This window comes from Podarcis raffonei, chromosome 2 (assembly GCF_027172205.1).
Source record: "Podarcis raffonei isolate rPodRaf1 chromosome 2, rPodRaf1.pri, whole genome shotgun sequence".
Taxonomy (NCBI): Eukaryota; Metazoa; Chordata; class Lepidosauria; order Squamata; family Lacertidae; genus Podarcis; species Podarcis raffonei.
In genome coordinates this window covers 80,730,674-81,014,512 of record NC_070603.1, presented here as the reverse complement: position 1 = coordinate 81,014,512, position 283,839 = coordinate 80,730,674, and the positions used below count along the sequence as shown (strand labels likewise).

The window sequence follows — 283,839 nt, the reverse complement described above, 5'->3', positions numbered from 1 at the left end:
TGTTTTCTTCTTCTGTTGTTCCTTAGCATGAGGCAGGAAGCATGGAGGAGAATATACCACTTTCACTTCATTTGAAAATGAAAGAGCAGATTGTGCTAGCATAGGGCTGGAGCTGTTCCTGGCTGATCCAGCTGTGGGGCATGGGCAGCAGTTCATTTCTAGATAAAGAGTACAATGGCTGCTGATGCGCTGCCAAAAAAGGGGGTAATGTATAATAAAAAGAGGGCAAAAGAGGACGCTGATTTGCATATTATTTGCATGTGTTCGTGCAAATTTAGAAATCATTACTATGGGTCGCACCCAGTCGCAATAAGGTGGTTGCAGAATGACTTCCAGTCGTGCAACAGAACTTCCCTTCCTTCTCCTCCTCTGTGTCCTCCTCAAATCCATAAAGAAGGTTTAGGTGAAGTGCTGGAGCGGATGGGGAGAGGTAAGAGAAGGTTGAGTGGAATAACTTCATTGGCTACACCCCTAAAGTGTAAACAGAAAAACAATGCAGTGGGAGAGACTGAGGCCTATGCTAAGGGGCAACTTCAAGGCACATGCTCTCTTTTCTTAGGGTTCTTTATCTTTAAACCAGATTTGGACCAGGCAGCCCTTCATACAGAAGGTTCCTTGAAACAGAGGGTGGGCCTCTGTGAAGTAGACAGATGGTTACCCTAATGAAGTGGCATTGGCTCTCATAAGTCTGACCCCAAAATACCACCACAAGTCCTGATAGGTGTGAGATGTCTCCTTAATTTCTTATGCAGTGGAACCTCGGTTTTCAAACGTAATCCATTCCAGAAGATTGTTCAACTTCCGAAACGTTTGAAAACTGAAGCACAAAGGCAGTCAGCAAATTCATTTGAGAAAATTGAAAAACACGCAGCGGACTTCCCAGGCACGCTCGAAAACGGAAGCATTTACTTCCAGGTTTTCGCTGTTCGGGTTCTGAAACGTTTGTCAACAGAGACGTTCGAGAACTGAGGTTCCACTGTACACGAGGAAGTGTACTCTTGTACTTACTTACAGCCATTTGATGAATACATAACACTTACCTCACATGTTCCAGGGCTGAGCACAAATGAAGCCCAGTGTGTGGGCTGCCAGCCTGCCATGAACAGAAGGGCATGTGGGAACCAGCAGAAGACCAGCCCTCCTATGCAACCGTATTGCAGCATTTGGAAGGAAGGAAATGCATTTTCAGTTCCTTCCAAAAATGTCACCTGGCATTCATATTATCAGAGAAGAAATGAACTAGAAATGTGAAGAAATCGGAAACAGCACCACAGGCCTTCCAGATAAGGCAAACTTCCATCTACTATTTCATCATAGTTTGTTCATTATTGCTGTGAATCTAGTATTGCTGGAGGCAGGAGGAAGTCTGCAGCAACAATAATAAAACAGGCAATATATAGAAGCAATAGCACTGAACCAGGCTTGTTACTCCATTTAAAAGTAATTGAGTAGGGATTATATAGCCATATGCCTGGCTCCCAAGGGAAGTCTGCAAAGAAATCTCTGTGGACAAACTAGGAAGTTTCAAAGGTTCCAGGACAATGAATCTATACAATGTTGTGTAAAGGGACTTTTGGGTGACAGCGCCTTTGTGATATCATGGAATTTTCATGGTGGGGGGGCGGAATTGGCTTTGTGAGGCCAGCAGAGTTAGAATGTTATTGACATTCCATTTCTGTGAGTTGAAGTGAAAGGTTAGAAGAAACAATTTCATGGCTGAGTTTTTGTCAACAGTATTTCTTAGAGTGGTGAATGGCACTTTTTAGCGGGAAGAAATTCCAATGGAAATCCTTGTTATTACATATTTTACATGTCTGTTTATTTGTATATATTTTTAAAATTTACATATGGATGTTTTATGATGGCCTATACTTGTAATGTCTAATAAAGGTTTGGTGAAGGGGGGAGGAAAGAAAGAATTTCACAGTGGCTTATGGGCAGGAGGGGTTTTGCAAACAACTATCAAAGAAACTGAGGATTTTAAACCTCTGATTTGCCATGCCTCCAGCACAGGAGGAAAATTTATGCCAGATATGTCCTTGAAACAATATAATCAGAAAAAAGTCTCAGGAACAGGAGGGACTGGGAGTTGTAGACAGATAAGGAGGGTGGCCATCTTTTTTCTGTTCCTATCTTCATGCCTTCAGCCTACACCAATGAGGGTGCTCCCACACCATTAAGAAATGCATAAAAGGGAATGTGCTCCAGCTGTAGCTTTTTGTGTCGTTTTAAGACTCTGAAGAGAAAAGTCACTTAGCTGATAAATCCCTGACATCTATGCAGCTCTTAGAGGGACAGAGGTCCTCTGAACGTCTGGACCTGGAAACCCAAAGAAGTCAGGGAGGTCCAACAAGTAGATGAAGGAAGATTTCTCAAAACAAATATGAAGTAACCTCATCCAGTTGAAGTTATAGTAGAGTGACTCAACCCTGTGCATCTACAGGCCCTGTGTGGACCCATAGAGAGCTGCTGCCAGTGTGACTAGCCCAAGGTCACCCAGCAGCTGCATGTGGAGGAGCGGGGAAGCGAACCCGGTTCACCAGATTACGAGTCCACCGCTCTTAACCACTACACCACAGGAGGGCGAGGAGTTAGGAAAGGCTAAGATCTTCAAATTTTGGTATTTGATACTGAATACTGAAAATATTACCACAGCAAAGCATATTAATTGTTCTTTACCATCACACAACATGGCTTAAAAAAAAATCCAGAGTATTGAAAAATGTCACTGCTTAATATTAAAATTCACGATGTGATTTCTCTCCATCCAGTACAGTATATGTCGCTAAACAGATTGGTTTCCTTGAACAGATTTGTTTGGAAATATTTGACAGTTTTTCAGTCTGTAGATTATTTGAGATCAGTTTGTTCAAGACTGAGAGGCTTCACGTTTTTGCTCGATATATACTGGAATCGATTGGGTTTGTGTCACGTGGCCTGTCTGTTTCCTACGTGCATTCCCATGGCTCTACATAAACTGGGTTCTTCTATTTTGAGTTCTTCATGGATTTAAGTTGAGTAAAATGGGAAGAGCAAAAGGCCACCATCATAACTGATCAATAATCATTCTCAGTAATATAGCAAGCTCTCACTCAGCAATATTCATGCCAGGAAAAATACAGTTTTCACCAAGATAAGGACTGAAGCTCAATGGCATAGCATATATAGCAGCCTCGGTTCAAACCCTGGCATCTCCACATTCTACTTTACAGAGGACAGCTCTCTATTTGAAGGTGCTCTATTTGGCTGTGCAGTCCAAGTCTGGTTTAAAGACAGGAACCATCAAAAGGGAGAACAGGAGCCTTGAGGCTGCCTAGCAAGCATTGGCAGCTCCTGAATAGCAGGCTGAGGCAGGCACACACATCGCCTGGCATCTTCCCCACTATAGTGAGATACAGTTCTATTTCCATTACTGGAAATTCTTTCTAAATTTGCATCCATACATATAAATTAACATATGCAAATTTTATACTGGTTGATGTCCCCTGTTCTCTTTTCTGCCATGTGGATCTTGCTCTTTTGCCAATTCGTTACTTGCTGCCCTGCAGTAATGCTTGAACTATATAATCTTCATTGGCTTCCATTCCATTTCTAGGCCCAGTTCAAAGAGCTGATTTTGACTTTGAAAGCCATTCAAAAATGGCTTGGGGCCACAGGATCTGAAGCCACAGCCTCTTACCAGTATGTACCTGTCATGGGCTGGCTGCATGCAAAAGAATGGTGGGAGGCACAAGCTGAGGACCCCCCCCCAAGGGAACACCCAGGGGAAGAAGGCTCAGAGTCAGGAGACTGGTGATGGGATGACGATGGGTGGTCAGAGGGAGCAGACTGGGAGGAGGAGGTGGCAGAAGCTGAAGGGGCAATAGGGTTTAGTGGGCAGGAAGTGGCAGTGGCAGAGAGCAGTCCAGAATCAGAGGCAGAAGTGGAGGCTGGAGAGGAGGAGAGGCTCTGAGAGGCAGAGACCAGACAGGCTCCCCCCGGTCTCCCAGAACATGAAGAGGAATGAAGAGGGTGGAGCAAAGAGAGACAAGATGAAGGAGCCTCATGTTGCTGGGGAAGGACCCAGGAGAGGAGTCTTAGGGAGCAGTGGGAAGGTGGGGACCTTCAGTCCTCACAACTGCCTCTTTGGGGCAAAACTCTGGAAAGAGTTGCTGTGATCACTAGGCCTGGATGTTTGGTTTCTGTGAATGAAGAGTTAACTTCACTTGACACCGGGTGTTTTATTGCTGACCTACTCTTGACTCCAGCTCCTGATAGTACCTGTCTATGCTCCAAAGTTATCAATGGCTCCCCTATTTGAGGGCCCCTTCCAGCTGAGTTATGGTAGGTGGCAACAACAAAGTTTTCTCAATGGAGGTACCATGACTGTGGAATGTCCTCCTCAGAGAGGCCCACTTGGAACCAAGGTTTTTTTGGGGGGGGGTTGGCACCAAGCAAAATCCATTTTGTTCTCTCAGCCTTTAAAAATCTGCTGCTTTTAAATTTCCTGCTTTAAATTCTCTATTTTTGTAGGGTTTGTTGTGGTTTTATTCCCTGGCGTTTTAAGGCTGCTTTTGCTGTTTTAGTGATGTGTGGTGATTTTAAGCCCTTTTCTGTCACATTGTTTAATAGTTTTTTATATGTGTTCCAGTGGCTTTTCGTGTATATATTTGCAAATGACACTCTAGACAAGAAACTTGGATTAGAATGAACTAAGGTCACACTGACTGGCTCTGTAACAATTTTGACTGTAATGACAGGGCAACAAAATACAATTAGGATTGAAATTATTCTGAGCAATTTATGTAATATGTATTCAAAATCACTCACAACAAGACTCTGAGAACTGTATTAATTTCTAACAGTGGCAGTGTGGTAGCACTCAGCCAATGTGTAAAGTGTGAATTAATACAACAAATGACATGTCCTATCATGTTCTATTATAAGTCTTCCCCGTAAAACATTCCTCCTCCTTTCTCCATAAATCAGGTCCCTCTAGACAAGAAAATTATTAAGACATTGAACAGTAATAGCTCCAGTAATAGCTTTTATCTAGGAAAGCTGCCCACCTTTCCATCCCTATTAGATGAACAAATGTACCGTTGGCCTGTTCCAATCTCTGCTGGTGTTAAAATTTTATATTTGGTGAATGACAAATGCATCAGAGCCAACTACCATATTTCCTTTCCCAGTAGCATCCATACTCTAAGAACCATTAGTATTGTATAAAATGCTGAATAATACCTCTCTACTTGGATAAAGTCCTATTTTATTGGATGCTTAAACATCAGGTACAGCCGTTCTACAGTGGGAAAAGTAATGGGATGAATTCAACGTTGTGTTTAAACAAATCTTCTGCCAATGCGAGTATTTCTGCTTGCCCAACAGAACAATTTCCCTTCTCTTCCATTCTAGGAATTCTCCCAACTGATTTGGGAGGGATGTGCAAGAGGGAAAGTAGGGGAAAGTCCTGTTGCACTAGTGGGAGCCCTTGAGAACTACTTAGTTGAATCCAGCCCAATTTGTCCTATTCTTGGGTCGAACATGTGCTGTGATGCACATACAGAGCTCTTGCATATGTAGACTTCTTGAGTAGAAAGGCAAGGTCTGTACGTGCAAATATGCAAGCTATCTTCACTTTGGAAAATTGTGGAAGAACGCTTGGGGAGAGGGTTTCATACATGTATCTGAGACACCACCCTTTGCAGCAGATTAATGGATTAATGCAAAAGTATTTATTTCACTGGACAAATGGATCAGATTAAGTAAATGGAACTAGCCACTACTATTCGTATCAAGGCATTACTGTCTAGTTCTGTCAAACTTGAGATGAGGTGGTAGATCAGATGGGTGAATCTGTTGATTCGGTTTTTCTCGGAGACCTGCATTGCAAAATTTGGGGGAAGTGCAAATGTCAAAAGGATGGCTGTGGTTCAGTTCCTGTACTGCTTCAGAAAGTGTGGATTAGGTAGGTTGCCTTTAAATACGAACTGAATGCAATTTCTCCTCCATCCCTCTCTCTGTCTGGACTGTACCAATTCAAGCTGTATAGGGGACTCGAATGACTGGACTCCATACAAAAATATTCATTGCACACAGAAACCTGGATATCGCACATAATGTATTGTATGGCCCTGAGTAAGAAAAATAAAAACATCTTTTAAAAGTTGTTATAATCCAAATATCAACTTGTGTGGTTCTCTGCCACAGAGCAAAATCTTCCACAGTTGCCCTGTACATTAATTTTAAATTAATGCAAATTGTATATTATTACACTCTTATATTAATACAAAGAATCCAGTTTATAGAGAACTGGAAACAGTGTTAAATTTGGAAAAGGAAAATCTTAACCATAATCAGTCCTTGTGCAATAGTGTTATCCATAATATTTACATATTTATTACTTTAAATGGTCAAGAACTCAGCTATGGAATTCAAAATAGAGTCTGGAAGTGAATACTGGAGAGGAACCTATGCAATTCTCATTCAGTCTTCCTGGTTTTCAGTTCTTTGGGACCTCCTAGATTCAACCTCAAGACCCATATTTCATGATTCACGGCATGAATGCAACTATGCACACCCCTCAATTCAGTGCCTACATTTCACAAATATACATGAGATAATAAAAGGTGAAGAGACCACTGTTTGATTTCTCCCTCTGCCCTTTTGCATATTCAAAGCATTGTCAAAATACATGGCGTATGCTTTTGCATTTCTTTTAAGCATTTGAGAACTGCCTTTTGAAAAGCAATCATGAATACTCTTATCATAGATATATCCGGGCTCAGAGGGGAAGCGGCTGCACACTGAATATGCAGTTGGCCTTTGCGAAATTTGATCACACAGCTACCTCCAGGGGACTCTTCATATAAAATGTTCCGTGCAACAAGGCAGATGTTGGGAAAGTGGGTAGCAAACTAGTGGTGTCCGTCATCTAGAGCAACCATTTGGCCAGGCTGCAAGAGGGAGGGGGAGAGAGAGAGAGAGAGAGATTGGAGTGCAGGGCATTTTCATTGACTTTGATGAAAGACCATGAACTTTTGACTTGCCTCCATCCCCGCCCCCCCCCGCCCATTTCTGCTGTTCACTGCGAGAACCAGTGCTTGAGCTTGCTTATTTCCTACTCCCTCCCATTCCCCCTTTCCTTTTGTGCTGTCTTATCTCAGATTGTGACCTTGAAGGCAGGGACTTATTATTCTCATAACCAAGCTTAGCTTTTTCAGCTGAAAAGTGGCACAAAAAATGCCAACAACCTCAGAAAGAAGGGCTATTGAATGTGGGCAGGGGAACCCGTATCCACTGCTACTTATATCACATTGGGATTGCCATCCGAAATAGAAATAGCCTTGTCTAAAAGAGCACAGGATCAGAGGAGTTTATTGGAGAATGTCATTGTCTTGGATAACATGTGTTTTGGTACCTGTAGCTCATATCTATACACAGCAGAAGGCAGTGCTTTGCTAAACAGCATTGCTGTATCTAGCAATTTTAGGCAGTGGAAAATAAAGTGCTTTGTATATTCTGGACCCTGATTCTTCTGCACAAATATAATCCCTGTAATTTTGCTCTAATGGCATGATTCAATCCCGCATAAATATATAGTAACTGCCTCTTCTTGCAGCTTCCCTGCTAATTAGGCCCTGTTACCAAGTAGTTCAAAGGTAAATTACCTAGAACGCTTTGATTCTTAATAGCTTTATTAGAGTCCAAACTCCTGAAACAGCTACATTGTTACTTTGTCTTCCTCTGAAAAAACAAGGGGAATAGAGAGATTCACCTAAATATCTTCAAATGTCAAATTCATACAATGTCTCCACATATTAGATTTCCGGGACCAGCCTGGCACTGGGATAGGGGGGCTTATCAAATATCGAACATTGGTGAGGCCTCATCATCAAGCCTACCTGGTGGCAGTGAAGGCAGCAAAGAAGCCATACTTTACTGCCACTGTTGCATCCTCACTGTACTGTCCAGCAGAGCTTTTCTGGGTAGTGTGGGGCCTCTTAAAAGCTGGCCCCAAAAAGATGGCAGAACCGATGGTAGCTCACTGTGGGTTGCTTGCACAGCATTTGACAACAAAATCGCTTGCATCCGTCTTGCCTCCACTACATAGGTGCCAGCTCCCTGGGGCACTGGGTGCCCAAGCACCCACAAAATTCCTCATGAAGGACCCAGGCACCCACAAATTTCAGTGCCAGGGCCATGCATGCTGCATGGCACCCACAGTCACGGAGCCAAGCCGGCACTCCTGCTTCACTGCTACAGCAGATGAATCTCAAGGAGTGTCCAGAGCACTGTCTAGTCCTGTTGTGTTGGATGAGTTTCAATAGGTAAGACTCGAGGATGTGGACCAGGTTCTTGGGTCTGTCAGGCAACCACTTGTGCCCTGGGCCCTTGCCCTTCTTGGCTGATAAAAACTACTGGGAAAGGGACAGCTGGCTAGGCCAGGGGGTGATTGATGCCTTCTTGGGGCCCCAGGTGGGAAACACTGATCTAGAGCGATTTCAATCAGACTTCAGGCCTGGTCATGGTAACAAAACTGCCTTGGTTCGTGGCTTTTTGGGATCGAGATAGTGGGGGTGTAATCCACTCCTTCTCTTTGACCTTTCTGTAGCTTTTGCTCCTGATAACCACTGAATCATCTTGTAGTGATTCTGTGATGGAGAGGGAACTATTTTATTGTGGTTCAGCTCCATTTCCAGAACTGCTTTCAAAGAACAGCATGAAGGGGGACGGACAAGATGGATCCTTGCAGGACACCACAGGACAACTCCCATGGCTCCAAGTATATAGCCCTCCACCTCTTTCTATTTAGCATTTATATGAAGCTGTTGAGGGAGGTCATCAGGAGATTTGGCATGGAGTGTCACCAATATGTGAATGGCACCCAATTCTCTCTGTTGCCTGAATTAGAAGTGTTCAGGTGCTAGGTTGGTACTTGGAGGGTGTAATGATTGATGTGTGCCAACAAATTTAGTCCCTTTTTCTGATCTCTCTGTATTGGATCATCTTCATGTTTTAAAAATGTACATATTGTTTCTCTTTAACAACTCTCAAAAGCAAAGAGAATAATATATGGAGATAAATGAACCTTATATGCATAAACAATCAAGGAAAAAACACTGTAACACTGTCCATCTATCCAACATATTGTTTCCTTTACACACTAGGTATATACCTCACCAAGCTTCTAGTGTTTTCATTTTTTAAGTGGAAGCAATGCAGTTAGCTAGAGAATTACCGATGAAGGAAACTAGCCATGTATTTATGCATGTGGATATTAATATTTAAAACTCTCTTAACATCTAAGGCCGCAATCCAAAACATGCTTACTTAGAAATATGTCCCAGTCCATTGAATTTTTATTTTAATGAGGAGTTGAGGACTTATTTCAAAGAAAATATGTTTTAGGCACAAGTGTACACAACAATAGAGGAAAAACACAATTGTCCTTGAGAAACTTTAGCTGGGCCTTAATATAACTGCTGTGTTTGGAGTGAGGCAGGGATGCCACATAATATCTTAGTGTTATGAAGTCTCTTTGCAAGGACTGTCCTTTTGCACAGCACCTAACAGATGGCGATGACAGCATTTGTATGCCACCCTTCAGTAAAAGTTGCCTGGGGTGGTAAACAATTGACAGTAACATTCCAAATACTGTATGCTGTCAGACAATAAAACCACAATATCATAACCATTACTTCATTCCAGAAATTAACAGTGAATGAGTAAACTAAAGCATACAAGAAGTGAGCTTAGCACTGCATACAGATAACTCACCTACTCATAGAGCAAATGACTTCGGCAAATTCTGAGCAACATCAGTCATCCAAAACTGACTGAAGAGCAAAGAGAGTCATGCTAACCCACAAGAGCAATTCAAAAATACACATTGCGCAATACCTTTATTTGGCCAAGCAAAATGTTGCAGAATTGTGTGTACATTTTTAACTACTCCAGAACTCTTCATCGGACTAGATAAGAAGAAGAAGAAGAAGAAGAAGAAGAAGAAGAAGAAGAAGAAGAAGAAGAAGAATAGTAGTAGTTTGGATTTGATATCCCGCTTTATCACTCCCCTTAAGGAGTCTCAAAGCGGCTAACATTCTCCTTTCCCTTCCTCCCCCACAACAAACACTCTGTGAGGTGAGTGAGGCTGAGAGACTTGAAAGAAGTATGACTAGCCCAAGGTCACCCAGCAGCTGCATGTGGAGGAGCGGAGAGGCGAACCCGGTTCCCCAGATTACAAGACTACCACTCTTAACCACTACACCACACTGGCTCTCAGTGATAAGAAATAAAAAGGCATGGGGGGGGGGAGAGAAGTGTATATAGATATATTGAGAGATGTGGGTGGGAACCATTTAAGCTGATGGCCATGATTTCCATAATTTAACTGGATATTGCATGAAATACCGTGCTTCCTTTTTCTCATTCAATGCATTGTTTTATTAAGCTCAGTTGTATTTCTTCCCCTTTACTTGCCTTAAAAAAAAACAACACCCAAATTTTGTAACTTTCCTTCATACTGAGCATGTTATTAGCCCTTTTCCAGCTCTGCAGTATCATCTCTGGAGGTATCCAATGTATGCTTAGACAAACACAGATTCCACGGTGGGTCTTATGTGACTTATTGCCAGGGAAGGCTGCACAGGATTTCAGTTTCACTTCTAGATAAGATTGTGTAGCATTAAGGGTCTGATGCAGGCACCCCCAACCTGCAGCCCTCCAGATGTCATGGGAGCCTACAACTCCCATGATCCCTAGCTAACAGGACCAGTGATCAGGGATGATGGGAATTGTAGTCCAAAACATCTGGAGGGCCGAAGGTTGGGGATGCCTGGTCTAATGTAACTCACCAGCTATTAGGTTTTCAAAGTAGTTTGGCAAAGGCACTAGGCAGTTATAATCACTACTACAGGGGTGTGGGTGGGCCATTGAGGTTCACTGTTTCTTTGAATTGTGGTTGTACTCAGTGCATAGCTGTCAACTTTCCCCTTTTTTAAAGGGAAATTCCCTTATTCCGAATAGGATTCCTCTCAAGAAAAGGGAAAAGTTGATAGCTATGACTCAGTGCAAGGCAGTTATAATTCCTCCATTACAACCATTATTTATATTAACTGGCTGTGTTTTCCTCCTCCCAAAGAGCCAGCAGCCCTAATCTGTGGTGATGCCCAATGCAAGAGCAAGTTGAGAACATTGGAACTGAGGTTCTTCTGGCAGATGGCATAACATCTGGGGCTGGAATGAAATCATAATAGCTGCCAAAATCTTAACCAGGTGTTCCTTCACAAACACTTCACTTCAGTCATGCAAATCCCCTGAATAACATACCATCTCCTTCAATAGGGGGATGGGGATTGGCTATCAAGCCAGAATAAGTTCCCCACTTCCTCCCTACACTTCCATAAATCACCAACTTCAAAGAATCTTTACATCCACTCACATTCCTAGTACCGACTCTCCAGCACCCTATGGATGCTAGAAGAGAGTGTTCATTTCTGTAGCAACAATTTCTCACACTGTACTGTTAGAGCAGTAGGATTCAATCTTTTTAGACCCAGGACCCACTTTTAATCCAAACATGCATTTGAGGACTCATTTATTAATCTTTTTTTCCTGTCCTTTCACTGATAAACTGAAGATTTATGCTTCTTTTTGTGAGAATTGTTGAAGACCGTAAACCAACACTGCACTCACATCTTGAACTCACATGGAGGAGCTAACCCATGAATTGTTCTTGCTTCTTCATAGACAGCCAGCTGGATTCTGCCTTTCACCTAAGATTAGAAAACAGGGACATACAGTTTGGAACATCTCTTGTAGGTCTGAATGAGATGAGATGACATTTCTGATGTTGGCAAACCTCCACTTACTTTGAGTGTACTTTGGAAACAGTGTGGGGAATGTCAACTGTATTTCTAATCCTAGTCCAAACAATGATCTTCTGATGTATAAGAAAGATAAATATACCGGTGTTTGAAATAAGATTATGGTAGTCTCATGTACTTAAGAGTCTCCTCTGCAGTGCATGATCTATAATGGCAATAGGAAGAGTATCAGTAGAGCTGAGGCAAAAGGCAAAAGGATTTTAATCAGAATAAAAAGGCATCCCCTCCTTTTGGTAGACTTTGTGAGAAGGCCTGAAATGCGTATTTACTTAAGCAGGAAGAAGTGCCCTGGATAGGCTTTATTTATCCTCAGTTAGGGCATCACATTCCTAACTGGCTAGGATCAACCCAGGAGTCATTGCCTTCATTCTAAATCAACTTCATTTCAGTCACTCTCAGTGATGTCAGCATGCAGCCACAACCTGTTTGCTATCTGCTATTGTAATCTTCATCATTTCAATACAGGGTCATTTATTTGTTAGGATCACTCCATAAAAGAGAAAGAAACCCAACCTAAGGAAGTTTAGGCAACTTCAGGTAGGGGGGATAATCGTACCTAAAAAAGGAGAGGGAGGGAGGAAGAGATGGACACTCAGTAATTAAGGGGTTTGGGGGTGAGAATATTTTGGACCTCCAGAAAGCTTTATTTCACTATCAAAATGGGTGAATTTTCACAATAAACTAGTACTGATTATTTGCTACAGCCATTCTTGAGAAAACACACAGGTTCCGGATTGGTCAGAAGTAAAGAGAAACATGACATTCTTTAATTTGGCAAAGCCAGGGATTAATTTTGGGTGGCGCACTAGGTAAAAAGAGTCAAACTGAAGTTAAATTGTGCAGTATAACCTCGCTGGAGGGGAATGCAGCCCTCAAAATGCAATGTCCAATCTTCAGGTAGTAGATGATCATCTTCTGGTGCTTGATTCCAACCTGAACAGCTTATGATATCTGCTAAATTAAAAAAGCAAAACGCCTACACCTTAAAATTTTAATTGTTAGTGCTATGCCCACTAATTTCTTAAAAGTATTCTTCCCTTGAAGAGGCTTTGGCATTTCTACCTCTTTCGAGGGCACTTTAGAATTTCAGTGGGTGTGGACTGGAGCTTACCTTGTTGTTGTGAGTTGTGTGGATGTTCTTCCTTCCATTAGACATTTTCCCAGTGCTGTACAGTCTCCCCAATCACTTGTGTTTCCTGATCACAAAACAGTGCCTTAGGAGAAATTACCTCATGATATTTTAATTCAAGCATGGAAACCCAGAGATGCCAGCTACCAAGCACCTGAAATCAGTGCAGTCACTGATTTTGTTTTTAAGAGAAGTTCTTCCTTTTACCTTTAAAAAAATTCTACACTGATTTCTTTAAATGGAAAAATGATTGGTGGAATGTAAGAAAGGACACTCACAAGCACTAATTGGTCTCTTTGAAAGTAAAAGGAAAAAGGTTTCCACTAAAACCTTGCATCTTGCTCATGAGAATTTCACTTAATTTCATTTCCTCTTTGCTAATTTTCTCATAAATTGATAAAGGATGGCCAGGAAAAAATGCAAGAAACATTTTCACTAAATCTTGCTTACTACAAAACAAGCAACAAACCAAAACAACCAATGACTTGGGCTGCATACACACCAAACATTTAAAGCACATGGCTTTCCCGAAAGACTCTTTTGAAATGTCATTTGCTAAGTGTGTTGAAATTATAGCTCTACAGTTCTCAAGATTCTTTGGGGAAGTCATGTGCTTTAAATATCCTTTAAATGTGCTTTGAATGTATGATGTGTATGCAGCCCTAAACAAAGATCTCAGATCTTTAAGTCCTTGCAAGAATCTATATTCCTTTCATGGGTTTTAAATCCTACAATATTGTGACTAAGCTATTATCACTCGAAAGTGGTTGAGTTACGTGCATTTGCAGGAAGCGTTGATCTCTTTTTACATACAAATGAAAATTAGCCATATTTCTATTCTGCTAGGTTCTGCAAAACTCAATAACCTGCACGTGGTTTTTTGTTAGCATCTAAAGATCACCGCACCCAACCGGCTCAGATCTGATGGCTCATCTAAATTGATGGCTCATCTAAATAGAAATGGGGGGAAAGCAGCATGCCATTTTTAGAAGCTATAGCACTGATGCATTGGATCCTAGCAGCTGTGCATAGCAGATACACTGTGAAATGTACATGTAATACTATACAACTGTCCAAAGAGTCCAAGGCCCCATAGGAACTCCAGCACTGGGACTCAGGTGCTTTACTTTCTATGCTACAATGGTAGCTAGCCAGAGGAGGGAGCTGCAAGCTTGCTCTCTGCTTTTCTTCTGTGCCAGCAAGACAGATGGTCAGAGAGTGATGCTGTAACTGCACATTCAGCAGCAGTCAGGTGACCAAAAGGACCAATAGGGTTCCACTTAGGCCTATAAAGCTGCTAATTCTAGACTACCTCCTAATAAGGCCCCACTGAAATGAATGGCCAAATCTACATTGGTAATAAATAGGTTAGAAACATGTAATAAATTCATTTTATCCTTTCTTATGTTTACTTATAGTAACGCGTAATCTACTGTGGTTCTAGCTATCCCATGTTCTCTTTTTATATATTACTCGTTCATTTTCCAAATGTTTAATCTGTCTGCGATTTCCTTATTTTTTTAACATTATTGTCCAGTTGGCAATTGCCATCTGCTCCCAATAATCTCCTGACTCTTTCTTATACAGTGGTACCTCTGGTTACGAACTAAATTCGTTCCGGAGGTCCGTTCTTAACCTGAAACTGTTCTTAACCTGAAGTACCACTTTAGCTAATGGGGCCGCTTGCTGCTGCCGCACTGCTGGAGCACGATTTCTGTTCTCATCCTGAGGTAAAGTTCTTAACCCGAGGTACTACTTCCAGGTTAATGGAGTCTGTAACCCGAAGTGTTTGTAACCCGAGGTACCACTGTAGTTATCCTCCCAAGCCTTTTCAAACCTAAATCTTAATACCATTAACATATACAACATTTGGATATGAATATGCTTTAGTATCCTAGTATCTATCTATCTATCTATCTATCTATCTATCTATCTATCTATCACATATTGTCAGGAGCCCAAGTCAGGAGTAGGTCAGAAATCTAAAAACAGTGTCAGTGAAGTTAACTCTTTATTCAAAGAAACCAAACAGCTCAGGCCAAGTGATCACAGCAATTCTTCCCAGCAGGTCTACCCAATGAGGCATTTGCGAGGACTGAAGTTCCCCACTTTCAGCCTGCCTCTTCTCTGTCTCCTGGCCCCCTTCCTCTACTGCCCTTGCTTCTGGACTGCTCTGCCACCACCTCTTCCTGCTCACTAAACCTGTTGCCTCTTTAGCTTCTGCCTCCTCCCCCTCTTAGTCTGCTCCCTCTTCTCTCTCTGACCATGTACTGTACCACCAATCCCCTGGCTCTGTGCATTCTTCTGACAGGGATTTCCTTGGGGGTTCCCTCACTGGTGCCTTCCACTACTCCTCTGCATCTGGTCAGTCCACGACACATGTATATACCACATTATTCTCCAAACAGCTCAAGGTGGTATTCACGGTTCTCCGGACACCGTTCAATTCCTGCAAGAACCCTGTGAGGTAGGTTAGGCTGAGAGGCTAGCAGCTGGCCCAAGGCCACCCAATGAACTTCATGGGCAAGTGGGGATTTGAACCTTGGTTTCCCAACTCCTAGTATGACACTCCCAGCATGAGCACTATGCTGGTGGACAACCAAAGAGGTTTAAAGACGCTCTGAAAGCAAATCTAAAAAAAAATGCACAGATAATTGGGAAACACTGCCTGCGAGCGCTCCAGTTGGAGAACAGTATCTTCCAAAGGCATCATGGACTTTGAAGAAGCACAAACTCAGGACAAAAGGGAGAAACGAGCTAAAAGGAAGGCATGTTTGGCAAATCCTCACTGTGATCAACTTCCATGCGGAAACCTATGTCCCCACTGTGGAAGGACGTGTGGATCCAGAATTGGCCTCCACAGTCACTTAAGGACACACCGTTAAGACCATATTCATGGAAGACAATCTTACTTGGCTACAAGCAATTGCCAAAGAAGAAGACTATGCCACACTAGCTCTCCTCTAATCATTCATGTTATTAGAAAGTCATAACAATGTTTCATGGGTGAACCTCAGCCCAAATATTTCATTTATAACTGAAATCACCATTTTCCTATTACTTCTAGCCTTCTTCCCCAGATACTATAAATATATAGTGCTTCTCTTGAGTGCTTCAGTCACTTCACGTTCTCCAGTCTGGGCTACACATGCAGCTGGAAAGGCCAGGGATTGCTGAGGCCATAAAAGGGTCTGTACCACACAGCAGGTAAGGGATCTCCATTTTGAGTGACCTGTGGAGAAGCAACCAGCTTCCTGCAAATGGAAAGTAGGTGCATTAGTGCAAAAGCAAATTCATACTTTAGCTGGCTGTGATGGTTTTCTGTTTCCCACTTGAGGGAAGGCAAACCAAGCCTATGCTGTTGGAGCCGCTCCAGATCTAGGGGCTGCGCGCGTCCACGCAAAGGGCACCCCCCGTTTTAAGTGGGGAGCGGTCATTCCCAGTTTACTATTTTTTGAGGGGGGAGGAGAGAGACTATTCAAAAAAGGATTGCAAAATAAATATTCTCTATAGCCAGGCCTTGGGCTGATTGAACATTCTATGGCCTTCTAAATCTGTTTGTGGGAGGGTGTGTTATCGGTTTGGTTTAGTTTTGTTTCATTATGTATTTTGTGTTCTCATTTTGTATTTTTTTATGTTGTGAACCACCCTGTGTTTTTCCAGTGGTGGGCTGTATACAAAATTTAATAAATAAATAAATAAACAGACTGAATGACTGTTATCCCCAATCTCCTGATAATTTTTTAAAAAAAGGTCATGTAAGCATTTGGGCCTCCCTTAGGATCTTTCCACACCTCACCTCGGGAGGCCCACCACACACTGCTACGCTAAAAACTCAAAAGCATTGTTCCATACCCACAGACCTTTAGTGCATACACTTGCACACCACAGTGTGTGGGTGTGTGACACTCAAGCTGCGATACTATTGTCAGTTCAGTCCACTAAGCTTGCTCAGTTAAAAATAACTTTGCCTAGTGTAAAAATAACTATAATAAAACTCTGATTCCCTTTCAAGTCCAAAGCTGTGCTAAAGTCAATCTGACGTGCTTTGTTTCTTTGGTTGTTTCCTTGAGGTTAAGGTTGTGCCAATGTGAATTTCTTGTATGATCGTCCTGTTATTTTCTTATAAAGGTTTTTTTCCGATTTCTCTGCTGCATATATTGCTGTTTCATTCTTTTTTGTAATTTTGGGCCATTCATTCTCTCCTTACTCGCTCGCTCCCCCCGCACCAGCCGCCTTGCCTGATTTCCACAAGTTTCATTCTACTGCACATTGTTGCTTAGCAACGTCTTCTTCTCTTCTGTACTTTACCAAGGAGGAGCAGATCAAAGACACCCACAGTTCTGACTTAGTTTGTAAATGAATGTAAAGAGAGACCCTCCACATCTCTGCGATGGTGGCAGAAAGGGATGGTGGGAAGAGGGAATGAAAATTTTGGCCAAATGCACAGGAAATGTGAGGACAGAGAAGAGCTGTAGGATTTCAAAAGAAAACTTTCGTTATTGGAATTTTGCATCTCTTCAAATCTCTCCAGAAGCAGCTGGTGATGGTCAGGCAAATGGTAGTTGCTGTTTGGTTTCTACATCCATGGCTCAAACAATTACCTACCAATATTTTAACAGTCTACTAAGGGTGTTTGCAATGCTCTGCGGCTTCGACATAAATGTGAATTGAAGTTGGTTTCCTTTACTGAAGACGTGAGTTTGGAACTGTTTATTAAATTATCATGGCCTTCTTTCACACAGATGAGGCAGCCAAACCTTTCCTGGTTGTACCACGTCTGATAGCAGGAAGGGGATTGCATAACTGAAAGTTCTTCCATATATAAGAACCAATCGCTGTGCATAGAAAAGTAGGTTAGGAAGACCCACCAAGGCTAGAATTGTATGTGCAGTGTCTATATAAACTACTATCTACTTAGCATCCTTGTTTATCATCTGCAATTTTTCAAATTACTCTGGGTGGTACCCACCAAAGCAGTTCCAGTAGTGCAAGAACATTTGTCTGTGTGACACAATTTACCCTCCCTCTCCTCTCCTGCATTCACCCTAAACTGGTCTGGGTTTACTCCCATCCCTCTAGAGCAGATCTAGGGAGGCACGAGGCAGGGGGGCAAATCTCTGCACTAGCAAAGGGACTTCATTGGACACTGTTGTGGGTTAAACACATTAGCAAATGCAGAGAGGAAACATAGGCCCACATTCAACCAACATGGCCAATGAGTGAAAGCCCACACAAGGACTTCCACTACCTCAATGAAGCTTTCCCCTTTGTGCCCCTAACACCCCCCACATTACCTTCTGAGGTTGTGAGAACAGTGCACGGGGTGAGGAGAAGGGGGATTTTTTTCCCCTGGCTGGCAAGCTGAAATGTTTGCACTGGTGGAACAATTGCCATAGTGCTACGTTGAGTTCCTCCCACAGCCTTCTGCTTTGCATGCAGAATGTTTCAGGTCCAATCCCTGTCGTAGACAGCTAAAAATGATCAAAAAGCAAGTGATGGAAAATAACTCTGAATCCCACAGTACTGACTTTTGTTAGCTGGTCCCTAGGCCTCAATGATAACAAATTCTGAAGTGGGTTTTTACAAGTCCTGTACGTATACTGCACATGGTGGCTATCGACACACATGTACACAAAAGGCAGTATGCCAGAGTATACATGAGTGTGTGTGAATTGTGTAATTCTTTGCAAGTACTTCACTGTTCCCTCATCTGTCCTGTGTGAAAGCTTTGTTAACTGGGCCTTTCCTAGGTCTGAAATTGTATGGGTGCATTTTGTTAACTGGGCCTTTCCTAGGTCTGAAATTGTATGGGTGAAATTGTATGGGACGCGGGTGGCGCTGTGGGTAAAAGCCTCAGCGCCTAGGGCTTGCCAATCGAAAGGTCGGCGGTTCGAATCCCCGCGGTGGGGTGCGCTCCCGTCGTTCGGTCCCAGCGCCTGCCAACCTAGCAGTTCGAAAGCACTCCCAGGTGCAAGTAGATAAATAGGGACCGCTTACTAGCGGGAAGGTAAACGGCGTTTCCGTGTGCGGCTCTGGCTCACCAGATGCAGCTTGTCACGCTGGCCACGTGACCCGGAAGTGTCTCCGGACAGCGCTGGCCCCTGGCCTCTTGAGTGAGATGGGCGCACAACCCTAGAGTCTGGCAAGACTGGCCCGTACGGGCAGGGGTACCTTTACCTTTACCTTATACCACCAATGCTTTTTTTTCTGGGAAGATCCAAGCGTACGCATACCCCTAAACATTTTGTGAATCTAACAGGAGCAGAAACTAAAAATATATATTACATTTTTAGTTTTTTCTCTAGCGCGGTGAATCGTCAGTTCCGTTGCCACACCCGACAGCAACCTCATTTCCCGTCATGGTGTTTCCTGAGTCTCAGACGGAATGAGAGTACCCCTAAACATTTTTTTTAAAGAATAAAAGCACTGCACACCACTATGAGTTCTTTAGTGACTCCAGAAGATACACCAAAAAATAAAAAGGTTGCTGGGGATGTGGAGAGAGAGATAATAGTACCGTGGTATCTTGGGTTAAGAACTTACGGTAATTCGTTCTGGAGGTCCATTCTTAACCTGAAACTGTTCTTAACCTGAGGTACCACTTTAGCTAATGGGGCCTCCCACTGCCTCCGCCGCACGATTTCTGTTCTCATCCTGAAGCAAACTTCTTAACCCGAGGTAATATTTCTGGGTTAGCAGCGTCTGTAACCTGAAGCATCTGTAACCCAAGGTACCACTGTATTTAAGAGAGTCTAAGGCAGGGGAAACCAGTAGAGCCATAGCTAGGTGATCTTGCGCCCTGGCAGAACCGTCCAGATTGCGCCCCCTAGCGACAGACAAATTAGCTCTTCTTTCCGCCTCTCCTCCTACCCCCCCTTCCACCCATTCAATTCACCCTCTTTTTAAAATGATTTCTTATGAGGCAATAATCGATATATATATTTATGGATAAATTTTAACTGATTTTGCGCCACCGCCCCCCCCCCCCGCGCCTGTGCCCCTAGCGGGGGCCCACCTCACCACCCCCTAGCTACGGCCCTGGTCCTATAGCCTGGTCCTGGGAGGGGAGCATTTGCAAATCAAAGAAACTGAGGTGGGCACCACATACATATTGCTGCTCTGCCAAACCCCCCTCCCCCCCGGTATAACCCCCCTGAATTCAACCCCAACCACATTCTTTGGCTAAACAAGGCTTCTTTCAAGGTAGTCCCAGCCTGCATTGCCAAGGATGACAGGAACTCTAGTCCAGCAACATATGGAGGGTATTGCGTTTGCTATCCCTGTGCTCGGAGTTATGTGAGAATAAATATTTCCTTATCTTGAAAGATGTAGTTGACCGCTAGTCATTCTATGACCTGCTTTCTTGGCTTTTGCAAAGTGACCTGGTGATTACATACATGTGAAAACGCTCAAGCCAAAGTGTCCATCCATGCATATTTTTCCTCAAATATGTAAGCAGGACCCCAGAGCAGCCAGAATCTTGCTTGTCCTGCATTTCAGAATTATAAATGTGGAAAATCTCTCCTGACATGCTATGAGACACCTGTCTTTTTCTGTACTACCCCAGTAGAGCTCTTGAGAGAATTCAAGACAGAGTAAAGGCAGCATCAAACAATTTCTCTTCTCTAACTTTAAGCTATGATTGGCAATAGTAAGACTTTGTTTTCAATAATTTGTCGCCCTAGAATCGATGAATGTATGTGGCATCCATCCTAACCATTTAATTTCAAACTGGCATCCTCCATTCACTTACTTTGAAAAATCGAGAAAATCAGTTTGTAATATTGTCAGCTTGTTCCATTTCAGTGTTGTCCTCTCTATTTTTAATTGCTGAATAGCTCTTTCTTTTTTGCAATGAAGGGGTGGGGGTCAAGGAAACCCATAATTAAAACACCCCTATAAGGGCAAATCACCCATTATGTCTCAGCCACAATTAAGAGAAGACAAGAAGATGCAAGAGGAAATGTCTAAATAACACTGAAGGAGATCTTAGCTGAATAGGATGGACTTCTTCAGGAAACCATATAAAAGTGTCATCAAAATTCTTTTACTTTCCAGTTGTTTTCAACATGGAGTTCCAGAAAGTGCTTTCAGTTTTTCATTAGTGTGTATGCTGTGTCATTGATTCAAATATGTTAACTTTGACTTTACCCTTACCAGCTTGATATAAAGCCATACTAATTATTTTCCTCATGTGCCATTGCAAACATGCATTACAAAATGACTATTTAATATATATCTAAATCTGCAGGAAGAGGAAACATTTTGTATACACTCCTGCTACTTTTCTTGGGGCAATTTTTATTTCCTTAGCAATGAAATATTTATCCTGGGGCATCTGGAGACAGATGTGAAGTATACAGGAATAAGAAGACAGTACGTTGATATTGCAGTGATAAACTGTGTGCAGCCGCAATGCCGGCTAGCATCCGAAGCTAAATCTAGGCCATGTGGCTGAAAGTTATCAACCATGATATTGGAAGCAGTTACAGGAGAGGATGATAGTTCTGACTTTGGCATCCATCACTGACTGCGCTGAAATGCCATTATTCACCAGGGAACGAGCCTTCTCTCTTTTTCAGGCCTAAAGTGGGTTTTATCCATGAACATGGCTGTCATTACTTTTATTATTTATAAAGTGCCATTGGCAGGGTTTTGTTGTTTCTTAAAGGCAGCTACTCAGCAAAGTTTAAAATATAAAACTAGATAAGGAAGAGAGGCAAAAAATTGAAAGTGTAACAGGAAGAAGATAAAAGTTACATGTTTGGATAGCTCAAATCCCAGGGCTGTGAGTTCAAATCCTATGTCGGGCAAAAGATTCCTGCATTGTGGGGGATTGGACTGGATGACTCTTGCGGTCCTTTCCAGTTTTATGATTCCATGAAAGTCAGTGAACGGATGTGGGTCTGTGGACATGAGATCACTGTGGTGTACCAGTTAAGGTGCTGAGCTGGAACCCAGGAGGCCAGGGTTCAAACTGCTACTCATTTATGAAGGTCACCATTTACTTATTTTGTAAAATTAATACACAGCTTGATACAAACCAACCAACCAACCAACCAACCAACAAACAAAGCCATTTGCAAAAATATAAAATAGTAAAATCAAGGGGGGAAATAGAACCATACTTTAAAACATATAGAAGGCCGAGGGCCTTCTGGCGGTTTCCTCATTGCGAGAAGTGAGATTACGGGGAACCAGACAGAGGGCCTTCTCAGTAGTGGCGCCCACCCTGTGGAACACCCTCCTTTCAGATGTGAAGGAAATAAGCAGCTATCCTATCTTTAAAAGACATCTGAAGGCAGCCCTGTTCAGGGAAGTTTTTAATATTTAATGCTGTACTGTTTATAACATTTGATTGGGAGCCGCCCAGAGTGGCTGGGGAAACTCAGCCAGATGGGTGGGGTATAAATAATAAATTATTATTATTATATTATATAAAAGCTAAAATGCTAAAACAGATTAAAATTACTGTGGTTTCCTTAGCGTCTGGGTCTGAGTGTGTTTAGCAGGTGCCAAAAAGAGCACAGTGAAGTCCTTCTCCATCTCAATAGGCAAGAAGTGTAGGGGCCACCACACAAAAGATCAAGTACTTATTAATGAGGAACGGGTATAACATGGCACCTGTAACAGCGCCTATTCCACTGACTAAAGCGGTTGAGCAGGCGTATGTGTCTCATAGCTTAGCCAACTCAGGGAGTTGTTGTGAGGATCAAATGTGGAAGCTGGAGAGCCATGTGACCACCTTCAGCTCCTTGGAGGAAACATATGATAAAATTTTGTCATCTGCTATATAATTTGGAATGTTGTTAGTTCGTTACATTTTCTTAAGATATTGCAACCAAATATTGCATGATGGTTCCTGTGATCAAGGAGCAGGGTATTTTTTAGTGGGGAGGTGTGTGGGTCTATGTTTGCAAACAGATAGACACCATGTGAACCATATGGCAGACTTAAACCTTCAAAGCAGCACTGATTTTTACCAAATATTGCATGATGGTTCCTGAGATCAAGAAGCAGGTTTTTGTCTGTGTTTGGATATGATTGGGAGCCATGTTGAATCAAGGTGACAGAATACACATTGTAAAATTGCAGTGATTTAAAAAACTAGTTTCAAAATTGCACTTTTGGGAGTTTCTGAGTACAGCCATGGAACATTGCTTACAATAGTGCTGTTAATACATAAATAAGTAATATGGTCTTAGGAGACCACTTAATATATTTTTCTGCCTGTTTTTAATTCTATTTTTATTGGTTCTTTCATTTCTGATGTTGCATTTTTTGTATTACAATTTGAATAGAATAAAGTAAAGGTAAAAGCTATTGAAAAGCAGCAAATCTGTGAAATGATTAAAAGTGGCAAAGCCTAAGTATCCTGTTTGTGACATGACAGCCATAAGGGGGAATCTGCAAATGTGAAGGAACAACAGGCAATTTATAGGCAGCAAGATTTTGAAAGTGAAGGTCGCAGGTTTACAAAATGGAACAAAGACCACGAGAAAGCCTTGAAGGTAATGGTGAGGAAAACAATGCAATATATATAGGGATATGTAACTATTAAACTTAGTCAGGAAATGCTTGATAAACTGTTTAATTAGCAAGGAAAGGAAAGTTGACCACTGTGCAGTAAAAAGGGTGTAAAAGTTCTGCGAGACAAAGGTAGACAGGCAAATGTTGCAGAAATCAAGACAACAGAAGACGTTTGTACTACAGAACGCTCTGATGGTAAAACTGCACATACAGACACATGAGCATAGCCAGGATTTGGGGGGGGGGGGCAGGCCTTTTGTGGGGGGGGGCAGAACCTCAATTAGCTAAGTATTTTTATGGATTTTTATTTTATTTAGGGTGGGTTGTTGCCCTCCCTGCCCCCCTCCTTGGCTACGCCCATGTACAGACAGGAAGGAATTTTTAAAGTTAGGGAGCAAGAAACAGCATGGAGAAAATTGTTTCCTACAAGGGGCAAGAGTCATTACTTTTTTTCCTCGTGTGTCAACATTGGGGTGGGGATTTGGTCACCACATAACTGAAGGCAAATTTTAGTAAGTAGAAAGATATATGTTAATGTCTTGCTTAAAAAGCAAGGTATTTAATTCCCAGTTGAAGGGGAGCAGCAACAATATACCCTCCAACATTCCTCAGATGAAAATAGGGAAATTTCTCACTCCCCCGACTGACCCTCTTCACCACCACCCATTTTTGGTTCCCCTGCCCACAGAGCATTTCCTATTGGACGAAGGGCAAATGCCATGAATACTGCACCAATGGGACACAGCACACACACCCTCCATCCTGAGAAAACTGCTTAAGCCTGATTTTATTTGATTTCATTTCATTCTTTGGTAGTTTTACGAAAAGCAAAGCAAACACCAATAAATACATTTTAGGAAGGAGCAAGATTAGGCACAGATGCACAAAGCATTTTAAAAAATCATCATCATCAAACCTTTATTGGCATCACATACAAACATTCAGAATAAATAAGCCAGTGTGATCTCATCGCCATTTCAACAGCACAGTCATTTGCCAAAGGGAAGAAGAGGCGAGCAATCTATTTCATCTCTCTGGGTCTCCAGCAAGGGCAGGATCCTGTAGTGTACTTTGGCATCAAAATCAAATAGAGGAATTTAGTTACTGTCTTGGTGAGCTCCTGGTCTCTCACCTGTAATAAGAAGAGTATAACCTCTGTCTCTGTTTTCCATGTTGGAATACATAGATGGTCTAGGAATTGTTGGCGGAGGTCATCACACATTTTACATTTAAGGGCCTTGTGAGCTAGAGTTCCATCAGGTGGGCAACACATGGGCAGATCCTATCTCCTTCTGCCATACCCGCAAACCTACCCCAAAGGAGGTTAGAAGAATTAGAATTGAACCTAGCCAGCAAAAAAGCCCGTTCTTCTTGTGGGTTAAACAAAAATTGTAAATAATTAAGGTTAAATTTCTGGACCCAAGAGAATCGAAAATAAAGAGGGGAACATGTTTTTTCCGCAGCTGAGATTAATTCCTGGTGATCTATGTCCCACAACCTGGTTTTTAACATGGCCTTGGCGATTGGGAAAGCCACAGTGCCCTCTGAAAGCCCAAATTGGAAAACAGTTGTACCCCTGGGGAAGGGAAGGAGTCTGACAGAACTTCGCTAAGTAAAGTATCTTTGTCTGCTGAAAAACAAATTTTTAGCCAGCATAAAAAATAATCAAGACTCCTTGCGCTCTGCTTTGCTCCCTGTTTCTTCCCGTCTAGGACAGCCCTGCCCTCTTCCTACCGCTCAGAGCCAGCACATCATGTGGGACAGGGCCTCATTGGTGGCAGCCTCTCCTCCTTGCCCGCTTTCCAACAGCTGCTACAAACTGCCCAGGGGAGGAGGCTGGCAGCAGCAGCTATGGAAAGGTAACAGGATTCCCCCTCGCAGCCACTGCTCGGGACAAGCGTTGACTTATCCTCCTTCTTGAGCTCAGCGGCAGAGAAATAGGGACATTCCAGGATCAAATCAGAGGCCAGGATGGCTTTCGTAATTCCGGGACAGTCCCTGGAAAATCAGGACACTTGGGAGCGTATGCAACATGGCCAAATGGGTCTTTTGAAGGGAGATGTTCCAAATCTTAGGGGTAGGACATATGGGGAAGGGGCTTTGCATGCAGAAAGTTCCACAAATTGCAGGTGCCGTTCGGCCTCGGTCATTGTACTAGCCTGGGGCAGTGTTTTCCAACTACTACACTAGCAAGTTCTCTCTGCTGAGCTGTTCTTTCCTATCCTGTGTTCCATATTTTTGTAGCTAAGGACTTATACATGCATTTGCTTATTTCAACATCCCAATCCATTTTCCTGTTGTGCCATGTCTTTTCAGATTGTAAGACCAGGGGCTTTTATTTAGTGGGCATTCTGAGGTAAAAAATATTTATGTAAAATACTATGATTACTAGCCAGTCAACATGAACAGCGTAGTTTTATATGTTACTGTGTTTGTATAGTCATGCTATAATTGAGTTCAGGAACAATTTTGCATTGTTTTATTTTATAGCTCTAAAATACAATACTTCACCAGCAACAGAACACACTAGGCTTATCGATGTTTGGAAAAATCCCTGTAATGTTTTTAGCTACTTTTATGTTTCAAACTTCAATTACTGTAAAATTTTCCATATTTGCACAATTTAGTGGTCCTCTCTGTGTACTCGTTTAGATATGGCAGCCATTTTGTGCTATGCCACATTTTTACAGCAGCCATTTTGTAATATGCCATGTTCCCCCCAATGGCAACCATTTCATGACTGATGCCAAAGGCACATTTTCAGAATTCTGAATTTGGACCCAGAAAGGTTAGCAAACCTCTTGCATAGGCATTACTAAGCTAGATAGATCAATAGTCAGATTCAGTGTAAGGAACTTTTCCGTGTTCCATGAATCAGAAGACCCTGCCTCATGTGCTTAGTACTGCCCTAAACTTCATGGATTATAGTGGGGGGGGGATTAGACCTATGCTTTACTCACATTTTGAGAGCAATAGACCTTATTTGTACTGAACTCTGGCAACATTATACCCACATATGTACAATCACCAGTTTTTAAAGATTAAGTGATCAAGTTTTGTTTTGTTTTATAAAAAAACCCTCAAAAGTGAAAAAGAACATCGAACAACTCTTTATTATTAATGGGGTTCTCACAAATTTCATGTATGAGGGGATTGCAAAGAGGTTGTAGCTCTGTCCCTATACCAATGACAAATGTGCCAGCCATGCTCCAACAGGACTGCCAATTCAGTGGCAGTGTGCAGGGGCCCTAGTAAAGGTAAAGGTAAAGGGACCCCTGACCATTAGGTCCAGTCGTGGCCAACTCTGGGGTTGCAGCGCTCATCTCGCTTTATTGGCCAAGGGAGCCAGCGTACAGCTTCCGGGTCATGTGGCCAACATGAATAAGCTGCTTCTGGCGAACCAGAGCAGCACACGGAAACGCCGTTTACCTTCCCGCCGGAGCGGTACCTATTTATCTACTTGCACTTTGACGTGCTTTCGAACTGCTAGGTTCGCAGGAGCTGGGACCAAGCAATGGGAGCTCACCCCGTTGCCGGGATTCAAACCGCCAACCTTCTGATCGGCAAGTCCTAGACTCTGTGGTTTAACCCACAGCGCCACCCGCGTCCCACAGCGCCCTACATTCACACTGTGTGGCTCTTTCATATATGCATGTCCCACTTTTCCACACATGCTTTCAACACATGGGTTTTATGTGCATCCCTTTATCTTTGTAGTTCATGGCACATCACATATATATTTCACTCCAATTCTAATGATGCAGGTTAAAACCACCTCCAGCAGTAGAAAACTTCCTAACTAGAGAGTCAAATCAAGCTAACGACATATTGTATTGCTTCCTTTATCGAGTCAAAAGGTGCATTTATCATATTCAGCTGATAAAAGTGGTGATAAATGTACTTTATATCCAGATGAAAGATTGGTTACCAACATAGTCAGTAGTAACTTACGATTTTTCCATCTTAAAAAGAATATTGTTCACTTCAGAAAAGCTCTCATTTTTCTCCCTGTTGCAGGAACAATGCCAAGAAGAAAAATAGTAATTTCACCCATAACTCAGGGATGAGGAAACCGTGGCCAATCAAATGCTGTTGAACTGCAACTCACATCATGTTTGACTACTGGCCATGTGGGTTGATGGGGGTTGGGAGTCCTCTGGAGTCCATCTAGAGGGCCACAAGTTCCCCATCCCTATCTTTTCTCCACCGACTTTCTTCCTGAATATACTCTAGTTACCTTTGCTTTTGGAATTCTACAGTCCTCAGGTTCATGGCTGTAAAACCGTTACCCTACCCCTTTCTCCTGGAATGCCCTCCTACACCACCTGTGATTCTACCTCTATCCTCCTTTTCCAGGCTGATCATTCCCATGAAGCCCTTACTTAACCGCAGCTCCTGAAGTCTTTCTCCTCCATCACAATAAAACCAAGGCCATTGTCTCTTCATGTACAGTGGTACCTCAGGTTACATACGCTTCAGGTTACATACGCTTCAGGTTACAGACTCTGCTAACCCAGAAATAGTGCTTCAGGTTAAGAACTTTGCCTCAGGACGAGAACAGAAATCGGGCTGCGGCAGTGGGAGCCCCATTAGCTAAAGTGGTGCTTCAGGTTAAGAACAGTTTCAGGTTAAGTACAGACCTCCGGAACAAATTAAGTACTTAACCTGAGGTACCACTGTATTCATATATTGTTGCCCTCAGATACCTGTCCCTACAATCTTACTGCAGTATTAGAAGATTATACACTCCTGGGCAATGGTCTGCTTTTTTTTTATGTTGCAAATGGCAGTGTGATGCTTGCTGCTTTGTAGGAGGTGGTAGCGTGACTACTCATGGAAGAAAAACCGCCAGAACCAGATAGAATTTATCAACTACCACCCGGTCACATACTCCCTTTGGGGGCAATGTACTGGACAGTATCATAGTGATATAGTTGCAGGCATTCTTAGAGGAAATAGATTATCTAGCCTCTTTCTAATCTTGGTTGAGACTTGGGTACAGGACTGAGTCTGCCACAGTCACCCTGGTGGATGGTCTTTATCAGAAGGGGGCTGCTCCTTCTCAATCTCTCATCAGCTTTTGAGTCCATCAACTATGGCTTCCAAGAGATTGTATCAGGGACACTGTTGGGCATTGTTTCTGGTCTTGGGATAGTTCCAGATGATAGCACTGGATGAGTGTCTCTTGTCCACCCAATTTTGGAATGCCACAGGGTAGTATCATGTCTCCAATGTTATTTAGGATCTGTATGAAGCTGCTGGGAACAGTAATTAGGAGATCTGGAGTGATGTGCCATCGCTAATCAGGAATGGCCACGCAGGCCCTGGATCAGTGCCTGGTTGGAGTGATGGGCTGGCTGAGGACTAATAAACTGTGTCTTAATCTTGGCAAGATGGATGCTCTGTGGATGAGTGACTTCCAGGTCTGGGAAATAGGCAAGTTGCTTCTCCTCTATGAAGTTACTCTCTTCCAAAAGGAGCAGGTGCATAGTCTGCAAGTGCTCCTAGATCCAGCTCTAGGAGGTGCTTGCTGTACAAAAGTCCTCAGTAGCTAGGACTGCCTTTTACCAGCTTCAACTGGTATGGCAGCTACAGCCATTTCTGGATGAGTATAGCTTGATCACAGTTGTCTATGCCTAAATAACCACAAGGTTAGGTTAATGGAATTTGCTCTGTGAGGGGCTACCCTTGAGGCTGGTCCAGAAACTGCAGCTAGAGCAGCACACGGCAGCTAGGTTGTTTGTGAGGTCAAACTACTCCCATGTAACATCTTTTTTAATGGAATTTGCACTGGCTGGCAATCTGCTATCAGGCCAAGTTTAATTTTTTGGTAACAACATGAAAGACCCTACACAGGACCAGGTTACTTGAGAGACCACTCTATTCCTTGTATACCCAGGTCAAAACATTCTGCAGGACTTTCTCCTTTTAAGTCCTTAAAATATCAGAAGCCCATTCCACAGTAACTTGGGGCAGGGCTTCAGTGTGGCTGCTCTTGTTCTGTAGAACATCCCTGTTAAGATATGACAGATAAAACATGGAACAGCAAATATGTTTTTGTTTCAACATGTTTTTTTCAGATGAAAAGGTCTCGGCCTTATTTTGTATTGTTTTTAAACCCATCTTCAGGGTTTTTTTTTTGTAGTTTTAAAACTATATTATGTGTTTATTTGATGTGAAATAATAATAATAATAATAATAATAATAATAATAATAATAATAATAATAATAATTTATTCCTAGATGCCAGAAATCCCAAGTAGGAATAGTGGTGTTGCACTCAGATTCTGCTTGCAGACTTCCACTGACAACTGCTTGGACACAGTAAGAAGACGATGCTGGCCTGGATGGCCCTTTGGTCTGATCTAGCAGGACTCTTCTTAGGTACTTATCATGTATTTCTTTTGAAGAAAAGCAACTACTGTTTTGCTGTATCATCTCCAGTCTCCTTCACTTCCACACACATTTCTTCTCTATCAATTTGCTTCAACTTCTCATCATTGGCTTTTTAATATCGTCCCTCCCCTCTTGCTTTTCAATTTAAAGCTTCTTCGAGATGCATTTTTCTCCTTCAGTTAGCAACCAGATTCCTTTATATTAACCCACTGAACATGTGGTTTACAGGTGTGATATGGAGTTATTCTCTTTCAGGTTCACCTAGCTAGCTTCTTTCCAGTCTGGCCTCCATCCCCTATATTTCACTGAATTATCTTAAATGACTATTTAAAATAAGGTGAGAATCAGGGTTCCCCTGCTCACTAGAATTGATATATGAAGTGCCTATTATCTGAACAGTCAGAAAGAGGTAACAACTTCTGCTGACTTTTCCTTTTGAGCATTTAGTAAACTATAGTAATGTAGGTGACCTACCTGCTATAAATGCTGTTAACAGTATAAATAATATTAAAGTTATTTTGTTCAAAATGTCTTAGATATGGCAGCCCCCTTTATGTCACTTTTATTTCTGGTAGTGCAGAGCTAGAAACATATCAAGAGTACAATTCAGTCAATTGAAGTCCTTCCCCCAAGTTTTGTTTATTTCTGTGGGAGATATGTATACTCCAATCCTGTGCAGTTATTTGTGCTTAAGACTATTGAAACAATGGTACATAGAATCAGGCAGCCAAGCACATATTTGCAGTTGAAATCATGGTATTAAAAACCATGCTCATAAGGAGGTTTTACGTTCATGGTTTTAATCATATGGCAAGGTCTGGGCCTTGACCAATGAGTTTTAATATGTAAAAGGGCACACAGTCATTACATCTAGATAGATTCTGACTTGACCTTAGGAACCCATCAATCCCTGTTTAATAAGCGGTGAAAATTAGTATCATCGCTTGCTAAAATATGAGCCATTTCACACTTCATACAAAGCACAGAGAGTACTCCTGAACAAGGAAGTGCAGCCTCTAACTGCTCCCTGACTAATGTACCTTTATATGACACATGCATTTGTCATCCTTTAAATTTGTAGGAATACATCTAAAAAGGCAATACGTGAAATGTTCCTGTGAGAGTTGTCTGGTTCTCTTGCGTATTAGAAGGGGAGACTTGGTGGTGGGTGGTGAGAGGATAACACCCTGATCCTATGGGGCTGATACCTGTCTCCTTTTATCGACATCTGTCTGACACATCATTGTGTGGGCCCCTGAGTACCACTCAACAGCACTGCACATGCCAACAGCACTGCACATGTGGTATATAGTGCAGTCCAAGCACGCAGGAAAGGCACTGTGGCACCTTAAACGACCGGCCGTGGGTTAGCTGGTGTGTACGCCCATAAAATGCACTAAATCTTCAAGGTGGCAACCCTATCCATATTTACGGTGGGGGGGCAAGCCTCAGCGAGCAAAATGGGGGCTTCCTCTCGTGTAAATGCGCGCAGGGTTGTGTCGCAAGGTGCCAGAAGCTTCCTGTCTGTGTCTGGGGTGAACACCTCGTCCGCCTGGCTGTGGCTGCGTGTCCCCCTCGCCAGAGCCAGATTCGAACCCCTCCCCGCGGCGCCGCTTCCTCCTCCTCCCGCCGCCCTCTTTCCGCCGCGAGCCCCCTCCCCTCGCCTCCTCCCCGGCAGCCCCCGCTTCCCTCCCCTCGCAAGCCCCCCTCCCTTCATTTCCGCTTGCGAGGCCCTTCCCGGTCCAATCCTCCGCTTCGCCTTCTTCCCGCCTGCCCTGCCGTGCGCATGCCTGGGTTATGCAACAGGCCCCGGCATCCGAGCGGGTCCCAGCTGCAGGGGCGGCGGCGGCGGCGGCCGCTTGGGTAGCAGGCCGGGTCGAGGGCGGCGGGCGCCAGAAGGGAGAGGGGGGAGGCGGCCCGGCCAGCCCTCCCTTCCCGCTAGGCGGAGTGGAGAGGCCGGGAGGCGGCGCCCTGCCTTGGTCCCGCTTGCCGCCCAGCAAGGCGGGCGGGCGGTGTGAGCGGCTCCGCTTGCCCGGGCCAAGTCCCGCCTGTTCCGCGACGGCGAGTGGGTTGGCTTCCTGCGCCGTGTGCTGCTGCCCCCTTCCTCTCCTTTCCCTTCCCTTCCTCCTCCTCCTCGCCGTCCTCCCTCCCCTCCCGCGCTCTCTCTCTTTTCCCTCCCTTCCTCCCTTCCCCCGGCAGGCAGTAGGAGCCGCAGCGGCAGCAGCCCGGATCCCCTGAGCCATGGCGCTGTGAGAGCAGCACATGGCGGCCGCAGCAGCCATGAGCCCCCCACGAACCCACACAACTCCCCCCTGAAGAGCCGCCGTGCAACTGCAGCAGCAGCCAGCCAGCCAGACCAAACAGCCCGCCCCGTCTTAGTCGGATCACATTGGCCATCACTTCCCACCCCGCAACTCTTCGCTCCTGCCTCGCCCGGGCCGCTCGCTCTGCACCGCCGCCGCCTCCAGCAAGCCAAGTCCGGTCCCCGCCACCGCTGCCGCCGCCGCCATGGGAGTGCAAGGCTTCCAGGACTACATCGAGAAACACTGCCCCAGCGCCGTGGTGCCGGTGGAGCTGCAGAAGCTGGCCCGGGGCAGCCTGGTGGGTGGCGGCCGCCAGAGGCCCCCGCAGACCCCGCTGCGCCTCCTCATCGACGCCGACAACTGCCTGCACCGGCTCTACGGCGGCTTCTACACGGACTGGGTGAGCGGCGGCCAGTGGAACCACATGCTGGGCTACTTGGCGGCGCTGGCCAAGGCCTGCTTCAACGGCAACATCGAGCTCTTCGTCTTCTTCAACGGCGCCTTGGAAAAGGCCCGGCTCCACGAGTGGGTGAAGCGGCAGGGCAACGAGCGCCAGACCGCCCAGCAGATCGTCAGCCACGTCCAGAACAAGGGCACCCCGCCGCCCAAGGTCTGGTTCCTGCCGCCCGTCTGCATGGCGCACTGCATCCGCCTGGCCCTCATCCGCTTCCACATCAAGGTAAGCAGCAGCAGCAGGCGGCCCAGGAGGCCTGGGCTCGGGCGCTAGGGGCTGCTGTCCACACTGCCCCGCCGGCCCCTGCCTTTCCCCTCCTGGCCAGCGCCCCCTTGCATCTTCTCCCCTGCCCTAGTGCCCCTTTTCCTCTGCCACCTTGCGGCCCCCTCCTTTGGTTTGGCCATTTCTGCACTCTCTTGCCATCTCTCCCCCCCCCCACCGTTGGCCCACACTAATAGGGGCCCTTCCCTGGTCCCCCCCGGGGCTCCTCTGGCACCAGGGCGCCCAAGAAGCGGTGCCCAACTCTCCTTGCCATTGAAGCGCCAGGTTTTCCTCTCCTCGGTTCTTCGCAGCTCCAGTGGGGTTTTGGGGGTCTTTTTTGTGTTTGGAGGGGGGGAGGAGAGGAGGGGCAGCACTCTTAAGATGGCAGCAGGTTTTGCCCTCTTGGTTGTGGCTTGACGGAGTTCAGAGGGAGGGAATCTGTGTCTCTCCATATCTGCAAAATGTCGTCAAAAGCTGGCGGTGTCGGCGGCTTGGGCGGGGAGAGGAGGTGCGACGAGTTTCCTGGGAGCAAGCGGGCTCCCCGCTGGCCATTAATAGCCGCCCGAGCAGGGCCAAAAAGTTTCTGCCGCTTCGGCGTTGGCCGGGGGTCTCCCCCTCCCGCCAAGAGGCCTTAAGTCGCCTCCGCGCCTCCTCCTTAGCAGGGTGCCTTGAGCTGGCAAAGGGGAGGACTTCGTAAGCGCCCTGATGTCCTCAATCTCTACGGGGATTTTTCTATTTATACATACCTGTCAAGCTTTGAAAACCAGATGAGGGTGATCTGGAACATCCGAAGGCTCCCATCCACTATCATAGATGTCCTAATGAATAGCAAAGGCTAAACTGGGAGATGCAATCATAATTTCGTTTTCCCAGCGTTCCTAAGCCTGTATTCTCCACTGCTGGTCTTGTGAGCACTTTTGCCTTTATGCATCTCCCCCCCCCTCTTTCCTCCCCCCCCCATCTCAGGATCCATTTCTTTCCCCATCCCATAAAATGGGAAGAAGGGGAGGTTGGTGCTCTCACCGTGCCTTGTCTGATGGAGAATTTGAAGACGGGCAGGTAGCAAAATGAATCTGTAGCACTTGTGCTCCAGAACCACCCTAATTAATGCTTTGAAGTTTGAGCAGTTCTGCTCATCTTCAAAACTCCAGCGAGGTGTGTTCTGACTCCATGTTGTTTGGGAGGCCATTGTTCTGATCACTCGGATTTATAAAATGTCCCTTGCAAGCTAGCAGCCAGTCTTCTGGAAACAGACTCAATTCAAATCCTAGCCATTTGTTTTTGAAAAGTACAATCACTTCTGCATCTTGACTCAACTGTAAGTGAAATGTTTGAGGGGCTTTAGACACAAGTTTGCCAAGAAAATGAAAGTAAGCAACAAGTTCTTTAACATGATTTACATTTAAAGAGAACCTGCAGTTTGAACTAGCTTTAGGTTTAGCTCTTGCAAAATGACTTCTATACACAAGTTAAACATACTCTGGTTTCAAATCGTTTTAAACTTCTCTCACTGTACATGTAAACTGGCAACTGTTGAAAATGAGTAGTGCCTATAGTTTTAAGCTATACTTAATGTCAAATAATCGATGTCCATTTTATGACAGCACCTCATTTACTTTTTTCTTGTAAAGACAAATATCAAGAGGCAGTAGTATTATTTCATTATGGTTTATTTTATCTTCAGAAGAAATTAAGTAGGTAAAAGTGTATAATCCTCAGGATATTCTTATGATTGAATTTTTATGAAAAGGAAAAGTATCGAGCACATAGAAAGTAGTTGTACACTTTTTTCAGTTCCGTTGCATAGCATAGCAAATATTTTGTGACCTTCAGAGACGTGCACAGATCTAGAATCAGAGCTTAACGTTATTGTGCTTTCATGCTGCCCTTTTGGCAGATTAAACCACATCTGTAATCGGGACAAAGGATATTTCTCAGGATGGGGAGAATTTCTCTAGAAAGAGAAAAATTACTATTTTTTAAAAAAGTATGTCATAAAAGTTAAGTTTCAGTGAAGTTAACTCAGTGAAACTGGAAAAGTAACACTAGAGGCTTGGATTGGGTGATTTTCTGCTGAAAACTTAGGTTTAAGGCCTAGAAATCATCCTGCATTTTTAGAGAGGCAGTGATACTTCAGACAAAGTTGATAGTGGAAGTCCCACCCCTTGTTTCATTTTTAACTGGTAAGAAATTTTATAAGCCTGCAAGTTGACAGATCTAGTGTAATGATTGGCTTACAGGAATGACAGACATGGAAGTGTAGCACTCCTATGAACAAGTTAGATTGTTCTGTTCGTGTACGCTTGTTAAATTCATCTGTATGGAAGCAGAAAGCTGTTAAGTGCAACCGCACTTTCCTCTCTAACTTAATCGGATGTGACATGCATTTCTAATAAAGGACGAAAGGATTGAGTCTAAAAACTTGTTATCACAAGTAGTTTGTGCTGTGTTGTTGTTTTTTACAGGCCTCATAGGATGAGTTGCTTAGGTTTGAAGATATATTTATTGCAATGAATGCTGATACTGCCTTTTAAAATGGCTTGGAGTGTAAAATTCTGGTTTTACTAGTGATATCTCTTCAAGTTCTAAACTTAAGAATAATCTAGGTTGAGAATTTTATTTCTTTTTAGAGACTATTTCATATTGTTGAGCAGGAAGGGATCCTGAGGGTCATCTAGTTCAACTCTTATCAAGGTGCAACAAATCTTTGTGTTTCTTCACATATTGAAATTTCTGTTACCTTGCTTTTTAGCTTGTTTTAAATATGTGGCAGTGCAACTGTTATTGCACATTTTTAATAATACTTTAAACCAGTATGCATTTTTTTCTAATATGAAAAATAAAACTACTTTATTTTTATTCCCTAAGATTCTTGCTCAAAGAAGTGTATAGAAGTACATTTGAAGTGAAAAATATTTTATCTTTAAATATGTTTTTTAGTTTGTATAGAGTATTGTAGCAGTGACTTGTATAGCAAATCATGATTTGATTCTTACTATTTTTTATTTCCTGGTTTTGCATATATAAGGCTTTTACCGAACCTTGAATACATAAATGTTGGAGTTTTGTTCTGTGCTTAGTGATACTATATTGTTGCCCAATATGCCATTTAATACTTGTTTTGTTTTTAATGATTGGTGTTTTGAGTAAAGTCTTGAATGTCATTATGGATAAAAGGTGGGCTAGAAACATTTTAATAGATCAATTTATAGAAACTTAGGAATTCTGTCATGCTGACAGTTCATATAAAAGACAGTTCATATATAATGGTTTCTTGTAGTGCTAAGTCAAATGAAATAGGAATTCATGACACTGATGTGTTGAAATCTCAAGTGGGTATTTCTACTAGCAAATTGCATTGTCAGTGGAAAATGTAGACTATCGGGAGCGTGGGAAACAGTATTCAGAACACATGCTATTCTGTCAATACACAGCACTTTTTAGTTGGGTAGTCAGATTATGAGTGCATAATACAATACAGGTTAGAATTTAGGGGCACTAAGTAAACTGGAAGAAATACTAATAAAGAGTAATATAGTTGTCATTTTCATAGTCTAATTCTAGTGTTTACAGTAGGCATTGCAAATACAGACATCTCTTTTTCTTCTTTCTGTTACTTGTTGGGAGACCCATGTACACATAGTCTGGTTTTCCACCAAACTGTTCTTTGCTATTTTGGCATATATTGGCTGCATTTGGAAGGTTATAGTCAAGTGTGAATAGTGAAGTACAAAATTCATTTTATTTATCTAAACAATCTTCAATTGATTCTAAGCAGTATATAATAAATACCAATTCAGAAAAGGTAAAAATCAGTTAAAACTATAAAATCAGATTTTCATTTAAATTACTGCTGGAATAAAAGTCTTCAGTAAGTGCCAGAAGTTCAACCAATTGGGAGAGAAATCCATAAAATTGGGACCATAGTACCAAACACACAACTCCTGATGGATATGAGTCATGCATCCAGCCCATGGGGGACTACTAATAGTGACCTTGGTGACTTTGCTGAAATATAAGGGATTGAGGTATATAAGTCTTAAGGTATCCTGGACCCAAATTATTAAAGGCCTTGTAAATTAATGCAAGTCTTGAACCTGACCTAGTAGTGTACGGGCAGCCAGTGCAAACTTTTGATCACCACAGTTATTTGCTGGTGATAATCTGTCCTGGTCAACAGCCTAGGCACAGCATTTTGCGCCAGTTGGAGCCTCTGGACCAGGCCTATGGGTAGCCCCACATAGAGTGCATTGCAGTCATCTAGTCTTGAGGTTACCAAAGCATGAATAATTGTGCTTGTGTCATAGGCAGGGTCCACAGGTGAGTAAACTGCTTTCCTTTGAGAAAAAAGTGTGTTGCATGCAAAAATGATAGGTCCCCATTTGTGCACTTCTGTATTGTACCTGGATTGCAGTACGTGATTGGTATCAGAGATACGAAGGGCTGCCTTCATGAACCTGGCTGCCTGCTCATTGCAGGCATCATAAGTGGCCTTCTGATTTGCTAAGATGTGGGCCAGGGCCTTTTCAGTTGTGATGCTCAGGCTGTAGAACTCCCAACCCTGGATGGTCTGTCTGGTGTGCTGTTTTTTGGTATTTTGACATGCTGCCGAAGCCATTTTATTTTGCCTCCCTGTTGGTTTTCTTCAGCTTACACACTTCCTTTCACTTTTAAATCTGGCTTCTAGTTTTTATGCTATATATCTATATCCCATCCATCATAGGCACTACTCAGGGCAACCGGCAGTAAATTAAATTTGCAGGGTCCTAAAATAAAATTAAAAAAATTAAAAATATAACAGTGGCAGAAATCAGAGGTAGACCATGACCTTTACATAAGGTGTTTGGCAGGTAGAAGTCTGCCAGGTTAAAAATGTCTTTGTCAGCTGGTGATATGCAGCCAGAGAGGTCTTCTTTGGCGATCACTCATAGCTGAGTAAGATTGTCTTCCATCAATATGGTTTTAACAGTGAGTCTGTAAGTGAGTGGAGGACAATTCTGGATGCACACGTCCTTCCACAGTGGGGACATAGCGGATGGGAGTTTTATCATGGTGAGGGTTTGCCAAACGTGCCATCCTCTTGGCTTGTTTTGTCCTGAGTTCATGACACCTTTGGTAATGGCTGTTCTCCAATTTGAGCGCTCGCAAGCCAGTGTTTCCCAATTGTCGGTGTTTATACTACATTTTTAAAGATTTGCCTTGAGAGCATCTTTAAACCTCTTTTGTTGACCACCAGATTTACACTTTCCATTTTTAAGTTGGGGATAGAGTAGTTGCCTTGGAAAACGATAACCAGGCATCCAACCAGTCCAACAGAGTTGATGTTGAAGAATCATTGCTTCAGCACTGGTGATCTTTGCTTCTTTTGTGCCATCTACTGAGACTCTATTCTAGTTAGGATGCAGAGAAGGGCCCTTCCTGATCTGAGGAAGCTGGATGGTTTGGGAGGAGGTGATGCCACAAGTATTTATTAAAAAAATTATAGGCGGGTGGCACTGTGGGTTAAACCACAGAGCCTAGGACTTGCTGATCAGAAGGTCGGCGGTTTGAATCCCTGTGACGGGATGAGCACCCGTTGCTTGGTCCCTGCTCCTGCCAACCTAGTAGTTCAAAAGCATGTCAAAGTGCAAGTAGATAAATAGGTACTGCTCTGGCGGGAAGGTAAACGCCGTTTCCGTGCACTGCGCTGCTTCGCCGGAAGTGGCTTAGGCATGCTGGTCACATGACCCGGAAGCTGTACGCCGGCTCCCTCGGCCAATAAAGCGAGATGAACGCCGCAACCCCAGAGTCGGCCACGACTGGACCGAATGGTCAGGGTTCCTTTTGAGTAAAACTATTCCAGTGATAATAAAATTGAATGCAATATAACATTAAGAAAACCAGCAATAATAATATAATGAAACATTTTCCATAAGACAATTGGCCAAGGAAACTCAGGGCAGCATAGAGTGACACTTTTAGATCAGCCCATGAAAATAACTGGATCTTCAAAGCCTTTCTGAAGACCTGAAATGTAGTAGCTTTATAGAGGTAGGTCAGTTGACAGTGTCTTCTAAAGTTGTGGGGCCACCCCAGAGAAAGCCCTGTCCCTTGTACCCACCAACTTAGTGGCAGATAAACAACAAGAGCTCCTATCATTGATCTTAAGGTGCAGACAGGTTGGGATGGGTGCAGGTGGTCCTTTGAATAATTGGCCCAGTTATGCTTAAGGCAAGTGTGGGAAACCTTTGGCCCTGCATAGGTTGCTGAACTACAGCTCCCACCATACCTGGCTATTAGCCATGCTTCTGTGGCTGATGGGAGTTGTAGTTCGGCAACATCTGGAGGGCCAAAGGTTCCCCATCCTGGCTTTAAAGGTTAAAACCAGCACTTTAAATTTGACTGGGAATGGCTGTGGTAGGCAGTGCATTTGCTAAACCTTGATTTAACAAAGGCATGAGTTCCTGTAGCCAGGAATGGACAAGGTTCATGCACAAGTCTAAGCTGACCACTGCTGTCGCCTAGTCATCCAGCACTCCCAAACTCAGAACTTCAAGTGCACAACCCTGTCCAAAACAGCTTGAATCCTATTGCATAGTCTCTCTCCTTCCTGATTAGGAGCACAAATGCCTTGTCTGGAGTGCACTTAAGTTTTTTGTCCCTTGTCCAACCCATTGCTGCCTCAAGGCACTGGTTCATAATCTAGACATCTTATCAAGTCAAGTCCTGTATTTACTATTCTGATTGCTAGCACCATTAATTAATTAATTAATTAATTACATTTATTCCCTCACTTCACCAGAAGATCACAGGACCTTCAGATGTTGTTTGACAGTAAGTTGTACAGGCCCTGACCCACTGGCCATGCTGGCTGGAACTGATGGGAGTTCAAACAGCGTAGAGCTATCTCTGTTATAAAATGCTAAGCCAGACTCTGGGTTAGCTTGGATGCTTGAGCTCTGGGAGAAGAGATTGTAGATACTTTCTGCTTGTTCTACTGCGCTGCACTAAGCCATGGAATGGCTTAGTATTTTGAATAAACTTGGCCTTGTGTTTTAGCTTTCCATATTAGCTATGAGCTTTAACCAAGTTTTGTCCTGTGGTTTATAGCTCTCAGCTGGTCTCAGAAAGCTAAACCATAGGTGTGGGGTTGGACAGCATGACAAGCCATGACTTAGGAGGGAGGAGCCAAATGGTGGCTATCGCCATTTTAGGAGCCAGTGTGTTCCTACTAAACAGAAATTTGGCTTGGTAAGATGTGCAAACCAGACTTATATGACAGCAGGATCATCCACTGAGTTTGTAGTCCTGTTTTATGCTGTCCATGTACCTAAACTCAGCTGTATGTTCAGTTTCAGATTATTTATATTTATGATTCTATCAAACAAATAGCATGGTCATTTATACTCCACACTGGGAAGACATTATTTTGTTCAATAACATTGCTTCTGGGAAAATTTGGACACTTGTCAGCATGATCTTCCATAAATCCCACTTTGTTCACTTAGATTGACTTACTGATGAGTGTGTGCAATTGTAGCATTTGCATGCATGTATGAAATTCAAAATGGGAAATGTGATTTACATTTAAATATCTCTTAATCTTAATCAATCAGTCCTAGTGGTATTGCGGTAGCTATCATAATCATCCCTGAGTCATCAGGGATCCTTGTTACATTATATAATTAATTATTATTGTATCCTGCTTTATTTAGTCATTTTAGAAGATAATAACAGAACTCAGAATGGCATAAAAATTAAACCTGATTCAATAAAATCATAAAAAACAGACTGACAAAGAAACTCCAACAAAACCTTTGATTTCATTCATGGATCTTTGCTACTTGTAGTTTACCATGGAAAGATTTGAATCCTGAAAAGCTGGACATAAATAATTGTATTAAATAAATAAGTCCCCCACTAAAATCCAGCAAAGCTGTAAAGCTTGCTGAAATACATGGGCAAATAAAGTTGGAGGCTGAAATATATTTTTAAGAAGATTGGCTCCCAAACCAGCTTACAATTTTATCTTATTTTTGCATCTTGGTGATGGACTTTGATATTTCAGGGATACATGGCTGTGAATACGGCAGTCTGTCCTGGTCCTTGACAGATGATGATCTTAGTCCAAGTTCCAGGCTTTTAACCTCCTGAAGGAAAAATATATACCGTATTTTTCCGTGTATAACACTAGGTTTTCACCCTAATAAATTATGTCAAAAATTAGGGGGCGTCTTATACACGGATAGTGCCAAGGTCATTTTCTTAAATCTGAGTCCCTCAAAATAGTCTTATACATGGGAGCGTCTTATAGACGGAAAAATACAATATGCCACAGCACAGGAGGGATGGACTCTTGCTGATCTGCCAAAGCCAAGGTGAGACCTGATAAGCCTGTAAAGAGTTGAAAACAGTTCAGATGGGATGTGTGTTGTCTTTTAAATACTTTTCTGTCCCAAGGGGACAGGTGTGTTTCAGAAAGTTGTTGGCAGGGGAACATGGGTGTCTTTTATGTAGGTCTTTTGGGATGCGGGGAGCAGAACAGGGAGTCTGGCCTGTTCATTAGTTCCCTCAATTGAATACAGTGAAATCAAGAGTTGCTTTCAGCTTTCTTCTCCTTCTTGTTAGAAAGTAATGCTTGAACTGGGAAACTGCACACTTGTTTTGAATATGGGATCTTCATTGGCCCTGATTATAGTGTTTAGGAGAAGGAAGGACAGTTGTTTGGAACAGGACTAAAGTTTGACTGAGGATGGTATAGGATACCCTGTTGTTGTCAACAAGTTGGAGCTGCACATTTCCAGTGTGTGAGAACTTGTTTTTAACATGAACTGCTAATGTACATTTCAGCACTTTCATACAGTTTGGTATTAACATTTAATGTATCCTGTTCTTCCTCCCCCTTCCTCCCTCCCTTTTTGCATAGGTTGCACAGAGCATTGAAGACCACCATCAAGAAGTAATTTCATTTTGCCGAGAAAAAGGCTTCCATGGCTTGGTTGCATTTGATTCAGATTACGCATTGTGCAACATCCCTTACTATTTCAGTGCCCATGCCCTAAAACTGAGCCGTAATGGAAAAAGCCTCACGACAAGCCAATACCTGATGCATGAAGTTGCCAAGCAACTGGACCTGAATCCAAATCGGTTTCCTATTTTTGCTGCTCTTTTAGGTAGGTGGAATGACACATGGAAGTCCACATTTATCTGATCTTAAGAATGTGTTATTGGAAGGACTGTTTCTGTGCACACTTGTTTTATCATTTCTTCATCCTCTTGGTTTGTGTGTGTGGTTTTTTTTTTTTTTTAATTGTACAGCAGTGAATCAGAATCTGGTACCTTTTATCCCAATCACTTTTACATGGAAATGTGGAGGTACCTGAAGTAAGGCTGCAATCCTAAATGTGATTACTTGGAAGTAAGCCCCGTTAATATGGGACTTAGTTTTGGATAAACATTGTTTCTGAATTAGACGTGATACCAGGAAAAAATGTAGATTAGTTACCTTTTAAATACTCATTATCATATTCAGTCTCTCTAATTGCATTATCTGCAAGTGAAATTTGAATTTAGGATTGTTATTTCCCCCCAACTCTGTCAGACTTCACTAATTTCAAGTACTGCCTTGATATTTTAAAAAAGTAAACGAGACAACCATTTATGAAGAACAAGTAACATATAGTATATTTTTTAAAAGCATTGCATATTGTATATTCCAGGTAATCACATTCTACCTGATGAAGATTTGGCTTCATTTCATTGGAGTTTACTTGGTCCAGAACATCCACTAGCCTCTCTTAAGGTACAACTTTAATATAATTTCTGACATTAAAACAAATAACCTAGCATAGGAATAAAACATAATTTGGGCAACTTCTAATATTGTTGGGTATTCTAAAGTAGCACCAAAGACTTAAAAGAGGACTACTCTGAGAACTTGCTTCACTGTAAGTGAGTTCTTTAAGTTTTTCCATTCATATGGGCAATGTACACTCTGTGTTTCTTGTTTGAGTTCTCATTTTATCATACTAAACTGCACTAGCATCAGCAACGTGACTGCAGTTCTGAAAATATTTGCTCTTTTCCCCTTTCCTTTCTTTCTGATAGCTCTAAGAGAAAAAATTATTTGTATTCAGCTATACTAGATACATTTACAGTGGTACCTTGGTTCTCAAACAGCTTTGTTGTCGAACAAATTGGCTCCCGAACGCCGCAAACCCGGAATTAAGTGTTCCGGTTTGTGAACGTTTTCTGGAAGCTGAATGTTTGTCGCAGCTTCCGCTTGAGCGCAGGAAGCTCCTGCACTCAAGTGGAAGCCGCGCTTTGGTTTTCGAACCGTTTTGGGAGTCGAATGGACTCCTGGAATGGATTAAGTTTGAGAACCAAGGTTTAGTAAAAAAGTTGTACATGTGATGGTATTGCCAGTTGGACAACTTTATGAAAAACCTGAACAGAGGGCTTGGGTGCTGGTGTACGGCTTATGAAAATTCAGTATCTGAAACATCTTAAGCTTTCAGCTCTCAGAAGTGCTGTTGGTTCCTTGATGGGACATGCATACCAGAGTTTAAGAAAGGGTAAACATAGTTGATGGTTTAAACGAGATCAAACACCTCCTGGTTTTCTTGAATTCTGTCACTTTCTCTCGCCTAGAAACCTGTGCTGAAGTTACCATCATTGCAAAAAAGTGCTGCAGGAGTTTAGATAGATTTAAGGGCATAACTTTAAGTCCATCTAACTATTTGTTGCAGTTGTATAATACTTTTATGTTTGCTGAATGAGCAACAGGGGTGGAGAAGAAGCCATCATACACATAAGAACCCAGATCCTACTAGGTTGTCTTGAACATAAATTATCTTGGTGACACTGCAACTTGCTTCTAAGTAAGTTTGTTTAGGATTGCAGCCTAAGATTCAAGGCTGATTCAGCACTGGGAGTTATGGAAGTTTTTATTTATTTCTCTCCCCCCCCCTTGCTTTATTTTGAGTAATCATATATATTCAACTTTTCATGCTCATTTAAAAAAAGAAAGTCTTGTAAGGAACAAAAGCACCTTGGCCTGCTTCAACCTGCAGTATATCATAAGCCATGACATCAAACTCATCACATGTAGATTAGGCTACAAATCTGCATGCTAGTTGCTGGTCTTGCTTTCACTTTGTATTAAATGTGAGTTACTTATTTAAAAAAATAAAGCCGTTTAATCCATGTTTGTGAAGAAAAGGTGAGTAACAATCCCAAATGCACAAGGGTGATTCAGCACAAATGCTAATTGTAAGTGCCTCACTATAATCTGTGCCTCACAGATTATGCTTGTGGTGGGGCAAATTTTTCTTAAGTAGCTGTCCTGTTACACATTTTAATGGCCAAATAGCTGTGTCCCAGTGTCCACCAGCCTCTTGCATTTACTCTTCTTTCTGTCTGCCTGGACATGAGGGGGAAACAATCCAGATGTTTCAGAGCGGTGAGGTAAGCTACATGGAGCAAAGATGGGCAAAAAGAAGTCCAAACCTCAGTAGCAAACCTGATGAAGGGAAGCTTGTTTCTGACCATTAGTATGCTGATAATTTGCAGGCTGAACTATAATAATAATAATAATAATAATAATAATAATAATAATAATAATTTATTTATACCCCGCCCATCTGGCTGAGTTTCCCCAGCCACTCTGGGCAGCCCCCAATCAGTGTTAAAAACAGTACAGCGTTACATATTAAAAACTTCCCTGAACAGGGCTGCCTTAATATGTCTTCTGAATGACAGGTAATTATTTATCTCTTTGACATCTGATGGGAGGGCGTTCCACAGGGCGGGCGCCACTACCGAGAAGGCCCTCTGTCTGGTTCCCTGTAGCCTCACTTCTCGCAATGAGGGAACCGCCAGAAGGCCCTCGGCGCTGGATCTCAGTGTCCGGGCTGAACGATGGGGGTGGAGACGCTCCTTCAGGTATACAGGACCGAGGCCGTTTAGGGCTTTAAAGGTCAGCACCAACACTTTGAATCGTGCTTGGAAACGTACTGGGAGCCAATGCAGATCTCTCAGAACCGGTGTTATGTGGTCCCGGCGGCCACTCCCAGTCACCAGTCTAGCTGCCGCATTCTGGATTAATTGCAGTTTCCGGGTCACCTTCAAAGGTAGCCCCACGTAGAGCGCGTTGCAGTAGTCCAGGCGTGAGATAACTAAATGTAATAGAGGCAGCTCTGTATGTTGTTTGTGCCTCTGTCCTATTCACTACACACACAGACACACACACACACACACACAGAGCGCCAGGGTGGTGGGGAGTTCTTTTGCAACATGCGCCAGGGGAGCTGCATTTCCCCTCACACTGCCTTCCTGTGCTTGCCTCACTGCAGGGACCCAGCTTTCCCCAGGAGCTTATTGCCCCCACCATTTGTTTTAGATGTGAGTAAAAAACATGCTCCCCAGGTCATATCTACTTCATCCCTTAGGCAGCTTTTCATATCACAGTTTTACATATTGGGACCTGTGTTCCTGGATGTGATGCCTCTCGTAGTGCTCCCCAACCAAGCTGTGCAGATTTTCAGGAAGCTGCAAGGTGAAGGAGGGATCAGCAAAACATCTCTTTCCTCTCCTCTTCCAACATAAGTGAAACTTGCCCAATTACAAGTTTAGTTCCAACCCATAATGTACAAGTGCACTGTAAGCTCCTAAAATAGCATTGTTGAAGTATTTATACCACCCAAGGTACCGTGGCATACCGTGTTTTCCAGATGCCCAATAATAGGAAGAATAATACAAATAAATATTTTCAATATTTGGGGTGCCAACCGCCTCAGGCTCACACAAGCACATTCTCATTCACCCTCCACCTGTGCCCCATTATTTCACAAATGAGGCACCTGATTAAAACTAATCACACATGGATTTCACTGTTCTTTTAAAGTTCTTTGTTATTATTTTAGAGGCAGAATTTTATAAACATGGTAGCTGGGTAGCCTTGACTTGATTTCTAATATAAATTTATTAATGGGTAGTTTTACAACCATTGATTTGTATCTGCAGTGGGTACTATTTAACCTGTGTAGTTATTTCTAGAAATATCTTCTGTTGGTTTGACATTAAGGCTTATGTGCTCATTTGCTCTCTTCCTCCTTTTGAACAGGCTAAACAGGCATAACTACTTCAGCTTCTTGTAATCAAGTGTTCATTACCATCACTAGAGCTTTTTGCCATATGTAGTGGTTTGAATTAAGTCTTCTTGAAGAGATAGACCAAAATCAGAGACACTATTCAAAACAGGGTTCTACTGTTACCTTTCAGAATGCTATTGGACTGTCCCATTCATTCTGGTAGAGTTACATCAATCACAGTTCATCACAGATTTGCTCCTTTCCAATCAGAAGATCCCTGGCTAAGAGTTACATCTGACCTGAGGAGCAATGGGAAGGCAGGAGCAAACTTTAGCTTCTCAGCAGTGTTAGCTTAGAGTGAAACAAACCACAGTCATGATTTGGATGGAACACCAAGCCAGGAATTGAGATTTGTGGTTCCTGCTAGGGGAGAAGCAAAATGGGGGCCATCTGTGTGTTCTTGATAAACTAATCATTATAGTTTATGTGAATGCAGTCATGAAGTCTCAGAATGCATGAGTTCCTACTCTACAGCTCCATTCCAGTTTCTCCTGTTCTAGCGCTCATTGTTTCCCTTGCATAAGTTCTTTATCTTTATATGAACAAAAACAAATAATGGCTGTCTGTTCTGTGCTGTTAGCAAATTGCATCCCCATCCATCTGCTTTTTTAAAAAAGCCATTAAAAACCATTAGCTTTATTGTCATAGATGACACTTTTAAAACAATAAAAATATTGTCTTGTTTTGTAGTGTTGTTATTGGGTATTGGTGCCCATGTAACATGTATACTCAACTGTCACATTAGGAAGTTATATTCAATGCAAAGCAAATTTTATTATATTAACATAGATCCTCTAAAAGCAATTTAAAACACTCTAAACATACACAGTGTTAAAATATGTGGTACTTACATTAATGTAAGAATAGGAACAAACCAATAAGATTAAGAACATTTCTTTTCATGTCTTTGCAGGAGAAAAGAGAAAACTAATACTAGTTTCTGTTATTATTTTGTTCATGTTAGCCAGTAAGTAGGACAGAGGAAATGAAATGCACTCATGACCTCTCTGGTTAGTTGTTGAGTCATTTTTAAGACCTTAGATATTTTTTTAAAAAAATCCATAAATAAGGCCTCAGCTTATAAGATAACCTAATTTTTATTCATTGTCAGTTTTCTGAGGCAAGAATGGGCTGAATTATTAGCTTTCTGCCTCCTGGGAATCCCTGTGGTCCACTGGGCTCTTAAATTTACAAAGCAGTAGTGGATTTCTTAATAGTTTAGGCATAGCTAATCAATGTTAAATGTTCCCAAGTAAACACAGTTTCTTAAGAACAAAAGAAGTGCTTTTTTGAATTAAGCCCTGGCTACCTAGTTTGGCCTACTTCACAACAATCCTGGCACTTGGTCTGCTGTCTATTCGTGGACCTCTTTTCCATACCCCTACTCTAAAGTCTAGATGTATTTTAAAATCAAAATCACTTGTGGGTGGATGGAAGTAGTGCAACATTTCCCATGATTATGAACACAAGGAGGTTGGACACCTTTTTGTGCTCTCATCTGCACACATTGAGAGAGGCTACTGTTGCATCTGATTCACAGAAGACAAGGTGCTTCCTATTGGAGAGATTCCAGCATCTCCTACAGTTGCTTGATAGTAACTTAGTTTTTGTCCAGTAGGTTTTCATGTGAAGGTTGCTCAATTATGTATTCTCTTTCTTCAGCTCAACTAATCTATCCCTGTCATGATGATTTTACTTCCTGTCTTCTGTTACGTACATTGGCTCTCTCTCATCTTGCATTCAATTTAACTTTCAAATGTATGCATTATTCCACTTGTTTGTTGTGCATGTTCCTCTCTTGCTGTCTTGACTCCCCTGATAACACTGTCCCCTGTAAATTCAGTGCTACAGTATTGATTTCCCCACTGTGCTCTGTTTTTTATCTTTCTTGTTGCTCCATTGGAACTCTGCCATTCTTCCATTTTTAGTATTTAAGTGCAGTTAAAGAAGGAAGGGATGAAGAGGTATTGTTCATCCTATCATTCTTTAACTGAACTCTCACTTTCTACAGTTCCCATACATTGCCCTTCCATTATGTCTTCCTGCAGTGGGTGCTCCTGGGGGCAAGTGTGCCTACCAGTACACCCTGTGGTGCCTATGAAACGTAAATATCCCCTTAAAAAACTACAGTGTGTAAGTTTGCTATTCTTTTTCAGCTCTTGTTTGTACTGAATCAGCCTCTCCCACAGTGAACATGTTCATACCCACATTTCATTGGATGCCAGGATTGGACACCCGCTCCCCTGTACTGAACAGAGGAGAGGTGCAAAAACTGAGCAAGTGTTGTGGTGGCTCATGTAGGTGCTTTTTTATGGGGTGGGAGCAGGCGCACAGCATTTTGTGGTCCTGACTCTCCTTTTTTAGACGTAGCATCCATTTTGTGTTGAACCACACCCTCAAAGCAGCCATTTTGTGTTAGGTCACACACCCCATCTTGTCGCTGGCAACCTGTGGCACTTTCTTAAAATTCCAGATGTGCTCACTGGTCCCAAAAGATTGGTGACCCTGTCTTACTTTAGGTGTAAGCTTGAGAGTAGGATATGTAGCTTTGTTTATAAAGGTTTATATATGGTTGCTGTATGTGCAGCGTGCACATTATCCCAGCAGTGTTTTATCTTGTCATAGCTGGAAATGGCTCTAAGAGATGTTGTGTATAACACTCAGTTGACAATTTCTGTCCTGTGGATTTGTAATCCAGAAGCAAATGTAAATTATCGAGAGCACTGACACAAAGTACCTGTTGCTGGACTGTACAATTTCATACTGCAGGTGGAGGGTTGCATGTTTTCTATGTCCTGTCCCCTGATCACACATTGAGAAATCTCAGTGTGCATAACAAGCTAGTATGACAAGAGAGAACGCTTGCCTAGAGCCCTCCTTGACATAGTTCTGTATGTACAGGGAGTACTTTATATGAAGCAACATACAAAACGTGTAGCCTGTTTCCTGAAGCCTGAAATAGAACCAAGTAAAGGGGTCAACCTAGATGAGTGCTCTAATAGTCTGATTCTGCTGTAATTGATGCAGGAAAAATGTCAGATAAGGAAAATGCAAAGTGATAGGGAAGAGTTAATGTAGAATAGATGAGCCTGGAGTGAGCAAGAAAGACTCTGTACTTCCCACCCCCAAAAAAAATTCTTTGTAGGGAATTGTATAGTGTATGTGACCATCTCTTCCTGCTCTTAGTTAAATAACATTTGCTCACTCATCAGTGTAGAAGTGGAGATTCTGAAGACAATGGCATCTTTGAGGCCTTTTTGCTCATGAGTATTTTTAGTCTCGGGGCCTTTTTAGTTGTAACTATGAGGAGATAATGTCTAATTTTTAAGAATAGGGTTGTGTTGCTCATTCAGCTCTCTTTTTTAAAACGAAACAGCGTTTCAGTTTTACTAACCTATGTGAAGAATTTATCTAGGTTTCTTTTTAAAACTCATTTCTAGTGGAAAGCCTAAGGCTTTTGAAGTATAGAGTGCAGATTTTTGGCATGGAAAATGGGATTAAATATCCTTAGGCTTTATGAAAAGTGCAGTCATTTCTTGAGAAATTGCTCCAAGCTGTCAGGCTCTGGGCTTTTGGGGTTCACAATGAACTTTGCTTGTCATGATCTCATAACGTGCAATTTACATTTTCTCCCCCTCCATTGCCGTCTGATTATTAATTTTGGTTATGTACTCTTATTGAAACTTAACAGTCTGCTGCAAACTTCTGTCTACTTGATCTTATACATTAGTGCAAATTCATTTTTCTCCTTTGAAGAAAATCTGTAGCCGTTTCCATTTCTAAACACACACTATTAACTTTTTAGATGCTTCAGCTTAACATGATATCTTGAGTGTTTTGTCTTTTTATGTACTTCATGGTATCCTCATTGTGCTAGCAGAAGTGTTTGAGGTTTTTCTTCTAGTAGTTATAGAATAAAACTCTATTCACTGCCTGTCTTTTTCAGCCACTTAATCTGCTGCTGCTGCTACTTTCTTTTGTGGACTTCTCGGTTCCAGTTACTGGGTTATAAAAAAAATCTTCTCCAGGATTGCAGAATTCTCCTTTCAAACTTCCGTTTTCCAGGTGTGATGTCACTTCCTCCTCCATAATTATAGTGCTACCCAGTTAGATTTTAAAAGAAAAATGAAAAACACAATACTTACGTACCCATTTAAGTGTCTCTTGTGCCTGGTTGCCATGCTGTTAACTGCTCATGTTAAAGCATCTGTAATTTTTTGTTATAGGAGCTATAGTAATGAATTCTGATTTCCATTTCCATTAGAAATGTGTTCAGAATTGATTATGCATCCTTTAATATTTGATATGCAGTAAATCCAGAATTTCAACATATAATTCATTTAATGCTACATATGACAATTCAGTCTTGTATTAGCTACTCACCTGGTCACCGTTGGCAGCTAAGAATTCCCTCCAGGTGTGTGAGTGGGCTTCCTAAGGAGAGCTGGTGTGCTTTGTTTCTCCTTCACCAGCCCTTGTAGCTTGCAATTTTCCTTTAAAAAAACACACAAAACAGTCTGCTTTTTGCTAATAAGAGGAGCTCCTTTGTATAAGTAAAAAGCAGGCTAGTTGCTTTGGGTGGGGAGCTAAAAAATAAGTGATAACATTGTACACCAGATAATTGAAGCTATGAGGAAAAGTAGAGCCATCTTTTGAAAATTAAAATATGAAGGGGCCTCTAAAGCAGTGAGCATTTTTAAGTGGCATTTTATTAAATTTAGTTTATTTTCTCGTAGCAAAGCTCAGGGTATTCCATTCCTTCTTATCTGAGAAGAAGTTTTAACAATTCTGTTGATTTCCTTCATTAGCTCTTGCTCTGAGGGTAAAGCGTAGAAGAAAAAATGACCTGCTAGTTAATAAAAACTTGATGTCAAAGCATAGTCGCTATATTTTTAAAAGTTTCATAATAATTTTTTCACGTTTTAGTTTCGTCATCCCACTTTGGCAATATTTTTACACTAATCCTGTTTAAAATTATGGCTACCTGCGGATTTTAAAAATATTTAAATCTGTTATTAAACTTTGAAAAATGCCCTTGTGCCAGTAATTCTTTACTAGACAAAGAATAACCTCTATTTTTGAAGGCAAAAATCATACAAGTTTCAATCAGGTGAATCCTTCCCAAATGAGGTAAAATGGTTCTGTGGATAGGGCTCCAGGTGGTGGGATTCGGAAGTACACAGATAGTACCTGGGCTTTGTAGCCATTTTGTATTTTTAGTAGCCAGCAAGAATATTTAAATATGCCTCTCTGCATATGCAGAGCATCTTTCTCCTACAGAACAACTGGCCTATCACAGAATTAAGAAACAGGATTTAAAGGGCAGGTGGCATTGCCATCGCTGTCAACTGTTCCCTTTTTTTAAGGGAAATTCCCTTATTCCGAATAGGATTCCTCGCAAGAAAAGGGAAAAGTTGACAGCTATGCTCCTCACACACAGGCCCTACCACTCCCAGGAATCCAACACTCTTGAATACACTTGCCAGCATAGTATATTCAGAAAGCACAGTTCCTTTAAATTAAAATAAATATCTACTACTGTGTTGCGTCCCCACTTCTATTCACCCACACCTGTCTGCTTAAGATTCTTGCTGGATGGAGGCCATTTTCAATACTGAGGTGAGGTCCAGTGAGTGGAATCCCACGACAAAAGGAAGTTGACTCCAGGGTTTTCCTCGTTCCATCCAGCAGTTTTGTTCACAAGCTCAATACAAGCCCTTTCCAATTTCTAAAATTATCTTCTCAGTGGATTCACATCCGTGGTTCTGGACCGAATGCGGATTGTCTCTTGCTTTAGGCACACTGCCGTTTTGTTTTTTCAACTGGCTACATGTTCAAATACTTGGGGCTTTAGTTTACATTTTCTGGATGCTAGTTTTTACTCTTAAACTTTGCTCTGGGAGGGTGACGGGAACTGACTTCAAGGTTTACACAAGGGCAGTCCAATCGCTACTGTGACGATCTGGCTTTTGCTCAATGGGTAATATGGCCTGTGAGGTGAGCAAGGATGGGAAGAGATAAGGATTCTGCTGAGTTGGCAAGACCAGGTCTAATGAGGGAGAATGAAGCAAGACAAAGGCAGGGAACCCTATGGCAGATTTTATTTATTTTAAAGTAATATTTGTATATTGCTTTTCAACAATAGTGGTTCTCACTGTTTGTATAATAAAAGCATGTTTATAATCTTGTGCGCAGTAGGATATCTTACATACCAGATGCAGCCAATGATTTGGGTTTTTTTAAAACAAAAGTATTCATGCTTCCAGCATGGTGGCATCAATGAGAATGGGGTGTGGAGAACTACTGTTCTCAGTTTGGGCTTCCTTAGTCCACCAGGAGTTTCTAGAAACCGGTGGCATCAATGGCTCTCACCCATAGAACTGAGGGAAAAGGTGCTCTAACAACAACTTGAGCACCACAGGTTGCTCACTGTTGAGCTAAACTGAAGATAGTTGAGGAAATAGTTACTTGCCTGAGGACTCCCACTGATTTCTTGGCTTCTCAGCTCAATCTGTTTGAACACAAAGCTACATCATCTCTTCTAATATATATAACTAGCTATGAAGTGGGTTTTTGGGGTTTTTTTACATTCAAGCAGTATATACATTTTATTAAATAAATCAATACTGAAGGAGAAAGTTGCCAAATTTTTAAAATGTGTCAATCCTTATCCTGTTTTATAGCAAACTTTCAGCATTGGAAATGGCAGTAACTGCTTAAGTTTGGTTATAATGTACTGTAGCCTTTTCGTAAATTGCAGGCTTTGCCTAGTTCTGCATAGAAAGAACTCTGTGTGAGTGGTTTTGAAGCTCTGTCTTCTGTATGAGGCAATTTTCAGATAACCATCAAAGATGAAAATGTTGGGAACTGTAATTATTAATGGCAAATAGCATTTTCCTTAGGGTATTGGCCTCATGTTGTAGCAGTTGAACAGTTTTTATAGCTGCGCTATGCTGTTTAAAATGCAATCTTACAGTAGGCCATTTTCCACAGAGAATTCCTTTCTTGAGAGTGAATAGCGGTTGCCTTGCCACCCAGCTTTCTGAATGGGGTCTACTGTTGCCCTTGCTTTTCAGGTAATATTTTGTTCTCAAATTTCACATGTGTTCCCTACCCCCACCAAATTTCATGCCGGAGAGACTGGAATTATAGATGCTTTAAAACCAGTTTTTGTTTAGCTAATCTAACTTATTGATTTCCTACACATAAGTGCTGTCAAGTTCAGCGTTCCCAAACTGTTCAGGTTTGTCGACCTTTTTGCAAACAAAATTTATGCTGCTGTTTGTGTGAGGCTTCAAGTTAAACTTCTGAAATAAGCACTATTCAGACGTACTGATTTGCTGCTCCCCCCCGCCCCCTCCACCAAATAATTTATCATGAGGTGATATTAAAAAATCTGACTTTTTGCTCTGTAAAAACTGCAAGGCTCATCTTGTATTTTGGGAAGAAAGAATGTGCAACTTGTGCAGAGTTGACCATTGGTTCATCTTGGCCAATATAGTCTAACCTAAGAGGTGGCTAGCCTATGGCCCTTTAGGGCCTTCCATGGTTTGGCTGAAGAAGCAGTTGCTCATATGTAGGCTCCAAAGAGATCAGGGCTTCAGCGTTATCAGAAGTGCAGGTCATGTGGAAGACTACACACAGTAGCTGCTCATGCATAGGGCTGCACAATGCAGACGTTCAGATCTATGTGTTGGTGTCAGGGGTGGGCCAGTGCACCCCCACTTCCTGGTCACCATGTGATGTCTCCGTCGCACAATTCAAACGTGAAGAGGGTACTCTCTGCTTTAATGAATGGAGTCATGTACTACAAGGACTTCAGAAACTGAAAAGTGGTGGTGGTAAAGCCAGAGCCCACCCACAGCTCAAAAGTGAAGCCCTTATAGAAGAGGCAGACTATCCAGACATCTCTGTTCCTTAACCCTGTTTGAACCCAACATTTTTCTGATGCGGTGTATTGGTATGCAAGGAGGGAAAGGTTGTTGGGTAGTGAGAGGACATAAATTATAGGCTAATTAGAACTTGGATTTGTGTGACCAACCTCTTAATCTACAAATGAGACTTTTATATCACTTCCTCTTCTGTTCTGACTCTCCTGGTCTCTTGTATGTGTTTTCTTTCCAATAATCATTCTGGTTACGTATATATGGTACCTTTGAATTACATGTTTGTCTGTACATATCAGTTAACTGAAATTTAACTGAAATCAGAGCAGGGGCTCATTATGGATAATATGTTTTTCTTTGGCTTCAGGAGTGCCCTCTGGTGGTTTTAAAAGACTATGATAGCTTTTAATTTGAGGCAGTTTCCAAGAACACTACCCTGCTAAGAAAAATAGCCACTCATACGTCATCCGGAAGACAAGATGTTTGAGATCCAAATGGATACTATGGCAGCTAGAGCAGGGTTGGGGTGGAGCAGCCATTGGGATATATTTGCATAAATTAAGGTCCTAATAAAAATATTAGAAGGTTGTAAAAGTTAACCACCTAACACAGGAGTGTGGGATCTTTTTGGCCCAGCAGGAGTGATCCTTATTCTTCCCCACCCCTGTGAATCAACACACTTGTAAATCTCTGTTATCGTTATGTCAGATGATTGAGAGGTGAGTTGCCCCACCCATCTGTCCAAGTCCGTTGTGCACTGCTTTTGAAGCGCCTTACAGCCAGCTAGTTGTTGGGCACGTTGGAACCACAGCTCAAGGGACTAGGGCAGTCTGAACATAAGGCTGGCACCCCTGTTTTCTGTAGATATTGGCTGAGTGATCAAGTTTCCTATGGGGAACTCAGTCGAACAGCTGATCCAGCAGCATCGTCCCTGCTCCACACCTGATGTACACATAGCGTTGGATGTGGAGCAGGCGGGTGTGGTTTGGGGAAAATGATATTGTGGTGTGAATTTGGCTCACAGATCGAAGGCTCCCTACCTTTGATTTTACATGTGATGTGGTAGAATGGTTGCCAGTGAGGCTACAAAGTGCATGGATATCACTGTTGTAAGTGGTTTTGTGTGAAGCAAATACTACATAATTTGGGCTTTTAAAAAACCAAGCTTCTTTTGTTCAGGAACCAAAGTTCTTGAAAATTAAGAGCTTCTGCTGGGATACAGCTTCACACTAATAACTTTCCACTTGGACTAGAGCCCATGTGGTTTAGGTCTTCTGTTGCAATCAGCCCCATTTACTGCCCCATCTCTCTTGGCTGTGGTTTTTAATACCCCAAATAACCTTTCTTGTTAATACCCCAAATAACCTATATGCCTCTGAAATTGCCAGTGCATCTTGGTGCCATTCGTATTCTTTTGCTGCAGTGAATTACTATTCTAGTGTTAGGCCACAGATAACGGTACTGAGGTGTGATTGCCAACTTCAAGGTAGATCAGCCATGAAACCAGGTTTTGATGGTTTGCATGTAATTCTGGCACCAAAGTAAATCTGCCATGTGAAGCTTCTGCTGCAGGTTTTCTTACATGATACAGGCCATGTTGGTGTCGAGCGTGGATAATTCCATTGCAGGCATCTAAACAGTGAAGAAGATACTGGACAAAGCTGGATTTAATCAGGATTCTGAACTGGTTTAGAAGTGTCCCGCCTTAATTTCAGCCAGGTTTAACTTTTTTACGCATAATGGCAGGCCCTATGGGAACAGGGGGGATTGATTTCTGAGGAACAGAGTAGTAGGCCCAGGAGTTTCAGTCAAGAATATTTTCGCAAGTTCTGACATGCCTCAGTAGATCACATTCAGAGGTTTAATAACCAAAGATGTAAATGAGGCTTTTGCCTGCTGTAGTCCACAGATCCATTGGGGGAAGGGCTGTAGCTCAGTGGTAGAGCATTCAAAAAGTCCCAGCTTCAATCCCTGGCATCTACAGGTAGGGCTGGGAGAGACTTCCTCTCTGAAACTCTGCCTGGCACTGCCTGGCAGTAGAAACAATACTAAGCTAGGTGGACTGTTGACCCGATTCAGTATATGTCGGCTTCCTGTGTTCCTGTGCACAAGTTTCCTGTTGAACCTGAACTGGGAAACTATAGTTATCAATTTCAAAGCAGGCTGGGATATTCAAGCACTGTTTTGAAATTGGTTTAATATCCTGGCTTATTCCAAAGCTGTTGATCCAGATGGGGAAAACTGTGATTAAGTGGAAAACTCTAGTCAATACTGTAGTTAAAACTTCCTGTTTTGTTTGCTGGTTGCATGCATGAGCAAGAGGCATATTCCTATCTTGGCTTATTAAGCAGAGATACAATCACCCAAACCCTCCCTTTGTACCGAAAAGCAGAAAGGCAGTTGGAGCAGCATATCTTAAACCATTTTTTTTTGCTAAGCAGCCCTACTAAAGATGTTTTTGTCTGGTTCCAGGCTTCTGTTAGCTTGACCGAAAGTGAGACGTTGCCTTTTATGCTGCTTCATTTCAAAAACACTTGCTGGGCTGCTATTTGAGCATCACTGTTAAAGATTCCTAATAAAATCACTCTTGAGTGGCTGCTGCCGTGTGGTTGTATCTGTAACAATCTGTCCAAGACTGAATGCCAGACATGAAGCTGCATTATACCGGGTCAGAATGGTGATCCATCTGGACCCAGAGTTCCTGCACTGGCAACTGTTTTCCAAGGTCTTGGGTATGGCCCTGCTTCCTAAGACCCTTTAGTTGGAGCTGCTGGACATTAAACCGGGGCCTTTGACATGAAAAACATGTCCTCTGCCACTCAACTATGGTCCCTCCCCTTGGCCATATAGGGCTTCTCTTGAAATTGCTTCCATTCACATAGAGGGGCAGCCTCCTGCATTCTAATTGGCACACATCACTTGACTCCAATTCTCTCTCCTGTACTAGCTCTTCGTTTCCTGCGCCAATTCATATGCGCAAGCCCAGATGTGCAGAGCTTTTGAAATGTATTGGATTTATAATGAAGAGTATGAGTCATTTCTTACGTCATGTAACAATCTTTCTATGATTAACTCAGAACTCTTACCTCACTCTATACCATACATGTGCAGAATCCATGTGGCAGTGATGCAGAGAAAGGTATTCCTGGTGACTGCTCAACCACCTACGGAGTTTTCTTCTGCTGGAGATTTGCTAAAGCTTTCCGAAGCATTGAAATATGTTTTCAATTGGTCTAGCTTATAGTGATCAGAACTAAGCAGTTGCTGGAGTTTTAAAGGCGTACTGTATGATAAGTTAACAATTATTGTGTTACTGCTTGTTTCTCTGTCCTTGCAATAAGATGACCTACAGTTTAAATGAATTAAACCAAATTCTTTTGGCAGTCATGCTGGCTAAAACTGACTTTTCCAGACTCCTCTATGTCTTAGGATATTGGATGGAATCCAACACCGTGCTGCGGTGAATGTCCCATCAGCACAGGCATTGCTGCTTCTCAGATGGAACAGTCTCCCCTCTCCTCCCCTGTGTGCTGTTCTAGGCATTCTCCAGACCAACCCAAGCCAGTTTCAGTGGGGGAAGAGAGGAGGGAAAACCCCCATTGTGCAAGCAGAAGTCCAAGTGCAGGGCTTGCACTGATGGAGCTCGTTATGTGATTAGTGCCCATTACTTTTAGGACACTCTTTAAGCAACTAAGACCTCCACTGTTGTCATGATGGAAATGTAATGTAAACTTAACATTTTAGCTTTGTCGAGTACTAAGAGACTTAAGTTGCCACCACAAGATTAGCATATTTGTTTAGATTAAGTTCTCTGAAATCAGTAGATTTCCAGGAAAAAGCATTGATGATATTAGACCATGGAACCTCACCTTGAACTATTTGTAGGTTTGTTTTAGTAATAAGTGTAGATCCCACCCTTTTATTAAAACAACACCACCCAAAATATTTAAATAAAACACTGTAGTGAAGCACTATAATAAAGTACAAATGCTGATAATGAATTGAATGCTTTTAATTAAACAAAATTGTTGCATAGTTCAAAGAAATTTGTTTTATGGCATCTAGAGCATCTTAAATTCTTTAAAATCTTCCTTGTAATAAAAGTGTTGTTGTGTTGGGAATAACATGAATATGGCTAGTTATTTTTTAGGCTGCAATCCTATGCATATGTACTTAGGAGTAAGCTCAACTGATTAAAGTGAAGCTTGCTTATATTATTACTATTATTATTACTTTCATTATTTAATCGATTTTTATACCACCTTCCATCAAAATATCTCAGGGCTGTTCACATAGGATGCCTGCATGGAAATGAAGGAAGCTTTTTAAATGGATGCTGAAATCAATCTTTTAAAGTATATTTTTGTGGAAGTTGTGCAAATAAAAGCCAGAGACTTTACCAACTTTGAGCTAATGTATATGTTGCAGTAAGCATAAGAAGTTCAGTGGATGCCGATGTTTATTGGTAATCCTTAAAGTCTTTGGAGATCCGTAGGAAATAGTAAACTGTGAAATTTTCAAGGAGTCCAAAAACGCACTTCTCCACTCTCTCTCTGAGACAGATGCATGCCACCAATCAAAGAATCTTAAGGCAAACTGAGTGCTTTTTTCTGACAGTGACCAAATTTCATCCTCCTTTCTCTCCCATTACTGGCAAATATTTGAACAATTTCCCACAAAACTTACTCTGGACATTATCAATGAATTATTGAAACAAGAATGTCTTTGGTCAAAGACACTTGGTTGGCTTTAAAATACTTCCACTAATGTCAGAATTGTCTGAAATATTCCACTGGCTCCCTAAAATGTTAAGAACTCCTAGTAAATGTCAGAGGTTCATAGTTTGACATTTACCTTAATACAAACTTGTCCAAGGGTGCATTGATTTAAATCGGATTTCTTGTTGTGAAATTAATATATTTCCTGGGCAAGCATGCATGCTATCCGATTGCTACAATAATTAATGCGTTCGTTTGCAATTCAATATAATCCAAAATCTTTTACCACGTAGTCTGCATCAATTGCAGAATTGGAACTGCTTCAAGAAAAGCAGCTTAGTCCTCTTTGTATGTGCTCAAGGAAGCAAAGGAAGAACACTTGTCTGCAGCTGAAATTGTATGCACAGTTATTTGTAACAAAGTTTCTTTGTACAACAATACTTCCTAGTAAATAGGCGTAGGACTGAGTTGTAAGTGTCTGGAACTTTCCAGAAGCAAGGCTGGTCGGTAGTACGTATGCAAAAAAAACCCAACGTGTTTCCATGAGATCATGGAAACCATTCTGTTGGTTACAGTGCCATAATTTGAAAAGGAATACATTGCAAAGTTCGTGTAGCAAAACATTTGCACAAGGTCACCCATGTGGGCTGTTGGAATGCTGGGTAAAATGTGGACTAGCATCTCCTAGCTTCCAACACCTGTGATGGCCTGCTAAACTCTTGTTAGGCCATAGTAACAAATAATAATTAAATAGTTCATTGTGCCATTTTCTCAACTTCGGAAGTTAGACATTTGTCCCTGTAATTCTTGCTTTATTAGAAAAATAGCTTATTTAAGATGTGTTTGCTATCAGGCCACAATTCATTTTAAAGAGACAAGTAGATTTTAACATGCTTTGTATTTAGATTTCATTTTAAACCAGGTTATTTCAGGAAAGACACCACATAATTAGAATTGTAAAATCAATTTAAAATCATTTACCTTTATCCACTTTGCAAACTCCTCCCAAATTACTCTTCCCATGTTTCCATTTAATTATACATTTCTTCTTCCTACTTGTTGCCATTAGCTTGAAAACCTGGCTTCCACTTGATTATGCTCACACATCCCTTATGGAAATGCTTCAGTGGCTGCCACTTAATTACTAAAGAAATTGCTGCATATTTAGATGTAGACATCTCATTTGCTGAACAGACATGTAATAACTCTTCATATTCAGAATATTTTTGAGAACTTTCTTTCTTTTAAAAGTCTCCTCAGAAATTGGTCACTATCTGAGATATACAAGCTTTTAAATTCTGTTTGTGTTGGTAGAATTACTCGTTAACATATTTTACAGTGGAATTTTAGCTGATCTGCTTACTAGCTACAAAACTGAGCTGTGTTAGGGAGCTGCTGTGGCATTTTAACATGTGTTTGTGTTTCTAGGTACGAGCACACCAGTTAGTTTTACCACCCTGTGATGTAGTGATCAAAGCTGTAGCTGACTATGTCCGCAATATTCAGGACACTTCTGATTTGGATGCCATAGCTAAAGATGTCTTTCAACATTCACAGGTAAGGAAGGAACAAAGATCATAGGTGTAGACTCATTTTAAAATACAGTTGCACAAATAATCAACTTCTACTGTGTGTGTACTCATGTGCACATGGCTGCCTATCACTATTCTCTCTTATCATTGTCATGTCCAAGGACGTGTAACTTGGGTTTGCTTTTTTGGGTTCTGTAAATTTCCATAATACCAGGTACAGCTTTATGGCAATGTTAACACCAAAGACTTTTAGTAACACAAGCATGGCTACTAACATTTCAGTTTTGGTTGTGGTTGCATTATAGGCCTGAACCTAACAGTGGTGTTGTGACCATGCTAGCTGAATACTAATCATCGGGATGGTTAAGAGGGATGGAGGCGGGAAAACAACAGATAGGAATCTCTCTAGACTCCCTGTACTGCTTATCAGAAAATCCTGCATTTGAGATAATTAAACGCAGATTGTTAGACAACGAATTTCAAGAACTTAGTAGTAAAATCAGGAACAGCTTCTGTGCAAGTCTAGGGATGGTGCGATGTGAGGAGCCAGTGGCTACTTATCTCCCATTGGACCAACCTGAATCAACACAGGGCATACATGCTAGCAAGACTGAATGTGCCACCTTCGTCAATACTGTAGGGAGATTCCAGAAAATACCACTCGCAGAGAGACTATGCCCCTGAGGACAGAGACATATAAAATCAGTTGTGCATGTTCTTTTGCACTGCACATGCATCAGTTGTGCACTGATTTTTTGTTAGCAGGGAGTGGCATTCAGATGAATGTAAGTTAGCCTTATGTTTACTCAGGATAGGGATAAGATGGAGATAGTAGTCAGGTTTCTGCAACATACAGTGAAGATTTGTGAATGTTATACAACCTTAATTTAATAGTTAGATGTAGATTTTGCTGAGCGATTTTATTGTACTGAATCTTACTGGAATCTTGTCTATATGCCCATAAAGGTTTGAGAAATGAGAATACTAGTTCGTGTGTGTGTGTGTAATTTTAATAAAGCTTTTAATATGTCTTTTAGTCTAGAACGGATGACAAGGTTAAACGATTTAAGAGAGCAGTTGCATATTATTCAGCAACCAATAAGCCTATGCCATTTCATCCACCACACTACCTAGGTAAGTGTTGAAACTTACTTTGAGTTGAGTATGATACTGAGAATTTGGTTAAACAGTAGGAGATGACCTACACCAGGGAGGAGATGGGAGACAATAGAGAAATCGTACAACATTTATCCTATTAAATCAGTCAGATTTCATTTTGATATCCTGGATCAGTAGGTAATCTGACCCAGCTATGGTACCTAACAGGCACTCTTGGGTCTGCTCTAAGTGTTCAACTCGCTGCTGTCAGAGAATTTCTGGCCAGTTGAAATTGATGTTACTTATTGGCAGATTAGCTTGTGCACAAGCAGATGTTGGCTTCTCTGCTGTGGTTAGTCACAAGCTCTGGCTTGGACATAACATTAAGCTGTGGTTTGCTTCCCCACTGGGGGAGCAGAGTGTAAGTGCTCAAGCCAGTGTTGCACCCAGTTGTCTGCTGTGGACCTTTTTTCTGTGGTTTCATGCCTCTGACCCAGAGCTTTCCAAACTTTTCATGTTGGTAGCAGACTTTTTAGACATGGATCATTTTGTGATACAGTAATCCAGTTTTACTAGCAAACTAACCCTGGGAGGAGTTCAGGGAGCGTTTGTGTGACACACCTACACACAGCAGCCGGCACGTGTCACGATACACAGTTTGGAAAGCTCTGCTCTGACCGCTTCTTTGCCACTTACATGGCAATACTTGATGCAGATTTGGAAATGCAGCCGGTTAAAAGGGGGATTCCTGGGTGAGGTTATTGCTTGCTTTTCTCCTCCAGGATAGCATCCTATTTTGAAATATTCTTGTGTGTAAGAGAGAGTGTGCATAGGTGCCACTGTGTCTCTTTGTGCAGAAATTCCTTTGAGCAAAGTGAATTTTGCTTCAAAAACAAGATCTAAAGAGCTTATAACTAACTTTATCCTGGATAAGTTTTACATCGGATTATTATACACAAATACTGAGACTAGTCTTAACTATTTCTGAAAATGTTAGTGGTGTGCACCAACTACAATACTCAGTTTGGCCCCTGATTTGGGAAACAGCCCCCTTTATCCAAGATGTTTTATAGGGTGCCTAGTTCAGATTTGGGTTCATTCAATCTGCTTACCACCCAGAAACCTATTGGAAAGGCAAAAAAAGTCTATATAAACTTTTTCCTTTTTGATGGAAGTGAATGAAATTTGCAGGTACACTAGCCCCTCTGAGTAAAAGAGCATGCCAAATTTCAGAAAAATAAATCCACGGGCTTTTGTGCTGGATATCTTTCCACATTGATTTTGGGGTAAGAAAAACTAAAAGGGACTTGCTTTCTAGGTAAAAACATTTTCTTGGATTCCAGCTTGACCCGTCATTCCACTCTGGTTTCATGATAGGCTTAGAGATACTATTTTTGCATTCAGCAGACACACATCCTGTAGGGTTTTTTTAAATGCCTTTTTTTGATGAGGCACCGTGAAGCATTTCCAGGGATCCCCACTTCACCCTTGGTGTCTCGTACAAATCCTGCTTTACCACTGACAAGGCCTTCCTCTACGCTTTGGAATTTGTCTGAATACAGTGTACAGCCCTATTAAATAAAGAGGTAGAAGAGCACTGTGGTCATTTGTCATAACTAACTGTTCTAGTCTACACATGTAACCATATGGAAATCTAAAACTAGAACTTTTAATAAAGGTAACATTTGTTGCATTAGCGAAATAGTTTTTAAAATAGAAAATGCTTGGAACTGGGGCAAAACACCATCTGGATAAATGTCAGTTCCCCATCTGTGGGTTTTGTGTGTTCTGGAGTGATGTCACCTCACCTCAGTTTGCTGTGGAAATCACAATAATTGGGGCTTGATCACACAGAATAGTAAGTTCTGCAAGACTTGCCTTTTTACACCAAGACAATAACCTCCCTATTCTGAGATAAGCTATCTTGTCAAAATGGTACAGATTTGAGTTAGTTTTACTTTTCTATCTCCCAGTTTGATGGGTAACATATAGAAATCAGTTCTCTCTCTTCTGGATAAATCCTACATAACAAGTCTTCATTAGACTAATTGAAAGCAGATATATTAATGGCTGTAAAGTGTTGTTTGAACTTGGTTTCCTCTTACATGATGTATCTATCTTCATGTGCCTGACTCTCTTCAAGTCTTGATTTCTGACCGACAGAGAGAAATGTGTTACCAATCAAAAAGACTTCTTAATAACTCGTTGCTGAGAGAGTATCCTGGTTAAAGTGAGAAAAGACTTCAAAGATTTCATATTTGTTCTTCTGTTCTTGCGTGTTGCGCACGAACTGAGGATATTAAAAACAAACCACTTCAGAACTGGATGCAGAATTAAAATTGCTGCACTTCCTCTTCTGCGGGGATATAGAAAGTAAACAATGGACACTAAAATGGTGGGAGTGACTGTAACATAAACAGAACAGGAACAGATAGTGGAAAGAAAAAAATAAATGATCAGACTAGGAGGAAGTGAATGGGTCTCCTGAGAGAGGCAGAAAATGAAACAAAACTGACAGTCAGTGTGTGTTGAAATAGGAGAGCAAGTAACCTGTACTATAGGAAATGAGGTCAAAGCTTTAAAGAACAAAAGCCTAATATCAGGCATTTGTTCTTACATGATTACTTTTTCCTATTGAGGATTCACCTAAAATGCAACTCTGGCCAGGCTGTGCATGAGACTGAATTTGTTTTGATTTTTCCTATAATAGCCAGACCAAATCAATTTGGAATGCCGGGTATAGTGCCACCGTATGTCTCTGCTCAGATGCTTAACATTCCACAGACCCCTCTCCAAGCAAAACATGTGGCAAGTATACTCTGCTTTTTCCTCTTTCTCCCCACCAACACTCTTCAATTGTTTTCTGAGAAATGTGTGTCGCGCATATATAGAGTATGAGCAGTTTGCTCTGATTTATAAAGAAGCAGCTATAATTTATAATATACTTTCCCCCCCTTTAGGCCCAGCATATGTCTAGTCAAGGTAATACCCAAGGTCAGGGTCCATATCCCTATAGCCTCTCGGAACCAGCCATCACCTTGGATGCAGGTGGGAAAAATATTTCTGAGCAGAACAACTACAGCAACATTCCTCATGAAGGAAAACATACACCACTATATGAACGATCCTCTCCAATAAACCCAGCTCAGAGTGGGAGCCCCAATCATGTGGATTCAACATACTTTCCTGCCTCTTCTACATCATCATCTTCAGACAATGATGAAGGCAGTGGCGGCGCTGTGAAGTAAGTACATCATGTGTTTCTAGCAAGAAAGTTGCTAGTAGCGTCTTTGAATTTACTGTCACAGAGAAATGTTCCTGCACCTGCTGTTGTTTCTATATTCAGTTGATGTGATCTACTTAATTGTAATGTATTTTGTCTTTGTTTTGTTAATGCTGGTGGCACAGAAATGTTTTCAGATAAATGAGGAAAATTTAAAAAGTAAACTAATCTTGTATCAGCCAAAATGTAGAGGTTATTAAATTTTTGCTATAACAATGTTTATTAGTTGTGTGTATGATGTGCAGGGTAGGAAGTGTATAAGCTTATACCAGACAATGTTAAGTGTTGGATCCTTTAAAATGATTGATTTGTGAAATAGGTAGAGAGCAGAGGCAACAGTATTTGGCTTCCCAATTTCCCCTGGTTGGCTAAAGAGAGTGAAGACTTATTTCAGAAATTAGTTTATATCAGTTAGAAGGTTAGTAGCCCAATTTTTACTGGTATGTGCATGTGCCTATGTTAGCCATTTTTCACCTAAAAAGGGGGGGAGCTCTTTTGAATATACAGTCATACCTCGGGTTAAATATGCTTCAGGTTGAGCGTTTTCAGGTTATGCTCCGCGGCGACCCGGAAGTAACGGAACGCGTTACTTCTGGGTTTCGCTGCTCGCGCATGCGCAGACGCCCAAAATGACGTCATGCGCGGAAGCGGTGAAACGCGACCCGCAGACGTGCAGTCGTGTGTTACGTTCTACTCAGGATGCGAACAGGGCTCCGGAACGGATCCTGTTCACATTCAGAGGTACCACTGTATATAAAACTTCATTGCCTGGTCCCCTGGAGACTACTCTTACTTGCCATAGGCCATCAGGTAAGTGGCTGCTCACCTGTCAACTTTACACAACTTAGGGTGCAGGTATCACCCCTAACAATGAACTTATGCAACAATTTTATTTTTGTTCCATCCTTTTAATAAATTCCCACGGATGCTTACAAAAATCCAAGATGAAATAATATGATATAATTAAAACATACAACAAGTACACTAAAAGCAGCAGTTCTAAAAGAACAGCTGCACTTAAGCCAAATTAAAATGCCTGGGGAAACAGAAAAGCTCTTTGTGTAGCACTTGACATTAGTGTTAAGCACCAGATGAGACGTCCTGGAGAAAGTATTTTGGCACCACAGGTTTTCTTCCAGGTGGAAGCGAACCTAGAAAAGGACCTTTGCTGAAAACCTTAGCACATGGGCAGTTGCATGTGGAGAAACATGATATCCCTGGTGCCCTCGACTCAAACCATGAAGGTGTGCTAAAGGTCAAAAAACACTTTGAATTGAACGTGGAAACAAACTGCAAATACACAAGGGGGGGTTGTGTTTATCTTGATACTATTTAACAGTACCTTTGAATTATAATTCTGAAAATAAAAATAGTGTGGCATTCTTCCTCCCCCCCCCCAGTCATGTTGGTGGGAACAAATTGCGCTGGGAGAAAACAGGAACCCAGTCAGAAAATCAAGGACGTGGGGATCCAGGAGACCAAACAAAGGTAGAGTCCTTCTTAGCACTATAGTCTGTGTTGATTAGACTTTATATGCACAGTTGAATCCTGTGATTTTTCTAAAAATAAAAAAACTGCTTTTGTAAGTGACGTTTGAAAAGCTCTTGACACCTGAAGGGCAATGAGCTCTGTGCATGCATGCTGTAATGGGAATTGGGGTTGCTTATGCGTAAAACTCCAAACTGCTCCAAGCGGGTTGTATAGCTAAACCTTTCCCTAGTTTGACAGCGCCTTACAATGCGACTGTCTTAATCACTGGCAGAATCCGTCAGTGGGCGTTTCCTGAACTTCTTCCAACATAAAAATTCCTTGACAGCCAGTCTCCGCCTAGCTTCTCTGCGCGGAAGCCTTCTGCGCAGAGTAGGCGTGCCAAGCGGAGGTCCTGCGCTCTCCCCACTGATCTCACTGGAAGAGTCTCGGAGCCTTCCCTCCGAAGTACTCTCAGCCTCCCCTTTCTTCCTGGTGTCACCTTGGTTTCCTTCCCCAGCGGAAGCTCTCTCTCTCTCCTTGCTAGTTCCCTCCCCTGCATCATTGGAGCGACTTCCCTCTCCGCTAATCTCTGATGTCAGGTCCCTGACACATGCATATGACTTTTAACTTCATTTACAAGTATATTCAAATTTTACTTTCAAAAATTCTCTTAGAGATGCTTGATATTTAGTTGCAAAGCTTCCACGTTTAAAGCTAGAGGAAGATGTTCCTGTTATAGATTACTTTTTATGTATATTGCAGGCAGAAGGTTCCTCTACTGTTTCTTCAGGAAACCAGGCAGCTGAAGTTAAAGGGAACCAAGTCAATAGTGCACAAATCCCATGTCTGTTGTCAATGCCCACCAGGAACCATATGGATATTACCACTCCTCCATTACCACCTGTAGCACCAGAAGTATTAAGAGTGGCAGAGCACAGACACAAAAAGGGGTTAATGTATCCCTACATCTTTCATGTTCTAACCAAGGTAAGGTTTTCGGAGTTTTAAGTAGCACCAGAATCCTAAAAGGATTGGTGAACGCTTGCTGTTGTCCCTTGCTTTTAATTAATTAGTGCAAACATAGCTGAAGCCCTGGTGCTTCTAAAGCTTTCCTTTCCTGGGGTTTCTAAAAATGTTTAGAACTCCCCCCTCTCCCTTTGAAATGCCATACCAACCATCTGTTTGGATCAGGGGAGATGTGAAGATTCCTGTAGGCACTGGAATGCCTTCTGCTGTTGCACTCCCAAGATTCTGTAGTGTGTATATGTTTAAATTATTTAATAGTATTCCTGAATTCTTGCCCCATCAACCTATTCATGTCTGGCAACAGAGCCTGCTGGGCTTGACCCAAATGACATAAACAGGGTACTTCCACAGAAGTGGAAGAGACCCTGTTTCCCCTAACGCTGTTGAGAAAAACAGGACCATTCTTTTCTTCACAATTTACAAGTTATTCATCAGTGGGTCCTGATGTCCACAATTTTTAGGACCTTGATCTCAGTGTGCTTCTGTGGTGACTGGCTTGTACCATCATCAATAAGTCCTCCAGGCAACTGTCCTCAGGCTCAACACTGGATAAAAAATGAATCAGTTAATCAACCAATGAGATTTTAGGTCTTGAATTATTTTTATTACGAAAAACGTATTCAAGACTTTAACGCAGAGTGGTTTCTTTATATTGTGCATTTTATCATAGCTAATAGGTGCTGAGAGCTAGACTGCTACTACTAATGCTGGAATCTGCAAGAGTTTGTATGCTACTAATCATTTTGTTCATGTACAGGGTGAAATTAAAATTGCAGTTTCTATTGAAGATGAAGCAAACAAAGACCTGCCTCCTGCTGCTCTTCTTTATAGGCCAGTTCGTCAGTATGTTTACGGTGTCCTGTTCAGTTTGGCAGAAAGCAGGAAAAAAACTGAGAGGCTTGCCTTTAGAAAGAACAGACTTCCTCCAGAATGTATGTATCTGCCTTCTACTATTATTGCTGGCTGAGCTCGGACATCATACCAAACTATAGTTTGCACCAGCCATGTTTTAGAGTGTCATTTGAGCCAAACGTATAGGCATATATGTTTTAGAGATACTGGACTGCTTTCATTTTTCATCTGTTCAGCCCTCCTATGTTATCTATTTATTTTATTTAAACAGGATTTATATACCGCTTCATCATCTATAACCTCAAAGCAGTTTACATATTCCACATAGGCAACAGACGTCCACTTGCACAATGGAACTTCCCCACTTCCTCCTCTCCCTTGTCACCTGCCATGCACCCTCAAAATCTGCTCCAGAGCCTCAGGAGTAAATTCGGGTTGGGGGAGTCATTGGGGTTGAAGAGGAAGAAGTCCTGTTGTGCGAGCAGAAATCCATTCTCATAGTGTTGGATACAACCGATAGAATGCAATTAAAAGGTTCTGGAGGAGAAACAATGGCCACAGCTATGGTTTATCAGTTCAGACATCACTGTCATTGTTAGTATAACTGTAATTTCTAATTAATGGATTTCTGACTGATTAAAAAATGGATTTGTTAATTCAGATATCATCCAAAATTAGTTAAGCTTCGTATAATGTTTGAACAGTCAGCATTTCCTTATAAAGCTTTATATACCACTTTTATACTACAGTCTAAACAGCAGTTCTTTGAATTTTGCTACAAACACAAATCTTAAAACTTACTAATGCAGTTGTAAAATAGTAGCAGCAAAAGACAACATTATCTGTAGCTGAAATACAATATTTCGTTCTTCCCCGACCTTGTTGGAGGAAAATTTATATATAATTATCGTATTATGAATTCAGTTTTGAAGTGACTTCTGGGTTACTTTAAAAAGTGAGTGTGTGGAAGGATTGAACTAAGTGCATTGTTAGGTTGTATTTTGTGTAAAATAGGCCTCTATCCTGAATGTTGACACAAACAGTTAAGCAATAACCTTGATGGGACAGCACCAAACATGGGTTTTTTCTTGCAGATATGTCAAAATCTATAAAACTACTAGAAATATAAGTCTCAATCATTCTGTCTGTTGGCATCAGGCAGGCATCTTTGGATTATTCTTTTTGGTGCCTGCTTAAAACATTTTTGTTTAGGCAACCCTATCCAGACATGTAGAAGTTACATGTGCTCTGTTTTTGTTTGTTTTTTTAGCTATTATTGATTTTAATCACCTTTTGAATGTTTTAAAACATTCGTTTTTAACTTTTTATAGAGAATATTTTATTTTATATTTTTGTAAATCGCTTAGAGGTTTTTGTACAATAAAGCAGTATATACATTTTGTTAAATAAAACAAAATAGGAATTACAGAACCATCTAACTTGTGAAATGAAATCTTTTCTGAACCCAGTATTGCTGTTAACGTTTAGTATCTTGTATTCAGCATAGCTGGACAAGAAGAGCTTGAATATGTACCGTGCATAAATGTCCACCTATTGGACACAATTCACTGGAAACATGTCCTGCACAAGGTCCTCTGAAATTAATTCTTCTGATACAACTCAGACCAAATTCACACCAGAGTGGCATGGGATCTTTTGCCATTGCCTGTGCTGAGTGGGAAGGAACTATACCATTTGAGATGAAAACACTGTTCTGGAAACCTGGCAGGGGACAAGCGGGCAGAAGGGGTAAGCACCCCATCTCTTGCCCCCCACTCCTCATCTGCACGTGGTCCCTCCAATGCTGCTTTGCAGAGGGCAAACAGTGGCCTGGGTTTCCAAGTGTGAGTAGGCTACAGAATGTGTAGTTCTGGCCTTAGTCTGGCTTTCAGAAAACAGCTTTTCTGATACTCCCCAGAAGGCAGAGGTAAGAGTTCTGTCTTCTGCATTTTGATCTCAATATTGGTTTGCAGTTTTAAAGAGTGTAACAAGATGGCAGTAGTGCTTGGCATACTGTACAAGTCCTATAAAAGCATCAAGCCTGAAGGGAGAAGCAGAACCTTACAGAATGCAGAAATGATCATGCACCAATATTGTTTAACCAAGCTTCACCTTTGTTTTTGGCCTTTGCAAATCTCCATTAAGAAAATACATACAAGCAACCCCCCCCCATTTACATACGTTCAGTATGTGCACGGCTGTGCATACACTCCTTGCACCAAACCCGGAAGTGACCCGAAAACATCACAAAAAGGGGCAGAACAGGGTGTTTGCAGGTTTTTTCAATGGGGTTTCAAATATACACAATTTCACTGACACACGCGATGTCTCAACCTGTAGCCCCCACGTAAATGAGGGGGTTGTCTGAGCTGACTTGGATGCTGTAGGTTAGTTTTCTGTTCAAACAAGGGGTGATAACAGTTCGCAACAACTCCCCTCTACCTGTTGCCCCCTGTACCATATCCCATACTTTTTTCTAGTATCCCCTTTCTTCCAGAAGCAGATTTAAAGGAAGAGGACAGGAAAGCTATATTCTGTTCACAAATGGAAACTTAGAATTCAGGCCAACATACTTACAATAACTTCCAAGATCAGGTAGAATCAGAGCTGGAAGGAACCAAGTCTTGTCTCTCAATACATTTGATTCGTCCAATGGCATATCCAGCCACCAACCTACAATTTCAACTTAGGTGTTAATGCATTTCATAGAAATCCGGGAGATATAAAAATTACCAAGTGTTGTCCATGCAAATAAAACTGTATATGAGTAGCTTAAATATGCTGGCTGGATTTCAGCCTTGGTAAATGTGTACAGAAGTTGAAAGTATTTTGTTTCCTTTTTTTCATTCTGTAGTTTCACCGGTGATAATTAAGGAATGGGCTGCTTACAAAGGAAAGTCCCCGCAGACTCCTGAGTTGGTAGAAGCTCTTGCATTTAGGGAATGGACCTGTCCCAATTTGAAGAAACTGTGGCTGGGAAAGGCGGTAGAGGACAAGAATCGACGAATGAGGGCTTTCTTGGCCTGTATGAGGTCAGACACACCAGCAATGCTCAACCCATCTAATGTGCCCACTCACCTTATGGTGCTCTGTTGTGTATTACGGTGAGTACGTTGACTGGATTTTTGTGTAGGATAAACACTCATCTAGAGCCACAAGATAGCCACCTGCTTTAATCCATTTAAAGACAGAGGTTTCCTCCCATGAGCAATTCCAGTCTCATTCCTGGAACAGGTTTTTCATGGCTCCGCTCTCCCTTTTCAGCCTGCTGCACCACCTCAAAATTTGCTCCTGAGGGCTAGGTAGTCTGGAGTGGCTTGGGATATGGGGCTGGAGATCTGCAGGTAGAGGCAGCATCAGTGGTGATCATCCCTGTTGCACGAGTGCGAGAAAATCTTAGGATTCAAACCCAGGTGTCTTGCCCTTAACTTTGGCAAGTGAATGCAAACCATATGGCTTAACTAATTTAATCTAGCATTAATAATATCTCTGAGATGACGTAGTTTTACATGCTCTTCCAAGCTTAGTGTGCTTGAATTTTTTCGTATTAAATTTACTGATCTAATATACACCAGGGTTTTTATTGTTGCCACAACACTAGCTTAAGAAGCATACTGTAAAGCACTTCTTAATTTCATTGATTTCAATAGCAGAATTAAGAATTGAATGTAAATGTCTCCCAATTAAAAAAATAATGGGACTTTTAAGTGCTAACTTTTTGCAGGTTTGTGCGAAGTATTGTTATGTCATTATATAATTTCCATGTGGTTGTTTGACTTTCAATTCCTATATGCAGAAATTATAAGTAATGGTACCACAGCTTTCCAAGCAATGCTGATTCAGTGCTGTCTGTCTCTGTAGATATATGGTGCAATGGCCTGGGGTTCGGATACTTCGTCGCCAGGAACTTGATGCCTTCCTGGCTCAAGCTTTATCTCCAAAACTATATGAACCTGACCAACTACAGGAACTAAAGGTGACTTTAGAACTTTGCTTCTGTGGGGCTTTTAATCCATACTTAATACAAGCAATCCCATTTCTTTGTCAGTACTCTTAACTTAATCCATATGTGTGTGTTATGCAAGTGTGTGTGTGTGTGAGTGTGAATGAGAGAAGGGGTTCTGGTTTCAACTCCAAGTGAGCTCTAACTTGTTCATCGTGATTGTGATATCATCTATTCACTTCTTTACTTGGTATTTTATTTCCTTTGCATCTGTAGCTTTCAAACTTGTAATAAAGGGTTTCCCAAGAATATATCACTTTCCTTGATTCTCTCTTTTTTCCGTGGAACCCCTGTGTGTCAGCTATAAACCAATATACCTTGAATTATTCCATGGAACTAATTGTGCATCTTCTGTTCAGGAAATAGGAAGAATGCTGATTTATAGTCACTTTAATTAGCCGACCCTACTGGGTAACCCTAGGGTTTTGGTGCCTAACCTTGAAACAGAGGGGTTTGGACTTCTGCTAATTAAGTATACTAGTTAAGGTTCTGTCCCATCTTAAAGGAGTCATTGTTTTTGTTTGCCTTGTCTGTTGCTTCCCTTTCCTTGCCTTCTCTACTTTCCTGGTCCCCGGTCCGTCCGCCCCGTCTGCCTCCGTCACTGCCCACTGCTCCCTTGCTAGCAACTTATACTTCCTTAGAGAGCTATACCTCCCACCATGGCTCCCTAGCCCATCTCACTACCTAAAAAACAAAGGAAACAAAAGAAGAAAGCCTATTGTGGAGCGTGCATGCTCAGTGCGCACAAAATGCTGAACTCAGGGAAGAGGGCGGGAAACCAGGGAGAAGGGAAATGGAATAGAGTGGCCAGAACCCTGGACAAAAGTGTTACATTTTGTTGCAGGACCTCTTTTTCTTTTTTTTTTAAGCTAAATATACTGGTAAGAAGTGATATGCCTAAACCTTTACTGCAGGTGTTTGCTATTCTACTAACTGGATTAATAAAGATCTGCATCTCTAATTTCCATAGTACTTGCTGCTAATCAATACATTCATTTCTCATGGGGTTGCTTTGTTTTAAATATTTTCTTACGCATAACTTGTTTCGACATTCTTTTTCTCTCCCAGCCCCATGCCGCCATACAGTGAGGGTGGTCCTTTTCTAGCTTGTCTTGCCACAAGGAGAAGTGGACCAGCCAAACTGATCCCGGGACTGTGCAGAATCCAGTGCCCATGGCAAACCTAAGTCCTTTGTTTTGATATGGCTTTTTTTAAGCATTTCCAAATAGATTGCATTCCCAAATTAACTGTGGAATCTCTAGGTTTGGCCATTCATTACCCCTATTGTGAAGGAGGGGCCTGCAAGCCTTATCTCTTCCCACAAACAACCTAGGAGGGAAGGAGAAGGGGAAGAAGCAGAGTTTTCTAAATAGCCTACTTTCTTGTACTGGTTTTTCCACAGTGGTCAAGTCCTGAAAAACACTTATCTGCAATTTACTTGCATTTGTATTAAATAGTCTGCAGTGGGCACATTTTTCAGATACAGAGAAATGTTTAACTACACACAGGCAAACTATTTTAATGGGCTTTAAGCAAGTTTAATTTAACTAGCAGGTGCAAGATCATGTGGCTTTCCCTGTACCCTTCCAGTAATAAGCTCTTAGTAAGTGTGCTTGAAGCCTATAACTTTGTACGGCTGGTAGTCAACTGCGGTTTCATTTTCTGTCTTCAAAGATTGAAAATTTAGATCCTCGAGGAATTCAGCTGTCAGCATTGTTTATGAGCGGTGTTGACATGGCATTGTTTGCAAATGATGCTTGCGGGCAACCGATTCCTTGGGAGCATTGTTGTCCATGGATGTACTTTGATGGGAAGCTGTTCCAGACCAAGCTCATCAAAGGAACCCGGGAGAAAGTTCCTCTCATTGACCTCTGTGATGGTCAGGTATGTTCACTCCTCAGGTGTCTGTTATGCCTATGGAAATTTCACTAGTTTTGAGTCAAGTTAGTCAGTTGCAAATTCCTTTGGTAAAAAATAAAATAGAATGCTTACTTTAACTAAAAAAATCACATTTGGTAATTAGATTGACTTACCGTATTTTTCGCTCGATAACACGCACCTGACCATAACACGCACATAGTTTTTAGAGGAGGAAAACAAGAAAAAAAATTCTGAATGAAACAGTGGATGTATCATTTTTGTGCTTCATGCTGCGGCCACAGACATGTGATTTGACGGTGAGTTTGGGGTAGCCCAATGCAAAGATCCTGAGGATCCATGTGGATCCATGCTTTGTAACCACGTTTTTGCACCATTGCAGCCCCAGGCAACAGTGGGTGCGTGATTTTTTTGGTGCAGGCTGTAGCCATGGACATGCTATGTGATCTGATGGTGAATTTGGGGTGACCCAATGCAAAGATCCTGAGGATCCATGTGGATCCATGCTTTGTAACCACGTTTTTGCACCATTGCAGCCCCAGGCAACAGTGGGTGCGTGATTTTTTTGGTGCAGGCTGTAGCCATGGACATGCTATGTGATCTGATGGTGAATTTGGGGTGACCCAATGCAAAGATCCTGAGGATCCATGTGGATCCATGCTTTGTAACCATGTTTTTGCACCATTGCAGCCCCAGGCAACAGTGGGTGCGTGATTTTTTTGGTGCAGGCTGTAGCCATGGACATGCTATGTGATCTGATGGTGAATTTGGGGTGACCCAATGCAAAGATCCTGAGGATCCATGTGGATCCGTGCTTTGTAACCATGTTTTTGCACCATTGCAGCCCTGTTTTTGCATCAGATCATTGCTATGTTATCTGATGGTGAATTTGGGGTGACTCAATGCAAAGATCCTGAGGATCCATGTGGATCCGTGATTGGAACCACGTTTTAAGTAGGGAGGGAAGGAAAAACATAGAAGCGACAAGGAGAGGGGTGTGCAGAGAAGCAGCTGGCTAAGAATGCAGGAGAGGGGTTTTACCGGAGGGAGGAAAGGAAGGCAAAAGTCCCCCCCACACACAAGCCAACCAGCTCTCTCTCTCTCTCTCCCCCCCCCCACCTGCATGTTGCCTTCGAGTCCCAGACGCACGGAGAGGAATTAGAAGGACGCTCTGCTGCTTTCCACTCTGCTTGCCTGGAGGGGAGGGGTTTTCTCTGCTGTTTGTTCCGTTTGAGCAAACACAGTAAGGAAACAGAAGCGGGTGGGCAGTAAGACCCTGAGGCAGAGCTTCCTCCTTTCAAGGCTTCCCTTCTCCGGACGATTTGATATTTGCCTGATTTTTGCCTTCACTCGCGCTTGTCAGCTCCAGGGACCACACATTCGCTCAATAACACGCACAGACATTTCCCCTTACTTTTTAGGAGAAAAAATCTGCGTGTAATAGAGGGGAAAATACGGTAATTTGGAGGGCTATTAAGTCAAAAGGTTGGTGAGTCATACTTTATCTAACATACGTTCATGTGCGTAAATAAAAAGAGCTTGACAAATTGTATTGACCTTATCCTACTAAAGGTCCCGGGACTGTTTGAATGCAGAAAACTATGTTTATGTGTTTAAGACCTGATGTTGATTCTTGATTGATAAATGATTTTGTAGAATAGCATATTTGAATTTAGAAGGGGTCAGTCAGAATATTTAGCTTTCTAGAATAAACAGTAAGAAATATGTTGGTTTCTCAAGATACTCCTCTGTCACCACTCAGAGATCCAGACATGGGGCTGGGCTGGATCTTCTTCCTGTGAACTGTAGGAAGGAAGACGTTGACCATAACAGGGGTTGGACCAAGAGGCACCTCCATTTGTCGTGCAAATGTGTTTGTGCTGTGTGGTTTTTTATTGTAGACTGAACAAGCTGCCAAGGTTGAAAAGATGCGCCAGAGCATCCTCGAAGGCTTAAATTTCTCCCGGCAGAACCATCCACTTCCTTTTCCTCCACCGCCTGCCATGCCTTTTTATCCAGGTTCTGTATACCCTCGGCACTTTGGGCCACTTCCACCACCTCAGGGCAGAGGCAGAGGCTTTCCTGGTAAGCATGTGTCACTGTTAACATGTAGCATTTCATCCAAAATAAATTTTGACAATGTTATTAGTATAATTAGGCAGTCTTGCCTGGCGCCATCGTTCTATATCTTTAGGCATCAGGCAAAAACTTCCTCTATAACCAGACCTTTGGCCATTAACTATCTGTTTCCTTTTTAGAAGTGGGTGGGGTGTTTTAAATGTATTTCTCTTTCCCCCTTAGTTTTGATGTATCTGTTGGGTGGCAGGTTTGTTTGGTTTGTTCTAAGTCTCTTTGGGTGGCCTTGGACAAGGTAAAGCAACTAACATATTTAATAAATAATAATCACTATAATACTATTTGTATAGTGCAGTACTGTGGGATATGTTTCCTTATTTATATGGTTTAGCACATAAACATGTTTACCATCTATAACAATCATGGCATTTGTCATTGTGTGTTGAGTAACTGAAAACCTGGGGGGGGGTAACTTGTGGACCACCAGATCCTTGAGTTTTACAGGATACCAATGAGTTTTATGGTCTACCATTGCAAGCTTTAATGCAGTGGTGGTTTCTTGAGGCCCCCAGATAAAATAAAGGAAATTCAGAAGGAGGCATCACTTTTGGTCTGTCTGTTTGGAAGCGGTCATGAGGAGGGTGTGTTACCCATGGGTGGGGGGGAAGGCAACCAGAGTGAGGGTGTACTCCTCAACAATTCACATATGACCCAGAATGGTTGGAGACCCCTTGCATTGTCATACTTGATGTAAAGTTCATGCTTCTGTATGTCTGACAACTGGGAAATATCGTCTGGTCATCGTCTGACACGATGTGGAGGCAGTATAAATTCAGTAGAATATGTTGCAGTACAGTCTGTTGCATGATCACATTAGTGTTTTAAGGTTTATGTTGAACTGCCATGACCTCCTTATAAAATGACTTCTTTAAAGTGACATACAAGCCAACGGTCCAAAATGGTGGATAGGGTCTATATCTTCTGCCTGTTGAAGAATTCCTGCACAACAGGCGGTCAACTGTAAATTTAAAAATGGTTGACAAACTCTCTATGTTCACCAATTTCTGGTTGGGCGATGGGACTTCCATGTTTGCTCTTGGGTGCTAAATCGGCATATTCTCAGATGTGCAGCCCTGTGCTTTTGGAGAGAAACCGTGGTCACACCAGCAGAGGTCAAGAGCTTATTTTTCGGGAAAACTCCTGTATGTCCCCCTTCCCCCTCACGGTTTCCCCCTGTCTCTTTCCCCCTGGGTCTCACAGGAGTCTATGGCTTTGGAGGCCCCTATGGGGAAACAGTCACAACAGGCGCCTATCGAGCCTTCCGGATGGCTGCTGCAGGAGGACACTCCGGAGCCTTCTCTGGCAATGACGGCAACAGGACTAGCAAGTTTCAGGGCGGTAATTATACCGAACCCCTTTTTTTAACATTTTACGGCAGTCGCCTTCTTCACCTCACCCTGGTCTGAGATTTTTAAACAGGGACCTCCTCACTTTCTCTCTCCATCCCTTTCTCCTGTAACCAAACACAGCTATCATTTTGCTGTACAACCTACCCCCTCGGATTGCTATCACGTCGTTCACTAACGCCTATTACTCACAACTCTGTGACATGCTACAGGAGTCACATTCTCGCCTCCAAAATTAAATGCACACCTGGTGAAATGCACATATTCTTTTAAAGGTTTGTTTCCAATTTTTGGACAAACAATTTTTCAAAGGCAACATGCGCTTCAACACTGGGGTTTTTTGCTTGTTTTGAAATCAGCTGCAGGATACATACTTTGGAAAATAAAAGTAGCAGGAAACATTGCTCAGTGTTGCTGATGTTTTATTTGCAAGTAGCTCATAGGTGTTCACGTTTGAAGCTGGGCATGTACTTCTGAAGGGAACAGTGTTTTCCCCAATTTCCTCCTTAAAAAATAAAATAGTGGAATAGGAAGCCCCCCCCACCCTGCATTTTAATTACCTAAAAACAAATTCCTGCAAGCTCTCTAACATCAAAGCTTTAGCTAGTAACTGACACTTCTGGCTCTCCGAAGTCCAATGAAGCAGCTGCTGTACTATTAGAGTTGATTGTACAGTATAGAGAAGAATGTACTTCCCTGCCTTCACTAGCGCTGTAGTAATTAGTATGTTAACGCTGGAGCCTAATTTGTAACCACATTGCTTCTACCTGTTTAAACTCTTTCATTGCTATCAGCTTTATCAGTCGTATCTAGCTAACATTTATCCTATAGATTATTGGAAATGATTTGATTATGACTTGTAAATACTCACACGTGAACACTTGAATTTGAGTTGAGACGTATTCTGGAACAGAAAGGTAATGAAGGTTTTCTCACCACCCCTGAGTTTTTAAAAGATAAAACACATGTGGGGTGGTTAAAAGTGGGGATTTCTGGCATTCTCTTTGCATGCAGGTAACTCGCATCTTACTGTTTGTTTTACTTACAAGATCGCAGTTGTGCATGGTGTGCGGAAACAAACAAACAATTGGAGACTGGAATAAACCCACTCTTCCTTTATTTGTTCCCCTTCCCCACCTGCGTACAGCTGCAATCGCAGGTTTACCCAGCTTTGGGAAGGTGCCACGAGACCTCTGGGACCCAGTATCCAGTTGTGGTCTTGGTTATGCTGAGGCCATTGAACCTAACTGGATAAAATGACTGCAAAACGGTCAATAATCTCAATGGGATCTAATCTTGAACAGGGGAGTGTAGATTGTAAATGTAGTATGCATCAGATTATTGTAAATTATGATGCTGATAACGTTACCCCCAAGAAGGACCATCTAATCCATTTTAAATAAATTAAAAGAACCTTAATACAAAACTTAGAATCTTTCGTGCCTGAATGTGCCATGAAAACCCAGTCTTTGGAAGGAAAGCAGTATTTTCAGGGTAAATTGGAAGTCCATGTATTCTGTTCTCTGAATTGTAGCTGCAAATAGCAACCTCTCTTTTCATCTTTGTACAGGTGTCCAACCTATTCCTTCTCAGGGAGGGAAACTCGAAATAGCTGGCACTGTGGTTGGCCACTGGGCTGGAAGCAGACGTGGTCGTGGAGGGAGAGGGCCGTTTCCTCTGCAGGTGGTTTCTGTCGGAGGGCCCACAAGAGGGTAGGCAGAAATAAATCTTAAATTAATATTGGCTTGACTTTGGAATTTAGCAATGGCAAAAGAAGTGGCAGCTGGCTTTTATTAAAGTACAGAAAAGGGCAATTATTGTATCTTTTATTTCAGAAAGTTTGGGTGTAAAAAATGAATGTGGGTCAGACATTCTGAAAAGATCAGGAATGATTTTACCTAATGGGAAGTTAGCTATAATTATATCAGCTATATATAATAGTTAATATCTTTCATGTTGACCATTGATCTGAACCAAATCTCAACATATAATTCATTCACTATTGTTGCCTGTTTTTACTTACCGTATTTTTTGCACCATAACACTCACTTTTTTCCTCCTAGAAAGTAAGGGGAAATGTCTGTGCGTGTTATGGAGGGAATGCCTACGGGTGGCATACCTACGGATTTTCCTCCTCTAAAAACTACGTGCGTGTTATGGTCGGATGCGTGTTATAGAGCGAAAAATACGGTATATTTTTCTAAGGCAGCTGCTGCCTATAAGGTGTTGATCATTTTAGAGGAAGAGGTACTTTGGTTAAGCAGTTTATTTAAAAACGGCAATGAAGAACAAAGATGGATCAGTACAGGCTAAACTAGTATGAGATTAGTAAATGTTAACTTCCGAGCATTAAGAATTACTGAAGAGATTATATTTGAAACTTGGCAGCAGGATTAATGGGGGGGGGGCGGAATAGGTGCCGACTTCTATTCATACCAGTTTTCAGTGTTTGGTTTGCTGGTACTTTACACAGCAACTGCAAGAATGTAAGTGGAAGAAACATTTGTTTAAACAACTTTCACATTATAAAAAATAAATATTTCAAGAATCTTCTTAATGATATAGAGAACCAGCCTTCTGATTGTGAGGACCAAAAGACTGTGCTGTGGGGTTTTTTTTTTTAATGGAAACTTTCTTTTTTTCTATTAAAAATACAGAAACATATCTAAAGTTTAAATGTGTTTTTAACTTGTTTCTCACTCAATGCAGACGCCCGAGAGGAGTTATTTCCACTCCAGTGATAAGAACGTTTGGCAGAGGAGGAAGATACTATGGGAGAGCATATAAGAACCAGGGAACAATTCAGGTATTGGGAGAAATCATTTACGAAACTGAGAGTCAGAAAAGATTTTGGTAACATGAGTTTAGGTGACAATCATGTATACACCAATTTAACTATAGACATGGAAGTAGGAGGATAGACTGGATGAAAGAACCATATGACCGTAGAACTAAATTATATTGGCCTTTAATTTGACTTGTTTTTTCACTGCCTTTTCCCCTATCTTGGGGTGTGTGTGTGGAGTTTGTGAGTTGCACTCACCTCTTTCAGAAGTTAATTCTTAACATAGGGCACAATTTGCCCTAAGGAGCCCCTTCAGCGGAAGTCCTGTGCAAAGAATTTCCATTTCCCCTACTCTTCTTTCCCCGAAATTGGCTCCCAGGGTGGAGGGGGGCTTAGGAGAAGCCCCAGAGCAGGGGGAAAGATAGTTCCCCCTGCCAAGCTGATGCTGAATCCCTCCTTTATCTGCAACTCACACCTTTTGTTTTAGCTCAGTAATCAAAAGGGTAATAGGGTTTACTGCCAACATGGTCAGCTTACTTCATCATTTTCCCATTGCTTTTGTTGCACTCTGATTCCATTTGCTCAGCAGTTCTGGATGTTAAATTAAGTCTTGTAATATAATATACTGGCATTAAGCAGATGAGATTGTCAGGAGTGCATGATAAAACTAATTTTTCACATACGTATCTGTACTTAAAGGGTCACATATATAAAGCAACTCAAGATGGAGAAGGGGAATAATAGAAAGGGCAGTGTAAGTGATGTCTATGTGGATATGTACACTTACATAGACACCTTACATTGGCTCTGCAAAAGAGCTGTGGATGAACGACGTAATTGGGGGTGGGGTTTTTCCACATTTTGATGTCAGGATTGGCATGCTTTTAATCAGTGATTCAGATACCTAAACTGTTATCATATTTAATTATGGGTCATATTCAGCTGTCGTGTGCCACTGTTCACATGTCATGGCAAGCCAAGTTATAACTTACGGGGACCATTCAAGTGTGCTGGCTCTTGGGAACGAGATTGCAGCTGCTTTTCTCCCCACCAGTCCTTTTAGCTTAGCCTGGCACAGCAGCTAAGCCAAGATTCGACTTAGCATGCCATCCAAATCCAGGATTGTGGTTAAGGAGGACAGAGCTTAATCACAATTCCAGGTTTGGACGGCCTACAAAGTCAAAACTTGCTTTAGCTGCTGGCTGCCCTGAGCACAAACTGCCAAGGAGGAGAGAATCATCTGCAGCCTTCTCCTTGGGAGCCAGCAGGCCGTGATTTGGCCAGCTTTGCCAGCTTTGTCACTTGCTTCTTAAAATGAAATCTAACTTGCTGAACAGTTTCCAAGTGACTGGTCAGCACCCTCCTTAATCTAGAGTGGCTCTTCAGACCATGAAGAATAGGGCAAGAGGTCCCAGGTGTGAGTTTTTGAAATTTTATTTCTAGTTCACATTTGTAAATGCTGTGTCAGTCCAATAAAGGAAAATAAATAATCTCGCATGGCATCTACAGTAATTTCCAAAGCAATAGCCAAGTTAGTCTCTCGCAGCAAAAAGAATAAAGAGACTGACACATGTATGGTGGCCTTCAGTTTTATGGACTCAAGACCATTTCACACATCTGAAGCTTAAAAGTTTATGTCATAACAAATGTGCTAATCTTTAATAGCTATTTGTTTTACTGCAGTAAGAAACCAGAGGAGCATGGCCCAGTTTGCATATACTGCTCAGCCAAATGTGGTTTGATGTGAATGAGAGAGAGAGAGAGAGAAAGAGAGAGAGTGAAAGAGTGTATGAGATTGCAGCTGCTTTGCTCTTCCCCAGTCATTCCTTTGCTGCATGACAATAAACCGTTTAGTGCAATACAGGGTTGGGAGACTGGATCTGGCGAGTGAACCAGATCCTTACTTTGCCCTCACCCACTGGCCAACTTAGAGGTGGGGAGGCCCGCCTGTCAGTAAGTCACCTGACATCAAAAGGATGTCACGTGACCTGCTTTCCTTTGCTTGCGCTGATTGCCAATCTGTAGTCCCTTTTGCCTCGTATATCTGACATCATTGAAGGCATGTGTGCGTGGCTTGGTCAAAGCAGCCATGTGGGCCAACTGGCAAGGCCTGGCAGCTTAATTAGGTCCATAGGCCAGAGCCTCCCCATTAGCCTACCTTGACAGTTAAACCCCAGCTCTTAGCTTACCTCTTTTCAAACCTTGAGCTGTAACCAGAGTTTGACCTATACAGTAGAACCTCTACTTACGACCACCTCTACTTGGGCCTGATCCAAGTTGCGACTGCGGCAAACCTGGAAGTAAATACCAGGTTTGCCGCGATTCACACACATTCAGAAGCGGCTTCTGCCGTCTGCACATGCGCAGAAGCGCGCTGCTGCCGAATGCGCCTGCACACAACGGCGCTTCTATCAGCGACCCGGATCAACTTACGGACGGACCCCTGGAACTGATTATGTCTGTAAGTAGAGGTTCCACTGTAGTTAACAGCTTCTGGTTTGTCTGGGAGCATTTAACCATGAGGAGTGCAGATTTGGACACCATGCTTAAGGCATATCATGGCTTAACTCTGCAGAGCAGCTGTGGAGAGGACTGAAGTAGCCGCTGTCTCCTCTCCATGCTGAGCCAAGGACTCTGAAGGGCAATACTGCCCTACCTAAATTATGTACTTATAACCCACCTGTCTTCTCTTTTATTTTAAAATAGGGCAAACCTCCTTATGCTGCTTCAGCAGAAGAAGTGGCCAAAGAACTTAAGTCAAAATCAGAGGAATCCAAGTCCTCTGTTGTGTCTTCAGAAGGATCCCTGGCTGAAAATGGAGTAGTGAACGAGGAGAAACCAGCCTCCCAGATGAATGGGAGTACAGCAGACGTCAGGGCTTCCAACCAGTCTGAAAGTGCCTTGAGTAATGACTCTAAAACGTGCAATACAAATCCTCACTTAAATGCACTAAATGCAGACAGTGTTTGCCATAAAGATGATACTCTTGAGGCCACTGTCTTAAAAAAAGAAGAGTAAACTTATTTTTTATAGAGGGTGAAGGATGTTGGAAGGGTCAGGATTAGGAATATCTGGAAAGAAAGAGAGCCTACAGTTACGTACATTTTTTCCTTTCCGTAAGAGAAAAATGAGGACTTTGGAAATTTGGATCCCTCTTGGATGTCAGAGATTTAAAGAACACATTTTTAGTTTTAACCAGTTGTAGTCAAAATGCTACAATACAACAAAAATGAAAGAGAATGAAGAGCATTTGACTCCCGCACTTAAAATGAAGTATACACAAAGTTTAAACTGGTTATGACAAAAGCTCGTAGTTTTTGTTTCTTGAGATATATTAAAAAAACAACAACAAATTTTGGCAGTCTTTCAGTATATATAGCTTGAAATATAATTTTTAGTATTTGGCACCATATGTATGCCATTATATTTGATTTTGCATTACTGTGTCACAAAGCTTTCTTTAAGGCTTTGATTTCATGATTATGGGGGGGAAAGGCACAACCACAGTTCTTTCTTTTCTTAAATTTCATCACTGTTGATGTGGTTCTTTTTATGTTTAAAATGTGCAAACTATCAAAATAAAAAAAAATTATAGAATAATATTGGAGTTCTGCTGATTTTAAATATACATCATACATACTTTACAAGCAAGGTAAAATGGATTTAACTTTAAAATCATAGAAGATGCAAATGACCTTTTCAAAACAAACACAATGTGTTCTGATACTTTTTGTGACTAATACCATGCATCCGTGATCAATGAACTATGTGGTTTTGAATCAGACGTAGACCATTAGTACTACTATTTGAGCTAAACTTCTGCATGGTTCATAATTTTTAAAGTGTGTAGTTAATATTATGCATGTTATTGTCCTCTTTCTTCCATTCTTACAAGTACTGTGCCCATTTGCAAAACAAAAAAAAAAGCTAATAATCAGTAATAGTCCTATAAAAGATGTTAACTATGTTTAGTCATTGACTGATCTTGCTCTAACCTTAAAATTTTGTGATTATTGACCTCTGTTGCATTTATTCTAAAACAAAAAAATTATCTAGCCGTTTTGAATATCAACGTTACCCTGGTGTACTCATTGCTGTATGCATTATTGTTCTCTGTTGCTGTTTTATGCCTTCATATTAGCAAATATGAAATTCTGTGGAAAAACAAAAAAAAGCTTTGATCTTCAAGAAATACCCCCCTTCTGTAGCAGGAAACAAATGGCTTGTTCTTGAGAACTTTCCCATCAAGAATTTAGTATAAGCAAATATACCTGTATCATTTTGATGTTTTTGTTAGTGTTTCCAAACTTAATGTACTTCAGAATCAGAATCATTTCTTTATATTTGTTTTCATATAATTCTCCTGATGCTCTTCATCACACATTAGTGATCAGAAATGAGGTGTAATTCCCCATTCCCTGCCCGCAAGAGCTAAGTAGGTATCTTAATGTAAGTTGAAGGGAGTTCTGCCCCAACTCATGGATTGTGCAAGAATGAACTACTGTTGGGTTTGATTGGTTGTAGATGGATTGTGGTGTGGTGTATTTGAAGGCTATTGAATGCAACTTACAATGCTTAATAAAAATCTTTATTCTTTTAGTATAAAATTGCTGTACGGTGTCTTGATTTGTATGCTCTCTTGTGATCCTAAGCCCCTATAAAATTCTCTTTTTCACAGAAAAAGAAGCAATCCTCAAGCATGTTTTCAGTGCTTCCTGTTGACCCCAGAAATGTAAAGTTAATAAAATTACAATAGCACAGTGCTATTAATTTATTACAGATATTTATAAACAGCTTTGCAGTCAAAATATATCAAATCATCCAACAATAAGATAAAATGAGTGGTAAAATGCAGACTAAATTCAATAAAACCATTCCTACAATTACTTTTTCAATTGAAAATTCAGTTGGTTAAATTAAATGACTGGGTCATCTTAAGGAAAGCCTTCAAAATGTCTTCAGTAGTTGCCTAAGCTTCAAGATGCTATGTATAAAGGTAAAGGGACCCCTGACCGTTAAGTCCAGCCGCGGACGACGGGTTGCAGCGCTCATCTCGCTTTACTGGCCGAGGGAGCCAGCGTTTGTCCCCAGACAGCTTCTGGGTCATGTGGCCAGCATGACTAAGCCGCTTCTGGCGAAACCAGAGCAGCGCACGGAAACTCTGTTTACCTACTTGCACTTTGACGTGCTTTTGAACTGCTGGGTTGGCAGGAACAGGGACCGAACAACGGGAGCTCACCCCGTAGCAGGGATTTAAACTGCCGACCTTCTGATCGGCAAGCCCAAGGCTCTGGTTTAGACCACAGCGCCACCCGCATCCCATGCTATGTATGCACCTGCCTAATTTCACCTGGTAACTGATTCCAGGGGTCTGGAATTGTAGCACTAAAAGCCCTGGATTATAGTACAAATGTAAGTGCAACTCTGAGGCATGCAGTGCTTTCAGCAGTGCCCAGGTGCTGGACAAAAGGTAGCCTCTTTTGGTAACCCTTAGTTGAGGGTCTTCTTCCTCCCACCCCCAAACGATGCTTTGATTTATGACCTTGCTATTAGCAGCTATTGATTCAGGAAACAACCTGATGACTGCAGGATACAATTTCTACTGTATGTTATGGAGCTGGGGTGGGAATTCACTATAGGGTGCCATTTGAATCAGCGGCCATGCGTTTTGAGCTATGTCATCTCCCTGTTTGATCCGGCAGGAAATCTAAGGGCATGTTTACGGGAACAACAGAAATTAGCCACCAAAGAAGCTTGATTTGCATAATTCCTCATTTCTGATTGCCAAAATTGCTACCGCTTTCCAAACTTGGCTTTAAGGAAGGCTGTGATAATTTGCAAATACTATGTCTTGGTGAGACTGCCACATGAATGTGGTGGCTTCACACGGAAGGAAGCTCTTGTCTTTTTTGTTGGGATGGCTCAAATGTGCAGAGAGGTTGGGGCAGGAAAAACCGTCCAGTTATTCATAAACAGCTGCTTATTCCCAATGTGAGGTGCTAGCCTTGGGGGTGCCAGCAGTTGCATGTTAACTAATCCAAGTGCTGGCTGGTGGTGGAGTAGTCTGTTCTTCATTGTCAGAGGAGGCAGCTGTTTCTTTATCTGGGTAAATAATTGATAATAGTCTGGAATTAGGCTGCCTTTGTATATTTTCATCCATTCCTCTATGTTCTTCTAGACTATTGAGGAGAAATACAAAATTACTAGATCAGAGTGAATTGGAATCAGTACAGTGCATTTCTGGGCCATGGAAAACAGGTTTCTAGTCCTTGTGATGAGGAATAATGTTTATTAGATAAAGGGTGGAGGTGGGAAAGGATTGCTAAAGATGCTGGAGCAACCTGTACCCACTGCCTCTTCACAGTTTGCGATTCCTACTTCCTAGTTGTCTTCCTCTGCCCTGCTACTCCTGCCCTTCTCTGCTGCCCCTCAAATTGTAAAAGAAACCTAGTAGTTTGCATGCATGATTTGCCCAAAAAGTAAATAGATGGTGAGCGCATGCAAAGATGTTTAATCCACAGTATCGGCAGCAAAAATAAAATAAAGGTATTTTATCCAAATTGGGTAGGTAGATTCATTGCAGTACTAGCATGTGCTCCAGTGCAATGGGAACGACAATTCTGATTTTCATCAGCATGAACAATGTTGTTTAAACAAAGTGCATTGTTATATTTCAGAAGCATAGCACAATGTTCTGAAGAAAACGTGATGTTTTGTATGAATTGATACAGTACGGTAATTTGGAGCATTGTAAGAAATGTGGTTATGCGGTCAGGTGCATAGGGCCTGTGACGGACGCCATCTCATTACATTTCTCGTAGCTCTACAAGCTCCCTCTACTGTGTCCTTGTAGTGCTCAGCAGCTGCTATTTGAAAAGCAAGTCATTCCATCCCCTCTCTGCCTGTGCGTTTAGTAACACAGTTAAATCTGACTATAGGAGGGATTTCCAGAAGGGAGCTTTGCATCTGAATTCTGACGATTTTTACTACTATTTCTGGTTGGGCTTCGGGGTAGGGAAAGCAAGATGGCTGTATTGGCTAATGGCTCCATTGTGAATCTGGGGAAGGCACATGCCTCAAACCCAGGAATGGCACTTTCTGAAACAATCTGCTCAGCCTATATAATAATCATATAAATAAATGGGCCTGGAAGTGTAGTGCATCTGATCTGTAAGCCATAATGCTATTGAAGCCGAAGGATGTGCTCTGGTAGTGGCCGTCTAGCAGGGCTGGGAGATCAGCTCTCCCATACCCAACTGCAGCCACCTATGAAATCAAAAAAGGGGGAAAATAGGCTTTGCTATTGCTGACCTGTGTGATCCTTCAAGAGATCTTTCTTCATAAAGTCAATGCCAGGTACAGAGAAAGAGCTATAAACATAATAGATGAGAGGCTTCTAAGCTACAAAGGTCCCTCTTATAAGATTGGCTTGAAATCCATTTGTAAGATTGGCTTAACAAATCAACTTCTACTTGCCTGGGAGTCCTGATGTGCTGGGCTATGCAACCATTCCACAAAGGAACAAACTTTCTCTTGGACACTGATTTTCGCATTCCAAGATCCTACCTTGAATAGACAGCCTTTCAAGGGTTTCGGCCAAACCTCAAATGCCCTAATGGAGGGAATGAACCAAGGGCCTGCCCCACATAAGTTTTCCTGGGACAAGAGCAACATATGTCCATACATGAAAGCAAAACTCAGTTTTCATATGTGTCTGTGCATCTTTTATGTGGTGGGGGCCTTGTTGTTCTGCCATCTTTGAACCCCAGTTCACCTTGCCTGAGCAGTAACAAGCAAAACAGAGTTCCTAGCAGAGTAGAATAAGATAGTACCACAATGTCTGGGCAGAGAGGGGTAGCAGCACAGCCTTCCACAGGACCTGCTTTATAAAGGACTGGAGGAATGATTTAGGAAATAGTCCTGGCAGAAACACAAATAAAATTGCACATCTGCGTAAACACAGGCGCACTTCTCCTATGTGAAGTTTATTTAAGATCCTGCAGCATGTTTCTGCCCTGAATTTGTCTGTGCCAGTTAGCTTGCAGTCACGTTTTCCATCTGGGAAAATTGATTTGTGTCTCCATGTTCTTGATTTTACATCTGAATAAGTGGCTTCCACTCGATGGCGACGCATTTGCCTCTTCTTCAGTTTCTTCAAAGATGTTCTTTGCATGTCATGGACAAGGGTGATGAGGAAAGGAAAGAAGGTTTATCCCAGCAACATCCAATGCTGTTCGTTTAGGGTTTCGTTGATGTATGTCGGAATGTATGTCGGAATACTGCCATAAAATATATTTATAAGGTTTCTTCCTTTTTAAAAAAATCAAAAAGTTTGCCACTGACATAACCACCATTTTCTCTTTGGACTCTCTGGCACAACAGACCAGAGTTTGGGTGCCATCTTCTCCGCAGGACCAACTAGTCTGACAGGTTTTTCAAGGTAATGTTTGGCATATGATTCCTACTTCACTCCCAAAAGCACACTCTTCCATTGTCTCCTGAGACAGACGGATGCCAACCAATTCCTCTTTTTGTATGGGTTTATGTACCAGAGATAAATACTGGGGTTTTTTTCCCTGCTGGTAGCATCCAATTAGAATTGTAGGACAGTTCAAATTAGACATTATCAGCAGGGAGAAGAGATGGAACAAGTTCAAATTGGTCTCTCTTCTCTGCTGGTAGTGGCCAGTTAGAAGTGTTCCCCCACGTTTCTCATTGCCTCTTTTCTGAATCTGCTGGCCAGTCAGAATCTGGCAGAGCAGAGAGCCTGGAGGACACTAGCAGCAGCTTGCATGTAAAAGGGCTGTTCATAGTTCAAAAAATGGCATTGGTGGTGCCTGCTGGCCAAACCTTCCTGGCAGTGAATTTAATTTTGAGGGTGGCAGCCTTGGGCTTTAGGGACCTATGGGGGTTCTGAAAGGCTGAAGGAGCACTGGAGGGTCTTTAGGTGTATTCCTTTTGTTGTGAAGCACACAATTAACATTTCTCTCTTACCTGCTTGCTCTCTCTCTTTCACACACACAACTGCTTCTACATTCCCAATATTTCAGAATAAATAAAAAATAAAAAGTCATCCTGCTTTTAAAAAACCCAAAAAACACTCAAAACTGAGCATGTGTAGTTCCCCATTTTAAATTCACTTAAATCACAGTAACCATTATGAATACAGGAATAAACTGTGTTTACATCTGCTGCTCCGAAGCTAACCGCATTTACCAGGAAATGAATATAATTTTGTAGGAGACAACAATATATAAATATAATAATAGTAATAAAATGAACATAAGTAACTGTGTACACACCCATCTAGCTGCCTCTTGACTATAAGAGGTTTTTAAAACTAAGGAAAGAGAAAGGATGCCGATGCCATTTTGGTTTGCTGCTGGTCTCATCATGTCTTGGTAGTCCTTTGCAGAGAGCTTAGGGTTATGAGGTTCTGGAGCTCAGCCCAGAAGGCCCAGCCCAGCTGATGAGAGCGGCAGCAAAGCAGAGATGGTTGCTTCTAACAGTTGACAACAATGCAGCCGTTCCAATGCTGATGCGGCTCTTCAATGGGTGAGCCCCCTCCATGGGTGAGCCCAGAACAATCTCCCCCCTGCCAAAACAGGCCCAAACCCAGCTTTTTGTTCCATATATATGGTATTCTTGGCTGGCCCAAGTTCCTTCTTAGGCATGAGAGCTTTTTCTCTGTTAATTACAACTCTCCTCTCTTCCCCAAACTCCCAAGATCAGCACGAGAGAAAATGATGGCAGGCAGCCTGACTAGCCCAACAACACTCCCTATTTTTTGCCACAACTAATTCCTAGTTCGGGAGAAGCATTTCACCTTCCATTTACCGTATCGGCCTGAATATAAGCCTCACTTTTTCTCCAAATTCCGACCGTGAAAAGTTAAAGTGCGGCTTATATTCGCGACCTTATGATATGCAGCCAGGAGCGTGGGGCAAACAGCGCCAGGAGTGTGGCAAAGCAGCGCCCACCCACCCCGTGCATAGTCCCTCGTCCTCTCCCCCAGGTCAGGAAGGGAGAGAGTGAGGAAGCGGAAGGGCCACCAGCAACACAACATGGCTCCCACCCCCCACCCTCAGTATGCAGCCAGGAGCAGCGAGGAATGGAGCGGCTTATAGTCGGGTATTTTTTCTTTTTTTCTCCCCCTCTCCAATTTTAACGGTGTGGCTTAAATTTGGGTGCGGCTTATATTTGGGCCAATACAGTATAGTCCCAGCTTTGGCTGCTATGATGTGAGAGGATGAGCATTTCCTTAGCAAAGTGGCTCTCTCTAACGCCCAGCTGTCCTCTTTTGTATTCTTCTTCTGTAAGAATACAAGGACTTGGCCGTGTGACACTTAATACTGTGGTAAAGAAGCAGAGGCCTGCAAGTGGAGGCAGGATGACTTTCTCATTTCTCAGTAACTTACAAATACGCTTTAAATCTGGTGCCTTCCATTGTAACAAGCTTCAGAGGGGTAGCTGTGTTCGTCACTTGCAGCAAAAGCAACAAAATTAAGCAGATTTAGAAAGGCATAAGCCAGTGATGGGGAACCTGAGCCCCAGGGGCCAAATATGGCCACCCAGGCTACTCCAGGTAGGCCTCCACCCCAGGACACACACCCTTACGATACAATAATCTCTATTGTCATTGTCCCATACAGAACAACAAAATTGAAAAAATCTACAACAGACATTCAAAAACCAACCTCGGGTTACAGATGCTTCAGGTTACAGACTCTGCTAACCTCAGGGTAAGAACTTTGCTTCAGGATGAGAACAGAAATTCTGCTCTGGCAGCGTAGTGGGAGGCCCCATTAGCGGAAGTGATGCTTCAGGTTAAGAACAGTTTCAGGTTAAGAACAGACCTCCAAAATGAATTAAGTTCTTAACCCGAGGTATCTCTCTCTCTCTCTCTCTCTCTCTCTCTCTCTCTCTCTCTCTCTCTCTCTCTGTGTGTGTGTGTGTGTGTGTGTTTATGGAATCCCTGACTAAGGATAGCAGATTAAGCTTCTCCAGTACACTTCACACTAATGCCCCCATGCAATTAATCTGCACATCCACCTGCTGATGCTGCTAAGGGTGTTGGAGAACATTCACCAAGGCTGGGCTTTCTGTCTAAATATTGCTCTTGGATGTGCAAAGTAGGAGAGAGGCATAAGGCTCCCCTTAACAGACAGCAATCAAGCTGCAGGGGGTCTCTTCACTGCTCTGAAATGTACTTTGTTCTTTTAGCTGCTCCTCCCTCTCTAATAGTACTTAATTGTTTTGGACTGTGCTGCTAACCTTCCTGTAATGAAGTTTTCTTTCATTTCGTCAGTCATTCACTCAAATGTGCAATTGCCTCCTGTCTTATCTATGGGGTTTTAAATACAGATAACCAGGTAGCTGGTGACAAGGTGGCAGAATTCAGGCAATGAATGAATTGGTTCTTGCTGGAATAAGATGAAGTTTTTGGTTGAGGAAGTTCCAACACGTGAGAGAGAACAAATGGAACCATTTATCACTCCATAGTTTTTTGGTTAATTGGCAAAAGTAACCAAACCTCATCGTTATGCCTGTCCTACAGCCCAAGATATGGAATACTATCAAGCATGACTGATAATACCCACAGATATTTTGATTATAGCTTTACTTCTGTTGGATTCCTAGTGTCACGGAAGGCTTAAACCTGTACAGTGGTACCTCGGGTTACATACGCTTCAGGTTACAGACTCCGCTAACCCAGAAATAGTACCTTGGCTTAAGAACTTTGCTTCAGGATGAGAACAGAAATCGTGCTCTGGTGGCGCGGCAGCAGCAGGAGGCCCCATTAGCTAAAGTGGTGCTTCAGGTTAAGAACAGTTTCAGGTTAAGAACGGACCTCCGGAACGAAATAAGTACTTAACCCGAGGTGCCACTGTACTACACATGCCATTAGTAATTTAGCCCTCCTTCGCTTATACAAAAAGCCAACATGGGCCCCTCATATGGGTCAGAACCCTGGTGTCAGGGTATGTAGCAGCAGTTTTAGTACTCTCTTCCCTGCTATGGGTGCAACACAAGATACCTGCAATTTGCAAAAAGTGTCCCATTTAAATGAATAGGAACACCTTCATCATCACAATTATAAAGCAAGGGGGAGATGTCCTACCCCTGTTTTGTACACAGCTTGTGAGTTTTGTCTCACAAGCACCAGAGGAAAGTATCGGCATTCTGCCATTGTTTGTCTCCAGCATTTGGATATAGTGCCTGCTGCCGACTGATGAGCAGGCCTCACCTTGTCAGTCGACGTCTCACCTATGACAACAGTGCTCTGGAGAGACTTTAAGAAAGCGAAATTCTGTTAGGTGTAACAGAGTTGAGGTTTGCCTCTGAAGGTCCATTAAATGGATCTCAGCTCATTTTGTCTCCTTCAGTTGCACATGTTTGAAAAGATTTAAGTTATATATCCTCACTACCACCAGCAGCCTTTTAAATGTATGCCTTCCAGCGTTATTGATGTAGCCTTTGTCCCCCAAAGAGTGTTGTGTCTTTTTGTGCCTTACTCGTCTGATGCATCATGTCTTGATCTGCTCCGAAGGCTAAATTGTGTTTAAATTAATGTGGCGATATCTAATTGCTCAAGGTGTGACAGCTGAAAACGAAGTTCAAGAATGGAGGTGAAAGGACAGTTTAATGAAAAATCAAGCGAGCATGCATTTACAAGTCTGTCTTCTTCAAACCCCCCTTTGGTGATGAAACACTCTGCTATTGGGGTTGATGGGACTCAATCCTCACTTTGCCGCTTTGCTGTTGTCCAGGGATAAAGGCCTCATTGTTTTATTTTCTAAAACCTCATGGGAAGAAACATTCTTGCCGGATTACTGTGGAGACTTCACTTTCTTTCTAAATTAATTGAACACTTAGAAGCAAAGCTACTGGCCTTATCAAAGGAAAGAAATGCAATTAAAACTGAAGATGTCTCAGGGGAGAGAACCATCACTGCTCCCTATCTATTTAGTTATAGAGGTGTGTGCTGAACTATGTGGATGTAGAAATCATTGTTGTTGAAACTTACTTAAACTGATGAGCCCCACAAACTGAAGGGATAGTTCATGGAGTTTTGACAAAGAGATGTAAGTTCTAAGAATCTGGTAACAACAACAAATGAGTGGTAAGTAGAAGAGTTTGGATTTGATATCCCGCTTTATCACTACCCGAAGGAGTCTCAAAGCGGCTAACATTCTCCTTTCCCTTCCTCCCCCACAACAAACACTCTGTGAGGTGAGTGGGGCTGAGAGACTTCAAAGAAGTGTGACTAGCCCAGGGTCACCCAGCAGCTGCATGTGGAGGAGCGGAGACATGAACCCGGTTCACTAGATTACGAGTCTACCGCTTTTAACCACTACACCACACTGGCTCTCAAGTACGTAGCAGGATGTGAGCCCAGGCAGAAGGCAAGACTTAGAGAGCTGAAGAAAAGTCTGATCATTTGGCAAAGTCGCTAGTATGAAAGAAATGACAGTATGCACAATAATGCTGATTTAAGGGGGGGAAATCCATTGGGGCTGTGGGAGTTCAAGGAAAACAAGCACAATAGACTAGCTGCAATTCATTAAGTTAGGGAGCCTATTTTGTTACTTCTTTTTGTTTAAGAGGCTAGCATCCTTCACTGAAGATACCTTTAAATATTCTCTGTGAAGAAAGGAATACAGTTTCTGGCTCTTTCTAATTCAGGCTGTCTTTCAGGGCATGGTCCTCACAAGGCAGTTTACAAACAAAATGAAATTCATTGGCTGAGCTCCTTATTTGAGTATGAAATCAATCTTATCTATACTTGGTAGCAACAGTGGTATCCATTTGCCTGAGGTCAGAAAAATATCAACCCCATGTTGAGCACGTTAAGCAATTCAGGGGTGCCAACGTGAATAAAATATTGGGGGGGGGCAGGTAAGCCCCGCCCCACATAAGTGATCACAAGATGTGGCAGGCACACACCATTTGAATGACAAATGGGAAAAAGGGTAGTCCCTTCAAATATTGGGTGGGGGGAATACAAATTGGCCCCTAGGAGTTGGCGCCAATGCTAAACATTCCTCACTTATGCTCTGACCAGAAAACAGCTAGATTTGGTTTGGATTAGTTTGGAGCCTGTTCATTATGAATGACCTGAATGTCCAGTATTTTATGTGTAATTAGAATTAGTATAATTTGAATAAACTATAGGATGGATCCTAAAAAAATTTAATGCAGCTGTCAAAAGCCAGGGTAAAAAGATACATATTCAGCAAACCAGAGACATCACCTTGCCAACAAAGGTCCGTATAGTTAAAGCCATGGTTTTCCCAGTAGTGATGTATGGAAGTGAGAGTTGGACCATAAAGAAGGCTGATTGCCGAAGAATTGATGCTTTTGAATTATGGTGCTGGAGGAGACTCTTGAGAGTCCCATGGACTGCAAGAAGATCAAACCTATCCATTCTGAAGGAAATCAGCCCTAAGTGCTCACTGGAAGGACAGATCCTGAAGCTGAGACTTCAAAACTTTGGCCACCTCATGAGAAGAGAAGACTCCCTGGAAAAGACCTTGATGTTGGGAAAGATGGAGGGCACAAGGAGAAGGGGACGACAGAGGGCGAGATGGTTGAATAGTGTTCTCGAAGCTACCAGCATGAGTTTAACCAAACTACGGGAGGCAGTTGAAGACAGGAGTGCCTGGCGTGCTCTGGTCCAAGGGGTCACGAAGAGTCAGACACGACTGAACGACTAAACAACAACAAAACTATACAACAAAAGTGCCAGACACACCTCTGTAGGAAGTCAACACCATAGCTTAGGGGTTACCATAGAGAATGTTTAAATACAATAAAAGTCCATTAAAACCGCAAAACAAATAAGAGTTAAAACATAAATGCAAAGAATTAAAACAGGAGGTTCAAGACAGGAGATGAGGAGGAATGAGGGGAAACAAGGGGCTTCAAGAGCTGGCTTAATGCCAATACCAGTGAGACTTCTCATATTTGAGTAGGTTGCTGGGAAAAAGTCAAATTCCATGTTGGAGATCATTAGGAAAAAATATTTATTTTTAAGGCCAAATATCATAATGCCTTCATCACATCTATAGTGCACTTGGAATACTGTGCATAGTTCTGGTCAATGCCCCTCAGGAAAGGTACTGAAGAGATGGAAAATGTGCAGAAAAAGGCAGTAGCACACTTACCTCTATGAGCAAAAGTTTGTAATATTTAGGGCTTTTTAGCTGAGAAAAAAGGGAGTACCATGGTACCTCGGGTTACATATGCTTCAGGTTACATACACTTCAGGTTACAGAAATAGTGCTTCAGGTTAAGAACTTTGCTTCAGGATGAGAACAGAAATCGTGCTCCGGTGGCGTGGCAGCATCAGGAGGCCCCATTAGCTAAAGTGGTGCTTCAGGTTCAGAACAGTTTCAAGTTAAGAACGGACCTCTGGAACAAATTAAGTACAGTGGTGCCTCGCAAGACGAAAAGAATCCGTTCTGTGAGTCTCTTCGTCTAGCGGTTTTTTCGTCTTGCGAAGCAAGCCCATTGATGGATTAGCGGATTAGCGCTATTAGCGGCTTTTAGCGGCTTTTGGCGGCTTATCGGCTTAGCGGATAAGCGGCTTAGCGGCTTAGAAAAAGGGGGGGAGGGGAAAAAACCTGCAGGAACTCGCAAGACATTTTCGTCTTGCGAAGCAAGGCCATAGGAAATTCGTTTTGCGAAGCACCTCCAAAACGGAAAACTCTTTCATCTTGCGAGTTTTCCGTCTTGCGAGGCATTCATCTTGCGGGGCACCACTGTACTTAACCTGAGGTACCACTGTATAAAATTATGCCTAGTGTAGAGAAAGTAGTTAGGGAGATGTCTGTCTCTCACACATAACACTAGAAACTAAGGTCACTGAAGCAAAATGGTAGCAGATTTGGGATGAACAAGATGATGCACATCTTTACACAGCTCATAGTTAAACTATGGAATTCACTGCCACAGATGCTGTGATGACTACCAACCTGATCAACTTTAAAAACAGTTAGAAAAATTCATGGAGGATTAAGGTTATATTACCTCCAGTCTTCACGGGCCTCTGAATACCTGTTGTTGGAGATCATGGGGAGGTGACTCATGTCCTTCCAGTGGGCTTTGCAGAAGCATCTGGTTGGCCGCTGGGAGAACCTGTTGGACTAACATGGGCCTTTGGTCTGATCCAGCAAGCCTCTTTTCCTTTTTTTTGTGTTCTTTACTGTGAGTTAGAGGTAGTTCATTTGCTTGAGGAACTGAAGAGGACCGCCTAGCATTACCCGAAGCAGGAAGTACAGGAAGCAATGTCAAAGAGTGGCAATCAATTAGTCTGTAAGGTGTCAGAGGTCTCTTCATCTTTATAGTTGCCACTTAGTAGCGGTTCCCAAAGGGTTTATTTATGAAAGAGAGAAAAAACATTTCTTTTATACACACAATCCTTCTCTTTGTCTATTTAGCAGTCAGCATGTGCACCATAATTAATAGCAAGGTAAAATTTATCAGATAAAAAGAAGTTGCATATAAAACAATAAGTGAACCAGAGCAGCCTGGCTTTTGTAAGTACAGTTCATGTAATTGCAAGTGATTGTTAGAGAGTATGAGTGTCATTCCCAGACACAGCCAATTAATGGAGTCTATGCTTTCCTTTGTGAAACTCTTCTTGGAATCACAGTGTGAAAATCATACTTCTCAAAGGGCCAATGACAAACTGGTGATGTCGGCTTATTAATGCCGGCTGAGCGATAACATTAACATTTCGGAATCATTTGTTCCTTTATACTGGGAGTGTTTGTATTTACTACAGTAGCATGACTAAGCTAATGTTGATTCCAGAAATCACATGGAGAGATATTATGACAAAAGCTTGCATCCATCGTTGTGAAAAAATGGTCCTAGCAAACTTCCAATTCTTTATGTGTCATGTTAAATTTTCACCTCCCTTGTTTGCATTGTGAGGTGATTCTTACTCGAATATTATCGACTGAATCATTACCAGTGAACAGAGGACTTCAGATTGATTATAGTCTATTTACAGAGGAACATACGAAGCTGCCTTATATTGAGTTAGGCCATTGGTCCATCTAGCTCAGTATTGTCTATGCTGATTGGCAGAGGCTCTGCAGGATTTCAAGCAGAGGTTTCTGCCAGTCCTACCTGTAGATCATTGCTTTCCAAACTTTTTGTGTTGGTGACACACTTTTTAGTCATGCATCATTTCGCGACATGGTACTTCAGTTTTACTAGCAAACCGGAGGTTAAACTAACCCTTTTCCAGCCCCATGAGGAATGTGGGGGGCGTTTGCGTGAAACATTTACACACTCCAGCCAACACATGTGTTGTGACACACAGTTTGAAAAGCTCTGTGGTAGATGCTGGGGGTTAAATACGGGACTTTCTGTATGCAGACCAGCTGGGCTGTAAATTCTTTGCTTAATTTACTTCTAGCAGTTAAGCAAGCTTTCTGACTCACATTCTGAAGGAGAATAGTATAACTAACCATTCATACCACCTGTGGTGGGTAGCTTCATTAAAATATTGGGTCACTGTGCCATAGCTGTGGAAAAGGCAAAATTCATATTGGGGATCGTTAGGAAAGGGTCTGAAAATAAAATGCCAATATCACAATGTCATCACAATATCACAATGTCATCACAGCACAATCTATGCTGTGACTTACACTTGGAATACCGTGTACCATTCTGGTCTCCACACTTCAGAAAGGTTATTGTAGAGCTTGGAAAGGTGAAGAAAGGGGGGGGGGAATCACCATTACTTAGGAAGCAGATTTTTAATTTTTAATATAAATGGTTCTTTAAAATGCATATTGCAAACACATTCCTAAGAGAGGTCTTCCTTCCTGTATGGCAGAGAAATAAGACTGGTTCTACTACGATGGTGCCTTCTTTGGCAAATGCCTGCTTAATGTAAAGATGAAATTTGTACACTGCCCTGGAATCTTTTGGGAAAGGGTGATTGAAAATATTTTATTTTATTAAAAATATTTATTAATCACAAACTAAAGCATGTTTTCTTATTTATAATAATTATTTTTCTCATATGCAATTTTGTACAAATTTAATCAATTAATTGATAATATGATTAACCCGTCTTAAGATTTATTTAACAGATTGACAGCCCTAAATGGAACTTACTAAAGGCTTCTCCAGATAAATAAAGGTTGTTATTTTTTAAATTACAACGTCATCAAACAAATTATGCATGAAACATCTGATTTCAAACTAGCTTATACCCTTTTACAATAAACAGTTCCTTAGAAGAGTTATTTTTAAAAATGAAAACTGTTATATATATATATATAGCACATGCATGCTTTAGGATAGTGCTTGTGAATTATTTGCAACAAAAAATGTTATGCTTAAAATATTTATTAAGCCCCTGAAGCAATAGCTTCTTTGAGGCAGCAAGTTTGTTAATTTAAATAGGCCTCATCTTCTGCAAAAAGAGGAATTTGGTGTGAAAACTCTCTTTAAGAAGTGTTTCCATGTTATCGCCTACACAACTGTGTCAACAATTCCACCAGCTGGCACCATTTGGCTTTTTATTTACATTTGTCCTGGGTTAACCAAGGTCAGGGGTTCCCAAACTGTGGTCAGCAGGCTTCACTCAGGTGGTCCTAAGCAGATCTGTAAAAAATACAATTAAAATCATACATCTAGCACAGCACATTACAATTGCTACCAAAGGCAGAAGAATTAGTAAGTGGTCCACCAAGACCCTCAGCAATTTTCAAGAGGTCCATTGGGAACGAAAGTTCAGGCATCACTCATCTAGGGGATTCTGATATTAAATATTCATATTCTGAGGAATATTATTAATATTATGCGGATTCCAAGTATTAATTTCTACCATGTTTGGGGCAGGACACCTGGATCTGATATTTTGCACTGATTTAAAATAATCCCAATAGGTAGAACAGGTAAAGGACCCCTGGATGGTTAGGTCCAGTCAAAGGTGACTATGGGTTTGTGGCACTCATTTCACTTTCAGGCCAAGGAAGCCGGCGTTTGTCCACAGACAGCTTTCCGGGTTATGTGGCCAGCAGGACTAAACTGCTTCTGGCGCAACAGAACACTGTGACAGAAACCAGAGCGCACAGAAATACCATTTACCTTCCCACCACAGTGGAACCTATTTATCTGCTTGCACTGAAGTGCTTTCAAACTGCTAGGTTGGCAGGAGTTGGGACTGAGCAACGGGAGCTCACCCCATCGTGGGGATTCGAACTGCCAACCTTCTGATTGGCAAGTCCAAGAGGCTCAGTGGTTTAGACCACAGTGCCACCCGTGTTCCTATATAATCCCAATATAAGTGGTATGAAAATGACAGAAATGACATAGTTAGATAATTACTCTTTGAAGGTTAATATATGCCCCTAGTGATCTGCTTGGTTCTTCTCCAGAAGACTTATATATGGTGACATTAGGGAGAATTCTTTGAAGGTTTCAAAGAATTCTGGGTTTCAACCCCAGTCCAACTAACGCATATTGCAAGATCTGGTTCCCCCTTTTGCTGGCAGGGTTGTAAGGTACAGCCTGGAAAATGGGAAAGGAAGTGTTGTTTTCCTTTTCCTCACCTAAAACCTACTTGTCGAGGCAGAAAATTTTAAACCTCATAAGATACTAAGGTGTTAGCAGTTCAAACAATTCTCTTTCAATCCCACTCCCCTATGCCCCCCACCCAGTCCATGACATTCCACAGGTCTCAGAAGCTCACAGGTCAGGTCATTTGGGACATTTAAAAATATTTTTCTTTTTACTTTAAAAACTAATATACTTCTGCATACCAGGGGAATTCTCCTGAGTATGAAGAAACCACTATCTTATTTCTGTTTCATTTTCAAACTATTAGGTACTGGGCCACCCAGGTTTGACATCACAGGAAATTAGATTCTAATAACTATAAAATACTACTGATACATGTCAAGTGGTCACACACATCTTGTACACAATACATCGACCCATTAGATGGTTTGTAACAGAAGCGATTCAGTATATAGAATCCACCAACTGGCCAGAAGCAGAGGTTTTCCTGAGGAATAAGTAAATATGGTGTGAAACATGGAATGAGAGTTTGTCACTAAATGACACCTCTTTGTTCCAGACCCTTTCCTAGCTGGAATTTGTTTTTTTATTGTTTAGCCATTACAAAAACCTTAGAAAAACATTTATTAAAATAATATCAAGCAATGAACTACATTAAGATGCTTGTGTAAAAAAATGCTCCATAAAGGTAAAGGTAAAGGGACCCCTGACCATTAGGTCCAGTCGTGACCAACTCTGGGGTTGTGGCGCTCATCTTGCTTTATTGGCTGAGGGAGTCGGCGTACAGCTTCCGGGTCATGTGGCCAGCATGACTAAGCCACTTCTAGCGAACCAGAGCAGCGCACGGAAATGCCGTTTACCTTCCCACCGGAGTGGTACCTATTTATCTACTTGCACTTTGACATGCTTTCGAACTGCTAGGTTGGCAGGAACAGGGACTGAGCAACGGGAGCTCACCCCGTCGCAGGGATTCGAACCGCCGACCTTCTGATCGGCAAGCCCGAGGCTCTGTGGTTTAACCCACAGCAATGAACTACATTAAGATAAACTGCTTGTGTAAAAAATGCTGCATATATTTGCATAAAGTTAGAAGGAAAGCCCCATTGCACCACCCAGCCCCTCTCCCAAGTTTGCCCTCCCATCACGGGGGCAGCAGCAGGGTGTTTTGTCTTGGGTGCTTAAACGCCTTGAGTCACCCCTGTCTATTAACTTCTGTGAGTCTGCCAGCATTGGATACAACTCAAAGAAACCTGTGGCCCTGCAGAGGTTGTCAGAGTCCAGCATGACAATGGTCAGGGAAGAAAGAAGTTGTAGTCTAGCAACATCTGGTCTTTTGTTTTTGTTTTGCTTTGGTTCTTGTCTGTTTTTTGTAAGTCTTGGTGGTTTTAAATTTGGAGGTTTAAGTACATTATGTTGGTATGGGAAACTGTCGTGTGATGGGCCAATGGCCATAATAAAGATCAATACAATACAAAAAACATCTGGAGGGCCACAGGTTGTTGTTGTTGTTGTTGTTATTTGAATTTATATACCACCCGGGGGTCTCAGGGTGGTTTGCAGAATAAAATCAAGATATAAAACCACAAAATACTTAATAAAAATAAAAACAGCAACCTAATACCCCACCCCCAATAAAACACATTTTAAAAGAGCATATATGTAAATCGGATCAACCAAAGGCCTGGTTAAAAAGGGATGTTTTTGTCTGGCACCTAAAAGTGTATAATGAAGGCGCCAGGCGAACTTCCCTGGGGAGAGCATTCCACAGATGGGGAGCCACTGCAGAAAAGGCCTGTTCTCGTGTTGCCACCCTCCGGACCTCTCGAGGAAGAGGCACACAAAGAAGGGCCTCAGAAGGTGATCTCGGGGTCCGGGTAGGTTCATATGGAAAGAGGCGGTCCTTGAGGTATTGCGGTCCTGAGCTGTTTAAGGCTTTATAGATCAAAACAGGTTCCCCACTTCTGCTTTAAAGGAAATAACTCACTAAATACCTGCATTTCTGGATCTGAAGGTGGCTTGCAGAAAGGCACTCCTGCTCGCACAAGGCAACCTTCTTGAATTCTAGCAATCCCTTCTCCTGCTGCAGCCAACTCTCCCTGCCCCAATTCCTTTATTCCAATTAATACGTTTTTTGTCAGAGGACATTCTGGTATGCCCCTATTCCGATGCTTTGGACTAAAGATGTTTTAGTGCCCTCCAGATGTTTGGAACTACAGGGCTGGTGGTGGCTGCTCTCTACGGATTGGTAGCCTTGAGCAGCTCTGTTCAGCGCCTGCTCAAAACTCCAGTGATGTTGATTCCCTATCTAATTTCTACCATTTGCCTCTAGCCTTCCTCCCTAGAGCTTCAGGATCACTTTGATGCTCTCAGCTTCTGGACATTTGCCAGCCTAGTTTACAACATAGGTATGCATGGTATTGAGATTGCATTTGTTGCTTTTATCAATTATCTTCCCGCAGAAATTGATGGAGGCAACTGTACCTTATTGATCCTGTTCCATCTTCCAGCAGCATTTGTTGTCATTGATCAGGAGTTGTTGATGACATGAGACATAGTTCATATTTATGGGATCACTCTGAAGTGGTTCTACCTGTTTCATGCTTAAAGATTTTAAAAGGTTATGATAGGTATTTCCTTATTGTTGTCTCTGGGGTTTCCTTATGGCAGCTGCAGCACTTTATCTACTCAATATTATATGAATATAATACAATATTTTAGCATTATATTATAATTATATTATATTATATTATATTATATTATAATATAATATTATATAATATTATATTATATTATATTATATTATTATATTATATTATACAGTGGTACCTCAGGTTAAGTACTTAATTTGTTCCGGAGGTCCGTACTTAACCTGAAACTGTTCTTAACCTGAAGCACCACTTTAGCCAATGGGGCCTCCCGCTGCTGCTGCTGCACCGCCGGAGCACGATTTCTGTTCTCATCCTGAAGCAAAGTTCTTAACCTGAGGTACTATTTCTGGGTTAGCGGAGTCTGTAACCTGAAGCGTATGTAACTTGAAGCGTATGTAACCCGAGGTACCACTGTATTATATTTATTATATTATATTTTAGCATTTTATCTACTCAATATTATATGAATGAGTGGAATACTAGAATTCTTATTTAAATAGAGGGCAAATCCAATTTCCTAGGAATACATATACTAGGTACTTATGACATCACCTGGATTATACTAAAAAGGACATGTAAAACATATTCTAGAAAGACCTATATAGTAGGTACTTTGGGGAGCTACTGTAGTATTAAGACTGTGATATACGAACTGGTTTAAATCCTGCCCTAACCCTGCTAATTAAGTAGCTGTTGTCTCTCAGGCCTTTTCACCCAGAGATGGTAATACTAAAGTACACAAGGCCATAAAGGTTATTGAGATAATGAATGTGAAACTGGTCTGGAAGGCTAGCGCAAACCATGGTTTCCCAGTTTGGGTGGAATGGCAAATTATGGTTTGCCACAAACCATGAAATAACCCATTAAAGATGCAAGTCTATGCCCACTTACCTGAGGAAATTCCCAGTGAACAAAATAGGACTTCATTCCAATTAAACACGTAAAAGATCAGGATGTAAGCAGAATGCACAATAGAAGGTGGAGCAAGCAGAGAAGAACAGAACATTTAGCACTAAAATATGGTGTATTCATGCCATTTATTAAATTTATGTGACCACCTTTAAAAAAATAGTCTCCGGATGGCTTACAAACAAGACAATATTAATCACTGAAAGACAGAAAAAAACTTTCCCTTATAACAGAGACAGTATAACCAGTTTAAAACTCATATTAAAAGCACACTAAGCCACAGGCTTGTCATGGACCCCTTAACCTAGCCTACTGCACTCAAGTACACATGGGGACATTATCCTGTTGCCTGGATTGAAGTAAGATTCAACTTCTGGTCCAGTCTCTACATGGAAGGTGCTGGGATCTTGTCCTTTGCCTCAGGCGGCAAAATGTCTTGGGCAATTTTGAGCTTAGTTCACTTTCCAAAATGTGACAAGTCATTATTGATTGAATGACTAACATCAACAAGTGAATCACCAAATGCAGTCGTCATGGAGAGCCAGCACCACAAATGAAAAAAGCGGGGCTGAGGCATGAGGAATCAAAAAGCGATTAGGTGGCACTGTCTCTCAAGCCATTCATTCGCTAACCATTCACCAGCATTTGACTGCAGGAGGACAACAGTTGAGGCTGCTGACATTGTGACTATCGTTATCAAAATTAGTTAAACACTTGTTCAGCAGGCTGCATCCTCTTGTCACTGATTGAGATTTTTCCTGCTGTCATTCATGCTCTGATAACATCTCATGTAGATTACTTGCAATAGCAACAAAGAGTTTTGTGTCACCTTAAAGACCATCAATTTTTGTTATGCTATAAGGTTTCACAGACTACATTCCACTTTAGTTGGACGAACCACAGTTGACTTGTCCTTTCATGCCTGGATGCAGTGATATTTTTTTTGCCACAATAAATGAGCTTAATTTTTATTTTTCTGAGCTTCTACAAAAAGATGGGCAGTGCTAAAAAAATCTTGCCTCTTGACCCTAAAGATTTACCAGACATAAGATGGGAGGCTCTTGCCAAAGCTACTGCAGCTATTATTGGAAGTTATGCTTACATTGTTGAAGCCCTGGGTTGTATTTACTGTGATGAAACTAAAAAAGGTGATAATAGACAACAGGCTAAAATTTTCTTTAGAAAATGGAAGAATTTGAATTCATTTCCATGCTTCATCTTTGGACACATTTGCTAGAACAATTTCATAAAGTTAGCAAGACACTCCAAACTTCACAAATTTCATTTGAGCGCATGTGCAAATATTTACAGTTCACTGTTACAGTTTGTATCAAACACTCGGGCTAATTTTGATGAAATTTAACAGCAAGCCAAATTTACTCTACCGGATGTAGGGTACAAAACTGTCAAAAGAATACAAAGAATAAAAAAATAATAATGATGGGACAGCACCCAAAACCTTGGACGAACTTTCTGAAAGAGACAAGTTTAGGGGAAATTCATTTATCCCTGTCATGGATGCTCTTGAAGCCAACCTAGACAGAGGAGCAACAGTGTACAGGAGTATAGCTGGCAATTTTTCACTTTTGGTGAACCTGCAAGCAACCAGAGAAGAGATTCACAATGACGTTGAGATGCTGATGTATCCATAGGATGTTGACCCCTAGTCTAGTTGATGAATTCTTGCACTTCCACCTGTACGTCAAACAAGCTCACCCTGAAAAAGCAAATTTCAGCCACCTAGATATGTATCAAATAATATTCCAGGAGAATATTTGGACAGCTGTTCCAAATGTGGAAACAATTATCAGATTGCTCCTGTGTTTAATGGTTACAAACGGGTCGTGGCAAAAGATAATTTTATAGACTAAAAAGGATCAAGAATGCTGTACAGTCAACAATGTGCTAGGATTGGTCGTGTGATCTAAGCATTTCATGCATAGAAAATGATAAAACTGTGACTTACTGATTTTAATGATACAATTGATAAGTTTGCATCCAAAAGAGGTCAAAAGAAATTGCTCTGACATTCTATATAGTGTAATTCTATAACATAGCTATGATTCCCCTATGAATGTTCTGTGTGGATATCTTCATTAATTCCATACTTTTGTAACCTTATTTAAGGTTATAAATTTATAAACAATCTTTTTATCAATGCTAAAATTTCTGCAATGCTCTACTTTGATTGAGTAGAGAAAGAAGAGAACGAGGTTCTGTTTCTCGTGATCATATGCTATTAAGTTTGGGCCTCCCAGGTTCTCCTAGCCCAGGGCTTCCAATTGCTTTAAACCTGGGAGCTCTAGGTAGCAAAATGTAGTATTCTGTTACTTTCTTTTCTGGGTCTCCTGTGTATCAGTGAGTAGAACTAGGGTTGACATATTTCAAACAGTGACAATCTGGACAGAAAAGTTGTTGAACTTTTTTTAGTTTTGCCCAAAGTTGTTGAGGGTTGGTGGGTTTTTTTTGGCAAAATCACAAAAAATGCCATTTCTGAGCTATTTTTAATGGAAATTTGGCAAAAATGGCACTGCCAACATGGGCTGCCATACGTCTGGACATCTGTTGCTGACTGCACTATTCTAGATTTGTCTGGGAAATTCCAGATGTATGGCAACCCTAATAGAGCACCTTTTTACTAGCTATGGCTGGTGCAACAGCTGCAGCCATTCCTGGACGGAGGAGGTAGCTAAGCCAAAGTGGTTCAGGCATTGGTAACACTCAATCACATTATCACAAAGCAATCTGTGTAGGGCTACCCTGAAAGCTGGTCTGGAAGCTGCAGCTGGTGCAAAAGGCAGCAGCCCAGCTATTTACCAAAGCTGGTTACTGATAGCATGGCGGCATCATTGCTGAAAAACCAGCACACACTTAATATGTTAGTGTTAGTTTATACATTCCTAAGCAAGTTGGGACCAGCTTACCAGAAGGGCCTCCTTTCTCCATATGTTTCAGCCCGTTACTTGAGATCTGCTGGAGAAGGATTGCTGACTTTCCTTTAGTGGTTCTCAACCTGTGGATCCCCAGATGTTGGACTACAACTCTCATCATCCCTGAGCTCTGGCCTTGCTAGCTAGGGGTATGGGAGTTGTAGTCCCAAAACATCTGGGGACCCACAGGTTGAGAAAGGCTGCGTGAGTTTAGAACATCTGTCTGGTGGCCACAGAGAACAGGGCACTCAGCGCAATAACACCTATATTGTGGAATCCGTTGCCCTTGTATACTGGGCAGGCATCCTTTGCATCTAGTTTTAGAAACCAGCTTAAAACATGTTTTTTTCTATCATCCCCATCAATTTACTATGGTCAACAGACCAGAAATAAGACCAAAAATAAAACCATACAATGCAACATAGTTTTAAGTACAGGGCAAAATACAAAATGAGGTATAATACAAATGTCATCAGCTCAGATATATGTATAAACAAGATGACCAATGAACTAAGGAGCACTCCAAAAAATTTAATGTGTTTGCCTCCTCGATTGCTTTTGGGGCAGATATGGTGGGGTTTGTGCTCATAATGACCAGGGTGTGAAATCCATGGAACATGCTCTTTGATTTTGTAATTTTTACACTGGAGCGTGTCAGAAAATGATACCCAAACTACCAGGAAGGTTAGCTCAATGTTACAATAAAATACTTGCTGGGAGATAAAATCCCATTGGTAGTGGCCACATTTTTTATCAGTGGCTTTGAGAACAAGGAGGTCATCAACCATCAGAAGGCAAACACATTAAATCAGTCCAGAGTAAAAGCCCTTTGATATTTAACTACCTACAACATAATTCAAATTATTCGTAAAACAAGCTACTAGCTGAAAAGTATCATCATAAGAAATACCTGAGGAACAAGATGAGCAGGTTGCATATATGCAAGTCAAAAGGTCCTGAAAATAAACAGACCACACATGGTTTTTGCTTTACCAAAGCTAATGCAGAGGCAAATCCCAAATGGATAAGGAATGAGGGTTACAGCCCAATGCAACAAATAAAACTTATTTATTTACATATGCATTTATTTATGTATTTACTTATTTATTTACAAGCCACAGGGCAAATAGATATTAAAAATACTTAATACATAAAATAATACAATTGTTAAAGTACACAACAAATCGCTTAAAAAAACCCCTACTAACAGAAGCATCAGCAGTCAGGGCTTTCCTTCTTCAGGCAGGTCTCTCTTCATCTCCTTCTGTTTCATCACCTGATGAAAAAGATTTTTGTTAACTAGCCAGTTAACACAATAAAGAAATGGAACTCACTTATACAGAATACAGTAAGTTAAAAATTGTAATTGCTAACTATACTGTACCCTTTTTTCTTTATCTTTTCTCCACTGTTTTAAATACTCCCCCCCCCCACTATTTATGGGTTGTATTTAAATTTAACAAACAAATAAATAAGAAACAGGAGGCAGCTCTATGTACAAGGACCCCCCCACACACACACATGAAAAGGCCCTTTCCTGGGTCCCAAACTTTGTGCCATATACATTTATTGCAACCACTGCAATAGCTATCATTAGGCACCAAAACAATCCTACAACTTTTTTTTTTATTTACACAAGCTTACCTTGTGACCCAGTTTTATATATATATATATATATATATATTAACTTTTGATTTTATATTGACTTTATGTATACCACACTGATTTGGGGTTGCTGTTTTCTTAGCGTTATTGAAATGTAGGGATAGGTAAGTAAATAAAGCCAACCTTCAGGTTGTAATGCTCTTGAAATGCTATGAAAACTAGAATTCTAGCTGCAATATAGGCAACTAAATATGTTTTTTTACACTTTCAGTTGTAAATATGTTTTCAGGTATTTTTATAGATGTATTATGTAACCACTACATGTGCATAGTTATATGTTTGCAACTATTGTTGCATGTATATGTATGCAAAGTCACCCCTCCTTACACTTATGTAATTGCTTGTCCTTATAACTATAGTTGTGTTTACATCCAGATGAAAATACCCATATTACACTGAATAGGAATGCCTTAACAACTCTTTGTATCATGATTTGATTGCCTAACATTGGGCAGAAACCTGTTAATAGGTGTAGACAAAAATAGTCACTAAATCAGTGGTTCTCAAATCAATTCCTTAGGCTCTTGGTGGCTTTCTGCCTGTTGTAGCAATTGTAATGTAATGAGCTAGATCAAGGGTCAGCAAACTTTTGCAGCAGGGGGCCAGTCCACTGTCCCTCAGATCTTGTGGGGGGGCCGGACTATATTTTGAAGGGGGGGGGATGAATGAATTCCTATGCCCCACAAATAACCCAGAGATGCATTTTAAATAAAAGCACACATTCTACTCTTGTAAAAACACCAGGCAAGCCCCACAAATAACCTAGAGATGCATTTTTAATACAGTGGTACCTCGGGTTAAGTACTTAATTCGTTCCGGAGGTCTGTTCTTAACCTGAAACTGTTCTTAACCTGAAGCACCACTTTAGCTAATGGGGCCTCCCGCTGCCGCCGCGCTGCTGAAGCACGATTTCTGTTCTCATCCTGAGGTAAAGTTCTTAACCCGAGGTACTATTTCTGGGTTAGCGGAGTCTATAACCTGAAGCGTCTGTAACCTGAAGCGTATGTAACCCGAGGTACCACTGTAAAAGGGCACAGTCTACTCATGTAAAAACACACTGATTCCTGGACCATCCGCGGGCCGGATTTAGGAGGTGATTGGGCCCCCAGGCCTTAGTTTGCCTACCCATGAACTAGATAGTATTATTTTTATTGTATTTTTATTGCTTCTTTCGGGCTGCCATATTTCAAACAGTGAAAATCCAGAGAGAAAACTTGAGCTTTGCCTCTGACTACAGAATGACATATGGCAACCCTATCTTGACTTCTTCTTTTGTATTTTATTGTAGTACAATTTGAATTCCGTAGAATACTATAGAATTCAAATTGGAAGTGTTCTTCACAGACATGCAATGGTTTGTAGACCACTGGTGCTCCACAGGCTATAGTATGAGAACCCCTGTACTAGGGCTGCCATATTCCCAAAAGTTAAAATCCGGTTTCCCCGGACATTCCACTGATTCAGCAAAAATCCACCCAGATGCCATTTTTCTGAGCGATTCCCGGATGTGTCCAGGAAAACCCAGATGTATGGCAGCCCTACCCTGCACCAGATCACAATTTAAATTTGAAATAGGGTACATCTATTACATTCCATAATAATTAAGTTCAGTTCAATTTATTGTGTCTAGTGAATAGCCATTCTACACATGAAAATAATAACAACAAGAATATAGCTACGAATAGTAGTTGGCACTTCTATTCCCTGACCTTTACAGGATAAATATTTTCCCATTCCCCCTTTAAGTTGTATTACACAAATTTGTAAAGCCTTTGCAATAAATTTGGATGTTCAATAGGATATATACCTCTCCACATCAGACAGCAAAAAACAGGTCTTTGCAAGAGACGCTCTTCCCTTCTGCGATCTTAACAATGGATGGATGTAATTGTTTCTAAGATCATTATAAAAAGGGCATTGGAGGAGTACATGAGTTATGTCTTCTATAGACAGAGAGTTGCACGAGCAAACTCTATCCTTCTTAGGAACCCCTTTATGTCGGCCTGTCCAATCTGCTAACGCAAGGGCATTTAGTCTTGCCTGAGTAAAGGCTACTACTCTCATTTTAACATTTGGCAAATCTACCAGATATCTTGGCAGGGATGTGTAATGGTTCTAGGGGTTGCTCGTGCGTAAGCAGGTACCTATCCCCCCGGCTGGGTGCAAACACCTGGCTGGGTTGCCAAAGTGAACCTCTTTCTGTCCAGACAGCCACTCACCCGTGGCTGACTCAATCACTGGCAGAATCCGTGAGTGGGCGTTTCTTAAACTTCTTCCAGCAAAGTTCTTTGACGCCTAGTCTCCGCCTACCCACTCTGCGAGGAAGCCTTCTGCGCAGGGAGGGCGTGGGCAACGGAGGACCCCTACTCTCCCCGCTGGTCCCAGGCAAGGAGTCATGAGACCGCCTCGCCACTTCCCCCACCTGCCCCCTTTCTCCACTGGTGCTACGCTGATTCTCTTCCCCAGAAGATGGGCTGCTCCTCCCAATCCCTGGACGCTCTCTGGAATCCCTCTGGCTTTTGCTCTCCCCCTCCAGTACTGATGGCAGTTCCCTGACATCCACCCCCTCCTCAGGACCCCCCTCACCCCCGGCACGATCTTCCGATACCTCCTCCTCTCTCTCATCGACCGACGATGCGGGGAACCCCCTGAAAGAACTGTCATCATCTTCTGAGGATTCAAAACCGGCCTCCCATCCCCTCGTATCTCTTCCAGCTGGACGAGCCTCCCAGTTTGATTCTTCTCCCTCGGACACCTCCCCCTCCTCCTCCTCCTCGGAGGCAGGAAACCCCACAAAGTCCCCTTCATCACCTGTGGTTCCGAATTCTTCCTCCCAGAATCTAGCTAGCGGTTTAGGTCTATCCGGGAACAAACTATGAAACTCTTCCACGAGATACCCGTCCGTAATTGATTCCGCAGGGACCCAAGTGTTTTCCGACCTGGGTCCTCCCTCCCAGGCTACCAAGTACTCTACCTGGTGACCCCGCCACCTCAAATTGAGTATTTCTGTGTCTTCGTTACAGAGTTCCCTCTCCTCTACCCGCGGATGGGTGGTAACTCCTCCCTCCCTTCCTGGGAATTCCCGCCCCTCCCTGTACTGTGAAAGTAGGGACCTATGGAACACCGGATGTATCTTCATGCTGTCGGGCAACTTGAGGAGAGCCAGTGTGGTGTAGTGGTTAACAGCGGTAGTCTCGAAATCTGGTGAACCAGGTTCGTGTCCCCGCTCCTCCACATTCAGCTGCTGGGTGACCTTGGGCCAGTCACACTTCTCTGAAGTCTCTCAGCCCCACTCACCTCACAGGGTGTTGTTGTGGGGGAGAAAGGTAAAGGAGATTGTTAGCCGCTTTGAGACTCCTTAAAGGGAGTGAAAGGCGGGATATCAAATCCAAACTCTTCTTCTTCTTCTGAGTTTGAATGCCACTGAGTCGCCTAGGCTGCAACTTCTTGCACCCTCCCTTTAGGGGCAACCCTTGGGACGACAACCACACCCGGTCTCCCACCCGTATGGCCTCCCCCTCCCGACAGTGCCTGTCTGCCTGCCTCTTGTAAACTTCCTTAGCCCTCTCCAAGTTCAGCCTGAGTTGCTGGTGTAAGGCCTCCATTTCTTCGGCAAATTGCTCAGCCGCAGGTACACTCCATCCTTCCTCCCCCCTCCCTGGGAAGGCCCTGGGGTGACACCCGTAATTGGCCATGAAAGGGCTCATTCCCGTGGACACGTGTTCAGTGTTGTTGTACGCAAATTCAGCCAAAGCCAATTTCTCTACCCAATCGTTCTGCCTCTCGCTGACATAGCAACGTAGGTACTGCTGGAGTATACCGTTCGCTCTTTCCGCTAACCCAGAATTAGTACCTCGGGTTAAGAACTTTGCTTCAGGATGAGAACAGAAATCGTGCTCTGGCGGCGCAGCAGTGGCAGGAGGCCCCATTAGCTAAAGTGGTGCTTCAGGTTAAGAACAGTTTCAGGTTAAGTACGGACCTCCGGAACGAATTAAGTACTTAACCTGAGGTACCACTATATGCCTGGATATTGTGCAGGATTTGATATGTTGCCTAGAATGTATTGCTTGCATTAACTACCGTTATCTGTTACTATGTATTGCTTACGATTTGAACTTTAGCTATATAAAGGTAAAGGTACCCCTGACTGTTAGGTCCAGTCATGGCCGACTGGGGTCGCGGCGCTCATCTCGCTTTATTGGCCAAAGGAGCCGGCGTACAGCTTCCGGGTCATGTGACCAGCATGACTTAGCCGCTTCTGGTGAACCAGAGCAGCGCACGGAAATGCCGTTTACCTTCCCACTGGAGCGGTACCTATTTATCTACTTGCACTTTGACGTGCTTTCGAACTGCTAGGTGGGCAGGAGCAGGGACCGAGGACCGAGGACGGGAGCTCACCCCGATATAACTGCTCTTAATTTTTCGTACTGTCTGGATATTGCACTGTGTATTTACATTATATTGTTTATTATGTTCTGTGTTGTAAACAGCTGTGCGGTCTTTTGACGAAGGTGGTATGCAATTTTTTCATAGTAATAATATTATGAACTTGGCACTCCAAACCTTCCCCATGGCTGGCATGAGATAGCAGCAGGTGAACTCTCATTATGCCTTGATGGCGAGTTTCTCAAGGACATGTAGATGTCCACTCTTGGGAGTCCACAGTGATGAGGTACATCCACCTGGAAGGATCAGGATCCTGCCCAATCTTGGAATTAAGGGAGGGGGGCTGAGGACTCTCCCCTCCCATCCGCCCCTGCTGCAGAAAAATACCATAACTGTAACATAATCAAACATGTGGCTACAACAGCGAAGTGAATTAAAGCTGAAGTGCAAAATGACACGTGATTTTTAAATTTATTTTTAAAAAAACTTTTGATCCGGAAACTTGGGACTGAATCGAAGGGGGCCTCCTGAAGAAAAGAGCTGTTTACAATAGTTACAACAGATTTTTCTGAAATTTATCGCACGGGGAAAGTTCTTCAAATATTTCAGCGTAAAAGCGAAGTCGTGGAGCGCCATACACCGGAAAGACAAGAACCGGAACCGCCACTTCCTCTGTTCGACTCTCCAGCTTTATTAACTTTTTTTTTATTTTTAAAACCAAGCTCGCACTTTCGGTTGTAAATGTACGTAGCCTTAGCAGAAGGCTGGGTCTGTTCCCCCGCCCGAGTTTATTCCTCCCAGCTCCCCCCACCCCATTTAATACCTTCCTCTGTTCCAGAATCACTTGGAAAAACAGGGCTGGGGTTAGGAGCTTTCTAGTTTGAACTCGGTCCCCCAAGTTCCTTTATCCGAGTTCCTTCCAGCCTTGGGCAGCCACGGGAAGCTAAAAACATTTTTTTTTTTGGAGGGGGGGAGACCTACTGATTCCTTCACCTCACATTAGCTGTAGATGCTGCTGTCCCCTTTCCAACCCACAAATTTTGGGAGAAGGGTTGACGAAAGCCTCCAATGTGCCGATAATATTTTTTAAACTTTCTGTAATATATTTTATTTTTTTAAAAGACCCTTTCTCTCTTACTCTCCTCCCCTTTCCCCGAGCTTTCTTTCACCCCCCTTCCAAATATCGCTCACTGAATCGTTTGTAATTTTTTAAAATCTCCCTCCTTCAATCGTCTCCGCTTTGCACGCCTCCCTGTTTATTTTCCAGCTCTGAGACTGGCTCTCTTCCTCTCCCCCTACCCGCTCTTTTTTCTTTCTTTCTTCCCTTCAAAAAATAAAAAAACAACAATTTTGCACGGTGCCAAGCTTGGGAGTTTTCACATATTCGCCTCCCCTTTTCTGCAGCCTCCCTCCCCAGCCCCATCAGAGGAAATATTACAATGTTGCAAGCTGACGTAAGGACATTACAAGGAAAGGGCTACATTTCGGAGTGTTTATGAAAAGCCTCGGTACTGTACTGTCACCAGGGGGCATGCAATAGAATGCATTTCGTCCAACATTTGGAATAATGATCATTTAGCAACCACAACTACCACCACCAACACCACCAAAAAAAAAAAAATCGAGAGAGGGGGGGAAAAAGAGGGAGAGAGAGAGCTTCCAGTGCGCTTTGGAGTCCGCGCCAGACAGAGGAGCCATGCAGCCAAACTTTCGGGAACCCTTGGTTATTTTTCCTGACATTGCAAGCTCGCCCTTGAGGATCGCTTCTTGAAATCTCCGGGTTTTGTTTTGGCTTTTCTCTCGCCCCGATCCTCGGCGACCTCTCCCGCCGTCTCTAGGCCTGGCGGATCGGCTTCCCTTCGGCAACGGAGGAGAGGATCAGGAGAGGATCTACCTTAGCGGCGAGGAAGCTGCAGCGAGACGCCCTGCCTGCCTGCCTGCCCGCCCGCCTGCTCTGCCTGGGCTCTGCCTGCCTCTCTCTCTCTCTCCCTCCTCTCTCTCGCATACGCGCACGCAGAGCTCGCTTGCCTTGGGAGTCCAGTGTTGTTTTGAAGGGAGCTAACATGGCGACGGTGCCCGTCTATTGCATCTGTAGGCTGCCCTACGACGTAACCCGCTTCATGATCGAGTGCGACGCCTGCAAGGACTGGTTTCACGGCAGGTAACACAAAGCGATCGGGCCTCCCCCCCCCTGCTCTGGGGCACACAGATCCCCCTCCTCTCGCTCGGGGGCCTTTCGCCTCTTCGGCTCGCTAGGGCACGAGAGAGCGAGAGCGAGCGAGAGATGGTGGCGGGGCTCGCAGGAGCTGCTGCTGCTGCTGCTCCTCCGTGCAGTTTTCCAACAGGCCTTTTTGGAGAAGAGGAGGAGGAGCCACTCTCCCCATTTCCCTCTCTTGTATTTTTTGTGTGTATGTGTGTGCGTTGTTTTGTTTTGTAAATTGTCGAGCCCGGGCGCACACAATGGGCTCCCCCCCTCCCCACACCGGGGCTCTAGTGTCAAGGGGCTGCGGGTGGCGGCGGCGGCGGCGGCACTAGCGGGGGGGGGGGAGCTATTGTCCTTTCCTCGGGGAGGGGAGGGCTTGGCTGGCTGCTAGCTGAGGAAGGGGTTTTTTATTATTGAGGTTATTTTGTTCCTCGCTCGCCGCCAGCCCTGTGGGGGTCTTCCTGGGCGGGTGGCCGAGGCGAAGATTTACAGCTCGGTGCCCGCTCTCACTTTCTCCAGAGAAGGCATGGAGAGCGCGCGAGAGGGATATGAGGGCGGGGGGCGGACGGTGAAAGCGCTTCCACACGACGTCTGGCCAAAGGAGGAAGGGTCCCTACGGGGCGGGCGGGAGCTCCTAGGTCTATGAACCGGGCGGGGTGTGTGTGTTGGGGGGCGGGAGTCCGGCTTGTTGGCGAGCCCGCTCTCCCGCGCTGTCGGCAGCCCCGTCGCCTCGCGTCTTCCTGAGGGAAGGAGGGGCGGCCGGGGCTGGGGGTGTTTCCTCACACGCGGGCGAGAGAGGGCGAGCGGTGGCGGGGGTCCCGAGCGAGGCGGCTGAGGGAGAGAGAGAGAGAACGAGCCCGCGCTGCTGGGCTGGGCTTCCCCCGGGAGAGGAGCGGCCAGGCGGGCCAGTGTGGACTTGGGCGCAGCCAAGGAAGGGAATCCCCCGCCGCGCGGGCTGCAGAAGCCCAGAGCTGCTGGCGCCACTTTTGCTTGGGCGCGGAAAGAGCGAGCGAAACGCCAGGAGGACCCGCTCTCACCCTCGAGAGAGAGAGAGGCCGGGGGGTGGCAGGAGGAGAGACGCTTCCTCTCCTCGGCGCCCGGAGGTAGCGCCGCGCTGGGCAGGCGCCCACAGCGGCTGCCACGTCCTCCTCCTGCACTTCGGGTGCCCCTCTTCTGCCTCCCCTCACTTCTTCTTTTAAAACATTCCATTTTAAGGAGCGGGAAATGGATCTGCCTCCTTGAAACACACGCACACATCCACCCCCCACCCCCCCTGCCGCGGGCGGGATCCGCAGGAAAAGGACTGGGGTTGACTGCAGTTCTCTGGGATGGTGGTGGCAGCTTTGGCTGCGTCTCCTCAGCTACATGGAGATCGTTTCAATTCTCCCCGTCCTCAGTTGTTGTGGAATCTGAGACAATGTAACGCGCAGGTTGAACGGGGCGGGGGGGGGCTGGAAACTTCCCCGGCCACCCGCTCCTATCTCTATCCATCTATCTGATATGTCAAGGGCGAGGGTGAAGAGCCCTCCCTCGCCCCCCCTTCCGTGGTGCTTCTTGTCTGCAATTGTCACTCCACGCCGAGTCGTCCTGATTGCCTGATGGCAGAGCTGATGGTCCTGATCTTTGTGTCTCTCGGTGGAGGGTTTGTGTGGCAGGAGGCGGGAGGCAGGCGCGTCGTTCATAAATAAATAAAGAATGAAATAAATGGGAGCTGCAGGCAGGAGGGGGAAAGACTTCAGCCAGATTCCCTAGGAGGTCAGTCTTCTCTTTGGGAGGATGGCGGGTGTGTGTGTGGGGGGGAAGAGAAACAAATCTTGTGGATATTACCTGAAGAATGCCTCAGATGGAAGCAAACGCCATTGAAATGTCTTGGGCTTCCTTGCTGTGGGTATGAGCTGCCAAAATTAAGCAATGGCTTTTTGTTTTTTAAATAATTGTTCTCACGTGCTGCTGTGTCTCATGCAGATCCGCAGGACTTGAAAATGTTTAATGTTGTCTGGGTTGTTTAAGCTCCGGGTAGGAATTTCGCAGCCTGAGTATGTGAATGCTTCCGACTGGTTATTTTCCTTCTGACTTGCTGCTCTTGTGAAACTGAACTTCCCTTGCAACTTGGTTCCTGACAGCAGCAGAGAAGGTATTAAAGACAGCTTGGTCCTCTTGCTTACTCAGGTTCAAGGGCAAGGGCAATTGCCTCCCCACTGGGGAATACAGAAGTTTGCTCTAAAGTAACAGTAAGGACCAGTTAGGACAACTTTGCGATTGCTTTCTTGATGTTGCCTTTTTTTTTTAATTGGCTGTATTAATTTATCTGTCTTATGTTTTTGTCAAGCACTGTGTGCTGTGAATTGTGAAAAGGCCACTGCTGTAGAAATAAGTATATCGCTGTCAACAGAAAACTGATAAGAGGGAAGAACTTGATATGATCGACGTTGGAGCTCATTTAATAGTTAGAAAGCCGTTGTGGGGTTGTGGTTGGCATGTCTGAGATGGAGGGGGGAAACTCAAGTTCAAATCCTTTTCCATTAGCTCACTGGGACAGTCACAATCTTACTCAAAAAATGGTAACTGTTATAGAGAGAGAGGAGTATGCGTAAATGTTTACATACATGTAAATGTTTGCATAAGTTTAAGGTATAAATATGCTGTGGTTAAAGGTATGGCATTTGTTTGGTCAGGGTGATTTTTTTTGTTTTTGTCATTATTTTACTTGCCTACATTTATCCTTCCCTCCCCCCCCCACTCCTTGCACTCAAGGTAGCAACAATGAGATACAAAAATACAATGCAAACAAATGCATTTTTCCTCCTGAGAAAATCTGTTCCTTCTTATGTTTCTTCTTATGTATGGTGCATTTTCCCTGCTTTACAAAGATAAACAAATCTGGCTTATCCGTTTGGAGGCTGATTATGCAATTGCAAGATGAAAACCTTGAACGAACAGTAGGGCATCAAGGCCAGTGATTGTTACTTGGTGACAACGTGCAAGTGAGCCTTCTATCATTGATAGCAGCAGCCTTACAAAATTACTTAAGGTAATTTGTGAGGGAGGGACAGTAAAGACCTTCAAATGCTTCTTAAAAATTTGAATGTATCCAGCTATTCTGGTTTCTTACTCTATTTTAATTTTATTTATTTTCGCACTGCTCCATTTCATTTGCAATATACAGTTGTGTTGTGTTTTTGGCTCAGTTTCTTCTAGTTTTTGATAGACTTTATTAAAAGTTGTATTTTTATTGTTTTTATGTAAACTGCTGACAGATTTCATTAAGTGACATAACACGTGTGTGTGTACGGCCTGGTATGTGACTCACTTTTATATTGTTTGATGCTCTCTTCTTGCCATCCTTTTACCCATTTTTAAGGGGTAAGGACAAGAAGATTGGATACATACAGAACGTATAAGCATATGCATGATGGAGAAGACATAAGCTGCTCTTCTGCCCAATCCCATCACAAATAGAGGAATGTAGAGGAGTGTTTGCGTGAACCAGTCCCAGGTTACTTGTACAAAAAGGGGGTCTGTTCCCATCAATGTTAATGTCTACTTACTTTACTTTGCTTCCCTTATACTTGTGTGGGCCTATAATGGCATGTATTTGGATAGATAAGCAGAAAATGAATGTGCATGTCCATCCTAAACAAGTCTTGTGTGGAAGAAGACTGAGAAATGAATGACTGGGTAGGATATACAGTATAAATAAATATGAAGGAAATTGTGAGGTGGCAGATGTTTTTCCCCTTGTGTTTAACTGAAAATCATAAAGATATTAAATAAAAACAATGATTGGATGTTGTTATAGATCTCTTAACTTATCATAGGAAGCTGCCAGGATAATACTCTGAACACAGGAAGTTGTAAAACCTAATCTGAAGACAAAAAGTTGATGCAATGAAATTTTCTCCAGAGAAAATAATGATATTCTTTTCAGTAGTTCTTCATTAGTTGCTAACATCAAAATTGTGTGTGTGTAAGAAAAAAGTGACATACAATTATAACTAATCTAACTGATGAATGAAAAACTTGTTTGAAAGTATACTTGATTATAGGTTTTCAAAATGTATTCTTCACATGATCTGCAAGTGAATTCAGCGTTCTGTTTACATTAATTCTGAAAATACTGTTTGATTTGTTGCTATATGCATATATATTGTAAGCTTTGCTTGTTAATAGACTTCATAAGCTACTATCAAGGATGAAGTGTGAACATCATAGTGTCAGACAAATACAAAGGGAAAATTGTGTAGACTTTTAGGACACACAATTCACAGCCTGTGGATTTGTGATCTTAGTACTTGTAAATGAAGAGGTTCTTGTCTGTCTGAGGTCAGGAAAGGTGAAAAGCCACTTGAAAAAATCAGTAAAATTTAGAAAATTTCAAATAATCTATCATTTGGCATTTCCAATTTACCAGTTTGAACAAATTAAAATCTTCCAATTTTGATGGAACATTTCTTTACCAGGTTATGTCAGAACAGTCTACGACATTTAGTTTTATATTTTGGTTTAATACTGGTTTGCAGAGCTGAAATAAGTTTGTCAGCACCCAGCTGAACCCCCAAATAACCAATGCAGATTCTGGGTTCAAGGACCTGTCAATTTTGCAGCAGTTTAATATGACTAAGTCTGATTGAAAGCAATAGGTTTTGAAGTTACGCACATAGTCAGTTTGTTTTATTTCCATATCTCTTGCATCCTTTCAGAATGTTGTCCATATATCAAATGTTTATTCAGCAACCCTTAGCATGGTAGACTGATGTACAATAATGAAGAACATGCACTCTTCAATAGGTAATTCATTCTTGACTCAGCATGACTGATGACTAAATATTTATTGATTTTCAGAAACCTCTAAGTGCGCACATATTCTTAAAAACAAAAAGAGAGAGTATTACATTCATTAGAAAAATGTAACCTGTAGATGTGGTAGCTCCAATGCCCAGTTGGCTCTCCTTTGCCTATGAGAAATCTCCCATTCACTTTCAAGGGAGGAGGAATGCTGCATTTGCAGTAAATCTTCTTCAGTGAAAGGGCTTCCTTGTTTGCAGAAGTGCTCCAGTTTTGCATAAGGATGGATATGGGTTTCTGGATTGGGAAATAAGACAATTGTTTCCGATGTGTTAGGGCAGGTCTACACTTAAGGCAGACAATTTGTTCAGTAATGAGAGTTCCTTCTGCACAATCCACAGGCCTTGTAAGGATGTTTAAAAATGTATGTATCTCTCATTTTTAAGGGGGAAAGTGCGCTTCAAATTCTTGCGCTCAGAGAGCTAATGCTGAAAATGTGAGGGCAACAACATTAAAGGTTAAAAAAATAATTGGTAAGAAAAATGTAGTTCATTTCAACTCCACTGTGATTTTTGAGTTCACATTTAAAGACTTTTGTAGAGCGGAGTTCAGTGTTCACATTTGACTTCTTGCAACGTAACATGTTGCAAGATTGCAGCATGTTGTCCAGCTGCATTAATACCCATGTCAATGAAAATGATATGGCAATTACATTATTAGAAACAAAAAATGCAAATAAAGTACTGTATGGCCTTCTGGCTCCAAAACAATGTTTGGACCTAGTACCGGAAGAGTGAGAAACATACTTTAAAGGGGGGGGGTGTTTCTCAGAATGCACACAATCCTGCCAATGTAGTAAAGGTTGTAGTAAAGGTCCTGCCAATGTAGCTGAAAGGTTGCCTTTCCCATTGATGCATACCTGAACCTTGAGTTCTTCAGAGGCACTTCTCCAGGTGCTCTGACCAAAGGAGATGGAGCTCATGGCTATTAGGGAGAAAGACTTTTTGTGGGTGGCAGTCCAACTATGGAATATTCTCTCTAGAGAGGCCTGCCTGGCTCCTGTTTGGGTTCGTTTCAGTGCCAGGCCCTTTCACCTGGCTTTTAAAATACCTTTTTAATATTTCAATATTTTAAAATTATGTTTAAATCTAGTGCTTTTATAGCTGATTGTTATATTTTAATATTGATATTTTAAGCCACCTAGATAACACTGTCATTGAGTGTCATATAAATGTGGTATGCAAGTAATTATCATGGGCATCTTGGTGTCATTCCTACTAAGGAGCAGTTTGGAAAGCTGTATCAGTTTATTGTCTGCAGAGGTTTGATAAGGTGAGATCAGAAAAGCAAAAACTTGCATTTTCCATAAGAATCACATACACTGGAATTTAAACCCAAATTAGCACTTTTTGTTGGAAGGTTTTTAAAACTAAAAATGTATTACAGCGGTACCTCGGGTTACATACGCTTCAGGTTACAGACTCCGCTAACCCAGAAATAGTGCTTCAGGTTAAGAACTTTGCTTCAGGATGAGAACAGAAATCGTGCTCCGGCGGCGCGGCAGCAGCAGGAGGCCCCATTAGCTAAAGTGGTGCTTCAGGTTAAGAACAGTTTCAGGTTAAGAACGGACCTCTGGAACGAATTAAGTACTTAACCCAAGGTACCACTGTAGCTGACAATGAGAATCAAATTCTTTGTGAATTTCATGTGAACTTCCAGCAATTATAATATTGTATGAGCATAATATTCTTATTATAATATAATCCCAATTAATGCACAATTCCCAATAAGCCCAAAGTCTGCAAATTTAGCTGATATGCTTTTTCTTTCATGTAAATCAGAAATTAATAGTAACAATAGTGGGGTTTTCTCCTTTTTTTGCATGCTCTTAGCTTATTTTGATAAAAATGGCTGTTTAATATTCAGAACGGTGGCATAAATATGTGAAATGGATCCTCAGATGGATCTATCCCAGACAGTTGTTGGGCAGGGGACAGGTTTCTAGTCCAAGTGGGAAATTGCACCAGGTCTCATACATACCAGTTCCAGATCCAGGAAGTGAAGTCAGATCAAGCAAAGGTCAAGTTCGCCTAAGCAAGGTCAGCCAAAGAGAGGTCAAAAGTCTGAAAGGCAAAGAAGCAATCTGGGTAGCACCTCGGATAGTTCCAAGTGGATCCTAAACTGGAAGGCAGACTACTGTTGCGTCAACATTTCGCTTCAGTAGGGTGGCAACTTCCTTTGAGCTGCAAGCCCTGCTCCTCTTGAGCAGAACCTCTATTCTTAAAGAGGCCCAGTCTGTTTTACGAAGCCGTGGACTACATGGGGGTGGGTGGGATGGGGGTGGCGATTGTAGTTTTACTGTGGCCCCAGAGCTAGGGCCCTCAGAGTCTAAAGACAGTAATGTGCCCTCACCAGGTGGAGAGACACTGGGTTCATGGGCTCCTCTGCTGCTGGAACTACTGAGGAGGCATTGACATTACAGTCTGGTTCAGAAAGCACATTGTTCTCCAACACAGATAGATCCACTAAACCCATGTCCAATTCCTCTGAAGATGGGGAGTGACAAGACTGGAAATTGCATCTCACCGTTTTTCACCAAGAAGATCAGTAAAGCCCTATAGAATGTAATCAAATAACAGAAAACGGTGAAACTCACAGTAGCACAATACAGTGGTACCTCTGGTTACATACTTAATTCATTCCGGAGGTCCGTTCTTAACCTGAAACTGTTCTTAACCTGGAGCACCACTTTAGCTAATGGGGCCTGCTGTGCTGCCGCCGCACGATTTCTGTTCTCACCCTGAAGCAAAGTTCTTAACCCGAGGTACTATTTCTGGGTTAGCGGAGTCTGTAACCTGAAGCGTATGTAACCCGAGGTACCACTGTATATAGGACAGTACAAAAGCCTGGTTGCAAAAAGCAGTTATAACTACCCTCCTAAACATAAGCAATGAAGGAGTTATCTGGATTTCCAGAGGTGGGAGTTCCAGAGCCTGGGGCCCACCACAGAAAAGGCCCTTCTGAGCATTGTCATGTTGAGACAGGAGAAGGGGTTCTCTTTGGAAGATTTCGGTTCTCAGGCAAGATTATATACAGGAATGTGGTCTTTCATGTTGTATAGGTAAAAAACAGCACTTTGGAAGCAAGTTGGCCACCAATGTAGTCAGCACACAACCCCTATATTGCACTCACATAAGAAGCCTGGCTGCCGTATTGTGGACAACCAGACATTTCCAAAGGTCTTGAAAAGGCAGCCTATGGAACACATTTTTCAAGCAAGAGGGGACTTAAGGCACGGATCATGGTTGCCAGATCAGAAAATTCCAGAAAGGAATGTAGCTGACACAACATTTTTAACTGTGCAAAGACACTCCTGGCTATAGTTGAGGTCCGAAAATCCAGGGGGCAGAAAGAGCTTGTGATCCTGGATAACTGGAATGTATTTGCCCTCACCTTCCTGTAGGTATATAGCTGAACTAGGCCAGAGCCACCAGCTGAAGGACATAGCCTGGGACCCCAAAAGTGTGAGGAAGAACCTGCCTGTGAGTTGAGAACTACAGGAAGAGTCTAGTTTGACTTCTAACAGCAGCAGCAGCAGATTGGCATGCAGCCGCGATGACTAAATATTGTACAGGGCTAATATTAAAAGACTTTATTATTAGCCAAAGAGGAGTGGCAGAAAGAAAGAACATCTTTCTTTGCTCTTGTGGGAACAAGTTGCTCTGTTGCGAGAATGTCTCCAAACATTACACCTCAAAGCCGAGGGAAAAACAAGTGATCCAAAGATGTCTTAACATATGTGTAAAAACTTTAAAGAATAGGACAAGTTTGTTGTCAGGTTGGATCTAATGGTAGCAACTTGAAAAACCGTTTGAGTACTGTTGTTGTTGTTATAGTTATATTTATTACCCACTCTTCACCAGACGGTCCTAGAGAGGGTTACAGCAATAGAAAATACAGCATTAAAAAGAGTTTAAGGCACATTACCATTACAACTAGAATGGGTCCTAAAATATAGATCTATGACTGTGTTTCAAGTGTCAAAGGGCAAGGCAAAGAGATGCGTCTTCAGCATATGGTGGAAGCTATGCAATGAGGTTCCAGACAATCTCTGTGGGAAGGAAATTCCATAACCCAGTGGCTGACATGGAGAATGTTCTCTCCTAAATCCTCACCACCACCACCAACCAAAAGGGCAGTGGAACTACCTAAACGGTTTACAGGAATTAAGTTTATACTACTGTTTCCCTCTGACTATGATGCTGACTGATGAGAGGATCATAAAAGCAGAATAATATCTTCCTCCTCCAGCTGCCCTTCCAAATTTTAACCCACATTTTCTCCACGTATCTGCTCCCAATGAGAAAATATTTTCAAAAGAGGAGATAACCCCGGACTGCTGTCTGGAGCAGCCTTTGCCTACCTTCTTACAGCTTGCAGACCACTGGTCATGCTGCCTGGGGCTGATGGGAGTTACATCCCAAAATATCTGACAGCAGCAGGTTGCAGAAGGCTGCCCTAGGCTCTGTGGTCTTCATGTGGTCTTGCAATACTAGACCAGAGACTATGGGTTGTATCCAATGTGTACAAGCAAAATGCTCCTCGCAGAATTGGACTTCCCTGTCCTCTTTCTCTTTTTCAGTGTGCACCGCCCCCCCAAAAATCTGCCCAATGGAGTTCACCCTCTGGAGCCAATTTTGCAGGGTGTACAGGGAGGTGGATGGGAGAGGCGAGGAGAGTGGAAGTCTGTTGTTCAAGTGGAATAACAGCTTTGGATACAACGTTAGGACTTTAAAAGGTGCAGTTATGTCCTATCTCTCTCTCACAGCTTTATTGTGGTCCATAGACCCAAAATACACAGTACAACAACAATATAGATCAACAGTTATTAAGGTGTAAGAGCAGCCTTGCTAGCCAACAGAGAAGCTTAGTTATGTTCATACTGTTGACATGACTAGTGTAAGTATTCCCATTTTAATGAATGGTAGTCTATCTCTTATGGTTAAAAGGTGAACTGATGCAGTGGGTGGAAAGCAAAGCTCTTGTCAACTTTCATTTACTAGCCTTGGGTAATGTATCAATTCTACCAATCACAGTGGTGCCTTTATATTTAGAAATATGTATCCAGAGACCCTTCTGAGGGAAGTGTGGAGGGTGGCAATGTGAAAAAGGAGATTTTCAGTAGTGCCTCCCCATTTGTGGAATGTTCTTTCCAGGGAAATACAGTGCTGTCAGATTTCAGATGCCTCGTTAAAACATTCTTGTTTACAAAAACCTTTGGTTGTTAACTGTGATTATATGGCAGAATGATTCTGGCCTCTTTGTGGTGTTCATATTTTTTCTGGGTGGGGCAGGATTTGCCCTTTTTATAACAATTGATGAGCACTTTTTCAACTTTAATTTGCATTTGCTCTGTTGTAAGCAGTGTATATTCTGCAGAATCTGTAAGTCACTTTGAGATTTCCCTGTGTGCAGAAATGATATAAATAAAAACAATGTTTTGTCATCAAATATGTATTTAAGTATTTATTAAAACACAAACTTTTCTACATCTTTTCTTTTTTTTTACTAACAGATTAAATGCGGAAAAGGAACAGTATGAATAAATAGATGCCAAATTGGCATGGACCAGGAAGATACTGAACTGGCCATCCCAGGTGTGAAGTTTGAGGATGTCATTGTAAAACATCTGGCCTACCAGGCATGATATCATTCTAGTTAGTCTGGCTGCCACTGTGGTATCTGTGGCCAAATACGTCAATCTTGGATTGGCCTTTCTTCTCAAATATGTACTAACAAACAAAGCTCATTTGTCATTTTGATAGGAGACGCAATTATAATAGCATAATAAATAGGGAGCCATAAAGTGAGAAAGGCAGTTACTTACACCTGAAATGTAAACAAACCAAAGAGGACAGAGTTTATGTTTTGTGGCAAACTCTCAAAAGTACAATTGCAGCAAACTGCACATACAGCAAAGGGCCATGTTAATGCCATCTTATCCATTTTCTGGTTTCATTTTGATTGGCTCAATCCCAAGATCATAACTCTGCTCCTTGACAACAGTTATGATTATGGAAGTTTCCCTCTTCAGGGAAAGTTGCTCTGGACAGTGTTGTGGTTTCTTCACCTTGCACCTTTTTTTAAAAAAAAAAAAATGCAAATCAGCTTTAGTATTATAATGGTTTTATAATCCACTGTTATTGTTGTTGCAGCAGCAGTAAATTGAATATAGTATCTTGGACGAATGAGATCTCATAGGAAACATGTGCATACTGAAAGTACTGTACTTCCCTGCAGTTTGGCAGAGACTTAAAATAGCTGTTAAATGACAAGCTAATGTGATTTTAAGAACACATGTCAGACATTGCTAGTTCTTATTATGCATTCTATCAGAGTCAACATATCCAGATGCAATTGCACTTTCTGGAGAGCTGCTTCAAACAGGATGTCATTACTTGCTATGTGCAATTTTAATGTATTAGAGACTTTTTTAAATGCTGAGAGTTCTTTAACATGAGAAGATTATGAAAAAGATCACATCCTCCCACATATTCTTCTATGCATCATGGAAGAAAACAGGTAATGCAAAAAGAAAAAAGAAAAGTTGGGGCTAAATTAACTATTTATTACTGAGGTATATGATGATTTGAACCACCATTCTGGGTATATTTGCTTCGCATGCATTTTGGCAGGTGAAAGTTGCCAGGAAACATGTGTGAGAAGTGAATTTTTCCAATAATGGGCTGATCATTACTGGTGCTAAAATAAAAGCAATTTTCCAATATAACCATTTGCCCTTTAATGCCTGTGGAAAGTGCAAGTACAAACATATGATCTGTAAAGCAGCAGGTAGATCATACGGTTGCACACATGCTGTGCTGCAAGCCTGTGCACCTGTGGGGGTTTTTCCAGGGGGAGTTGCAAAGTATAATATTCCAAATAAATAAAGAGGACCTTGCATCAGAGAGCCGGCCTACTATTTCTGGTAGATTTGTTTGACTGAGCAGTGGCGAGGCCTGGGTAGACCCGGTATCCAAAAACCTCATACTCCAAGTCTACCCCTTCGTGGGTTATTGATGAGTAAACCAGCCATCTATCTACAGGCAGACCTGACATCCAAACAACGTATTTCCACTCCATGGTCTCCTCCATTCTTGCCCTGTCTTCCTTTATCTCCTTTATACGCCAGCATGGTGTAGTGGTTAAGAGCGGTGGACTCGTAATCTGGTGAACCGGGTTCGCTTTCCTGCTCCTCCACATGCAGCTGCTGGGTGACCTTGGGCTAGTCACACTTCTCTGAAGTGTCTCAGCCTCACTCACCTCACAGAATGTTTGTCATCATCATAGACTTTTATTGCGCTAGCCATAGGCCATGGCATCATTCAGAAAAATAACAAAAGGAAAAACAGCAAAAATCATAAAAATCATCAGGCACCACACATACAATATAAACCACGGTCACAACTACTAAGATTGTTTGTTACATAAAATAGAATAGCAGAAGATTCTCTAGTAAAATGTGCCAAATTAAATATCCAAATCCCCTTTTCAGAGTGTTTGTTGTGGGGGAGGAAGGGAAAAGGAGATTGTAGCCTCTTTGAGACTCCTTAGGGTAATGATAAAGTGGGATATCAAGTCCAAACTCTTCTTCTTTTCTAGCCCATTGTACTGCTGCTGCAGTTGACTTCACTGTCCCATCACCACTGCATTTCCCTTTAAAAATGCCACCACCAAGTACACACACAAATGCAGAATTAACAACAATGGACTACACTTCACAATTGCTATGCGCTCCCTTCTCACTCCCTTCAGCAATATGTGCATAGGAACACTGGGTTGCTTTGCAGGCCTGGCGTAGACCACACCCTCTCAGCCATTTCTGCCCCCCACAATTTGGGTAGAACAATGGCGGAAGCTTTCTGTCTTGGCATCAATAGAGCAATTTTTAGAATGTTGACAAACTCAGAATAAAACCACATTATTAATGCAATGTGTTAGAAAGATTGTGAGGGTGGGACCTGAACCAATAGATTCAATTGACAAGAATGGAAATTCCCACTAAACACTAGGGATAGCTTTCTGGTGGTAAAAAAACTATTCTACAGCGGATGGCCACCTGTCAGGGATTCCCTAGCTGTGATTCCTGCATTGCAGGGGGTTGGACTAGATGACTATTGGGGTCCCATATTATAAATTAGTTTTTGTACTATGTTACAAGTGCTGCTAGGAGTCGTTTCTTTTTATTTCCCAATGGATTTCTTATCAATAAAAAAATTGGTGTGGCACAATCAAGTTTTCATTCTGAAAGTGTGGCCCAGAGAGGAAAGTTTGAGAAACCACTGCTGCAACACTGCTGTGCTCTAATGAGACCCAAATCTTGCTGAGCCCAATGGGATTTACTCCCAGGTTTCCGTGCACTGCTCTGGTTCACCAGAAGAGGCTTAGTCATGCTGGCCACATGACCCGGAAGCTGTACGCCAGCTCCCTCGGCCATAAAGTGAGATGAGTGCCACAACCTCAGAGTCGGTCACGACTGGACCTGACGGTCAGGGGTCCCTTTACCTTTACCTTTAAGAGGGCATAGGATTGCAACCTGTTTCCTTTACATTGCGGGGAGGCTGTTTCAGTAATGCACAAGCACTTTACTCTAGTCTGTGTTGCCCTCTTTCCCCCACTGCCTTAGCAACCAGGAGGAGCAGGACCTCCTTGCTTGCTCGTCCACGGATATAAAATGTCTATCTCCAGTGATCAGGCACCAGTCTAATTGGACCATGGCATCAGCAGGCCTTTGATTGCAAGATTACGCTGCTCTGCAGAGCCTGGATTATCATGACGCCATCAGAAAAATAATCGCATGAAGACATCCTGAGATAATGTCAGCAGAATTCCAGGACTTGGAAGCACAGGTGTGAATGATAGTTCACATGCACCTATTTCTGCAGTTTTAAAAGTTGGAAGTATTACGTCGTGGTTAGTGTGTGTGGCTGGGGTGAGCTTTCCTCTTCATTTTTATGAATGGGAAAAAGGCATTTTGCACCACTTCTGCTGCAAAGTAGAATGATAGATGATCCCCTTTAAATACCAGTAACTGAATGCCAAATTAAGAGGGAATCAGTTACTTCCAACATTATAACTCAATAGTTTTGCAGTTATAAAGACCTTTTTGCATGTCTACTTTCAGGATGGTGGTGGTAATTCTGCCTTAATAATTCTTTTTAATTCATAGGGATTTTTAAAAAATGATTGCTGTAGTGCAGACTCTGCCTAAAAAATAACGAGAAAAAAAGATCAGTTGGAAAACAACCACGGTTTGATCCATGCTAATGGGCAATAACATTGGGATAACAAGCATATTGTAGGTGTATGGATAAAGTGAGCACATCAGAGGTGATTATGAAGTAGGTCCCATTGAGCTCAGCAGATGTGACTTCTGTTTTTTTTTTAAATGATATTTTATTCAAATTTCAAGAAAGAGTTTACAAAAATAATAAGATAATAGAGAAAGAAAACAAACAATAAAAAATACAGAGTAGAAAAAAAAGAAAATAGAAAAAACAGTAAAAAAAAAGAATCAATCTTTCATTGTCTTATTTTTCATTCACTTGTTTTCCTGACCTCCTCACACCTCCCTTTTTTGTATTCCATTTCGAATGGTTAATTCAGCAAATCCTTTCCCTCTTTGTTTTTATCTTAGTTCTTTATCTTGACATATTATAACCTTATAATTTCATCTATTTAATAAATCATTTTTACATACTCCTTTTTAACCTTGTTACTAAAACCGCTTCATTTCATTCCAGCATCATTTTAACATTCATTAATTTTGCAATGTTTCTGTAAATAGTCCCTAAATTTCTTCCAGTCTTCTTCCACCGACTCTTCTCCCTGGTCTCGGATTCTGCCAGTCATTTCCGCCAATTCCATATAGTCCATCACTTTCATCTGCCATTCTTCCAGAGTGGGTAAATCTTGTGTCTTCCAATACCTTGCAATAAGTATTCTTGCTGCTGTTGTGGCATACATAAAAAAAGTTAGCAGATGTGACTTCTGAGCAGGCATGAATAGGATTGCTCTGTTAATCGGTGTATCTGAAATAACATATTCATATTTATTTTTCATCAATTTGGTAAATGTTCACGAGTCTGCAGATGACTGAAACAGTTGAGGCAAACCACAATATTCAGGATGGACAAGCAAAACACAATCATGTGCATCTCAAGGGCATCATTCAGTTATTAATGACAGTGCATGTTCCTAGGCATTTCTGATCTCATTTTCTTCCGCGTGCTTATTACATTTTAGTGTAATGCCTTGTTAAGAAATATTTAGGGAGCTGCATGTCAGCTTGAAGGAAATGAGTGCTGCAGACATGAGCGGCAATCTTTAAGGGTAAATAGATTTAGAAGTGCACAGAGAAAGAGAAGGAAAGCTGGAGTATATTTCATAATCAGATTAATACACATTAGTACTAGTCATGGTTTTTTATACAGCAAAAGATGTAACTAATGGATGTGGTCATTTCTTAAGAACCCTCCTGATATCATATTCTGTGTGTGTTCCAGCTGCACAGGTTGGTATGGAGAAGTCTCAGGTGTTCACGCTATCTTTCCTGCTCTCTCAACAAACAGGTGAATAAAAAAAGCTCACTCTTGTGTAAGGCATGAAAACACTGTGATATTTGCTTTGCTAAAGAGGGAGCAATGAATTGCATAGGGTGCCTTAAATGTTACTGCCATGTAGTTCGTTGCTCAAGCTAATTTCAGAAAATTCATGAGGTGCTTTTTAGTTGAATAATTTAAAGCCACAGGTTGCACATTTCCAGGCAGAAACACAGCATATTTGGGTACACCATGTTTAGTCTGAAAATGGAAAAAAAATAATGGTTTAGGGGCCTCTTAGAGGCATGCTTTGAAGTCTTTGCTCCTAAGATAAGGCAGGTCAAAACACAGTAAATAAATTAAAGAGACAATATGTATTTACACTGCTGCTGAGCCTGATGATACAAGGATTAGAATGTTTGCTGTTTCTAGAAGCAGAAAAATTCTGCACAGTAAGGAAATTGGGTCTCCAATTTTGGAAATATTGTATGAGGCAACAGTGCATTGTGTGTGCCAGGTGCATGAGGGGTCTGGAGGACTGGTACATTATAGTTATGGGCCACCTGTTCAGTATTCCTGGGGGTGACTAGAAATGTGTATTAACTAAGTCAATGGCATTGTCAGGTGGTCAATTTCGTATTGTCAGTAGGCCTATGGGCAAAGATCTTTAAATGCAGGTGCATACTTCTCAGCTTATTAGCTTAATGTTTCTTAGTCATGTTCACCATCTGGTTTCTGAACAAAAAACCAACAAACAAAGCCCATGGCACTTTATAGTTCTTTAATACGCACTGCTGCTATGAATAGAAATCATTGTTTCAGTTCACTTTGCATTATTAAGAATGCTCTCTGTAACTTTCAATAGCATTCCATAATTCCATTTCTCCTTGCTATATATATATTTATTAACAATATATAGCACAAAGAGTGATAACACAGTTTAATCAAGGATGAAAACATGTACTATACCCAGGTCTTATTTATCAGTTTGCCTTCCCATCTAAAGAGGCCTCAAGGCAACGTGCATAAGATTGCAAGGCGACGTCACGCACAGCATTCAGATGCACCTTTTTCACAAACAGCATAAGGTTGTAGTTTTGTGGCAGAGCACATTACTGCATGCAAAAGGTTCCATTTTTAATTCATGGCATCTCTAGGCAGGTCTGGGAAAGATCCTGTCTGAAATGCAGAACAGCCACTAAAATAGATGGGCCAATAGTCTGAGTCAGTGTAAGTTTGGCTGCAAGAGCTAGACTGCTAGCAGAAGCCTTGTGTCGAATCTTGCAGAAAATCCAGTTCCAATGAGTCATTTGCACTTGTAGAATATCCACTGTGCAGCCACTACCACCATTACTATACCCAGTGATAGTTAACAGTAGTATGTCAATGCATGCACGCTACTGCTTGTGCAAAACTCTCTCACTTCTTGCACTAAGACTTACCTAAGATAGCATTCTATATTCCTACAGGAGTCATTACGGCTAATTAATATATTTCATCCGAGGTTCTTGGTTCACATTCATTACTATTGTTGTTGTTCTTGTTGTTATTCAGTCAATCACTTAGAAGCCTATCAATTATTACCAATAATACTATTTGTTTGACATATTTGAGCCTGCTTTTAGGGTCAAGCTCTCCAAAGGGGTTTTCCAACATATAAATTCACAATACAAATCTTTAAAAGTTTGAAACTTTGCAAAAAAATTCAATGCATTAAAAAACTAGCAGCAACAATATTGCTAATTGCAAAACCCAGTCAGCCCAGACAAACATGCCCTGCGTCTTAGAGTATGCTCTGAAGGCACCTGAGAGCAGTATCCTCCTGAAGCCAAGCCATCTGGGTCTGGTCCATGCCTGGTAGAGTGACCACCTGGGAACCACATATTCTATACCTTGGGTTCCATAATGTGCTCTCCCCGATTTGAAAAATCAAGAGGAGATCAGTCCCATTCACACCTCCTATCCATCTGGCTGGGCTGCTGGCAAATGTCCCTCTGGATAGGAGAGGAATCTCAGGGATGCCAAGAATAAGTATTCTTACCTGGCAAACCCCGCTTGAAGAGATAAAAAAGAGCCAAGGTTTCTCACGTTCTTTGAATTGAATGCTTTCAGTAAACCATTTGGGATGACATGTAGTTTTGCATGTCACCTGAAGTTACTTTGTAAGTTGCTACATTTGCCTTTAGATACTGAGTATATCCTTCCTTCCTTCCTTCCTTCCTTCCTTCCTTCCCGTTTCTCCCATTCTTCACATTACAGGAACAGATTTATTCAAGCTCTGGTTTAAGCTTTTACTTTCTATGTGTTGGCCCATTCATATTGCCTAGACTGTTCACTCATGTTTCAGATTTTCAAGGAGAGGAACTGGGAGTTGTGAATTGGACTCTGGCTGCTTGTAAGTGAGTCAGGTGTTTGGCAAAGCCCCCGCCATATTACAACGAATTCTATACATTTGGATATCTTTCCTAGATGGATTGATAGGACAGTGGCGCTGGTATGTGGGTGCCTGTTGCAGCTCACGGGATTGGTGTGAGTGTGCAATTTTTACTATGAGGAGACTGCACTTCAGCATGATAGTAAGGATCTAAGCCTAAGAAGTGTTTGAGTTAAGCAAGATAAACTAATTCTAGGGCTGTGTAGCCTATCATAGATAGAACTGAAGCTAGAAGGAACTGCTAGAGAGTGCATGCCAATTGCTGGAATTCAAATTTAGGCCTGAATGTTAATTAACCGAATGAGTCTTGCATCAGACCTTGCCATCATATGCAGCTGCCTCTTTGGGCGAGGCCACCTGTCTCACTGTGCACTATTACACAGCTTTTGTGGTGCAGTCGGATGTCTTCATCACCCATTCATGCAACCACGCCAGTTCACTCTGCTTTTAAGTTTTGTTCCGTACACCATGTAGTTTACAGAGCCCTTTAGAAGAATTGTCACTCACTTAAAAAAAAGTAAAAAATACAAGCAGTCATCTTGGCCAATTCATTTGGCAGAAAGCACCACTCCTGCAAGGGGAGAGGATGTGTTTTGGATCCAACATGTTGTGGAAGTAGCATACTGATCTCAGTGGGGTGATGGGGCCTGCCTAGTCTCTTGAGCAATTTCTTCCACTTGGTAAGCAGAACAGAACTGACAAGCTGCAGTGCGGAGCCACTGCAATAGAGAACATTTGCAGAAGATGTTTTTTGCTGCCGTATACCTTTCAGAACGGTAGCAGGTCTGTATGTGGCTACAGCACCACGAGCCCCCCCCAAGTCAATATGGTTAGGAAATGGCCACTCAAGGGAGGAATATATCTCTTCTTAAATCACACAGAGAATGCATTGTAGGATTGGAGTGTTGTTACTCTCTCCCTGCTTTCCCTTAATTCCACCCCCCCTTCCGAATGCTTTTATTGCAAAGCTGGTTCCTTTGCATTTTAAACTGGGGTGTGGGATGGTGACAAGAAGAGTTCAAAAAAAGCAGGAGGAAGGAAAACAGTATTTAGGGATCTAATAATACAGTCTTTGCTGTTTTATCATTACCCCTGGGAACAATTATTCCTTTTATTTTTAAAAATAAAAAGTGTGCCCGTTTGTGCTGTTTATATGCAAGTGCAATTTTGAATGTTCATTTCTACACCTGTGTTGTGTTAGCTAAATTAGCATTTACATGTAATATTATTTTAAAAGAGATGTTAACATGAAACATATTTAGAAATGTGCTTATAGCCTCAAATAATTACACAATTAGTCATGTCAGTGCTAGATTGACTAAAAATGTTACAAATTTGGTTAAAAATGTAAGATATTCAGGTACAGAATTTTACCATTTCTCAATGAAATGAATACTTTTATATAGGAGTAATATAAACAGCTTTCTATACAGATAAACACACCTTTTCCTGTAAATGAATGCTTGTATCTTTCAACTTTTTTGTGGAAGACATTTACCTATTGATTTAAGTTCACCTTGGTCTGTTTGCATAAAACTGTTACTGTGAATCAGTCCACGTATATACTGTGTGCCACCGACAGCTCTGAAATAGCATTATGGGTTTGTAAGCATAATGTACACAGATCCAATAATTTGGGAGGTAAGAGAGGCTGCCAAAACATGTTGTTGTTACTATTATTTTATTTATTAAGTTTGTATACTGCCCTATACCTGCTGGTCTCAGGGCAGTTCATCTTTATCATCATCATCATCATCATCATCATCATTTATTTATTTATACCCCGCCCATCTGGCTGGGTTTCCCCAGCCACTCTAGGCAGCTCCCAACAGATTATTAATAATAATACAGTCGTACAGTACCTTGATTTTCGAACGGTTCTGTTCGGCTTCTGAAAACTTTCGAAAACCAAGGTTCAGCTTCCGATTGGCTGCAGGAGCTTCCTGCACTCAGTCAGAAGCCATGGAAGCCAAGTCAGATGTTCAGGTTCCAAAGAACATTTGCAAACTGGGACACTTACTTCCGGGTTTGTGGTGGTCGGAGCCAAAACGTTTGAGTCACAAGGCGTTTGAGAACCAAGGTACGATTGTAAAAAAAAAAGCAATAAAACATCAAGCGATAAAACATCAAACATTAAAAACTTCCCTAAACAGGGCTGCACTCAGATGTCTTCTAAAAATCAGATAGTTGTTTATTTCCTTGACATCTGATGGGAGGGCGTTCCACGGGGGGGGGGGGCAATACCGAGAAGGCCCTCGCAATATAAAAACACAAAATACATAATAAAAACAAAAACAGCCCAATAACACCTTTTAAAAGGGCACTGGATGTCAAGCAGCCAAAGGCCTGGTTAAAGAGGAACATTCTTGCCTGGTGCCTAAAGGTGTATAATGAAGGTGCCAAGTGAACCTCCCTGGGGAAAGCAAAGCTCCTCAGGTGTAGATGCTCTACTGGTAATATTCCCACTGGTGAGAAGGCTTAAAATTGTGGTGTGGGATCTGTATGAGCCTAACCCACCTTGTTGCCTTGACAAAGCCCCCTAGGCAGGCCCTTAATTATACCAACCCTGGAACAGGCGCATTTAATTCCCTCCTGCTCTTCACATGGGACAAAAAGTAATTTTTTAAGAAAAGACCATCACAAATCCCCCCCTGCATTTTTGCCCTGGAAGCACCAATCCAACAAGGCTAAGGATATAGCATCAAACATGGATCTATCTCCCCAACCTCACACTCGCCCTGGTTAATAGGGGAGTGAGGATTGCTCTGCCCTGCTGATAACTAGTTGGACAACATGCAGTGATGCAATCTATGAACTGATAAGCAATGGTCTTTTTGCTGGAATTATGTGTAGTTACAGTTATTAATGTGTTTGTCTTGATTTTAGTTAATATCTAATCTCTGGTGGGAAATATAACTTTATCTCTTTTAGGCACAAAGCTTTCCCTTTTGTTCAGAAAAAGTTATGCCGTTAATTTTTCACTCTTGAGAAAATCATTATTCAGTCCAGTGGGATATTTTCCTACATTTTCCTCACAGCTTTTGAGGATCGGCAAACTAAAGCTGCATTGTTTCCAGTTGAGCAATGCATAACCAATCTCTGCTTCTGCTATTCAATTACTGAATTGTAAAGACGAATGAAAATGCTACTTTCATTTGTTATTATATGAGTCAGTCGTAGCTACTTTCTATTTAGGTCATAAGATTTTGGGCATTGTGCTTTTTCTCTTCTAATTGTAAAACGACTAGTTCTATTAATATTAATAATAATATGAGTGGTTAGTACTGAATTAGCTCACAAGACCAGGGATATGGGATCCAGTGACTTTTTGAGAGGAAACCTGTTGCTGTCTGCAGCATCAGTCCAAATGTTGGTTTCCGATCAGGAAACCTCAGCAGACAGGGAAGATGGACAGTCCTTGTGAAAAAAATTTAATGGAAAGAAAAATACACCACTCCCAGACACTGCACAAAAAACTAGGTAAGCTCAGCCCACAAATACGGGACTAAAGCACCCTGAAAATGAAGCAGAAAAACAGAAACCTCTTTTGTAAGGGAAGAAGATTTCCACAAAATTAGAGGACGGGTTTTGACACAGCACTAAGTGGAAGCTCTGAAATGGACCAACAAATTCACAGTAAGGTTGCAGTCCTGTACTTACTGTAGAAGTAAGCTCAGTTGTACTCAGACGTGTATAGGATTGCCCTGGAAGACTGCAATCAGATATTTGTCTACTTGGTTGGGAAGTCAATGTTATTTGTTATTTTCAAGTTTATGTGCGTAGGATTGCACTGCAATACAATTGATCATCTGGGTTTGACTATGTAGAAGTAGGATCCAAACGTGTTTTGAGCAATGGGTGCCTGCTTCCTCAAATGCCATGCCCCTTGATCGACTGCCTCAGCCATTACTGATGGTTATTGTAGGTGATTTTTCGTCTTCAAAATGGTGAAGCAGTTACTATTCCTATTGGCACCTTTCGCTTTATCTGCTGCACAGGTAGTGAACAGTAAAATCAGTGACAATGCAATTGGGTTGATAATAATAATAATAATAATAATAATAATAATAATAATAATAATAATGGTGGTAATCAGTCCTGGCATAGAACGTTTTTTTTTAATATGTGCAGTTGATGTTCCAGTCCTGTGTTTGAGGAAAGCAGCTGTTTGTTTTATACAAGAGCCCATCTTAATGTCTGGCCAAGAGGCAGCATTTTCCTCGGCTTCAGCTGCAGCTGTTTGCCGGCTTCCATGAGCCCATGAAATGAAGTGGCTGTGCCACTGCAGAGAGCTGCGATTAGAGCTGTGATCACACTCCAGTTTATTGCACACTCGCTTGTGTTTCCAGCATTGGGTCTTTAACGGATGCTTTCCTGAATGCTTATGTATCCTTTAAAAAAAAATATTATTAAAGATTTTTTAAAATTATAAAAAACAAAAAACAAAACAAAACAAAACAGAAAAATAGAAAGAAAAAATACATCCATCATTCTCAAATTTTCAACTTTCATTACCCTCTTTCTTTGACCTTCTCCTCCTCCCCTTTCTTGTATCCTGGTTAATAATTATCACAGCAAATCCTTTCCATAGTTCATAATATTTTGTCCTTACATTACCTTAATCTATTTTCATCTTGTCTTATAGCAACTTAAATCTTATTTTTACCAACTTCTCATAACCATATCATTAACCTAATTCTTTAAACATTTTTACTAGAACCAAGTAGTTCCATTTCAACATTTTTCTAACATTCATCAATTATTTTAAAACAGTCCTAATAATAAAAGAAAAAAAAAGTAAAACAATCCAATCTTCATCCAGCGTCCCTTCCTCCTGGTCCCGGATTTTGTCAGTCCTTTTTGTCTCATTAATCTAGCGCATTAAACTGGTATCCTTATATCCGAGGCCCTCAAGTCTCTTCCATGTCCCTTCCGCAACTCTTCTTCATATTTTCCTTTCACTCGTGGGAACTCCAGCTTAGTAATGTTTTTGACCCTTTTCAGCAGATCAGCCCCTCTGAATGCTTATGTATCCTGTACTTAATTCTACTTGTATGCTGTCTGAGGTCTTGTTCCTCAAACCAGCTTCAGTCTGGCTGGAATCCTTAAGCCATTCCTAATTTGTCTTTAGCAAAGGTGTGAACACCTTGGAGTAGGGTGAAGACATCCCTGCTTGCCAACTCTCCCTGGTGTGCACACAAACAGAAACAAATTGAAGCCATGCTAGGTATATTATTATTATTAATATTATTACTCCACTGGGAGCCAGTGTGGTGTAGTGGTTAAGAGCGGTAGACTCGTAATCTGGTGAACCGGGTTCGCTTCCCCACTCCTCCACATGCAGCTGCTGGGTGACCTTGGGCCAGTCACACTTCTCTGAAGTTTCTCAGCCTCACCTCACAGAGTGTTTGTTGTGGGAGAGGAAGGGAAAGGAGAATGTTAGCCACTTTGAGACTCCTTCGGGTAGTGATAAAGCGGGATATCAAATCCAAACTCTTCATCTGGCTGGGTTTCCCCAGCCATTCTGTGAGGCTTCCAACAGAATATTAAAAACACGATAAAACATCAAACAATAAAAACTTTCCTAAACCTTCAGATGTCTTCTAAAAGTATGATAATTGTTTATTTCCTTGACATCTGATGGGAGGGTGTTCCACAGGGTGGGCGCCACTACTAAGAAGGCCCTCTGCCTGGTAAACATTGGGGTGGGGTGGGGAGAGCTGTGAAATGTGCTCTGAGGTGGTAATGTGAACACACCCTTAAGATGAGAAGAAAGGGGCATGATTAAAAGCCCCTTAGAGGATGCTCCTGGCTTTTCCATTGGGGTGTTTTTAAAATTACTTAAATGCCAACCTGTCCCAAACACTTCTTTCTATAGGCAACACAGTATACGGCACCACTCTAAGGACACAAATACTGTATGTTGCTGTTTGTCCTATAAAAATGCCTCAGGTTGGGCTCCAGGAATCTTGGGCATTGTTAGGCTTGCTGTCGAAGGAAATTTATAAGCTGAGCGATAGTCCCCCAGTGTACTTACACTGTTGCTTGCTTGTGATCCTGCAATGCCTTTGTCCCTACCGCAAACCTTGGAATTGTGAAAGAGCTGACACATGACAGGCCACCAGAATATCTTTCAAGTGATAAGCAAAAGCTGCAGAAAGAGTCAGTAGGACATGGCCTCGAATCTTGACAATTCTGTGTTTTTCTCTGGAAAGTCCAAGTCTCACAAATAGATGTAAGAAAGAAAGAAAGAAAGAAAGAAAGAAAGAAAGAAAGAAAGTAAGTGCCAAGTCAGTGTAGGTTAATGGGTTATGGTTAATTCATTTCATTTATGAATTGCTTCCTATGAAGCATCACGAAGCAATTGCACAATACAATAATGACACATATAAAACAACTGCATGTATAAAAGCAGTTAAAATAATTGCATACGTAACAACATTTAATGTATAAAAGCACTTTCAAATCTTGATACAGTTACCATATGGATTGTAGTGTCATTGCCTTTTGTTTTTATTTCGACCTGCGTTTTTTGCCTCCTCCTCTGAATAGAAATTACAGCACAATCCTGACCGTGTCTACTCAGAAGTAAGTTTTGTTGGAGTCAGTGAGGCTTACTCCCAAGATAAGTGGGATTATACTTGCAGCCCAAATCACCTTCCCTATTTATCCAGAATTCCTGATGGCAAGTTGGTTGGTAGCTGGAGTGAGGGTTTCTGCTACACAAACTTAATGCCAAAGAAACCTGCTTAGAAAATAAGTTACAGTGGTACCTCGGGTTACAAACGCTTCAGGTTACAGACTCCGCTAACCTGGAAGTAGTACCTCAGGTTAAGAACTTTACTTCAGGATAAGAACAGAAATCGTGCAGTGGCAGCGGGAGGCCCCATTAGCTAAAGTGGTATCTCAGGTTAAGAACTGTTTCAGGTTAAGAACGGACCTCCAGAACGAATTAAGTTCTTAACCTGAGGTACCACTGTACTTGAGTTGTTTGTTTTGTTTGCCAGATAATAAGGAGCTTATTGATTGGCTGGAAACATTAAAGAATTTTTAGTTGGTTAGTCATTTGACTTTGAACTGACTAATCAATACTTAAATTGAAACACATTTGTTTTTAACCAGAAGCTCAATATAGTTGCCTTTTACAGATGTTGAAGGAAGCATAATATATCATAATTTAATAATAAAAATAAAGAAGACATTTTCTTCTGTCATCTGAAATATTTTAATTCTTATTCCTTGTTTTGGTAAGGCATTTGAACTGAGAGTTTTCTTTTCCCCCTGAAGCTAAATTAAGTGCCTCTGTCTAGAGCTCTGCCAATATAATGCATCACCACCAATTTAAAGTTTGTCCTCACTGATTAATCAACTAATGAATGAGCTGAATAATTTACTTATTAAACAATTAAAGGCTCCAGTCTTATATTCAGTAAACTGGCAATAAGTTCCATAGGGCTTCTGAGTATAAATGTGTAGGATTGCCCTGTTAAGCTTGCAGGCCTGTTTAATATATACAATCCTGTTTTAGTTTATACTGGAGTGGATCTTGAAATGTATGAACAGTTGGGTCCACCACCACCACCCCCAGCTACCTGGCTGGTTTTTCCTATTGCTGAACAAAGTAGCATAGCAAGCCACTTGCAAAAGCAGCAGAAGGGGTATTTTTAAAAGATGCATGGAGACATTAGAGGCTATGGTTTCTACATTCTGCCTGGGGCGGGCAAATGTTTGTGTGCCCTGAAGTGCTAACTGTGTGCCAGCTGAGGAAGGAGAGAAAATGTTAGCCTGATCTTCAGTGAAGCCAAGATTCCCAGGTGTCAAAAGACTTGCTATCATTATGCTGCTGGGCCACATCAGAGTTGCTCTGCCTGATTGAGGGCGCATGGTGTCACAGTGAATGAAGGGAAGCAGTGTTGTATTTTATCGCGCTGCCGTTAATGGCCAAGTTATAAAACGCAAAATCTCAAACCAACCTATCAAAAATCGCACTGACGGATTTATAATGTTCCTGATTCATGGATGCTTATAGTACAGGATGATTTTTCCAGTCTGCAGATGTGACCCAGGGCCCCCCAAAATTTGGTGACCCCTGCATTATGGCACTATGATTTGGTGACCCACGCATGATGTTGTTTGTTTGCTTCATTGTGGAAGTCCATTTTGATTGGTGGTCGAGGAAGTCCAGAAAGAAGGGAGTGATGTTGATTTGAGGAGAACTATACTCTCTTTTCGGTGTGATATGCAGTTGCAGGAATGGAGAGAAGCCTTCAGTGGAAAGGAGCTAGCTGTCCTTTGATGAGAGGGGTCTTATTCTCCCCAGTCGTTTCCCACTTCAGTCTGCTACTGAGAATTTCTTATCTATCCCTCTGGTCAGTTGTGTCACTGGTGCGCTTCATGAGAGTTTCTGGCCCCAGAGGGTATGCTGTTACTAAGAAAATGTGCAAACAGTGAAGGAGGGTTGGTTGTCCACATTAGTGGAGCTACCTTTGTGGCGGATCTGTGCTGCCTCTTGTGTGGAGTGGAGCTGTGAGCCTGTTTTGGGCTGGCAAGGCTGGCAGTGGATGCTGACTGATCAATTTCCACCAGTATTTCTCTGAAATGGAGGGGGGTGTTCTGGGGAGCCCGCAAGCAAGAGCTGCTCCCAGAGTCTGGGTCTGGGTCTTAGCTTCAGATCCAATCCTAACTTATGACTGGGAGCAGCAAGCCTAAATGAAGTGGCTGAGCCACCATGTTATCCAAAGCCCTGAAGTTTTGCACAGGCCAGGGGAGAAGGTGTGGGGTGATGGTCAGTAAACTGTGGATTTTTGCGGCTTCAGCTCTGGACTGGCACAGCAGGGAGCCCCAGACTTGGCCTTGGGCCAGGTATCCAACTCTGCTCACGCTCCTGAAATGGCTCATTTTGGGGACTTACACTGGCAGCAACTTCTGGTGGACACTGTGGGGATCTCTATGGTGGTGGAAAACAACCTATGATAGTGGATTCTCAGGCCTTAAGTGCTCTTATCAGGCACAGATGGTAACAAATGCTCTAGCAATCTCTTGCAGTGTGAACCTTCTGGCTTGGTCAGTTTTCTGCCCTTTCCTCTCATATTCTGCTTGTTGGGGAATAGCTCACGCCTCCCACTTCACCTCATGCTCCAAGCTTCAGTAGTAGACACAGAGACATTGTCTTGGAGAACCACCATCCAAGGTCTGAATTTGGTTATGGCTCCCCTTGGGTACCAGCCTGGCTCAGACAGCATCACATGTCCAGTTTACAAATAAACACAGGCCTGTTCAATGTTACAAAATTGCTTGTAAGGTGAAAATGGCATCTGTTGGATCACTGACGTGACAAATGAGATCAGTGGTTAAAGCGAATGTAAGTTTTGCTCTATGAGGACAAAGAGGAAGAATTACTGCCGGGTCAGAATCACAGCAATATGTATCCAAGAGTATGATTTTTTGCCTGTTATAAATAAAATGTTTGTCGGGTACTGTCTGGCGTGACAAGATGATTTTTTGCTGAAACATAATTTTGAAATAAATATGGGAGATTAAACAAGAGCTGTGACCTTCTAAAGCAGAAGAGAAGAATGCTGCTGCTAGTGCTGATTTTGGGATTCTGACTTTTGGCTTTGGAAAAGCTTTTTTTTTTTTGTCTTTTTTGTCTCTGGAGTACACTAGTTTTAAGCAGAGCACTTAGTAATGCCAAGAAAAATATATATATATGATAGTAAAGTAACTTTAAATTGCTCTGATTTAATATTTTGCTTTTTCGTACCATCTAATATTTAGGAAAATAACATCATCTTTGTTTCTGTGTGGAAGAAATACCACTGGCTGTGCAGCAAGCAACTTTATTCCCTACAGTAATTCTGAAAAATCTGTGCAGCCAAACACAGAAACAAACCCCTTGCTTAATATAAAATCGAAACCTTATCTACTACGTCTCATTGCAGAGAGGAACAAATAATTTTATTGTGGTAGATAGTTCTACATTACGTGACACTCCCTTTATATTTTTTTCAGATAGACTGCTTTTCAAAACTTGTTCTTTTATTTTCAATATGATTTTTAAAAATCACATTTTGCTGCCACACGCCAATGTGTTCATCATCTAAAACCATTAATAGGAGACCTCATGCTAATATCTGAGCTTTATAACACCGTGTGGTTTGGGAATATAAGTTTATCCCTTCTAAATGTTTTTTTTAAATTCCATCTATGAACCCCTTCCTATAAAATATCTTAAAGCGCTTTAATGATAAACATGCATGAAACAATTTCAAATCCAACACAGATGGAAATATTATTGGATACAGACATGGATCATACAATGTGCTAATATAATATGTCTCATCAAAGATATTTTCTAGGTTCTGCTTTGCCTAGAAGCTTGCTCATTTACAATGCAGCTGCAGTGAAATGCAGCAGAAGTCCCAGAAGCCCAGGATCTGGCCTGGGATTATACTGTCTGGGTTTTGTTTTTTGAAATATGCAGCCAATAGACATCTCTCAGTCAGGATATCACAATTTGCACTCATGGTACCAACAGAATGCTGTTTAAGGTAAATCAGAAGGCAGCAGTGATTCTCAATGTTTTTTCTGAGACCACAGGAATCTTATGCTTAGAAGCTGCTGCAAATAATTCCAATACATTTTTTGTCTGAGGTGAAAGACAAAATGGTGCCTGTCCTTTGTTCTACCCAGTGGCATAGCAAGGTCAGGTGGTACCCAGTGTGGAAAATTTCTTCTCTCCCCCCCCCCACATTGAAATTATTAAAAGAAGGAAAAATAAGATACAGTTGCAAGTGTTATTTTCTGGTTTATTTACTTAACACTGTGAGCATAAGCACTTAAAACCATTTTTTCGCCATGGGAATTTCTTATGGATGATTTTTTTTTAAAATTTTTTTATTCAAAATTAAAACAAGACATATCATCCAAAAACATATCATCCTTGTCCCCCCCATTTTTCCTCCCTCCCCCTTCCCACACAAAACCCCCGCCCCCCCGACTTCCCTCAGCTCCAGTCTTTGGTTTCTCTGAGACTGCTGTTTTCTGCATGTTACAAAGTTGTATAGATCCTCAAACTATTTAGATGATTATTATGAATAAAAAGTTTGTGAAAGTTTATTCAAAACCTGCCAAGGAGTCCAGTTCACTTTGTTGCATCTTCAGATACTTTGTAAAGGGTTCCCATTCATCCTTAAAGTCACAGTTATCCTTGTCCCGTAGCTTGTATGTCAGTTTTGCCAGCTCTGCATAGTCCGTCAATTTTTCTTGCCATGATTCTTTAGTTGGGGTTTCTTCAGTCTTCCATCCTTGTGCTACTAGAACTCTTGCGGCTGTTGTCATCCAGAAAAATGGATGCATTTTTTTACTTACCGTATTTTTCACCCCATAGGACGCACCGCTCCATAGGATGCACCTAGATTTTTTGGGGGGGGAAATAAAGAAAAAGAATTTTATTTCCCCCCCAGGCGCGGGGCTGGCGCGGGGGAAGCCCGAGCTTCCCCTGACCCCAGCCCCCAGAACAGGCTGCTGCCTGCAAGCTTTGCGAGCCCAGAGGCTTGCGGACATCTGCCCGAAGCACGGCGTGTGCTCCACAGCACGTCCCGTGCTTTGGGCTGCAGGCTGCCGCCCGCAAGCCTTGCGCGCCCGGTGGGACCTCCTGCCGGGCGCGCGAGGCTTGCGGATAGCTTCCTGGAGCCTGGAGAGCGAGAGGGGTCGGTGCGCTTCCTGGAGCCTGGAGAGCGAGAGGGGTCGGTGCTGCCTGCAAGCTTTGCGAGCCCAGCGGGACCTCCCGCCAGGCGTGCGAGGCTTGCGGACATCTGCCCGAAGCACGGCGTGTGCTCCACAGCACGCCCCGTGCTTTGGGCTGCAGGCTGCCGCCCGCAAGCCTTGCGCGCCCGGTGGGACCTCCTGCCGGGCGCGCGAGGCTTGCGGATAGCTTCCTGGAGCCTGGAGAGCGAGAGGGGTCGGTGCGCACCGACGCCTCCGCTCTCCAGGCTTCAGCGAAAGCCTGCATTTGCCCCATAGGACGCACACACATTTCCCCTTCATTTTTGGAGAGGAAAAAGTGCATCCTATAGGGCGAAAAATACGGTAATTTTGCTATTTTGCAGCTTTGGCTTAACGTACAAATACAAACAATTAGCATGCATCATAACGTTTACGTTACTTACCTAGCTCAATATTGTAGAGAAGAGGATGATCACAAGGAATCAATGAACTAAAAAATGTAACAAAAATAAATTCAGCACGGCACTTATAAGCTTCAGTAATAACGCAGAACTAACTCAACAGAATGACATGGGGTGACTGACCGGCCTTGCAGCGGATAGGATTGGTTGCTGGTTGAGTGATGACGAGTCACCGGTTGTTTATGTCTCGCTCAAGTACAAACTGCAGAGACAGATTTCGACGAATCGGTGGAAAGAAACACCCCACCCCCTTCCTTATCCACACTCTCTCCACTACACAGCGTCAAGTTCAGCCGCATTTTGTTGCATTTGTTGACTGAACTAAAAAGTTTCAGTACGTATTATGATGACTTGTTGAGGTTAATTAATTCTCAGATGAAGTTGTTAAACTCGTTTTAAATACCGTATTTTTCACTCTATAAGATGCACCTTTTCCCTCCTAAAAAGTAAGGGGAAATGTGTGTGCGTCTTATGTAGTGAGTGCAGGCTGCGCAGCTATCGCTGAAGCCAGAACAGCAAGAGGGATCGTTGCGCAGTGATCCCTCTTGCTGTTCTGGCTTCTGGGATTCAGAATATTTTTTTCCTTGTTTTCCTCCTCCAAAAACTAGGTGCGTCTTAAGGTCTGGTGCGTCTTATAGAGCGAAAAATACGGATTTATTTTTTTTTGAAAAAGTGTTGTGAGCCCCATTTTTTATTATTATTTTAAAAACACATATTTTTGCCATTTTGTCATCCCCTCAGTGATGACACCTGGGGGGGGCACACCCACCACACCTCCTTCCTATGCCACTGGTTCTACCTAGAGAAGTCAGCTGGATTGGCAGTTCAATCTTACATCAATATTAGCAATGAGTTGCTGTCTTCTACCATACCAAAGGGCAGCAAAGTAGTTAGGAGGGTGCAAGGTGTACACAACTTGGTCCCCCAACAAGAGGGCCTGACCCAGCTGTCTCAGGAGGAATAACTGGATGGCAGCCACCCTTGTCCTCCTTATAGCAGCTGCCGCCTGAGGCGGATTCTGCCTAATGATGGGGCCAGCCCTGGCTACAAGAAAGGAGGAGGAGGAGGCACAGTAGGGAAATGGCTAAGGATCAGGCCCCAGGATTCCAGTCTTGCAGCATCTGGCCAGGACCTGTTGTGACTACTCCAAGCAGGCACAAGCAATGTCCTTGGTTGTTGTGCTAAATCATGCTGAATTCTGAAGCCTGGAGTTTATAGGACACTGTTCTGTATTGTGGTAGTGGCATGGGTTGGGTAGACACCAAATGTGTTAGTGCAGCAGCTTGTGAATTGTGCCCATAGTACCTAAGGGTAGTTGTGTTCAGAATCTTCCAAATGCCAGAAATGACAGGCTCCGTACACATCATATGTTTTAAAGCACATCTAAATTACATCCACACACAAGAGAATAATGTGGTTTACCCTTCATAGAGCTATGATATACAGCACCCTTAACAAACTGCAGTTCTCAGATTTTTTGGGAAGGGGGGGGCTTTAAATGTATGTTGTGTACATAGCCGATGCTTTTCAACACATTTCTGCCTTCTGAGCATGTTCTAGCACTTTCTCTAGTCTTCTGCCATTTTTGTCTTTTCAGAACTGTCTTAATATCTGTGTAAACTCCTTCCCTCCCCCCCCCGTCAGAAATCAATTGCATTTCTCTCCAAAACACTCAGGAACTAATACAGTCCAAAAGGTGAATGTTTAAGAGTGCCTTCAAAATGGAATATTTAACTGCCACAGCTTAGAAACTTTCCTTTTTCTAATAGTACTTGTCAAAATCTATTTAAAGGTGGAAATCTGCAATTCTTTCATCTCACATTATTTCACTGTTATCTTGAATTCAAGCATAACTGTAAAGGTTTCAAGCAAATATACTGGAGACATGTCTTCCAGCCCACTAGTTTCCCCAGTTAGCTGTGTAGTTGGGGAGGAAAATTTGTGGTGAAGCTGCCACTATCATCCTATGTCCTGCCAGCTAGCTGTGGCAGGGGGCAGTTTTTCACACACTCTCCAATTTTTTGGTTTCCCCTGCTCATTGAGCTCAAATGGGTCAGCACAACTACATCATCTCTAGATCTTTTCAGTGGGTATAGATCTATGGCTTCCACCAATATGTCTCTGGAACATCCTATTTTTATTTTATTTACGGTATAATCCTACAGGTAGGTAGGCGTGTGGAATCTGATGGTCTTATCCTGAGACCTTATGGTGAAGGGCCAGTAATAAATTTAAATAATAAGAATGGTAATAACAGTAATAATATTTAAAATAATAAAAACAAATGCAGTAAAATACAATATAAGTTCACAAAAGTAGCATCTACAAAAGCCATCTGAAGCAATGAGATTGCTGAGGTTCTTGGATATATTTTATCAGTATTGTCAGTCTAAATATCTAAAAGTTAATATTTCCAGAACTAAAATTAGGGTGTGTGTGCGTGTGAGGTTTTTTTAAAACACAACTAAATGAAATTCAAATCATCAGTGAAGATAAGAGTGAGGTGGTAAATTCATTTTAGTATTTGGAATGTGTGTGTTTTTGTGGTTTTATTGCCCATTATCTGAAATGCAATAAACATAGTAACAGTGAACGAAAACAAAACAGGTTTTGGGAAGGATTCTATAATTCTTCAGCAAAAGACCAATTGATTCTACAACGAGATTTTATAGAGTAAAACAGAATCTATATTATTATATTGAACCAAGTTATGGAGTATGGATGTACAAATAATTGGATTGAAAACACACTTTTCTCCCTCAAAAGAGCTCTAGCTCTGCTCTCAAGCTAGTGGTTTTCTAAATTCTTTTGCCTCAGCTCAGCTGGGGAGTATTCCTGCTCACACGCAATGGTAAGCTGTGGTCAGAAACAAACCATGGCGTAATGCAAATAAGCAGCAGGGGTTCCAGGAATACGACCAGATTTTTCAGGGGGAGAACTACTCCCCTGATTGAACACCACTTATCCAGACCAAAAAGACACCCACAAACAGCCTCTCTGTCTTGTCTGATTTAAACTTTAATTACTGGTTCCCATCTCTTCCGTTCTTGCAGTTGGACACCTGTTTAGCACACCCACTGCTTCGCATGATGAAGTGCAAAATGCAGCAGTCCTATACAGCTTGGGACCAGGATACCTGAAAGAGTGGCCCATCCCTTATACAACTGACCACTGTGCTCTGCAGATGCCATCTTATCAAGAGGTCCTTTCTGCACAAATACAGTGGTACCTCAGGTTACATACGCTTCAGGTTACATACTCCGCTAACCCAGAAATAGTGCTTCAGGTTAAGAACTTTGCTTCAGGATGAGAACAGAAATCGTGCTTCGGCAGCGCGGCAGCAGCAGGAGGCCCCATTAGCTAAAGTGGTGCTTCAGGTTAAGAACAGTTTCAGGTTAAGTATGGACCTCCGGAACAAATTAAGTACTTAACCTGAGGTACCACTGTATAGGAATTGGGCCTTTCTGGTGCGGCACCTACGCTTTTTGCCTACCATCACGTATCAGACAGGTGCCGTCTCTGCTCTCTTTTCAGCACATATTACAGACCTTCCTCTTCCAACAAGCCTTTTAAGTAGAAGTTATGTAAACATTTATCTCTGCACATGGATATCAGTGTAAAATAGCAAGCAACTTAATTTGATGTGTGAGCAGAAAGTACTATGTTTTAAGTGGATTTGTGCACAGCAGAATAAGTGAGATGTTATATAATGATCCATTGGTAACTCTTGAATTTTTGTGCTTTTAAAATTATATTTAAATATAAAAAGGGGGAGAAGGAAGAACAGTGTAGAAGTTTTCATAAATAAAATAATTATCATTGAAGTCCCTGACACAGTTATGTTCAGAAATATTGCTGCTTTCTGTGACACCTCCCCCCTCCCCCCTCTTATTTATTTTATTATTGAAAAGGAAAAATGGAACCATAGTACAACTATTGCCCTCCCTCTGCACCTAGGTCACTTCCCATTCATTGCCTAAGGTAGTGGTAGGGAACATGGAACCTTCCAGATGGTTTTGACCAGGGGTCAGCAAATTTTTCAGCAGGGGGCCTGTCCACTGTCCCTCAGACCTTGTGGGGGGGGGTGGACTATATTTTGGGGGGGGGAAATGAACGAATTCCTATGCCCCACAAATAACCCAGAGATGCATTCATATAAAAGGACACATTCTACTCATGTAAAAACACGCTGATTCCTGGACCATCCGCAGGCCGGATTGAGAAGGCGATTGGGCCGAATCCGGCGCCCAGGCCTTAGGTTGCCTACTCATGGTTTTGACTACAACTTCCCATCATTCCTGATCAGGGCAAATGAGAGTTGGGATGCAGTTGCATGCATCTAGTGGGCAACAGTTTTCCCACCCTAGACCTAAGGAGTGCCTATTGCGTTATTGCCTTTTAAACTGATATTTCAGGATTGTCCCATAGTAGGACAAATACTTTGATGTGATCATCTGGCTGAAACCCAAAATGTAATCGTAAGAAAATAATTTGATTTTTTTAAAATGACAATTGCACACACCATCCTTGATAACCCTGGTATTGTATCTTAACGAGCATATGGTCTTTATAATCACTCATTGTTCTCTGTTTTGAAGGCCGCTGTCTCTCATTTTAGAGGTCAGTACAGGAAAGGTGATTTTTCTGAGAGAGAAGAAATGTGAATTGTTGTTGTTATATTACAATAAGGTTTTATATTAAAGGCCACAAATGAAAATAAGTCCTTCAGTGAATCAGAATAACACTGTTGTTGCATGTGGTTACAGGTGCAGCTACTTCACAGTAAACTCTGACACTTCGCTTCATGTTTTCCCCACTTCCAGCTTCTACCCATGCAATAAATGCTGAAGTGTCATTGACCCAGAAAGCTGAATTTCTCGCCGCCCCTCCCCCACGCCTTGTTGTCTGCTGAACCTTGTTCTTCTGTCAACACTCGGAAGATAACTTCAGATAATATCAGATGATCAGATGGCCATGACAGGGATCATAAAGACTGATGAGTGTAGGGGAGACCATCTATGTAAACCTCAGCAGTATTAGTGCAAAGAAGTTCCACTGAAATCAAGGGGAATTCTCCAACATAGAAGTGTAGAGGTGGAAGAGACCACGAGGGCGGCCCCCACCTGCATTGCCAGGTACCATCCAGAAACTCTATGGCTTTGGTTGCTCCCACCATTCCTCCTGACTGTTTGTCTTCCACTGGAAATCCTGGACCTAGCATGTGGCAATTGTGAGCTAAACATGAATTCTGTGCTAGGATTGTTCAGCAAGTGATTGGAACCCGAGTTTCCAGTATTGTAAAGCCTTTACACAAAGCTGTGATTTGAACATGCTTAGATTAATGCGCACATTTCTGGTTGCCAGATCTCAAAAGGGGTAGAGTAGAGCTGGAAAAGATGTGCAAAGGGGGCAGCTGAAGTGACCACACAGCAGGGATAACGCCACAATGAAGGAAATCTGGCATTTGAGGCTTTTTAGGTTAGAAAAAAAGGCATGTAAAATGGAACACAAGAGAGGTTTATGAAATAATGTGGAAAAAGTGGACGGAGCTAAGTTCATCTCCCTTTCTGATAATACTGGAATGCAAGGCCTTCTAGTGAAGCAGAACGTTGGGAGATTCAGGACAGAAAGAAGAACTTCACACAGTTTATAGTTAAGATATGGAATCTGCTTAATTCGGATGGTTTAGGGGAATAGACAAATTCATGGAGATTGTGACTTTAAACAGCTGCTGGTCATGATGGCTATATCTTACCTACAGGAGTTCTGTTGCTTCCCTTCCCCTCTGTTTTTTCTTATTAAGTACAGTATTCTATTTTTTAAAAAACACCAAAACCAAAACCTGAATGCTTAAAAAAATAATTTTATTCCATAGTTTCACTCTAAACTTATTTGTTTTCTTGATTGTGAATGTCAGAAGAAGAAAAATAACATAGCTGCAGCAAGCTAAACAGAGTTGATCAACTTGTTTGCCAAGTATAGCTGAAATTTCCAGGCCAATTGAAAGCACTGGATTTTTGGAATGCTGTCTTTATCTGACAGCCCCCATCTGCAAATAGGTGTCGCCACAAATGTTCAGCTCTGAGAACAAATTCCAGTCTGGGCTGTTTGTATCTTCTCCTATACTCTATCTGAAACGAAGAAGCAGCTGAACAATGCTAGCACTGGAAGTTTACTGGCCCACAAATACCTGATAAATTGATCTGTCAAATGTTGCACAGAAATGGTCAATGAACCATTGGCATACCTAAGCACCCTTGCATCCTGTTTGGGGGCTTTCCACACCCTACCACCAACGGGAGCTTATTGTCCACCTGGGTAGACTCAGGGCCTCCTGTGGCATCGCTCTCCCCACCCTCACCCCTAGGGGTGCTATTGTTGTTGTTTAGTCGTTTAGTCGTGTCTGACTCTTTGTGACCCCATGGACCAGAGCACGCCAGGCACTCCTGTCTTCTACTGCCTCCCGCAGTTTGGTCAAACTCATGCTGGTAGCTTCGAGAACACTACCCAACCATCTTGTCCTCTGTCGTCCCCTTCTCCTTGTGCCCTCCATCTTTCCCAACATCAGGGTCTTTTCCAGGGAGTCTTCTCTTCTCATGAGGTGGCCAAAGTATTGGAGCCTCAGCTTCAGGATCTGTCCTTCCAGTGAGCATTCAGGGCTGATTTCCTTAAGAATGGACAGGTTTGTTCTTCTTTCAGTCCATGGGACTCTCAAGAGTCTCCTCCAGCACCATAATTCAAAGGGTGCTATTATCCACTGGTAAAGGTAAAGGGACCCCTGACCGTTAGGTCCAGTCATGGATGACTCTGGGGTTGTGGCGCTCATCTTGCTTTACTGGCCAGGGAGCCGGCGTACAGCTTCCGGGTCATGTGGCCAGCATGACTAAGCCGCTTCTGGTGAACCAGAGCAGCCTTTTACCTTCCCGCCAGAGCGGTACCTATTTATCTACTTGCACTTTAATGTGCTTTCGAACTCCTAGGTTGGCAGGAGCAGGGACCAAGCAACGGGCGCTCACCCTGTCACGGGGATTCGAACTGCCGACCTTCTGATCGGCAAGCCCTAGGCTCTGCGGTTTAACCCACAGCGCCACCCGCGTCCACTGGTAGAAGCAATTGGAATAGGATTCTACATGCCACTCTACTGTTTTCAGATGTCTGCGTGTGAGCAGGACTGCTCTTTGCTGCTGTCATTGAACAATGGGGAGGAATTCTAAACCCTTGTGTTCAAGAACTATTTATAACTAACAACATTATGCAAGCCTAGCTACGTCTAAACACTATTCAAGGCTTTTATTAATGGACTTTTAGGCTACTGGCTTTAACCATGGAGATCAGAGATCTAAAATATTATTTTAGAGGAAAAAACAAACAACTCAACAACTTTGACTTCCCCAAAAAAGCTAAACAACTTTGGTCCAATGGGTAGATCACTGCCAGTCTCTTGGGAGTTGAACATGCCTGGTGTACATCATGGTGCAATTAAAGGGGCGTTCTTGATAGGCAATTTCCCCCAAGATTCTATGAAATATAAGGAAAGGAATCAAAGCACAATGTGGCTGGCTGATGAAGGAGTAAAAGACCCGACCGTGTTAAAACTAGCTGAACTTCATTCAGTTTAGCAGCTGGACTCCTGATAGCCAAAGCATATTCAGAACTTAATGCAGATGTTAATTTGTTACTAGGGATGTAATTTTTATCTTCTTTATTATGTTTATATTCCACCTTTCCTCCAAGAAGGTCAAGGTGGTAAGCATCGGTCTCCTCCTCCCCATTTCATCCTCACAATGATCCCGCACAGTAGGCTAGGCTGAGAGCGAGTGGCTGGCCAAAAGTCACCCGGTGAGCTTCATGGCTGAGTGGAGATCCAAACCCTGGTCTCCCAGGTCCCAGTCCAGCCCACTAACCACTACGCAACTGAGCCACACTTTAGGATTATAGTATGCATGGGCATCCTTCCTCTCCAGAAGGTGTCACTGAACAGAGTGTGTGTTCATTTGGTTCCTGAGAGCTAGTGTAGTGTAGTGGTTAAGAGCGGTGGACTCGTAATCTGGTGAACCGGGTTTGCTTCCCCGCTCCTCCACATGCAGCTGCTGGGTGACCTTGGGCTAGTCACACTTCTCTGAAGTCTCTCAGCCCCACTCACCTCACAGAGTGTTTGTTGTGGGGGAGGAAGGGAAAGGAGAATGTTAGCCGCTTTGAGACGAAGGTAGTGATAAAGCGGGATATCAAATCCAAACTCCTCTTCTTCTGAGTGAATGCTCTGGACTTTAAGCCCGTGTTGTAAAGTGAGGCTAATATAGCAGGATTTATTACTGTGACCCCCCCAAAAAAATATTTATGTAAATTTTGGGAAAGGATGATCCACAGCATCGTGCAAGCATTCACAAATTCTCACTCAGTGTGCACTTACTTCGATGAGGGCATGAAATAGTGAATTGTGTGCTATTTCATAAGCAGTATCAAAAGGCACAAACTTTGTGTTCATCCTCACTTGTATAGCGGTAGGCTGCTATTAACAAAAAGAATTCTTTCCTGAGCATGTCTTTACATAAGGTAGGTAGGGTTGCCAGATTATCCAGTGTGGTGTAGTGGTTAAGAGCGGTAGACTCAATCTGGTGAACTGGGTTCGCTTCCCCGCTCCTCCACATGCAGCTGCTGGGTGACCTTGGGCCAGTCACACTTCTCTGAAGTCTCTCAGCCCCACTCACCTCACAGAGTGTTTGTTGTGGGGGAGGAAGGGAAAGGAGAATGTTAGCTGCTTTGAGACTCCTTCGGGTAGTGATAAAGCGGGATATCAAATCCAAACTCTTCTTCTTAGCAGTGTGACTACTGTTTCTGCTTTTCAAAACTGGTGTGGGGCAGCAGATAGGAAGAGACCCCCGCCACCACAAGGAGGGTGGTGACCTCATTTCCTTTCCAGAGAGTGGTGAGGGAGTAGTCAAGGCAGGTGGTGACTCTGGCTCTTGTCAGCAGTGTGTAAATGCACAATATGACCCCATTCAAGTCAATTATTATCTCCTTATGCTGACCTTGCAAGCAAACATTTCATTTTGCCTCCCCGAATTCGCTCTTCGGGAATTCAGTTTCTTCTAAAACCACTACTTAGTATGTGTTTGTTTGCCTTGTCTTTTCAATAAACTCCCACTGGCCCCAGAACACCATTCACCAAAATGAACGGCACTTTGTTTCTACCTGTAATTATAGTAACAGAGAAGGAACGCTGCCACACAATGAATCTGGGAAAAATATCAGCGTGAGCCAGTCATTGTGTCAGGCATGAGACTTTGGCTCACTCATTACGCCAGCGAGTTCGTATTACGGAGAATAATTATAAATGTTTTATACTAAGCTGTACGTCTTCATTCAAATTACATCTTAATAGGAAAAGGAACATCTTGGAAGCACTGTCTTTGAATCAGATGTGCTGCCTTTGAAATAAGTGTCCTAATTAGAGCAGTCATCACTTAACATTAATTTAATGAACATTCTCGTTTGTAATGAAAAGGTTGCCAAAGAGAATGTAATGCTGTTAAAACCACAAATCTCCAAAAGAGCAGGAGCTGGGAGGGGTGGTAGTGGTGGAGGCAGAGTGGAAGGGATCAAAAAGTCCGTAATGAAAGGATAGATAGAAAAGGGAAAATACAAAATCACTTATTTTAGTTATTTAACAAAATTTATATGCAGCTTGATCGCAAGGAAACCCCTAAGTGGTTTGCAAAAAATATAAAACTTTACTATTCTAGATTAAAAAGTGTTTCAAAACAGGTATTTGAAAGCTTTGAAGAGATGATTCCAGTCAACAGTAGCTAAAAAGAGATAAAACACCTATAACTTCTACATGTCTGGATGGCTGAGCTAAACAAAAAAGTTTTAAGCATGTGCCAGAAAGAAACCAGCAGAGGCACTTGCTTGATGTCTATAGGCAAGAAGTTCCAAAGTGAAGGTTCTGCCACACTGAAAGATTGATTTCTTACAAGTGCCAAATGTGGCACCTGTATCAGTTCCGATGATCTACCGTAATTGGACGAGTGGGCATATATGAGGTAAGGCAGTCCAGCAAGTATACTGGCCCCAGGGTGTTTTCTGTACTAATAGTAACACCTTTGCCCAGGAGCAAAGCAGCAACCAGTGTGGATCTCTGAGCAGAGTTGTTTTATACATACATACATACATACATACATACACACATACACACACACATACATACATACATACATTCCTGCCTGCAACCACCCTGCAGCAATCCGCCTAACTGCAGCTTCTGGATCAAATGCAAGTACATTTCTGGGCAAACAGCAGGTCATTTTGAAACTCCTGCCCTCATGTTAGGTGCCAGATTGCTGCTAAAAATGCTTCCCTTCACTCTCCTCAACCCTTCCCCCCCCCCACAAGTAGTTGATATCACTACAGATAGTGTAGAGCTGAACAGTGTCCTTCTTTTTGGTTTCACTGATAGTCTCCTTGCTTAAATGTGTAGTTTCTGTTTTGATATTTCAAATGTTCTGTTTGTTTTATCTTTGTGAGATGCCTTGAGTGGCTTTTCTGACATAGATAAATATTTAAAAAGAAAAATCCAAGGTCTGCAGACACTACCTCTGTGGTTTCTGACAGCCTATTTTATTGCTATTCTGGAAAAGAAAGAAGAAAGAATCCTCTGGAATTCTAAAAGCTCTTATAGATAGATATTTCTGTTGCTTATTATTTCCTGAGCTATAAAAAGCTAATTACTAATTATGTGGGCGTGCCTTAGCACTGCATTTACTCATTCTGAATTCAAAGTAAGAAGATACTATAAAGAAGATGTGTGAGCTACTATATGAAATAGCTTGCTAGATAAGTTCCCAAATAAAAACACTGGAGGAATTGGATTTTCACACAGAACAGGCAGTAATGGGAATTGGTTCTTTACAGTATCTGAGCAAATTTATGAAACTATCAGTATTTCCTTTGTTTGTTTAGTATGATGAAATGAATATTATACACATGGCTGAAGTGGGATGGTATCTTGCATTTTTAAAGCTGCAATCTTGGGAGTTGTTAGTTGGCACCTGCCTGTCTTGAGAGACAATGGAGTGCACCGCCGGGGGTGAAGTCAAACCACTGCATTAGCAGTGCCAAAGCGATGTCCCCAGGACACAAGATTGGGCAGTGTGTATGGAGGCCCAGCGATGCTCTTGGCCTCGCTGGTGTGGTCCAAAGGATAGCAGAGCCCTATGTTTGGCACCACCTTGGCTGCAGGAGTTGCTGGAAGGAGGTGTACAAAGCACCATTCATCCATCTTAGGGACTCCACTCCAGATGTGGATTTACTCCTTGGTGGCCTTATCTTCTCCTGAAGATATCCTGCAAGGCAGCAGAGATTTAGGATATGAGTTTTCCTTCTTCTAGATGGCCTACCTCCCCAGGTTGATGAGCCCCATCTGCCCCTCACATGCAGAAACCACCTTCCTGATCATTGGACCCACTATTGGTCTCATCTGCTCAATCCTCTGGAGCAGGGGTTGGCAACGTGTGGCCCATGGGCTGCATTCGGCCCATGAAGACCATTTTACTGGCCCACGAGCCACCCCAAACTGAGCTGCCTACTCAGCGTGTCCCCTGTGCGCTGTGCTAATACTGGAAATCATGTCTACACATGTCCAGATGCCAAAAATCACTTCTGCACAGGCGCGATTTTTGGCGTCTGGGCATGTGCAGAAGTGATTTCCAGTGCTGCGGACATGCACAGACACAATTTCTGGCGTCGCGCTGTGCCAGCCTGGCCCACAGACTATCTCCATGGGAGTGATCCAGCCCATGGCCGGTAAACCTTGCCAACCCCTGCTCCGGAGCCTCTCTTCACTTGCAGGGCAAGTCCCTAACTCACTGAGGGGTTGAGACTCATCGGCTACCCTTACCTGCTTTAGCCAGCCAGTTGAAGCTGTTTCCTGGGGTGTGGCCGCTGTTGCATGCTGACAGCTTCTAGGAGCCTCAGGTGAGAGCTGAGTGCAGGGTGGGGACCAAAGGTGGACAAACTACTCCAAAAGAAGCACAATGTGTCATCCACCCTCCCCCAACATCCCATGCAGCCCTCTTGAATTGAATGAAACTTCCTTCTGAGCAGACGTGTAAATGTTAATTTTTTCTGGCAACGTTTGGTAATAATGTCCTCTATTTCTTAAAAAAAAACTATTACATAAATTACATAATAAGGACATATTGGCAAATTTAAATAGATAAAACTGGAAAGTTCTATATCATGTTTACATCCATGAACATATATCTTTGGATTTTTCTTTTATGAGAAACCATAGGCTAATTTTAATATGGGTTTCCTTGCAAAATGTTGAGCATTCTTTTAAAATGCACCAGCACAGTTTACCAAACAGGAATATCCAGCAGCGATAAATTCAAGAGGTGAATGAACAAAATAATATCCAGTTCAGGTTTCCATGTTACGCTTTTCACAAAACCTTTCAGATTTTTATCTAGTTGCATCGAAATGTGGCTTCATGCTTGTGACTTACAAGGGGTGATGCAAACTTTATTGCCCACATTCTAAGACTGCTGCTACATTTTCTGAGTGAAAAACCTGTCAGTCCACCTCTTATGCAATATTTTAGCCCTGTTGATGAGAGATTCATCCTTTATATGTGCACAAGAAAGCTCTGTTATGCATCTTCCTTTCTAAAACCCTTCATGAATTCAGTGCTATGAAAAATGCAAGTTTTGGCTTCCTATCAAACTAGCCAGTTTTGGAGTAACTGCCTCTCAGTTGTTACCTTTGCTTATATGCTGGACTCTTACATATCAGGCTTTCTGTGCAGGGACTATTTTCCATGCCATATGTATGTGCTGCATTTTTAAACCATGGTGCCGTGTGCTTTGACTGGTATTTATTCCTGTAGATCAGAGGTCAGCAACCTTTTTCAGCTGTGGGCCGGTCCACTGTCCCTCAGACCATATGATGTGCCGGACTATATTTTTTTTGGGGGGGAGGTAATGAATGAATTCCTATGCCCCACAAATAACCCAGAGATGCATTTTAAATAAAAGCACACATTCTACTCATGTAAAAACACCAGGCAGGCCCCACAAATAACCCAGAGATGCATATTAAATAAAAGGATACAATCTATTCATGTAGTGGAACACGGGTGGCACTGTGGGTTAAACCACAGAGCCTAGGGCTTGCTGATAATTCGAATCCCTGTGATGGGGTGAGCTCCCGTTCCTCGGTCCCTGCTCCTGCCAGCCTAGCATTTCGAAAGCATGTCAAAGTGCAAGTAGATAAATAGGTACCGCTCCGGCGGGAAGGTAAACGGCGTTTCCGTGCGCAGCTCTGGTTCACGAGAAGCGGCTTAGTCATGCTGGCCACATGACCCGGAAGCTGTACGCCGGCTCCCTCGGCCAATAAAGCGAGATGAGCGCCGAAACCCCAGAGTTGGCCACGACTGGACCTAACTGCCAGGGGTCCCTTTACCTTTACCTTTCTACTCATGTAAAAACACGCTGATTCCTGAACCGTCCGTGGGACAGATTTAGAAGGCGATTGGGCTGGATCTGGTCCCCACGCTGTAGATCAAAGTCAGCAATATTGCCTTAAGACTAACAGCAAGGAGCAAATAGAGGCTTAAAAGGAAAAACAATAACAAAAAACCAATGTGTTTAGTAATGGTCAGAAAATTGGTTCGTGGCTGCTAGTATAAGTCAAAACTGGTTTTAGTGTGGAAGGGAAACAGTTATGAGTTTCCCTTCCACGCTAAAACCAGTTTCAAAACAAAATTTTAAAAAATCCTTCCAGTAAGAGCTTCTAGACCTCAGGATTGTGGGTTTGAGCCGCACATTGGGTGAAAAGATTCCTGCATTGCTGGGGGTTGAGCTAGATGATCCTTGTGGTCCCTTCCCACTATAAAATTCTATGATTCCATGTAACCAGAAGACTATTTGGAGAAAAACCCCACAATGCCAGGATTACAAATCCACCACCCACAGTAGATCAACTAACTACAGAGTAGTGTGTCTCCAGGTGCCCTGGATTAAGGTTATTTCAGGGCAAATTTATAGATTATTCACAGTTTAAAACTTTGTATAGGCCAGGTAGCTGCATGCTGTGTGGTAACTGTATCTCTGCATCGCTACTCACGAGGCTATGATTAAGGATTATCCCAATGGACTCTAAAAATGTATTTGGTTTATTGATAAGCTTTTTGAAAAACAGCACCACACCCCTTCCCTTGTTATCTATTAGATTGTGACACTTTCAGCTGCCGCGCTCTGATATAGATTTAACAATTGTGCTAAAAGCTGCATTTGTTAATCTGCCCATCAGGATGTACATCACCATGCCTATTAAGGACACAAGCCTGTTGGGAATCAATGGATATTTAATTATAGCATTTTATGAAATATTATTTTTAGAAGTGGACTGCTATGCTTGCTTTTAGAAAAATTGTTAGAACCTGTCCTGTAGCCGTCTATCATAAAAACCTGCACTGACAGATTTGTAGTAAAATTCATTGTTCTTATTTTCAGTATGTAAATATAACACAACTGAACTGAGCAAAATGCTTTAGCCTTACACTTTGTGGATTCCATTGGTGCATATATGGGCCAAAGGATGTCCCAAATGCCACTTCTTTTCAAAGTCTGAACTTGATGTTCTGAGTCCGAGGCTCTGATGTTCCAAAGTCCAGTGCTTTGAAGAACTGATACAGTGGTACCTCGGGTTACATACACTTCAGGTTACAGACTCTGCTAACCCAGAAATAGTGCTTCAGGTTAAGAACTTTGCTTCATGTTGAGAACATAAATTTGGATTCGGCGGCGCAGCAACAGCAGGAGGCCCCACTAACTAAAATCGTGCTTCAGGTTAAGAACAGTTTCAGGTTAAGAACGGACCTCCGGAAAGAATTAAGTACTTAACCTGAGGTACCACTGTACATTACATTTTCTGGAGTTATCCTTATGTTCACGATATTGCAGCTGTCAGTGTGAATGGCTCCAAGGAAAATGATATGATGCCATTTTTATTATTGTTTAGATTGTAATTTCCTTCAACCAGGCAACTCCCTAGGATTTTTATTGGCCCAAACAGCTGATCCACAGTAATGCATAAGCTTGAGGTAGCTGATGATCAGGATTTGATCAAAAGAGGGATGCCAGCAATTGCGATGCCACACTTACATTGTTGCACACCATTCAATAATTGTGGTTAGCTTATCTGCTTATTATGTCAATCAGCCTTTTGATGCTGAATCACATGAATAGCTTATGTTCATAACTACCCACACAGCTCCTCATTTTCCTGGCTTTAAATATTTAACATATAAAGGTGTGAGTGGTTGGTGTAGTGGAAAATGAAGCTGCCGTTCTTGGTAGACTTTGACTTTAGTTGTCCTCACAGCAGCCCTGGAAAGTCCTTCACTGTAGCTCCTGATTTACTCCTTGTGCATTGAAGCTGAAGGAGAGTTGCATGCCAAAACCCATGCAAGTGATAATATGCTTCATGACTTTTCACCAAGTTTCCCAGCTCTGAGTTTGATACAATAACAACCGGACCACACTGGTTTTTCAAGAGAAATAAACAAGGTGATCTTTCTTAAGATGTAGTTTAATAAGCATTCCACCCTTGGTCTGAATTTCAGGTGTATTTTTGTTGCTGTTGTTGTTTAGTCGTTTAGTCATGTCCCACTCTTTGTGACCCCATGGACCAGAGCATGCCAGGCACTTCTGTCTTCCACTGCCTCCCGCAGTTTGCTCAAACTAATGTTAGTAGCTTCGAGAACAACCATCTTGTCCTCTGTCGTCCCCTTCTACTTGTGCCCTCCATCTTTCCCAACATCAGGGTCTTTTCCAGGGAGTCTTCTCTTCTCATGAGGTGGCCAAAGTATTGGAGCCTCAGCTTCAGGATCTGTCCTTCCAGTGAGCACTCAGGGCTGTTTTCCTTCAGAATGGATAGGTTTGTTCTTCTTGCCTTCCATGGGACTCTCAAGAGTCTCCTCCAGCACCCTAATTCAAAATATCAGCTAGGAATTCCATAATAGTGGCTGTGGAAAGCAGCTTTTAAGCCTTTTCTGATCTCTGGATCAGAAAACTGTGTTCAGTATATATCTACTCCCCCTGTTATCAGACAAGCTGTCCTACATGCAGTCGAGATGTAGGAAAATGGGCAGATCAGGGGGTTATCTGTATATCACACAGATGCCCAAGGTACTAAGGAAAACAGATACTTTTTTAATTAGATAAAACACCCCCCCTAAAAAAGTGTAGTGGCCAAGAACTGTACATGCATTTTTGCCGCCAGAGAATACTGGTAAGACAGAGCAGGAGCGGGAACAGCGGAAGAGAAAGTGTCTGTGATTTTAGTTGTGAGCAGTTGATCGTTCATGTTTGACCATAGTTTGGCTTAGCATGATGTACAAACCAGGGGTTGTATACAACAAACTCGTCCTCTTCACGGGAGGATTTCCACTTGTGCCAGGGGGCCTCTTTATCCTGCACACCCCACCCCACCCCAGGTCAGCTAGAAAGGATCTGGGGAAAACCCAGAATAGATTTCTTGGGCACATGGAGGGGGGCGGGGAGAAGGGAGAGGAGAATTTGTGTTGTGGGAGCAGAAGTCCTTGCACAGATTGGATGACCTCACTGGGTACAACTCTATGCCTCTACCTGTCTATCATCTATCTATCTATCTATCTATCTATCTATCTATCTATCTATCTATCTAAATTATTCACCTACAGATGTTCCTTTGAAACAGTAAAAGAAAAGCATGTCTTCAGTCTGCCCTAAATGTGCAAAGTTTGACCCATAAGCAAATATGTTGGATTCATTTGTCCTATCTTTGACTTTAAATGTGTAAAGCCTGACCCATGAGCCCTCCTGCCTTGTCAGGAGCAAATGTATTGCTTTTCTGGTTTGTAGGTTAAAGTAATCTCCATTTCGTTGTATTTCTTGTAATATGGGGATCAATGCTACCAGGTGAGATAAATATAGTTCCAAAAGACTGAATTTGTCTGCCACATGGTGATCTTGTCACCTGTTATTAGTTTCCTTTTGATAGATTGCTGTGGATTCGTTAGGTTTCACATCCCTTTTTTGAGCCTCACCTTAGCTGGGTGTGATTCAGAAATGATTTAAAGCTGCAGTGCTCGGATTTTAGTCCTATTCATTGCACTAGGCATGTCAGATGACTGACAGAAATCAGAGGCTGAGGAGCTGGAGTTTGGTGTGAAGGTTTTCCTGCCCTGCCATCTCTCAGTTGCTTGTTGCAGCAAGAACTGGAAATGGATGCAAAAAGACTCTCATCAACTTTTGCTACGCTTTTGATCAGGATGCAGTGTATAAAGGGGAAGCAATTAAACAGGCCAGGGACATATTTTCATAATGACTCATCTGCTGAAATATGTAATTTATGAGAGAGGATTGTAGATAATATTGCTGTGTTTCACATAATAGGGAGGATGTTTTCTTACAGTAGTTATCATTGTAGTCCTGAGGGGGAGAAAGAGCTGCAATGAGTTGACTTTCCCCTTGGAGGTAATTGTTGGGTTCTGCTGAGAGAAAGAAATCATAGAATCATAGAACTGCAGAGTTGGGAGGGATCCCGAGGGTCATCTAGTCCAACCCCCAGCAAAGCAGAAATCTCAACTAAAGCATCCAGGACAGATGGCTGTCCAAATTCTGCTTAAAAACCTCCAGTGAATGACAGTCAACCATCAGGCTTCTGATGTTTTTACAGTTACAAAATAAAGAAATAAACAAGCATTTTAGCAGTCTGGGGGTTCTTTGTTGCAGAATGTTTGCAGAGTGCAGTAAAAATTAAAAAATGTTCTAAATTTCCCATAGGTTTTAGTGCCTCTTATCAAGCAGAGGTATCATCTATGCACTGGGAGATGATATTTTATTTTATAAATTTATTAATAATCTTTCACATACCTCTCAAGGCAGTTCATAACCCTATACTAGAAACAACTAAAAGAGGCTTTGAAACATTGTAAATAAACCCTTTAAAACCAATAAAAATCTATGGTGTTTAACAATACAAATAATACAATACAAATAAAACAATACAAATAAGCACCCAAGGTGCTTAAAAAAAATTCACACAAAAATTCAACCAGATGAGAATCTTCATTATTCCATGCTTAATAGTTGCACATTGCAGATGTAGGATTTTGCCCACGAATCTTTCTCTTATCTAGCCTGGCCACTGTTTGGGCAGGATTTTGTGTTGGAAGACATGGTGATCTTTGTCTCTCTGACCCTTGCTCTCTTTTTCAGTTAGTCTCTAGATTACACACATGCTTAATGCCAAGCCTCCAAGTGCTCATATTGAACACAGTGGGAAATTCCATCTACCTAAAACTGTGATTTATGTAAGAGCCATTATTTCTCTCCCTTGTTTGGCTCCTCCCAACATGATTGTCACCATTATCTTCTCTGGCATATGGTTATTGTATTTCCAGATGTCATAATTTGATCATAGGAGGCACCAACTATCCTACATACGATTTGAGAAGCCCATCTGCCGTTACAGCTTAATATTGTCACAATATTTTCACTCTGCTTTACTTTCCAAATGGCAGAACCTTTGTAAAATGGTTCATTTGCCTCCTTTGTTTAGGCACGGTTAGTATTACTCTCTTTGTGGAAATGTAGCTTGAATCTCAGAACTGGGGCTCTCATTCCGGATCACATCTAATACAAGGCACTCAGTTCCATGCGCAGATTTTTAAAAACGTTGCACTCTAGCAAAATTTCCTTTATGCCATTTCAAAGACTGAGCTACTAATCTCAATCGGTTCTTCTCTGATGCTGCTTGTATAAGAGACACTTCACACTTGGCACGGGAGTCATGTTTGCAGCAGCCACACCATTGTTATAGTGGTGCTCCCCACATCAAACACACCAACTACAAAAGGCAGTTGCATAATTCTAAGCATGCACCGGAGAGCCTTGGTTGGCTGCATGCGCTTGCTCCTTGCCCTTTATGTGCTTCCTATAGGTTGTAAAACCAGTTTAGCGATAGGGCAAACGTGACTGACATGTAAAGTGTGATGAACATCTATATCTTCCTTCAGTTACTGGAACCTGGTCTCTCTGTATTTATAACCTTAGATGTCAATGCTGTAACTCCAATTATTATTATTATTATTATTATTATTATTATTATTATTATTATTTAGCATTTATAACCCACCTTCCCTCCAAGGTGACATGCATAGCTCTCCCTGTTCGCAATTTATTCTTACAACAACCCTAGGCTGAGAGACAGTGACTTCCTTTTCCTCACACTGCTCTCTTCTTGCCCATATTTCATTGCAGTTATTTCACTACCAATTCCTAGTCCGACATTCTAACCACTACACTACACTGGCCGTGTTTTAAGCCTTTCTCCTTGTGTGCCACTTACCCAGTCAAGATCCCCATTTCAGCAGATCCTTGTTCCGCAATGGAAGAATGCACAGGCACCTGTGGTTTTTTCCTCCATGGGACAAATATGCTTCTGGGGTGGGATAAAGTGACTTTGATAGGGAAAATAGCATGGTAGAAATAGCTACCATCCAGCTACTGCTGTGAGCAGAGTCATAGCCCCTCACACTGGAAAATACAGCCAAAGATCTCGTGTGTAATGTGCAGCTTGGCTCAGTGGACCTGAGGTAGACCAGGGTCAGAAAACAGAAGCAATCCTACTAAGTGGGGATAAATTTCCAAATTAGTTTTAACGGGTGTTGAAATTTTACTGTTAATTACTGTACAAAGGAGTGTGGCCCTGTTGCAAATAAGAGACGAGCCATTGGCCTTTTATGTTCAGCGTCAGTTTTCAGCTTTGTGTTTAAATCTGCTCACCTGGAAGATTGACTTTTTAAAGAAAGTTAGCTTGTTTGTGTGCATGTATATTCCCTTATGAAACCGACTATTTCTTTACCAAGGTGTAATGGGTGTTGTTGAAGCAAGAGTTTCTGTTTTGCTGAAATTGCATTTAGTTTGTCAGACCTTCCTAAGAGAACACGAGAAAAATGTGATCAAATGAATTCTGAAGTGCTAGGCGGCTGTCGAAACACAGAAAGTAACTGATGATTCTTTCTATGCTTTATGCTGAAAAGTCCTGATTCCTGCCTACTATTTATAGCTTTAGCTGGTTGCTTCCAAAATTGGGTTAGGTGTGGTGTTTCCATCAAAGTACAAAGAGTTATGAGCTTCCCATCATTCACAAAAGTCTCAAGTTGTTTTATGCAGGAAGAAGACTGATGCACAATACAAAAATATATATGCTGCAATCCTATCCCCACTCTCCCTGTTGAATTCAATGAGACTTACTTCTGAGTAGAGGACTGCCCTGTATTTGAAGGACTAGCGTTAAGTGTTTAATATTGTGATTAATGAATTGTGATGAATGAATAGCAGCCTTATACTTCAACTTTTTGCAATGAAACACATAATAACTTAAATGACCTGTTGGATCAGATGACAAGGCCATGACTAGCTGACCCTACATGTGGAATGGAGCCTTGAAGGTCCTGGCTTTCAACCTGCTACCTAGTAAGCTAAATTTTGTATTTTTGTGCAAGTTTTACCTGAGCTCCACCTGATGGCTGGTTTGCCGTTGGTATTATAAGAGCTGAGGAAGGGAAGGGAAGGTGGTGGTTGTTTTTGTTTTGTTGCTGTGCTCTGGACACTCTTCTCTCCAGCCCTTTGTGTGTCTCTGGCATTCCCATTTTGACATTGTTGAGACAGCCTCAACATTTAAAGCACAAGCATCCTGGGGACTTTGGTTTGTTGAGGGTGTTGGAAATTGTAGCTCTCTGTGAGAGGTAAGCTACAGTTCCCAGGATTTTTGCGGGGTGTGTGTGTGTGTGTTAATTTAATTATGCTGTAATTGTAGTTAACATGTGTCTGCAGCCTGTGTCACATATTTGCAGTGTTCTGGAACCTATTGTGAGGGGGTTTCTACTCTTTGGGGGGGGCATAATTAATCCATACACCTTGAGGTGTTAATAAATAGGCAGAAAAAACACTTTTGTCTGTGAGTGGACCCCTTTCCTTCTAAAGTGATTTGGCACACAGGGTCACCAAATTTCATTCTATCGGGGAATGTTGCTTGATGCACCCAGAGCCCACTGTGGCACACACGCAAAGCTGTCATAACCAGAAAGCTGAAAATTTCCTTTTCACATTCCAAACTTTTCACAAGCCGATGCCCATTGGTCAGCAGAGGCTGTGTGGTTGTAGGGAGAGGAACAGTCTTGAAATATATTGTGGTGGAGATGGGGGGAGGCGGGGGACAGACAGGGGACATAACCTCTATTTGGGGATTGAAAGCCGCATTCATTTCCTGACAGAACACAATTTCATGGTATGTTTGGCATCAGAGCCAAACTATCCATTGAGATAAAGGTTCAGTCCAATACCTTTAATGCTGTGAGATTTATATCTCACAGCATTGAAGGTATTTGGACTGAACCTTGGGGGGGGGGCACTCCTTAATCTGTGCAGAGGCAGTAGCTCCTTCAGCTGTGCTGGTGTCTCATTGTGAGAGAGCGGAGAAATGCAAAATCCTACCCTATGTGCAGCGCCTGGGTCAGTGCCAGCTCTTTCGCTCTCTGAGGCAGCAAGTCAAGGTGCACCGTACCCAGGGAGAACCTAGTTATTTTGGCCACCGGCTTACTTACAATAATAATGTAGCAGTTGCCTTTTCTTGAGGTGCTACAGCCTGATTATGGGTTAATAATAAAATAATTTTATTTATTTATTTATTTATTTATTTATTTATACATACATACATACATACATACATACATACATACATACCCCACCCACCTGGCTGGGTTTTCCCAGCCACTCTGGACAGCTCCCAACAGAATATTAAAAACTTCCCTAAACAGGGCTGCCTTCAGATGTCTTCTAAAAGTCAGATAGTTGTTTATTTCCTTGACATCTGATGGGAGGGTGTTCCACAGGCTGGGTGCCACTACCAAGAAGGCCCTGTGCCTGGTTCCTTGTAACCTCACTTCTCGCAATGAGGGAACTTCCAGAAGGCCCTTGGAGCTGGACCTCAGTATTCGGGCTGAATGATGGGGGTGGAGACGCTCCTTCCGGTATACTGGGCAGAGGCCGTTTAGGGCTGCGGTTTGTTGCCATCTGTCCTCTCCTACAGAGCAGCCACATGATCTATTGCATCAACAGATAGAGTCTGGGATAAGCATTCCTAAGTTCAGTAGGTCCGGAATGGAGTTGGGTTCTGGCTGCCACTGGAAAGCTATTGATTCTGACACCCGAACTGGCAGTTTTACCAGTGCCACATAATAATCTTTCCATGCTTGCAAAGCATTGATCCTTTCGTGTGGCAGCAATGACCTTCCTATCAATTCAGAATAGGCTAGGAACCTCCACTGCAATGTTTTTGGTGCTTGCTGAAAACATTTTTTGTTTAGGCTAGCTTGCCCAGACATGTGATTTTAATATATCTGTCTGTATAGAAGTCCATTTTACCTATCTTTTGATAAATGTGTCTACTCGTTTTGAATGTTTGATTTCATTGGTATTCTTTTAAGGATATTTTATATTGTTTTATGCATGGCGTTTCCGTGCGCTGCTCTGGCTTCGCCAGAAGCGGCTTAGTCATGCTGGCCACATGACCCGGAAAAACTGTCTGCAGAAGCAGACAAATGTCAGTTCCCTCTGCCAGTAAAGCGAGATGAGCGCTGCAACCCCAGAGTTGTTCACTACTGGGCTTAACCTTATGTATGTAAGGTTTGTGCTTATTAGGCAGTACTGTACAGAAATCTTGTTAAAATGAACACACAGACACACACCTTCTTGCTGCAGTCTGGATCAGTTAAGCTTAAATTGTGTCTATCCTGTGCTGGCAAGATGGTAGCCAAAGATGGTGTCTTCAAGCTGAGATGATTCAGGCAAAAGATAATTATGTTTGACTCAGTTGCTTATGAAAAAAAATTGCTCCTTTGCATGACAATTCCTTGCGCGCTGTCTTGATTATGCTACAGGTTTTTATAAGAAATAAAAAATATATCTTTTGGGCCCTTGACTCCTTTCCAATCTAGTTTCTATTCCCCTCTCATGGGTTGTTCTCTGCTTGGATTACATTCCCACAGCTTGACTGCAGCCTACACTGCATTGCCCCGTATTTTCTGTCATCTACCTTAATGTGTGTCCTGAGCATCTGTCATGTGAGAAATCTTCTTGGCAACCAAGAAATGCTGTGAGCTACATGTCCTCCTTCTCTGTGTAGCGGAGCTGGATTATGGCAGCAAAATAACTTGTACAAAACCAAAATCCAAAATGGTTATCATCAGACAAAATCCATATTCTGCAGGCACATTGGTTAGTTCAGCACTCTTTTGGGCTGATTTCTAAGAGATCCAGGTTGTAACTACAGTGGTACCTCAGGTTACATACGCTTCAGGTTACATATGCTTCAGGTTACATACGCTTCAGGTTACAGACTCCGCTAACCCAGAAATAGTATCTCGGGTTAAGAACTTTGCTTCAGGATGAGAACAGAAATTGTGCGGCAGTAGCAGGAGGCCCCATTAGCTAAAGTGGTGCTTCAGGTTGAGAACAGTTTCAGTTTAAGAATGGACCTCCGCATCGAATTAAGTACGTAACCAGAGGTACCACTGTATATTACAATTATGTCCAATTTCTGCACCCAGAACCACCAGCATAGCTGCATGTATTTACATACTTTGTACTGGTTGAAATCATATATATTCTTACTTTGCAGAGGGGCAGTTGGGAGTCATTGTGGTATGTGTGTACCAAGGAGGGCTGTTGGTTATGTTAATGTTATTTATATTTACTTTGAATCATGACCACACACCTGATAGCAGGGGTTGGCAAACTAAGGTCCGTGGGCCGGATCAGGCCCAATTCCCTTCAGGATCCAGCCCACAGACTGTCCGGGGATCGGCGTGGGGTTCTGTTTGTTCAGGCTGCGCCATTATTTTTTCTGCGCCATTCCATTTCCCCTCCTCTCCCTCACACACAGCGGCGGTGCCTCCTCCCTCCCTCCCTCCTCCTGGCTTCTCCCCGCCCTGCTTAGAGGAGGAAGGGGGCTGGGCTGAGCTGACTGAGTGCCGTTTTAAGCAACCCCTCTCCGGAGCCAGCCCTTTTGCGTTGCTCATCTTCCCGCTGCTGTTGCCGCCGCCATCCTGGTGCTCCTGTGGGCCAGAGAGCAGAGCGGACGAGCTCGCTCTGCCTACCCACGAGAAGCAGCAGCGGTGGTGGTGGCAGCAGCCCCTGGGAAGGTAAGTGCAGCAGCTGGTGCTGGGGGGTGGGGAGGAGGAATACCTGCCCCCTTGCCTCTTCTTCCAGCCCTCCACCCCCGTTGCTGCTTCTCCGGCCGACCACAAGGTCTGAGGGACAGTGAACTGGCCAGCAGCTACATTTTTTTGCCGATCCCTGCCTGAGAGAGTAGCCTTCCATGCCTGTTGTCCTCCAGATGTTATATAGACAACAATGTTCACCCTCCTCCAGACAGTGTATTATCTGAAGTTGATGGATGTTGCAATCCAAACAATCTGGAGGGCACTGGGCCAAGGAAGACCGCTTTAGAGTTTTAAGCATGTAGCAGAAAAAAAGTAATACACACCACCATATGTAAATCCTTTGTGACCATACTTTCGACTTTAGAAAACCAAGATATATCATTAGAATTCTGTAGAAGCTTCCCGATTTTGCATTACTTTCCGCAGCCAGGCCACAGATCACAATCCCAGTTTATTCCACATTTCCTTCATCCTGTTTATAATTCCTGTGGAGCAGAAAACTGCCTGTTTGCTTCTGGGCCCCAATTCAAGGTCCTGGTTTCAACCTTTCAAGCCCAAAATGGGATATGACCCAATTAACCTCTCTCTGTACCACCCTGTCCATGTCTTAAGATCTGCTGACGAGACTCCTTTTAAAGTGCTTGTCAGTGGGGGAGGAAGCCCTGCTCTGTCATGGTACCCTGGCTGTGGAACACCCTCTCTGCAGAAGTATGGCTGTCACCAACTTCATTAACTTTTCAATGCCAACTCAAAAATTGTGACTGCTCTGGGCACTTTAGTTGCATAACATGGCCTACTGAATTAAAAGTTGTTTGGACTGCATTTAATAGATTTTATTTCATGGTTGTAGGACCATTTGGGTCTTCTTTGATACACCACCCTGATATCTAATGGATGAACAGGCAGCCCTGTTTAGGGAACTTTTTCAGTATTTGATGTTTTATTGTATTTTTAATATTTTTTTGGAAGCCGTCCAAAGTGGCTGGGGAAACCCAGCCAGATGGGTGGGGTATGCATACTAAATGATGATGATGATGATCTAAAAATCTTTTAGCAAACCAAATTCCTACAATAAAATTGTATTTGTAAAGGGAAAGTAAAAGGAGAGGCTACATTCATTCTTGTCCAGTGGCTTCCATTTTGATATTTCATTTAAGTCTACTATGTGAATTGCAGGTCCTTCTTGTCTGGTTGCTCTCAAATGAAAAATGTGTGTGACCTTGGCATTACTTTTAATAATTAACCCAGCTGCACCAAAGCAGCAGAGTGATGCTAAAGACAAAAAGAGTGTTGTCACATTGTGTTCTCCTGACCCAGGTCCAGATAACCAGTTACATAATCAGAGGCAATTGCTTGGGGAAGAGATAGAAACACAATGCCGTCCTGGTATGTCAGACAATGAATGGAAATGGCTCCAACTAGCATAGACCATGTCATCACATCATGGGTATTTCCAAGTCTTGATATATGGCCTAGGTAGGCTGAAACTTGGATATGAGGATTGATAAACCCTGAAATGTCTTATTGCTTTATCCATTTTTCACATTTGAGAAAAGACAGCGCATAACTCTTTGTTCTTTTATGTCTTTTAGTTGTGTTGGCGTAGAAGAAGATGAGGCTCCAGATATTGATATCTACCACTGTCCAAATTGTGAGAAAACCCATGGAAAGTCTACTTGTAAGTATAGTCCCTTGACCAATAGAGTCCTTCTATTATATTATAAGTACTATTCTCTTACCCAAAATATTGTATGGCTTGTATCATTGTATATGCAGAACAATTTCTGTGAGCATAATGAAGCTTCCTCTCTCCCTCCTCACCCCTGAGCACCCCCATATTTGTGCTGGAGGGTTGTGGGAACCCCCATAGCTGGTTCTGGCACATGGGTGAAGAAGAGGCAAGTGAAGCTCTGTGGTGCTTGCAAAAAATATTCTGCATGTGTGATAATTTAGTGGAATACAGTCTGATACAGAACTGGAATATACAGTCATACCTCAGGTTACAGATGCTTCAGGTTGCGTTTTTTTGGGTTACGGACCACTGAAACCCGGAAGTACGGGTTACTTCTGGATTTCGGCGCTCATGCATGCGCAGAAGCACTAAATCATGCTTTGCGCATGTGCAGAAGCGTTGAATCGCAACCTGCGCGTGCACAGACACACAGACGCGGGTTGCGAATGTGCATCCCACACGAGTCACGTCCGCAACCCGAGCGTCCACTGTATAGGACTCAGCCCATATTTTCTGTTTATGATAAATACCTTTAAAAAGCAAGGACAACAAACTGATGTTGTTATTAAATATTTTTGGTTAAAACTTGAGACTCAAGTAAGCACGGATTCAAACAAACATACAAATTCATTATCTGATGACTGAAATACCAAGTGATAACTTATATGGGTAAATGGACCCTCACAGACAGATCTTTCATAGTTCCTCACATTGCTTTAAAATAATTGATTTTCAGCCAGCTCAGTTCACCCATCCACCTCCCAGCCATCAAGAAAAATCTAGAAAAAATCACTGGGAAAAACCTGAAATTCTTTAGCTATTCGGAGTAAGCACTATTCAACTAAGCAAGGCTTAACTTCCAGGTAAATATGCATGGACTTACTTCTGAGTAAGGATAAGATTAGAAATATGACACTTTCTTGCTATGATACAGCAAGTTATGTTAAGGCAAACAGTCAAAAACATTTTAAGAAAGGGTTCAGCATATTTGCCTTTTTTGAGGTAGGTTTAAAAGGCTTGGCTCTTAGAGAAAAACACACACATCAGAAAAGGGTTGCATAAGTCAATTGTAAAGGGAATAATTTTCCAATTGAATAACTTATCTGGAAGAGAAGCAATGTGGCAGAAAATTCTCCTTGTCAGTAATGACCTCCTTTGTAAGAGATAAAATGTTAATTTTCCTTTTGGCGTCTTGGATGAAATTCTTCAATAACAACACAGCAATGTATATGATATTTAATTCCTCATAATTTAGGAGTGAAAGATAAAATGAATAAATGACTAAAATGAATGGATAGATAAGACAGAAGTATATCAGCTGGAAGCGGGGAATTGAGATGCGAACTTATATCAGAGTATTTCAAGTTTTATTGGATGATTTTAACGTAGGGCTTATGATTTTGCCTAACAAGAGAACCTCAATAAAGCACTGAGTGAGGGGCAGGGGAAGGAATTTGCTACCTCAGGTTGTCTAATATTAATATAGGTTGATGGTGCAGTTCCATTCTTTGCCACTCAAATAAACGATTTATCTTCTACTGTCCTCGACGTATTTTGGGATCTGTAGAACACACCCCTTTACCTTGTCAGTTTTTATAGGCCTCCTGTGTAAAGGGAATGAGGAACCACTAGTGCTTAGGATCAAAATTAAACAACTTTTCAAAGAAGGCAGCAAGTGTAATATTCCAGTTATTATGACAAGTGTGTTTTGGGGAGAAATCTAGTATTGGATGCTTTAAGCACATTTTGGCTTCTTAAAACTCAACAGAATCTGGCTGTGACAATTTGCTGCACACAGTTGAATATCTGCTGGGACTGTAGACAAAGCAGGGCATTTTTTATTAGGTATTTTGTGGTTTTATATCTTGGTTTTATTCTGTGAACTGCCCTGAGACCTCCGGGTATAGGGCGGTATATAAATTCAACAAATAATAATAATTATTATTATATAATAATTATACTGTAAAATCCGCACATGATTTTCATGTTAAAGTAGGCTCTTAAAGGCTTTTAACAAAAGCTAGCATTCCATGGTGTGACACAGCTGGATTTGGATGATTTCTTGATGTCAAAATAATAATTCTCAGAATAAGATTTGTGAAAATGACAAATGCTGAAGAGCAGTTAAAGCAAATGGAGGCAGTTTCCCACTCACCTGTCTGCCCTCAGCAACCCACACCCCTCTTTCTTTCTTTCTTTCTTTCTTTCTTTCTTTCTTTCTTTTCATTTATAAACTGCCCTTCATCATAAGATCTCAGGGTCGTTCACAGAGTAAAATACAGGATAAAAACATGAAAATAAGGAAAACAAACCAAAGGGTAGCACTGAATATCAGCTCCCTCCTCCTTAGTCTAAGTCAGTGTTTCTCAAACTTGGGTCCATAGCTGTAGGACTACAACTCCCATCATTGCTAGCTAGCTGTGAACCCCAAGTTTGAGAAACACAGGTCTAAGTGCTGATTTTGTAGAAATAATCAGAGAAGAGGATGGGGGCAAAACTAGAATTCATTGGATCTGCCTGTTAAATTGACTTTGACTCTACATACTGTTGACCTCCCTGCCCTCTGCCCTACCAATCCCAAAGGGCACAAACCAACACTGGAGAGATTCAAATAATGCTGGTACTAGTTGTATCTCTTGTTGGCATCCACCTGTCTCGGGAAACAATGGAATACTGGACCCTTGTGGGTGAAGTCAAATGGTTGGAAGGTTATAGTACCTGCTGTGGCTGTAGAGACTGATGTGTGAGAGACATGTTTTGTTGCAGCTGGGGCAGATGAAGGCGGCCGGTTGTGCTGATGCAGATGTACCATGATTTTTCTTCTCTCTACCCTTCTCCCAGTGGTCATTCATTCTCTGGTCCCTCCTATGGGTGCATGACCTGACTGACTGAAACCCAAACCATGCCTTAAATGTCATTATGCACAACAGGCAAACCATAATTTAGGGCGACTGATAGGATGATGTGGTGGGGTGGTGGCGGCACACACCTGACCTCTGGTTGTTCGCATCGCTACTGCTTATGGGGAAGTAGGGGAGGCGGCAGCAGAGAGGTTGGTGCAGTGTAAAAGAATCAGCAGGAACACCAGATTTGATTTGCATTTGCATCATGTTGACCTCAGCACTGCCTCACCTGTCCTCCTCTTTCTCCATCATTGACTGGAGTTTAGGTGAGCATTGCTGTTCACCACACTGTCTGCTGCTTCTCTGCTTGTATTTTCTGTCTGCAGCTGAAACTGTGTGTATAATTTCAGTTCAAACTTAGTGAGACTGTTACGAGGTGTACATCAGCCTGCATACCTGCCCACCACGTGCATAGATAGACCCAGCATATCCTATGGAGAGCAATGGAGTCAGGGCATGCATTTGTTTAAAATGTGTGTATACCCGGTATAGAATTTGTCACACCAGGAAGTAGAAAATAATTGGTTTATTCCATGGAAATGAAAGACGCGAGTGCTACTTTAGACAGCAAGTTGTGAATATGTGGGCAGTGACTATGATTCACACAATATAATTAATGTTCCCTAACTGCCCCAAACCTAGAGAGTTGAGTGCAGCAGTTTGCCACCAACTCACACTAAAGAGAAAAAGAAAGTAAATTGGGGGCGGTTGGAATACCTGATCTTGGAGCAAATGAGGCACAAAGTCAGGGATTTGAGCTCTGTGCCTTCTGTGAGAGCAAAGTTTGTTTGTTTTACTGCTCTTTAGCCGAGGATTGCAGGACAGTTTACATTATAAAAACACCAAAATGCACAAAATAATAATGAATGAAACAATAACGCCTGCCGGCCCCCTCAGTTCTCCCTGAGAATCCTGTGTCAGCAAGGCAACAGAATTCCCTCACCCACTCCTTTGGTTCATGGTCCAATGAAGTGTAGGGATGGCCCTTGAGATTGTTGAGGAGCAAAGAGGGGGAGCTGTGAGCTGACTATTGAAAAACTTGGGGTTTATAAGTATACTTTGGATACAACTAACTTGGAGAAGGGAAGAGACTTGCTTAGTGTGTGAAGACCAAGACACCAAATCCTTCAAACTGTGTCTGTTCCTTCTGGTTTGCTGTAGTGTTTCATAGCAGACAGATTTGAAGGGAAGAGAACACAACCTTATATTTTGGAAGACCACGTCTTTATCGCTGCAGTTCCTGGATCATAAATCTACTCTTAAGAGAGACCTTCATTGTCTGTGTGAAGTCTGGTTCTTGCTGACAGGAGGCTGATAACTAGATCTTTTTGGCAAATGCAAGGATTAGTGCTTTGATTTTTTCTGCAGCTCACAGGGTCAGGATGTTAGCTGTTCTTTCCAGGTCATGTGTGAGAGATAGGAACTGTACTAGGGTCACAGATAGTTTACAAGGGGATGCCTTTTATATCAAACTTAACGCCAGCTGCACTAATGCCATGATCCATAGAAATAAACTATATCCACCCACTTCAGGCTATGGTCTCAGATGTCATACCATAGTTAAGCTTCCTTAATCGTGCTTTGACATTGTGTCTAAACTGAACCATGTAGGCAAAAGTCTATATATACTCACTAGGCACTAAGCCCTATTGAACACAGTAGGACCGCCTCAAAGTAAGCATTTACAGAAGTACACTGTTAGTTATTTTCAGTGTGATCGCTCAGAAGTAAGTCTCCTTCTTTCAGTGGTGTTCTCCTTCATCTGATTTATTACTGCAAGACTTGCAAAGATAAGCACTCATTGTTATTATGAAAGTTGTAGGATATTTTTTTTAAGAAAGGATGCCTGGTGCACACATTCCACGACAGATGCCTTCCAGATGTCAAACATAAAAATAACTTTCTCCTTGTACTTTCTACTTTACTATTGTAGCCTGCTGACTAGATTTTAGGAAATTGCTTCCTCTTGGACGATATTTACAGTAATTTTGATTTAATTGCATTTGTGCAGGCAATGCTGAAGAAATGGAGATTTGTTAAAAACGTGTTTCTTGGGATAATTCGGTGGAAGGCAAAAGGTTTCAGTAGAGTTGGACCTGGGCCTGAGTTTTGCTGCAGTTGGGGGGGGGAGGGGGGGAACAACAACTGCCTTTTTATTATTATTAGGAGCAAGTTTGTGAGGCCTTTCCTGGCAAAAGTTTTTTGAGGACTGGAATGCTTGTTAGAATTGGGGGCCAAATGAGGGATGGATCCATTTCAACAGGACCTTACATTAATCAGAGTGATATGAATCATGATAACTAGCAAGTGTGTAAGTGTAGGAGATGTGTATTGAGATCATGCTATGCATGGCAGCATCTTGGAGTAGGCATTCACTACTTTAGACTTCTCATTTGCAGATGGTGACCACTTATTATCATGTTCTGTAAATTGGGAAGCTTTCATAACCTCACCCCATCCCATCCTATTCCTGCCATGGTGAATACAGTGCCACTGCTTCCAGGAAGGCACTTCTGCTAATCTGTGACACCCGCCTCCATGTGCCAATTTCCAATATCTTTGTTTCTGCATCCCACTCATGCTAGAACTCCTCTTTTCATACAAGTAACTGTGTTTTCCGCAGTGGAACAAAATAGCTTCTGGGATCCAGCAGCATAGCTGGCATGGGAGTGAGCAATCACTCCCCACTGCGGCTCTCTGAAATTTGCCCTGTAGGTAGGAGCAGAACAACCAAAGCAACACTGTGCTTTCAACTCCCAACCTACAGGACTGGTGCAAGAGAGGATACCATAGTCCGCTGTATTAAAAGGCACTAAGACATCAGGAAAAATCAACAGGGTTACTCTTCCCCTGTCTTTCCTCTGATACAGGTCGTTGATCAGCGTGACTAATGCTCTTTTTTAGTGCTAAAACCAGCTCTGAAACCAGACTTACATGCAACAAGATAATCAGCTTCCTCCAGGCATCCGTAAAGTACCATATAGCTGGCACTGTTTATGTACTGAGAATACCTGTAAAATACACTATTTCCATCAGTAGTTCCATAAGATGGTAATGCTATGATTACCACCTTCTTTAATGAAAGTGTGAACATTTTTAAAGCATTCCAATCCATAAATAAAGGAGTAGGAGGTTTTCGATGAATCTGCCAGGGGAAGCCGGATTTTGGAGCCTAGATCAGCCCTCCTGACAGAACATAGAACTGCCACAAGGGAGAACACTGCATTTGATGAACGTCATAATGACAGGTTATAGATGTGTGTTTAATCAGATTTTAATTAAGATGTCTCCTGTAAAAGTGACTGACTGAATTCTTAAAAGCAGCCCAGCAGGTTGCAAACAAAGGTTCCTTTCCTTAGAGGAACTTCATTCTGCCATTGGGATACAGCCCAATGGATGGGAGATGGAGAATGTTTTGTTCTACAATATGTTCCAAGGTGGGTGCTTAAGTCCTGTTGTTTTCAGCTACTGAGCATTGCTGGGTTCAGTGAACCTATTTCAGGTGATTTTAAGTAGAGGTGGATCCCAAGTTGAGGCAGGTGTATTCAGGTCAAAGTGGGGCTCTTCCAAGGTGAACATAAGCAGGGGAGGGAGAGTTTTTAAAAAGTGATCTAAGTCAAAGAGACCATGTCCAAAATGATGGGGACGGGGGAAGATAAACAACACCATATAAGGGAAATGCCAGGAATTGTGTGATCAATGAAGAGTGGTTCGTAAATGATTTTAATAAATGTCTGTGTCTTCTTTTTCTATCCATCCTGTCTCAGTGAAGTGCATTCATTTCTTTTATATGTATTTATATGCATGTCCTTTTATATGCATTTTGCTTTACGGCTATTTTATATCAGGTTTTAATTTATTTATTTTTAAAAGTAAGTTGCTTTGAGAGACTTCAGAGCAAAACGTGTCAGATAAATATAATTAATAATGAATACATGATAGAGAGTAATATTGGAGAGGAAACAGCTTTTATTAATTCATTGTACCAGCTGCGTTAGTCTTTTGTAGTTACTTTTGTCAGTAATAGAAGCTGTTTGTTCATGTGTTGCAGTGAGCATTAAGTGTCATGCACATATAGTAGAGAGGAGGTTGACCTTTTGGGGGGAACATCTCCCTCTCAAAAACTAAGTCTTTGAGCTTTTTAAATTTTTTTACAGCATTTTTCTTTTAAAAAATCACCCTAGTTGCCATACGTCCAGGTTTCCCCAGACATTTTGCCAATTCGGCAAAAATCCACCCGGACGCCATTTTGACAGTCTGATCTGGAAAACCTGGCTGTATGGCAGCCCTAAACTAGTGGTTCTTTCCCAACTGCACATCCCGGATGCAATATATCGGACATTTAGCTTCTATTTTTGGTGTTACCATGCCAGGCTGTCCTTAACTGACGGTTACTGAATTGTTTTCTTTGACATTATTGAAAAATTGACATTATAGGCAAAATAATTCTCCTTTCTATTGCACGCTTGGTCACTCTTTCACAGATTGCGCACGTGGATTCTTTAATATGCAGTCAAGCAGTGATTGATGGTAGATGGTAAGATACAATCCTGAGCAGACTTCACCACCAAACAGGCATCAATTTACAGAATATGCTCTGCATATATTGCAAGTGCCTTGATTTTCAGTATTTTTAAAAACAAAAATGTGTGTATGCGTGTCTACATCACCACAGATACATCAGTTGGAATGCAGGCCGATCACATCCCTCTGTACTCAGTTAAAATTAGTACTAAATTCCACAGGCCTAAATTCAACACATCTTCCTTCTCTCCATTGTCCCTCATGGCCCACACATGGCTGTGGCAAGAAGGATCTGCCCACATTACCACTCCAGGCCTCATGGCTTTGTGAAGATGAGTTGGATAGGCTGCAAACGGAGGTCTTGCCCCACTTCACACATTCAAAACCTTGAAGGGGCAGGTCTGAGGAAGCTTTCCCTTACCTTAAAAGATGCCACTGGGTGCTCATCAAATTTGTTGCTGCTTTCAGTATTGAACCCATGCTGCACCTACCACCTTAGGTCTTGCTTGACTGAAGGACGGATGTTTTGAGAGTGTAGGTTGGCAGGTGCTGTGTGGGTCCAAGGGGCCTCTGCCTCAGGCAAGCGTAGCCTGGGTGAAGAAAACCTCACCAGCTGTTCTGCCAATCTGGGTCAGCAGGTTACAAAATCCTACGCAGCCCCTTTAACTTGTGCATTGTGCGTCCCTGGAAGGCGGGTGGGTTGCTGAGCTGAGGAGCAATGAGACCATTGGGAGGCAGAGGAGAGACTTTTCACTAACCCACCTTCTCCACTCCTTCACCCAGCACACCAATTTTGCACCCTGCATTTTCTCTTCCTTTTTTCAGCAGGTTGGGTACAAAAATGCTGCCCCAGCCATTCAGCAGAGCAGGGACCTCAGTGAATAGTGATGTCCTATAGCAGCCTTCGCTGGTCTGGTGCCCTCTAGATGTGCTGGCTTTGGTTATAGGAGTCAAAGGACACCTGGAGGGCTCCGTGTTGGTGAAGACGATTCTATAACCGACAGCCTATATATGCAGGGAGATCATGCAATAGAGTCCTTCTGGAACTGAATTGCTTTTCCAGTTGTGATTTGTCAAGCCCTGCTATGGTTTTAGGAGTTTGGCCAAAGGCTGTTTGTTTAGGACAGCCTCCGGTTGAAAATCATGTATCATCTCATTATGAATACATTACAGCTGCTTCCCTTTCTCTGTGTCTTCACACTTTTTTTTTTTAATTCACTGTTTCTGTTGTTTTTTATTGGGGGGGCGGTTCGGGGTTAGTATGTTTTCTTGGTTGATGGCTATATTTTGTGGATTTGGTTTTGCTGCATGTATATCTTATTGTAATTTGGGTTTATTTTTTGAAAGGGAGTGGGATACGAGTTATTAAAGAAGCAAAATAATACTTATTTTACTATCAGAAAGCTCTTTTTAAAAGCCTTAGATAAATAGCTTGCCCTGAAAGGGGCCAAACCTTTGTCTCTCCCTCCATTTTCTTACCTTCTAAGCCCCCTCTGAAACCTAGATAGGGAAATCACTCATCTTTGTTTGGCAGAGTGTAATCCCCACTATGGTAAGCCCTCCGAGGGCCTTCCCTTCAGTGGAAATCACAAGTGGAGAATTATTTTCATACCAGTCTCCATGAAAAGATGCTCTGCTAGGGACTGAAGGTGCCCAGGGCCATGCCTGCCCCTTTGTCCCAATCTCTTGTTTTTTAAAAAAAATATATTTATTAAGATTTTCGAATTTAATACAATAAAAAAAGAGTCAAAAAGAAAAAAACGAAAAACAAAAAGCAAAAAAAATTAAAAACACATAAAGTTCACAAAATCTATTTTTCAATAACATATTTCCCTGACCTCCTCATACCCCCCTTTCTTGTATTCCAATTCAAATTGTTAATTCAGCAAATCCTTATCCATAATTTTTAACCTATTTCTATGCTTAATTTAACATATTATTATTTTACTTTTTCTCTTTCATTCATTTCCTCAATTTATTTTTGCTAACCTTATTTTCCTTTAATTTAGTCCGTTTTAAAACAAACCAATTTTACCTTATCCAAACTTCAACATCAACACTTGTACCTCAATACACATTCTTAAAACATTCTTTCTAAAGTCGACCCAGATTCCCTTCCACGAATTTCCCAAATTTCATACACATTACCAAAACAAAATGAAAGCAAAAACACATTATAATTATGTACCCTTTGGATTCCCAAGCCCCACACCCCCCTTTCCCGGTTTCAGTCCCCCACAAATATCCGCCAGTCTTAATCTAGTATTAGCCTGGAGACCTCACATCCGAGGCTCTTAATTCTCTCTCAATTCCTCTCTGCTGGTTTTTCTGATAGTCCTTAAAATTAAACACCAAATCTCGGAGAAGCTCTGGCCCTTCAGGATCCATATTTCTTCCAACCAGTCCTCCATACTTAAAGGTGGGGCCCAAATCTTGTTTCTTACTCCTTTCAAAACCAAATGTCCCCAAGGCTCCAACCTCCACCTTAAGCAAATTTGTAATCCTTAGGTCTTCAGATCTCCACATAAGGAGATCTCTCCTTTTTTCCATCTCCAATTCAGGCCAGATTTTCCACATCAAGTTCTTATTTTCCTTCATTGCCATCATGTCAAACCTCAAGTCCTCTTTCATCATCTGCAGAATTACAGTTCCTCCTTCCTTTTCTTCAGGGACAACATATGTCTCCTTCTCCAAGTTCTCAATGTTGTCAAGTTTCTCTTTCTGTTCAGTTGGATAAACTTCCTGATTCAAATCCTTATCAGGTTCCATGATATTGTTTACAGTTGAGTCCAGAGTTGTAACATTTATAGCCAAAACATCAATTTGGCCTTGTAACTTTCCCAAGAGAACAAAGACTCTGTCCAATTCAGCCTGAACTCTCCCTCCTCCAGCCATTCTTGTAATGTCCCAAAACCTCCTCTAGAGGGATTTTGGTTTCTTAATGTTCATTCCAGTTCAAATCCAAAAATCCAGTTAGTTTGTATTGGTTCTTCCTTGTTTTCAACAAATTGTAACAAAAATTGTAACAGATATTACCAGCAGAAGCAGCAGAAACAAAGTTCTCTTTTTCTGTCTTGACAGCTAATTTGACAGCTGTCAAGCTCTTTAGTACCTCATCAACAGGCTCTCTCGCGGAACACTCCCGGGTCCGGGAGGGTGACACTTCAGCTCCCAAAATTAGCTCTTTTATCCTCCAGCAAGATTTCTTATACTGCCAAACCCTGAAATTAAAGTCTTTTACCAAAGAAGGAAAAAAGAGGTTCTCTCAACCTTAGTTAGCAGGTCTTTGCTTTAACTTGTTTACAAGACAGGGAGGCAGACTTCCTTTTTACACCTTCCCTGATCGTGCCTAATTCTTAAAAAAAAAAATTTTTTTTCTTTACGATACCAATTTCCGTAGTACTCACGGGTTGTTACTTTTAGAGTCCAATTGTTCCAAAGAAGAAGTCAGCGCTCTCCGACCATGGCAATGCGGCTTCACTCTGCAGGAGAAGCAGTCGACTCTCAGCACCGCGCCGCTCACCCCGTCCCCCGTTCCGAAGCCTTTAAAAAGTCTCTTCACAGGTCGGGGGGCGCAAATGGTGCCCGCTGAGTCACCAGGTTCACAGGCTTCACCGCCTGTGATTTTTAAGGGTCCCCGCGTCACCGCAGCGGCAAGACCTGATCCTACAGAGCCGATTCCCTCCGGAGCTCAGAGGGAATCCGCCATTAGTCGATGGCACTAACCCGGAAGTCTCTTTGTCCCAATCTCTTGTGGCAATGTAAGCTGCGAGGAGTGTCCTGGATAGCTTAGTCTGTAGAGCACGAGACTCTTAATCTCACGGTTGTGGGTTCGAGCCCCACATTGGGCAAAAGATTTCTGCATTGCAGGGGTTGGACTGTATAACCCTTGTGGCTACTTGCAACTATGATTCTGTGCCCTGGTTACAGGAAAGGCCGCAGGAAGAATAAATTCTAGGAAGCCTTGGAGCAGGGGGAGGTACTATGTGTGGCTCCCAGGGTTGGAACAAGCATGGCCCTACTTCCTTTACTTGTAGCATGCTTTAAGGAGGAATGTGCTTGACCCAATTCTGTTCTCAAGCATTTGATCTGGGACGCTCATCATTGCAGGGGTCAATCACTGAATCTATAGAGAACTCAAAGCTAGAAAACTGTGTTCCTGAATTCTACTGTCCATGGACAAGGGATTTTGATGTACAGTGGTACCTCGGGTTACAGACGCTTCAGGTTACAGACTCCGCTAACCCAGAAATAGTACCTCGCGTTAAGAATTTTGCTTCAGGATGAAAACAGAAATCGTGCTCTGGCGGTGCAGTGGCAGCAGGAGGCCCCATTAGCTAAAGTGGTACCTCAGGTTAAGAACAGTTTCAGGTTAAGAATGGACCTCTGGAACGAATTAAGTACTTAACCCGAGGTACCACTGTATTTAAACTTGCAACCCCCACCCAGTCCCCATATCCTAAGATGGTACAGTCCAGGTCTGAATTCTGTCTGGAGTTTACACATGGAAGCTATAGCTCTGTGGTTATCTTCGTATTTTCTTCTGCTTCCCGTTACCAAATGAACAGAGTTCAATATGCGACATATAGCCCTGAGTGTTAATGTCTGGAGGCAAATGAGAAAACAATTGTTAGATTTCTCCTTGGAATAAAGCGCAGTCTCTTGCCCCCTTATGTCAAAGTCACTGTTGTGTCTTCAAAGAGATTATTGTCACGTTGTTTGTCTGAAGTCAATGACAAATTGATTATTTTCTCCCTCCTCAGCTATACATAATCCTGTCAATGTCTGTCTCTTGCAGTGAAAAAGAAAAGAAATTGGCACAAACATGACACTGGTCAAACTACAGAAGTCAAACCTGTTCAGAATGGGAGTCAGGTATTCATCAAGGAACTTCGAAGTCGAACATTCCCCAGGTAAGTTGTTAAATGGTGCCAATGTTTGGGCTATTATCAGCAGACCATAGTCTGGGGGAAAAAATGTGCTTAGAAGGTGATTCTTTTCCCTCCAACATGTTTTCCTCTGTAGATTTATATGGGCAATAATCCAAGAGACCTTGAGCTAATTGCTCTCTGCATGATATCTTGCAGAGACACATTGAAATCTACAAGCCCTTCACCCAAATTTTCACCCTACTTGTTGAAGAATTCAAGACTGTGAAGTCTGCAACAATTGCCTGATTTGTATCCACCATGCTTCATAATATCTGGAATTGATCCACGGCAATTAGTGGAAGCATTATAGGCTGTGGGCAGAACAAAATGTGTAAAACATGGGTTGCTTCCATACTGTAATTCGGCAGTAAGCTTCAAGCAGAATTAAAATTGCAGTTTATCTTATTATTAAGATATTTTTTATGCTATCACCAATGGGACTATTATGGTGTCTCCACTTAATACCATACTAACTATGATTATCCAGCGATGTCCAAGTCCAAACTTTTGCTTGCTTACAAGTAAGTTTTATTCAGTACAGGTACAGTGGTACCTTGGTTGTTGAACTTAATCCGTTCCGGGAGTCCGTCCAACTCCTGGAACCATTTGAAAACCAAGGCGCAGCTTCCGATTGGCCACAGGAGCTTCCTGCACTCATTCGGAAGCCGCAGAAGCCCTGTTGGACATTTGGTTTCCAAAGAATGTTTGAAAACCAGAACACTTACTTCCAGGTTTTTGGCATTCGGGAGCCAAAATGTTTGAGAACTAGGCTGTTCGAAAACCAAGGTATGACAGCACAGGGCTTCCGTGGCTTCTGGTTGGCTGCTGGAGCTTCCTGCAACCAATCGGAAGCCGCGCTTTGGTTTTAGAACATTTTGGAAGTTGAACAGACTTCCAGAATGGATTCCATTTGACTTCCAAGGTATGACTGTATAGGGAAGGCACACATGGCATTGGGAATGCAGTCCCTTCAGTGTGTGGAGGCTCCTTCACAAGGGTAACCCATGAAGGGGACAGAAGTATCTTAGAATCAATGTATGGCAAAACAGCTTTAAAATGGGGATATTAAATGATAGATTCCTCAGTGCAAACTACTGATTTATACTCAGTATTGTTAGACAGATAAGAAAAACCTGCCCTGAAGGAACCTCTGGCTCCTCTCTAATCAGTGTTGACTAAGAAATAGGAAAAGAGCATCAGGATTACTTAGTGCAAACCCAGGGTAAACAAGTTCACTAATTAAATTAACAAACCCACCGCTAGTGCGAAGTTCCGCTTCAAAATTGAAGCAATAAGAAACTATTTTTTTAAAATTCCCTGCCTCTAGGAGACCAATATGGAGGATTTGCTTTCACCAACATGGTGGTCTTGCTCATCTATTTCTTAAACTTTTGTTTGCATCTTCATTGGCTGCCACGTGAAAGGCACTGGTGTCCTGAAAACGAGATGTAGTTCAAAGCAAGCACAGAAGAGGGCAGCCATGCATTATCCTAAAAACTTTTTGGTTCTTTATAGATTCATGGATCTGTTATGTTTGCAATCAAATATCATTTGTTACTCTACCCTTCCAAAAAAATGTCATTTTATATATGCACCAGAAAATACATGAATACTAAATATCTTGCCTGCTGGGAAGACCTGTATCCCAATGTTTTAAGATATCTCGTTTCCCCCAGATGCTTTTCAGAACCACAGATGACAAAGACTATGTTCAGCCAGTAAGCATACTAATAACAGCAACCTAGACACAAGGGACCCTGGCACATGCAATTTCCAAAGCACCAGGCACCAAGTGTCCAGGCACCCTGAAAAACTACACATCCCAGGACCCTTTGCTGCCTTGCACATGCTCCAAAGCTTAGTTTGCATTCTGAATCGGAGAAGAGTTTCTCGGGGAAATGAGGACTGATCATTATGCAGCTAAGCAATGTTACAAGTGGGAGAAACCTGTATCTCATGCCACAGTTAAAAATAAACTTTGATGGCCAAGATGGCGACGGAGGTAGCAGCCTAATCAGAGCCTCCGACTTCAACTAAGCGTTTTTTACCAGTTCTTTATTAGTTTTAGCCTCCTCAAGACCTCAAAACTGCACCTTAAGGACCTTAAAGACTATCGGCTGTCTGCCTTGTCGCCTCGTTTTAATTAGTTTATTCTTTTATTGTTTTATTGTTTTGGAAGTTAAGTCTGGGGAGTAGCAGCTGGAAACCGCAGCACAAAAGGGAAAGTAAAGACCCTGTATTACGATGCCTCTGACTCCCACTGAAGAATGCGACGGACCTCCAAAACTATAAGAACGGAACCCTTAGTAAGTCTGATCTCATTGATTTAAGAAGAATCTGCAATGAGAAGAGCCAAAAGACTCAGGTGTCTTGACACAGAAACTGACGCAGAGCCCTCTGGTTTCAAACAGAGTAATCTAGATAAGTATCTGCTACTTCAAAAACAGCACATATCTCCTCCCAAAAACTCTCTCAACTCTTTACATGGAAAGACAGTTGAAGAGATATCCCTAGGAATAAACGAGGACAAGGCTACTACTCCCATAACTGAGGCACAAGTACTAATTGATAGAAAGGTGGAGCTGCTGGAGGAATGCTGCCTACTGACTGCTCAAACAGTTCAAAAAATCTTTGAACAATTACAAAACATCTTCAAGAAGCTGGATAACCCAGATGAAAGGAGGCAACTCACTCCCTTTTTGCCATCCTTAACAAGCCCTGGAGATAAACAGAACAAATACAAATTTATACCTCTAAACCAACCAAAAATCAGAGGAAGCCCCCCTCACTCAGTCAACTTGATACTGAGGCCATGTGAGATTGTTCTCCACATTTTTCCATACAGAGGGCCCCTACCTTACTGGGAGTCATCCTCCTGGGCCAGACATCATCTAAATCTGCTCCTAGGCCTTGAGGGGGGAAGGATTGACTTAAAAGCAGTCAAGAGGCTCACTAACGATGGATATTCCAAAAAAGTACTACTAAGATTTGGTAGTCATAGAATCCCAACCAAAATCTTAAGGGAAAAGGCTCATTTAGCCCAGAAAGGAATTATTCCACGTCGACACTTTGAAGATATATCGCTCAGACCATTGATTGCATCTAAAAGACAGAACAAGTTGAACAAGGCCATCCCAACAGAAGCCGATATCTGCCCTACTCCCGTGGAAGAACCCAGTAGATGGGAGAAACCGCTGCCAGCTACCCGAGAAATCACGCAAGAAAAATCTAAGCTCCCAAATCATGCGATTGTAGCATCAATTAACAGCCTCGCCCTTGACACAACAGACTGGACAGTCCCAGAAGAAGAAGATCTGCTGAATAACTTTACCAACTTACCAGATAAAGAACAAACAAGCATACTCAGTAAACTGACGAAACTACAGGCCAGATTGACCGAAATCCACCAACAAGGCCAACAAAATGCAGTAGAAACAATACACAATCAAACCTCACACCTACCAGCCCTCTCCCCAAAATGCATAGTCAAAAAGAGAGCCACTAATGGAACTTTCAAATGTATAGATGCAGAGCTTCAAATCCAGCCTCCTTTAAAATATGAAATGACAAGGAAAAACTCCAGCAATGAGACCACAAATTCCTGGCTGAGATATCAAATACTAGCTCCAAACGAAATAGGTACCCCTTATTTAAGTACTACAAAGGATTCTAACATTGCCGAACAAAAGATGACCTCCAACAGACCTGACACACTGAGCTCAACACCAAATGAAACCAAAGAAATGGAAGTAGAGACCGAAAACAATCCTACTGTCCATAATAGCCCACCAACCACAGAAATCTCTCAGGAACAAGGAACAGCTAAGGAAGAAAATCAAGAAAGGGAGGAAATTCTAATTTCCCGCACTTTAAAAAAGAATCTAAAAGATCCACCATTATGTTCCCCACCGAAAGTAGCGACAAATGGCTGTATCGGCACAAGACAAAATCCCTCGCTGGACTCAATAACAGAATTAGAATGACTAAATGCTGTCAACCAGCCACCAACTCAAAAACGGATCCTACGCTTGCTGTCCTGGAATATTGCAGGGTGGGGAAACAAAGACGGAGACCCAGACCTAATGAACTTCTTTAAAGATTTTGAATTAATACTTCTACAAGAAACATGGTCAACTAGAGATATTAAAATCAATGGATTCTCCTCCTATACGAAACCCGCATTGAAAATAAACACGAAGGGCCGGCCGAAAGCAGGGTTCTGTTGTATGATCAAAGACAACTTAGGGTTTGAAATCAAGCAGTTAGAAAAATGCTTGCCACTTGCACAAGCCCTACTTTTAACCCAAAAAGACGATACTTTGCTACTTGTAAATGTCTATATCCCCCCATCCAAAAACAACAGCAACAGTGAAAATTGGTCACAACTAACCTTTTATATAGAAAATTTGACCGATAAATACCCAAATGCCTCATTGATAATAGCAGGTGATTTTAATGCCAGAGTGGGAACCAACAATGAACAACTATGTAGCAAACTAAATTGGAATACTGATAATGATATCGCACATGCCTTGAAAATAGGACGATTCTCCAGAGATAGGGTTGTAAACAACGAAGGCTTACGCCTACTTGAATTATGTAACAACTTTAATTTGCAGATTGTGAACGGTTCAACAAAAGGCGATAGAAGCGGGGAGTTTACATACTTCTCCCCCCGAGGATGCAGTGTCATCGACTATATTCTTGTCCCTTATAATATTATAAATTCGATCATGGACCTCAAAATTGGAACGCGTACTGAAAGCGACCATCAGCCATTATTGTTGTCTATTAACTTAAAGGATGAAACCAAGATAACTAAGCACAATATTATAGAACCCTCTCAATACAAACAAATGACCCAATTAAAATGGTCCCAGGAAATGAGTGCAGTAGTGGGGCAAAAACTTACAGCCAACCTGAGAAAACAAGTATTATCCAACTTAAAGACCACTAATTCCTACAGCGATATTCCGAAAATTTATAATGAGATCTTCCAAATGTTCGTAGAACTTAGTACTCCACCTAAAGTTGGGGTACTTAAACATAGCGCTAGCCCTTGGTTTGACGATGAATGTTTCCAGCTAAAAAGAAAACTGCGCCAAACATTTAAAAATAATCGCACTAAACTAGAGCCCTCTTATCTTGATGAAAAAAGAAAATATCATTACATTCTGGCCGAAAAGAAACAGAAATATGCAACCCAAAAATGGCTACAATTACTCGACTCAATTCAGAGTAAAAATAACAAAGCGTTCTGGAACCTAGTGTACGGAGGATTGAAACCCGAAAATCAACTAACTCTACCACCAATTGCAGAATCCAAATGGTCCCAATATTTTACATCGGTATTTAACAATCTACACAGTGAACTTAAAGGAAATGAAACCACTAAAAATAAAATCAATAAACTCCAGGAGTGGCCAAGGGTAGAAGAAGAGGAAATTAGAGAGATAGTTAAAAATTTCAAATCGGGGAAATCTCCTGGGCCAGACGGTCTACCAATAGAATTATTTAAGACCTATATAGATTGGTGGGCAGAACCCTTAGCTCAATTGTTTACTCTCATAGATAAATATGGGATCATACCTGAGATATGGTTAAGATCAATAATTATCCCAATCTTTAAAAATGGCGACCCAAAAGAACCAAGGAATTATAGACCGATAAGCCTATTATCAGTGATAGGGAAAATCTACGCTAAGCACCTTTTATCTAAACTCCTTACCTGGATGAAAAATCTAAATTTACCAGGGAAAGAACAAATAGGTTTCTCCAAAGGTTGCTCTACATTAGACCATTGCCTTATACTTATGCATTTGGTTGAAAAATACAGATCTCAAAGGCAATCTAAGATATATGCTGCTTTTGTAGATTTTCGTGGTGCATTTGACTCAATTGACCGCCCAAAGCTGTGGAGGAAACTCGCAGAATTAAAAATTGATCAGCGCTTATTGATCCTAATAAAAAATTTATACTCTTCCAATATCTGTCAAGTCAAACTTAACACCAAAGGTCACCTTTCATCAGACATCCCAAACTCGAAAGGGGTAAAACAAGGGTGTATTCTTGCCCCCTTCCTATTTAATTTATTTTTATCAGATTTGCCAGATCACCTTCAAAAAATAGAATCACATGCCCCTAAACTTAATCAGAAACCAGTTTCTCTATTATTATACGCAGACGATGCTGTTCTACTATCATTAACGAGCTTGGGTCTGAAACGCCTTATATCTTCTCTGATCCTTTACTGCGAATGTAACAAGCTCTCTATAAATTACGAGAAGACAAAAATTTTGGTCTTCTCGAATGGTTGGAAATTAGAGAAATGGAAAATAAGAGGGCAGGAAATTCAACAAGTGAAAATCTATAGGTATCTGGGAATCTTATTCCAGAGCAATTTAGGGTGGGCAAATCATTGCACAAATGCCATAAAACAGGCAAAGTGCACCTCATCAGCTGTTGCCCGTTTTTATTATCAGAAAGGCAATCAATTTATTCCTGCGGCCAATCAGATATTCCAAACAAAAGTGCAATCCCAGATACTCTATGGAATCCCGCTATGGGTCCAAGCATATAATAGTGATCTAAAAAAGATTCACTCCAGCTTTCTGAGACGTATTCTTGGACTCCCAGCTGTGATCAAATATGAAACAATGTGTGCAGAAATAGGCATACACACAATGGAATATTGGGCCTGGTCCACCTCAATAAAGTACTGGTTACGCTGCCATTTTCGCTGCCCTCCATCAAGTCTGCTCGCTGATTTGCTCAAAGACTCCTACAAATCAAGATGGTATCAGTACCTCGAAAAAAAGATTGAATCTTTAGGCATCGAGCTGGAGCCCCTGTACAATTCTAATGAGCAATACATTTTCCATAATATCCTAACTAGACTAAAGGATGTCGAGAGGCAAAATATTATGGCAGCTGTAAACAAAATTTGTTCGCCCATATTCTATGATTTAAATATCTTAGATAGCAGAGCCAATTACGTCACCAAATTAATAATTCCAGCCCAACGTAGGGCTTTTATGCTGGCCCGTTTGAATGTTTTTCCCTCAGCATTTGTCAGGGGAAGATATCAAAACATCCCTAGAAATAAGAGATTCTGCAGATGTTCTATGAATGTCCCGGACACGGTAGAGCACATTCTCTTTCAGTGCCCATTGTACAGTACGCTCCGTCAACGCGTGCTGTCCCCTCTTCTGGGTGGTCTGGAGCCCCAACAAGGTGAATGTGTGGGATTCTGCCTATCCGACGTTGACCAAAGGGTAACGGCGGGGGTAGCCGAGTTTTTGGTAGCAGTCCTCCAAGGAGCAGGTTAACAAGGAAAACCACTGATTTTATATGTATATATATATATATGTATGTAGCCAACTGCTGCCTTTCTGTTTATATCTCAAGGCTTTTATATGTTTCTTTCTCTTTTATCGTTTTATTTGTATAATGCCTAATAAAGGTTTGAATAAGTAAAAATAAACTTTGGTGGCATCACTAGATGTGCACTTAACAGAAATACAAACCATTCTTTTAAAGTTCTTCATATTTGTCTGGCTGCTTGATTGAATTACTCAAGACTTAGAGAGGCTCATAGACCAGTGGTGTCTTAACAAGGAGAGCCATACATTGATCTGCAGCCTGCTTCATCAGTAATAAAGGAAAAGAAAATACGGACTGGGTGTGAAAGTCTTTTAATATTGGAATTATTCTTTCTATTGTTTTGAATTTTTAGTGCTGAAGACGTGGTAATAAAACTGACTGGAAGCCAACTAACAGTTGAATATTTGGAAGAAAATGGATTCACAGAGCCTATCCTCATCCCAAAGAAGGACGGCTTGGGCTTATCTGTACCTGCACCGACGTTTTATGTTAGTGATGTTGAAAACTATGTTGGTACGTATTTGTTTTTGAGTTCAGAGCCTACTTCACGGAGAGCACTTTGAGGGGAGGCTCTTTCAGGTAGTTCACCAGTCTGGGAAAACATGTAAACATCCTCACAAACCACTAGTGACCTGGATGGCCAGTCTTCTGAACACAGGAACAGAGGAAGTTGCCTTATACTGCGTCAGAGTGTTGGTCCATCTAGCCCAGTGTTGTCTACAGTGGCTGGCAGTGGCTTTCCAGAGCTTCAGCCAGGAAGCTATCCCAGGAGGTGCCATGGATTGAACCTGGATGCTGTACCTGTGAGCTACAGCCCTTTCTGCCTCCCAGCCATATGATCACATTAATCAGTCTTCAGCCCAAACTTCAGTCAAACTTCACTGCTTCCCCCTATATCCTGCAGCTGCTGTTTCCCCTCATGCCTCATTTGCTGCACCATCTTCTCTTTCAGGCCCAAATAACAGTCCTTAATGGCTGCCATCTTAACTTGGATTTGGCCCATTCTTATATAAAGAGAAGGGTGCAAAGGTAAAGGTGCGTGCACAGAATACCATCAAACTATGGGTTAGCATAAATAAGCATGCTGGTTCACAGGGCAAGAATGGTGGCCATTTTACACCACCCCCATTGGTCCTGCTGCTGTGCTTTGGGCCCAACCATGGTTTGGCTTAGTGTGTGAAGATAGGTTTGTGGTTTGTGTGGCTCCAAGCACACAGCAAGCTGTAGCCAAGGCTTACTGCTCATGATTAGTCTGAGAGAAACAAACCATGAGCCCAGGTTCACACGACTTAGCTCCTAGTTGCACAGCAGCAGCGAGACTGGGAGAGGAGTGAAGCAGCTTCCATCTTTGCTTTGTGGACCAGCATGATTGCTAATATCTTCCCCTATTCAGTGCTTCTCCCTTGCTGTCATTCCCTTCCACCGCAGCTGACGTCCAATATCTAAAGTGCGCCTGGGGAGAAGGATTATTGGGAGGTGTGCAGTGAGTGTAATAAGGAATGAATTTTCTTCACACCTGTGCCACTTCTTCTCTAAAAAATTGTGATCCAAACAGACCTGCATTTCAACAGACCTGCTGCCACCTTTTTTTACTATAATAATTTTTATTAGTTTTCGATTAGTCCAATAATAGCTTTATTATAACAATGGCAAATTATAATACATTTACTAATACCAATTGTTCAAATACCAAATTATATAATTTAGGTGGCCCCCACTTGCTAGAATTGATGGTTTGATGGTATTCTTTATTTCTGCATTCCAAAATCTTATTAATTTCAATTATATTCCAGTCAAAATAATAATCCCATATACAACAACTACAATATTAATAACTTCTATTCGTGTTGACACATTAAATGATTTATGAAACTACAGGTGAGGCACTCAAACTATATCCTTGTTCTTCCTGTGTGTGACAATTATTCTGTCCATGATGTTTCCTCCTGTCCTTGTAAAATGTAGTGTCCATCTTTTCCTGGTTGTTGCTGTTCTCCATCATGCCTTGGGCGGAGCTAATATCCCAGGTCTGCTGCCGCCTTGATGTCCCATTTACACCCATTTGCCTCTTCTCATCTACACCTTTTATTTGCATCTAGTTTTTTCACTATTCTTTTAGATCACCTAGACCATGAGAGCGTTGCTTACCTGTGGTCTTCCAGATGTAGCTGGACTACAGTTCCCACATACAGGACCATTGGCTGGTCCAGTTGGGGCTGATGAGAGTCCACAACAACTGGGGGCATCAGGCTTCCCATGACTGTCTTGGACCCATTTCCAACCCCAAAGAGAGGTGCCCTGCATTTAAAAGCTGTGTGTTGCCAGGAGACCATCTTCCTATCACAGTGCTGAGAGAAGCTGCAGCTGCTGACCAATCCCTGGACATGCAGCTGTTAGAAGAATGAGCTGATATGGTCAAGGATAGCAAATGGGGGGGGGGTGAGTAATTTATGAAATACAAATGGCAGACACGATGCTCCTGGGTAAAGTGAATCCTGGTTTTCCCATGGCAAACTTAGCCATCCATCCCACCTTCTCCTGTGCAGATGGTGTTTTTGCACATCCTGATTGTCCCACATAGTCCCACGTTGAACTGAAGTGGTTTTTATTGGCCACATTTGACTGTAAAGAACTGAACAGATTTATTTTCAAAAGCCAGTACAGTGGTACCTCGGGTTACATACGCTTCAGGTTACATACGCTTCAGGTTACAGACTCCGCTAACCCAGAAATAGTACCTCGGGTTAAGAACTTTGCTTCAGGATGAGAACAGAAATTGTGCTCTGGTGGCGCAGTGGCAGCAGGAGGCCCCATTAGCTAAAGTGGTGCTTCAGGTTAAGAATAGTTTCAGGTTAAGGACGGACCTCCGGAACGAATTAAGTACTTAACCCGAGGTACCACTGTACTAGAATCTGTTGGATAATGACTTCTTACAGTTTTATGTGTCTCCATCCCTGCTTATTTATACATTATTTTGAATACTTTGAAAGCAGAAGATGTGATGTAAAAGGTCGTATGAATCAAACAAGGCATTTTAAAAAAGAAAAAAAATTACATTTGAAAATCCAAGTGTATAACTAAAACGCTGGTAGGAAAACAAGTAAAAGAGACAAATAATGCCATTCCTTCCTGAATGATCAGTAATATCCTAGATTGAAGCCTTTTCTCAATCAGATGGCCTAGAGATAGTATGGTGTTCTGCCCAAGGGCAGCTGTTCTTTGTGATTCAGAGGTGACAAGCACACTTTGGGGAGGAAGGCTCCTCACTTTATTCCTGTACAGTACAAATCAGCATACAATGCACATGGCTAGCCTGTTTCTGAGCATAAAGCACAGGACTGGACTGCATAAAGCATATCCAAGCATAAATTGCGCAATAAGCCTAAACACAGCCCAATTAGCTGAATTGGATTACCATTTGCAGATATGCATACAGGTTAGTAGAGCAAGAAACATAAAGACCAGTGGGGTAAAGCTACATACTCCAGCCCACCATTTGTGCCCAATCATAGCTCATGGGATGCCAGGCAAAGCTAGCCTGCAGGAAGTCTAATTCCTGCACCTGGTTTCTATAAAGCACAAGGCATGAAACAGCGCACAGTGCCTAACTTAGCCTTATGCTTGGCTATTAATCTATCATGCAAGATCCTACTGCTTTCATCCCTTCAGACTTAAGGTCACCAGTGGGAAGCATCTCTGTTGGCTCTGGGTTCTTCCCTCCCAGTTCTGCATCTGGGTGTCAGGGTGTGTAGCTGTGTGTTCCTTTCACAAACTCCTTGGCTTCTTCTTATATAGTGTTGCACTGTGCCGACAAGGCTGACTGGCATATGGGTCATGCACCTGTAGCATTCCTGGAGAAAGGGGAGTTTGACTGTAGATATCCCCTTGGCTTTAAAATGAAAGCAACAGTGTGTGTGCCAAACTCTCATCTTATCTACGCAAGATAACCACCTGGCATTTTCAGGCTTTGATCCTCCCTGTTAGTGTGCTGTTTTTCTTACTTTACCTGCCATGTTGACATTCTGCTATTTTCCACTGAATAAATGCTGAATACACAGATTCATATTAAACCCTACAAGCATGGGGTAAATATAGCAAGCAACGCAACTTCCAGGCCTGTTCAGGCCTTATCCTGAGGCATCAGGGGAAATATTGACAACATCGCACTATCTTCTTGTGCTACAAAGGACTTCCATGATGTGACAATACATATGGTTCCAGCAAATGAACACCAAAGACAGCTTCAATTTTGGAGAATACTTTGTGATACCTCAGTGGGGACAGCTGCCTTGTACATGTATTTTATTTTATTTTCTGCAGCAGTGCTTTGCAGGAAGGGATCGTATATGCAGATACACTGATATACCTCAGCTGTGTTTTCACTTTAAAGGTGAAAGCTTGTATGCATTTCATCCTTGGATGTGGCTTTAATTTCAACTTGGGAATTTTAAGAAAAATAAATAGACTAGAGAAATTTTACCAAGGATCACTTTCTGAACATTTTCTGTAGAGCAGTTTGCAGCCTTTTAACACTGGCCACGATGCAAGAGATGTTGTACTATCTCTAAAAGAACAGGCCTGCAGTCTGGAGGTGCTATGTGTTCCATCTCTGTCCAACAGGTGGTTTGCGATCTACTGGTTGATCGTGGGGGTGTTTTTTGTTGTGGATCATGGTATGAAGCTCCTTATTGATCCCCTAAAAAAGCTCAACAACTCTGGTCAATTCTTCCCCCAAAAAACTCAACAACTCTTGGCAATGATAGTGGGTAGATCCATAGCTGTCAACTTACAGATTTGAAAATAAGGGACCAGCAGCCTTGAAAATAAGGGACCAGCAGCCAAAATAAGGGACCTGCAGCCTCACCTGTTCCAGGCACTCCAGTCTTCCTGTCCTCCTGCAGTCTGGTCAAACTCATGCTGGTAGCTTCGAGAACACTGTCCAACCAACTTTGTTTTGTTTTTTAAAAAAATAATATTTATTAAGGGTTTAAAGATTACAGAAAAAAAGAAGAATGAAAAAATGAAAAATTAAATACATAAAAAACAAAAAAATACAGTAAAACAGAGAAAAGAAAAACAAGCATTTAAAAACACATCCAATGTTTCCCTATCTTTATCTTTCATTTACTTGTTTCATCGACCTCCTCACACCTCCCTTTTTTTGTATTCTAGTTCAATTAGCTGTTTCAGCAAATCCATTCCATCTTACTCAATTTTTGTTCCATAATTTATCTTAACCCAATTTAACCTTAAATTTTCCACTTTGACCCATTAACAATCTATTTTTACTTAATTCTTTGTAACCTTTCTGCTAAAGCCATGTAACTTCATTCCAGCATCCTTCTAACATTCCTTAATTTTACAGTATTTCTGTAAATAAACTTTAAATTTTTTCCAATCTCCTTCCACCGACTCTTCTCCCTGGTCTCAGATTCTGCCAGTCATTTCCGCCAGTTCCATGTAGTCCATCAACTTCATCTGCCATTCTTCCCGGGTGGGTAAATCTTGTGTCTTGTCCAACCAACTTTGTAACCAGAGGTTCAACTGAATAGAATCTGAATCACATGCACCACAAGGCCTATGCAGCCTCAACTTAAGATGGCTCCCCGGCCTGGCTTTGCACTGCAAAGTTTGCAGCAGCACATGCTACAAAATGGCGTCCAGCATTCAAAAACCCTCTCAGCTTGCATTAACTAGCCACACACAAGGCATGCAGGCTCCACCCCCCAGTCGTTCTTAGACTTCTTATTGGGTGAGCAACACAGCCAAGCAACACAGTTGGAGCCTCCCTCTTCCCTGGCCGGCAGGGAGGGAGGGAGAGGAGCTGCTTCCTTTGAAATTTAAGGGACATCATTAAAGGGACATCCATCAATAAGGGACAGCAGCGGGACATGGCGCTGGAATAAGGGACTGTCCCTTCAAATAAGAGACACTTGACAGCTATGGGTAGATCATTGCCAGTTTTTTTATACTGGGAGTAGATCACAGTCTCTTGGGAGTTGAATGTGCCTGGAATAGACCACCCAACTGACTTCCATGGCTAGGAGTGCTTTCTACTTGCTCCAGCTGGCACGAAATAGCCTGACCGCAGTAGTTCATGCGCTGATAACCTCAAGACTTGATTATTGTAACACACTTTATGTAGCATCTTTGTATCTGATCTGGAAAATGCAGCTAGCACAGAATGTTGTGGCCAGACTGCTCATAGGAGCAGGCTATTGGAAACATGTTATTGCTCTTCTGAGATCTGCACTGTTTGCCAGTTTGCTACCAGGTCAGGTTTACGGTTCTTGTGTGTTAGTTCACAAAGCACCAAGCAGCTTGGGTCCAAGGTACCTTAAGGACCGCTGGATCCCTCATCTTCTGATAGGGCACTTATTGTGGTTCTCCATACCTCCGAGGTTACTAGGGACAAAGCTTTTAGTGTGGCAGGCCCTGCCACTGAAGGCTCAGCAGGAATCATCCTTGTCTTCCTTTAGACACGTCATTTGAAAGCAATGTTATTTAGGCAGGCCTTGGAAATGTGAGTTTTCTTTTAACCAGTGGAGGTTTTGACTGATGTTTTTATTGTTGTAGTTTTTGCGTGGTGTGCATTGCCTTGTATTTTCGTACAAAAGCTTGGCTTATAGATATTTAAATAAATAAATAAATAAATAAATAAATAACAAACCTTGGAGTAGCTCACAAGCTTTCTATCTATCATATCTATCTATCATCTATCTATCTATCTAGCTATCATCTATCTATCTATCATCTATCATCTATCTAGCTATCTAGCTATCATCTATCATCATCTATCTATCATCTATATCTATCTATATCTATCTATCTATCATCTATCTATCTATCTATCTATCTATCATCTATCTATCATCTATCTATTATCTATATCTATCTATCTATCATCTATCTATCTATCTATCTATCTATCAGCACAGTTTCACAGAAAGACGGTATGAACCATTTTCTCCTCAGGCACACCCTGTGGTGACAACCCACCATGCCCTTTGAGTTCCACCTCGGCCCACAACTCATATTGGCTCCAGTTTGACATTCTCATTTTCCTTGGTGTTTTTCCCCCTTTCAGGACCAGAAAGGAGTGTTGATGTCACCGATGTCACCAAACAGAAGGACTGCAAGATGAAGCTAAAGGAATTTGTCGATTACTATTACAGCACTAACAGAAAAAGAGTCCTCAATGTAATTAACTTGGAATTTTCAGATACAAGGTAAGATAGAACGACAGGCTTGCCTTATTCCTGGGATGGGCAGGTGTGTTGCTGGACTTCAATTCCTTCAGCCTCAACCAGCATAATGAATGGTCAGGGGGAATGACAGATGTAGTCGAACAGGATTTGAAGGGTCACTGTTTCTCATCCCTGCCTTACTGCACAGATTCTGAATATTCCCCAGCATATTTATCATTATTTTTTCTAGAGCATTAACAAAGACAATTCCCCAGTAATCCACCTATGTCTTATGTAATGATTGAATCAATGGTTTGGCCTTCCTCTACAGATTACGAAATTGCTTCCAGACGCATTATTCAACTGTGTTTCAGTTTGCTGAATTTTTTTTCTGTGGGCAATGTTTGTGGGCGACTGATGAATATATGATTTGCTGAACCATGTAATTTAAACCTCTTTTTTCTTGTAGGACTTCTGGGCAATCTACATAGACATAAAAAGATTATTACGGGGCAGGAGAATGCTCCTTTATAAACAGAGAAAATGATGAGCTCTGGCAAAAATAAAATAAACAATGGTTGTTTTAGAAGAGAATTCCATCTTATTGGACAAGAGAAAGGAGTGATAATTAATGCAGATTATAGAAAGGCTGAAGGATAATTGCAAGATCATTTCTTTTGTAGTATCCATAGCTCTCTAGGCTGTATTTATTGTTTTAATAATGTAACCCCCTTCCTTCCACACAGAGGATCAAAAGCAATTTCAAAGCTCTGTGATTATAGGTATTTTTCATTAGGTATTTTTTTACAGCTTTTCCTCTATCTGCTGAAAGAATAACGATGGGAAGCATTTTATTCTTGAGGATCGTTGAAACAATCCTCACATGCTGCTGATTTAATCATCAGCCAGGAAATATTGTAGTGCTCGACAAAGAGCATGGCATTTTAACAGGCTCCAAAGTTCTGCCTTGACACGAAGTGTAAATGATACGTACATTTACAATGGGAACATTTTAGTTTTAAGGTCCCACACGAGAGGTGCTTAAAAAGAAGAATATAAAATAAAGCTGTTCAGTATTCAGGAAACATTCAGAAAAAAACTGATAGTACTGTTTGCTCTTACATTTACATAATGTTTGGGGGGGTAATAAACATTTTGGCAAATCAGTTTCGATATTGGTTATAACGGGTTTATTGAGAGAGAGAGAGAGAGAGAGAGAGAGAATGGAGCAGTACCACTAACAGTCAAATTCTATGCATGTCTACTCAGAAATGAGCTCCATTGATGAAAGGGGGGTGTGACTCCCAGGTAAAGTAATCTTTTAGCCTAAAATAATCTTTCTCAGATTTGATTAATCAAACCAAACATACTCAGTCCATATGGCATTGAGTTCTTCGAGCCCATTTACCTCATGCTCCTCCCGCCCTCAGTAAAAAGTTCTAAAGGTTTTTTTTATACTTCTGCTAACTTGATGTTTTCCAAGATTATTAATTCATCCTTCTTGTGTGTGAGAGAGAGATGGCTACATGAGAACTGGTACTTTTGAGAACCGAAATCACTATCCTGCAATTTCCCCAGGAACAGGAGACTGACAGAGATTAACTCTAATGCTGACTTTAAGCTCATTCCTTTCTTTTTTGCTTTATATTTTAAACAGAATGTCCAGTTTTGTGGAGTCTCCTGATATAGTGAAGAAACTTTCTTGGGCGGAAAATTATTGGCCTGATGATGCTTTGCTGGCAAAACCAAAAGTGACCAAATACTGCCTGATCTGCGTGAAAGACAGCTACACAGATTTTCACATAGACTCCGGTGGCGCTTCTGCCTGGTACCATGTCCTGAAAGTAAGATGCTTTATTCCATATTTGATCATGCACTGTTCCATAGTAATTCCTCTCTTTTCTTGAATATCCCATTTCAACTCTGCTGCTAAAGTAAGTATTTGACTTAAAAATACATACAGTGGTACCTCGGATTAAGTACTTAATTCGTTCCGGAGGTCCATTCTTAACCTGAAACTGTTCTTAACCTGAAGCACCACTTTAGCTAATGGGGCCTCCTGCTGCCACCGCGCCATCAGAGCACGATTTCTGTTCTCATCCTGAAGCAAAGTTTTTAACCCGAGGTAATATTTCTGGGTTAGCGGAGTCTATAACCTGAAGCGTATGTAACCTGAGGTACCACTGTATTAAGGACTTTCAGAAACAAACAGCGGTTTTTGACATGTAGTTTGGGCAGTCATTTTGCAAATGCTCCCCCAAACATCTAGTATAAGACCATGAAGCATGACCTTTCTTTCTCTTTTTAATTGTTTTTATTAAAGATTTTCTTGGGTTACAGAAGTGTATACATGGTCTCCACTTTCAGATTATAAAAAAAGTCCTTTTTTACAGATCAGCTATATTGTGGGGGATGAGAAAGGGGGTAGATTTTGTGTCAGTGTTACGTTTCATATACAGTTTGAGAGAAAAGCAGAGTGGTAGTATAGTGCATAGCTGAACTATGGATTTTACTCCTGTGGGGTGCAATGTTAGCCATCAGCTTGGATTCCTTCAAAAGAGGATTAGGCAAATTCATGGAAGATAAGGCTATCATTGGATACGTGTCACCACAATGGCTATGTTCTGCTTCCACTCTCAGAGGCGATATGCCTCTGAATACTAGTTTATGGGACTCACAAGTGCAGAGAGCACTCTTGTACTCAGGTCCTGTTTGCAGAATTCCCAAAGCAACCTGGTTGGCTGCCGTGAGAAAAGGATGTCAGCTTAATGGGCCTTTGGTCAGAGCCAGCAGGTCCCTTGTCATGTTCTTATAGCTTCAATATGTACATGTATATTTGCTCCCTGAACCATAGTTCTGTCAGTGCGGTGGTGCTGATAACTTGCCTTTTCCCATTGAACCGTTAAATTGTAGAATTGTAGCTTTGAAGGGGATCCATCTAGTCTAACCCCCTGCAAGGCAGGAATCTCAACATGCGGTCCCCCATCCAACTTGAAACCACACTGGAACCTGCTTAGCTTTGCAAATGTGCTAGTATTTTTTATTGCTGCGCCACTGGGAGGTGCTTGGAATGGGTTCTTTCACCTCTGGAGGCGAGGCTGGAGGGATTTCAGAATCAGAGCACAAGGCTCGTTCCATATTTCCTCACTGGACCAGGATTTTATATTATTATTGCACTGTGTCTTGGCAAAGAGTCAGTCATCTTGCGCTATAGGAAAGCTTTCCTCGTGTGATTTCTATGTTTATATCCTCAGAAATACGAACAGCCACAAACTAATAAACTGTTCACATAAACCCAATTCTGGTTTTAATACCGCTGTCTCTACAAACTTGTCAATCTATTTTTGTGCAATATTTTGAACTCACACGCTTAAGGTGGACAGCATGTTTTTACAGAATAAAAGCCAGGAACAACCTGCTTCTGTTAACTTATTTTGATGATAGACAAAATAAGGTTGTGTCACCGCATCCGACAGGGGACCCCATTGTAATTCAAAGGATATTTTATAAACTTGCTTTGTAAGTTAAATTTAGGCCATGTCTTTCCATGTCCAGTGCAGCTAATGACAGTATGCAATGCATATTGGAGAAAGTCAGTTTAAATACAATAAGTAATAACAAGGAGGACAGTTAAAAACAGAGCATACGAAACAACAACAACAACCAACAGTGGTCATTTAAAACCAGTGATGCCTCACAAGCAGCAAAGGAGATGACTCATGTCAGCAGGCCAAAGGCCATAGCTGTCAACTTTTCCCTTTTCTTGTGAGGAATCCTATTCGGAAAAAGGGAATTTCCCTTAAAAAAAGGGAAACGTTGACAGCTGTGCCAAAGGCCTGTCCAAACAGGAAAGCCAACTCACATCCATGCCATATGTTTAAAGCAATCTTTAAGTGTCATGGCGTCCTCCAAAGAATCATGGGAACTGTAGTTTGTTAAGGGCAAAGAGTGTTGTTAGGAGATCATAAACAACCTACAGCTCCCAGGATTCTTGGGGGGGGGGGGACAGGGACTGTTCGAGCGGCATGAGAACTCTTTAAATGTACGGTGTTGCATGTGACTCAAAGGCTAGCATTGAAGGGCTTAAATTGTAACCATTAAACGGAAGTGAGTTCTTGAGCCTGTTCTCAACACCTGAAAAGGCCCCAAAAACATTCTTTAGCTGTTGGTGGAACAGAGATATTTCTGTAGACATACTAGATAGTATTATTTGAGCATGATAATCAAAACATCTCTTCTTTCCATTACAGGGAGAAAAAATATTTTATCTCATCAAGCCAACCTCTGCAAACATTTCCCTCTATGAACGGTGGCAGTCAGCGGCAAATAATAGCGAAATGTTTTTCGCCGACCAAGTGGATAAATGCTACAAATGCACAGTTAAACAAGGACAAACACTTTTTATCCCATCAGGTGAGGATGCCGCGTTGAACGCATTTGTTAGCTTGAGTTTTGTAATAATAATAATAATAATAATAATAATAATAATAATAATAATAGATTAATAATTTATTTATATCCTGTCCATCTGACTGGGTTTCCCATGTGAGACATGAAATGATATAAAGTTCTGCCTTTTACACACACATTCTGTAGAATGAGAAGCCAGTAAACTTTCAAATGTTGTTTAACTGGCCCCATGCAACCAACACACCCCCACACACCAAACGAGTTTGTGATGGGAATGCTTCAATCTGGGCTTGGAGAAGCAACACCCACCCATGAGGCTGTACTCAGGAGTTTGGAATTTTATACAGGGTTGGCCTGCAGCAACTCAGGAGTAGCTGGCGTGATGGAGCAGTTGCCTTGCCATCACCTATCCAATACCAGTGTTAGGCATTTATGTCAGTGCAGCCCCAAACTCACCATCACCCTGTCCTACTTCTGCACTATCTCAATAAGTGGCAGCTACATCACTCTTGAATTGTATGCAATTGTATGTAATTCTGCCTAACACACACACACGCACACACATTGCAAAGCACAGTTCCCCTGGTGTAATGCATTTTTGTATATTATTTTCACTTATAGAAAATATTTTTATGGAGACTCCCCCTTAGTTGTGTGCACTTTTTGTACACATTACTGGGCTGGAGAATCACGTTGTAAAATTTGTAGAGGTGCATGGGGGGGACTACAGCAGGATGGAGGAAGTGAAGAAAATCACCTCTCCAGGAGCTAAACCTGTTCTGTAAGTGGAATGTCAGCACTGGAAGCCCCCTTGAGGTTTTGGTGACTCTCCAAGAGAAAGGACTTTAAACTACAGTGGTACCTTGGTTCTTAAACTTAATCCATTCCGGATGTCTGTTTCAAAACAAGGCATGCATTTCCCATAGAAAGTAATGCAAAATGAATTAATCCGTTCCAGACTTTTAAAAACAACGCCTCAAACAGCAATTTAACATGAATATTACTAACAAGACCATTGATCCATGAAAGCAATAATCAATGTACTGTACTATAAACTAAATAAGACCATATTGTAGATGATAGAAATTAAAATTATTATTTTTTCTTACCTGCACTGATGATAGTCATTGTTTGGATGGGGGGCTTTTATCCATTTCCACTGTCACACAATCAATAAATCAATCAGTAGCTGAACTGGGTTCCACACAGTCACAAAAACAAATTAACCAAAAGAGACTCAAAAACAAAAACGCAAAATAAATGGCAAAAACAAAAGCGCAAACTTAATCCATTCCGGAAGTCCGTTTGACTTCCAAAATCAACCAAGGCGTAGCTTCTGATTAATGCAAATGCCCCAGAAACAATAGCCGACAGCAGCATCAGACGTTCAGCTTCCGAAAAGCGTTTGAAAACCACAACACTTTCGGGTTTTTGGCATTTGAGAAACAAGGTGTTTGGGAACCAAGATACCACTGTATATACGAGAAAAGAAATGTGAATGAGCAGCAGACTATAATCATTTAAGAAGCTAGTGATTATACGTCTGCTTTTTTAAAGCTGGAATGTTTTCCCTTCTGTCTTTTCCAGGATGGATTTATGCAACTTTAACTCCTGTTGACTGCTTAGCCTTCGCAGGGCATTTTCTACATAGCCTAAGTGTAGAGATGCAGATGAGGTAAGATGTTCATATTTATCTCAATTTGATAATATTCTAATGAGATGTGCATTTTGTTGGGTCTGCGACAAAGAGTGCTACTAGCTTAGTTAGAAAAGAATATTTTCTTTCCTGATTAAAATAATAGAAAATAAACAAACGTTAATTCCCACAGTTGTTATGATTATAAAGCATACTTGCATATTTGTAAGCATAACTACGGTATGTCTTTAAAAAATCAATAAACCTCATAAGCAGGGCGTTTTTTCAGCCGGAACTCATCAGAACTCAGTTCTGGTACCTCTCAGGCAGGCGCTATTGCCATTATAAGATTACAAGGGAGGCGTTCATAGTGAGTTCCAGTACCTCTTTTTCAAGAAAAATAGCACTGCTTATAAGATTCATGAAACTGCCCATTTCCATTGTCCTAGACTCTGTTCCATAAATGTCTTAAATCTATTCAAAATTATTGTTTATAGTAGTCATTGGCGTAAGTAATTGGTGTAATTAGGCATACAAAGAATGGGTATTTTAGAATGCAGTCCTATACAATTACCTGAGAATAAGTCCCATTGAACTATATAGGACCTAGTTCTAACTATGCATGCTTTTGTTTTAATATGTTTTTGTCGGTATCTTAATTATGTAAATTCCTATTGTGAATCACCCTGGGATGCATTTGTATGAAGAGCAAAAAGCAAACATGTAAATTCATAAATTGCACTAATGTTAAAAATGTGGCATTGTATACACTTTTGGCTGTATATTTGTGCAGTTTGTCAATTGTTTTCCAAGGAACAGTGTTGGATTTTGTGATAGTTAACTCAGCAAATGCTATGTAAAAAGCTCTTCTGTTTCACGTTACGCTGGTCATTTTCATAGCAGCTGAGGATTTATGACAGCTTGGATGATAAGAAGCACCTGTAAACCACAGCCATACAACAGTTGTGTTATGGTCAATGCTAGGAGATACTTTTCTTTTTGGTTTAGAAAGCTTCCTGTAAACTGTTCAACTGAAACACTTTTTTTTTACTGTGCATCATAGAGCATATGAAGTTGAAAGACGATTAAAAATTGTCAGCTTAACCCAGTTTCCTAACTTTGAAACGGCATGTTGGTACACAGGAAGACACCTGCTAGAGTCATTTAAAGGTAAATGAAAGCATTTAGTGTGTTTCTTGCTTTCCATTGTTTGCCATGCTAAGTATAAACAAAAATGATCTAGCTATTTTAAAAATAATGGGTTTTGGAAAAAATATTTTCTTTTTTTAAAATATATTTATTGAAATTTTCAAAAAATAAAAAAGAAAGACAAAAAAGAAAAAAGAAAGAAGAAAGAAAAAGAAAAAGCAACAATTGAAAAAGTTTACATTACTTGCTTTCCATATCCAAATTCCTTGACTTCCCCACACCTGCCCTTCTTGTATTCCAATTCCAATTTTTAGCTCAGCAAATTTTTGTCCCCACACTTTACCTTATTTTCTCTGATTCGTTTTAATTAACCAATTTTAACTTATAAACCTCAATCTTTATATTTCAAAACTTATTCTTAAAATACTTTTCCTAAATTCACCCCATCAATTTAATTAACCCAATTTAACTTAAAAACCTCAATCTTTATACATCAACACTTATTCTTAACAATCTTTTTCTAAGGTCGGCCCAAAATCCCCATTTTTATGTTAGTGGCAAAACCAACTTAGTTAAAACAAAATATATTTGTACACCCTTTGGATTCCCGAAGCCCTACCACCCCCTTTCCCGGTTTCGAACCCCAACCAAAGTCCATCAGTCCATCTGCAATCAGCCTGGTGACCTCACATCCGAGGCACTTAACTCTCTCTGAATTTCCCTCTGACGGTTTTTTTGATAGTCCTTTATTTTAAATTCCGAATCTCGAAGAGGCTCTGTTCCAATAAGGTCCATATTTCTTCCAACCAGACCTCCATATTTAACACTGGAGCCAAGATCTTGTTTCTTACTTTTCATAAGTCCAAATGTCCCAAAGGCTCCAAATTCCACATTAGCCAAATTTGTATTCCATATGTCTTCAGATCTCCATATGCGGAGATCTCTCCAATTTCCATTCTTCACTTCAAACCAAATTTTCATCATCCTGTTCTTATTTTCCTTTGTGTCCAACTTAACAGGCCTCTGGCTCTCCTTGATCATCTGCAACATCAGAGCACCTCCATCTTTTTCCCTCTGATCCTCATGTTCCTCTTTAAACACATCCTCAGATGACTCAAATTCCTTTTCTTGTTTGGCTGTAAGGATTTTTGGATCAATAACAACACTTCCCTGTTCATCTGCAGGAACTTGAATCATATCTCTTCCAGGCTCAGCAACTTTATTTACTGTTCCCTTCATTATTGTGACATTCACAGTCAAAACATCTGCCTGTTCCTGCAGTTTTCCCAGGAGCGAGAAGGTCTTTTCCAGTTCAGCCAGTATTTTTCCACTTACAGCCATTTTTGTAATGTCCTGAACCCCCTCTAGAGGGATTCTAGTTACTTAATGTCTTCCAATTCCCTCCCAAAAGCCAAGTTAACCTTTCCTTTTTTATTTTAACAATTTATTGCCAAATTGTAGCAAATATCACCAGCAAAGTCAGCAAAAACAGAGTTTCCCTTTCCTTCCAACTTTGACAGCTAGTTTGACAGCTGTCAAAGTCTTTATACCTCTTCCGCAGGCTCTCTCACCGATCGCTCCCGGGTCTTGGGGGAGGGGTGAATTCCGTTCTCAATGTTAGCTCTTATCCTCCAGCACAATCACTTAAATTGCCCCAACGTAAAGTTAATTGCTTTTCTCCACAAAGAAGAAAGGTATTCTCACAACCTTAGTAATAAAATCCTTGCTTTACGATGTTTACAAGACGGGTAGGCGGACTTCCTTTTAACACCTTGCCCGTTCGTGCCTAATTCCCAAAGATAAAATTTCCCTTTTAAGTCCAATTACCGTGTTATTCATGGGTCGTTACTTTTAATCCGAATGTTCAAAGGAAGAAGTTAGCGCTCTCCATCCATGGCATGCGGCTTCACTCAGCAGGGGAAGCAGTCGAACTCACAGCACCACGCCGCTCTCCGTCCCCCGTTCCAGAGCCTTTAAAAAGGCTCCTTTGTGGGTCGGGGGGGCGCAAATGGTGCCCGCCGAGTCACCAAGTCCACAGGCTTCAGCGCCTGTGGTTTCTGAGGGTCCCCGCGTCGCCGCCGCGGCAGAACCCGACCCCTGTTGAGCCGATTCCCTCCAGAGCTCGGAGGGAATCCGCCATTAGACAATGGCGCCAACCCGGAAGTCTCGGAAAAAATATTTTCAATAATGAGATAGTCAGATAGATTTCAATAAAGTAACTTTTTAAAAACAGCAGCATGCATTTGATATTGATGGCACTAATACAAATTTGATTTTTATGAAGGATTTTAATTTGTAATCCAAGTTTACAACTCTACAGGGGACTCTTGTGGAGTCAATTATCCACCAAAATGCTAATAAGCACATTTCACAACAAAGATGCTCTGAGTCAAAAGTGGTCTTCCTTGCAAAAAGCGAATGTGCAGTACTCTAGAAATACATTCTGTAATTTAAATTAATTGTTTATTACATTCAGAACAAAGCCTTTAGATATCACTCTGCTGGAAGTGTTTCCTTTTCATCGTATCTTCCTTGAGGTGACCAATCTTCTTGAGATCTTCCCTATGTGACCTTCGTCATCCTTCCGATCCTACACGCTACACATTCTCCTGGAAATTTATCTTCCCAAGTCACTTTCTTTAGCCACCTTTTGGTTGCATTCTCCTAGAGGTTATTTACTTACCTGGCAGTAACCTGCTTGTCCTTCATTTTAATGCTGCTGTCATAGCATTGTTACATACTGACCTTCTTGGAGCTAGCCTTTGTCTTGATCACACTCCCCTGGAGTTGACCCCCTCAACCTTTCTTTTGATCACACCTTTCCAGGGTAGAAAAGAAAATCGTTACTGAAAGTCTAATGTGCTAACTTAGCTGCTGTATCAACATAGAGGGGACTAGTCAATGACAGTGTTTCTGCCTAATAATTTCCTCAGAGAATTTCTTACATTCCAGTTGCTTTACCTGTGCCCTGTCCCAGGATCTTACACATTCATTGTTCCCGCTATTCTGGCGTCTAATTGTTTCATTGAAATACCACAGTAAAATTGATACCCTTATTACAGAAGAATACAAGAGTTCAGGTTGGTTAAACGGGTGCCAAATACTGCGCAGAGACCTTGAACACAATACATCCATGCCCTGTAATCTTTGTAAAGTGCCATTTTCTTTTGTAGTGTACTTGTGGAAAAGTACTATGTGTCTTAGCCCTGACAATGTAGCAAAATCTGATATCTAATTAAGGCATGTTACACTTAAAATAAACATGCCACAGGTCAGCCATCTACTGTATAAAGTCAAATGCTGACTAATTCCTAACTACTCTGATATTGGAACTTGGGTATACTGCTTTGAACTTTTTCAGAACAGGGTGTAAACATGAGGTAGACTTGTATTACCACCACTGGACAGAGAAAAGAAAGTACTTCATCATGCAACACACAGTTAAATTACAGAACTTGCTCCCACAGGAGGCAGTGATAGCTTTAAAAAAGGATTAGACAAATTCATGGAAGACAGGGTTATTGATGACTACTAACCATTATTGTTTAGCTCTACTTCCACAGTTGCAGGTAGCAGTGCTTCTATTTATCCCATGTCGAATACAGCCCTATGTATCTGGAATTGTAATATTATGAACGTATAAATCCAATTTTTGTGGACAAAGATATCTACTAATTTTAATTTGACACCACGTTTGAAATCCATTGCCAAATCTCAAAATAAATGATCAGATTTCAAGTTGAAAATTCACCTGTTCTGAAATTTCAGATTCTAAAGTTGGGAACTGTTGATTTTATGACCATACAAATTCTTACTTACAGCCTGCTTTTCAGACTGTTCACTTGCTTTTAGATTTCCCCTTCATAAAACATATAATGTACCTTTTTCATTTTGAAAATGTGCGTGAACAGAAATTGGTCACCTTTATTGAATGGCCGTTGTGTTCTCTGCTTTGCTTAGGATTGCACAAAGCTGGGAAGCAGCCTCCTTCGCATTTAGTCCAGGGAGCAAAGATCCTCAATGGCGCATTCCGGTCATGGACTAAAAAGCAGGTGGGTTTACGTGGCTGCAAAAAGAAAAAAAAAGGGAAAGGATGGGGCAACTGGGAGAGAGAAGTCTGCAGATAACAGAGGCAATAATTTGAGAAATCCGAAACAATAGCCTGAGAAATCCAATAGAATGAATGGTTTCATATACAAGGCTTTCAATGAAACAAAATGTTTTGCATCCTGCACTATTAAGCAAGCTCATTAAGCTTTATTCAAAGAGATACGTGAGCAACTAAAATCCTGCTTGATGTGTTCGGCTATTGTTTATGTGTAGCAGAGAAAAGAAGCAGAAAACGGGGGCTGTCTGTATCATTTATGTGTTTATTATGACATGCCTGTCCTCCGAGGAGCTCAAGGTGATATACTTGGTTCTCCTCCCTCCAGTTTATCATCACAACAATCCTGGAAGGCAGGTTTAGGGGTATGTGTACCCTTGTGTCCCTCCAGAAAAAAAAGCACTGCATAATTTTAACAATGCGAAATTATAAGCTCTCTTGATGCACATTTGAGCCTTTTTATTTGGCTTTATTCTGCTCTAGGCATTAATAGACCATGAAGATGAACTCCCAGAACATTTTAAACCCGCACAACTTATTAAGGATCTTGCCAAAGAAATAAGATTAAGTGAGGTTGGTATTCTTTCTTGAATATACACTTCTTGCATTTCTGTATAAAATGTCAGCTGATTTCTGTGTTTCTAAAGGGTAGTTTACTAATATTAATTTGTACCCTACATTTCCCTGTGTATGGTCAACAATCTTCATGGAAGATACAACAGCCACAGGTTTAAATGTGAAGGTCTCGTGCATTTTAGACCACATCCCTCCTTCCTAAAAAGGAAGCTTAAACTTTATCCACAATGTTAAGCCTCAAAAGTATAATAGCCAGGTAAATACAGCTTGCTGGATCTATTGCACACAGGAGGCCTTTTAAAAAGTCTCTCCATGTTCTTTTACATAATTGGGTTTTCTATAGCTTCATATGCACCATACATTTAAAGCATCATACCACTTTAAGCAGTCATGGCTTCCCTCAAGGAATCCTGAGAACTATAATTTGGTTAAGGGAGCTGAGAGTTGTTAGGAGATCCCTCATAGAGCTACCATTTTCAGAGGTTTTAACCGTCATTCCCTCTCCCTAGGGAACTCTGGAAATTATAGTTCTCTGTGAGGGGAATAACCATCTCTGAACAACTCACACCCTTAACAAACCACAATTCCCAGGATTCTTTGGCAGAAACCATGACTGTTAAAGCAGTACAGTGGTACATTGGTTTATGAAATTAATCTGTTCCGGAAGTCCATTCTTAAACCAAAGCGTTCTTAAACCAAGGTGTGCTTTCCCATAGCAGTGGGGGACTCAATTTACAAATGGAACACACTCAACAGGAAGCGAAACATGTTCTGCTTCCAAGGCTAAGTTCACAAACCAAAACATCTACTTCCGGGTTTGCAGTGTTCTTAATCCAAGCTGTTCATAAACTAAGCTGTCCTTAAACCAGGGTACCACTGTATATAAGTGTGCTTTGAATGTATGGTACAGATTTGGCCTATATCTGAAGCACATCTTAAAATGAAGATACATATACTGAGATTGGACTTGATTCGGCATGTTATGGTGGCAGCCAAAAACCGTGAGGAAAGGAAAGGTGCTGTGATGTTTTTATTGTATCAATCTGTATGTGATCTTTTATATGTATATGTTTTAATTCTACAAAAGCTTAATTGTTTAAATAAAATATTTTTAAAAAATGTGTGACAAAATAAGCATGTCTTAAAATGACCTTTAAATGTCATCAATGGCGGGGGATAATCTGATCTTAGTTGGGAGGCAATTCCATAGAAAGGCAGCCATCACTGAGAAGCCCTATCAAAAATATCAGTCATCTAATACTTCAGTGAACTTCCAGGGAAGTATTGCCCATTTGGTTTAGGAGACATTCCGTACATTAAAATGGCAGACACATGAAATCCACCCAAATGGAAATGACTTGCTGTTCAATGGACAAATTGAAGCTGCATGTCTTTCTAGTGCCTCACTCTGTTATTCTGAAATGGATAAATAAAGCAACTGGTTAGAGATCTTAAAAAAGAAAAAGAAATGAGGGAATGGTTAATGGCTTCAGAACAAGTTAGGATATTAAGCCAGCTTGGAAACCATAGCTTCATATCCTGGCTTGTTTCAAAGGAATTTACCATAGTTCCATAAGCCAGTACATGATAAGAAGCTGTAGTTAATGGAGGACTTCCTGGTTTGTTCACCCAATCTCATGAAGAGGGTGTATGCAAGGCCAAATGTCTTGGCTTCTTAAACTGAAGTGCAATCATCTGAACATGCCCAATAAATTGGATTGTGCCCAGTGGGTGAAGGATCAGGCCTAATGAGTTCAGCTCTGCCTTTTATTCTGAGTGCAAGGATACCAAGATAGGGGCTACTAAAAATCTATCTGCCTTTTATGGGTTCCATGTAGAATATGGATTCTGATGATCATTAAAACGACAGCATTAAATAGGAAATAATGTCTTTTTAATTAGTCACACACTGTTAATTTTTATTGTGCATCTTTTACTGCTACCTTTTACCTTGGGGGACAATGTAATTCTGTTTTGCTTCTCCCATGCGAATTAATTTGAAAGGCGTTCTCTTAAAACTGATTAGCATTTTAAACATTTCTTTCTTCATTTTCTATTGTTTTAGCCAAAAAAAATATAAAGAGAGAAAAGAATGGGAGAGGCTTTTTGAAAAACGTAAAAACAAGAACAAGAGAACAAATGATGCAAATAGTAATTCTCCACATTTAAAATTATAATTAGATGATAATCTCGTTCTCCTAATTATAACAACTTTTCTAAATTATGGAAGTGTGTGACTATATAATAAACTTCTGCAAAGTTTGTATGTGTAGCTGGGACACCCCTTTATGTTTAAATCAATGGTAGTTGTTCTAAGGATAAAAGAAAATAAATATACCCTGCCGTTGTGATGCTCAGTACAGAAATATTCTTCTGAAAGTCCTGTCAAGCTGACAGAGCCACAAAAAGTAAAAATAGCATGGTACAAACTGCAAATTAAACTAGATAGTGAAAATAGGCATGTTGATTGGTCCTTCCTGAGATGTCCGCCTGTATTTTCCAGTGGAATGGTCAGAACCTATCAGCTCATTTCTCCGGGTTTAGGAATGAGAGAAAAACTTTTCAGACATTACAAGCTCTATGTGCAGCTGCCTCCTCAGGGAGTATCTAGTTTGAGTGGATTGCATGTTCTGTAAGAGTAGCTTTGGCTACTTTTAGACCCAATTCTTTTGTTTGTGGATCATATTCACCCCCATCCTATGCTCCCTCTCCATTCCCCTTCTCACTCCACACCAGTAAATTAGGAATTTGCAAAGCTTGTGAGAGCTGCAGAGGCCGGATCACATAGTGATCTTTCCATGTGATCTTGTCCCTTCTTTTTACATTTTTATTAAATAGATGCGGGTGGCGCTGTGGGTAAAACCTCAGCGCCTAGGACTTGCCAATCGCATGGTCGGCGGTTCGAATCCCCGCGGCGGGGTGCGCTCCCGTTGTTTGGTCCCAGCGCCTGCCAACCTAGCAGTTCGAAAGCACCCCTGGGTGCAAGTAGATAAATAGGGACCGCTTACCAGCGGGAAGGTAAACGGTGTTCCGTGTGCTGTGCTGGCTTGCCAGATGCAGCTTGTCACGCTGGCCACGTGACCTGGAAGTGTCTGCGGACAGCGCTGGCTCCCGGCCTATAGAGTGAGATGAGCGCACAACCCTAGAGTCTGGCAAGACTGGCCCGTACGGGCAGGGGTACCTTTACCTTTACCTTTACTTCATCATAAGATCTGCGGGTGGCTCACAGAATAAAATACAGGATAAAAACAAGTAAATAATTACAGTCAAACTTTGGAGGTTGAACATAATCCATTCTGGAAACATGTTTGGCTTCCAAAATGTTCGACAACCACTTCCGATTGGTTTCAAGAGCTTCCTGAACTCAAGCGGAAGCCACGTCAGACATTCAGCTTCCAAAACATTCAAAAACCGGACTATTTACTTCTGGGTTTTTGGAGTTCAGGAGCCAAAACATTCCAAAACGGAGGCATTCGGGAGTCAAGGTTAGACTGTAAAACAAAACAGCAAAACAATTATCCTCTCTTCACACAAACATATTTAAAAGGCCACAGAATATTAATCAGCCAAAGGCCTGGTTGAAGAGGAATGTTTTCACCTGGCACCTAAAATAGATAATGAAGGTGCCAGGAGAACTTCCCTGGGGAGAGCATTCCACAAACAGGAAGCTGCTGCAGAGAAGGGCCGTTCTTGTGTTGCCACCCTCCGGACCTCACGTGGAGGAGTTATATACAAAGAAGCAACCTTTTGCCTTTGTAACATGCAAACTGGGCCACACCACAGCCTCAGACCCCTCTGGATTGTCAGGAACACAATCAATACTCTGTAGAGATCAAACATCCATTTTATTTTTAAAAAAAATCAGGCTTTGAGCATGTTTGTGTTTGCCTTTCCCTCAGAACGCCTTGAAAGTCAACAAACCTGAAGTGGGTGCCAATGTGAATGTCGAAGAGGTCAGCCCTGTGGAGAAAGAAGAAATCCCATCACCGGCACCACGGACGCCTCCACCGCCTCCACCACCGCCATCGCCACCGTCGCCACCGCCACCAGTTGAAAAAGTCCCTAAGAAAAAGGCCCAAAAAGCAACAAAAACACCCAAGCCACCCAAACTAGCCAAACCACCCAAACCCCCTAAGCCACCCAAGCCGCCCAAACCCCCCAAGGCGCCAAAAGTAAAAGGGGAAGGGAAGAAAAAAGGCAAGAAAGCAAAGGAAGTGCCGCCCCCTGCAATTCCGAACTTGGACCTTCTGGAGGCCCACACAAAAGAGGCCCTGACAAAGATTGAAACACCAAAGAAGGGAAAGGTGAGTAGGGTTGTTCTAGCTGTTGAAAAGGGGGTGGCTTAAGGAAGGGTATTGAATTACATGAAGGGACGTCACAAGTGGTACACATGCAGGGAACAGCAGCAGTAGCGTAGCCCTTGAGGCTTTGATGTCCATGTGTTGAACATGGAAGTCTGAGCCAAGGAAGCTTGTGCATGTAGTCTTCTGTGGGAGTTGGGACCCTGACTCTGCAAGTTTCCAGCTCCTATAAAGGCCTACATCATGGACTTGCCTGGTTCATCCAAGTTGCAAGAAGGCGGCTTGAATCATACTCTGATATTCCAGACTTTGTAGATGATTTGGGTGGTTTTTTGTTTTTGTTTTTACTTTACACGAAGGATGGTTGTATCAATATGGAACTATGGCTCTTCCAAGGTTTTAACTCCTTAGCTAAGGGAGCCGGTAATTTTGACAGTGTCTGAATATTGGTGAAAAACTGATGATGTTTGTTGTGAAATCTTCCAAACGTTCCATATGAGTTCTACAGCATTATGTTGCTGTTGTCAATGACAATATTATCATCCTCATTATTATTATTAGTGTTGTGTAAGTTAGTTCATAACTTGACAAATACTTAAAACAAGGGAAGACGGCATTAACACCTGACAGGGAGCTGCCTTTATACAGAATGTGGTTTAAGAAACCTATAATAAGCAGGCAGATCAGCACATTGTTTTTATTACATTGTTCTTCACATTATATTCATAATAGAGGGAAGTGATTTTCTGTTTCCTCTAGGCTTGGCATTTGATGCTTCAGCTGTTTTGTCAAAATAAATTAATTCCAGGCAGATCCTAAGTGTTAGTTCTCTAAAAATTCACACTGGCCAAATTGGCGTGTGGTTATTAACAAGAAACAACATGTTTTGATATCTTTGTATTGGGATCATCTCCTGATTTGTTTGTTGGTTCTGTTTGCTTATTTGTGTCAGGCTGCCAAGAATACTTTGAGTACCCCTGAGAAAGAACCAGTCGAGAAGCAAAATGAGGTCGAAAAGTTTGAAATCCGAGAACAAAATAAGACCAAAACGGAAGCAAAATGGAAATATAAGGTATGAGTTTCCTTACCTTGTGCTTCTACAAATGTTTCGATGTAATCTTGTGAAGTAAGAAATAGGATTGTGCTGAAAGTTTGCACATTAACACTTTTGGCACAAAGCAGAAATATTCTATGAAAACTTTCCTTGCTCACTTTTTTTGTTGAAGGTTTATGTAAAGGGGCAGGTTCTTTCACATCTTTTTATTTAAAAAGCAAACTAAGTAGGGTATTTTTTGTTGGAAATGATGCTAGCCAATCAGGAATGATGCCATCAGGTCAGATTTAGATATGTGATCATGGGCCCCTCCATATGTCCTTTTTACAGGGCATTCATTGTTATTTTTGATGGTATCAGAGTGGTTATACACAATCCCACTTTCAATATTGTTTGTGTCTGCAACAGTTTCAGGGTGGACCTCCTGCTTCATTTCCAATTAGTGCATGTCTCATAACTTTCTGCTGAAACCCTGTAACTTTTTATACCACAAATATTCTGAGTTGTGGTGCTTTGTTTTGCTTTGTGAGTGTGTGCACCACTTTTCTTGTGCTACAGTGCATGAGTGTTCCTTCCAAGAGCAATAACGTGATAGCATTGAGGAAGCATCACAGAACTAGTAAAACAGAATAGATATGTCAGCAAAAACAAACAAAAACCCACCAGTCTGGGGGGCCAATTATAGAGTGAGGTCAAGTCTTCCTCTATCTCAGTTCCTCCATTTCCATCACTGTTTGGAGCTTGTAAATCTCTGGAGAATTGCTTGCAACAGGCAAATGTATTTTTTTGGGGAGGGGAGGGGAGCTTTCAATTTAAGCTTAGCCATATACCGTATTTTTCCCTCTATTACACGCAGATTTTTTCTCCTAAAAAGTAAGGGGAAATGTCTGTGCGTGTTATTGAGCGAATGTGTGGTCCCTGGAGCTGACAAGCGCGAGTGAAGGCAAAAATCAGGCAAATATCAAATCGTCCGGAGAAGGGAGGAAAGCTGCTGCTTTCCTGCATTCTGCCTCAGGGTCTTACTGCCCACCCGCTTCTGTTTCCTTACTGTGTTTGCTCAGACGGAACAAAGAGCAGAGAAAACCCCTCCCCTCCAGGCAAGCAGAGTGGAAAACAGATTCCTCTCCGTGCGTCTGGGACTCGAAGGCAACATGCAGGTTGGGGGGGGGGGGAGAGAGAGAGAGAGCTGGCTGGCTTGTGGGGGGGGACGGACTTTTGCCTTCCTTTCCTCCCTCCGGTAAAACCCCTCTCCTGCATTCTTAGCCAGCTGCTTCTCTGCACACCCCTCTCCTTGTCGCTTCTATGTTTTTCCTTCCCTCCCTACTTAAAACGTGGTTCCAATCACGGATCCACATGGATCCTCAGGATCTTTGCATTGAGTCACCCCAAATTCACCATCAGATAACATAGCAATGATCTGATGCAAAAACAGGGCTGCAAAGCTGCAAAAACATGGTTACAAAGCACGGATCCACATGGATCCTCAGGATCTTTGCATTGGGTCACCCCAAATTCACCATCAGATCACATAGCATGTCCATGGCTACAGCCTGCACCAAAAAAATCACGCACCCACTGTTTCCTGGGGCTGCAATGGTGCAAAAACATGGTTACAAAGCATGGATCCACATGGATCCTCAGGATCTTTGCATTGGGTCACCCCAAATTCACCATCAGATCACATAGCATGTCCATGGCTACAGCCTGCACCAAAAAAATCACGCACCCACTGTTGCCTGGGGCTGCAATGGTGCAAAAACGTGGTTACAAAGCATGGATCCAGATGGATCCTCAGGATCTTTGCATTGGGTCACCCCAAATTCACCATCAGATCACATAGCATGTCCATGGCTACAGCCTGCACCAAAAAAATCATGCACCCACTGTTGCCTGGGGCTGCAATGGTGCAAAAACGTGGTTACAAAGCATGGATCCACATGGATCCTCAGGATCTTTGCATTGGGCTACCCCAAACTCACCGTCAAATCACACGTCTGTGGCCGCAGCATGAAGCACAAAAATGATACATCCACTGTTTCATTCAGAATTTTTTTTTCTTGTTTTCCTCCTCTAAAAACTATGTGCGTGTTATGGTCAGGTGCGTGTTATCGAGCGAAAAATACGGTAATAACTGAATGGTCCAAGAGATGATATCACAATGTATTTTTAGTAGAGATACCCAGGTACAGTTAGGATACAATGAACTTGAATGCATGTAATTCCATTTCAGACTGTGTCTGATCAGTGATGTAGAAGTTTCAGGTGTAGCAATGTAGAAAATGATTTTTTTTTTACCAATGTAGCTTCAGTAGCACTGAATGTGATGTTAGCATGGTAACTCAGTTCACTGTGGAAGGCCTAAGGTCTAGTTGTCAACCCATTAGCCCTGTACCCTCAGACTTTTCCCTGAATAAAAATATAAGGCAAATGTTACTTTCTTGCCACCCCCTGAAATACCTGTAGCCTAGCACTAACATCAGTGTTTAACTGTGCATTGGACTGCCACTAAACCAGTTTCTAGGGCTCAAGAGAACTGCTGTTCTTCCTTTCCAAAAATTCATGGTGATTTTGCAGGAGCTAAGATTGATGGCTGCAGCAGCACCATCACTGCGGTGTCACCACTCTGTCTTGCCATTTGCATTAGGCACAGCATTTCTTCCAGATGATCCTGTAAACATGTTTCCACATTGTAGCAGATTATACGATTGGGCGGGGTCTTGTGACATTGACCTGTGGGTGCATGTTATGCTCGTATAGGTTTTTCTGGGTCTGCTCAAAGCACATTATAAGCCCCCAAAATAGAATAAAACAAACCTCTCAAGGTTAAAATAAGACTGTTCCTGTCCTTTTCAGAATAGCAAACCTGATTCATTACTGAAAATGGAAGAAGAGCACAAACTGGAGAAGACACCGTTATCAGGAAACAAGGACAATAAATTCATGTTTTCTTTCTCCAACAAGAAACTGCTGGGGTAGGTGCTATTTTGGCAATGAAAACTGACTAATAAAACAGATACGGGCCATAATAATCTTCCAAGCGCTCCAACCTCATCTAAAGATATTTACTTGCAATATGTGCTATTGTCATTTGGACTTATGCTCAAGCACACGTGCCAGAAGGGGGAAGCCATGTGTACTTCCTGAAGCATAGCTGAAGAAAAACAAAAAATTAGAAGGGGGCGAAATGTTTTCTTTGCTCTTCTTAGTCCAGAGACGAAACCCTGGCATGGACACAGATACAAGACTTGAGCACAGAATGGCTGCCACAATTAATACCACAATTCTGCTTTTCACAAACCTCTTCACACAATTGCTTGATGATGCAAGAAAAGCACCCCCAGGAAATGTTTAGTAATTGTCCCATTCCATTGGGGAAGTGTCCTCATTGCTGTTTAATTCACATGAATTTATAGTGTGTGGTGACCCCAGGAAAAGCTTTTGAGAGGCCTGTGGTTGGCGGTCCCCAATCTGTGGCAGGCCATGTGTGTCACAACATGCAGAATTTGGCTATCAGAACATGCCAGGAAATGCCAGACAAGCAAACACTGAAGTCAAAATCCTAGGCATAGTGGTGAGTGCACATGGCTGGCCAGCCACAAGCTAGAGGGCCATTGTACATAGACTTCCCAAGGCCAGTAGTAGGATGGCAATGCTAATCTTATCTCCGCTACAGATCAGGATGGGTGAAATGGTGGCAAGGTTGGCATGGTGCACATGCACTGGATTGACTTTGCTGGTGCATTTGCACTGCGCTGACCTTGCTGCCACTTTGCCCCTGCCCCTCTCCATCCTGGTATTCAGCAGCAACATGGGTGGGCAGAGGCCAGGTGAGAATATAGGGCAGCCTGCTTCATCAGGCCAGTGGCCTAGCTCGTCCAGCATCCTGTTTTCACAGTGGCCAACCTGGTGCCTCTGTTCTCTTGCAGTTTCTAGCAACTGGTATTCAGAAGCATACTGCCCTCGACCGTGGAGGCAGTACATAGCCATCAGGGTTAGTAGCCACTGATAGCCTGCCATCTGCTACTGCCAAAGGCCATCCATGCCCAGGAGTTATTGTGGACGGGCCCTTATTTCTTGATAACCTAGTCCAGAGGTGGCTAACCTGTGGACCTCTAGATGGTATTGGATTGCAAACCTCATGCTTCCTGAACCGATGGGCATTGGATTTCAGCAAGAAATGAGGGCCACAGGCCACCCACTCCTAATTTAGTTCCCTACCTCTATCTTCCAACCGTCTTCACATAATTTTTACCTCTCTTCTGAATGTTCCATCTTTCCACTCCTTCTAGCAATCACCTGCACCTCTGTATGGAAGCCAGACTTAGATGTTAAGCAATCTAACATTAATACAATAAGGAATGTGGGAGCATCCTGGATGCCTGCATTGCTTTGGTATCATCTTTGAGCATAAACCTGTAGTCCTTATTTAAGCACCCTTCTGGAGTCATAAGTAGACCAGATTCTAGGAAACCTTAACCCTCTGCAACTGCTTTCATCAAAATTATAGGTATTATGAATAACAGTTCAATTTAGCCTCCACAAAGGCTATTATGTCATGTTGTGCCCTGACAACGAAGATAAACGAGTCATTTTTTTCCTACCTTTGATCTGAACACTTTGAATCAAATCAGGTATTGCCTCTCATCAGGCATCACTTCTCTTTTTAAGAAGGAAGCAGTTTTCCATGCTTTTAACTACTGTTCAGTTGGCAGGGTCTGAATTGACCTTGGCTGACAACTTGACAATAGAGGGACTTGTTTGATAATGGCATCTCTCTTTTACATGTGTATGACTCTTTTTTTGCACAGATTTCTGCTTTTATTGCTCATAGTAATTGTATAGTCCATTTATTTAAAGCAAAATATGCATGCCTACTTAAATCAGAGCTTTTATGCATGAGTGTATATAGTCAATCAGATTTTTGTTATGAACATAGAATATCTAAAGGCTTTTTCAGGCTTTTAAAGTCAATAGAAATATGTCAGTTTCCAGCAACTGAACAGCTAGGTTTATGATTTTGTAGAAATATCAGTATATACTAGGAGTCATTATCACATATTAATGTCCACGGTTCAGTACTTCTTTTTATCACTTGGTTTTCCTGTGGCTGCTCAGTGTGATGAAGACAGGTATCTCTTCTGAGGACACAAGTTACCAGCATGTTCCACTGAGCAGGCTTTCTCAAAGTGCATTGGGCAGCTCAAGGTGGCTTATTCAGTCGTCCTGAATGGATGAATTGTTTCCTAAGCCTTTGTGTAGAATAGCCCCAGTTATACTGCTAATAAATGAGGAAAAAATGATCACATATTATTTCTTTTATGGCATGAACTGACATTTAAAAATACATTGACTGGCTTACGTGTGTGCGCGTGCATGATTCCAACACGTTGACTATGCATGCACTAGGAGCATAATATTTCAGAATTTTTATTTACTGAACCAGATTGAATGGAGGGTCTCTGTATGCATCAATAAATTTATATCTAGTGCAAATGAAAAAGGTGGTGATTGCTGACAGTGTTAAGAATCTGAATATTTGTGACAGGCAAGCAAGTGAATGTAGGACCCCCACTGCCCCCAAACGCAAAAAAGAAAAGAAAAAAAGGCCAGGGATGTCAGCTGTTACTGTTAACTGTTGTCAAACTGAAGTTTTAGACTTTGGAATATATGTCTTGATGAATGCTAAAATTCATATGTGAATGTGACAGCCCCATTAAAAGAACAGTTTCAGGTTAAGAATGGACCTCTGGAACAAATTAAGTTCGTAACCAGAGGTACCACTGTAATTAGAAGCTAAGTGAGAGGAAAATTAGGGTGCTGTACACAACTAGCATCACATTTTGCTAGGCCTGTTTTGTGAGGTATGTTCTATGACAGGCATCCCCAACCTGCGGCCCTCCAGATGTTTTGGCCTACAACTCCCATGATCCCTAGCTAACAGGACCAGTGGTCAGGGATGATGGGAATTGTAGTCGAAAACATCTGGAGGGCTGAAGGTTGGGGGTGCCTGTTCTATGAGTTCTGATCATTGGAGGTTTGTGGTATGCGTTGACCTCTTCATATATTATTATTATTATTATTATTATTATTATTATTATTATTATTACTACTACTACTATTATTAGACTAAATGGCGTCAGTTTTGAACTTATGTGCTTGACATTTCCTATACACAGAAAAAGTGATATTTTGATGGTATTTTTGATACATAGCATGTCAGAATGTTATCCTTTCCAATTTCATCTCTCTTGTCAAACTAGCTCAAAGGGAGTGAAAACTCAGATGAATCCTGGTATATTTGGATCATTGCAAAATTTCAAAGAAGATAAAGCAAAACCTGTGAAAGATGAATATGAATATGTCTCAGATGATGGAGAGTTGAAAATTGACGAATTTCCAATTAGAAGAAAGAAAAACACCACCAAACGAGATTTGCCCTGTAAGTTTGCTGCTGCTTTTGTGCAAGTGCTTGATTCCCTCCCCCTCTTTCTTTTTCCTTTCTCTTCCTGTGACGAGGCTGCATTTTAATGTTTTAATGTTGTATTTTAATCTTGTTTTTTAAGTTGTATTCATTCAACTTGTTTTTATTATTGGTTGTTAGCCGCCCTGAGCCCGGCCTTGGCTGGGGAGGGCAGGGTATAAATAAAATTTATTATTATTGTTATTATTAAGCAAATGAATGTGCCATCCCACTGTAGCAAGAGGAGCATGTTGGTCAGAGCCCTGGGGAGGAAAGGGTGTAGCATTGGCTCCCCATTCAGAGCGACGATTGGTTTTCACATACGACTGAGGGCAGAGGAGCCACCTCCTTCACCAACGCCACAGGGCCTGTTGGTCAGTAAATCACACCATTCAAAGCTCAAGTTAACTCTTTATTAGCAAAGACATGATCTCCACAGACTTGGCCTCATGAGCACAGCAGCTCATTCCCTATGGAACCTACTCTATGAAATCAGTTGGTGAGACTAAATAGCCTCACCTCCGCACAGCTGTCTATGCCTCCTCCTCTCCAGGGTTTCCCCCAAGCAATTGGAGGCTCTGTCTCTGTGCAGCCAATCTCTCTTCTGCCCTTGTCATGCCTCTCTTGGTTCTGAGAGAAGCTGGGCAGGGGGAGCTGGTCTTAGGAGTGGGGGGGGGGGAAGACACCCGTGACTCTTCACCAGCCTCTTTCTCTGCCTCTTGGCCTCCCTCCTCGCCTGCTTCAGCTTCTGTCTCTGATTCTACCACAAACTGTCCCAGCTCACTAAGCCCTGTTGCCTCTTCAGCTTCAGGTGCCTCCTCTTCCAAACCTTCTGACCACTCTGACCACTCACTGTTGTCCCACCGCCTTTCCCCGGGCTCTGAGCCTTCTTCCCTTGGGGGTTCCCAGCGGGTTCCTCCCACCATTCCTTTGTGTCCAGCCAGTCCATGACAACCAGGTCAGCGGGAGTGTCTTTGCTTGCATAGTCAACAATGCTTTTGTTTTGAAAAATGAGTGTGAGGTTCTCTTTAATCCCTTTCTTTCTTTATATTTTGGGTACTAAAAATGGCATCGATGTGTGGCTTTCTGCCACACACAGAAATTAATTAAGACAAAGAACATTATTAGCAAAACTATTTAAAAATTTTAAAAGAAGATCTAATTAAAACCTATCCCTATATATAATACTGTGCTTTTTTCATTTTGAAAAACTAAATTCTGTCTTTCAATTTCTTCCTAGTTTTATCAGATAAAAAGGAAACTGCACAACACACACCCGTTAAGAAGCCAAAGGTGGAATCAGTATTGTACAAGGTATTCTGGTGTTATACTCTTCCATAATAGGGACTTATTCAGGATAAATAACATTGTAGATGTCCATTAATGACTTGATCTTGTATAGTGACAAGAAACAGCCCTTTGCCAAACCAACACCTGCTATTTGTATAGCAGAACTGAGTGCCTCTCTGTATTTATTACTTGACTATAGGGGTTCTGAGAAATCACCCTTAACCTTTGTATAGGAAGAATCAGCATTGTCTCTCTGGTTCATTTAGCATCCATCCTGGATTAGTTTAGCAGTAGAGCACATTCTTTCAAGCAGAGGTGATGCATTCAGTCTCCAGGCCTGTCTGAAAACCTGGATAGCTATTGCCAGTCAGTGGCTCAGTCCGTGTTCCATTTTTAGCCAAACTATAGTTTGCACTCACTTTGCTCCTCCCTGGTCCTTCTAACCAAGAACAAACCTTGGTTACAAAGAGCTTAACCATGAGACTGGATTTGGATGGCACGCTAAACCATACCTTGGTTTAGCTGCCATATCATGCTGAGCTAAATGGACCAGGGAGAAAGCAGCTGCAATCTCCTCTCTGGGAGCCCATACATTATGTGAGGATGCAGCCATAGCGGGCAACACTGAGCTAAATACAGTGGTACCTCGGGTTACATACGCTTCAGGTTACATATGCTTCAGGTTACAGACTCCACTAACCCAGAAATAGTACCTCGGGTTAAGAACTTTGCTTCAGGATGAGAACAGAAATCGTGCGGCGGCGCAGCAGCAGCGGGAGGCCCTATTAGCTAAAGTGGTGCTTCAGGTTAAGAACAGTTTCAGGTTAAGAACAGACCTCCAGAACGAATTAAGTTCTTAACCTGAGGTACCATTGTATAGCAATAGTCTGACTTGATAGAAGGTAATTTCTTATGCTCCTAGATTATAAATACAATGATATGCTTGCATTAGACCAGAAAATAAACATTTAATTTAGGGCTTACTACTGACTAGCATAATCCCTGGCATCCCTTTGAAAAAGAAAATCTGTTTTGGCAACTTCTACAGAGTGATGACTCCTCAGATGAAGACTCACTTCATATTGACACAGATGCCAAGCCAGGGCGCAATTCTAAAGTGAAGAAAGAGACTGGAAGCTCAGCAGGCATTCTTGACCTATTGCAGGCAAGCAAGGAAGTTGGGGGGTTAGAGTACAACACCAACAGGTAGGCGTAAGCGAGTGTGGATACCTATTTTTAAATAATGCAATGTTAATGTTTCATATATATGGATGCACATTGGCCAGAATTTTCTATTACAATAAACCTTTTCTATTTCACTGCGTTCTCCACCCCCACCCCCCGGTCTCAAACCCCAGAGGCAGGCAGCTGCAGAATGCGTTTGTAACACAATTATAAAATTTGAAGATTTCCTATTAAAAATGCTGAAAATCCACCTAAGTGATAACAATAAAGAAGGTTGTTTATTTTAAAAGAACTGGCTCAATTAAGAGGGAAATGAGAACAGTTTAATTTATGCAACAAAATGTCTTTTATTCCTCTGCTCATTTCCCTAATTGTTGGTTCTTTGGAAGGAGATACTAGAGAAACCGCCTTTAGAAGCCAAGGAAAGCAACAACAAATGGTTTTGAAAATTAATTTCTCTAAAGGGCAGCAAAAATGGGCCTCCTATGGGATTGACTAGGGGTCCTGCTCATGTGCCGCCAGCTCTATCTTGCTGTAAGCATTTGAAATAACACCCACCATAAGTGTAAAAATCAAAGTTTGGTGTTAATAAAAAAACTTTTCAGAATAGTTTTTTTAAAAATAAATTTTAAAAATAGGTATGTATGAAACCAGAAAGCAGTAGATCTACATGAACCATGAAAGCATGAGGAAAGGCTATAGAAATAGACCCATAGCATTTGTACTCAAGCTGTACTCAGTCTCATTTATTTATTTCCCTAGGACTGTTCATGGTTCCAGATTTGAGCTTGTTACAGGAGCCATTTCTGCATACAGCCAGTGCTGCTGTTGTAACAAATTAAAATCACAGGGAGACTTGTGGCTCCTTAAAGACTAACAGATTTATTATGGCATAAGCTTCCATGAACTACAGGCCACTTCAGATGCATGAAGTATTATCTTGAGTGTATCCACAAAAGCTATTGTCACAATGAATTTGTTAGTATTTAAGGTGCCACAAAACTCTTCCCTTTTTGTTTCAGAAGGCTAACACAGCTACTCCTCTGGAAAGTATTTAAATAGGAATAATAGGAAAAGGTGCTATCCAACATCACAGGAGTGGACTTCCTGTCACCTTGTAGAATGTCCCCTTCTTCCCCATCCAAGGCCTACTTACCATGTCAATGCATACCCCTCCCCCTCAAACACACACATCTAAATTTATTTAATTGGAACTGGTCTTAATCTAAAATGGCCCTCAGTATTTTTGAACCAGTGCATTCAAAGACTTGTGGTTTCGAAAGCAGATTCCGCACATCACTGAGGATCATGGGTGAGGTATTTCACTGTGTATTGTAGGTAGCTTGCCAGAAATGTCTCCTATCAATTTTGCTTTTATAGACGCAGCTAGATCCTGGTTGTGTGCACCTAATTTCCAGATTTCCTGTTTTCGTCTTAACTTTCCTTCTGTCTTTTTAAAGCAAAAATTAAATTGTGTGGACCTTAGTCTCTGTCACTCCCTGATTGTGAAGCTGCTGCTGAATGAATAAATGTGTCAGGGCAGAGGGCTACTTTGATCTTCTCTACAGTCTTTGCATTGTTATTTTTATTTGCTGTATTGGATGTCTAGTCAATGTTGAATGAGAACTGCCAGAATCAGCTCCATATCTGAGTAGCCCCTGGGTAAATTTACCTCTAACGAGCACCCATATTTGTTGGTTGAACCCCTCAAGCTAACTTGGTGGGAACAAGCATGAGCACTCTGACCTACATGAGGCAGCAGGAGACTGAATCTTGCCACACTGTTGGCATGGAATTCTGAAGCTATTCTAGGTCCAGAGCATTCTGGGAATCAACATGGCAGCCAGATGTATCTATTCAGCTTTGCCCAGAGTGTCATTTATGGTTGGGAAATGTGATGCAACATTCACTTTTAACCATTTGTGAGGATGCAACACGGTGTAAAGTTTTCAGACATCTTTGTTAGTAATGCATCCAAGTTACTGGGGAATCTGTACACAATCTTGTTGAATAATTTGGATCAAGGCAGACACTTTCAAGTAACTGTGCTTATTTGTTAATTTGTTAGTCATAAACAAAATTGTCTCGGCACCATAGCAGAAGCAAGCTAGTGTTCCATCTACATAACCCTTGATTCAGCAAATATTGATAAACAAATGGGCTTTGTCCAGAGGAAAAATTGGATATGCCGTATTGTTTTACTGATTGATAACTGGTTACCTTTTATAATGTACTGGAATTTACATTATAATTGCATTTTCTTAGAAAGAAACCTTTTGTAATTTCAGATTGAATCAGATTTTTAAATGATCTGCCTCTTCAGGAGGTGCAAGTCAGGCAGAAATTCAATAGGTGAGAGCCACAAAGTAGCAAAGAACTAGCCCTGTAACCAAGAGCAGGGATCAAGGGAAATGTCCCAGATGAAGCTGGCTGCAAGCTACGGGGGAATTGGTGGAATTTTCCCTTCTGGGTATCACTCATAGGAACAGAAGTAAAACGTTAATATTTTCAGTGTAATGTTCAATCACAGTTCAAAGCTGCCATTCAGCCAGGGAATGATGTAAAGCATTTGGCACCAGTCACACACATGCACTCCATTTAAAGAAGCTCTCATTCATATTTTTTCAAATTATGCTTTCATATTACTAGTATTATTCTTTATTATGTTTTTTAAAAAATAGCAATAATCACTAAAACTACAGAAAGGGGATGTGACTTTCCAGACTTTAATAATTGCTTCCTGTTTCGTATTTCACTTAGAGCAGATCCAGAATTACTAAGCTGCAAATGTGCCTAATGAAAAACACATTGGGCACAATCCAGTGTCAACATCTCCTGTGCAAACCTGATTGATTTTAAAGGAAGTTGCTCACGAGCAGGGCAACAGAACACTAAGCCGAATGCCAAAAACGACAGGATGCTAAATGGAAGGACGCAAATCTTCTTCTGTGCAAGCTCCATTCGCATGAATGGGGTTTGCTCAGAAGATTGCTACCCGGCCAATTTTACCTTAACCTTTTGCTGCTTTAAAAGCTTGTTAAACAATCAGTCTGTGGCTTGTTTTTCTTCTCCTCTGCGCCCCACCCCCCACTCCGAGCCACTGGTTTTGATCAGATCCCACAATTTATTTGCTATCGCTTGCTTTGCTTTAGGCAGTTCCTCTCTAATTTGCCCATTTGGCAGGCAGCGTTTGATGGTCCATTTCCACTGTATCTCGGGTTCAAGGTTTTAAGAAAGCAAGCAAATGTCTTAAGTGCTCACAGAGTTGATAATTGCTAAAACCAGGTTTGCTCATTTTCTGGATAGAGCTGTGAGCAGGACCAGTTGTGGCATGCTTTGCCGAGCGTATTCTCGTCTTGCTATATCTGGAATAGCAAGTAGTACAAAAGTGGACTGAGTTAGCCTCCCAGCACATCAGATGTAACATAAAACAGCAGCTCCCCTGCATTTAGTACATCCAAGAAAAGGCTGATGGGAATGTTAAGCTCTGCCTTTGCTTCCCCCTCCCCTTTAAAACCATTTCCCCGACAATGGAAGGCAGGTCTCCACTGACTCCTCCACTTTCAATGTTTCAAGGCCACCCACCAAAAAACAAACTAAAAACAACTGCACAGGACTGACTGGCAAGTAGACACTTATGGCTAGCACTTCAAGCAGGCATCTTGGCTTACAAGAATTGTAAGGAGAATTCCTGCTTGAGACTGCAAGCTAAAACCTTTCCTCTCAGATACAGCAAGCCACATCTACCCACAATTTCTCTCCTATAAGTTTTTTTAGAGGAGGCAGCAGTGACTAGACAAAGCCAGAGCTGCTGTCACCAAAGCTTTCTGGAAAGTACCCAGAGTTTTTCATGTTTGTTGGTATTCTTGATGAATATTTTCAATTCACTTTTGCATGCTGCTTGGGGGTCTTTTGCTGGAGAGAGCGGTATATGAATTCTGTTAGGTAAAATAAATAAATTTGCTGGCGCATCAAAGCATATATTGCTAAAACATCAATTGCTGACATATCACACTGCTTTTTTTGTAGAGCGAGTGAAACAATGACCCGTAATTCCTAATTGTACCACGTGTGAAAAATCTAATAGTGTAAAATAAGTTGTTTTTTGAAATATTTTTTATTAATTTTCAATTATTAAAAAATCCAGTAACAGCCACATTTTATCAATATCAAATTACAATTCCCATCCAAATATAGATCACTTATACAGCCAATTATACATTTTGAGTGACTTCCCATGTGCTGGGTTTCAGGGTGTAAAGTTCTTATTTCTTCCTGCTTCTGAAATCTTAGTTAATCCAATTGCATTCAGTCCTGATCTTAGTCCCTTAACAGCAGCTACAGATTTCCTGACCTCCATTCGTGTTGAGATATTTACTTAAAAAAAATAAAAAATCCCCACAAGAAGAGTTCTATATTTCATCTCAATTGCACCTTGAATCTTTTGGGTGATTACCAGTGTAGACCGGTAGAAATAAAAAAATGAAAAGTCTATTGATTTCAGTTAGCCTACTTTAAATATGAATTAACCAGGCAACCCCCTTTATATTTAAATATATTAATGTCAAGGTCTCTGTTAGAATGTCCAGGGAAAATGATATTCTCCCCTACCGGCTGTGTCTCCATAATGCAGTTTAAGTCTGTCCATTCTCTTACATAAGGTGATGTCTTGTCTGTACAATGCAAATGGCCACAGTGTGGTCGACAAGTGTACCCCATGACGTTGGAGGGCATGTGACATATGTAATATTGGGCACCCCCTCTTTATTCTGTACTTGCATTTACTCTGAGTTGAAAGCTCTCTTTCTCCCACCCTCCTCCTTTCCCCCCCTCAGTCAGCCACCTGCATCTCCCAGCACACAGGAAGCGATCCAAGGGATGTTGTCGATGGCAAACCTGCCTACAGATTCCTGCCTACAGCCTTCGTGGGGCCCCAACCAAGCAAAGAATAATTCCACGTCCGCCCCAAACGCCAAAAAAACTGGAAGTAGCAACAACAAAAATGCAGGGAAAAGGTTGCCGAAAAAGAGTGCAAAAAACAACATTGACATTGAAGATTATGACGAGGACCAGGATCACTTAGACGCCTGTTTTAAAGATTCTGATTATGGTATGGAATGTCTGCATCACTTTTCTTTCTCTCTAGATGTGAACCCTTTAAATATACACAAGCAGTGAAACACACAAAGGTGGCCGGTCCCTTCATGAAAGCAGTAACGCCACCAGTTGTTGTGGCAGCAGATTCTGAGTCAGAGGCCTGAACGATTGCTGGAAGCCAGCCTTGTTTTATCTGCCTCGCAACATCTCCCTTAATTCCATTTGGTAATTTTGTCCGTGTGAGATAGGTATGGGAGTTTTTTCAAATTTTACAAGGGAGATCTCAGGTCATGAGAGCCAGCGTGGTGTAGTGGTTAAGAGCAGTGGACTCGTAATCTGGTGAACCGGGTTCGCGTCTCCGCTCCTCCACAAGCAGCTGCTGGGTGACCTTGGGCCAGTCACACTTCTCTGAAGTCTCTCAGCCCCACTCACCTCACAGAGTGTTTGTTGTGGGGGAGGAGGGGAAAGGAGATTGTTAGCCACTTTGAGACTCCTTAGGGTAGTGATAAAGCGGGATATCAAATCCAAACTCTTCTTCTTCTTCCTCTTCATGCTTACTGAAATGCTATTCAGGCATTCAGCCTGGACGCAGAAGGGCAAAAGTGTGTTGGAGGATGGGGGCATGTATGATGGCCCCATTCCTAGTGTCCCTGGACATGCCCCCTTCACCTCCCAATTAAGCCTCCTCTTAGTTGGGAACCCAGAGTGTTTAAGCACATCCATTAAGTGCCAGGTTTCTCCCCCACCATTAACTTCCTCTGCTTCCACTCCATGCTGCTTCATATGCTACTGCAATTTCTTCATGTTTAAAAAGCAGTTTGTGATGCAACAGGGGGAGGTGGCTGTTTGAAAAAGGGAGGAAGAAGCCCTAGGCAGACATGCAGAGCTGTGCACCAACTTTTTTGGTGAGCAAGCAAACTCATTAATGGCGCTAACATTGCAATTTACCAGCCATTTGCACAATCAACATAGCTTTGTTTCCCCCAGTGGGACTGCACTACTAGAACATGCTTAGTGAAGTGTCGCCCTAAGACCGATAGATAGCCTAATAATTTAGCTTCCAAAAATATTAAGCCATACGTAAGATGTCTTCCACCCCTTTGGAAAGCACATAATTTCCCTCCGCTTTCAGCATTTGAGAGGCTAAAAGCAAACAGATTGAAATCCTGTTGTAGCTCAATGAAAGCTAGAATCTCTTCTGAATTGAAGAAGCTGTACTTCTTTGACCAAACATAAGCACAAATTATAATGACGGTACCTGTAGGCATATCACTCTAGTTAAATTACTTTTAAATGATTGCAAAAGTATAATGTATAGACACGATCTAAAGATGTCATTCTGAAAGGAGAAGACCGATTTGGTGGGGTGGGGAGAGAACCAACATTCTTGCTAATTACATATTTATGCTACCATTTAATAAGCTTGCTTTGTTGTAATATGGTTTGGTTCACTAAGGCTCCATTTGTCCTACATCTGGCCAGCACATTTTCAGTCGGTGGCTAAATTGATGCAATTGCTTTAAAATCATATCTCGCCATAGCAAAAAGAAATGAAATTTAAGTCCACATTTGAGATAGGTTTCTCAGTTTAAGTGGGCGTAATGCAAACAATGTAGCTGCCATTAGGCTAGAAGTTGCGGGTTCTCCGAAAGCAAAAGAGATGGAGGGTGTGGCAAATCTCAGATGTTTCCATAGAATAATTGGAGGTAGAGTAGCTGTGTCTCCAATAACCACATGTGTAGCTACTGCTACTGCCACATGGCTGCAGCTTACAGTGCATTCAATGTTTGTGAGCAACTGCCTCCACCCTGCCCATTCTTTGGGTATTTTTTAACGAGGCTAGGACTTTATAAACGGCTGCCAGAATCCTTCCTAAGCATACAAGATGCACAGAACAAAGAACTGCTAATGGCTGTAGACGGGTTCCAGATACAGTAAGCCTGCAACTTATACGGGGGTTACGTTCCATGAATCACACCTAAAGCCAAAATTGCACATGAAACACATTGGGGTCAGTAGCAGGTGGGATTGCCAAAGCGTCCCCCCCCTCCCAGATGCCTGCCCCCTTTTAATTTTTTGTTAAACCGTTTGCCACAAGCACAAGGTAAGTTGTGCTTAAGTTGCAGGCATACTGCACACAGAATTACTTCAGAACTCTGGAAAACAAATGCTTGGAAAAATTATTGAAGTGCACAGTAGATCTGTAGGAATTGCTTAATAATAATAATAATTTGTATACTGCCCTTTATCCATAGATCTCAGCGCGAAGTCTGATGTGGAAGCTAAGGGCCACCTTCAATATAGTCCTAATTCAGAGATACTGACAAAGGAGTCTTGCTCCTGTAACTCAAACACTGGAATAGATCATGATGCAAAGCTAATATTTTTATCCTTCATGTTTAGAACTGAATTATTCCAGGTTTGATTCACCCACTCAAAGGCTATTGGCTCCTCCCATTTTATTTTATTTTTTACATATATGGCATGCTTACACTATCGAGTAGTGCCATACCAGAATCTCTTATGGTATTTGTTTTCTCTTTTAGTTTATCCCTCCCTTGAATCAGATGAAGATAATCCAGTATTCAAGTCTCGATCAAAGAAAAGGAAAAGTTCTGATGATGCACCATATAGCCCAACAGGTAATATTTATAATACTTTAAATCAAACATATACAGGAAAAATATTCTAAAATCCTTTTAATTCATCATTTACTGTACATACACAGATTTCTAGGAAGCCCCAAAGTAAGTTATGCCATTCACTTATACCTTTTGATGACAATAAACCTAAAAATGGTCAGAGTTGCTGCAGTATTTCAAGGATGGATGTATATGGCTGATCCTGACTACCACATTCCTGGCAAGGTGCTGCTTAAATATGCTGCCCTTACCATACCTTTGGTCACAGCAAACAAAGAAAGGATTCCTCAGCAGCACTGAAATTTTGACTGGATTCCTATAATCAGACATGTAATTTTTGAGGACATCTTTTGCACAGGTTTCAGGATCTGAGTGAGATCACCTCAATTCAGCCTTTGTACTTTATGTGTACAAGCATGCTTAATTCTGTATTGGATATGCTAGTGTATATATACAACTTCACATTGCTGTGTTTGTAACCTTTGTTTTTTGCTTCTGCATTTAGCAAGGGTTGGTCCATCGGTACCTCGGCAAGACAGACCTGTCCGAGAAGGTACAAGAGTTGCCTCTATTGAAACAGGACTGGCGGCAGCAGCTGCTAAATTATCCCAGCAGGTGAGCTGACCAGAGAGGTTTCAAAAATAAATAAATCCAATGGACATCGGAGTAGACCGATTGGAATTCATGGCCATTAATTTCTATGGGTCAGCACTGAGTAAAACTTAATTGAATACCACACCTAGAGATTCTGCCCTCTCCTTCTCCAACATGCTGTTCTGGGGAATTCTCCCAGTCCTCCAGAGTGGATTTGAGGGAGTGCATGGAATGAGAAGGGGCAGAAGAAGCCATGTTGCAGTAGCCAGAATCTTTGTGCCACAATGGGTTAGTTGAATCTGGCTCCCAGTTTTTCATCATAGAATCATATAGTTGTAGATTTGGAACCCCCTGCAATGTAGGATTTGCAACTAAAGTATCTGTGGCAGATGGCCATCCCATCTCTGTTTAAAAACCTCCAATGAAGGAGAGAGTCCACCACCTTCCAAGGGAGCCCATTCCACTCTCAAACAGCTCTTACCATCAGAAAGTTCTTCCTGATATTTAGTCGTTATTTCCTCCCTTGTAATTTGAATCCTTTGGTTTGGGGCCTACCCTCTGGAGCTTGTAGGGCTGCGATGCCTATTTATGGAGTGTGGTGCCTGTAATGTACCAGTGCTAGCAATAACAGCTACCTTTTTGAAGCTAATGGCCATCATATCATTTTTGAAAGGAGGAACAGAAGGGCAAGAAGAAAAAGAACACCAAAAAGAAACTGTCGCCCAACAACACAAACAAAATCCCTCAGGAAAGCAGCTCTCCTGAACCCAAGCTGGAGTCCCACAGCAGTAGTTTAGCAGACCACGAGTATACAGCTGGTGCAAGCACGTTTGGGGTGGCCCAAGTCAACCGAGGTTCTCAACCCATGGCACCCGGAGTTTTCCTCACGCAACGGAGGCCCTCGTCATCGTCACAGAATAATGCTGCCGCCAAAGGTAGTTTTCGTCAGTTTATATTAGAAGTGGCAGATATTTTCATGAGCTGGCAGCATCATTTCCTTAATATATGCTTTGCTTTGTCATAATATGTGGTCTTGTATTGTTTTCAAACCAGTTCATGTAGCATTTGGTAAGTCGTGTTGGTATGCCTCAGTTCCCTACAGAAACCACAGGAAACCACACAACCAGTGTATATCAAGGAAAACACACTGGTTGTATACACATGGAATACCTGCTACTTTAGGAATGGTAGTTTTCAACTTTTAAGAAGCTAACATACCAGTATACCTGAAGGAGCGTCTCCACCCCCATCGTTCAGCCCAGACACTGAGGTCCAGTGCCGAGGGCCTTCTGGCAGTTCCCTCATTACAAGAAGCGATGTTACAGGGAACCAGGCAGAGGGCCTTCTTGGTAGTGGCGCCCGCACTGTGGAACGCCCTCCCATCAGATGTCAAGGAAATAAACAACTAGCTGACTTTTAGAAGACATCTGAAGGAAGCCCTGTTTAAGGAAGTTTTTAATGTTTTTAAAGTTTTATCGCATTTTTTAATATTTTGTTGGGAGCAGCCCAGAGTGGCTGGGGAAACCATCATTATTATAATTGTTTGTCTTCTGTGGTGCGGTAAATGTTTTATACGTTTGCCCTTAGACCAGGAGCAGCAAACTGTGAATACTCTGCGGATCCCTAAGTGTGCTAATGCCTTTTGGCATCAGTCGCTGTGATGTTCGGGCAGAAGAAAGCTTTTGAAGCTCCCAAACGATCGACCAGGAGGGAGAGAACATGCCAGTTGGGCATGTGTCTCTGCCAGTTTGTTGTATGTTGTATGTTGCCATCCCAGCAGCAATCCCCTTCCCCTGTGCAGGAAATCAAGAGGCAAGCAGCATAATGTGTAACTTGACCTTCAGTTTGTGGGTTGCAACTTGTAGGTTGCTTTTTCCTTTTTCTGTTCAGATTAGTTTTTTAGCCTTGATGAAAAGATATTTGATATCAATCTTTGTGTTCTTTTGCAGATTTCAACAAAATCTATTTAAAAAACAACAAAAAACACCCCAAAATTTAACCTCACCATAAGTCAACTAGATGGCCTTAGTCAGGCCGCCATTTTCCTCACCCAACTGTACAGAACATGGGAAATGTTTGATTTGCTTCTAGAATGTGGGGATGCAGCCAAATCCTTTCCAAACCAATCTTCATTTGCGTTTGCTTCATCTTTCTCCGTCGTAAAACTTTCTTCGTAGACAGAGGTTTTGTGGCTTAATGTGTCCCCTTTTCTCACACTTGCAGGGAAACGTACGAAAAAAGGCATGGCCACAGCTAAGCAAAGGCTTGGGAAGATTTTGAAAATTCATCGGAACGGGAAACTTCTCCTCTAAAACTTAGCCCCAGCTGGGACTCTTATCAAAGTTCAAAGTTCAGAATGTCCTGAGCTGACACTAACTCTTCTTCAACTCTTGAAGGACCTTCAGTCGTATTGTGCAACACCCGAGGGACAATACCAGTTAACTTTTTGCCACCACTTTAATAAATTCTTTTTAACTTTCAGCAGTTAAACATGTACAGAATACTGCTATAAATATTTTTTAATATAGATGTCCTTTCTCAAATTGCTGAGAGTGACTAGTTCGCAAAAAGTTAATACTCCAAGAAACTGAGGATCATTCCAGTTTTAGGAAAGTATCCCTTTAACTTGTTTATAAGTGAAGAAAAAGTGGTTGTTTTTAACAGTATGCACATTAATTTCAGTTATGTTTCATTTATCCAGCTGCACCAATTTTAGAGAGGTATCTGGTTAAGTGGCAGGAGATTAGAGTTTTGGTAAATTCCACCTTTGCTCAAATTAACTTACAGAGAGGGGGAAGATATTTTTGCCATTACTGTGTGTGATATAATACATACAAGACCTAATATGCATAATGGAATACTTAATTTTCTTTACCTGGCTCATGATAAGTATGTTTTCATCAACGGAAGAACTAAAATTGCACTTCAGCACTACTAAGAACTTTCCCTATAACCGGGTATAGGACAAAAATGGATGAATTAATTTATTTTATGTGCAATGCTAGGTGACTGCCGGAACAATCCGGATCACAGGCCTGATCCAATTGGGTTAATGATTAGGGTGTGTAGACGCAAAATGGGTTAATGCAGTTCTTTGAAAATCAGTGATAGTTATTCCATTAATTTCAGTTGGTGCTGGATTACAATCCTTCTCATTGATAGTTTTCCATCCCTCCCACCATTTTCTTATCTGTAAGTTTTATTTTTTTTAGCACCTCTTAGCATACTGTCTGTCCTTATTGTCTCTGCTTTCACCACCACAAGGCAATGTGTGATAGGAGTAGCCTTATAAGACAAAGCAAAACACCTCAATAATAACAAAAACCAATATGTACAGCTGGGAGATTGTTACAAAATGATGGAATTGGCTCCTTAGCAATAAGACCTGAAAAGAACGGTTGTGTCTGGAGATATTTTTTCACTCGCCGCTGTTCTTGCTAAGGCTTGTTTACATGATCGTAGAAACAGAGGGGTTGCAGTTTTGTTTCTTTCAAGATATTGCTAGGTCAGGGTTTCTGTTTAGAAATTATGGCCGTTGTTTACCAGAGCAGAGAATTCCATGTTCAGGGCTGACTCTCCAGTTAACCTTGTGACAAAGTTGCCACTTCTGTGTGTCTAGGCCCCCGTCTTGAGGTGCTGATTCTTGAAATTGAGCACCATGCGGGAGGAACAGATGTCATGGCTCCTTCTGAATCCCAAAGACAGATGCTGCCCACGGCATGTGAAATAGTCTCTTTATTTCCCCATTTCAATGGCTACTGGTGTGGCGGTGCAGGACTTGACCAAGTAGAAATGGCAAGTGTGACACAAAGTTAACACAATATGTCCTCCTTAGTTTGTGAGCCTGTGCATGTCAACTCTGAAGTAAGTCCCTTTGAGTTCAACGTGCTTACTCTTAAGTGGATATACGATAGCACCTTTAGTTCAGTACCTCCTCACCAGTGCTGTTTTCTAGAAAAAGAGGTGGCTCTCTCATTCTCTTAGAATGGCAATGGAACCCACCTGAGAGGTGCCAGAACTTAGTTCCGGCTGCAAAAAAGCCCTGCTGCTCAATAATTTCCTTGGGTCAACCCTTGGACCTTTGCTATCTTGACGTGACTTCTGAACCCCATCCAACAGATCACACGTTAAGTTCACAGCGACACAGGTTTTTTTTTAAAAAATGCAATCAATTAATATGAGATGAAACCAATGACAGCCCCCCACCAATTAACCAGGATTTATTTCTTTCAATTCACAGTAGCCTTGAGTAAACCCCTGGATCATGTAAACAAAAGAGGCACATCATTGAGCTAAGCTGTTTTCTTGGGATAACTAAGAATGTCAGCAAACAGGGCACTTTCTTCTGGCTCCATGACTCAACCCCATCCCATCTTCCTGCTCTGGGGAAAGCAGCTGGTGTGTGTGTGTGTGTGTGAGGAAACAGTTCCAGAGGCAAAGTGCTAAGAAAATGTAACATCTGTATCAACACTTTGAGGGTTTGTGGGTTGTTGTTTTTTAATGCTTGCAAACCCACTAAGACATGATGGCTCCATGGTTTGAGCTCGCCTTGACCCCAAGGCAGGCCGTGAGGTGCAAACCCATGTCAGCGATGTACATAAGGCTTCTGACAGTCATATCAAAGCACTTCCTATGAGATACACTTGTCTGGAGGAATGACGGCTGTGGGCACACACAGATGTCTGATAAGACGAAAGCCAAGCTTATTGACAGTTTAACTGGATACTTGTCGTCTTTTAACTCTCTTAGTGTTTAGTGTAGAGTGCATTATTTTACATTAAACTTGCTTGTCTGCATTTAAACACTTAAAGAGTTAAATTTGTTTCTCAGGCAATCCCAGGTTTTCATTTATAGATCTGTTTCCTAAAGCATATTTTTTCATAGAATGTAGCCTGTAAATAGCTTTTTAAATACCTTCTTTTTTATAAGAGCAAAGTATCTTTAGACCTTTCTTTCTATAGAATACTTCATTAACCTTTATACAAGTTTTTTGCCGAGTATTATCAACTGTTGTATTTTAGGTTCTTGACTCTAAGAGAGGAATTTTGGGTTTTTGGTCTTTGTTTTTGTTTTCTTTTCCCTTTGATTATTATTATATTAATTATTTCGGCATTGCCTGAAAAACAAGTAAAACTTTGTGCAGCCTTATACAGAATCGAATAATAGTACAAAAAATTTGATCTATTTAAGACACATTATGAAGAAGAATCTTCAACTTTATAATACCAGCTCCTTGTTTCAATTCTTGTATTATGAGGGGATACAATTATTTTATTAGCACCTTGTGAAGTGTTTCTGTGTTTTGTGATGATGTAATTTATTAATGTTTGTAGCTTTTTATATTTGTACATTTATTATGAGCTTTGTTTATATACACATTACCTGGATGTGATGTCCATGAGGAAAAAAAAACAGCTACAGAAAACAACTGAGGCCTTATTAACTAACCTTTCTACAGCCACGATGGGGAAACTGGGTTTGGATCCTCGGAGTCAAAAATGTTAGTTGAATAGGGCCCCAGGGTTAAGCCGAGCAAGTTTTTTTAAGCTTCCCTAGTATACTGTTCTTGTCAAGCATTTATATAATATAACACAAACATCATGCTGTTTATTATTATTATTATTGTTATTATTATGATTATTATTATGATTATTATTTTCGCAACATGTACATTTCTAACAAAGTTTATTGTGGCTATCTATTACAGTGTTTTATTTACCGATTCATATCAAATGCTCTTGTATCAAGTCCATGAAATCTAAGTAAACTTAGATCAAAATTTTAAAAGTAAAATATTTCAGGTTTTGTATAGAACTGGCGTTGGTTTGGTTCTTGAGAAATTTGATTCAGGCCGTGGGTCTACAAGGTCCTACATCACAGGGGTTTGAACCACATGACCTCTTTGGGTCCCTTCCAACTCTAGTCATCGAAGGGCAACGCGCCGATCTGGGTTGCAGGTAACACTTGTTCACTGCCAGGGCAGGAGTTTCAGTGCGGAAGCTATTTGAAAAGGAGCAGATTGATGTAGAAGCAACTGCAGGCAGGATGAGATCCCCACGACTGATCACAGGGCACATAACGAATACCATCCTGCTGTGTTTACAGGTGCACCTTGCAGAAAGCAGACATTCGTGCACCAGAAGAATGGGCTCCTCCAGATCACCGAAACTCTTTTAGGCTCTGAGGTATATGAGTGTAAACTAACCCCAATAGCTATGTTCCACCTCTACTGTTGGAAGTGGTTTGCCTTGAGTACAAGTGGCCAGGAATCACAAGCGGCAGGGCCGGATTTAAGTTTGATGGGGCCCTAAGCTACTGAAGGTACATAGTCTTAAATACTATCAGCTTAGTCATTGTTTATTTACAAGCTGTAGTGCAAGAGGCAAAGAGGTAAAACTCACCTCTCCTGCAGGAGGCTTGACTGACACCTCAGGAACTGGTAATTTCTCTATTCTACCGAAGGTAATGGGACCCTTTATATGTCCCGCTGTCCTCTGTCAACAACAAATTGTCACTGTATTTTGTGTTGAATATGAGAAGAGAAGACTCCCTGGAAAAGACCCTGATGTTGGGAAAGATTGAGGGCACAAGGAGAAGGGGACGACAGAGGGCGAGATGGTTGGACAGTGTTCTTGAAGCTACCAGCATGAGTTTGACCAAACTGCTGGAGGCAGTGGAAGACAGGAGGGCCTGGCGTGCTCTGGTCCATGGGGTCACGAAGAGTCGGACACAACTAAACAACAACAACAAAATATGCTATATGGTAATTTATGGACCTAATAGGTATCTAAGCCATTTGCACACGCAGAATGTAGGCACCCTATATATAGAAATGAGTAAACCAGTGATATTTTAGGGAGCAGGTTAGCAGGCGGGGCCCATTACTTACATCAAAGGAGCCTACACAACACAAAACACTGTTGCAATGTTTTATTTGCTTTTTATCTTATATTTTGGAAATATACATCCAGTGGTTTTTTCCTTTAAATTTTTTTGGGGCCCCCAAGAGAGTGGGGCCCTAAGCTATAGCTTGTTTAGCTTATACATAAATCCGGCACTGACAAGCAGTGAAGTGCTGTTGTACTTTATATCGGATTTTTTTTATAATGCATACATCTTTTAAAATGCAATTTCCCCTAAAATGCATATTTTTGCAAGCACTTTCCCTTTTAATTCATTTACTAATATATGCATTTATGTATACTTTGTTTGTTCATTGCATTTACAGGCACACACACCCCCCCACTTACACAAGATTATGTTCCGGGGGCCCCATGTGCATAAGCACCTTCTAAACACCCTGGGACTTGTTAAAGGGTAAAAGAGTATTGGGAAATGATCCATAATGAATTGCCCTCACTGACATCCCCTTTGGGCTCTGGGGTCTTCTTGTGAGCTATGAGGACTCTCCAGCTCTGTCCCACCATTTCCAGGTTGGAATCAAGTTACCATATTTTTTGCACCATAACACTCACTTTTTTCCTCCTAGAAAGTAAGGGGAAATGTCTGTGCGTGTTATGGAGGGAATGCCTACGGGTGGCATGCCTACGGATTTTCCTCCTCTAAAAACTACGTGCGTGTTATGGTCGGGTGCGTGTTATAGAGCGAAAAATACGGTATTTATTTCCCGGCACCAGGCATATATGGGGTCGCACATAAGTGTGGGGAGGGGAGGGGAATGCCTTTGTGCCAAGGTAGTTCACAGCTTTAAATTTGCTTTTCCCTAGCAAATAGAGCAGTGGCAGACCTGAGTGACAACTTTCTCACTCCTGTCCACTGCAGAGACTTACATTCATTAAATTAAATGTAGAAGCCCTTGATTGATTGATTGACTGATTGATTACAGTGGTACCTTGGTTCTCAAACTTAATCCATTCTGGAAGTCCGTTCCGAAACCAAGGCATTCCAAAACCAAAGTGTGCTTTCCCATAGAAAGTAATGCAAAACAGAATAATCCAGACTTTTAAAAAGAACCCCTAAAACAGCCATTTAACATGAATTTTACCATCTAATTCATAAAATGAAAGCAATAAACAATGTACCGCAGTCACACAATCAATCAATCAGTAGCTGAACTGGGTTCCACACAGTCACAAAATCAAAACAAAAAAGAGCCGCAAAAACAAAAACTCAAAATAAACAGTAAAGCCAGACAGACCCCGGATGTGATGTTAACGTATGAGAGTGCTGGAGGTGAAATAGTTAAACAAGTTACCCAATCAGAGAGGGACTATAAAACCAGCTCTGGGAGGGGTGAAGGGAGAGTTCGTTGGGAGTTGGGTGGTTGGCTGGAGTGGGAGTGAATTGGGATAGAGTCTGTGGGTAGGTTGAGTTAGTGTAGTGAAACACAGTGGTACCTCAGGTTAAGAACTTAATTCATTCCGGAGGTCCGTTCTTAACCTGAAACTGTTCTTAACCTGAAGCACCACTTTAGCTAATGGGGCCTGCTGCTGCTGCTAGAGCACGATTTCTGTTCTCATCCTGAAGCAAAGTTCTTAACCCGAGGTAATATTTCTGGGTTAGCGGAGTCTGTAACCTGAAGCGTATGTAACCCAAGGTACCGCTGTAAGTTGAGTCAGGAACAGTTAGGAGCTAGGAAGACAAGTAAATATCTGAGAGGTGGTTTAGTGAGTGAGAGCAGGTAGCGGAAGTTATAGGCATCCTATGATTGTAATTGACCAATACTGTTTATGAAACCACACGCTTGTTAAATTGCAATAAATAAACAGAAGTTTACGTTCCAATTTAAACCTGACTGGACTCAGTATTGTACCAGGTAGGGCCTGGGTGGTGGCAGCGAGAAATCAAGTGGTGGCACAGGGATCAATAGACGGTGAAACGTTCGGGGACCCTGTGTGATCGCCACACTGGAGCACGCACTTCTGGGTTTGCAGTGTTTGGGTTTTTAGGCCAATGATAACATTTGGATTTTTGAATGAGTGACGTGGGGGGCTGCCCTCTCTGCCCACAGAGAGGCATAAAAATGCAAAGTGTGCACAAACAATTCTCTTCTCCAAGACATGAAAGACAAACTTTTGTTGTACCCTAGTACTATAATAATATGGCTGCAGTCCTAACGCAAGCTTACCTTAGAGTAACATCTACAGATCATAATGGAAGGAACTGCTAAGTAAACATGCACAGACTTGGGCTGCATGTCTAATGATCCACCTGCCAATCTGTTCTTGCTCTTTTGATAGCATCCAATGGCAAAATGTGGCTTTCTCAAATGAAAAGTCCTCTTCAGGAAATATAATCCAACCGGCACTGTAATGATTTACTTCCCTGGCTCTTGACTTATTCCAGAATTTTGTGATCGGCGAAATGGATGAAAATAGCTATCAGGGAACAGCAAAGTCTATCAAACATATGGTGGAGTTTGTACATAGATATAATTCCTTAGTTCTTTCAGATTCAAAATTAATAGTTCTATCTATTATTTAGCTAACCAAACACAGTGGACATTTAAAAAAATGCAAATTGTGAAAATCACAAGTGTAACTGTCCACAAGATGGAGCTGTTCTTCTGCACTAGAGACTCCATCCAACTGCATGAGGTCTTTTCACCAATCTAAACACACAACAGTGTACATTCAAAAATAAAGCTCTGGCAGCTTTATTATTCCAAATGAGCTGTGACAGTAAAGGAGAAAAACTCCTCTCACATTCAGCAACAAGACTGGTGTATATATATATTTTAAATGTAAATATTATAGCAGATGTCTAATTGCAATGCATGATCAGGGTCAAGGATTATGTGTCGATCTTTTTTTTGTTAAAGCTGTTGGGAATTGTAGCTCTGTTAGAGGTAAGCTGTAGTTCTTTATAGTGCTTTAAATGGACGGTGTGTATGCAGCCTTACTGACAAGTGTGTGTACTATTTCAATAATTCCCCTACCTGCAATCTGATGATGTTTTGTATGAGCATTAAAATCTGTACTTAAAAGACATAGGAGACTGCAGCTAGCTGGTGGGTGGTAGGCCTCTTCTTTAAATAAGAGCTGGGGATAGTTATTCTTGTGGGAGGGAAGAGGAATCTGCACATTGCCACCTTTCAAACCTCCAAAAATTGTGCCCACAGCCTGCTGTTTGTAATCTTGGCCCTGAAATGTTAGTCCGAGACACCAGCATTGAACTACCCCATTCATTGTCCTAGCCAGTTTTAAAATGCAGAGGCTTTGTGGTGGGCTGTGTATTCCTGTATATGTTAGTGTGAATACTTGACCTGTCTTTTCCCTGCAATATGGGAACCGAAGTGCTGCTTTTCTGGAATACAGAGGAAAATGGAGTTGATGTCTCCTTTATTTTACTTTGATTGTTCTTGACTGCTCTGGCCCAGAAGCAAAACTGTGATGAGCAAGGCAGTTTCTGTGGAAGTTTCCAACCTGACTGAAAACTGGATGGATGAGAAATTTGATGAGATTCCCAGTACCCCTGTAGAAGAGCTCCACATGAGGGATTAATTTTGGGAGCGTCTCTGAATTAACCTTATGAGCATTTCCCAATCACTAATCACAAGTGAAGAGAATCTTCTCAATTGGTTGAATAATGGATGGATCGGCAGTTTTGGCTTAGGTTTCATATATTCCAAACGCAGTTCCACTTAGAAAATAGCTTTAACATAGTACTCAAAAGAAGCATAAAATGCCTCGATGGTGCAAAAACTGAACCTGTTACTGGACCAGATCCAGAACTCCTTTTGCTCAAATGGATTTAAGCATCTGAAATGTCTTGCTTCAATTAGTTGGTTATACCAGCATAAATGCAATTCTCAGAGACAACTTACATTACTGGGCTACACTCTGTACTCATTTGCCTGGGAGTAAGCTCCATTGAACATAGTAGGACTTACTTCTGAGTAGACATGGATAGAAGTGGTCTGCTAGAAACCTTGTCCCTGTATCATCAACCTCTGCTGGAGATCCTGGCAATATAATGTGAGACATTTTATAAAAAGCTCTAAAAGTATATTAGTCAGTTCATTCACCGCCTCATCTTCTGATGTAATATAAGTGTTGTTATCTCTCAGCCATGTTCTTCTGCATTCTCCATAGGACAGGCCGTAGAAAGTGAATGGACACACATCTGACCTCTGAAACGGCTCTGAGCATACTTCAATTTCCCATAACACACTGCCGCTGATTTTAGGATGGCCGTACTCGAACAAAGGAATTTCAAAGGCAGCCTGCAGGGTGAAGCTGTCAAATTATAATTCATCAAGATGTTCAGTTCTATTAACTTGGGTCTTAATAAGGACAATGGGTTGTAAGCAGCAAAGCTTTATTCAGAAGAGACCCACTGACATTAACAAACTTAAGTTAATTTTAATGGGTCTACTCTGTGCATGACTAACACTGGATGCAACCCATAGGCTTCTTTTTTTACTACAAATGTTAATCAACTCAACATCTGGCAAGTCGGTTGTTCTATCACATTATCACTGCCAATGTTAAGGGTCACTTAAAATTTTTTGCCTATGTTCTTGCTCTAACTAAATTGTCACTATAAAAACACAAGGACTCCTTCTAGACCTTGACCTCTGCACTCTTTGTAGGTAGCCGCTATCCCTGCCAAGATAATCAGCAACAAAGGCCTGGTGCTAATGTGCTTGTCTGTCCTCATTTCCTTAGCTGGCAGTTTCAAGTCAGAAGGGGCTGACCGACACTGTAAAAAATAAATAGGCCTCAAATGGTGGAGTGCCAAAGTTGTGAAAAAGTTGACTGATGTAGTGGTCTATGTCAACTATGGTTTATCTCTTTCCATACCACTTGACACCTGAGGACTATGGCCTCTATGACAACAAGCCTAAGAAGGGCAACCAAAAACATGTGCAGGAGATATTCTGCTCACCAGGAGGCAAAAAAGTCCAGTCCATGTAGACAGCAGATCTTAGGTTACTTTCAAAATGGAATCCAACAAAGTCATTGCGTTGGTGGAATGACTTCCACTTGCTCTACAGAGTGTCATCTCCCTCTCCTCCCTCTATACCCTTGATCCCTCCACTAAAAACAAAACAAAAAACTCCGCTCTGGAGGGATGGGGAAAAGCTCAAAGCAGGGGGAATCTGCAGAGAGATGAGCAGAGTAGAAGGGTAAATTCATTGCCTGAGCAGGTGTTTCACTTGTGCAATTACTTCATTGGATACAACCCACGGACTTGAATATTCCATCTTTTGTTCGCTTCTTGAATTCATCTAGAGTGCCCTCTTAAGGATTGCCGAAATGGATTAAGCACAGCATCGGAAAGGAAAACAACAGAGGGCACAGATTTGTGCAGAATTTGCATGTGCTAATATAGGTGCAAATGCAAATTGAGAAATAATCACTATAAACAAAAACACGGTGCATCTTGCTGAACTGGGAAAGACTGTGACCAGATGAGACTTGTGTGTCTGCTCAATCTGCTGCCCAGGTGCTAACTGTTGACTTCAAGGCCGCCCCCCGCCTCTGTTTTCCTGTCTCATCTTGGCCCAGCACTTCAGACAGAAGACTTCTTCACATAGAGTATTGTTCCCTATAAAGGAGCACCACTGGCCACTCTACAAGCATCATGCACTGAAAATGCATTTGATGCATTCAAATAGGTGCACATACAACAGCACAAGTACCCATGTACAACTGGGCCTAAACTGGACATTCATGCTTGTCCCCTGATAGGAGCGATTTCTGTTATAGCAGATATGTGCTTTAATGTTCAGCAGTAGGATTGGATGCGAGCAACCCGGTATGTGTTCCTATTTGCATCCACATGGTGCCCCATCCAGCTAGAGGTGGAGGGAAGCCTCTGCTTCCATATTCATAGGCCCATGAGTTAGATCCGAGTTCAGACATTTATTTTTCTTGACTCAGAAGCATTTGGAGGTTGGGGAAAGAGGAAAATAAAATGATATCATGGGGGATCTAAATGAAAGAGGCCACACGTTTCTTCTCACCTGACCTTCATTATTTCCTACAATATTGGGGAGGGGGCATATAATGCCCATCTTCCACCACCACAGTTCATGTGAAGGAACAACTGCATTCAAATGCTTAACAATAAAAAAGTATCTATGAAACCTTTAGTGCTCAGTCAGACTATTCAGAGAGAGAGAGAGAGAGAGAGAGTATTGTAGGGTGCATTCAGACACGGGGGATCTTGCATTAGTTTTCCTGATTACAATGACAGCACTTCTGTCCCTTTTGCTAATATTCCTTTCACACTGCAGTAATTGTTGCATTATGGAACTGTGGCTTTTTAACCGATACACCAGAATGTTGTGCTATATTTCATCCACACAGCAACAAATGTCATTGTACAATGCCACTACTCCCCCCCCACACCTTTTCCACACGTGTGCTTCTGTTCCCTCATGATTTTCCCCCATCAGAACAGCAGGAAAGAGATGTATGCCGATATACCACCTCAAATTCCATTACTTTAGTCCCATGATTTTCCAGGTTAAGGTGGATGCATAAGGTGTTTTTCTCTGGAATCAAATAACACAGAAATGATCCCTAAACATGTCTTATATTCCACTCGTTTGCCAGAAGTGGTTTTTGCGTCACAAGGAAGCTCAAATATAATGTAGAAATTAAATTAGGGGAACATCAGAGAAATGGAATAAACTGCCATTTGAATGCAGCCTTATCTGATCTAATCTATTTTGAGAGAGACAGAGAGAGTAGTCTGTCTTTTCTTCTACAGATTCAGTCCTATTTATGATAAACCATCTCCCTTTAAATAGAAGGTATTTTCTTGCCTTTTTAAATACTTCAGACATATTTCTCTCTGTAACAGCTTAGCATGTGGGGAGAAAAGGCAGGGATGGTATCCTTTGCTCAAGGGAATGGTAACAGGACACCACACAGTGCCTTTTCACCTCTAGGTCACCAATCTGATTCCAAATCGCCACAGCGGTGAATGAAAGCTGTTACCATCTGCTGTCTTAACTGCCGGTAGCTGATGTGGAATAGATTGCCAGTTGGCACATCTTGAGTTTGAGGAGGAATTCTCAAAACCTGGGTGGTGCGGCAGGCTGGTGAGAGTCACAGACAGACCAAGGAGGCCCAGGGTATCCTGGGACACCAGATGTGCACAGGGCAAGCTAGTCCCAATGAGAATGAAGGATTGTGGGGTATGGTCCCTTGGCGCAACTTAGGCAGGATGGTAGTGTTTGAGGGCTGCCTGTCAGCGTGTCAGGCGTGAAGCTGTGCACCACTGATGTGCCATATTGTTCGTTCAGCGAGGCCTTTCCTTTCTCTTGTAGCATGATTAAAGCAAATAAACCAAAGCTCCTGATTATGTGTATATATCAAACATGGTAAAATAAGAAATACAGATGTAAACAAAACAAAACAAAACAAAAAACCCCTTTAAATAGCCCTGTGTATATTAAAAGGATCCTGTCCATTTGTCAGATGGTTAGTTGTATGGCATCTATTCCTCAGGGTCTTGTCTTTTTCGGTCTGCATTCGATTGGTTCCCTGGGTTTAATAAAGCTCATATAGCAGCCATTGTATCGTCAGAGCTGAAAGACTAAAATCAGTATGCAATTTGCCTCCCAAGGTTTTGAGCCTGCTTTATTATAACTGACAGGTCAGCCAGCACTTTGAGGTACGAAACCCACACATGTTTGGCACACGTTTTCCTGCAGGAGGTTCCTGCAAGTGATGACAGACAGTACTAAATAGCTTCAGACCCAAATACGTTGCATTTGCTCCACTGGAGCCTCACCCGAAAGTTGCTGCATTGGGCAATTTACAATCGCCTCAGGACAGTCTCATCATTTACCTCACCCGGTCTGGGTGGCAAATGCCCACCTATGGTTACGAAACAAAACAAAAGCAAGCCATTTAGCTTTCTGTGGTCACAAAGTGTTGCAGAAAAGCAGGGACTGTGCCAGACCCAGTAAGCAGGTCCCTTGTTTTCATCTTTTGTAGTGGGGTGAAAGACTTGTATCTAACCGGACAGAAGTCTCTTTACACAGCAGAGCTGATGGAGGTTATCTTCAGGTTATCTTCAGTCAGTTTCCCACCCTGCTTTAGCATATACAGTGGTACCTTGGTTTAAGAACTTAATCCGTTCCGGAAGTCCGTTCTTAAACCGAAACCGTTCTTAAACCGAGGCGTGCTTTCCCTAATGAGGCCTCCTGCCGCCGGTGCCCTTCCACCGTTCGTATTCCATTCCTAGACTGAGGTAAAGTTCGCAAACCGGGACACTACTTCCAGTTTTGTGGAGTTCGTAAACCGAATAGTTCGTAAACAGGGCTGTTCTTTAACCGAGGTACCACTGTATCTAATCTCTTCAAGACTAACCATAATAATTAACCCCCTTCTCCCTTTGTGTTACCATGTTTAAATGGTTAGAATTGTTTTAAAAGCTAGTGCCTGTCAAAATTTAAGATTAAAAATATGTGTTTTCTACATTTAGCAACATTTGGCCTGCAGTCCTGTACATACTTGTACCTTGAAAAAAGTACACTTTAAGATACGATACAGAGCACTACTGTATCTAGTACGTATATACACAGAAATATACTGTGTTACTCTATACAGAATAAGTTCAGTTAAACTCAGTGGAGCTTTCCTCTAAGCGTCCATGTATAGGATAGCACTGCCAATCTTACTAATGGATAAAGAGTTTTTAAAAACCGTATCTCTTCCGTCTCATTATCCTTGTACAATGATGGATATATAGGAAAGGACCAATAGAATGGTCAACATTAATTACAAGATAGATACTGTTTCCTGGGGGGCCCTAACTGGTTAAAAGTCAAAACTGATAAACTTGAAAAGTCTCTTTCAAAGGCTGTCCTTATCTTTTGTTGTCTGTAGCTTCAAACCATGTTTTCAACACCAGCATTACAAATGTCCATTACATGTGTTTCATCCGGTGATTACATGGTGACATCTTTGGTTAAAGTGGGTTGCCCTGCTCTGTTTTAGAGCTGATGGGTGCTTATATAACTCTGTCATCGAAAGCTTTTCCGTCTTTCCAGAATAAATATGCCTCGCTAAAAGAAGACACAGCAGCAGAATCCCTTTTTGGTGACAAATCATTTGGTGCATTCATAACAACGAACTTGTTCTTAATTATTTAACAAAATTCAGTTTTTTAGTACAGCAAATAATTGATGGAGCTATTAAACTTATTCTCACAAATTGATGTACTGGTTTTGTTTGCTAATACTAAAAGTAAACCCCGAATCATAAAACTGGATTTGATTTACTTGCAGTCATTGTTGTTACCAATCCTGCTGCTATTTTATTTTGATGATACCTTTGATACATTCAGTATGATACATTTCCCCATATTCATGATTACTGGAGATCTTGGATATATGTGCTCGGTGGGTCTCACACCCTAATCTACTTGCATCTGATTTGGATAAAGAGCATTCTGGCCTTTTCCAGTAATATGATTTACCCAAATATGAACAGTCCCTCCAGTCCAAGAAATAGTAATACTTTTGCCAGGTCTACATTGAATAGTTTCATTTCCCTAGCCCCAAACCATTTTCCTTTCAGTTCATGCCTTTGAACAGCAGGAGGCAGTGTGAAATTCGAATTGGATATCAATTCTGAGTAGAATGTGTAGAAAATTTAAAAAAACAGATTTGAATGTTCAGGTTCAAATGGTTCAGGTTCTGTTTAAGACTGCAGGCTAGGGTAATTAAATAAATTTAAAATACCTAATTTTAGGGAGTTTAGGTGGGTGTTCTAAACAGCCCACCTGAAGCTGTATGATCCAGGCACACATTTATCATTTCAATTAGAAGTAGGCTTAAGCTACTCATTACTGATGGAAGTGTGGACTTCACATCAGTAATTCAAATTCTTGCTGAGTTCATTGGGTGGCCTTGGGCAGACATTTCTCTCAGCTTAACCCATCAGCAGTCTAACCGATGCCTTGAGCTCTATTAAGGAAGGGCAGGATACATTAACCATAAGAAATGAACAAAAAATGAGCTATTAGGGAAATACATGTCTTTTGGAACAACTTTTGTGTATACTAACCAGGTGCAATCATCACATGAACCTCAACTATACTGCACCACCGACCATGTGAAGTAGTAAAAATCAATAATTGGGACTTGTATACCCACCATTTTGGCACCACTGGCATGTGGGCCATGTCTTAGTGCCACTGAAATGATGCTGCAATTCTCAGAGATAGTGAATGTGGGGATAATCATACTATCCTTCTACCCATGTGTGAGGCTGTGAGATGCCTTTTCTCTAAACAGGCATCTTTATCATATGAACAACAAGCATGGGCCTATTCCATGTGATCCTCAGAACCAAGCCTTGCTAGATTAGGTTGAGAAATGGCAGCATGCCCAAGACCACCCACAAAACAAGGCTCAGGTCTCTCAATTCAGATTCAGCTCTCTGCTCACTACATCATGGGGCTGTATGATGTAGTGGAAAATTGAGCTCTACAGAGGCAGATCGATGGAAACACTGTGATGGGACGCATGCTCCTCTAATGAGTTCTTAAGACAGGAAGGGCAGTGAGTGTCAGATCAAGAGTCCACTGTCCAGCTTTCCAATAGAGCAATGCAAGGGCAGCTTATCAGCAGTTGGCAAACATGTCACCATAAATCTTATGAGGAGAAGCCTATTGAAGTGAACTGTTCCTGGCCTACAGCATAGCTATTTAGGTTCAGTACAAGTTTCTTAGCAGACATCCATCATTCTCTTGTGCAGCACTTGAACATGGGGAATTAGGAAACAGTTGGGACATGATTCCTGTAGAAAAAGAATCGGTTAGATCGCTTGGGCCCGGTCTGTTAGAGTTGTTCAGTGGAATCCCAGATCTGGACCTTTACTTTTGCCAGAATAAAACCTTGTTGCCTATCACAGCATTTTAAATACAATACATTCAGACATATCATTTTATATACATTCAACTTATAAATTTAACACAGTCCAGCTAAAGTTAAGTGTCACACTGAAAGCAAGGAGACTGAGACGTGACTAAGCTGACCACCATTTTGGATGTCTTTAAAAGAGGATTGTACAAATTTATGGAGGATAAGGCTGTCAGTGGCTACCATCCACTGTCAGAAGCAGCATACCTCTGAACACCAGTTGCGGGAAACCTCAGGAGGGGAGAGTCTTGGTTGTGGGTTTCCCATAGGTATCTGGTTGGCCACTGTGAGAACAGGATGCTGGACTAGGTGGGCCACTGACCTGACCCATAATGCTGTAATTCAGATAGAGAAGGGCAACAGGTTTTACATAGGACAATCCTAAACATGTCTACTGAGAAGTAAGTCCTGTTGAATTGAGTAGGGTTCCTCCCCAGGTCAGTTGTGTTGGGATTGCAGCCTAGGCCTCATGCAGCCCAATCATTCGTCTATCTCTATCTCTATCTGTCTCTTTACTCAGAAGTAAGCTCCGTTGAGTTGGGCTTACTCTCCCACAACTTTTTATGGGATCGCAGTACTATTCCAGATTTGTTGTGAGAGGGGAGTACCTATAGGAACCTTGTTTTGGGGCTATCTCAGATTTTCTTCATTGTACGAGTTACCTCCTATGAGCTTCGGTAGCTAAGCTATAGAACTTGTGACTGCTTGCTCCCTAGGAATGGGGGAGACTTGATTCCATTCATATTTAAGGGTGAATCTATCAAATTCATGCTTTCCAAAACAATATGAAAAGTGAAACACAGCCATCCTTCTAACTGCTCACTTATCTGAATTTTGCAATGAAGCTAACCAACCAGTTTTCACAAACAAACAAACAAACAAACAAACAAACAAACAGCACATTAAAAAGCTTTATATTGGGGGGAATTGCTTGCAAAAATGTGTACATTAGTCAACACTGCATAAAATGTTCTTATCAGGAAAAAGTCATACTCAAATGATAACGAATTTTCATGAAGATTTCTAGGTTTTTTTGTTTTTTGTTTAATTGCAAATTGCTGCAGAAATGTGGAGAACTGAATTTAAGAATTTGGGTGGGGGATGCAACCAACTGATAGAATTGAAATGGGCAGATCCTTCCACCCTTACTTGCTGGGAGATGTTGAACATTCCTCCCAGTTCACCAAACCTCTCCCAGTTCTAAGCAGCGACTGCTGACAAAGCACAGAAAGAACAAAATGGTGTTAACTGCTTTTGCAGAAAACTCATCTCCATTCCACTTGTATATAATGGTTCCAGTGGACTAGTTTGGTTACATTCCACTTCAGGGAAAGAACTTGGCCTTTACAGACTCAGGGAAATAATTATTCATTAATTATTTGCTAATATAGAAATTGTAGCATTGGGGGGGGGGGATAAGTGCACTTTGCGATTGACTTTTATGGTGACCAGCAACTGGAAACACTTCATAAATCTGCTGCTTTCTAAACAAAGGATGCCATTAGTGAGGAGGTAATTTCTGCAAGGATTATATGTGGTGGAGCTGTCAGTTGTGGCAGATAAATTATCACTAATAAAATTTTTGTTTCTACTGTTTCTCTGTTTAGACCAATGAGAGCCATTCCAAAAATGACACTTGGCACCCTCCCACATCAATCTCACAGACATTGCATTCATCTTGGCAGTCCAGCCGAATTAGAGAAAGCATGATTGTTATTTCAAACAATGGCATGTTGCCATTGCTTCATAAAAATGAGATTTCCATTAGCATCTGACATGGGTTTGGAATACCGAAATAGTAGATTTCACAGCATTTCAGTAAACAGCTTAAACTTGTTCCCTGTACATTATCAGGCACTCTCTGCTTCTTTTTGACTCTTAAAAAGTATAATAATAATAATGAATTATAAGGCTTTCTGCTTTGCATATGCCGCAGATGTACAGCGGAGGCCAAATTGTAGGCCTGGGCTATTGCAAACGTGAAATCTGCCCTCACTGTACGGCATTCGCTAAACATCGGGCTCATTTCTGACTAAGATACATAAAGATACTAAAGACAAATTAAGCTCAGCTATAATTTCTTTTATGCTTTTGAGTGCTGTGCATCCAAACATGCCACGTTATAAAGAGAAACATTTGCGTCTTTTCTCCAAAGGAATTGAGGCATTTTCCTTTGTCAAGCTTTAGTGAAATATTGTTCAACTCTCTCATTTTAATGTGCTCATAGTACATATATGTATATGTTTGACTTTGAGCACAGAAGCAGCAGCTATCAGACAACTGTAGGCCACATAATGTACCACCATGAAAGTAATTTGCCGTCCACCGAAAATGAGAAGAAAAAAAGAGGTCTGTTTCAAGTATACTTCCTCATGAATCGCTTGCTTCCTACTGAAAAGTGCTTCCAACTTGCCCAAATACAGAGGTAGTGTTACAGGGTTTTGTTCCTTTGGAAATAATGGTTGCAGTCATGGGGCAGCTTATACCTGAAGGAGCGTCACCACCCCCATCGTTCTACCCAGACACTGAGGTCCAGCTCTGAGGGCCTTCTGGCTGTTCCCTCACTACCAGAAGTGAGGTTACAGGGAACCAGGCAGAGGGCCTTCTCGGTAGTGCCGTCTGCCCCGTGGGACACCCTCCCACCAGATGTCAAAGAAAAAAAACAATTACCAACATCCGAAGGCAGCCTTGTTTAGGGACGTTTTTAATGTCTGATGCTTTATTGTGTTTTAATATTCTGTTCGGGACATGGGTGGCACTGTGGGTTAAACCACAGATCGGACTTGCCGATCCGAAGGTCGGTGGTTCAAATCCCCGCAACGGGGTGAGCTCCCATTGCTCGGTCCCTGCTCCTTCCAATCTACCAGTTTGAAAGCATGTCAAAGTGCAAGTAGATAAATAGGTACCGCTCTGGCGGGAAGGTAAACGGCGTTTCCGTGCGCTGCTCTGGTTTGCCAGAAGTGGCTTAGTCATGCTGGCCACATGACCCGGAAGCTGTATGCCGGCTCCCTCGGCCAATAAAGCGAGATGAGTGCCGCAACCCCAGAGTCTGTCACGACTGGACCTAATGGTCAGAGGTCCCTTTACCTTTAATATTCGTTGGGAGCCGCCCAGAGTGGCTGGGGTATCTATGTATGTATAAATGAATAAATAATTCATAACTTTCCCCTCTTCCATTATATTTTAATTTTCACAAGACATAAAATACACTTCTGGAACTAAAGGGAAATGTACCATATTTATTGTATTTATTTGGAGCATTTGTACCCCACTCTTCAGCCAAAAATCCTTCCAGAGCGGCTTATGTGAAATCAAAGGAAGACACTCCCTAACTGCAGGCTTATATTCAAATCAACAAACATACAAGAGACAGGGGACAAGGGAACAGGAAAATAGAACCTTTACCTTTACCTTTAAGGCTCAAATAAAATGTGTAAGTTAACAGAGAAATGTCGTGAAAATGGAATAAGCTGCTGTTTGAATGCAGCCTACGAGAGCATTGAGATTTATGCCTTTACATAAGAGGAATGCAAGCAGAGCGTATTGGGGGCAATAAACTCCCACAGCAAGCACCAAAACTACCCACCTTGTACTTCCAGTGTGTGGGCAGGTGTGGGTGTGTTTCATCCCCATCATATTGGTATATGTGTATAGTTTGTGAAAACTATTCATGGTGCGGTCCAGCTCTATGACTCTATGGTTTGTTTCCAAGAGCATCCACGGGACAAGCGTGAAAATGTGCCCAAGCTGTTAATGTCTGATCTTGTTTCCATTGAGTTGCATTGTATTTCTGGGTATGTGAAGGTTGTCTGTCTGTGGTGTTGTTTGACCTGTGATGACTTTTCCACACCTGTCTATTCAATAAAACACACACACACTTGCAATTTACATTTTGCATTGTAAAACTGCAAGTGCAATGAAAAGAAATGGGGGGAAGCTTTTCTCTAATAATAGTCCAGTTATCTGAATAGTTTAAAACCCGGTACTAATTTGCTCCAATCTGCCTGTCAAAAGCAATAAAAAACAGACACCACATTCTGTAGCATTAAGTGGGTAGTGATTGATTAAAAGAAACAAAATCAGAGTTTAAGCTGCCTGGAGGCTTTGATATGTAGATCAAAACCAAACATCACATTAATAGGAGTCATTAGGAAATGCAAACATGAACAAAAATGATGGTTTGGGTATAAATAACGATGACAATGACACCACAAAGGACTTGATCTTTCAAACTCTCAGTGTGCCTAATGAGCTTTGCTCCTATTAAAATAAGTTGGGCTTTCACCAGAACAAACCAAGCCCTGCATAAACATCTACAGGAATCGAAACCTGGATTAGTAAGCTAATTTTGTTTATGGGGCAAGCTTACATTATACGACTACATCATAAATTTCAACCTAAGTATTCCACTTACCATAACAGAAATAGATAATGTAATCATAATCCATTACAAGGATCTGAATCTACTGAGAGGTCTTTGTGCTATCTCAGACCAAGGAAATAAAATCAGTGTTATATCAATGTCAGCGGAGCAATTAATGGCTTATGTTCATTTTCCTCTACAACTGAGGGAGTTTTAAAAAATATTGAACCATGATAAGCTGAGAGGTAAGTTGCATGATTGATACTGATAAAAATCAATGTCTTGGTTGTTTTTTTTAATGTTCTCGATATTTTTAAGCTTCTGGAAAATCTTGGGTTGAATGATTGAAGAGGAATGCTATTGTCAATCAACTAAACAAGTTATTCTTTATGATATCAGCTTAGAATGGTGAGAAAGTTTCCCAATAGCTAGCACACTACTATGCTTTAATAAAGATAGGATCAGCTGTGTCCTTTTCCTGTTTTGGCTATTATTCTAGCACCAGGCAAGCTTAGCCAAGGAGCCTAATTTTGTCATGCTCCATCCATGCATGACTTGCCAAATTCTCCCCAGCCTCTGCTGTGGCTTGCTGTGGTTGTTTCTCTCCTTGAACTTCACTTTGCCTTTCCTGGTTGCATTCCAAGATCTCAACAGGGGAGCAATATTTTGGGCATCAAAAGTTGAAAGCTGATAGCACTAGGAGCATGACCAAAAGTGTTCCTCTCACCAACAGGGAATTAGCAGATATATGCAATAAATTAGCAGCAATGTTGCAGTAGGAACACAGCATGCTAGATCCTACTAACATCATTTGCCCCAGAGAATGTATTTTGCATAGTTCCAGTGTTGGATGTATGTACTGAAAAGAAAGAAAGAATTTGTTGTTGTTGTTGTTTAGTCATTTAGTTGTGTCCGACTCTTCGTGACCCCATGGACCAGAGCACGCCAGGCACTTCTGTCCTCCACTGCCTCCCGCAGTTTGATCAAACTCATGCTGGTAGCTTCAAAAACACCATCCAACCATCTCATCCTCTGTCGTCCCCTTCTCCTTGTGCCCTCCATCTTTCCCAACATCAGGGTCTTTTCCAGGGAGTCTTTCTTCTCATGAGGTGGCCAAAGTATTGGAGCATCAGCTTCACGATCTGTCCTTCCAGTGAGCACTCAGGGCTGATTTCCTTAAGAATGGATACGTTTGATCTTCTTGCAGTCCATGGGACTCTCAAGAGTCTCCTCCAGCACCATAATTCAAAAGCATCAATTCTTCGGCGATCAGCCTTCTTTATGGTCCAGCTCTTACTTCCATACATCACTACTGGGAAAACCATAGCTTTTACTATACGGACCTTTGTTGGCAAGGTGATGTATCTACTTTTTAAGATGCTGTCTAGGTTTGTCATTGCTTTTATCCCAAGAAGCAGGCGTCTTTTAATTTCGTGACTACTGTCACCATCTGCAGTGATCATGGAGCCCAAGAAAGTAAAATCTCTTACTGCCTCCATTTCTTCCCCTTCTATTTGCCAGGAGGTGATGGGACCAGTGGCCATGATCTTCGTTTTTTTGATGTTGAGCTTCAGACCATATTTTGCGCTCTCCTCTTTCACCCTCAATAAAAGGTTCTTTAATTCCTCCTCACTTTCTGCCATCAAGGTTGTGTCATCTGCATATCTGAGGTTGTTGATATTTCTTCCGGCAATCTTAATTCCGGCTTCGGATTCATCCAGCCCAGCCTTTCGCATGATGAATTCTGCATATAAGTTAAATAAGCAGGGAGACAATATACAGCCTTAGATATTGTCAATTATAACTTTAACACTAAAAAAGAACAATAATGAATCAACTTGTAGTATTACTGGGATAACATCTGTTTAGTGACAATAGGTTCAGATAATGCATAGCCTGGTTGCTTGTCCATGTGGATGTTTTCCATATCAGGACAGTGTGAAAAAAATCACATGGGAAGAAAGAGGGAAGACTTCTCAAACACAGAAATGAGCAGGCAGTTTTCTCCAATCCCCAAGGCCCCTTTGGATCAAAGCCAGCCACTTTCATTAGGTAAAGGTAAAGGACCCCTGACAGTTAAGTCCAGTCACAGACGACTCAGGGGTTGCGGTGTTCATCTCACTTTATTGGCTGAGGGAGCCGGCGTACAGCTTCTGGGTCATGTGGCCAGCATGACTAAGCTGCTTCTGGTGAACCAGAGCAGCGCACGGAAATGCCGTTTACCTTCCCGCCGGAGTGGTACCTATTTATCTACTTGCACTTTGACGTGCTTTCGAACTGCTAGGTTGGCAGGAGCAGCAATGGGAGCTCACCCCATCGTGGGGATTCGAACCGCTGACCTTCTGATTGGCAAGTCCTAGGCTCTGTGATTTAACCCACAGCACCACCTGCATCCCCCCACTTTCATTAGGAGCTCTCCTAAAAATCAGTACAATATGTGAGAAAAATGAACGGAAGCACTCTTGTGGTCATGAAAGGTCCTCAATCCAGTGAAGGCTGTCACTGGTGCAAAGGAAGGAATTTAATATTGCTGATCCATCATTCCCTCAGAACGATTCCCATGCTTTTCTGGAAGATCCAACCCTCCATAGCATATGGTGGCGGGGGGCAACAGGGAGCTGCGGGGGGGGGAATCATCATGTGATCATCATGTGAAGAGTGCTAAAGCTAATCGCCACAGGCAGTGGGAAGACCACCAATCCGTCTATTATCCAGGCTACCCATATCAAGGAAGGTAACACAAAAGAATTCTACCCTGGCGCCGTTTCTTCACCTTCCCTGCTTAACTCAGCTCTTTTACCCACATAAAACCTCTTTGTTTTATGGTTGTCATAAAATATGTTTGGTGGGTTTGAGTGAAAAATGGACACCTCAACAGAACATGAAATATGACAGACTGCAGAGAAGGAGAAGTGGAGCATGTGGGTGGGATGGGAAGGAAGAGAGGGTGGGGAGCACACACATTTCTCAGCAGCAGTTGCAGATAAACATATCATCTAACTAATAAAACAGGACACTGGATAAGGTGCAAAAAAACTGCAGACTGCAATGTTAGCTTTCTCCCGCAGAACTGCAGCTATAATTTCTCGCACTAGCATTGGAGTTAACACATGGAGGCCAGCAAAGCTCTTTTACTTAAAACCTGCAAATGTTCTCAAGAGGTTTCCTCAAACTATGGAATGAAGTTTTAATTAGGCCAAAAATGTAACGTAATCTTTACCACTTTGTGTGGCCTCTGTGAGCCCAGAAGAAACTGAAGCCCCTTCCTCACACCAGTCCCGCCCCCGCCCGCCTGCCCGGGCTGAAATGATTCCATTGTGTAGAGCTTTTGTTCATGGAATTCCATTACTTCTTCCTTGAGACACCTACCAGTAGATCTGAAGGGGGGGGGGACTTTCTCAGCCAAAATGGACACTGTCTCTGTAAGGGGATTTAAATCACGAACAGGCTTGTTAAACAGTGGTGGAGAAGCTCAAGTATGGAAAGTCCTCCATGGGCCTCTCTGTCAAGCCATTGGGACTCTCTGTGGGGTATATCCCTCATGGCAAGGGTGCCAACTTGAATAAGATATTGGGGGGCTCAGGTAAGCCCTGGCCTGCATAATCAATCACATGATGTGGTGCATGTACACCATTTGAATGGCAATGCCCATCAACTGGGGGGCAGCCCCTCAAATATTTTATGGGGGGCATAAAGCCCCCTTGGACCTAGGAGTTGGCTTCTATGCCTCACAGGCCTTGCCATCTGCCCTCTTCAGGTGCTTCTGCCAAGCTGGAAAATATTGTTGCCATGTGCTATATTACCTCTTGCTTGCTTGGAGAGCTGTAGATAGAACCCCCTGGTTTTTGCATGGCTGAAATGTAGCATACTGTACAAAGGTAAGAGAGCTGGACACAATGCCATTTTGTTTTTAGCTGCAGTCATCATACCCTACACTGTGGAATTCCCTCCCCACGGAGATGTTTTGGGCACCTTCATTGTGCAGTTTTCGTCATATGTTGAAGATATTGCTCTTTACCCTAGTCTTTGATGCCTGTGAGATTACTATTGTAATCTGGTTTAATGGTTTTTAATGTGCATTTAGATTGATGTAACTCACCCTTGCACTTTAGGGGGAAGGGTGGGTAAGAAACTGAAACAACAATACCAACACCGCTGGTTTTTCCCCATTTTATATTCTGGAATATCGTTGTGAATTAAAACGTGTGTGTGTGTGTGTGTGTGTGTGTGTATCTACATTAAATACCATACCTAGGTAGAGGGCAAAGAAGATTACATTTTTTAGATACAGCTTCCCGGTTTTCGCTTTTTAAATATCAGGCCCCAACACAGTAGAATATAATATATGTTAAGAAATGTGTCTTGCAATGGGATAAGATTTTGGTTTGAATAATGATTTCAAGTGATTTGAATATTTCAGCTGCAAGTCCTCAAAGGGAGGATATTTATTCATTGAGTTTTTATTTTATTATTTAGAGCTAACACAGTTTTTTTAGGAATTAGAATCACATTTGCATGTTGCATGTGGGTTAAACCACAGAGCCTAGGACTTGCCGATCAGAAGGTTGGTGGTTCGAATCCCCGTAATGGGGTGAGCTGCCGTTGATCTGTCCCAGCTCCTGCCAACCTAGCAGTTCGAAAGCACGTCAAAATGCAAGTAGATAAATAGGTACTGCTCTTGCGGGAAGGTAAACAGCATTTCTGTGCGCTGCAACCACAGAGTCGGCCACGACTGGACCTAATGGTCAGGGGTCCCTTTACCTTTACCTTACTGGACAGAACATAAAGCCTGTTGTGGAAGTTCAGAGGCAACACTTCCCATTTCTATTAATACCTGTTTACCCAAGGTGAAGAATCAGGAGGGATGCTTCAGGTTCATTCATAGTGCAAGAATCAGAAGATCACTCTTAAGCATTTCTGAATGTTATGGTGATTATACACAATTAGTTTTAGGACTCTTTCTAGTCTGGTTATAACCCATGATGGGCCTTTCTATGAATAGCTGTGTGCTGATAGTCAGGTTTCTATTGCCATATTGCTGTGGGTACAGATTTACTCCTCCACATATTTAACTTAACCTTAGGTTGTGCAGGGAAGCAGAAGTGTTTTAATACTCTATGGGGAGAATACACCACTCTGGATTGTATTGTACAGTACAGGATTGACATTTAACTTAGAAGGGCTTGAGAGGCAATTTTCCTAACTATTCTACTTTCCCTTCAACAGAAAGCAAGTGGAGCAATGCATAATATGAGAATTACAACAAACAAGAAATGCTTTTAAGGAGCTTAGCCTTAATCTCAGACTCTTGCCAGCTGTGAGAAGCTGCCCTCAGAAGAGTCAGGTCAGGTAAGGTGCTGATACTTCCTGTCCCAGCTGCGGCCTCACACAGCCTTCTAGACGATTCCATGACTGAAGAAAAACGCTAAGCCTCTAAAGATGCCCACCCAACATTTTAACAATAGACCATTCAAAATTATTTATAAAGGGAGGGAGGGCTGAAATATGAAGGCTCAAACTGGCAAAGTGGAAGTGAGGACAAAGGAATGATCTTGTGCTCCTCTGCCCATTTATTGCTTTTAAATGATTCCCCCCACTCCGGCCATTGTTTCCTATTGGAGGAAAATATTTAGTCATGCCCAGGAGCATGTATGTGCGAGGAGATAAGGTGGGTTTTGCACACTGTCAAGGGCTATGTTCTGGCGTTCTTTATGCCAGGACTTTGGATGATATGATGATTGTGGAAAGGGGGGGGGTTGACATCAGAACCCCACTTGAGACATTTTTTCCAGGATGCTTACTGTTCTGATGAACCACAAGTAATATGGGGGAGGAATAGAGGGCATGTATGGCAACCTGTTGTGCTATCATATTATCCGCATGTAGGAATTGCAATCAGAGTATGTGGAAGAGCAGAGCCACTCTCCTGGCACCAGGTTCACTGCTGTTTACCTGAACAGGGCTGGGGTGGAGGTCAGACAGTTAAGGAGAGCTGTATTGATGCTGGCATTCTCATTGGTGCAAACACACAACCCCAAATCTGCCAGTGTCCTGCCTGAACACCGTCCAGACTCTGCAGTGCCACACTCAGCACCATTACAGATTATAAGACCAGAGTAGTGATAGCAACGGTACCAGCACTATTACCACTATTCTGATAAAGATCTAGAAAAAGCAATATTTAAATTAGAATGATGTTGGTACAAACAGCTTCCCAGGATTCTGGTATGTGCCTGCCATGAGTTTAAATTTCTTAAGGATTGAGTAAGTGCATGTACATAGGCCTTGTCAGATAGAAGATTGTTTATTATTAATAATAATAATATTAAAATCCTGCCTTTTCCCTTGACAGGGACTCAAGGCAGCTTACAGATAAAATAAGAACAGCTAAAAGCATAGGATTATTATTTTTTTAAAAAATTAAACATTAATAGAATTGAAATCTCTCTCTTTCTCTCTAATATCTGTTATTTATTCTGTGGTCTGTGTTTGCCTGAGCTTGAGTCTGGACTAAAGATTCTGAGCCCCTGTGTTCTGATTCGCTACATGATATCCAATCACAGAACATTTCAGGATTTGGGCCTTTGCCATTGCCCCTTAAACTCTGAGTTATTATTCACAGCTTGGAAGTTTAGACAGCCAATCACAGTGGGAGTGGGAGTGGTTCAGGCCTTTAGAAATGTATATAAGCGGTGGCTTTGCCCCTGTTGTCCAGTTCTGTTAGCTCAATAAAGGTTCTTGCTGTTATCACTGTGTCTTGCCTCATGGGAATCCATGTACACTTCAGTATCTATTGAAAATAGACAGGCAATCACAACGGCACCAGCCCCCTCATTAAAAGTAGTCAGTTCCCCAAAGCCTGTGGGAACAAGCAGGTCTTCATCTGCTGCCAGAAGGACCACAGGGAGGCAGCCAATCTAATTTTTCTTGGGAAGTCTGGAAGCAGCCACTGAGAAGGCCCTCTACCACAAGTATGCCTGTGAGGGTGGTGGGGCTGACAGAAGGGCCTCTCCTGAAGATCTCAGAATCTGGGCAGGTTCATATGAGGAAATACAGTTTTTCAGATAGCTTAGATCTAAGCTACATAGGGCTTTATGGTTCATAACCAGTGCTGTGAATGAGGTCAAACTGTAAGGTGCCTCCAGCAGTAAAAATATAATACAGCGGTACCTTGGTTTACGAACTTAATCCATTCCTGAAGTCCGTTCTTAAACCAAATCCAATCTTAAACCGAAGTACGCTTTCCCTAATGAGGCCTCCCGCCACCGGTGCCCTTCCACCGTTCGGCTTCCATTCTTAGACTGAGGTAAAGTTCGCAAACCGGGACACTACTTCTGGTTAAACCGAATCGTTCATAAACAGAACTGTCCGTAAACTGAGGTACCACTGTATCTTTAATATTCTTTGATATCGGTGTCTCCATATGTGCCACTGAAACTGATGCACAATCTTTGAAAATACATTATTATATAATAAGTTATCGTAGCATAATCACTACAGGGTCCTTTTGTACAGCCTATGCTTGGTTCTCCATTGTGTAGAATAATAGACTGTAAACTCTTGGCTCTAAAGGAATGGGCAAAATCGTGCCAAAAATAGTTTTGACCTCTGCCGCTGATCTTTTTGAATTGTAACCACAACCTGGTCTTCAGCAGATGCCTATATGCAATGTCCCCCACCCTACTCGATTTTAAGCATCTTGACCTGTTGAATGGGAATTATGAGAAAGACTCTCCTCCCTGAAAGAGAGGGGAGTGGTTGTGGGCGGGAGCCCGAGCACCGCCCAGCAGGGGGCGTTGCCCCCTGCCTCCAGCTCACCTGGCTGGCGCTCACGCCCCCCCGATGGCCACCCAACCAGGTGCCATGGAGGGGGCGTGTTCAGCAGCCTTTTTGCTGCAGTGCCAGCCTCTCCCTGGCCTCATTCCTCATCGCGTGCAGGGTGGTGTCCCCTGGACGTCCCTTCTGCGCCCGCCTGTCCAGATTGTCAGTTGGTCTTAGACACCCACACCACAGGGTCCGCCTCCCCAGGTCAGTCAGGGCAGATCTGGAGGTGTGGACGACTTTTTTGGAAAACTACAATGGGGTATCTCTATGGCAGGATGTCTTGAATTTGTCATCAGACTTCCAGGTCCAATCGGACGCGGCTGGGTCCTTAGGCTTTGGCTTGTACTTCAAGGCGCGCTGGTGTGCACAACGATGGCCGACGGCATGGCAAGGTCAGGCCATCACGCGGGATCTCACCTTTCTTGAGTTCTTTCCTACAGTGGTGGCCGTTCACATCTGGACGGAAGAGTTTCGAGATCACCGCGTGTGCTTCAGGACCGACAACCTGGCGGTGGTGAACATACTAGCCAGGCAGTCATCTCGGTCTGAGAGGGTCTCCTCCCTTCTGCGGGCGTTCGTCCTCCGGTGCCTTGAGTACAACATAATATTTTCAGCCAAATTCGTACCCGGAGCCAATAATGACATAGCCGATGCCTTGTCTCGATTTCAGATACCCCGCTTCCGGTCGCTGGCACCTGGAGCACAACTGTTGCCCGAACCCTTTCCGGAGTACCTGTGGAACGTTGGAGGCGCAAAGTGATACAGGGAGTATTAGCGTCCGTGGCACCTTCCACTCTCAGGTCCTACAAGAAGGCCTGGTGTGATTTCCTTGGTTTCAGGTCTGGGTTATCTGGGCTCTCACATAACGTACCTCCTACCACTGACGATGTCTTGCAGTACCTTTCCCATCTCGATGATCTGGGACGTGCTCCTAAAACTTTAAAGATTCACGTAGCCGCCATCAGCTTCTTTTCAAAAGCTACATTTGCTCATGACCCGTGTAGTGACTTCTTGATCCGTAGAGCCATTGAGGGTTGGGGCAGGTTACAACCTCCCAGGGCCGAGAGCCGTAAGCCGATTTCTTACGGGTTGTTATCTCAGATACGCATAAAACTCAGGTCAATTTGCTGGTCCAGGTTCGAGGCACGTCTCTTTTCCGCAGCATACGCTATCGCCTTTTTTGGCGCGCTCAGAGTTGGTGAGGTGGTGTTTGAAGTTGGTGCACGAGGTTCAACACGCGGCCTCCTGTGCGAGGACGTGCAGTTGTCCGAAACTACCGTGACAGTGCGTATACGTCAGTCCAAGACTGACCAGGCGGGTAAGGGTGTCCTAGTTAAGCTCACGGCGTCGGCACAGCAGGGCCCATGCCCGGTAAAGGACACTAGGCGGTACCTCTACCTCAGACCGCCTGGCCCGGGTCCGTTTCTGGTCCACAAAGATGGGTCACCCTTGTTGAGGCACCAATTCACCAGAGTGCTTCGCAAGGCTATTGAGGCTTGTGGTCTATCCTCCCAGGAGTACGCTGCGCACTCCTTTAGAATTGGCGCCGCAACCACGGCTGCGCACCTGGGGTTACCGGCGGACAGGATCAAAGAGATGGGCCGGTGGAAATCCAATGCTTATAAGTCTTATATTCGCTAGTATGTGACCTGCCGCTGTACCCTACTTACCCGCCTTTTCTTTCCTGTCTTTTATCCCTAGTTATGCTCAGAAGAAGCGCGTGGATTTGTGGCCACAGTATAGTTCATTGGGCCCGCGTACGAGCGGTGAGCTGTGGCCTTGCATCCAATCTTGGCCTTCCACATGGTGTTCGAGTTTCCTGGTTATCGAGAAGAGGCATGCGTTGGGAGAAAGTAGCCAAGTTCGGCCCTCCCGACATCCTTGTGATTCATTTGGGGGAGAATGACCTCGCTAACAGAAGGAGAGTGGACTTGTTGTGGAGCATAAAAAGAGACTTGAATGCATTTGCAGCCTTATGTCCCAGAACGACGGTGTTCTGGTCCTCCTTCCTGAAAAGAACTGTTTGGCGCGGTGCGCAAAGCTGTATGGCCATTGAAAGAACCAGGAAACTCGTAAACCGGGCGGTAGCCCGTTGGGTGCGCTTTATGTATGGCCAAGTCATTTATCATGACCGTATCCGGATCGGCGACCAAGCTTTATACCGGAATGACGGTGTCCACCTATCGGATTTGGGGAACGACATTTGGTTAGCTAGTGTCATCAGAAGCATCTGGGATTGGTTGCAGCTTTGAGGGTATTGGCGGCGAGCCTTTGGCTCGGGTGGCGGTTAGGCATTGGAATAATGTGTTGTGTGTCGAAGTGCTAGGTGTGGCCATCGCCTATGCCTTCAATTTTTAGGGGTATTCCGTTAAAGGAATCTGGCGGTCGTGTATTCTGTCCGATGCCTGCTTGGCGGGAGGCCATGGCACGACCCTCGGTGACAGCAGGGGTGAGCCTATAGTTGGATTAGCATCAACAGGCTCCACCTACTGGTGAATAAACCCACTTGTTTCGATCCAATGCCTAAGCCAATACCTTTTCATTGCTGTAATCAATAAAGTTGTGGCCTTTTCTAGCCCATCAACCTTATATCACTTGTCCTTGTGTCTTCATTTCACTTCGCGGGGGTCGGGTCCTCGAACCACAACAACAATAAATCTGTCACAGAAAGCATGTAAAGTGTTTTTTTTAAAAAAAGAAACAAATTCATGGTTAACTAGCAATGAAAAGGGGTTTATGGACTATATTGCTCCTGGAAATGGCAGAGTGTCTTTTTCTACTTGTGCAAATGGATGTCCTTAGGCATCTCAGCTCTGACTGGGAGCCAAAAATCATTTGCTTCAAATTGTTTATGAGAAGGCTTATTATCCCTGTAATGAAAAAAGAATGACAATAAAGCTTTACCTTTTCACCTTACCTGAGTGCAAATGGAGTGCTGGTGTTTAAAGACTGCACAAGCCATTTAGCCCAAGCTTCTTTGCCCCACTTGTGAATCTGCTGCTGCTAAACACATAGCAAGTCATGTGATTTAAAAAACACCTTATAACCATAGACCTAAACCCAACAGACCATGCAAAATGTTAGCTTTGTCACATTCCGAGAAGCTCGGGCAAACAAATAACAAGTAGACCCATTCATTCCTATCTTTTAGACCAAGGAGTTCATTCCCCCCACATCACCATGTCAAATGTCTATATGTAATTAGCTGATGTATTAGTGTAAACTTCTATTTAACATAGAATTTTCAAAACACACTTTGGAATCAAGCAGCCTTTCAGAAGATGGATAAACGATAAGCCTCCTGTCAGACATAAAATCCTCAATATTTCCCCCTCCCTACTTTAATATAAACAATTATTTTTCATTCAAAAAGTTCATAAGCTCTTTAAGTTTCCTGTTTGGTCTTGTTCATGAGCATTTTCATAAAGCAAAGTTTCCCAAGTTCATAGCCATTCATTATCTCTCTTTCTTTTTGCCTCAAAAAAACCCCCAAGCTCATAATAGTTGAACATTCAGACCCGGCTATAGATTATTCTTGTCAGGTGTGATTTATTTCTTTGAGAAAGGAAGGGGAAACTTCCCTATGCTAACTCTCAGCACTTGGCTCTTAGATGTGGAATGATGTATACTTTCAAGATATAATACTATTATGTGTTGTTATCTGAGCACCAGAAAGCTAGTGAGACATCCCAACGTTGATGCCCAGAGCAAAACAGAAAGCTCTGATGCACATTAAGTCCTGATGAAGTGCACTATAGTCCACAAAAGACTATGCAGTCATAAATGTTTAAGTCTTTAACGCTTCATTTCATTTCATTTTTTTGCTGCATACAAGAATCTTTCATAGCCCAGCCTAAAAATCAAGGTATGCAAGCCTATAAGCATAGGACCTTACATGTTGGTCACGGGACAATCTAAAGTGTGGCTGTCTGCTAGGGCAAGGTTGCATGGATGGGTTTTGCAGGCCAGGTACAGTTCATGATGCTGTACTACGTATAGGCTCTCAACTTACCCATCCTGCATCTTGTACATACTTGCATTTTAAGTTTGTCAGAGTGTTTTATAGCCTTCTCCCCCTCACAATAACTCTGTAGACTATAGCGCAATTTTAGCAGAACATCAAAAAGAACAGCACTTCCACCTTTAAAACTATTTTTTTTTTAATGGCACAAGTTCTTGGGAGCTAAAGTTCTCTTCATCAGATGCATCATTCTTGGTAATCCATGAAAGCTTATGGAATAATACATTTCTGCTGTAAACCATGGCTAGCTGGCTACCCCTTTCATTAAAAGGATACCAGAATAATGTTCCCAACAGCACACGATGAGCCAGTTGATCTGGTGTGCTTGTTTTTTTTTTAAAGCTATGAAGACAAGGAGGCCATTGACCATTGGCTTACTGAGTAAGAAAATTTGCAGGCAATATTCTCCCCTAAGGGTGTGTTGCAGCCTAAGGGTTTTAAGTATCACCACCAACTCCTCCTTGCAAACTCATGACACCTGTCTCAATAAATATTAATAAAAAGCAACCTACTTAAACTAGCAACCGCACCCTTTTCCCGCTAGCTACAAAGAATGTGATTTGGGCTATGACTTTCAAGAAAACAACTCTGAGCATGCTCGGACTATCCTTCAAGGCAGCCCTTCCTAGGCTGATGTTGGTTAGCCCTCATAACAATGGATGGAGTGGAAACCTTCATAGGGCAGTCCCTATGAAGGGCAGTCCAATTAGTCACGAGGTTTTTCTGCTTAGAGACACACAGGAGAAGCCCCTTTGCCATAGCTATATTTTTAGAATAGGGTTGTTTGAGTGCTGCAAGGAACTGAATCAGAAATATTTGCAGAGCTTCCCTGGGTTCAAATAGAAGTATAAAATGTGTGGGGAACAGGAAAGAGTATGCGGCTTTGAGATTTGGTGTGTGTATGTGTTAAAATAGGGACACGGGTGGCGCTGTGGGTTAAACCACAGAGCCTAGGACTTGCCGATCAGAAGGTCGGTGGTTCAAATCCCCACAACGGGGTGAGCTCCCGTTGCTCGGTCCCTGCTCCTGCCAACCTAGCAGTTCGAAAGCATGTCAAAGTGCAAGTAGATAAATAGGTACTGCTCCAGCAGGAAGGTAAACGGCGTTTCCGTGTGCTGCTCTGGTTCGCCAGAAGCGGCTTAGTCATGCTGGCCACATGACCCAGAAGCTGTATGCCGGCTCCCTCAGCCAGTAAAGCGAGATGAGTGCCGCAACCCCAGAGTCGGTCACGACTGGACCTAATGGTCAGGGGTCCCTTTACCTTTACCTTTATGTGTTAAAATATTTCTTAACATTCTCCTTGGAAGGACCATAGTGGACCAGCTCCACTGCTCAGGTGTTAGCTTCATGGTGTTGTTTATTTAAGTAAAAGTATTTCTGTTGTGCCTTTTCTTCCTAAAAGGAATTTCCAAATTTGGCCAGCATTGATAATAAGCACAGTAGGACAATGTGGGACCCCCACCACACCAAGAATTACAAAGTTGGACCACAGAAAGGGCCGTATACACATCTTTCTGCCACAGTTCTGTTTCTGTATCATTTCTGCACTTGATTCTTTGGTCACCCCATGAAGTTTGATCCTAAATTTTATTTTAATCAAGAAATTGGTACAGGGCCTCCCCATCTCAAATGGTACTGCTGTGTAGTCAGAGGCATTTTCTCAGGTTGCCTTACAGATCTCTTGCTTGGTTTAAGCTAATCTGAATAATCCAAAGCAATATTTTTCATCTATATAAAAAGAGATTCACTTTCTGTGTAAGACATTTCCCTCCGTTTCAAGCTGGACCTGTTTCTCACAATGGAACTCCCCTTCCGCCCTCTCTTCTCTCTAGCCTGTGCTCTACCTTCTCACATCATCCCACCTTGGCATTATGGTAAGCTTAGAGATAATGCTTTCATTTTTATCAGGATCAACGAGACACCAGGAAGCACTTCTGGGGCCTCCACTTTTGACTCGTGCCACCTCATAGAGCTCCTACTTTGCCTTCGATGAGCCAAAATCCTTCTGAGGACTACACCTCAGGATTCAGGATGTATCTGAATCTGACAGACCCCACCCTACCTTATACTAATTCAAACATTTGGTCCATCTGGCTTGGCATCTCCAGTGACTGGTAGCCATGTTCCAAGAACTCAGGCAGGAGTCTCTCCAAATGCTACCTGGAGATCCCAGGGATTTAACTTAAACCTGTTGCATACAAAGCAGGCTGCTACTAAACTATGTCCCCTCCCCTCACTTGGAGAACACTTCAGGTGTACGGGGACATGTTTGCAACCCCTTGTACTTTGGAGAATAGACGACAGCCCTTGTGTGATCACCACTACAGAAGTGAGGTTTAAAATCCTTCTAATAATACACCATTCATTTACATACTTGTTATATGAGCAGAATTAGTCTCCATGCTATGAATCTGATCTAACAACAACAACAACAACTTTAAATAATAATACTTGAGCTGAAAGGCTATTAGGAAGTAAATACCTTGTTAGCTTCATATCCAGCCTGCCAGCCTGCTTTGAACAATCAATTCCTTTAGCAGCTGAAAACTTCTCACTGATGCCAGAGGGAGAAGATAGATAAGAAAAGTGTGCTGGGGAGTTAAATTATTTTTAAAAACCCATTCTTGGGTTGAATTTGAGACTTTCCAACCTGAAACTGGTCAGAAAAATTCTTCCCCTCCTTTTGAAAATCAATGCTGCTGTGAGCACATTTGCCTTTCTGTTATTCTCAGACAAGCTACACTTGGTAATGAATGTAAATCAGTTTGGCAACCATTAAGAACTAAAAGGTGGGTTTGGATCAGATATGCCATTTCCCAGGGATTATGATTCCGTTTGCTTTTTTAAAAAACCCACACTGTTTTGTGTATACCTTTGCAATGAGCCCTTATTTAGTTTACATTTGGAAATACACTAACTCGGAAATGTTTCCCCAAAATCCCAATGAGGCCATGTACAAGGGAAACAAGAAGCTGCCTTTTATTGAGGGTGATCATGTATGCATTGCCAGAAGGAAGAAATACATCATCGAAAAAGGATGTGAATTTGCATGAGATCTGCATATGCTAATTTATTTGAATGTAAATTTGCATGTGTTGAAAGAAATAATTTATATAGTTTAATCGGTAATTTAGTGGGAAAGCTCAGTAGCAGAGTGTCTGCCTTGCAAAGCAGAAGGTCCCAAGTTCAATCCCTGGGATCTCCAGGTTGGGTTGGGTGAGACTCCTGCCTGAAATCTTGGAAAGCTGCTGTCGGTCAATGTAGACAATACAGAGCTAGATGGACCAAAAGGCAGCTTCCTATGTTCCAGGTGACCTATTAGTCTGCCATGCAGCTGCTATCTATTGTTGGCAACTTCAGACTCCCTGAAAAACTTGGACTCAACAGCCCTTCAAATGAAGGACTGTCTTGTGTAAAGTAGGACACATGACCACTGTACTTATGCCAAAATAGATCATAAGAACATAAGCCCCATATAAACACGAGAACGGGCCTTTTCTGTGGGGGCTCCTTGTTTGTGGAATACACTTAACAGAGAGGTTTGTCTGATGCCTTCATTATATATTTTTAGGTGCCAGGCAAAAACGTTCTTCTTCAACCAGGCCTTGGGCTGATTAATACCCTACAGCCTTTTAAATGTGTCTGTGGGAAGGGGGGTTATTGTTTTGCCATTTTGTTTTTTACTACAGTATATACAGTGGTACCTCAGGTTACATATGCTTCAGGTTACAGACTCTGCTAACCCAGAAATAGTTCAGGATGAGAACAGAAATCGCACGACGGCGGCGTGACAGCTGCGGGAGGCCCCATTAGCTAAAGTGGTGCTTCAGGTTAAGAACAGTTTCAGGTTAAGAATGGACCTCCGGAACGAATTAAGTATGTAACCAGAGGTACCACTGTACCTGCTTTGATCCTGTATTTTATTTTGTGAACTGCCCTGAGATCTTATGATGAAGGGTGGCATATAGATCTAATAAATAAAATAGAATAAAAGAAGCCCTGCTGGATCCGGCCAATTGCCCGTCTAGTCTGGCATCCTGTTCTCACAGTGGTCAACTGGAGGCCTGCAGGAAGCTCGCAACAGGACTCTGGCCACCTGCAGTTCTCAGCAGGTGGTGCTTAGTGGCCTAATGCTTCGTCCACCTGATGATACACAGTGGGTCTATGGGTTTTCTTCAGTGAACCTAGATGAGCCGGGGATTGAACCTTTATGACTTTCTATATGTACTCTACCACCAGGCTCTAGCCCTTCCCCTCATGACAGCAATATGGCTTGCTGTTTCTGCACAAGGGCATAGTATAGACAAAGGAAAAGTTGATGCCATTGGCCCAGTCATTTCTGTGAGACTCTGTGAATGATTGTTGTGATAGGTCACCTGCCCAAAAGCAGCTCATTCAAACAAACCAACAAATAAACCAAATTCAATCTCAAGAGCTGCCAAAGGCCTAATGGAGAGAAAGTGTGGCATGCATGATCTATGGTGGAAAAAAATGCATTTAATATAATAGTTCTGCAATGCACAATGTTTGGAAATGTGAGTCCAACAGATCTGGTAGGTTTTTAAAGATTGAGTGTAGAGTTTTATTATTTAAAAGGTTTTATAAATATGTTCTAAATAGACCATGGAATTGCTCTAGCAGTTTTGTGGGGTTGGAAATTACTCAGCCATTTGGTTCTTATTTTATAAAGCGAACAAGCGTTTGAACACTCATTTGATATGCTTGTTGATGCATCACAAAAAGGAGATATGCTTTGAATTCTCCTTAAAACCCTGATGTAAACATACAGCTTATGCATAATTGCAACAAAATACCATCTCCTTAGAAAGTGCTTTCACATGCAATTTCCTCTTTGACTACTGCGTGTAAACATAGTTATTGAATTTGGGGAAATTTGTGGGCTTTAAGTGGTGCAACTGGGATCAATATCTTAACAAATGCAAATTGTATTTTAAAATGGCCTTGCTCTGCAGCAAAATACCGTAAGAGAGACAGAAATCGTTAACAAGTAGGTTTCTTTAAACCTAAGAATTGCATCTGAATTCTGATTCACTTCTCCATTTGGTTTATTCCATCCCTCTGAATAAGTGTTTGGAAGAGTGTGATGTTATAGCCAGCCCCAAATGCCTCCACCCAGTGGCCTGGATTCTTCATTCATCCCTCATTTGCAGTTTCCGTTAGGAAGATGCAAGTCAGACTATTGTTGCTACCTCAGTATTGTCTACACTGATTGGTAGCATTTCTCCATGATTTCAGACAGCGATTTTTCCCATCTCTACCTTGAGATAGAGGGACGCGGGTGGCGCTGTGGGTTAAATCACAGAGCCTAGGGCTTGCCGATCAGAAGGTCGTCGGTTCGAATCCCCGCGATGGGGTGAGCGCCTGTTGCTTGGTCCCTGCTCCTGCCAACCTAGCAGTTTGAAAGCACGTCAAAGTGCATGTAGATAAATAGGTACTGCTCCGGCGGGAAGGTAAACGGCGTTTCCGTGCGCTGTTCTGGTTCGCCAGAAGCGGCTTAGTCATGCTGGCCACATGACCCGGAAGCTGTATGTCGGCTCCCTCGGCCAATAAAGCGAGATGAGCGCCACAACCCCAGAGTTGTCTGCGACTGGACCTAATGGTCAGGGGTCCCTTTACCTTTACCTTTACCTTTACCTTGAGATACTGGGTATTGAACCAGAAATGCACGAGCTTCTCTTCTGCCTTCATCTCTTCTGCCTAACTCTTTTTTTTTTACCTATAACACAGTGGTTCTATTTACCAGTCACTGGTAAATGTAGTCCTATACTATTTTACTCACTAGGTGGGGTGGAGGGGGAAGTTATTGGTTTGTGGTTTTTTTAATTCTTGTTTTTATCATGTATTTTATGCTTCTATGTTGTTTTGAATCATGGGTGAAAGACAGTATACATTTTAAAAACAACAACAGCCTAGGACCAAAGTAAACACAATACTTTGCTGCAGGTAATATAACTTGCAGCTTTAAGGATTGCAAACTGAAGTAGAAGACCAGGTCATGGCAAAGGGGATCTTAGGGTCTCTCCACTGTTTTGTTTTTTGTTTTTATGTGTGTGGAGGGCCGATGTCTTCTGCAACGTGTCACTGATGTTCTAATAGTGCAGTAGTAACAGATATATATTGGACTAACCACATGTCATTCCACTTTCTCAACTGCTCTGTGAAGCTTCCCCAGTGTTACTGCATTATTGCCATCTGGAGAGGCACTCTTGCACTATAGAGTAAGAAAAGTGAGACCAACACCACCCCAACATTTGTAGCAGGAAAAGTTAAGGGATTTCCGCAGGAAGCTATAGGGTGTGCATCAATTGGCGGTGAAGCAGAATGTTCACCCCAAAACATTGGCAGGTACAACAAACAGTGTTGAAAATGGGGTTGCGTATAACCACCCCAGTATCATCACAAAACATCATGAATGCAGTGGCAAAAAAAGTCTGGAGGGGTCCTTTCTCTTTCACCTTGTCGCTTTGCCAGCTAAAAATGGCTCACAGCTAAATTTTTCCCCTCATTGAGGGATTCCCACCGGTCCCCCCCCCAAAAAAAAAACCAGCACAAGCAAGATGAGCTAAGGTAAACACAAACATATACACACATATATAAAATGCACTGCTTTCCCCTTTTAGCATGCAGCCTCCATAGCTACACTTTATAAAACAAAGTCTGGGACAAACTGTATGTAAGTGAGCATTGCATCGTTTGGTACTCAGTCGCACCTTGGCTCTTTTCTATCATTAATGCTAGAAAGCACAGACAGTTGCTGTACAGCTGGTCTAATTCCTTTGGCTATTAAAAGCTAAGGACTACCGTAGTCATCATCAACAGTTTCAGACGGGGGACCAAACTTTGGCCCAAACCTGCAATGGTGGAAGAGCCATTTCCAGGCCCACACTACTGTGGTAATGACTAGGGTAGTCAATATGGTATCTTCCACTTTTTTCTGGACAACAATTTCCATCATCCCTGACTATTGGCCATTTTGGGTGCAGCTGATGACAGTTGTGGACCATAAACATCCGGTCGGTATCACATTGGCTACCCCCTGCTCCATATGAAAGAACCACACAGCTCTGCACATATGACACGGTTTCTTGCCAAGTCAACTTTGTTCAACTTTTAGGAGGGTAAAAGTGGCACAGGAAGAAACCATTTCAGTCAATTCATATTATTCCCCCCCCCCCATTACTGAAGCAGCATGGATCTAGCCCGTAAGGAAATAGCTCCCATGCTACTGTAAAATATATTGACTAGGCCTTCGGACTTGAGCACAATGTGAAACAATAACACAATTCTGACTCCCAAACTGCCTACAGTCTCTCAAACTATATATCTGTTTTCAGGTTTGTGTGAATCAGCCAACAGACTAGGTCTAGAACGTGGAAATCACATCAGCAGATGGAAGGAAATTTACTTTTTTAAAATCTCACTGGCAGTCAGACAACACATCATTATATCCATATCCATATATATTTTAAACCCAGTGAGTTCCTTAAAGCTATACATTACTTTTGCTATGTATGAAGATTACTTATTCTTTTAAGGATATATATATATATATATATATATATATATATATATATATATATCCCCCCATTGGCAATAAGCAAAAGGCTAAAAGCACTCTACTGAAATCAGTTCAGTATTTCAGGAAGAAAAATGTAACAAGAATCCAATAGTCTTGCAGTTACTGTATATACATAACTGTCCATTTCTGTGTAAATATGACAGATTCCATTTCACTTTACTTTTTCTCTTTCATGTAGACTGTATGGCATTTTTACTTTCTTAGATTCAATATTTCTTGGAACATCTTCAAGGAATTTTCAGGTTATTACTTCAACCCTTTTCTTAACGCTTGAGGGCCACGGATCTCACTCAAGCACATTAAATGATTTGAAAGGGCTCAATTTTCTTTTTTCTTTTTCTTCCCTTCGCCTCAAGTGCAATCCTTCATAGGTAGCTCATAGTTTCATAGGAGCAGTTCATATATTTCATTGTGTGTTTTTGAATATATTTTTTTAATGGCTTCTAGAATTCATGCTTATAACTTGCCCATTGGAGGTCCTTCCTCCATCTTGCCTGCAATATTGGCATTCCCTCTGTGTTATTGACCATGGTATAACCATTATTACCCTTGATCATTTAGCTATGATTCCTGCATTGTAGGAAGTTAGACTAGGTGCCCCAGCTCTACAATTTGATGATGATTCTGTGACACTGGAGAACATCATCTCCACTGAAGATGAACCATTGCCACAGAAATAACCACAAAGACAACACAGAGAATTGTTTCTGCAACCAAAAAAGGTAAAGGTAAAGGACCCCTGACAGTTAAGTCCAGTCGCAGATGACTCAGGGGTTGCGGCCCTCATCTCACTTTACAGGCCGAGAGAGCCGGCGTTTGTCCGCTTCCACAGACAGTTTTTCTGGGTCATGTGGCCAGCATGACTAAGCTGCTTCTGGAGAAACCAGAGCAGCGCATGGAAATGCCGTTTACCTTCCCGCCGGAGCAGTACCTATTTATCTACTTCCACTTTTTGGTGTGCTTTTGAACTGCTAGGTTGGCAGGAGCAGGGAACGAGCAACGGGAGCTCACCCCGTCACGGGGATTCGAACCACCAACTTTCTGTTCCACAACCAAAGGGACACCTAAATATCAGACAGTTATTTGGGACTGAGCAAATAGTGACTTGCAAAGGGTTGAATAAAGACTGTTCCACCCCTGATGTCAATCCACAATTTTGGAGGTGATGTAGTGTGTTATTTCTGGAAGAGCATGGGAAGGAATTGCTTCTGCATGCAATTCCTATGTGATGTCCAAAGACGTAGCTGCATATCTCCTATGAGGAAATAAGCACCAACTCCATACGAGTGTGTGTAGGGGGAAGCTTATGAATCTCATCACAAGGAGCTGACTGTGCCTTGCTTCACATGTTACAAATGAAGCACAAGTATAAAGCATGGGACTGTTGTTGTTTAGTTGTTTAGTCGTTTCCGACTCTTCGTGACCCCATGGACCAGAGCACGCCGGGCACTCCTGTCTTCCACTGCCTCCCGCAGTTGGTCAAACTCATGCTGGTAACTTCAAGAACACTGTCCAACCATCTCGTCCTCTGTCGTCCCCTTCTCCTTGTGCCCTCAATCTTTCCCAACAACAGGGTCTTTTCCAGGGAGTCTTCTCTTCTCATGAGGTGGCCAAAGTATTGGAGCCTCAGCTTCACAATCTGTCCTTCCAATGAGCACTCAGGGCTTATTTCCTTAAGAATGGATACGTTTGATCTTCTTGCAGTCCATGGGACTCTCAAGAGTCTCCTCCAACACCATAATTCAAAAGCATCAATTCTTCGGCGATCAGCCTTCTCTATGGTCCAGCTCTCACTTCCATATATCACTACTGGAAAAACCATAGCTTTAACTATTCAGACCTTTGTTGACAAGGTGATGTCTCTGCTTTTTAAGATGCTGTCTAGGTTTGTCATTGCTTTTCTCCCAAGAAGCAGGCGTCTTTTAATTTCCTGAGGAACCGGCAAGCCACTCCAGTATCCCTGCCAAGAAAACTCCATGGACAAAGACAACAGGCATATAAAAGCATGGGACTAGACGTCTCAAAAGGCCAGCTCCTCCCATATATGTCTTCCTGCCTAACCCTTAAGATTCTCTATAACAAAATGCCTTAGCACATACTACTTATAGATCAGTCTAAGAGTGACTTTAATATACCATAAAGGCTTGATCTCTAAATATACTGTTTGCAGTTCAAATATGCATGGGACCGGTCGGTAAGACATCCACAAGTACTGTTCCAAGAGAAGATCTATGGAAATTGAATTCAAAGGCACTTTTTTTGTTTTTTTGTTAAGAAACAATTCTTTCTCTCACTTTTCCTTGTATTTGGCATTTAATTAGAACAATAATATTTTCTATGTCGCAGATTGGTAATGAGTGATTATCATCTAACATTTCTCTCAGGCAATTGCATATTAGTGGAAACAAAAAAAAAAATGTAATGTCCCCAAGACAGGGTCATTTAGGGCATAAAATGAAAGGAAATAGGTATTTAGGTAACTGTGTGCATGGTTTTTATTTTCACTAATTTTCAGATTACTTTCGATGAGGTCTCTTCAGAGTCCAAACGTCTTTATGTGAAATAGATACTATCTAAATCATTAGAGATCATTCGTTGCCATGTGCCACCTTTTAGGGCAATTAAACCTGACCTTCGGGGTTACCTAGCTGAACACTCATTGACCTGGGGCACTTCCTCTGAATACGAATAAGGTTGTAATACAAATGCGGTCAGAAAACAGCATCGCTCCTGGCACAGATAATGCCCTGGGTTAAATGGGACCGAAAGTCTGATGTAAGGCTTATATACCACCAGAATTTGCAGGCTGTTGATTAAGAACATTCTCTGTTGGGATTAACTGGGATTGTTGTCATTTTTCAAGCCAACATCTGGAGTCTATCCTTGCTAACCCCCTTACTGCTCAACCCCTTGCAACCCTACTCACAAAACAAAAAGGGAACATAGAACTTAGACCACATTTGGCTCGATTTTTTTATATTAATATTTTTGTCAGCCTCTGATATATACCAAGCAATGCTCTGGATTTCCAGACCTATTTCAGTCTAGTACACACACACACACACACACACACACACCCCAAGTTCAAGTTCTTCCTTTGTACTTTCCAGCCTTAGGTAGTTGTTCTTGTGGTTTAAATGGGTAGCACCTGTGCACCAGATTTATAGCCTTTTGATCTCCACATATTTATTAGGCAATTAGCTCCCATTGTGTATTGTGGCTGAGCAGTCTCCTTGGACACCCTGGAAGGCTGGCCAACTCACCGTCAATGTTTCAGCTTCTCGATCTGGCAGCATAAATAAGGAAACGATCTCTACTTTTAAAAGGAGGAAATGGAGGCTAGAACAAGTGAATATGGGAGATTCTAGTCATGCAGCGGAATGCGAAGCAAGGACTGCTAGCGTCCATTAAAATAGTAGAAAATTACTTAGCAGGTAGTGTACAAAAATAAATATTTATGTTTTTTGTCTGCAAAACATGTGGTACGTTTAGGTCCCCCTAGTACGGCTAACTCTCGGCAGTTCTGAGAAATTCCAAAGCATATTTATTCCACTCTTCATAAAAGCATTGAGGAGAAATAATGACACATGGAATTCTTTAACATGGCAGTGTGCCTTATCTTAATAGTTGCTGGCCTGAAATCTAATCCCCCTAGTGACCTACTTGAGAAATGCCTGGGACCCACCTGTTTTCTGAAAGCTGCCTTCTGAGAAATCATACATGAATTACTAATAGTGGACCATTTGTGGCAGCTCTGTTTTTGCAGCATATGGGAAACAACATCTAGACAGGTTTGTCTGGAAACAAAAGGCCTTCTAGACCTAATACACAGTAGTGATCTAGCAGGCACATGCATTTTGGTTAGTGGGGCCATTCCTTAAAAGATCCATATTCTAAAAATGGCAGAGAGGGTTTCTGTATTTTCTGACTTGCAAGCAAAGTTCCCTTTGCCTTAATAGCCTCTATACGATTATATAGAAAAGTATTATAGCTCATGTATTATGGTACTGGAGGAGACTCTTGAGAGTCCCATGGACTGCAAGAAGATCAAACGTATCCATTCTGAAGGAAATCAGCCCTGAGTGCTCACTGGAAGGACAGATCGTGAAGCTGAGGCTCCAGTACTTTGGCCACCTCATGAGAAGAGAAGACTCCCTGGAAAAGCCCCTGATGTTGGGAAAGATGGAGGGCACAAGAAGAAGGGGACGACAGAGGACGAGATGGTTGGACAGTGTTCTCGAAGCTACAAACATGAGTCTGACCAAACTGCGGGAAGCAGCGGAAGACAGGAGTGCCTGGCGTGCTCTGGTCCGTGGGGTCACGAAGAGTCGGACACGACTAAACGACTAAACATTGTAGCTCATTACTAGCATGTACTTACTTTCTACTACTGCTCTCAAGTACTTTCATTATGAACGAGCTTCTGTGCTTGCTTTTGGAATTAGAGGTGTCTGGCATTAAAAATATAGACAATGGTTTGGACAATGGCTTTGATCAAGAGTTCCCCTTTGCAGGAAGGACAGGAGAGGTGACTTTCACTACATTTGTCCTTAGCATCAGGGCCAGGAGAGGTGGCGGGAGCATTAAAGTGGTGTGTGGTCTTGGGAATGTACTAAAGGGCAGCCAATGAAGTGAAGCTCAGTTCCAAAAAAGTGGAGTTTTGTAGGCGGTTCCCAGGTTCAGAGAGTTGGAGTTCAGCCTGTTCCCCCTAAAGGGAAAAGTTTCATAATTCAGGGACCCAAGTCTCCTCAGTGGCATGGAGTACCTTTTAACAGTTGAGTCTGATATGCCAACTTCAGCTTCTCCTAGAAAGGGACAGTCTGGACGCACTTATCCATGGTCTGATAGCTTATTGGACTGATTAAACTAGTGCAATGCATTGTAGGTGTGGCTGTCCTTGAAAATGGTTTATTACCTGTAGCTAGTGCAGAATGTGGCTATAAAAATTTTACATGGTACAGGTTACTGGGAACATTCCTCACCAGTATCGCAGAGAACTTCACTGACTGCTAGTTTATCTCCAACATGACCATTCAATGTTACAGTTTAAGGCTCAAAATGGCTTGGGCCTCGGGTATTTTATGGATCACCTTTGATTCATATCAACCTGCCTAGATAGCAAAATAATCTGTCCATGCTTTTCTTCAGGGCCCCCCGCCACTGGAGGGAAGGTTTGTGGTGTTCAAGAAAGGGGTGTTTTAGTTGTGCACCCCATCAGTGAAGTTTTCTCCCAGAGGGACCCACCTGACACTTTTGCTGTTTAGGTGTCGGGCAACACCTTTCTGTTGTGTTTAATTAGCATTCCATTTTTATGCTGATTGTATTTTATATTCATACAGTGGTACCTCTAATTGCGGACTTAATCCGTATCAGGGTGCGAAAAGTCCTCAACTAGAGCGCCACTTCTGTGCATGTGCACGGCGTAATCGAGTGCTTCTGCACATGTGCAAAGCGTGCAGATCGCTTCTGCCTATGTTCGGGGGGTGAACCTGGAAGTAAACACTTCCAGGTTTGCCGCGTTCATAAGCTGAAAGTCTGTAACAAGAGCAGAACGCAACACGAGGTATGACTGTATTGCATTTTTAAAAATGTAAACCAACCTAGGACCTGGCCACGGGTGGCGCTGTGGTCTAAACCACTGAGCCTTGGGGTTGCTGATCAAAAGGTCGGTGGTTCAAATCTCCACTACGGGGTGAGCTCCTGTTGCTCAGTCCCAGCTCCTGCCAACCTAGCAGTTCAAAAGTAGGCCAAAAAGTGCAAGTAGATTAATAGGTACCGCTCTGGTGGGAAAGTAAACGGTTTTTCCATGCACTGCTCTGGTTTCAGTGTTCCATTGCGCCAGAAGCAGCTTAGTCATGCTGGCCACATGACCCAAAAAAACTGCCTGCGGAGCGGACAAACGCCAGCTCCCTCGGCCTGTAAAGTGAGATGAACACCACAACCCCAGAGTCATCTGCGACTGGACTTAACTGTCAGGGGTCCCTTTACCCTTTAACCTAGAACCTCCCCCATTCCCCAGTAATGTGTGGTATATACTATACATTCTCTAAATAAAGAAATAAGGGCAACTCCTTCCAACAAGATACATCTTTACACACAAATGAAGGCAAGCAGAATGTGTTCTTCTGTCATCCCTTTGAAAAAGGCATTTGAAAACCATCTGAGACTCCAAGGTTCATTTAGAAGTATGCTTAAACCAAGGCCGCTCAAATCTGCTAATCCCTGAAGGCCACCCAAAGATGTGGAAGTGAAATCTGCCAATTTGAGGCTCAGGCTATTTTTGACCACCACCATCAAGAGGTGTTAGATGAACGTGTTCCAACTGCCTTTGCTTTATTTGTATAAAAATATATATTCCCTTGATGAATTCTCAGAGGGGTTTAGGCAGGCCCTCCATGCAGGGTAACGGCTGGTGCACTGTGCTGCATATGTATCCATTAGAGCAGGGCTGCCTAATTTTGTAAGACTAACAACTGACCTATAGTCAACCCTTCAAGAACTGCATGTCAACATGAGCATAGTCAAATTGTCAACATGGACATGAAGAACTCCAGGCTGCCCTCCAAAGGACTTCCCTATTTGCCTGTCTATATTAATGAAAATATTTATTACATTTAGTTTAAAACTTTAATTTTCATATTTTAAATAATGGACTTTTTTGAAGAGAGGGAGGCCACATGAACCGCCACCGCCACATTAAATTTTGTAATTGAAACATTGGGGGGAGGATCCTTTTGACATCACAGTGGAGAACCTACAGGAGCAATCATGGTTAAAAGGGGGATTAATGCCCATGTGATTGTGCACAGTAATATGGGACACAGGTGGCGCTGTGGTCTAAACCACTGAGCCTCTTGGGCTTGCCGTTCAGGTCAGCAGTTCGCATCCCCGCAACAGGGTGAGCACCCGTTGCTTGGTCCCAGCTCCTGCCAACCTAGCAATTCGAAAGCATGCCAGTGCAAGTAGATAAATAGGTACTGCTGTGGTGGGAAGGTAAACGGCGTTTCCATGAGCTCTGGCTTCTGTCAGTGTTCTGTTGCACCAGAAACAGTTTAGTCATGCTGACCACATGACCTGGAAAGCTGTCTGTGGACAAACACTGGCTCCCTTGGCCTGAAAGCAAGATGAGCGCCACACCCCATAGTTGCCTTTGACTGGACTTGACCGTCCAGGGGCCCTTTACCTTACCTTTAAATAATAATAATAAATAATAATAATAATGTGTTGTATTTGGCCATGGTACTTAGGAAGGACTATCTAAAGCTGCCTTATACCCAGCCAGACCACTGGTCCATTGGTCAAGCTTAGCACTGCCTACACAAACTAGCAGCGTCTCTCCTGGGTTTTGGACAGGAGTCTTTCCCAGGTTACTTTGAGAGACCTGGATTGAACCTGGGACCTTTTCATGCAAAATGTGCACTCTGTCAATCATCTATGGTCCTTGAGCCACACTTGTGTATCAACACTGTAAATTCTTCCACTGTGAGTCCTGGCCTTTTCTCATCTGTTACATTTAATTGTTTGAGAGAATTAATTTAACACTTCAAGAGAGGGGGAAATTAAGCATTTCTTTAAAAATAAAATAAAAAATTAAATATCCAAATATGAGGGGCATTATCACTGGACATATTATGAAGCCGATGTCAAAACAAACACATTTCTAGTTAGAAATCTTGACATGTAATTCAGCCAAAACAAAACAAAATCCAGTTTGAATGATTGCTAAATTTTAGAAAACTGTTAGTAGTCCTGATGAGATTGAATGGCAGTGTAAATATTAATGCACAAGCAATTGTAGTATAAACACTTGCTAGTTTACTATAGGCCACATTGCTAGTTGTATGTGTGTGTGCTGGAAATGTAATTTGCCTTACTTTTTATTTTGTTAGGGGTGATTTCAGATGTGGCCGAAACCCCTGATGTTGTTATGGTTAGCATTTGAGTATTTAGGATCCGTCACTGTCTATACCGCAAATAGGCCATTTTCTTCAAATTTGAAATAAAGTCCTTGATTTACAGAGATGGTGCCTGGATAATGATGTCATTTAAAATCTGAGGCAAATCTGGTTATAGATCCAGACTGACTTCCCTAAAAATTCTTTTGTTTTCAACCAGAAGGTTTTAGTTCAGACTGACTAGCTATATGAATAATGATCAATTTATATTTTCAGAAATCATGCTCTCTTTTTTTCCTCCTTCCCAGTTGGCAAGCCAGACACATAAAGGACACTGGTGGCAATTTATCAAAATACTGGGCCTTTAAATATATATATATATATATATATATATATATATATATATATATATATATATATGAGAGATTAAAAACAGACTGAAAAGTTCTATACCGGTTTCATCTAGTACAACGCTTAAGATATCAGGGGAACTGGGGGCCAGTTAAATAGATTCCAGGTGAATATTCAGTACCTGACTATTTGAGTAATGCTCTGTTCACACTGTCAGTTAGCAATAGTAGGTTATAATCCAGAACCAGAGTGGAAGATGTTTATCATGGTGTATCATGAGGGAAACAAGCCAAGCACCTGACACCCCCCCCCAATTCTCATGCTTCCTTCTTTCTTCCAGTGCAGCCACAATGAGAGGTTCAGAAGATTTCACTACTGTTTTTAATTTACTGTGTTTCACCATGTTATCTAAATCTGACAAACTGTGTTTAATTTAAACTGTGTTTTTAAAAAACAAGACAATTTCAAACCATGGTTTAGGAAGCTGACTTTATTCAACCATAGTTAAGATTAACCACAGTTTAGGGTTCAAATGTAATGCTAAATTGTGGATAACTGGATTGGAAGTAAAACCTTCCAATTTCCTCCTCGAGGCCACAGAAAAGGGAAAGAGGGGGAGAAAGTATGAACTGCAGGGGGAGGCTAGGCATGCTCACTTCTCACATAATAAACCATGGTTTATCATGATGCCCTAATACAGCCACTGGCTGACAGAAGTCTGTGTAAATTTTTGCCATTGAAACAATTTCTTTAGAAAGCATTTTTTATGTGTTGTTGCTAAAATAATAACAACAGAAAGGGTTAAATGTCTGGGGTTAATCCGGATATATGGCAACCCATTTTGGAAGTAGATTTTGGCAAATTTCCTTAAAAATAACTTAGAAACTTCTTTTGAGATCTTGCAAAAAAAGATGAACAGCTTTGGACTAAACTTAAAACAGCTCAACAACTTTTGTTTCCGGATTTTCAACCCTAACATCAGAGGAAAACTGAAATTTAGCAAACTGGTATTCCAATCTTTTAATATTCCAGTCTTTACATAGTTTGCAATGAAGATTCAAACTGCATTTGAAATAAGGAACAGAATATTCTAACTGTGGTGCCTGAATAGATTGTGCCATTGATTCAATTGGGCTTAAGATCAAGCAATACTTTTAGAAATGAACCAAGTAGCCCAGAAAGGAAATGAGGCCACATTCTCAAAAGAGAGAGAAATAAATGGATTTTTCCCCCTATTTCGTTTAACACTAACTCTGATTTCCCCTCTCTCTTCCCCCAACCCCCACTCAACTACACTATCGTTGTCACAGTGATATATTCGTAATCAAGGTGGCTTAATCCTTATTCATTTCCATGTGTGCCTCTTTGTAGCTTGACACCTCACCTGTCCTGGGGCCAAGGAAAGTGAACATTACGATTAGGGTAGCAGTTCTAACCCTCTGGGAGGAACTGTCCCAATCACCCTGCCCAGTCCTTTCATTCTGTAGATTACATCTTGTACCAACAGTTTGTGTGTGGGAAAAATCAAATATGTCAACTGCTCCTCCGAGGACCACGCACTCTATGCAAGGTGCCCAATCACAGAAGTCCATGCTTTTGACCTTTGAACCTGCTGAGCATAATTAATTGGAGGCCAGTTTAAAGAAAACCATTGCCTCCAGCGGGTACCTGCTGTCATTATTCAGTCCTCCACATCAAGCATCAGCATTAGAATAATCACTGACATGCTAGAGCAGTGAAAGAAACCTGTTGTTAAAAGGCTTAATAAGGCTGCTTATTAACTCAGATATGCTCCAGTTTCTTGCAATGGTACTTAAGGGAGCTATTCCAAGCCCCCCACAAATTGAAAAGGTAAAAGATACCAGCGTGTCCTTAAACTTTTCAAGAAGGGTTGACAGAAAGCCCCGGAATGACATTCCAGAGGAGCTTCAAGCATCACAATGTTACCAAATAAATTAAAGAAACTGCTATGCCTGAATGATTCCTAACAGACTAGAAAGATGTGATAAAGTAAATGGAATTCTCAAACTATTAGCGCATCATCTGCGTCAGATTTTACAAGTGCCCAGCATGATTTGTCCTGGGAAATAATGCGAGATCCCTGCTAGATCAGGCCAA

At 42.0% G+C, this 283,839-nt stretch overlaps 2 protein-coding genes and 2 long non-coding RNA genes across 6 annotated transcripts; 2 read left to right on the top strand and 2 right to left on the bottom strand.

Moving 5' to 3' along the window:
- Positions 1-31,744: 31,744 nt before the first annotated feature.
- On the top strand, positions 31,745-84,693 carry FAM120A (family with sequence similarity 120A). Its single transcript, XM_053377766.1, has 18 exons — positions 31,745-32,907; positions 41,849-42,095; positions 42,642-42,724; positions 60,106-60,234; positions 61,247-61,343; positions 64,018-64,115; positions 64,268-64,551; positions 65,991-66,078; positions 66,823-67,047; positions 67,844-68,018; positions 70,793-71,042; positions 71,800-71,914; positions 73,616-73,825; positions 75,721-75,904; positions 77,156-77,293; positions 78,872-79,013; positions 80,011-80,107; positions 82,793-84,693. The coding sequence occupies exons 1-18, from the start codon at positions 32,434-32,436 to the stop codon at positions 83,102-83,104; spliced, it is 3,348 nt and encodes a 1,115-aa protein (XP_053233741.1). The 5' UTR covers positions 31,745-32,433; the 3' UTR covers positions 83,105-84,693.
- Positions 84,694-103,300: 18,607 nt separating this feature from the next.
- On the bottom strand, positions 103,301-107,787 carry LOC128408294 (uncharacterized). The gene is made up of 3 exons (XR_008329024.1): positions 107,330-107,787; positions 107,032-107,077; positions 103,301-104,786 (listed from the first exon to the last, which is right to left on the bottom strand). It is a non-coding gene; the product is annotated as an uncharacterized LOC128408294 (long non-coding RNA).
- Positions 107,788-113,620: 5,833 nt separating this feature from the next.
- Positions 113,621-235,470, top strand: PHF2 (PHD finger protein 2). Of its 3 annotated transcripts, none has more exons than XM_053377763.1 (22): positions 113,622-114,333; positions 170,250-170,335; positions 182,615-182,729; positions 190,483-190,643; positions 197,218-197,359; positions 198,975-199,161; positions 201,568-201,730; positions 203,315-203,402; positions 204,427-204,533; positions 208,473-208,564; positions 209,101-209,190; positions 213,093-213,497; positions 214,447-214,566; positions 217,402-217,520; positions 220,809-220,987; positions 222,249-222,322; positions 223,347-223,504; positions 228,319-228,593; positions 231,127-231,222; positions 231,728-231,837; positions 232,490-232,751; positions 234,040-235,470. In XM_053377763.1, the coding sequence occupies exons 1-22, from the start codon at positions 114,236-114,238 to the stop codon at positions 234,126-234,128; spliced, it is 3,216 nt and encodes a 1,071-aa protein (XP_053233738.1). In that variant the 5' UTR covers positions 113,622-114,235; the 3' UTR covers positions 234,129-235,470. The 3 variants fall into 3 exon arrangements, with proteins under 3 accessions (XP_053233740.1, XP_053233738.1, XP_053233739.1); XM_053377764.1 differs by lacking the exon at positions 113,622-114,333 and adding an exon at positions 116,179-116,259; XM_053377765.1 differs by lacking the exon at positions 232,490-232,751 and having other exon boundaries at positions 113,621-114,333.
- LOC128408293 (uncharacterized) lies at positions 207,268-213,223 on the bottom strand. Its single transcript, XR_008329023.1, has 4 exons — positions 213,115-213,223; positions 208,435-208,578; positions 208,049-208,127; positions 207,268-207,330 (listed from the first exon to the last, which is right to left on the bottom strand). It is a non-coding gene; the product is annotated as an uncharacterized LOC128408293 (long non-coding RNA).
- Positions 235,471-283,839: the final 48,369 nt, after the last annotated feature.

What these genes read in the sequence shown, in the direction of transcription:
- FAM120A (XM_053377766.1), top strand. Translation starts at nt 32,434, where the DNA reads ATGGGAGTGCAAGGCTTCCAGGACTACATCGAGAAACACTGCCCCAGC. An exon ending in ATGTCTTTCAACATTCACAG is followed by an intron (nt 60,235 to 61,246) that starts GTAAGGAAGGAA and finishes TATGTCTTTTAG; the next exon opens with TCTAGAACGGATGACAAGGT. An exon ending in TCTTTCATGTTCTAACCAAG is followed by an intron (nt 67,048 to 67,843) that starts GTAAGGTTTTCG and finishes GTTCATGTACAG; the next exon opens with GGTGAAATTAAAATTGCAGT.
- PHF2 (XM_053377763.1), top strand. Translation starts at nt 114,236, where the DNA reads ATGGCGACGGTGCCCGTCTATTGCATCTGTAGGCTGCCCTACGACGTA. An exon ending in CGAAGTCGAACATTCCCCAG is followed by an intron (nt 182,730 to 190,482) that starts GTAAGTTGTTAA and finishes TTGAATTTTTAG; the next exon opens with TGCTGAAGACGTGGTAATAA. An exon ending in GGTCATGGACTAAAAAGCAG is followed by an intron (nt 208,565 to 209,100) that starts GTGGGTTTACGT and finishes ATTCTGCTCTAG; the next exon opens with GCATTAATAGACCATGAAGA.